This window comes from Carassius carassius, chromosome 4 (assembly GCF_963082965.1).
Source record: "Carassius carassius chromosome 4, fCarCar2.1, whole genome shotgun sequence".
Classification (NCBI taxonomy): domain Eukaryota; kingdom Metazoa; phylum Chordata; class Actinopteri; order Cypriniformes; family Cyprinidae; genus Carassius; species Carassius carassius.
Genome location: NC_081758.1, coordinates 14,566,898 through 14,801,878, shown reverse-complemented (window position 1 = coordinate 14,801,878; position 234,981 = coordinate 14,566,898). Strand labels below are relative to the sequence as shown.

The 234,981-nt window shown below is 40.1% G+C and overlaps 2 protein-coding genes and 1 long non-coding RNA gene across 10 annotated transcripts; 2 read left to right on the top strand and 1 right to left on the bottom strand.

The window, feature by feature from the left end:
- Positions 1–3,692: 3,692 nt before the first annotated feature.
- Positions 3,693–128,510, top strand: LOC132137160 (pappalysin-1-like). 2 transcript variants are annotated; one of them, XM_059547454.1, is made up of 22 exons: positions 3,693–4,340; positions 12,152–13,223; positions 46,101–46,246; positions 46,437–46,730; positions 46,887–47,079; positions 47,400–47,521; positions 61,083–61,584; positions 70,497–70,625; positions 71,068–71,159; positions 74,450–74,646; positions 81,438–81,545; positions 82,146–82,281; positions 82,421–82,634; positions 83,395–83,563; positions 97,572–97,755; positions 97,974–98,181; positions 100,113–100,305; positions 100,700–100,847; positions 106,295–106,410; positions 119,962–120,033; positions 121,495–121,593; positions 126,903–128,510. In XM_059547454.1, exons 1-22 carry the CDS (start codon positions 3,959–3,961, stop codon positions 127,005–127,007), a joined length of 4,881 nt encoding a protein of 1,626 aa, XP_059403437.1. In that variant the 5' UTR covers positions 3,693–3,958; the 3' UTR covers positions 127,008–128,510. The 2 variants fall into 2 exon arrangements, with proteins under 2 accessions (XP_059403437.1, XP_059403436.1); XM_059547453.1 differs by having other exon boundaries at positions 100,113–100,332.
- Positions 128,511–152,708: 24,198 nt separating this feature from the next.
- On the top strand, positions 152,709–198,178 carry LOC132137139 (uncharacterized). 3 transcript variants are annotated; one of them, XR_009431786.1, is made up of 6 exons: positions 152,709–152,962; positions 153,505–153,598; positions 164,338–164,412; positions 195,913–196,727; positions 197,256–197,377; positions 198,040–198,178. It is a non-coding gene; the product is annotated as an uncharacterized LOC132137139 (long non-coding RNA). The 3 variants fall into 3 exon arrangements; XR_009431780.1 differs by lacking the exon at positions 164,338–164,412 and having other exon boundaries at positions 152,710–152,962; XR_009431792.1 differs by lacking the exons at positions 164,338–164,412; positions 195,913–196,727 and having other exon boundaries at positions 152,720–152,962.
- Positions 194,808–232,128, bottom strand: LOC132137082 (regulator of G-protein signaling 3-like). 5 transcript variants are annotated; one of them, XM_059547447.1, is made up of 25 exons: positions 231,983–232,128; positions 230,158–230,337; positions 226,996–227,162; positions 223,893–223,943; positions 223,609–223,667; positions 223,139–223,233; positions 222,751–222,819; positions 222,379–222,439; positions 221,136–221,226; positions 219,981–220,048; positions 215,898–215,979; positions 215,057–215,162; positions 214,062–214,428; positions 213,926–213,974; positions 213,257–213,507; positions 212,611–212,694; positions 210,717–210,828; positions 201,952–201,995; positions 201,190–201,312; positions 198,029–198,820; positions 197,774–197,844; positions 196,592–196,696; positions 196,268–196,329; positions 195,903–196,069; positions 194,808–195,613 (listed from the first exon to the last, which is right to left on the bottom strand). In XM_059547447.1, the coding sequence occupies exons 1-25, from the start codon at positions 232,027–232,029 to the stop codon at positions 195,419–195,421; spliced, it is 3,498 nt and encodes a 1,165-aa protein (XP_059403430.1). In that variant the 5' UTR covers positions 232,030–232,128; the 3' UTR covers positions 194,808–195,418. The 5 variants fall into 5 exon arrangements, with proteins under 5 accessions (XP_059403430.1, XP_059403432.1, XP_059403431.1 ...); XM_059547449.1 differs by having other exon boundaries at positions 230,143–230,337; positions 231,983–232,127; XM_059547448.1 differs by lacking the exons at positions 226,996–227,162; positions 230,158–230,337; positions 231,983–232,128 and adding an exon at positions 225,068–225,309.
- Positions 232,129–234,981: the final 2,853 nt, after the last annotated feature.

The following is a 234,981-nucleotide window of genomic DNA, read 5'->3' as shown; positions in this document are numbered from 1 at the left end:
CCCTGATGTGTATATATATATAGTATAATAAGAAGCTGGAACCTCGGAATTTATGTTTTCCTTCCATTCAATTGTAAACTATAAGCATTCTCTTAAACATAAATCAGAAAATAAATAATAATAGTAAAATGGGCGATTTAGTTTGGGAATGTTTGTCACACTCTTTATTGGTCTTTTTTTTTTTTTTGGCTTTATCAAAGCATTTCAGTACTGACACATACCTTAAAATTGTGACCAAAAAAAAAGAAAACTTGAACTTTGTGATCAAAGAATCCTGATATTTTTATGTATTTGTTATTATTATTATTATTATTATTGACATGAACAGCAAATCCACATACAGATATTCAAATCAACATTCCATCAGCTGTTGTTAGTCCACCATCAAGAGTCTCTATTCAGATGACATGAACCAAGTTTACCAACAAATATGTGGACTTAATGTTGGTTTTGGTTATTTTGCCAACACCATCCTAATGACAACCACTTCATGCAGCTGAGATTAAATTAATACGTTGTTCCATCACAGTAGAGGGTTTTTCCATAGTCTCACTGACTACAAATTGATCTTTTCCATTGAAGGAACACCTTGATCTCTGGAATGAATAAAAAATGCCCATATTAATTTATTGGATCAGATACAATAGATGTCAGAACATGCATCACTTTTCATTTTTATGATGGTTATCTTTTTGAAAGATGGGTACAATAAACACCAGGTGGAATTCCCCCTACTACACACACAAACGCTTGTTCTAGCATGTGCTTGTTCACACATACACACGTTTACATGTTTGACTTGCGAAAGATTCACTTGCAAACTTTTTAAATTAACATCAAAGACGGACCTTTTCATATTCATGAGTCAACACACTAATTCTGCCTTACATTTGCTGTGATATTAGGAAAGATGTTTGATTGGACAAATTTCTGCATTTCCTCTCTGTACTACTAAATTGCAATTCATCAGTAAAATCTGCTGTTAAGTCATAAAAAGGATTAATTTCACAATTGTAATGGGAGCTCACTTGCCTTTTGGCTTTAATGTGGACAAGCTGTTCTTTTACTGCCAGTGAATATTATACATCTTAATGGCCCAGGAGCACAAATAAGACATTTACTGGAATGAATGTTTAGTTGTTATTACACAATACTGCGTTGGAGCTTCTATCCGACCCAGCCCTTTGTGCAGGTGCTGGAAAATTCCACAAAGATTATTCATAATGTGTTTGTAGTGAAGGCAAAGGCAGTTTTGGTGTTAAAGAGAAAATCATGGTAAGTAAAAAATTGAGTGAGCATCAAATATGTTACGAAATCCTTATGCCTCAGCATCAGCAGAAAGATTAAGTGTTTGGTTAATTGCCGTTAGACTTTTAGTTGTAGTAGGTCTTCAGGTAGGAGACAAGCCAGGATCAATTCAAATGAACTGACATGCATTTCCTGATGACAGACAGAGAGTAAAAACCAGGATGTGTAAGTCATTGATGACATCTTCAGCTGTCTACGTAACCCGCTATTAATCACAAATACAGGACTAGTGCCGAGCTCGCTTAACATTATCTTTAAATGCTTTGTAAAGTTTAATTTCTTTAATGCAGTGAGTACCCCACTAAAGATGCTGAATGGAAAGCAGTGAGTCACTGAGTGCAATAGCAAAACCTGAGCAGATATATGATAAAATAATAACTGACTGCACAAATCCTGCCTCAATTACTTAAAAACTACCACAAACCTGCATGCATGCCTTCTTTTTTACACATGAATATTTCTTGCATTAAATAAAGACATGCATTATAATATTGAATTAAATATAATAAGGTCAAAGTTGACACCCCTATGGGCAATTAACAAATTATAGTAATCTATATCTCAAGAGGGCGCAAAATAATTATATAAATAATTTATAATAATTTAACTTAAATATGTTGTCTATATATGACTTAAGAAATAACTATATATTTTAATAGAATATGTTTCTTCACATATTTTTGATATTCCATAGATTTACGATTCTAAGGCATATATGCATCCAAAAAATATGGAGTTTTAATAGCAAGCCTGCATCTATTTTAAGTGATAAGAGACAAGGCACTTCAGAGTATCACTGTAAAACCTTCCTGAGCAAAGGGCTTACAGTGATTTAGACATCCTGCTGAATAAGAATGGCTGAAAGTAACTTTGAGGTAAGAACTTGCCAAATGAGGGGCTCTATAGTGGCTCACCCTATAGGTTTCCCGCTGGTCCTTTAGCACCAGTGCCCATTGATATTCAGCAGTATTGATGTCACATGTTTGCAAGGAGTCCCTCTGCAGCTGTGAGAACCAGAACACTGAGAACAGGAGCAGACAATGTAGGAAGTGCATTCAGTCATTTTCCAGGCTCCCTCTGCCGCTGACATTCAATAAGAGGACTCTGGCTGGAAATGCTTCGATGAACTAGTTATATGTGTCACTTACTGTATGTAATCAGATCTATATGTACTGTATATGCTTCCTATTATTCATCATTGCTACAGTATATCCACTCTAAAATCACCAGTCTACTCATATGAGGGTCATTTCACAAAATGAGTGCTTTGAGATTTTAAAACATTCAATTTAGTCTTTCAGAGAATGTCTTTGAATGTTACGTGCTGTGCTTATTTTAAGTAAAAGAGTTGAAGATGGCATTATTGTACATTTGTCTATTATTAACCTTGTCTTTTGAGGTCACAACAAGGTGTTTATTAGAAAGAGAAAATATAACATTAAGTAATCATATTAATAAGAAACAAGTTCTTGTGGTGTAGAGTTCACCCTAAAAGGATGATGCCATTTATGAGTCTATTTATTTATTTATAAAATTGTAGATCATATACCAAAAGCATGGAAAATAAGGAAAATAAAATATTAATCTGGGGACAGGTCCACAAGCATAGCATTTTATATTTCTTTTTCTTTGTAATGGACGAGTTTTTGCTACTTTAGTGTTAGCTTTTCATCGTTAAAGTCGTTATTACACCGCTATTTCCAATAGGCACACACAAAAAGCATCGTTTTCTTGAAATAATGAATCTTGTCTAGTGCACCTTGCGCCTGCGTTTGGCTTTATTTGAGTCTGCCTCGCCAGCCAGCGCTGCGCACGATAATAGGTCGTTGTGGACAAAGGAAAGAACAATAAAAATATTCAACTCGCCTTACCAGAATTTTTTTTTTTAATGAGAGTTCATTGTGTAGCCACTAGAGGGTTCTCAACGCAACGGTGCACAACATAAAACACCGTCCCGGTTCAGATACGCACTGAGGAACAAAACAGCAAGCACGTTACCTGCGACTCCTGTCAGCGCAAGTTTTATTAGGCCAAAAAAAAAACATTGTGACGTAACGACCGAGAGTAGCCCGAAACATGTAGCATTTGACAAATCATGTATTTTTATTTCGACTCGGTCTCTTCGATTGAGACCGGGGATATAACTTTAATGTACGCGAATACCTCTGAAGAAATAGACGCAGGTCTCGCCTCTGACCCCGTTCAAATACTCATACATGTACGTCTAGAGTAGTGCGTGTGATGTGTTTGAGGGACGCGCTTTTGCCAAGTTTATTTGAAATGAAGAAAAGGTGAAAGGGAAATGATTTTGACCTCTCCACACTGATTGATTAATAAGTCATCCCTGCAGTTTAATTGAGATCCATTCAATTGGGAAGGTGGAGCACTTGAATGAATTAACATATTCCTTTCCCCCCTCAATCTGTGTTGAAGTGTCTTTGAAAGGGGCAAGGAAAGGGGGTCGTGGCTTAACATTATAAAGGAAAAAATAAGACAGCATTGCCGTCTTGGTTGGTGTTGAATACGCGTCTTGACAGGCTTTTGTAAAAGCAAAAGACCGGGAAAGATCTCCAAAGACGAGCGCTATTTAGTATTTTGAAATAATCAAATCCCCTATCCTTTGACAAAAATCTCGTCTCTCCACTTGAAAATGAAACTTTTGCCCATTTGCACTTGGCTCCTTTGCCTTTTGCTTTTTATCGTGTGCTTGGGATCTGAGTGTGGGACTCCACGGCGAATTGAAAGGTCTAAAAGAGACTTGGTACGCATCAGGGAAGCCAGAAGTACCTTCCCAGGACCTTGTGCCACACGCCTGCCTCGGGGCAAACGCTCACCTCCCGGGATAGATCGACACTCCCCGCGCCTGTCACTGGCGGGGGAAAGCAGCCCAGGTCGGCGGAGGGCTGTTTACTTTACCGGTCGAGGAGACCAACTGCGTCTGAAGCCCAATGCAGAGGTGCCAAGGGGTAATTTCACCCTGGAGATGTGGATAAAACCTGAGGGTGGGCAGCGCTCTCCAGCTGTTATCGCAGGTTTGATTTGCTTAATTATGATTTGCATTAGGCTATATTCCATGCAGAAATCATTTCATAGTGTAACTGCAGCTTGCCCGTGCTTCATAAATCACATCCAGTGTGAGATTAGTTGCTTAAACACTTGCCTCTAGCACTTCTTTTTATCACTTTCACTATTTATGAGCTAAGGCGAGCATGTACCGAGAATAGTTAACGAATATCTCTCCGAGGACGGCACATATGCGCCTTTGCTCTTGTTGTTTACAAGCAAAAACTCTTGTAAGGTTTTGTATGCTGTTGGCAGGTTACCGCCACCCAACTTTTGGTAGCATCTTGTAGTTTTAACGTTACCAATTTAAATCGCCTTTAGTTATTAATATTTGAACGATTCGTGATGTGGAGAAAATCAGCTGTAATAGGCTACCAGTATCGTTTTTGTTGGTTTGCTATTTAATTCATGACGTTTAAAGAATTTGATTTGTTTACTGGATTATACTTATTAATAATATTATTTACCCCTTTTAAACTGCTTTTTAAAGTGTCTGTGTAAAAAAAAATAAACTTGATAGCAGCATATATTTTCGTCTGTATGATGCTGTATGATTAAGAAATCGCTTAAACAAATGCGTCATCCCTTTGATGCATAGGCTACTGTGCTCCTTACGTGCTCAGCTCTGCACTTAATACTACATATACACCCTATATACCAAACTGAACACTACAGCTGGCGCCTGTTTTACTTTTAGTCTATATGTATTTATATTTATAATTATATTTTTATTTTAAAATGTAGTTTCAAATCAGATAACAAAATCCGTACGTTTTTTTTCCTTGAAAAATCTCTATTTAGCACATTTACGCATTATTCTGATGGGGATGGAGTAGGTAGGCGTGTTATTAGTTGCTCGGTTGTATTTTTTTTTCCTTCAAACAAATCTTATGTGATTTCTTTTCCCCCCATCCCTTTTCCAGCCAACAGAGAGCGTAATAGCCGTGGAGTCGGTTTATGAATCCTGCGTGCACCCCTGAACCCCGAAAGCACGCAGTGTTTCTAACATGGATGTCATTGGAAATCTACAAAAGAACCACATGCTTAGTTTTTATCTTCACAAATAATAGACAAAAAGTCTTACATAGATTAAATGTAAAACGTTAACTTTATATCTGAGTTTTTTTTAATTATATAAATAAAATAAATAAATAAAATACTGAAAATATTTAGTGAGACATGCACATATGCACATGCAATTTAGTGGTAGATTTAAGGATGCATTATTTAAATAGCAAATCGTAGACTCAGGACATTGAAAATTAATGTAATTATATATATAGCTGGGTACACTGTTTTTAAACAAGCTTTATATCTCCAGAGAGCTGCATGATAATGGATTGATTGAATACATCTTGTCAGTGAGTCATCTAAAATTACTCCACTCTGTTCTCATCTCCTTAGTCACAGTGACGTTATGAAGCAACGAGGGGGCGCTGGCAGAGTTTATATAGCTTCTCCAACTGCGCATCTAATAGTGCTGTTCAGCAGATTTTGTTTTAAATAATGCATTAAATGTTTGCGGTCCATGGAAGTTGTTACCCTCGCCTCGTATATCTGCTGTCAGGTCTGAACCCGAAAATATACGCTGTTTTGGAATCAGGATTCTTCAAGTATAGGATTATGAGAAGGAAATGCTTTAAATGTCAGTCCAGATGGAGGAAGCTATAAAATAAGTGCCTTGTCCATCCTTTCTTCAAGTGGTTTTGTTATTACTTCTTCTTGTAAAGATATTACAGCCCTTGCCACAAAATATAATGGAATGAACTCAATCAGATCCTCAGACGCAAGCGCGTACAGAGAGGCGCTGAGCCTGTTCTCAGACACATTACATTTTTACTAGATGTTTTGCAGCATGTCTGCTGAAGTTAGGTGGCAACTTTTTTTGATCTGGAATTGCATGCAGTCTGATTTTAAATGTAAATGCATAGATTTTGTTTATTTTTTCATTGTTGTCATTGAGGTCTCTGTGTAGTACACAGTGGAATGGGATATTTTATGGCACATTACAATAATAACTTAATATGCACCTCATGAAACTGTCGATAGCACAACTTAGAGGTTTGTAAATGATGGCTGTAAAATTTAAATAATCAGTTATCATGTTACTAAACAGGATGATATATGTTTGGTTAGTGTAGTTATACATAAACATATTTCACGTTTTTACAATGGTAATTCATTCTTCATGAGAGGTTTATGAAGATTTTATTTAGTTAATACATTAATAAACATATATTAATAGATGTAATAAAATATCATATATATATATATATATATATATATATATATATATATATATATATACAGACCAAAAGTTTGGACACACCTTCTCATTCAAAGAGTTTTCTTTATTTTCATGACTATGAAAATTGTAGATTCACACTGAAGGCATCAAAACTATGAATTAACACATGTGGAATTATATATGGATTTATATACATAACAAAAAAGTGTGAAACAACTGAAAATATGTCATATTCTAGGTTCTTCAAAGTAGCCACCTTTTGCTTTGATTACTGCTTTGCACACTCTTGGCATTCTCTTGATGAGCTTCAAGAGGTAGTCACCTGAAATGGTCTTCCAACAGTCTTGAAGGAGTTCCCCGAGAGATGCTTAGCACTTGTTGGCCCTTTTGCCTTCTGTCTGCGGTCCAGCTCACCCCTAAACCATCTCGATTGGGTTCAGATCCGGTGACTGTGGAGGCCAGGTCATCTGGCGCAGCACCCCATCACTCTCCTTCTTGGTCAAATAGCCCTTGATGCCTTCAGTGTGACTCTACAATTTTCATAGTCATGAAAATAAAGAAAACTCTTTGAATGAGAAGGTGTGTCCAAACTTTTGGTCTGTATATATATATATATATATATATAAATTCATACTTATAGTGCATAAATTTGTATGGTGGTTTCATTAGTTAATGTTAGTTGATGCTAAAAATGACCAATTCAATTGTTACAGTATTTATTAATCTTTGTTAGCTGAGGCCCATAAAATAATATAAACAGATACAACTTTTGTAATGTATTAGTCAGTATTAGAATTAACATTAGCTATGATTAATAAATGTTTTACAACTATTTTCATTGTTAGTTCTTGCAATTAAATAAGGTTTACCTAATGATAACAAATGGAACCTTATTTAAAAGTCTTAAATATTGTACTGCAAAGTAACATTTTGTCTTAATCATACTGCATGAGTGAAGATATAATATATATCGTGTAGATATAATTTTTCTTTATTTATTTTTTTATTTAAACAAAAAATCTAAATTTTAAAATATTTTGACACCATATCTAACATAAAATGAGTCTAACAACTTAGTTTGAAAGTAGCTAGTCGAATCAAATTCAATATAGCCTTACAGATGTTTTAATAAAAGTATATAGACACTACAGGTGTATATAATTTTTTTCCAAACAGCTGCTGTGCTTGTCTTTCATTTCGTAATGCTCACTTTGCAGTGCTCTGTCCATGGTGCTGGATACTGAGATTGAATGAACTCAAAATGGATGCTTTCATGAAATATTGGAAAGGATTACAAAGTATGCTATATTCTGCACGAGGAGCCAGCTGCATTAATTTCCAAAACTGCATTTTAACTTCAGCATGTACTTAGTTTAATGACTGGATTGATTTCATAAAGTGAGTTAATTTGCAAAGCAAGCAGCATGCAGCATTTGTATTTGTGTGTGAGACATTTTCTCCACCCTGTTTATCATACATTAGTTTTTAATGCATTGTCCTAGTTAAAGCGGTGTACAGTATTATTATGCATTGATGGTTTTAATGACATCTTATTTGTGATCAGTGTAAAATTTTTATTTCCTAGTGTGTCCATCCATTCATTGAACCCCCATCCCTTTTCCCTACACTGAGCCCCTTGCATGTCTAAAGTTCGGTGCTGGCATGAAATGTACCTGTTTGTTATTTCCCACTTAGAATCAGAATCAGAATGAGCTTTATTGCCAGTTTGTTTTCGTGACAGAAGCTCCGCAGTACAACAGAATGACAGCGACAGAACATAAAACACATAATAAAAGAATATAAAAATACAAAAAATACAAATAAGTAGATAAGGAATGACAATATACAAATTTACAATTGTAGGCAGGTATATTACAAAAATGCAGTTATGTATGTACATGTATATTATGTGCAAAATGTAAGTGTATACTAAGTATGTGTGTTAGATAAATTAAGTGTATGTGTATATAAATATAAAGTGTAGTGTGTTCAGTGTGTTCAGTGTGTATCAGCTGTTCATAAGATGGATTGCCTGAGGGAAGAAACTGTTCCTGTGTCTGGTCGTTCTGGTGCTCAGTGCTCTGTAGCGTCGACCAGATGGCAACAGTTCAAAGAGGGAGTGTGCTGGATGTGAGGGGTCCAGAGTGATTTTAACAGCCCTTTTGCTCACTCTGGATAAGTACAGTTCTTGAATAGATGGGAGAGTTGAACCGATGATTCGCTCAGCAGTCCGGACTACCCTCTGTAGTCTTCTGAGGTCAGATTTAGAAGCTGAGCTGAACCAGACAGTTACTGAAGTGCAGAGGATGGATTCGATGATGGTGGAGTAGAACTGTTTCAGCAGATCCTGTGGCAGGTTAAACTTCCTCAGCTGGCGAAGGAAGTACAACCTCTGCTGGGCCTTTTTCACAATGGAGTCAATGTGAATGTCCCACTTCAGGTCCTGAGAGATAGTGGTGCCCAGGAACCTGAATGACTCCACTGCAGTCACAGTGCTGTTCATGATGGTGAGTAGGGGGAGTGCAGGGGGGGTTCTCCTGAAGTCCACGATCATCTCCACTGTTTTGAGCGTGTTAAGCTCCAGGTTGTTGAGAGTGCATCAGACAGCCAGCTCTTTAACCTCCTGCCTGTAAGCAGACTCGTCACCGTCCTGAATGAGGCCGATGAGTGTGGTGTCATCTGCAAACTTCAGGGGCTTGACAGAGGGGTCCTTAGATGTGCAGTCATTAGTGTACAGGGAGAAGAGCAGTGGGGAGAGAACACAGCCCTGGGGAGCTCCGGTGCTGATTGTACGGGTGCTGGATGTGTATTTTCCCAGCCTCACTAGCTGCTGCCTGTCTGTCAGGAAGCTGTTGATCCACTGACAGACGGAGGTGGGCACGGAGAGCTGAGTTAGTTTGGGCATGAGGAGGTTTGGCATGATCGTGTTAAAAGCCGAGCTGAAGTCCACAAACAGGATCCTCACATAGGTCCCCGGTCTGTCTAGGTGTTGCAGAACATAATGCAGTCCAATGTTTACTGCATCGTCCACAGACCTGTTTGCTCTGTAGGCAAACTGAAGAGGATCCAGCAAGGGTCCAGTGATGTCCTTCAGGTGAGCCAGCACCAGTTTTTCAAATGACTTCATGACTACAGACGTTAGAGCCACAGGCCTGTAGTCATTTAGTCCTGTAATTTTGGGTTTCTTGGGGATGGGGATGATGGTGGAGCGTTTGAAGCATGAAGGGACTTCGCACAGCTCCAGCGATCTGTTGAAGATCTTTGTGAAGATGGGGGCCAGCTGGTCAGCACAGGATTTCAGACAGGCTGGTGTAACACAATCTGGGCCTGGTGCTTTTTTCCTTTTCTGCTTCCGGAAGACCTGGCGCACCGCATCCTCGCTGATCTGTATTGCAGGTGTGGGGGAGAGGGGGGATGCAGGAGGTGTGAATGGTGAGAGTGCTTGATTGGAGAGGTGTTCAGGATGGGTTGCAGGAGCTGTTAATGGTGTGAACGGTTGTTTGGAGAGGCATTCAGGGTTGGTTGCAGGAGTTGTTATTGGTGTGAATGGTTGTGTGGAGAGGTGTTCAGGGCAGGTGATGGGTGTTCTTTCAAACCTGCAGTAAAACTCGTTCAGATCGTCTGCCAGTCGTTGATTCTCCACAGTGCTGGGGGGTGGTCTCATTCCAGGATTTCACAGATTGTAATTTCCTCAGTTTTATGGCACAATTTATTTTTATAGATGCTGGCAGTGGTTCTGCTGGCAGTCCAGAAGTGAGAGGGAACTACATGCTCCTGTCTGTTCTTTAGTAAGGCGCTCCCGAATGAATGATCTCTTTAAAGTGGTCAATCCTAGTGGTCAGAAGATCGTCATGCATTCAGCATCACTAAATGGATTTAAGCAGTTCAGTCCAAATGCGTTTCCCTTTTGCGGAGGCATTTGTAAATTTGGAGTTATGTTACACGGTTTAAGCAGTAATGTAGCATAGTAATATTTTCCCACTACTCTGGTAACTCTTTACTGCTTATTTGCCCTAACTGAATTTCACTAATTACCTCTAACAAACACAATTCTCTCCGCTGTGGAAGACCAGAGAGTTCCTCATGCAGAAGACAGAATGAGGGTCACAGATCCTCACTTTCTGTCTTTGACTTTAGGTTTCATTGCTCAGCAATTTACTGTATTAAGTAGCACTGCTGTGTGGATTTGTAGTGCTTGTTTGATAATTGTTTTTTTAATGAAATGTAAGAATAAAAAATTTAGAATATGCCCTGTATCAGATTTTTGCAGTATTGAAATACAATGATTCATATGAAATCAGGACGATTATGAAGGACGTGTACCCATTAAATGTAAGAATACTTTTCCTTCTGTAGCTCAGCACGTTTTCCAAATGAAACAGGAAGAAAGGGTTTCAGAGCCCCTATCATAATACAGACTGTGCTGAAAAAGGACCATTTCAAACATCCCTACTGCTGAGGCATATTTCAAGAAAATAGACTGAAAATTCAAGTAACCTTTGCTCTGTTGATACAAGACCACACTGTCTGGGCCTGATTGCTAGCAGATGCTTTCTCGTAGGCCTGTAGGCCTTGGACGTTGTGTTCCCCAGTTTTCTGGATAAACACATACAGTTTTTCGTCACTCTCCACAACAGGCTGCAGAAACTTACGTCTGTGGTGTTGCGTCAGTCAGTTTGTTGAACTACTATGTGCACCTTTCATTACACTTTTGGATAAATCAGTGTCAGCTAATTGTGTCTAGCATTTATGGAGCAGAACACCTCATTACTGTTGAAAAGTACAGTGGAGTCTAAAAGAACACAGTGAAAATCTGCAATTGAAAATCAAATCTAAGTTTAAAAAATAAAATAAAATAAAATAAAATGTGACATTTTTAAACATTTATAAAATACTTTTTGAAAGCAGTTTATACTTTTATTAAGCAAGAAAGCATTAAATTGATCATATGTGACAGTGAATAATTTTATATTGTTACAAAAAAAAAAAAGATCAAAACCCTAAAAATGTATCACAGGTATTTCTGCAAAAAATATTAAACAGTTGTTTTCAACATTAAAATAATAGGAAATATTTCTTGAGCATCAAATCAGAATATTAGAATGATTTCTGAAGGAAATAAAACTGAAGACTAAAAATTTCAGCTTTGCATCACAGTAATAGATGCATTAAAATAATAATATTTCACAAATATTACCATTTTACTGTCTTTTTGATCAAATAAATTCAGCCTTAGTACACATAAGAGACTCCTTTCCACAAACTTTTGAATGGTAAACCTTGAAATAAATGTTTTAAGCTTTTTGAAAATATATGACGAAAATATGACCCTGTACAGACGTCAGATGTTCTTGCTTCTATTGAAGCTCAAAATCAAAATTGTCATTAAACAAACAACAACAAATTGTTAAATTTGTGTGAATTTTTTAAAATTCAAAAGTTTTGATGATAATAGAAAAAAACGTAAAAATGTAAATTTGTACTGTGATTCTCTGCTTGTTCTTGTATCTAATACCTGTCATCTTTCTGCAGGTCTGTTTGATAAATGCTTCTACGCATCCAGCGATAGAGGGTGGTTATTTGGCATCAAAGCATTCAGCGACCAAGCCAACCGTGACCCGCGCTTCTTCTTCTCCCTCAAAACGGACCGAGCCCACAAGCTCACCACGATCACCTCCAATGCACCCTACACTCCCAATCAATGGTCACACTTGGCCGTCACCTACAACGGTCTCTTTATGAAGCTCTACATAAACGGGGCACAGGTTGCTGTAAGCCGAGACCAATCTGGTGAGATTTTCAGCCCACTTACCAAAAAGTGCAAGGTGCTAATGATCGGTGGCAACGCTTTAAATCACAACTACAGGGGTACGATGGAACACTTGAGCTTGTGGCATCGGGCTCTGAGCCAGCGTGAGATTATTAGATACATGGGTCACAGTTTGGGTCAGTTTGGTGACCTCTCTCAGCTAGTCATTCATGAGAACTTTGAGAACATGTCAAGACGGTGGCTGACAGTGAAAGATGGGAGCTTCCCCCGGTTGGAGGACTCAGACAGGAACCTGGCGGCTGTCCTCAGTGATGCTGCCCTGAAACCTCCACCTTGTGGACAGACTGTGTGTGACAATGTGGAGGTAATTACAAACTATTACCAGCTCTGGAGCTTCCGCAAACCCAAGACGGTGCGCTATCGAGTGATAAACATTTATGACGATGATGGACGGTGGCCGACGATTACAGACCACCAGATCAACCTTCAGCACCAGCACTTGAACAACGCTTTCCGTATCTACAACATTTCCTGGGAGCGCACCGTTCACAATGTCTACAACTCGTCCTTACGGAACCGCCTAATTCTGGCCAACTGTGATATCAGCAAAGTAGGCGATGAAGTGTGCGATCCAGAATGTAACCACATGCTTACTGGCTTCGACGCCGGATACTGTAAGAGGCAGAGCACACACTGCCCCGAATACAAGCAGGGGAACGGGGTTTGTGACCCAGAGTGTAACTGGGACAACTTCTATTATGATCATGGGGACTGCTGCAACCCCAACATCACTGATGTCACCAAGACCTGCTTTAATCCTCTGTCACCCCACAGGTAATTCTGTAACTCTTCTATTTCAAACCTGTTCATGTTGCATACTGATTAAGTAGTTAAATTATTAATTAAACTTGCAAATAGCAGACTATATCCAGTATGGCTTAACCCTGTAAAGCCTCACATATGAAATAATAGTAAAAAAATAAATTAATTAATAAAGTCATTTTTTTTATTTATTAAAGCAACAGTTTACTTGAACCTTTAGACAAATTCTAAAGCTACATCTTATAGAAAATGGAGCTCATATTCGAGGAGGAAACATCACCTCAGTTTTATTTTGAAGCCCAAACTGAGTTACTGATATTTATATGGCCATAAATTCAATCATATGAAATTCTAATAGAGCCTAATATCAATCAGTCTTTATAACAAGCTTATTAATTAAACTAATTTTTTTTTTTTTTTAGTTTAACTTTATTAATCACCTTGGCGCAATTAGTTCAGACTGTTGTGTTGCTTCACATATACAATCAACACTTAAACGCACATGCAAATACTCAAAATACACAAATACATACAACAAATATAGAATGAAAAAAATCTACTATTTTTATTATATAAACGTATTGCTTGTGTAACATCTGATTGTCCTTAAACGTCACCCAAGGGGCATCCACTCAAAGTAATAATTCAAAGGGTTTGTGCTGTCTCCTGTTATTTTATGTGCCATCCTCATCACTTGCTGTTCATAATAAAGAAAAATAAAGGAAAAGGACAGGATAGTTTCAAGGTCAACAAATGAATTATAAAAAGCCCTGAGAATAACTCTCTGTAAATTGAAAGAGTCAAGCTTCCTCAGCACAAACAATCTTTGGTGGGACTTTTTTAATCACTAATGTCACTATTAATATATATATTTCAATTGTCTGTAGTTTTATTTGTATTGTGATGATTAAAATATAAAACAAATATATATTTAAAAAAAACTGGGAATCGGCCGGTTTTTGGCTTTTTTTCAGCCAATTTTTCCGGAAGTGTGCCCGCTTGCACACACTACATTGTAATTATTCGCTGTCATGTCATTTGTGTGGAAGTATTTCGAAATCTGTGCACAGGACACGGGCAGCTGTTCAGCACTGGAAGTGCAGAGCTACATGTCTGAGGCACAGATAGCAGGAAGCGAACAAATAAGTGCCCCTTTCCTGCTCGCTGAAGCTGCGTGAGTGTACTGTACCTGTCCCTGCACAAGCCGAGACAGCAATGGGATGTTCAACTTCTCGCGTGTTGGATGAGAAACGAAATGGACTAAACTGTGACAAAATTGAAATGTTTTTTTTTTTTTTTGTAAAGTAGAACTTGCATACATGTTTGAAAAGCCAGAAGTAAACGTCAGTTCTGTATAGGATCATTATTTTTATTTTACATTAAAATTACATCAACTTAATTTGATTTAAAAATCACCTGCTGTAGCACACTGAAAAAAAAGTGTTTCATTCATCCAGTTAAAAAAATTTAGGGTAATGATTCACTTCTATATTTTTTAACTTGAGCCAATAGTTATTTATTTTTCATTGGCTCAAGTTAAAAAAATATAGATGTGAATCATTACCCTATTTTTTTTTTAATTGAACAAATGAAACACTTTGCATCTTTGTTTTATTTGCACCAACATTATTTAATTTTAACATTTTGGAATAATATATTTATATACAGTAGCATACTTTCATTTAGTCTCACTAGTAAAAATTTTTTTTTTATTTAAAACCAAATTTAAAAACTAAAACAAATACTGAATGCTGATTAAGAAACCTCTTATTGAATGTGTGTTGATTGTGTTGTTTGGATTGTAGAACTATGCAGTTATTGCCTTTAATTTCACATGGTTACAGTTAATGTACTTTATGGGGAAGTCGTGGCCTAATGGTTAGAGAGTCGGACTCCCAATCGAAAGGTTGTGAGTTCGAGTCCCGGGCCGGCAGGAATCGTGGGTGGGGGGAGTGCATGTACAGTTCTCTCTCCACCTTCAATACCACGACTTAGGTGCCCTTGAGCAAGGCATCGAACCCCCAACTGCTCCCCGGGCGCCGCAGCATAAATGGCTGCCCACTGCTCCGGGTGTGTGCTCACAGTGTGTGTGTGTGTGTGTTCACTGCTCTGTGTGTGTGCATTTCGGATGGGTTAAATGCAGAGCACAAATTCTGAGTATGGGTCACCATACTTGGCTGAATGTCACTTCACTTTCACTTTCACTTTCACTTAATCTTTAAATTTAAGGCCAGTTCTCTGTAGTTTCAACCCAATTCAAAAACAAAAGCTAAATGCTGAAGTCTGTACTATCTATGTTTGTATTGAATGTAGGCTACTTACTGTGCAGTTACTGACGTTAATTTCAAATGGTTACGGTTATTGTTTTTAATAGCCAAAAGCCAGTTTGGCCTATTGAATACCAAATAAACATCTTGTTTATGCATACTTTCCTTCTTTCTTGTTTGTTGCTTAAAGAAAACAAAATCGGAAATCGATATCGGAATCGGCCAGTTTGCTTATAAAAAAATCGGCATCGGAATCAGCCATGAAAAATCATGATCGGTGCATCCCTAAAAAAAAATACAAAGATCACGCAAATAAATGTTCCTCAAAAGCATGTAGTATCATATTTGTCACTTAAAGGGATAGTTCACCCAAAAATGAAAATTTTATGTTTATCTGCTTTCCCCCAGGGCATCTAATATGTAAGTGACTATGTTTCTTCAGTAGAATGCAGAAAAAGATTTTTTAACACAAACCATTGCAGTCTGTCAGTCATATAATAGAAGTGAATGGGAATCACAGCTTTGAGAGTCAAACAAACATACACAAACAAAACCAAATTAAACACTGCAGCTCGTGACGATACATTGAGGTGTAAAGACACAAAACAACCAGTCTGTACAACAAAACTGATAAGTATTTAAAAAGTTTTTTACCTTTGAATCCCCGCAATGTCCGAACTGCCCTGAGCGCGTTCTCAACAGCCGGTGTGTGACGCGTCTTCTTCTTCTTGCTTTATGGCGGAACACAGACTTATAAGTGCATTACCGCCACCTATCTCTCAAGTAGGCCATTGACACTCCTAATTGAGTTTATAGATAGAGTGTCTATGGACATTGCGGTGAATCAGAGGTAAAAAATAATATAAATACTGTTCAGTTTCTTGCACATACAAATAGTTTTGTGTCTTTACAAATCGATGTCTTGTCATGAGCCGCAGAGTCTTAATTTGGTTTTGTTTGTGTATGTTTTTTTGATTCTCTATTATATGACCAATCCCATTCACTTCTATTATATGACTGACAGACTGCAACAGTTTGAGTTAAAAATCCACGTTTGATTTCTACTGAAGAAACAAAGTCACCTACATCTTGGATGCCCTGGGGGTAAGCAGACAAACATCACATTTTTGGGTGAACTATCCCTTTAATTAAATTTCTTTCTAAAAATTATGAATGGATAAGTTGCTTCAGAACAGCAAGTGTTCATCTTGAAATATTTATAACAATATAAAAGTTATTCTTATGTTTACTTTATGAAAAATCATTAGATTTCACAGCAAAAAGACGTGAACCATGACCTGAAGTGGAATATTTTTAGAATTATACTAATTAGAATTATACTTACAGTTAACTTGATAAAAAAATTAAATGAGTTAAGGCGAGGAAAGATTATCTCAGGTTGTAAAATATCAAACTGATCATGATATTTATGAACTAATAATATTTAAAAACGTTTTGCGTGGTAAAGTGTGTATGAGTAATTCAAGGTGTAAGCAAAACATGCTAGTACTTAATGGTTACACGTGACATTTTTTAGAGTCATTAAGTTAAAACTTCTTGAACTTATAAATGCTGTGAAAGTCAAAATCATATGAATCCAACATGATTTATAAACCTGTCTTTATCGTGGACTCTTATTTCTCATTGACCCATGTACAACAGTTTTCTCTTCTTCTTTTGAAGCTCAAGGTTAGTAGTTCATAGCTGTTTAAAGATTTTGGAAGTACCAGACGTGAACTCTAGGGCACTATAATTTTCTTTAGCTATGTGTGAAGCTTTCAGCTATTTTAATTCTGTTCCATTCATGTATTATGACGTGACGTCCTGAAAACATCTTAACTGCTGAACCGGAGTCAGAGTTCTGGAGCATCAATTAATGTATACAGGGATGGATGCAGTTTGAGGGACAATAAAACACCATGATGGATGAGTCCCGGCCCTGTGACTTGGTACGCACAGAGACTCTTCTGGGAGTCCTGTTCAGGAAAAAGAGCCTTCCAGAAATATGTTGAGGTTGTGGGGGCACTGGATACTATTGGGGTAAAGCTCTATATTTACTCTCTGGATGGTGGGACAAACCAAACCACTCTGCGAGTTTTGTGACCTACAGTGGGGTTTAGAAATCTGAGATTATGCTGGCAATCTTGGATAAAATATTGAATTTAAATCTGGAAATAAAGTTTTAGAATTTTGATGAAAAAAAAGTAAACAAAGAAACCTTATGGATTAACGTTAGAATGCATATAAATGCATATTCATTATAATAAATATTTAAGATTCTTCGGTTGCACTTTATTTTACAGTATGTGTACTTTCATGTACTTATAGTGTACTTATCTTATAGTGTATTTATCTAATAATGTTCTGGTAATACAAGGTAACTACATGGGCTAGGGTAAGGTTTAGGGGTAGGTTCAGGGTTAGTACCTAGTTATTACATAGTTATTGTAATTACTATAATAAGTACATAGTATGTACATGAGGAACAGGACTGTAAAATAAAGTGCTACCGATTCTTCTTTTGCTCGCTTATTAAGTAAGTACATTTGTGACCATGATCATGTGGCTCAATCAGAACATGGACATCTGGTTTGACACAATCTTATGAAGTTCATGCAGCTCAAGTGGTGCTGTCATTAATGCGAAAGCAATAAACCTATTGAAGCTTGTTTCTGCCACAGGATAAAAATAAAAATAAAGGTAATTGGAATTTTTTATTTTACAATTAATACATTTTTCTTGCAACTGTCAGAAATTCAAAATTGTGAGATATAGACTTAGTACTGCGACATATAAAATTGCAATTCTGAGGAATACAAGACAGAATTGTGAGATAAAAGTTGCTATTACCTTTTTTCTTTTTAATTTATAATATATATATATATATATATATATATATTAATAATTGATAGATGTAAACTTTGAATTCAAAAAAAAAATTTCCCACTATAAATTTCAATTTGTTAAAGATGACATATTATGTCCCTTTTTACATTATGTAATATAAGTCTCTGGTGTCCCCAGTGTGTGTCTTTAAAAGTTTTAGCCTAAAATAACCCACAGGTCATTTATTATATCATTCTGAGTGGAAGCAGAAACATGCTGTTTCTGTCTGTCTGTCTCTTTAAATACAAAATGAGCTGCTGCTCCGAGAAGGGTGTAACTGCAGCCTGGAGATCTCCAAATAGGGGTGGGAACTCTAAAACAGGGTGGGAGCTCCAAAATAGGCCGTGGCTTCCTCCCATTGAGAGACAGGGGCATGACACGCAAGCACAATTTTTCCCCCAATCCAATTCAGTGCAAACTCCGCCCCACAACTAATTCTGAAGTTTTTTTTATTTGTGTCAGTTAAAGTGTTTCCTAAACTATGCAACAAAATATGCTAACCCCTAAACCTACCCCCACACCTTACTTTAACCTGTGAAATTGACTGAATGGCGTGATTGGCGCTGAATAGCGTGGTAAAGAAAGTTTCAGTTCAGGAAATAAACAGTTAATAAGATTATGCGATATGAGACCCACCGCACAATGGCACCTTTTTAGTTACACCCAGCATCACTCCACCCTACCTAGACTGCGAATTTCCCGAAAGTCTTTGCGAAAGGAGACCCCGCCCCATTTTGGAGGTTCTGCCCAATTTTGGAATTCACGCCCCATTTTGGAGACCTCCGGTCTGCAGTTATACCCACTTGGCTTCTCTCCTCCCTATTTTCCAGAATAGAGCTGTGTCATTACAACGCGGACCTGCTAAAAACATCCGTTTCTTTTCTGATTATCATGTTTATCGTGCTGAAATCATGCCTTTTAAACAAGTTTAGACTTTTGATATACGGTTTTCTGGGAGCACACATCCGAAACATATGGACAGAAAACGGCTGTTACTGCATGTGAGCACTAAACCAAGTTCTCATCCATACACAGTTTACATTAAAAACACACCAGTTACAAAAACAGTTGGTTATGTCAGTGAAGGTTTTAGATCTGTGTGGCAGCAGCAATATACAGTAAATTAATAAATAAATCCACTGGTCTGTTGTATCCTTTGAGGTTGGGACTTTAAACAGTGTTATGTTCTTGTCTGTGCAGCCAAAGACTGAACAGTTAACATGTTTTGCTCAAACTTTCGCCATGGCATTAGAGCTGGTACACCGGTGCCGTTTGTAAAATCAAAATGATGGCACCATGGGTATACATTTACAGATTAAGAGGCGGTAATATTATAATGAGATCCCTTTGCCACATCACCAAGGGAGGGAAATCCCACTAGCGTGTTTTCTCGGATGCTTGCAAAAAAAGGCTTAACTTACCAAAACAAAGTTCACCTATTTCACTTTGCCTTGGTTGGTAGATGCACCAGGGACCTGATTACAGCACTTAAAACCTGGAAAAGTCAGATTTTCATGATATGTCACCTTTTACTTTACTTTAAAAAACCTTGCAAACGAATTGCCTCAGGAAAAATCTAGCTAAGGTTATTTAGTATTACATACACTGAACAAAATTATAAATGCAGCACTTTTGTTTTTGCCCCAATTTTTCATGAGCTAAACTCATAGACAAAAGGCCTATTTCTCTCAAATATTGTTCACAAATCTGTCTAAATCTGTGTTAGTAAGCACTTCTCCTTTGCCTAGATAATCCATCCACCTCACAGGTGTGGCATATCAAGATGCTGATTAGACAACATAATCTTTGCACACACCACAATGCCACAGATGTCGCAAGTTTTGAGGGAGCATGCAATTGGCCATGCTGACTGCAGGAATGTCCACCAGAGCTGTTGCCCATGAATTGAATTCATTTCTCTACCATAAGCCATCTCCAAAGGCATTTCAGAGAATTTGGCAGTACATCCAACTGGTCTCACAAGTGAGTTTATCTGAAAATCGTACGGACGAGGTGATATACGACACGATTTTACGACCTGCCGGTTTCCGAAGCAATCACACAAAGTTAATATAACTGCTCTTCATCTCTCATAACTGCATATAAAATATTGATATGAGCCGTGACTGTTTCCTACACATACAGGTTATTTTTCAGCAACAGGAAACCGGGACGTCTGGTCACCCTAGTGTGTGTGTGTGTGTGTGTGTTCTTGTATATGATTTATGGGGACACAAATGTCTATAATGACATGGGTATTACAACGTAAACATGGTTTATGAGGACACTTCCTGTGCCCTCATAAACCAAATGGCTTAAAAAAAAATACTAAACGGTATAATTGAAATTTTAAACATGCATTTTTCAGTGATGGAAAGAGGTAGTGTATGGGGATAGAATATACCATTTGTACAGTATAGAAAACCTTTACGTCTATGGAGAGTCCCCGTAAACCACACATGCATGCGTGAGTGTGTGAGTGTATGTGTGTGTGTGAGAGAGAGAAAGAGAGAGAGAATTAAAAAGCATGATACACGCTGCTAGAAATATCATACAGTGCTCGCTGTTCCTGCCAGAGTTCAGTGAGATTATCCTCCTGGTCAATGGTCCACATTCGCTGTGGCACTGCTGCCATCTTCATCTTTCTTCTGTGGTTTTCCTAGTTCGTGATTGGTCAACTTCAGATAAATCAACAAATCGGCTCGTTCAACCGCACACATGTCAAGAATTCAAACCGATAGCTCACAAACTTTTCAGACATGTTTAAAAATGATCGGGAGGTCGTGAAATGCTTGTAAGGCACTCTGCTGGGCTCATAATTCCTCGCACATGATACGAGCCGCGACCATATGAGCATACATGATTTCCACACATGTGAACTCGTACGACAGCAAAAATCGCACCGTGTACCTTTACCCCCACGTCATTCCAAACCCGTAAAAGCTTCGTTCACCTTCGAAACACAATTTAAGATATTTTGGATGAAAACCGGGAGGCTTGTGACTGTCACATTAACTGCAAAGTAAATTACACTGTCAAAGTCTAGAATAGTCCATCTGCCATCAGTGGTTCAACTGTAATGTTATGAAGCGACGAGAATACTTTTTAAAAGTGAAAAAAAAAGACTTTATGCAACAATTAGTCTCCTCTACGTCTCTCCGGATCACCGTAGCACAATTTTGGAGAATATCCACTGAACCCAAGCAGCGTATGCTCTTCTGTGTCAGCTGCGCAACAAGGATATGGTTTCTACGTGTATTTATGCTTTTATTTGAACAAAAACAGCTCATCCGTGCAGCGCGGCTGACATTCTCCAAAATGGAGCTACAGTGATGCGGAGAGACACAGAGGAGATCCATCCATCCATCCATCCATCTTCTTCCGCTTATCCGGGGCCGGGTCGCGGGGGCAGCAGTCTAAGAAGAGAACCCCAGACTTCCCTCTCCCTAGACACTTCCTCCAGCTCTTCTGGAGGGACACCGAGGCGTTCCCAGGCCAGCCGGGAGACATAGTCTCTCCAGCGTGTCCTAGGTCTTCCCTGGGGTCTCCTCCCAGTGGGACGCGCCCGGAACACCTTCCCGGGAAGGCGTCCAGGAGGCATCCGGAACAGATGCCCGAGCCACCTCAACTGACCCCTCTCTATGTGGAGGAGCAGCGGCTCTACTCTGAGCTCCTCCCGTGTGACTGAGCTTCTCACCCTATCTCTAAGGGATCGCCCAGCCACCCTGCGGAGAAAGCTCATTTCGGCCGCCTGTATCCGGGATCTTGTCCTTTCGGTCATGACCCAAAGCTCATGACCATAGGTGAGAGTAGGAACGTAGATTGACCGGTAAATCGAGAGCTTCGCCTTGCGGCTCAGCTCTTTCTTCACCACGACAGACCGGTACATCGACCGCATTACTGCAGAAGCTGCACCGATCCGTCTGTCAATCTCCCGTTCCATCCTTCCCTCACTCGTGAACAAGACCCCAAGGTACTTAAACTCCTCCACTTGAGGCAGGAACTCTCCACCAACCTGAAGTGGGCAAGTCACCCTTTTCCGACTGAGGACCATGGTCTCGGATTTGGAGGTGCTGATTCTCATCCCAGCCGCTTCACACTCGGCTGCAAACCGTCCCAGTGCATGCTGAAGGTCCTGGCTTGATGAGGCCAACACGACAACATCATCCGCAAAGAGCAGAGACGAAATCGTGTTGTCACCAAACCTGACCCCCTCCGGCCCCTGGCTGCGCCTAGAAATTCGGTCCATAAAAATCATGAACAGAACCGGCGACAAAGGGCAGCCCTGCCGGAGTCCAACACGCACCGGGAACAAGTCTGACTTACTGCTGGCAATACGAACCAAGCTCTTGCTCCGGTCGTACAGGGACCGGATAGCCCTTAGCAAAGGGCCCCGGACCCCATACTCCCGGAGCACCCTCCACAGGCCGCCGCGAGGGACACAGTCGAATGCCTTCTCCAAATCCACAAAGCACATGTGGACTGGTTGGGCAAACTCCCATGAACCCTCCAGCACCCTGTAGAGGGTATAGAGCTGGTCCAGTGTTCCACGGCCTGGACGAAAACCACACTGTTCCTCCTGAATCCGAGGTTCTACTATTGGCCGGATTCTCCTCTCCAGTACCCTGGCATAGACTTTCCCAGGGAGGCTGAGAAGTGTGATCCCCCTGTAGTTGGAACACACCCTCCGGTCCCCCTTCTTAAAAAGAGGGACCACCACCCCGGTCTGCCATCCCAGAGGCACCGTCCCCGACTGCCACGCAATGCTGCAGAGGCGTGTCAGCCAAGACAGCCCCACAACATCCAGAGACTTGAGGTACTCAGGGCGGATCTCATCCACCCCCGGTGCCTTGCCACCAAGGAGTTTCTTGACTACCTCGGTGACTTCAGCTTGGGTGATGAACGAGTCCACATCTGAGCCCTCAGCCTCTGCTTCCTCAATGGAAGACGTGACAGCGGGATTGAGGAGATCCTCAAAGTATTTCTTTCCACCGTCCAACGACATCCCCAGTTGAGGTCAACAGCTCCCCACCTCTACTGTAAACAGCGTTGGAAGGGCACTGATTCCCTCTCCTGAGGCGCCGGACAGTTTGCCAGAATCTCTTCGAGGCCGACCGATAGTCCTTCTCCATGGCCTCACCGAACTCCTCCCAGGCCCGAGTTTTTGCCTCCCCAACCACCCGGGCTGCAGTCCGCTTGGCCTGCCGATACTTGTCAGCTGCCTCAGGAGTCCCACAAGCCAACCAGGCCCGATAGGACTCCTTTTTCAGCTTGACGGCATCCCTTACTTCCGGTGTCCACCACCGGGTTCGGGGATTGCCGCCTCGACAGGCACCGGAGACCTTACGGCCACAGCTCCGAGCGGCCGCTTCGACAATGGAGGTGGAGAACATGGTCCACTCGGACTCAATATCTCCAGCCTCCCTTGGGATCCGGTTGAAGCTCTGCCGGAGGTGGGAGTTGAAGATCTCTCTGACAGGAGACTCGGCCAAACGTTCCCAGCAGACCCTCACAGTACGTTTTGGTCTGCCGAGTCTGTCCATCTTCCTCCCCCGCCATCGGATCCAACTCACCACCAGGTGGTGATCAGTTGACAGCTCTGCCCCTCTCTTCACCCGAGTGTCCAAGACATACGGCCGGAGGTCGGATGAAACGACCACAAAGTCGATCATCGTCCTACGGCCTAGGGTGTCCTGGTGCCACGTGTACTGATGGACACCCTTATGCTTGAACATGGTGTTCGTTATGGACAAGCTGTAACTAGCACAGAAGTCCAATAACTGAACACCGCTCGGGTTCAGATCAGGGGGGCCGTTCCTCCCAATCACGCCCCTCCAGGTGTCACTGTCATTGCCCACGTGGGCGTTGAAGTCCCCCAGTAAAACGACAGAGTCCCCAGTCGGAGCACTTTCCAGCACCCTTCCCAGAGACTCCAAGAAGGCCGGGTACTCTGCACTGCCGTTCGGACCGTAGGCACAAACGACAGTGAGAGACCTATCCCCGACCCGAAGGCGCAGGGAAGCGACCCTCTCATTCACCGGGGTAAACTCCAACACATGGCAGCTGAGCTGGGGGGCTATAAGCAAACCCACACCCGCCCGCCGCCTCTCACCATGGGCAACTCCAGAGTGGTGAAGAGTCCATCCTCTCTCGAGGAGTGTGGTTCCAGAGCCCAAGCTGTGCGTAGAGGTGAGCCCGACTATCGCTAGTCAGAACCTCTCAACCTCGCGCACAATCTCGGGCTCCTTCCCCGCCAGTGAGGTGACGTTCCACGTCCCTAGAGCTAGTTTCCGTGTCCAGGGATCGGGATGTCGAGGCCCCTGCCTTCGACTGCCGCCCGATTCTCTACGCACCGGCCCCTTACGGTCCCTCCTGTAGGTGGTGAGCCCACGGGAAGGCGGCCCCCACGGGGGAGGCCCGGCCACCAGGCACGGGCCCCGGCTGCGCCATACCGGGCGACGTCACGGTCCTATGATTTAATTTCCTCATAAGGGGTTTCTGAACCGCTCTTAGTCTGACCCGTCGCCTAGGACCTGTTTGCCTTGGGAGACCCTACCAGGGGCATATAGCCCCGGACAACATAGCTCCTAGGGTCATTCGGGTACTCAAACCCCTCCACCACGTTAAGGTGGCAGTTCAAGGAGGGGAGTTGTTGAATAAAGTCGTTATTTTTGTTAAGCTTCCCTGTTTTCATCCAAAATATCTTAAATTATGTTCAGAAGATGTACAAACTTTAATGGGTTTGGAACGACATTTTACAGGGTAAAGTGATTAATTTTGGGGTGGAGTATCCCTTTAACTAGATTTCGCAGAGACAGTAAGTTTGCAAGTAACGTTAACATTGAAATTTACAGGGTTCTCTTAAGTCTTTGTGGACAATTTTTGAAATAAAAAGTTCATATTTATTTTTCTAATACAACATATCACTTAAATTGTTGTGCTGGTTATGTGTTTATAATAAAAAAAAAATAAGAAAAACATTGACATGAAGCATTTTCACAGGTGGACTTTTGAAACTCACTGTATGTCTGCTATTGAAAGCAAAACCACTGATTATCATTTAGTGCAGTTTAGTGTATTTAATCAGAACAAACAAGGGTATTTAAGGACAACTAGTGATCTGTGCCAGATAAAAAAAAAAAAGAGAGGCATGTCAAGGTCCAAGATGAAAGTTTTATTCTCAGGAAACAGAAACTGAATATGGTTGAATGATTGCATATTCAATATCTGTAAATCAGAACAAATTAAATATAAAAGGCATTACTTACCTTTGAGAGGTTCTATAAATTAAAATATCGGTTCCAGGTTCATAAACTCATTGCACTGTGGTACTGCTTGCAAATTGCACAATCATATTGCTTCCTGTCCGTCTGTGGTTACAGATCCTTAGTTCACCGTATTTGTTTTTGCTGTAATTGCAGTTTGTTCTGTTGACGTTTTTGTGTGTTCGTGTGTGAGATGAGACTAGAGCATGTGGTCAAGCGCAGAGCACTCCAAGTTGTTGTTTTGATTTGATTATGGTATGTCTGGAGAGCTTTGCCGAAGGCTGCATAACGAAGTGATTTGACATTCCTTTTTGATTGTACAAGAATGCATGAACAAAGAGTTGTGCAAGAACAGAACAATGAAATTAAATGCTGTGGTGAATTTGTTTTTGCCCAAGACCTATGCAGATGTTGCAGTCAACTTAAAAATCTGCAATTTTCAACAGACCTTGTTATTAATAAAATAAATCTGCATTTTATTAACCTTTTTTTTATATCTGTTTTCTCTATGGAAGCGTATGGGTAGCAATATTCAATTTGGGATGTAATATGCAAAATGACAATGCAATATGTAAAATGACAATGCATTTCTGTATTTACATTTACATTTTATCATTTGGTGCAAAATGAAAATGAAAAATAAATTACATAATTTTCATTTGCCATTTCATACACCAGTTTTAATATGTAAAATGAAAACAAATTTTAACGCTTTATAAGTTGCAAAATTAAAATGAAAATGTATTACAGAAATGATTAGATATGTCTAACATGTTCAAGCAAAAACTGTGGCAAAATTATCATTTAAATGCTATTTTTCTTAAATGCAATAACACTCACGGTCAAGACACTTACGATTGCATTTTCATTCAGTGTCCCGCAATGAATGTAGCAAAATTAAATGTGCACATTGAAAATGCATTCCGAGCCGATCACGTCTCCGCCTCCTCCCGCCATGTCAATCACTGACTGCGTGAACAAGGCGGGGCTTGCAGAAGGTCAAGAGACTCAAATCTCAAGAAGAGGATTCAAGTGAGAAAACATGGACAAGACCGTTGGTCCCTGTACGTTTTGATCATTTCAGTTTATGGCTTTAATATTTCATTCGCACTGGTGGGCGGAGCTGAAACGCTGCTTTCATCTGATTGGTCAAATCGCTCCACCTTCAACTCGGTCTTTTCATTCTTTCAGGCAGAATAAGAGTCAGTGCGAGTGTGACACTGTAATGTCTGAAACCACCGCTCACTGTTAATTAGCATAATATTTGAATCAGATGTAGCTGGCCACTTAATTCGTGCTGCTGAGACCTGCAAATTATTTCTAGGTTGTAGTATTGTGTGAATATTGTCCCACTGATACATACAGTGAAAATAGTCTCTTTGGAAAAAAGTGAAGTGGAAATAAAAATCAATAATAGACTGAACAGTTCCATGTCTGTAACATTTACCACTCTCATCTTTTAAGTCATAAGGCACTAGGTATGTGTGTATGACATTAATAAATAATTGTAAAATTTTATATTGTTACATTTCTGAAATAAAAATAGTAAAATTAGCTCTATGCTGCTCAGTGCTCCTGTAGCCTACCCCAGAGCGCCCTCTCGCGGCTGTAGACGGTAATGTTTTCTCTTGGTTCTGAATAAATACTTAGGCTATATATGTTTTTTTCCTCGTCCTGATGTATTTTTGGACTGATGCAACTTATGCCGAAAAATACGGGTAACATTATTATTATTATTTATTATGAGAGTAATTGACACAGACTAGAACTTTAATGTTTCACCAAATTCAGCTCAGATCTTCAGACTCGTCTGACTCGTGTTGCTGTATAACTGTCCAGACTTACCTTCCCAAAAAATCCTATGTAATTTTATTTAATAAATTTAACTATATTTATTTCCACTTCACTGTTATCCAAGGAGACAGAACTATTTGCACTGTTTTTTTTATCAGTGGGACAATATTTATACAACACTATAACCTAGAAATAATTTAACGTGGTCTCTTGCAAGTCGCAGCAGCACGAATTATGTGGCCAGCATCATCGGATTCAAATATTATGCTAATTAACAGTGAGCGGTGGTTTCAGACATTACAGTGTCACACTCGCACTGACTCTTATTCTGCCTGAAAGAATGAAAAGACTGTGCTGAAGGTGGAGCGATTCGACCAATCAGATGAAAGGATCACTTCAGCGCCGCCCACAAGTGCGAATGAAATATTGAAGCCATAAACCGAAATGATCAAAACGTCCACGGACCAACTGTCTTGTCCATGTTCTCTCACTTGAATCCTCTTCTTGAGATTTGAGTCTCTGACCTTCTGCAAGCCCCGCCTTGTTCACACAGTGATTGACATGGCGGGAGGAGGCGGAGACGTGATCGGCTCGGAATGCATTTTCAATGTGCACATTGAATTTTGCTACATTCATTGCGGGACACTGAATGAAAATGCAATCGATGTGTCTTGACCGTGAGTGTTAATGCATTTAAGAAAAATAGAATTTAAATGATAATTTTGCCACAGTTTTTGCTTGAACATGTTAGACATATCTAATCATTTCTGTAATACATTTTCATTTTAATTTTGCAACTTATAAAGCGTTAAAATTAGTATTCATTTTACGTATTAAAACTGGTGTATGAAATGGCAAATGAAAATTACGTAATTTATTTTTTATTTTCCTTTTGCACCAAACGTTGCACAAATGTATTGGAAAATGTAAATGCAAATACAGAAATGCATTGCCATTTTACATATTGCATTGTCATTGTGCATATTACATTCCAAATTGAATATCGCTACCCATATGCTTCCATAGTTTTCTTTCAGTGATGTTTGTTATGTATTGAATTGGGCTTTTGTTAATAATAACTTAGTTGCCTTTATCTTTAAGCAAATAATTTATATACAGTTTGCTATAATAAACTAGTGCTAGTTCTAGTCTCGCATAGCCAGAGTTTCAGACTTACTGCAGAAGGTATGGACTCCATGGCAGCTTTTATTGGCTAAGAATCACCCAAGAGCATGTCTGACAGACATATAAAGCAACCAGTCACAGTTTGAACGTTTAAAACGTTCAAAACGTTTAAAACGTCTCCAGGATCTGCTTTTGAAGAAATATCGCAAGTATTGCATCTGATTGCACTAATGGTTTTAAAAACACACAAGGTTTACATATAAACACTGTTGGTTATGTCTAAAGTGAAAGTAAATGGTTAAAAGAAAGAAAAACTGATGTGTGCCTGTATATTAGACACGTGCAGTTCTTAAAGTGACAGCAGACTAATAGTGCTAAACGTGCTGTCATTAAAGGGATAGTTCACCCAGAAATTTTAATTCTGTCATTATTTACTCGCTTTCATGTTGTACCAAACCTGTATTAATTTCTTTCTTGTACTGAACACAAAGAAGATATTTTGATGAATGTGTGTTACCAGAGTTGCTGGTCCTTGATAGTAGGGAAAAAAAATCTATGGGAGTCTCAAGGGAACAGCAACAGTTTGGATACCAACATTCTTCAACATAACATTTATGTTCAAAAGTAGAAAAACTTTATCAGGTTTAAAACAACTTGAGAGCTGGCAAATGATGTCAGACTTTACATTTTTTGGTGAATTAATATTAATAAAACAACAAAACAAAGATAAAAATCACTCACTGCTCTTGACTGAAGAACTTTAACACAGTTGCTTTAGTAAGAATCAATGTATAATTTATACAGTGTTTTATTTTTATATTTGTTCATTAAATTTCTTAAATGCTATGAACAATATAAAATTCATGAATATTAATCAGGTTGTGTGCGTTCGCTCAAACTGGTTTGCTGAAATCAGTTCAGGGACGATAAGAGGTGAGCGCCAGCCAATGAGATTGCCATTTGCTCATTAGTTCCGCCCACTACAGCAGAACCCAGCAGTTCTTCAAAGCTGAAGAATTCCATAGGAACGCCGTTATTTTGACAGGAAAATACAACAAAGAATATTGTTTACATGTAGCGTGTCAACTCTCTATCTTTCTGCTTGTGCGACGACGACAAAGCGACGACGAGTTGTGCACCTTCACACTAGAGTTTATGGTAACTTGCGTCAAATACAGGTGCGCTGCGCATTGAGATGATCTGAAAAATAGCACAGATCGCTTGATGGAGAGTGAAATTCTGAAGTGCTCAGTTAGTGTGTACGGCAAGTGCTAAACTGTGCTATACTTATACTTACCCGTCACACACTGGTGAGTAAAATCTGAGAATTTATTAGCCATTGGCTAATATTAGACCTTATTTAGTCGCCCAGAGTGAAGATTTAGTCACAAATGCGAATGATTTACTCGCAATGTAGAGGTTTGATTTGTAATATGTGAATTTTTGTTATTTTTAATAACAAGATAAAATAATGACAAATTTTATCATCGCCCACTTTGGCCTAAATATCTGCCATTTCTTTATTTTATATTTATTGTGAGGATTTATTTTTAAAACAGGGAAATTAATATATTAATATTAAAAAATATTAAAACAATCGTGATAAAATCAAGAATCATGTTTTTCATTAAAAAAAATCATGATATGACATTTTTGCCACATTGCCCACACCTACTGACCACAAACTTTTGAACAGTACTGCATCAATGTAACAACATTGACCATTTCCATTAAACCACCACTGACATTTTCAATGTGCACTTAAAGCTAATGCTTTTAAATGATATGTTTGGGTCAACCCACGACTGCAGAGCTGGTGGGGGAAACGATGGTAGAGCGAGACAGTATAAAAATGAGTCAAGTCTGTGTAATTGCATGAGTCAAAACCCATACATCTGGCTCATTTTCAAGCACTTCAGACAAGCTCTCAGTGTCAAAAAGAGAGTGACATCATCACTTCTTTAAAAACTAGCTGTTTGGTTTCAGTTCAGACATGCAGATTTTATATAAACTTGGTCGTCTATACCTGAATTGACATGAATTTCAGGAATAAATTTAGCTTAAGTGCAGTACTCTCACTGTTCACTGGTGATTCAAAGGTCACAGCAGTGCAAGAGAGAAAAGAAAATGCATTGCATTCCTAAGTGTATCTCGATCGCATACTTGATTGTCTCAGAATAGTCAAAGGTATGTTGTACCGCTGTGCGCTCTCTTTGCCTCCTGCTTTGTCCAGGAGTCTCTTGAAGAGGGCATCCAACTCAAATAATAAAAGTATCTCTGTAAGCCTTTTGTGAGACTTCACTCTGCAGCATAATCTAAGCCACTCGGCTTGTAAACTAAGCCGGCTAATAGCCAGTTACCTTATCAAGGATTTGGACAGGAAAAGCACACTCTTACCTCGTACCTTTTTTTTTTCTTATGGAGGCTTGAGAGACCACCTGTCTACACAAGTGGCAAAATAAAGATCTGTCTACCTCTGTATTGCATGCAATGCCACACACACTTAGCCACACAATCACAAGGTCCAACCCCTGGTGTTCAGAAGTTAGTTTGGATAAAGAGTAAAGCCCTAAGGACAGAAGGATTTCCTCTTTTTAAACTGCAGCAATTAAATAGTCCTTTAACATGCCACTGTGAGGCCAGCTGATTCATTTGTGTGCAGAGCCCTTTTCATTGGGGACTTCCACTCCACCGCATTTACAGCAGTGGACACACTTACTTGCAATGAACTAGTTTCCGAGCTTTAATTGTATTCTAAATATATTTGGCTTCTGAAATAAAGTGAGAGATTTACGAGAACCAAATAATGCTGATGCTTTGTTGCATTGTCATTGTTGTGTGTCCGGCTGTCTGCATGAGATGTGACGGTACTTAGCTCATGTTGAGTCAGAATGAATGTTTTTTCTGCCTTTAATATTCAATATATCTCTATGCATTTTATTTTTTTAAATAGCTCAATTGTTTTTATTTTTTTATTTTTAAGGATAATAGTTTTGAAACAGCCAATATTGCCACATAGATACACAGTGTTTAATGCATAACATTAAAAAAAACTGTTAAAAATGATCAAGGCATGTTTTTCAGACTGTATTTAATGCCCCTAAAGGGGACATGGCGATGGAAAAAAAAAATGAAATGAGAGGAAAAACAAGTGTATTGACGCTTTTGCCTTCGCTTGCAAAACGGTTATAATCTGTATCAAAAGTATTGCGTTATTCTGAGAATGTTTGCGTTATCTCTCAAAACATTTGTGTTCTCTGACAAAAACAATTAAATATAGTTATCATTTCCATCATAAAACATTTGTGAGTGAAGAAAACATTTCTCCGTGGAAAGCAAAAGATTTGCAAGAACTTAAAAGCAGTAAATTATTTTTTTTTAACCACCATGACCATGTCCCTTTATGGGCTCCATAATATTTCACAAATAACAATGAAAATGTAAATGTAATCATTTTTACCTATGTGTTTGTGTGTGTGTGTGTGTGTGTGTGTGTGTGTGTGTGTGTGTGTGTATGTGTGTGTGTGTGTGTGTGTGTGTGTGTGTGTATACACACACACACATATTACACTGCATAGGAATCAACAACAATAGTTATATACTTTACTTTTAGTAGAACATTTTAATATAATTGATAATATACATGATTATATGAAGTGTACAGTTTTGTCTATACAATTATTATTTTTTTTTATTTACGTTTTACACAATTATTTTAGTGTCAGACGTTGGAAAATTACTATTTAAACCTAATTTAAATTGGAATAACATGAAGAAACAGAACAAACTGAGACAGACTAAATCCAGAAGAACTGTGGCATTGTCTCAGAAATGCTTCAGAAAACCTGCAAAGCTTCAGTACTGTTCAAAATTTTAGGCTTTTGTGTAAAAATGATGTAAAGTGAGGATGCAGTCAAAAATAGTGCCATAAATAGAGTTAATTAATTATCTTCTATTTAATTAAATAAATTTAATCAACATTTGGTGTGACCACACTATGCGTTAAAAAAGCTTTTGTCCTAGGTGCACTTATTTGTCAGGTAGCTTTGAAGGTAGGTTGGTGAAAATACTAGTGGCCTAAGACTTCTGCACAGTACTGTACGGTACATGTTGTTGTATTTTACTGCATAAAATAATGAATACTCTGAAAGTAGAACTGACATGACTTTTTTTTTTTTTGCAACCAATGTGTACCCACAAAATCCTGTGGTGACACTGAATGTAAAGGAAACACTGTAGGATTGGCTGTCTCAATGCGAGTGTGCATGCCAGTTCACCTTACTACTTGTGTGAACCATGTAATGGTACGAAATACATTTCCTCACACAAAGAGCAGCCTAGGGCCCCTGACAATCTTAAGCCGCCCCTGCTGCGAGACTACAGTGAAAGTGACCATGTACTGTATTCTTTTAATAAAATATTTCCTGTTTTATCTACTTCAGTTCTCTTTTCTTCATACATCAACCAGCCCTGGTTTTCCGTAGACTTTGCATAAATGTATCGTCCTCTCTTCTAGTCCCTTTAAAGGTAACTGACTGTGAATTATATTATTCCTGTAGAGGCTAGCCTGTGAACTTCATGTCTGGTTGTGCATGATGCTAATTGTATAGATGATTGATCACTCCTCATATGTAGTTGGAGCTGATGAAAAGATCCCTGAAAGGCTGAGAAAATTACAGCCCTCTCTGCCAACTGGTGAACACTGCCATGCAAACCCGCCCCGAGCAGCTCTATGCAAAACCACATTCAGTACATCTGGATGTAAGGCCGTCTTTACTGATTCAGATGAATAATACATGGGTGTAAATGGATGAAGCCATAATCACGCATTTAATAGGCATTAAATATAAATGCGTCAACACACCACTTGGAGCACTCTGAGTGCAGCCAGGCAGAACTGATCAGCAGTGACGTCTGCACTTTTCCCCAACCCCTTTTTGCATGTTTAATAGACAGCCTTCCTATGACACAAGCCTGTACTGTACATGCTAATGTGTAGATAGGAATGGACTTCTTTTACATTTACATTACATTTACATTTATTCATTTAGCAGACGCTTTTATCCAAAGCGACTTACAGATGAGGACAGTGGAAGCAATCAAAAACAACAAAAAGAGCAATGATGTATAAGTGCTATATCAAGTCTCAGTTAGGTTAACACAGTACACCTAGCATGGGATTTTAAGTAATATAATATAAAGAAAACAGATAGAATAAAAAAGAGATTAGAGCAAGCTACTGTTAGAGGTCTTTACACATACACACACACATACAATTATATAATTAATGAAAAGAAAATAGAATATAAAACGATTAGAAAGGTAGTTAGATTTTTTTAAAGAATAGAATTAGAATAGTGAGTGTTAAAGTTGGAGGGTCAAATAAAGATTGAAGAGATGTGTTTTAAGCCGATTCTTGAAGATGGCTAAGGACTCAGCTGTCCGGATTGAGTTCGGGAGGTCATTCCACCAGGAGGGAACATTTAATTTAAAAGTCCGTAAAAGTGACTTTGTGCTTCTTTGGGATGGCACAATCAAGCGACTTTCACTTGCAGAACGCAAGCTTCTAGAGGGCACATAAGTCTGAAGTAACAAATTTAGGTAAATGGGTGCAGAGCCAGTGGTAGTTTTGTAGGCAAACATCAATGCCTTGAATTTTATACGAGCAGCTATTGGAAGCCAGTGCAAATTGATAAACAGAGGTGTGACATGTATTCTTTTTGGCTCATTAAAAATTTATCTTGCTGCCACGTTCTGAATTAATTGTAAAGGTTTGATAGAATTGGCTGGAAGACCTGCCAAGAGGGCATTGCAATAGTCCAGTCTGGACAGAACAAGAGCTTGAACAAGGAGTTGTGCAGCATGTTCCGAAAGAAAGGGCTTGATCTTCTTGATGTTGAATAAAGCAAATCTGCAGGATTGGACAGTTTTAGCAATGTGGTCTGAGAAAGTCAGCTGATCATCAATCATAACTCCAAGGCTTCTAGCTGTTTTTGAAGGAGTTATGGTTGATGTGCCTAACTTGATGGTGAAATTGTGATGAAACGATGGGTTTGCTGGAATCACAAGCAGTTCTGTCTTGTCCAGGTTGGGTTGAAGGTGATGGTCCATCATCCAGGAAGAAATGTCTGTTAGACAAGCTGAGATGTGAATAGCTACCGTCGGATCATCAGGATGGAATGAGCGGTAGAGCTGAGTGTCATCAGCATAGCAGTGGTATGAAAAGCCATGTTTCTGAATGACAGAACCTAATGATGCCATTTAGACAGAGAAGAGAAGTGGTCCAAGAACCGAGCCCTGAGGCACCCCAGTAGTTAGATGTTGTGACTTGGACACCTCACCTCTCCAAGATACTTTGAAGGACCTATCTGATAGGTAAGACTCAAACCATTAAAATGTGGTTCCTGAGATGCCTTTTGCCAGTAGGGTTGTTAGGAGGATTTGGTGGTTAACCATGTCAAAAGCAGTGGACAGATCAAGGATAAGTACTGAAGATTTGGATTCCGCTCTTGCCAGTCTTAGAGCTTCAACAACTGAGAGCAAGGCAGTCACAGTTGAATGTCCACTTCTGAAGCCAGATTGGTTGCTGTCAACGAGGTTGTTGTGTGTGAGAAATGTAGAGACTTGGTTGAACACAGCTCGTTAAAGTGTTTTTGCAATGAAAGGAAGAAGGGAAACTGGTCTGTAGTTTTCTAAAAGAGAAGGATTGAGGTTGGGTTTTTTAAGTAGTGGAGTTATACATGCCTGTCTAAATCAGGGGTTTTCAAACTGTGGGTCGCGACCCACTCGTGGGTCACGGAATGGAACAAGGTGGGTCGCACAAAGTCACTTGGCTGCAGCTAATTTTGCGTTTCAATGACACACAGACACTAACACAGTTCAGTCTAGGGCTGCACGAATGTGACGAGTGGGGCGGGGCCTAGTGCCATGGGAACAGAGCTAGGCCGGTGGAGTGATTGGGAAATGAGCAACACTCACCGGTCTCAAGAACCACGGAGGAGATCGGAAAGATACAAAAGAGGAGCGATGACAGTGAAGGACGAGAGAGGACCAGGCCTGGGTTTTATTTTGTGTTTGTTTTTTATTTGTGCACGGCAGTCATCCGAGAGGGGCTGTCGCGCTGTTTTGTGTTTATTTGGTTATTAAAACTTTGTTTGATTGTCCGCCGGTTCCCACCTCTTTCCACGAAGGAGTCATCGAGGCGGTGGGCTGGAGTGAGTTCGCCCCCCCCCCCCCCCGGCAACTCACTCCAGCCCACCACATCGAGCACCCTCGGCGGCAGACTCCTTCGCCCTGCTCGATGGCACTGCGGATTCACCCCAGCGGCGAAGGATCTTCGGCAGCGCGCCCCTCCTTCCTCCCTGGCTTCGGCACCAGTGTAAAACATTAAAATCTTCACAATCACAGGAAGAAGGAGGCGGGAACTGGGAACCCACTCATCACAACGATATAGCCCACCAACATTAATAATGAACTGCAATATCCTTAGTGTGATTTTCAAATTGCAATTAAGTCCGTGTGCGTTGCGTGTTTTGAAGGTCTCAGAGCAATGTCATTAAAAGGTTCAATCGGTCTTTTTTTACCTATTTCACAATTATTTTAATCTCCAAACTGTTTTAGATAGTTCTGCTTTGCTTCTTATGCTTTTCTAAAAAAGTGTTGGATTGTGCTCCGTTCTCGCCGACACACACGGAAGGATCATGAATGCAACAAAACACAGCAGCGCAGATCACACTTCACTGGAGTGAGCCTGCTTCACGTTTTTATGGACACTACATATTTTAACGCCAGTAAACAAAAATTAAAACTTGTAAATTTGTAGTGAAATTTTCAGTTGTACTCTAAAATAAAATGGTTATTTTTCTTAAATACTTAATTTCTGTCATAAAAATTTTAAGTAAGATTAGGTTTAAAGTAATTTCACTCGTTGTTTTTTTTTTTTTTTTAATATTTTGGTGGGTCGTGAAATATATTACACTTGTCTAGGTGGGTCGTGGAATGGAAAAGTTTGGGAACCACTGGTCTAAATGATGAGGGAAAAACACCAGTGTGGAAGGATGTGTTGATGATGTGAGTGAGTGCAGGTACAACTGCAGGAGAAATGGCTTGAAGGAGATGAGATGGAATAGGATCAAGCGGGCAAGTTGTAGGGTGATTAGAATGGATGAGTTTTGAGACTTCTGCCTCAGAGAGTGAAGAGAAGGATGTAAATGAGTGTAAGTTTGCTGGTGATATGAGCTTGACTGATTGTGGTGTGGATATTGTGCACTAATGTGTTTAATTTTATTAATGAAAAACGTTGCAAAGTCGTCAGCTATTAGAGATGAAGCAGGAGGGGGAGGAGGAGGACAAAAAAGTGAGGAAAATGTTTTAAAAAGCATGCGAGAGTTAGACGAATTGTTAATTTTGTTATGGTAGTATGTCATTAGCAGTGGAGACATTAGCAGAGAAAGAAGATAGGAGTGACTGATACATATTAAGGTCAGTAGTATTTCTGGATTTGCGCCACACCCTTTCAGCAGCTCTAAGCTTAGAACGGTGTTCGCGTAGAACATCAGATAACCAAGGGGCGGAAGGGGTGTTACGGGCTGGCCTGGAAGATAAGAGGCAAACAGTGTCTAAACAAGATGTAAGAGTGGAGCAGAAAGTATCAGTAGCACTGTTAGCATCCAAAGATGCAAAGAGTTTAGGGGAAGGAAGTTAAGATGAAACCATTGCAGAAAGCCGGGAGGGTGAAAGTGTGCGTAGGTTACGTCGAAAGATGACATGTGGAGGGGTAAGTGAAGTGTCAGGGACCATGTTGAGGTTAAGAGTGAGGAGGACGTGATCCGACGTGTGCAGTGGAGTAACCAGAACATGATCAGTAGAGCAGTGTCGTGTATAAATAAGGTCCAGTTGGTTGCCTGATTTGTGAGTAGCAGTTGTTGACACTCGGTTGAGATCAAAAGAGGCAAGCAGAGTGTGGAAATCAGCATACAGAGGTTTATTTAGATGGACGTTGAAATCTCCAAGCATAACTAGGGGAGTACTAGCCTGGTTAAAACCAGACCCTTTTCAGTTGAAACTGAGTTAGGGTCTGGCAAAGCCTATTAGACGTCTCAATTCTAAAGGGACGACGGACCGACGGACCTCGTTCAAATGCCTCTGGGCGCAATTGGATAGACCTAAAACCAATCAGAGCGATGAAGGAGAAGACGTATGCAGAGCGAATCCAGAGCGAATCCAGTCGGTAAGACAGCGATAACATCTTTTTTAGATATGAAGGCTTCAAGTGTTGTTCTTTGCTCGGGTTTTAACGCAAAGTTAAAGTTTAAATCACTTAAAACAGACGTGATAGCAGTTTCGAACGAATGTTCCTTTGCAGCATCCATCTTTGTAATGTACAAAATCTGCTTTACCGTAGCTGCGCTGTCGTCATCGTGTAAACCCCGCCTCAATGTTTCTGATTGGTGCCGCGATTTCGGCGGCACAGAAACGAGCTAGATAGTCCTCTTTGCCAGACTATTCTGTAGAGAGAATTGAAATTCGCCGGAAGTAGTCTGGGTTTTCCCAGGCTAGGGGAGTACCATCCTCAGAAAAGGTTGAGAGCAACACATCTAATTCATCCAAAAAGTTACCTAGTGGTCCTGGCGGTCTATAAATAACTACAAAATGTATTTTAAAAGGGTAGGTAACAGTAACTGAATGAGATTCAAAGGAGCTGTTGATACCCAAAGATGGTAAAGGATTAAATTTCCAATCATTAGAGATGAGCAGACCAGTACCTTCACCTCTTCCAGTAAATGGGGGGGAGTGGGAAAATGAGAAATTATTGGAGAGTGCTGCAGGTGTAGCAGTGTCCTCTGGTTTGATCCAGGTCTTTGTTAGGGCCATGAGATTAAGCTTTGAATGACTAATAATAGAAGTAATGAAATCGGCTTTGTTTACAGCAGATTGGCAATTCCAGAGACCAATAGAAAAAGAAAGTAGTGTATTAGCAGATATAGGCAAAGTGTGCAGGTTGTTAAGATTGTGCTGTCTACATTGTGTGATGTGTGGTTTGCGAGTGGTAGTGATAGTAGGGATCTGGAAACACATAGTAAGATTTGGTTATAAACAAAAAAAAAAAACTGAAACAGAAATGAAACAAGAAAGAAAAAGATTAATCAAAACAATACTTATATTTCCTCCCGATGTCCCTGCCCGGTGGAGTCGCACGGTAGAGTCGATGGTCTTTACACTCTTCGGTCTTCACACGAGGAGGGCTAAACTGGAGGGCTGCCGCGACCGCTGCCATGGTATACTAATCTTTTTTAAACCCGACAAAACGGAAATTGAATTCAGCTGAACGTACTTTACTGTTTATCACAACAAAGGTATAAGCAAGCGCACCACAATGACAACGAATGCGATAGAGTACGAGACCAAACGCAGCACGTCTCAACACAGTAAACAAACAAGTGTTTCCTAGCAACTACAACTGCGCTAAACACTAATAAGACAAGAAATAAATACACTTACGATCTGCTTTTAACTCCCGCTGATTTAACTGCTTCTCACAAAGGGTATTTCTTTACACTCTCTTGGCTGGCACTTGAACACACTTTACTGTTTATCACAACAAAGGTCTAAGCAAACGCACAACAATGACAATGTATGCGATAGAGTACGAGACCAAACATCTTTTAAGATGTCCAGGAAGACTAATTCGGCATTCATAAAGGTGATCACCTCCGAATGTGAGCCTAGTGATTCATTATGTGGCTTCAGATGTTGTACTGCCAGTGTCACCCACTTCCCTACTCAACAGAATCGGTGGGGAAAAAACCCCTCAAATGATCCTGAGCAAAATTGTGCAATACATGAGCACTGATGCCTGCATGCTTTGGCTAGACATATGCCTACTTTGGCCTGCTGTTTTTGTAGTAGGCCTACTTCCACATCTGATTCGTGTTGTGCTTTTGTAAGTGAGCCAGTGGATTAAACTTAATTGAACTCAGATTAAGTGGCTTTGACCTACAGTAGTGGAACTTTTATTAAAGCAGAGGCCTATTTTTTAAAAACAAGCTCTTTTTGCACTTACTCTATAGCTGACTTATTTATCTTATCATGAAATTCCCTGACCACTTTTCCCCTTCTGTACAGCCAAAAACCCAGCCAAATATTTTCATAGGAAATAATGAAATTCCTGAAATTATTAGGAGGGAAACCTTACATCATCTGTTTTCCTTAGATTTGTTGTCACGCTGTCTGGTCTCTGTTTCCCTGGGTGTCCACTAGTGGTCTCACTTCCCCATAGGCACCTCACCGCAGGCACACATTTCCCACTAAGCCTTGTCCCTTCATCACAGTAATTGCACTCCTTTAATTGGACTCAGGTGTCTTCACTTGATAGTCATTACCCTGCCTATATAATCCGGTCTGTTTCCATTTTGTTTTCATGGAGTCCTTTCCTTCCGTCACCCAGTTTCCTCGCCTTCCGAGTTCCTCGTCTTCCGAGTTCCTGTTCCCGTTCCTTTCCTGTTTGTTTATTTGTTGGATGGATTTATGGTTTTGACCCCTGCTTGTTGATTTCTCTTTGGATTACCCATTAAAACCCATGCTGCGATTGGATCTCTCGTCTCCTGCATTTCACTGGGTCTCCGAGCGTATCAGAAGGACTCCATCAATGTCGAGATCCAGCGGTGTGGGACTTCATTCCCGTTCCCCAGCCAGTATGGTGGAACGGAGGGCGAAATATTTAAAATTAACCACCCTCCGCCAAGAGGGCAATGAGGTGGGTGCCATGGCACAAATATTCTGGTCCCTAGCTGAGGGGATGGGATATAATGATGCGGCCCTAAAGGACACTTTCAACACCGGGCTGCATGACCCGGTTCCTCGAATTGAAATGGAGCAGTTGGACGCCTATAATTTCTGGGAGTTTGTATTTTATTTACAACATCGTTCTCCATGGAATACCCCAGCCACACCTGTCTCTCCCGGTGGGATGGCCGATTCTAGACCGGGGTCTAAAGACAGGAGGACCGCCAGCCCAGCGCCACTGCACAAGATGGCCGCCAGCCCAGCGTCACAGCATAAGGTGGTCACCAGCCCAGCACCACGATGCAAGATGGCCGCCAGCCCAGCGCCATAGCACAAGGTGGTCGCCAGTCCAGCGTCACGACGCAAGATGGCCGCCAGCCCAGCGCCACAGCACAAGATGGCCGCCAGCCCAGCACCACTGCCCAAGATGGCCGCCAGCCCAGCGCCACAGCACAAGATGGCCACAAGCCCAGCACCACAGCACAAGATGGCCACAAGCCCAGCGCCATTGCCCAAGATGGCCGCCGGCCCAGCGCCACTGCCCAAGATGACCGCCGGCCCAGCTGCCCAAGATGGCCGCCAGTCCAGCGCCACGCCCCAAGATGGCCGCCGGTCCAGAGTCATGGCACAAGATGGCTGCTTGTCCAGCGCCTCTGCACAGGATGACAGCCACAGTTGACCCTCCAGAGTCGAGTCAGGTTCCCGTTGACCTTCCAGAGTCGAGTCAGGTTCCCGTTGACCCTCCAGAGTCGAGTCAGGTTCCCGTTGACCCTCCAGAGTCGAGTCAGGTTCCCGTTGACCCTCCAGAGTCGAGTCAGGGCTAGTCACCATTGACCCTCCAGAGTCGAGTCAGGGCTAGTCCCCGTTGACCTTCCAGAGTCGAGTCAGGCTAGTCACCGTTGACACTCCAGAGTCAGGGCTAGTCACCGGTGATCTTCATGGGCCGAGTCAAGTCACCGGTGTTCTTCATGAGCAGAGTCAAGTCACCATTGATATTCATGGACAAAGGCAAGTCACCATTGATATTCATGGACAAAGGCAAGTCACCATTGATCTTCATGAGCAGAGTCAAGTCACCAATGATCTTCATGAGCAGAGTCAAGTCATCATTGATCTTCCTGAATCCAGTCTAAACTCTGCGAAACTACCAGAGTCTCTCCACATCTCTGCAGAACTACCAGAGCCTCTCCACGTCTCTGCGGAACTACCAGAGCCTCTCCACGCCTCTGCGGAACTACCAGAGCCTCTCCACGCCTCTGCGGAACTGCCAGAGCCTCTCCACGCCTCTGCTGAACTACCAGAGCCTCTCCACGCCTCTGCTGAACTACCAGAGTCTCTCCTCGTCTCGGCTGAACAACCAGAGCCTCTTCTCGTTTCTGCGGAACTTCTAGGGTCTCGTCACGTCTCAGCCGAACTCTCTGTGCGCTCGACTGATCCTGCCGTGGCCACGGAGGCCACCCTTAACTTGTTCATGTTCTCTGTTTCAGACATACCTAGCCAGAATTGCTCTCCTGTGTCATCAATCCCACTGTGGTGGTCTTCTGCGCCGCCCTGGTGGTCTTCTGTCTCGACCGCACGGATGTGGTGGTCTTCTGCGCCGCCCTGGTGGGCTCCTGTCTCTACCGCACGGATATGGTGGTCTTCTGTGCCGCCCGGGTGGGCTTCTGTCTCGACCGCACGGATGTGGTGGTCTTCTGTGCCGCCCTGGTGGGCTTCTGTCTCGACCGCAGGGCTCCAATTCCACCTTGCTCCCCTCTGGATTCCTGCCCTGTCGGTTTGGCCCTGGGGACTGAACGTTATGTCCTTCCTGGACTTGTGTTTTGTTGTTGTTTTTGTTTTGTGCTCTTCTTCTCTCTGTTTCCATCTATGGACCTGGCCATCCGTCCCTCCCCCTGATCCTCCGCCGGTCCACCTCCCTCCTGGGTTCCTTGTTTTTTTTTTTTCTCCGTTTCCCTCTATGGACCTGGCCCTCCGTCCCTTCCCCTGATCCTCCGCCGGTCCACCTCCCTCCTGGGCTCCTTGTTTTTTTTTTTTTTTTGCACTTCTTGTCTCTGTTTCCCCATTTTACCTGGCCCTCCGTCCCTCCCCCTGGTCCTCCGCCGCTTCACCTCCCTCCTGGTCTCTGTGTTCCTTGGTCTCTTCTTGGGTTTGGGTGGAGCATCTGGTAGCTGCTCCGTGGAGGAGGGGGTAATGTCACGCTGTCTGGTTTCTGTTTCCCTGGGTGTCCACTAGTGGTCTCACTTCCCCATAGGCACCTCACCGCAGGCTCTACATTTCCCACTAAGCCTTGTCCCTTCATCACAGTAATTGCACTCCTGTTAATTGCACTCAGGTGTCTTCACTTGATAGTCATTACCCTGCCTATATAATCCGGTCTGTTTCCATTTTGTTTTCATGGAGTCCTTTCCTTCCGTCACCCAGTTTCCTCGCCTTCCGAGTTCCTCGTCTTCCGAGTTCCTGTTCCTTTCCTGTTTGTTTATTTGTTGGATGGATTTATGGATTGACCCCTGCTTGTTGATTTCTCTTTGGATTACCCATTAAAACCCATACTGCGATTGGATCTCTTGTCTCCTGCATTTCACTGGGTCACATTTGTCCCCTGAGCTGGCTTCCACAGTTTCCCAAGCCAAATTCTGCCGTCTTTTGATACTGCCCAACTGTTTTTTTTTATTTTTTTTTTTTTTTTTTAAGAAAAGACGTTAGTCCAAGTATTGCAGTACATAGTTTTACTTTGGTGATGCTTAAGTGCAATATTACAGATAAACCATTAACATTCATGCTTATATGTCAAAAAAGTGAATGGTTCTTTTCTGTGATCATAACAGTACTGTTCCTTGTAAGAATATCTATTCTATTTGGAGTTGTTTTCTGAATATGTGTGGAATGAAGCAGGTAATTTGAGATCTGTACCACACAAGATGTTTTCACGCTGTGGTGCATCTCATTGGCAGCTGTGTTGGCTTGTAACGTCACCACCACAACTAATCATCAGTGTTCTGCCTAGAGAACATCACACCCTCTGCCATGTTTGTTCATATTTGTGCATCAAAATCAAGTTTTTGTCTTTTTTTCATACATTTAATGACTTGAATACACTTCTTCTATGATGAGAATTTAAAAAAATGTTTTAAATCTTTTTTAATCTTCAGTTATTAAGAATAGTAGAATGATTTCTTAAAGATTATGTGACACTGAAGACTGGAGTAATGGCTGCTGAAAATGCAGCTTAAATTGCATTTTAAAATATGTAAGAAATCGAGTTTTAAATTGTATGAACATTTCAGCACTGTTGGGAACGTTACTTTAAAAAAGTAATTAGTTATAGTTACTCACTACTTGTTCCAAAAAGTAACTGAGTTAGTAACTGAATTACTCTATAATAATAGTAACTCGTTACCAGGGAAAGTAACTATTTGCGTTACTGTAAAAAAAAAAAAAAAAAGTTGCTATATGTCAAAGAATTTGTTTTTTTAGCAGTTTTCACAAGTCAGTTGAAATAAGTAGAACAGACAGGTGTTCGTACATAACTTTCGAGATTTATTGCACGTCAACAGACAGCAAGAGTTTTATCCTGCACTCTTTGTAAGAAAAGTGTTTTTGGCCACTAGCTTTGTAGATGCGTGTGTCACACATTACATGTACACATTACTTGCACGTTATTGCCTTTGACTACAATGAATTTGAAGTAGTGCTTATATCTCCACCTTGAAAATGCCAACTTTTCATCGGATTGCTCCTGACTCGCCATTTCTCCTGCTGCTGCGAATCTTTGTGTAGCTGTTGCGTGTGTGTGACTGTGTGTGTTTGGCGCCGCTGGCGCGTGTGTGTAAAAACACTGGCTCTGATTGGCTACCATGAAACACATGACTCTGCCTTAGCCAATCATAATCGCTTATCTCGTTATTAACCCACCTGCTCACTCCCTGTGTGAGCCAGGGGTGCGTTCGGATTGCATATTAAATCAATGCATAGTAACGCACCGCATTTAACATTCAGTAACGTTAACGGCGTTGTAACGACGGGAAAAGTAATTAGTTAGATTACCCCGTTACTGAAAAAATAACGTCGTTACCTAATGCCGTTCTTTTAAACGCCGTTATTCCAAACACTGCATTTCAGAATATCATTGTTTTTACTATGCAGCCTGCAAATGCAGTAAGAGACTTCTTGCAAGAACTTTTAATTCAATATAACTGTCCCACTGCTGCTCAACCAACAGCCACGGTATAAGGCTTATGAGAAAATAAATACCAGGAAATGATCATCCTGTCTCCTAGACCCGTGTCTTCCTTAGAAGGTTAATACATCAAGAACAACTACAAAGTAATACATACATTTTCATAATGTCTCCGCTACGCCAGGGTTTAGCAGCATGGCAACAGATACCATCTTTGATTGATCGTCCCGGTTAACTGGCTAACAGATGTTGCTCTTAAGATGAGGAATGAGACCTGGCTGTTTTGTTTTGTTGCTTTTTTTTCCTCAATGAATAATGGAGGTGGGTGTCAAAAGGGGAAATGTTTTAAGAGAATTAAGAGTGGCCTCCTGTAAAGACAGAGGAGGTTAGAAGAGAAGCGATATGAAATACCAGACGTCTGCACAAATATGAATATATGCATGCTTACATGCTGTTGTACTTATGGAAATGTACGTCTTCAGCAAGCCAGCATTAATCACTCCAGAGAGGATTGTCTTTGTTTGTCTTGCATGACAGTTATCATTGCAGGGGAAAGGCTTGCATGGGAATAACATGCCCAGTGTGTTTGAGGTTAAATAATAAGCATTTTAAGGGGGCCGTGTTTGGAACTATCCAAATGACACAATGCATTCCTAACTAGACAGGGCCAGTGACCTCTGACCTCAGCTCTGTTTGCAGAGCGGGGCTCAGGTTTCCTTCCAAATACAAGCTCTGTGTGACAGCCTCACTACAGCCGTTAAATTACAGAACACTGCTTCTCTTGACAAATATTTACACACACACACACACACACACACACACACGTGCTCTTTGTGTACATTCTGTTTTCTCATCTATCTTGAGTGATGTATTTAATTAATTTATTACTTCAAAGTGTTGAAATTATAGTCACACTTAAATAAAATGTTTAGAGAGTCAAGTAAACAAAATGCACCACTTGTAAATCCAGTGATTCATATAGATATAGGTTTTCCTATTTGAGTCAATTCTGACTCACAAGCTATCAGTTTGATTCCAGTTCATTTGGGTATATTTCAGTAATGATCATTATTAAAAGAGGTGGCTAATAAATGTGCTCATTTTATCACATTCAATACAGACCATAATCTCAAACACGAAACTATGATTTATTTTGCTGTTGCACTCAAGTTTCAACATTGGGGGAGCTGTGAAAATGAATGAAAGAAAATCCTAACAAGAAAACCCTAACCTAGTATATTGCAAACCCAATAATTGTAAAAATAAGCAACAGAGTCCAAACTACGTAGCTGAGTCAGTTAGTTGAGCAGAACGCAGTGACATCTGCGGGACATGAAGCACTGTACAAATACAATATAATGCAGCCCTTGTAACTAGGCATAAAAGAGCAATGTTGTCATTTTAATAATCATGATGAGTGAAGGTAAGATGGTGGGAAATATAAGAACATACAGTATGCACAAAAGTACAAGTGGCAGCTGGTCAACTGGAATTAATTATTTAGTAAAAAAATATATATATATTTGATTGTAAGGTTTTACGTATACATTTTGAATATGTGGTGTGTTAATAAGTCTTTCTTGTTCTGTAGGGCTTACATGAATGTGAAGGAGCTGAAAGAGGTTTTGAATTTGGATGGATCTACACACTTGAACATCTTCTTTGCTAACTCATCTGATGAAGACATGGCTGGCGTGGGCACTTGGCCCTGGGATAAAGAAGCTTTAACGCATTTAGGTAAATAAATAGATGCACCACTACAATGTAGATAACAACCTTTGGGTTAACATTATTTATATTGTAGTTTAAAAGTGTTTTAAGAGCATTGTATATCAACTTTCATTGTCATCAGAAAAAAAAACACATTAAGCAGGTATCAAAAAAGATAATGCTTATAATACCTGTTCTCGCCCTGTCTTCTTTTGAGGTGGGATTGTATTAAACCCTTCATTTTATGGTACATTTGGCCACACTCACACCATGATCCATGAGATTGGCCACAGCCTTGGACTGTACCATGTCTTCAGGGGAATCTCAGAAGTGGAGTCCTGTAACGATGCCTGCTTAGAGACTGAGCCTTCTCTTGAGACAGGAGATCTGTGTGTAGATACCAATCCCACACCGAAGTACAAGTACTGTAGAGATCCTGAGCCAGGCAACGACACCTGCGGCAGACGTCATTTCATAAACACCCCCTTCAACAATTACATGAGCTATGCTGGTGAGACATATATCAGCTATAAATGTCTGCTGAGTAGAAGCCTTCTGTAGACATTTTTTTAGCATTTTCTGTGCTGACTTTGACAGGATATCTGTGAAATGTATTTAAAATTAGTATAACATCTGAGATTTCTTTGTTCGTTTTATTCCCATAAAGATGATGGCTGCACAGATTCCTTCACGCTGAACCAGGTGGCCCGAATGCACTGTTACCTGGATCTGATCTACCAGTCTTGGAGACCTGGAAGTAAACCAGCTCCTGTTCCTTTAACTCCTCGAGTTACAGCCCAAGACCAAGAGTCTGTTACACTAGAGTGGTTCCCTGCCCTCACCGGCCATTACTCAGACAGGTGAAAAGAACTAGGAGCCAAAGCTTTTCCTAGATAGGTTATTAATTTGTTTTATTAATCAAAAAATTATTTATTAATTCAAAATTAATACAATTATTAAATATGTATTCAAATGTTAACACCTGACTTCCACCATAATTAAAAAATGTAACAATCATTAAAATTGTGAAACCCTAGAAGTGACATCATTTGTATTGTAAGTTATTGAAGAAAAAAATAGAAATAAAATGAATTAAAATGCATTAAGAAAAGCCAATCAAGAGGTTGCTGTGGTGTTGCTGTGTCTAAGTTGCTACCTTGGCTGTCTGTTGATTTCCTAGAGAAGTGGGATCAGTTTGTGACAGATGTACTGAAGTTGGGGTGCTCCTGCAGTATGCCTCAAACTCCTCTTCTCCCAGACCTTGTGCTCCCTCTGGCTACTGGAGCCCTCGTGAAGCAGAAGGTAAGACTCAATAATGCTGATGAATCCTTAGTCTAAAATATTACACATAAACCCTGAATTAGATGACTCATATGCACTTTTAAGGTCAGGTTTTTGTAAGAGCAGACTGACCAGGGGTGCATTTTCAAAAGCATTGTTAACCAACTGTGGTTGCAAGTTCCATTACTACCAAAATGCAGGCGTGTAGATGGCACTAGGGATGAGGGGGACATGACCCCCCAGATTCATAGTGACCCGATTCGTCCCCCTCACTTTCTCAATGAAAGGCTCTATTGGTAAACAGAGGATTAATCTAAGTTTCCGCTATGTACATTAATCTAAGTAGAAGCGACCCGGCCTGCTGCTCCTTAAACGTGTACTAAATGATTTTTGAAACACGCTTTTGACCACAGTGTCTGACCGAGTCCCAAAACACACTTGTAACCAATCAGCGGTAAGGGGCATGTCTTGCCCTGATAGCGAGAAGAGAGCGCTCAATTTGAGTACACAGGACGCATATTACATTACATTTACATTTAGTCATTTAGCAGATGCTTTTATCCAAAATCAGCATATTAGCAGATCGACCACAGATTGAGAGAGATGGCATATATATATAAAAAAAAAGAGTGTTTACAATCAGGCAAGAGGTAGGACCCGTGAAAATATCATGGTAAATATCGGAGCAGCTTTTCAGCGGTGGAGAGAAACTCAAGGATTGGGAAGGGCTTGAATCGGACACCAAGGTTTCTTTGTTTATTTTTTAAAGGTGAGTAATGTTGATTTTGCGTTGTTTCACACAACCTATCCATGTTGGCTTTTGTTTGAATATGCTTGTGTGTCATCTTCGCTTGTTTCCGCAATCGTCGTTGCCATAGTTGCGTATTTACGTGTGGGGTGAAGATTTTAAAATAGGGGCTAGACACGGTGGCCGAGAGAGCTCAACTTCACAAAACACATTCAAATAGAAAAAGCACCAGCAAATTAAGAAAACATCTTCACCAGTTTGACAGCACACGTGCTGCAAATACTCACAACACAACGAAATACAAAAACAAGCTGCAAATGCACACAACACAAACAAATACTCAAACGAGCTGCAAATACTCAGCACAAACAAAATTACCCAAACAAAAAGAAAATTTAAACAAGTGTTTTTTTTATTTTTTTTACCATTGAGTATTACCATTTGTATAACCATAGTTGTACAAATACCATGGTTAAACTATGGTTAAAGTAGTAAATCCATGGTTAATTTGTTGATGATTACAGTAACCATTTTTTGTTTGCTTTTTTAATATAATAAATGTATTTATTAATTAATTTTAATAGTAAAACCATAGGCTATGTTTAGTTTTTGTAAGGTAAGTTGTAAAAGTTAGCCAGCTTACATAACCTTTCATAGTTAAAGTAATTGTGTATTTAGTCAGCTTATTTAGGCTAATAATATCCACACACAAAAAAGCTAAGGAATCGTATGACCAGGATTGTTAAAATAAACAAAGATCTTTTCACCCTCACGAAAGGAAAATATATTTACCAATATATTTCTTTAAATATATTGTGATATATTGTAATATATTATTTTCCATTTTTATTTTCTAATATATTATATATTTGAATACATTGAATGATATATTGATGATACATATATTATATTATATATTGCAAAATATACAAATGATTGCTGCTTTCAGTATATTGCAATATATTGGCAAAAAATAAATATATATAAGAATATATGCCTAATATATTACATGATATTTTCCAATATACTGCAATATATTTTTGTTCCATAAGGGCAGAGCAAACATTGATAAATTATGTCCCAGCCATACAGTATTTGTCACTTTACGGTTCCCTTAAATATTTGCGATGTGGTCTGTGTTTTTGCAGCACATTTCTTTATTTGTTTTTATTGTGAGTATTTGCAGCACGTGTTGAAGAAGATACATCTACTGAAGAAGATGTTTTCATAATTTGCAGGTGTTTTTGTCATTTGGAGCGCGTTTAGCTCTCATGGCCACTGTAGCAGGTCCTGTTGGGGTATGGGTGTGTTTGTTTTGGTGCTAAAGATTTGGGTCAGGGCAGACGCAGGCTGAAGCACAATAATAATCTAACCATTACTTTGTACCCACTTTCTCACTACACACTGTTCTGTTGTCAAACACACTATGATGGTGCTGCCACTGACGTTTACGTTCTGTGTGTGTATATTGCTCCTGACCCCGGGGTCCTACAAGGAGCTGGTAGCTGCTTCAATTGTGCCTGTAGTGGTAACCATAATGAGCAGGTGCATCTCAAAAAATTTGAATGTCATGGAAAAGTTCTATATTTTTTGTAATTTAATTTTAAAAAATCTAACTTTCTTATATTCTAAATTCATTGCACACAGACTGAAATATTTCAAGAGTTTTTTTGTTTTAATTCTGATGGTGACTTACAGCTTAGAAAAATTAAAAGTAGGAAACTTTTAAAGAAAAAGAACAATTAAAATCCAATGTAGGTTTATTTATACACTCAATACTTGGTTGGGGCTTCAGTGTGGCGTGGCATGAAGGCAATCAGTCTGTGGCACTGCTGAGGTGTTGCTGAAGCCCAGGTTGCTTTGATAGCAGCCTTCAGCTCCTCTGTATTTTTAGTCAGATGAGTTGGCTGGCCAATCAAGCACAGCAGTATTATGGTCAGTAAACCACTTTGAAGTGGTTTTGGCACTGTGGGCAGGTGCTAAACTCCTGCTGGAAGAGGAAATCAGCATCTCCATAAAGCTTGTCAGCAGATGGAAGATGGAAGTGCTCCCAAAAATCTCCTGGTAGATGGCTGCATTGACTCTGGACTTGATAAAACACAATGGGGCAACACCAGCAGATATCACTGTGGCGAGTGGGGCGGGGCAACAAGGAGTGAGGCCGGCAATGATTGGGCAAATCAGGGACACCTGCGACCCACCGCCGGTCTCGAGTCCCACGTAGGAGATGGAAGGATATAAAACTGGAGCGACGACAGTGAAGGACGAGAGAGGACCAGGCCTGGGCTTTTAGTTGTGTTTTGGTTTTTATTTGAGCGCACCAGTCGTCCGTGAGGGGCTGGTGCACTGTTTTGTGTTTATTTTGTTATTAAAGTTTCATGTTGATTGTCCGCCGGTTCCCGCCTCCTTCTTGCCGATGACGGAGGAAGTTTTATTTGTTACAGTGGTGCCGAAGCCCGGGAGAAGGAGGGACGCGCTGCTGAAGATCCCTCGCCGCTGTGGTGAATCCGCGTTGCCATCGAGCAGGCGAGGAGTGTGCCGCCATGGACGCTCGAGGCGGTGGGCTGGAGTGAGTTGCCGGGGACAGGCGAGCCGTCCATGAGGAATGGGTGACTGGAGGAGTCGGCGCTGTTCGCCAGGTGGCCGGAGCCTGCTGCCATCCGCCGAGAATGGGGAGGAGCAGGGAACGGGGGACTCCTGGCGAACGGCGCCGACTCCTCCACTCCCTCACGGACGGCAGCCGCCCCTCCATATCATGGGCGGCCCCGCCCCACTCGCCACAATCACATCACCCAAATCCTCACTGACTTCAGAAACCTCACACTGGAGTTTGGATTCTGTGCCTCTCCAGTCTTCCTCCAGACTCCAGACCTTGATTTCCAAATGAAATGCTAAATTTACTTTCATCTGAAAAGAGGACTGTGGACCACTGAGCAACAGTCCAGTTCTTGTTCTTCTTAACCCAGGTGAAATGCTTCAGATGTTATTCTCTAGTTCAGGAGTGGCTTGGTTCTAGGAATGTGACAGTTGTAGCCCTTTTCCTGAAGACTTCTGAGTGTGGTGACTCTTGATGCATTTTAGATATACTGATTTTTTTTTATTTTCTTAAGCTGTAAGTCGTTACCATCAGAATTAAAACTAAAAAAATATTTAACTATTTCAGTTTGTGTGCAATGAATTTAAATATAAGAATGTTTGCTTTTTTTGAATTAAGTTACAAAAAATAAAGACCTTTTCTATGATATAATTTTTTTTTGAGATGCAATTGTACTGTCATCTATGACTGAGCTGGTGATTTTTCTGGACTGAAAAAATTTTGACTGCTGAACAGTTTGGTCCACCGCAGTTATAAAATCCCATCTGCGCCCCTGCCAAAATGGCAAGAAAGAAAAAGCAGTGATGTAGTACTTACAGGAGCATCTCAGTAAATTAGAATGTCATGGAAAGGTTCATATATTTCAGTAATTCAACTCAAATTGTTAAACTTGTGTATTAAATTAATTCAATGCAAACAGACTGAAGTAGTTTAAGTCATTGGTTCTTTTAATTGTGATAATTTTGGCTTACATTTAACAAAAACCACCAATTCACTATATCAACAAATTAGAATATGATGACATGCTAATCAGCTAATCAACTCAAAACACCTGCAAAGGTTTCCTGAGCCTTCGAAATGCTCTCTCAGTTTGGTTCACTAGGCTACACAATCATAGGGAAGACTACTGACCTGAAAGTTGTCCAGGAGACAATCATTGACACCCTTCACAAGGAGGGTAAGACACAAACATTCATTGCCAAAGAAGCTGGCACTTCACAGAGTGCTGTATCCAAAAAAAAAACCTTCTGGTGTTAACACAATGCTCTACCACTTGAGCCACAGGAACACATATCCAAGCATGTTAACAGAAAGTTGAGTGGAAAGAAATAGTGTGGAATAAAAAGATCCAGAACCAACCGAGAGAACATCAGCCTTATGAGGATTGTCAAGCTAAATCGATTTAAGAATTTGAGTGAACTTCACAAGAAATGGACTGAGGCTGGGGTCAAGGCATCAAGAGCCACCACACACTGACGTGTCAAGGAATTTGCTGAACCACAGACAACGTCAGAGGCGTCTTACCTGGGCTAAGGAGAAAAAAAACTGGACTGTTGCCCAGTGGTCCAAAGTCCTCTTTTCAGATGAGAGCAAGTTTTGTATTTCATTAGGAAACCAAGGTCCTAGAGTCTGGAGGAAGGGTGGAGAAGCTCTTAGCCCAAGTTGCTTGAAGTCCAGTGTTAAGTTTCCACAGTCTGTGATGGTTTGGGTTGCAGTGTCATCTGCTGGATTGGTCCATAGTGTTTTTTTTAAATCCAAAGTAAAGCACCCATTTATCAAGAAATTTTGGAGCACTTCATGCTTCCTTCTGCTGACCAGCTTTTTGAAGACGCTGATTTCATTTTCCAGCAGGATTTGGCACCTGCCCACACTGCCAAAAGCACCAAAAGTTGGTTAAATGACCATGGTGTTGGTGTGCTTGACTGGCCAGCAAACTCACTAGACCTGAACCCCAGAGAATCTATGGTGTATTGTCAAGAGGAAAGTGAGAAACAAGAGACCAAAAAAATGCAGATAAGCTGAAGGCCACTGTCAAAGAAACCTGTTCTTCCAGACCACCTCAGCAGTGCCACAAACTGATCACCTCCATGTCATGCCGAATTGAGGCAGTAATTAAAGCAAAAGGAGCCCTTACCAAGTATCGAGTACATGTACAGTAAATGAACATACTTTCCAGAAGGCCAACAGTTCACAAAAAAAATTTTTTTATTGGTCTCTAATTAGTTGAGATAGTGGGTTTTTGTTAAATATGAGTCAAAATCATCACAATTAAAAGAACCAAATACTCAAACTACTTCAATATGTGTGCTTTGAATTTATTTTGTTTCACAATTTGAGTTGAATTACTGAAATGAAGAAACTTTTCCACAACATTCTAATTTATTGAGATGCACCTGTAGATGCCATGTTTGTTAGAGCAGCACCTCGGAAATCTTCAGTCAATCAATTAATAGAAGTTATTATTCCACCACCTGTGCATAATGTCCTTAACAGCAGTCCTGTATCAACGTGGTTCAAACAATGGAGGTGTGATTGTGTTACTATGCGGTTTCATGGGAACAGTTGTATAGCTAGTTGGCTAGTTTCTCCATTATATGTTAGTTCATCAGTGAGTTACATCGTTGTATTGTACAGTAAATGCACACCAGTCCAAAATTTATTTTTAAAGGCACCAATGCTTTATTGATTTAACTCTATCAGTTTTTAAAAGCCATCCGGCCTGCAGCCCCCCCCTCCCCATTTATGGAGAGGAAGTCGGCCACAGCCATCTGAACACCCGGCCTGTGGATCACCTTGAATTTAAAAGGCTGTAGAGCCAGATACCATTGGGTGAATGGGTGATGTAATTTTGTTAGATCAGTGAGTTGGGACGGCGAGAGGTGATCTCCCCCTGGGGCCAGGGGGAGGAATTGTGGTTTGACATTCGCCTCAGGCCCGAGATCATCCTCTCCGCTATTCACCGTTGCCAACATCACTGATTCCACCTCATTCCATTTTTTTAGGAGGTTGAGGTGGTAGATCTGACGTGCCCCTTTCCTATCGGACCGTATTACCTCATAATCGAGATCTCCGACTTGTCGTGCGACCTCAAACGGTCCCTGCCACTTAGCCATTAACTTAGAGCTCGACATTGGGAGTAATACAAGTACTTTCTCTCCCGGTGCAAATTTGCGTAATCTAGTTCCCCGGTTATATAGCTGGATCTGGCGGTCCTGGGCTTGTTACAAATTATCCATTGATAGCCGCCCCAAAGTGTGGAGTTTTGTTCTCAAGTCCAGCACAAACTGAATTAAATTTTTGCCTTGAGATGGCCCCTCCTCCCAAGTTTCTCTCAGGACATCCAGCACCCCACGGGGCTAGCGACCGTAGAGAAGTTCAAAGGGGGAAAACCCCGTGGAGGCTTGTGGGACCTCTCGCACAGCGAAAAACAAGGGCTCTAGCCACTTATCCCAATTCTTGGCGTCTTCTTGGACGAATTTACGGATCATGGATTTAAGAGTGCGATTAAATCGTTCGACCAGGCCGTCGGTCTGTGGGTGATAGACGCTAGTTCGAACCGATTTAATGCCCAATAATCTGTATAGTTCGCGTAGCGTACGTGACATAAACGCTGTGCCCTGGTCGGTGAGGATTTCTTTCGGAACCCCCACTCGGGAGATTAGACGTGGATTCACCAACTGACATTCCGGACAAGACGTGCACCACCTGCGCACATTGTCATGAATGCCCGGCCAAAAAAAACAGGTCATGAGGCGATTCAGTGTTGCTGTCTGTCCCAAATGGCCCGCCATAGGATTAGAATGAGCCGCATGGAAAAGCATTTCCCTGTGGGTCTTCGGAATCAACAACTGGGTTGTATTTATTTTTGTCCGAGCGTCTTGGGTCACTCGATACAACCGATCTCTTAGAATGGCAAAATACGGATAGGTGAGCAGGTGGCCAGGATAGAGAGGCTGACCATCGATAGAGCGGACCTGTTGGAAAGCATGTTTTAATGTCTCGTCCTGAGACTGCTCCAGAGGAAATTCATCACGCTCCGAGAGAACCAGTCTCCCGATTTCGCTCGGTTCCCCTGAAACAGAACACAGTGGCCCTGGCTCAGTCTATCCCGCCTGCACACGCGCATCCCCCTTCCGTGCCTTATTTCCCCAAGAGGCATCCACACATAACGACCCCAATAAAACAGTAAAGGCGGGCCAATTCCTTCCCAGAATTATCGGATGCCGGAGGTGGGGACTAACCGCCACCTCCACACTATGCTTTTGACCCCTGAATTGAATGATGATCGGGACCACAGGGTACTCCACCACATCCCTGTGTACTCACCGCACCTTAACCACGCGGCTTGTATCCAATGCCCCCGGTTGCATCAGGCTTTGATGGATTGAGGTTTGGTTACGTTGATAACCAAATGATACTCACGGGTATTTGGTATTTGTCTGCCTGACCGGGGGTGGCCTGTGGGACATCCGGGACCCGGATCATCGTTCCCACCTAAATCACAGGACACCTGTCCATGAAATGCTCCGGGTCCCCGCAACGCCAACAGGCCAGCCCAGACCTCCCCTCCTCCCCAGTGGCAGGGAGTGGATTGGGGAATTGGCGTGGAGAGAGCGGAGAAACGGAAGCACTGTCCCCTCCAGCAGCCCTGGGTGGGGCTCGCAGACTCGTGTGGTGCCCTTGGTCAGACCCACCCTGCCCCCGGGGCGGGACACGAGGAGGGCCGGGTGGACGGGACCTAGGGAGAGGGACAGGTCGAGAGAGAGAGATGGAGAGGGGAGAGAGGGAGAGAGAGAGATTGATGGAAGGGGTTCGCCGACCCCTGGGAACGCCACCATGTGGTCCTCCGTGAGATGAATAGATTGGACCCACTCTGCTGTTTTCCTGGGAAGCCGAGCAATGAACTGCTCCAGTACCACGAGGTCGATGATGTGTTCCATGTCCCTTCCCTCGGCCAGTAGCCACTTGCGGCAGGAGTCCCGGAGCTGCTGGGCCATCGCGAAGGATGGCCCTCTTCAGGTCATCGAAGACCAGGAGGTTCGCTACTGGTAGCTGTTGTGCGGCCACCTGGGACTCGTCCGAGAGCAGGGGAATCAGCCTAACTGGCCATTGGTCGCAGGGCCAGCTACACGCTTCAGCTGATTTTGCGAAGAGTTCCAGGAAAGCTTCAGGGTCATCCTGTGGTCCCGTTTTGTGAAGGGGCAGGTGAGCGGGAATTGCGGGCGGTCCCGTGGCCTCGGTATGAACCTCCCGGTCGATCCAGCTCCGGAACCTCTCGCGGTCCTCCTGCTGGGCTTGAAGGAAGGCGTGGAACCGCTGCTCCTGATCCGTTCTCAAGTCCAGCAGGGCCTGATGTTGTTCCTGATGTAGGGCCGCGAGGGGTGAGATGATGTCCGCAAGTGGCGTGGAGGACGGGCTCTGCATGGCGGCGGCACTCCTTCTTCCTTTCCCGGGTTTCGGCACCAGTGTAGTGATTCTCTCTCCCGCTGCAGACTTCGCTAAACCACGCCCCCCTTCCACAGATTTAAGCTGACTGCTTTGGCAAACTGAAAGGCACCTGTTTCTGTTGACACTTGGAAATTGTGTTCAATTGGTTAGTGTCATTCAAAACCATTAATGTGCAGTTTTGTTGAGTAGGATAAATGATTAAAGAAATTCACCCAATTCAGGTTGCCAAGTGAGGCCAATATTGGATGGGAAAGCAAAGTAATCTATGAGAAGGAGAAAATTTGTCATAGGGGTTTGTCGTAAATTTTTATTTTCTCATGTGTTTATTTTAAGGCTAAAAAAATGTGGATATATGGAAGAATTGGTCCATAGAGCTTTGTGCACATTAATATTTTTTACCACTGGGAATGAGTCATGTTTTCCAGTGCTGTATCAATGATCTTGCCCTCGTAGTTCAACCTTTGATCTGGTATCACAGAGCGAACCAAACTGCCATGGCAGGCTATTCTTATTGAAATTCTGAGGCATCCATTTTTTACCCAGTTATTTTATGTATAAACTGTATAAAAGAGTGTAAAGTATCTGTGTTACTTACCCAACTTACTCAATCGCTGAAGAAGCACAAGCTAGGTCCTAATGGCCATGACACATGCCCACTATTTTAGCTCAAACTGCAAAAGCTCTTGAAAAATTGAATCGGACTTGACATTGAAATGTTGAAAAAAACTTCAGAGACCTACATTCCAGAGGCTGGCTATTTTTCTGTGTAATTACTTAATCACTTCATTTGTGTTGCTTTTTAAATGGGTGAGTCAGACTTGTGGCAGGTAGAGCCGTAAGTGCATGCTTGTATCCCTCAAAGCAAAGTCGGCCCAGCAGTTGCTACACGCAGTCAGCTGAGAAGGCATGCCCAGGCTTGCCATGACCACAGCGCTTTAAATATGCTTTGCATTTGGATGGCTTCCCTGGTGTACTTCATTGCCCGGGCCATCTTTCCACTGTTTACAATCGGATACAAAACCTGACTTTGACGACCTGCAGCTGGTTCAAACCTCTGCCCTTCACCACTCTCAGAAAATCACCTGCCTGCAGTGCTTACCTCATCCAATGAATGCCCCCTGTCCTCAGACATCTAGGTTAAAGAAAAAAAAAAAAACTTGTTTTTCCTCCTGTTCAGATGTCGTTAGTTGGCTTTTTGGAAATGAGCATTATGGCAGTGATGCCCTTATCGTGTTGCTAGAATTCAATAAAAGAACAACACAGGCACAAACAAAACACAGATGTGAGAGTGCTGTGCAAAGTCAGCCTGATTTGCTACGCAAATTACTCTGCAGTTTCTTGTGTCCATAAGAAAGATCCCACAGTTGATTGAAAACATGAAAAAGATGAGAATAAATGTGAGACACAAAACCAGGAATGCTAGGAATGACTTGTGTCTCTGTCCCACTTTAAAAAAAATTTTTTTTTTTTTTTTTAAATCTGAACTTTTTTGTTTGCTTTGTGAGTTTGATTCATTTGGTGAGAGACGTATGATATAATGTATCAGTTTTGTTTTGTAAAGTCCAGTTCTGCTTGATGGCTCGCAATAGCCTATTTCTGGCTTTGTCCTTTCCCCCTTATCCATCTAATATTTCTTCTAATATTCCCTTGATCAGCAGCTGAGGTACATGGGGGATCTATGTGGGAGACATTTAGCAAAAATTTGTGCATTTGATACTGCAAAAATGCATCTAGTTTCAGAACATCCCAGTTTGCTTTGGGCATCTAATTGAGCGACAAATACCCACCCTAGAACAATGGTGATATCCGAGTCAGATGTGCGAGGGAGGTTACCTAGATGCTTGGCTGAGGTCAACCAAATAAACAACACTTTTGGCCAATGCTTTTTCCATTTGTCATTTAACTTGTAGTCAGACGCTTGACTGAGGTCAACCAAAATAAACGTGAAAGAAGCTTTTACCTCACCTTATTTTTAAATTCGTCATGGAACCAGTCTGACCAAAGACCAGCATTTTAAAAGCAATAGTGGTTTCAAAATGGGATGCTTGAGCCACACCTAAAATGTATAAATGGCATTAAATTAAATAGAATTAAGGAAATTACAAAGAAAAAGACACATTTTTTGATGCAAAACAGAAAAAGATGCTTTGTAGTCCCCCCCTTCTTTCTTTCTTTCTTTCTTTCTTTCTTTCTTTCTTTCTTTCTTTCTTTTTTTAAACATTTTTCTCATCACAACATGAACAATCATATTTGTTTTGAAATATTTAAGCTAAATATAGCAACTTTATTCTGCAAGACAACACAGGTGGATAGAATTAAATAAATAATGTTCTACAAAAGGTAATTTATGAATTATCTTTACATAGTATAGACGCGAGCTTGTAGCTGTTGGCCACTGCTGTAGGTCTCATTTAAGCAGATTTTCCTTCAGAGATTCAGTGGGGCCTCCCTGTCAAGCTCACCCACTCTTCGGGACCCTCCCCCTTCTGCTGCCTCACAATGACCTCTTGACAGTTTCTAAAAAGGAAAAACTGGGCCCAGGGCCAGAATTCTCCCCATGACCTCATGCCGTCTCAACGAAGAACATCATTTGACTCTCTTATAATCTGTTTGTTTGTTTTTGAAATGCCATTCATTAATCCAAGAACCCAATAATTGTATGTAATAGTCATTGTAATTGATATTGTTCAGGGCAATTTCTACAGTCTTTTATGTTCATCTGTAAATAATTAGCAGTGCTTGCTATGGCAAACATGGGTATTGCTATTGGTCATACTTAGGTTTAAGGGTTTAACCCCATTGCAATACCCTGGAAAGCATGCTAGCATCCTGGCGGCATCAATGTACCCCTCTTATTTTTATAGGAACAGTCTTGATTTTCATCCTCTGCTGTCCTCCTTAGGTCCACCAGGAGTCATTTAGAGTCATTTGTTTGTGAATTGGACAACACTGGTCATGCTGTGTGTGTTTAAGTTACTAAAAACGATCAGTTCATAAGTGTCATCTGTGTGTGAATCAGACAACACTAGTCATGCTCTATGTTGTGCACAGGACATTTATATGGAAAAAAAATGTTTCCGATTAATAGCTTAGAGAAAAGTGTCTTTGTTTCCATCCTTTGCTGACCTCCTTAGGTCCATCAGACATAGAGAGATTCAGTAGAATGATTGGCTCATTTAGAGTCATTTGTTTGTTAATTGGACTACACAGCTACACTAAAAAGAATCTTTAAAAAAGTGTTGTAACGATATCAACCTTCATATTCATCCGGAAGAAGGAGGCGGGAACCGGCGGACAATCAACAACATTTTAATAAAGCAAAATAAACACAAAACCAGCGCACCAGCCCCTCACGGACGACTGGTGCGCATAAAATAAAAACCAAAACACAACTAAAAGCCCAGGCCTGGTCCTCTCTCGTCCTTCACTGTCGTCGCTCCAGTTTTATATCCTTCCATCTCCTCCATGGGCCTCGAGACCGGTGGGACGAACAGGTGTAGTTCATCTCCAATCACTCCCCCGGCCTCGCTCCCATGTCCCTCGGCCCCGCCCCACTCGTCACATACCCCCATCGCCCCTCGAAGGCCGGGGGGTACTCCCGAGACTGCGCTCTACTCCCCCCCCCCTCCCTCCGGGGGGGCCGCTCCCGGGGACCTGCGGGAACCTGGGGGTAGGACAGGCGAGGCGAGAGAAAAGGAGATGGAAGGAGGAGCGACAGAGACGAGAGAGGGGAGAGAGGAAAAAAAAAAAAAAAAAAAAAATTCCGGTTCCCAGACGCACCGCTGCTCGGCCCTCCACCAGCTGGGTGATCTCCTCCGCGGTGCCTGGCGGTGGCACTGGACGGCCCTCGGCGGACGGCACGACACTCCTCCGCCGCCCGGTGGACGGCGACGGCTCCTCCGGTTTTGGGCAGCCGGCAGGAGTCCCCCGTTCCCTGCTCCTCCCCGTTCCGGCGGAGGCAGCAGGCTCCGGCCACCTGGCGAACGGCGCCGACTCCTCCGCTCCCTCACGGACGGCAGCCGTCTCTCCACATCATGGGCGGCCGGTAGCGAGATAGCCCGTCCCCGGCAACTCGCTCCAGTCCACCGCCTCGAGCGTCCATGGCGGCACACTCCTCGCCAGCTCGATGGCACCGCGGATTCACCACAGCGGCGAGGGATCTTCAGCAGCGCGTCCCTCCTTCTCCCGGGCTTCGGCACCACTGTAACGATATCAACCTTCATATTCATCTGGAAGAAGGAGGCGGGAACCGGCGGACAATCAAAAACATTTTAATAACAAAATAAACACAAAACAGCGCACCAGCCCCTCACGGACGACTGGTGCGCATAAAATAAAAACCAAAACACAACTAAAAGCCCAGGCCTGGTCCTCTCTCGTCCTTCACTGTCGTCGCTCCAGTTTTATATCCTTCCATCTCCTCCATGGGCCTCGAGACCGGTGGGACGAACAGGTGTAGTTCATCTCCAATCACTCCCCCGGCCTCGCTCCCATGTCCCTCGGCCCCGCCCCACTCGTCACAAGTGTCTTTAAAAAAGGTGGGCCTAGTGAACATCCATTATTTCTTTTTGGCAATATTACCATGGTTCATACTTTAAGGGTTTAAAGGTTTTCAACTGCATAGCAATACTCTGGCAAGCACGCTAACATCCTGGCAGCAAAAATATACCCCTCTCATTTTCATAATCTCACAGTGTCTAAGGGAAAATAACATGACATTAACTTCTGCTAAGTTTGAAACATGTTGACTAGAGGAAAAGTCTTGTTTTTTTTTTTGCTGTCCTCTTTAGGTCCACCAGATGTAGAGCAGGCCTGTGAAGCGAGCGTCAGCACTTGGAGCCCCAACGCTGGCCTAGACTCAAGTAGTGTTGGTTCAGTGATGTGCCCACCCCAGGGCTGTATGCTGCAGCTCGAGTTTGCCTATCCACTGGTGCCTGACTCCCTCACAGTTTGGGTCACCTTCTTCTCTCCGGAGGAGACTGGACTTCCTGCAGTTCACGACATCCTTCTGCTGACCCTCAGTGGCAACAACATCTCACTGGGTCCCCAGTATGTGTTCTGTGATGCAGCATTGACGCTCAAACTTAATGTGAAGGAGGAGGTGTTTGGGGTGCAGTTCTTCACCATGGAGCAGCACTTGGAAATCGATGCCACATTGCTTGCCTCAAAGCCAGACAATCCTCTGTGCCGGTCGTGTCATCCTCTACGCTATAGACTGATTCGTCAGCCACCATTCACACATTCACCACATGGGCTGATCCTTCAGGAACCCACTCTGAGATATGTGGACAGGTAAGGATTAGGGGTGCATATATTATTTATATACAACAGTAGTTTTTAAGCAATATTTTTGAATGAGCTTTTCTTCGTAGTTAAATTTTAGTATAATTTGTTATATGCTTTTGTCATTTAATTAATTTGTTTCAGTTTTCGTTTTTATTTTATTTTATTTCCAGTTCATATTTTAAACGCTTTAACTTAAACTAAATGAAAATTAGAAATGTTGCCCTGGCAACTTTAAGTTTAAGATTTCATATAATATTCATATTTTATTTTATTTCAGCTTTATTTCACTTATCAAAAATGTTTGAATAGTTTTATTTCTAGTTTAGGTTAATACAACATCCAACATGCCTCAAACATAGCTTGATACGATTAAATTTAATTAGATTGAGGGGCCTGTGATCAATATAATAATATTACAGTATTTTATTATGTGTGTCTATTTTACACAATCAGTTTAATCTATATTAGCTCACCAGTGCAACCAAAATACAACATTTAATTTAACTTAACTTATTTGTCATTTGTCTCCCTAACCCTATCCCAGTTTGAACACTCTCGACTTAAAATACACTTTAGTGTTATATAAAATAAATAATATAGAAAAATAAATGAGAAAAGTTGCACATGAGATTATGAATCACAGGACATCATTGGCTTGTGGAATGAGATAAACTATGATAACAGTAACTTGAGTTTTTAGGCTTCGGCATCATGATTGTGTGGCACTTGTACAGTTTAAAAGAGAATGCACACTTTGGCAGAAATACGTATGGGCAGTCATGGGCAATGTGTAGAAATATGGCTAACATCAAAAATAAATATTCAAAAGTTCATCTTAAAAATATTTAAGGCATTGCATTGATACATTGTATTGTTAGTTATTTGATCGATGTATCAATACACATCAATGTATTGTTACATCCCACATAGAATGAAATATTTGTTTTTCTTTTATAAAAGTTTTTAATGGCAAACCCTTAAAGAGGCTCTCAACAGTTTTCTTTTGCATGTCAACATAACTGCCAACATAAACAAATTATGTCAATTTATATGGCACTAACACTATTCAAGATTTCTAGGAAATTTCTAGGAATACTGGCTCATAATGTCTTTGCTTTAGCCATATGTTGATGAGCTTTGACATTGTATGAACGTCTCTTAGGTACTATATGTGTGGTCTTCAAACATATCATTTACTCCTTGGGCTGGGGGTTCAGGTCAGCTCTAAGAATTTCACTGCCAGCTTGTTGTCATCTGAGAGATATATGCTGAAGTGCTTCCAGGCAGTTTAACTTCATGGGATACTCATAAATTCTAAGAGGCCACAAAACAGTTGGAGAGTGTTTGAAGAGCCTCTGCCTCTTTGATGACAGCACAAACAGGCAGACAGATTGACAGACAGACTCCAACTCAATGAATTGGACTACACAGCTTATGCTATATGTTTTTGATTCACTAAAAATAATCAATTCATAAGAGTCATTGGTTTGTGAATCAGACTCTACTTTTTGTGCTGTGTGTTTTTGATTCACTAAATAATCAGTTCAGAGTCATTTGTGTGTGAATGGGACAACACTGGTCATGCTATATATTGTGTGCAGTCTGAAAGTACATTAACGTGCCCCTATTATGCCTTTTTGACTATTACCTTTCATGCAGTGTGTCATGCAACAGTATAAACTATCTGCAAAGTTGTGAAGCCTACAGTGCACGATAGATAAAGAAAAAAAAAATAGTCTGCTTGCAATCGCCTAAATCATCAGGAATTTGAAACTTATTATGTTACGGCCCTACGTCATGGAGTAACACATTTGCATAATGTCCGCCCACCTTTTAGGTCGCCAACTTGCCTGCCCACAAACACAGTAACATTTCTATGTGGTTAACATCATTTCGAGAAGATGCTGTAAGAGTAAATTTGTCTTCTCACATCCCATAGTAACCAAAAACTTGTCTACACTTCACACTGAGAAATGTCCTGCTCCGGTCTCATGTCTATCAGCCAGTTCAACCATTTAATTATCAGACTCCGGCTCGATTTGGTAAGTGAAATTGACATGACATACAGCCAAGTATGGTGACCCATACTCAGAATTCGTGCTCTGCATTTAACCCATCCAAAGTACACACACACAGAAGTGAACACACACACACTGTGAACACACACCTAGAGCAGTGGGCAGCCATTTATGCTGCGGCTCCCGGGGAGCAGTTGGGGGTTCAGTGCCTTGCTCAAGGGCACCTCAGTCATGGTATTGATGGCCTGAGACTTGAACCCACAATCTTAGGGTTAGGAGTCAAACTCAAAGGGCTGTTATTCTGTCATGGCAATGGGCATTTAGTTTCCGACACACGCTGCACAAGAACTGCGCCATCTGACCAATTACAGCAGTAATTTTCTTTTTTACCTTGCATGCATGTAAACCTGTTTTAGGAGTCTAATAAAACAATATTAGCAATATTAGTAACAGTAAATATGGTGACAGCTATATAAAAGTGAAATATATATATATACATATATATAAAACTGAAAATAGTCTTAAATCTTTGCAGAAGTATCCCGTGTTTAGTTTGTAGTAGCACAATCCAAGTTGTGTTAGTGAGGTATACAGATACATCAGCCAACAGTTTAATCTGCTCAGATAATGTGTTTTTTTTTTTATTGAAAAGGTTTGTTTTATATATTAATGCTGCACAGCTGTATTCACCAGATGGTGAGAAAATGTATTTGTGCTTGTACCACTCTGGGATCAGTAAAAAAACTCCCCTTATCTGAAATTCGCAAAAGCTGATGTGTGGAGTAATACAGCGTATTTCAGAAAGACTTCCACTTTTATCAATTTAACAAATTATTTTTTATTAACAAAGTTCGGGAGGAGCATGTTCAGATAATTAACCCGGCCAATTCATCATCAGCAATTACATCATCTGTCCTATCAGCTCAAGAGAGAAATTCTATAAATAGCCCAAGCCACCTTACCTTCATTCTCTCTACAGTATTTCAAGCATCCCTCCACCACCCCGACTCCTCACCATCGTCCCGTTCCAACCTTAGCATGGGGAGCGCTCTGGGTCCGGGATTTTTTTTCTGCAGTAGTTGGATTTGGCATGAACAACATTAAGGCTAGGGGTCAGTCTGAGTCAAAGAAACAGTGTTGTTTTGCTCCTAAATCATACATTAATTGCTATTACAAATGTTTGACTTGGTGACTAACTTTAGTTTAGTTTTTTCTTTCCCCAAAACTGTTACACAATTTACCAGAAAATGTGTATAATTTTATTGCTTTCATGGAGTTTTATTATAGCGGTATAATTGTTCGGAAAGAGAAGTTAAATTAATTATTAAAACCTATAATATGAATGTAATATTGTTAAATTGATACAATTTGTTTTCTTTGTATGTTTTTTTGGAGTTTCTGAAAGCTCAAAATACAGTAAAAATTGTAATAGTGTGTAATATTATTACTTTTCTCAATATTAAGTAATGAAATATTTTTAGTTGAATATTTTATAATGATATTACAGTTTAGTTTCACATGGTCCTTTAGAAATCATTCTAATATGCTAATATCATTCTAACAGGAGATTTAAAATAAAAATAGTCTTTGAATATTTAAAATAGAAATATTTTGTAACATCACAAATGTTGATGTCTATATACATTTATCAATGTAATGCAATTTAATATAGTACAATGATAAAAATAAAGTTTTTTTTGAGTGAGTGAAAATGATGACAGAGCGAGTAAAAATATATATATATAAAGTTAAGCTACAACTCAATTATAGAGTTCTGTAATTGAATTATAGGTAGGGAGTTGTTTCCCAAAGATTCGTAAGAAATATTATTAAATTAACAGAAATCATTTGATGAGATTTGTTTGGACACCTGAAATGAAAAGTATTACTACAGGCATGATTCTTGTCAGTTATTTTGTCCTATTTTATTGTTATTTTTATCATCCACTATCTGTTTTTCTCATTTCTTCTCCCTTTCAGTCCTCAATGTGGGTGGTCTTTGCAGAGTCCAGACAGTCCTGATCCTTCATCACTGTGTGACAATTAACTATAGAACGTTTTAATATCATGGAAAAAAAGGGCCATAAAATGTTTTGTCAGCTCCAGAGTGGCGCAAAATTACATGGCCATTTCCTCCGAGAACCTTCAAACTGCTTCACACACGCCATGTTTTCATTTGCAAATTTATCAATATGATTATGTCACAGGGCAACTAGACAAAGTGTTTTAAAAGAACACACATGACCCACAAATCAATGCTGCATGTGGTAAGCATGCACAGGATATGCTAATTTTAGCACTGTCTTGTGCATTTTAAGGTATAGTTCACCAGCCCAAAATTAACATTTTTGTAATTCATCATTCACCTGCAGGTCATTCCAAACCAATAAGTTGCGATTTCTGCTTGTGAAATGCAAAATTAAAACTTTTTGAACATTCTTAACTCAGAAGGATAATGGATGGATAATGATGGAATTTTTGATGGATAATTGCTTTAAAGCTGTGAAATGCATGTATGATTCATGACTTCAATTCAGAATAGTATCTATAGTATCTATTTAGGACATTCTGGTTTAGACATCTGTGTTTATGCAGTGTATTTTTGTTTTCCAGTAATCTGAAGAGATTACTACTTATCTCCATTAAGGTAACTTTCCCCAGAGCTGTCAATGATTCCAGCAGCGTGCTTCTCTTTCATTCATAGAGCAAATAGTAAGCACCACTTGATGGATCTCTTGGGTTGAGCTGCGGTCTGACCAAACATCTGTGGTTTGGTAAATTATACGATTGAGGTTGTGTTGTTGTTTTATATAACCATATGAAATCTGATTTTGATTTTAAATGACAAATTATTTCCACTCCTTTGAAGTAAGTTTCTTGATCATCATTCTCCTCCTAAACACTTCAAGCAGCAAGCAGCTGCACAGAGGGCTTAGCATTATGAGATGCATCTCTTTCATTCCTTTACAGCGAATACTATAATGCGACTTTTCCAGCATCTGGGCTAAAAGAGAGTACCTTCAGAAAAACTAAGGAAGATGAGTGTGCTTCTCTATGAAGCTCAATAACACGCACCAGAAAAGAGGGACTTGTATATCTCACTCTTCCACATGTTTGTTCCAAAGTCCAGCTGCATTTAAGTGCAGACCACATTGCACAATAAAACAGGTTTTCATTCCATAAGTGATAAATACTAAATGTTTCATTTCCTAGTCTGCATGAAGATATTAATTCACACTTCAAATTAGCCTGCTGACAGAAAAAAAATAATACCGTATGCCTCTTGTATGATTTTTAGTTTCTAAAAATCTGTATTTTTAAATTAGGGATGCACAATAAATATTGGCCAAAAAATTAATGTGCATCTCGTCAGTAAAGCCGGTTCTCTAATCAGCGATAAATTCCATAAGGTGCGTGATTTCACATAGAGCAGCTGTTACTACACAGAGCCGATATTTATCATGCACCCCTATTTTAAATTATTTAACTGCTTAACTGTGTATTCATATTTGAGAAGTGTTTGTCTGATAAAAGGTTTGTTGGCTGTACAACGTGACAATATAAAAAAAAAAAAAACAGGAAATGACTTTACAGAGAGGACCCCTGCAGACCTTCATGACTCTGTCAGATAATAAAGGTTAGTTCAGTTTGTGCGAAGTAATATGGTGTGACTCTCCCCAAAATCTGATATTTATTAATAAATAATTTGTATTTGCAAAAAAAAAAAAACATTTCAAAACCATGTTCACACAGAGCTTTTTTTTTTATTCCACTGCACTACTTTTCCCATGTTCCCATTGTGTATGACATGCTTTATAAAAACACAGCACTCGTGTTAAAATAAGTTAAACAAAAAATGTGCCTCATGTTTTTTTTAATGAAAAAACTTTCTGTATGAATGAATGGCACCTTATGGTTCTTTAACCCATATGGTAATTTGGGAAAGAAAAGAAACCCTGGACAGATGAAAACCTACGAGTGTTGATAGAAACCAACCCATTATGATTTCAGGAAGTGAAACTGGTCACATTTATACCCAGAGATTTTGGCTGCTTCAGTGTCTGGTTACTGTCTTGTTTAACAGCCTGTGTGCTTCCTGAACATTGTCAGTGTTGCACGCTCCCATCTTATTGACTTAAGAGTGAAAGGCTCGGAGCCACAGTGTTTTCCCACACTACTCTGGGGTATCCCGCACGGGAATAGTGATGATGTCATGAGCTCTCACAAATTCCAGAACAGAGGCTTGACAAATGTTGTTATCGTCTGAAAACACCAAGACAGGAAGGTGCTGTGACCGATTTCATCGTTTGAGCTCCAGGGTTTTTGAGGTTCCACGCATATGGGACTATGAAGAGTGCTGTCTTCTTGTACCATGTCTTTGAATGCTGCCGTATTTATAAAAGGTTTTATGTCTGCAGGTTTATTTTTAAGAATGATCTTCTCTGAGTGTTTTTAGCAATGCACAGAAGCTCTGGTTGCTCAAACAAATGATTATGATTTCACAAACAAACAGCCTCACTATAAATTCGTAATGTAGTCACAAGACATTGATGGCTAAATTGATACTTACTCGATTTAATAGGCAAAATATCCTTTCCTGGTTGTGGAAGCCAAGCCAACGGTCTACCTCAGGAGTCACTGTGGCTGTTAAGGATAGCAGCAGTACTCTTTTAGCTTTGCTCTGCCTCTCCACAACAAACATGTCTTAGAAAAACACAGCCACAAGACCAGATTGTGGGCCAAGATCTTCCAGCTCCTGCCTTTGGGGGTTGGCTCAGACTCGGCATGCAGTTCTAGCAAAGTGTCCTCTGGCACTCGGCAGTTCTCACACCACCGAGGCTCTCTGACCCATATTTGACTGTTTGGGAAGTTTGCAGCTGGAGGAGCTAGTGGGGTTTTAGAGTCTCATGGTGGAGCTGATTAAGTCGAATATACCTGAACCAGCTGTGAGGCTTTCTGCACACTGTGCGATCCCTCCAAGTTTGTGTTCCTGCAGGTGAAAAGTTAAAGCGGTGTAAAGGATCAGAGAACCGTATGTGCAGACAGAGGTTTAAAGGTTGATCTGAGTCGCGATTAAAATGTTTTTGTTAACCCGAGCCCCATAAGTGGCTGGGTCAATAACAGCAAGATATTTCATTTATGTTCTTTTTTTTTTTTTTAGAAATAAAGGGAGTTGAGGACTAGTAATGCAGACAGATAAGCGTATTGTCCAAGAGTGAAGCGCCGTACCTCCCCCTCTGCATCCCAAATTGATCCTGCGCTCCCTCCACCTCTATTCTCCATTGCTCTATTCTTTGTGTTTCATTGTGAGGTGAAGATAAATAGAATGTGAGAGGAAATGCATTTTATGGTACGAGGGGGTCTTGGGTCATTTGGGTGGTCCGTTGCTGAGCTTAGAGGCCTGATCCCGGCACATATGATGAATAGAGGTTTGCTCTGTTTCAGCTGAGCCTTGTGCCTCGTGTACCTGAAGGGTTGTATTACAGTCATGACGAGTGCCGAGAGCACACTTTGTACTCCACCTAGAGTCACATTACAATAGCCATCCTTTCTTAGCATCTAATTGTTGGTCCTTGAGGATGAAAGGGGACAGTTAGTTTCGCATGAAATCCCTTAAATTAAATGCACTGAGTGTTTATCGCCTTATAATGGCACACACTACAACTCGTCCCGTAAACACTCATTCCAAAGTAATTTTCCATCTCTCAGCTATAAATATTTAAAAGTGTTAACATAGGCAGAGGTAAGCAGGATTCTTTTAAAGGTATAACGTCTTTTCTTTATACTAAAGGGTTCTGTGTTATATATTTGTGATATAAACATAATATAGAAAAAGTGTGCACGTTCAACTCAAGCAGGAGCAGGACTCAAACTAGCTACTTAGCAGTTCTATAATAAAGTGCTAAATATAATAAAGTGACAAATGAGGACAGTTCCTGTCATGTTTTGTTGAAGTATATAGAAAGCATGTAAGCAATATATATCTGTTCACCAGTGTCTGTTTGACAACAGTGCTCTAGCTTTTTATCAAACTTTTCTCTTTAATAAAACATTTGAAAACCTTACTGAAACATATGTCCCTACCAGAAAATCGGAGCACATCGCTTTTACTCTTTTATAAATAACTCAATGATCTAGGACCGAAATACAGGGCAGATATGCTCACTGAATATAAACCTATAATATATGAAAATATCTGAGCACTTGTTGTTATGCCGCCCATAATTGGAATCAGCTTCCAGAAGAGATCCAATGTGCTAAAACATTAGCCACTTTTAAATCTACTCAAAACTCATCTGTTTAGCTTTAATTTATTGAATGAGCACTGTGCGATGTCCGAAATGATTGCACTGTATTTTTTTATATTTTATTATGATTATTTTTCTTTGTTTTATGTAAAACACTTTGAATTACCATTGTGTACGAAATGTGCTATATAAATAAACTTGCCTTGCCTTGCCTTGCCAACCATTCAAAAGTTTCAGTGGTGGTAAGTGTTTTTTTTTTTTAATGTTTTAAAAAATAGTCACCAAAGCTGAGACATTTAGAAATGTTATTATTATTATTAGTAGTATTATTACTATCAAGAATGTTGAAAACATTTGTGCTGTTAAATCATTTATTCAGTTTTTTTATAAAAACCGTGACATTTTTTTTTACATTTTTGAATTTGGTTTAATATTTTTTTCTACGGTTAATTTAATGTGTCCTTACTGAATAAATGTGTTCATTTCTTACTGACCTCAAACTTTTGAAAGGTAAGGCCCCACAACCTTTTTATTCAACTACAATTTTAAGAATGCAAGCTTTGTGGGGTTGGGTTCCACTAAAACACCTTATAATTTACATCCTGCATAAGAGTTTAATAACATATTAATAATCCTTGTTTATGTTTTCCAGGGACATAAAGCCTGATGAGACGTACACCTACCACGTGCTGACAGTATCTAGAAGAGCAGAGAGTGAACCATCTCCTCCTCTCTCTCACCAGCTGGGCTCACCCTACTGTGGAGATGGACTCATCCAAAAGTGAGTTCACTCTCTAAAGTCTCACTGCATTCAATAAAAATAGATGTAATGGAAATTAAAAACATATCCTTGTGTTTATTGCAACCACTGTGGGTGACAATGGTTACAGCCATGTTATGAAAATAGATAAAGTTTTTCTGAATAAAACAATCTGTACTAGACATAGTCGAAAGAATCCATTATTGAATTGACTTGTTTGCTGAGAAGCTAAATTGTGTAAGATTGTTTCCAGAGGCTGTATCTTGAATTAAATGCATTTCGTTTTGCTCCATTTTTCTTGTTTTGAGTATAAGCCTCATTTTATTTCTTATGTTGGTAAAAGCTGTTTTGAACCATGACTGACATAAAGTTCATTTTTGATATATTTAAAAGCAGTCTTGTGGTAGCAAGGCTATTTGTGTGATTTAACTCTTTTAATGGCTTATGTGTGCATGCCCTTCAGATATCTTGGAGAGCAATGTGATGACATGAACTTCGCTAATGGAGATGGCTGCTCAAATCAGTGCAAGAAAGAGCCGTTGTTCAACTGTGTTGGTATGTGACCATCATCTATAGGTAGAAATGTTAAAGGATTAGTTCAGTTGTAAAGTAAGTCATTATTTACCCTCTTGACATTCCAACCCATATATATTTCATTTTTCTGATGAAAACAAAGGTAACATTTTTGGAGAATCTTGGCCCCTCAAATGTGACCATGTCTTTCAAGGTTTTACTGGGGTTTGTTTTCACACAAAGCTATTGTATGGTTTTAAAAATCTTGGAATGCTGTGCAGTAATCTTATGGTCTCTTTATATATTTGTAAAAAAAAAAAATTGTTCAAAGTGTTCTAAAACATTTTAATCTTTGCAGACTTGGTCAGACATTGTATAAAAACATAGACACTGTATGTGTCATTCTATGGAAAAGATCTGCATAACAATTATTCAGAATAGCTTCTTTTTTGTACAGCAAAAAAATCTATAATAATAATAATAATGTGCATTTGGAAAGACAGGAGAGTGAATAAATAATATTTTTAATTTTTAGCACTATTTCAACAGCAAAGTACAATAAAGTAAAAGTATGCAGTGTAGCATCAGACTGATCGATGTTTTGCTCCAAGAGCATTTAGCTGTATTGCTGATTACTTCTCAGTGCTCTATTGATGTCAGTTCTGCCCAGTTGCCTCGCCATCAATCTCATGGCTTCAACCTGTCATCAGTGTCACAGTGTCCTACACTGACAATGTGTGAAAGACCAAGAAAGTTCTGTTGTACTATCCCTTCGTAGTACAAAACTTGTTAGCTGGTTGTGATGTTAATAGAGTGCTTTAAGTTGTAAGCTGATCAGTTCTGTCAAAACAATTGGCCACATAATTGGACCCTCTTAGGGACATTTAAGTCCCCTCACAAAAGATCTGCCTAACGAGCACCAGCGAACTTTTGTGGCACTTCTTCCTGTTAGCAGGAATGCAACAATCCCCTTTTCTTCTAAATGTGTGGACAGAAAGCTGGAGTGGAGTAAAAAATGACAGAGAGAAAAAAAGGAGGCAGCAAAGAAGAACAGATAAGAAGGGCTTTTGAAGTTCTCTGTTGAATGTAGCCAACATTCATCTAGCTGAAGTCTTGTCTGACCTCTAGGACACCTCTGGAAGTTTGAGGTTGCACTAGTACCCGACAGTGCTTAATTGGCAGTTCCGCTTTTCGCTTTCCTTTTTTTGGGGGGGGGGGGTTCAATGAGTTTATCCTTCACTGCCTTAAAGGAACAGTTCATACAAAAAATACAATTTGTTATTTACACAAAAAATGCAAAAAAAAAAAGAGAGAGAAAGAGAAAACGCAACATAAACGTCAAAGATAAACCATGTTCATTAATTCTTTTTTTTTCTTCTTTTCTTTTTTTAGTTGTACTTTAACTTTTCAACAGTACCTTGACAGTTTACGCTTTCATTACCTTAAGATCTCATTTCCTTTGTCAACATAGCACACCCCAAGTCTCTGTTTATTTGTTCATTGTAATATCATTGATAAGAGCAACTAGCACAGTGTTCAAAAATTGAACACTTTTGCATTTCACTGAGAAAAATAAAGTTAGATCTGGAGCAACATGAGGGTGAGTAAATGACAGATTTTTTAGATCTTGCCAGAACTATTCCTTGAAATAATAGTCACTGACATTCAGCACATTCTACTTGCTTTGCTACATCAGTTTTTTACATCCTCGTGTGGAAAGTTGGAGCTTTCTACAGTATGTCACTTTGAACAGCACTGGCTGCTTTGTCCAAAACATGAATGAACCCCAAGACAAACCTCTGATCAAACAGAAGAGCAAAGATCTATGGTTACATCAACCCTGTGCTTCTTGATGTTGCCAGCACTCTGTTTTGAAAGTGTCACACGAACCGTACACGGTAACACAGTATTAATAAAACACTTCCTCTGCTTTTTTAGCACAGGAAGTGATGTGACAAGGTGCAGCGTGGATCCTGCTGCCCTTTACGCATAGTAGCTTCCTCTGACTGATGTACTGCGGCTGCTGTGCGCCTGAGGATGCCTATAACTTTATAGTCTGTCCTTGTTAGTATTGTTTTGTAGCTTGTCGGGGAAAGAGTGTTTGATTTGATAAGTGCACATCTTGCAAACTTATTTCCTGACTGCTGTTGCAGTGATTGACACCTCGTAGTTGTTGATTACCAGGATGGCTGGACTGAACAGGTGACAGAACATTGCAATTCAAAAAATGTTCCCTTAGTGTCAGCTATACGCATCTAAATTTTGCTGACACCTCAGGGCCTGGGTGAAGACAGGAATGGGACACATCAGGGCACGAATCAAACAACACAAATCAACATTTTGAAAAGGAAGAGCTCTTAATTAAAATGAAGCTTGAAGTCCTTCACCTGATAATGGTAGTGGGATTTTAATTGAGGTGATCTCTTTGCTAGAAATGCGTCTGGGCTGCTGATACATGAAGTACAGTCTTAAAAGATAATGAATCTGTCATCGTGTATGATGATTTATGACTGTCCTTGTTTTAAAACCAGTAAAAAATAGACCATATAATAATACTGTGAAGTAATGCCAAGTTAAACAGTGAGTGCTCTAAACAACTTTTATGACAAACTAAACAGAATGTCATATACTCAGCTAAATTAAATATCATGTTTTTTAACCCCAACAGCTAAAATGGTTAACTCCTCTTATCCTGGCACCACTGTTATTATTATTAAAAATGCTTGTTTTCCAATGTTTTATTTATTTTTATGTTTTCATATAATTCATATTGCTTATGTATGATTTATTTAGCTTTCATTCACATTAGCTTAACGTGTTTTTATTTTTATATTTTTTATTTAGATTTTTTTGTAGAGTGAGATCATTTTAAAACTGCATAGACCTAAGATGTGTTGTTATAATTTTAAAATGTTAAAATGCAAACAAGTTATTACTTACCAACAGAAACTATATTTATCTGCATATTATTCAGACCGTGTAAATGCAATTTATTTGGCAGGTCAATAAAGTGTAATTTATTCAGCGAATATTCAAATTAGCCTCAAGTTCTTTTTTTCTTTTCTTTTTATTCTTGTAAACATGTACAGTAAGTAAGTTAATTTAATAATTTACGTACCCAAACAATTATTAATGTATATATACTGTAGATAATTGCTTTGAAGTAGATGGGTGGAGGGTTTCTTTGAAGTCATCCACCACCTGAAACTGTCTGAGAAGCACTAAAGTTAAGGACGTGAATAACTGCTACAAGCTCACGATTTGAAATGGGCTTTTGATGCAGTGGTTCAGTGTTTCTCATACCAGTTCATCTCTATCTCTCTCCTCTGAAGATGAGCCCAGCTTGTGTTACGTCTATGATGGTGATGGTGTGTGTGAGGACTTTGAGCGGGAGGCGAGCGTAAGGGATTGTGGCCTCTACACCCCGAACGGCTTCCTGGATCAGTGGGCCACTGCGGTGCAGGTGTCCAATGAGGAGAAGATACACTGTCCAGCGGAGGTGGCTGCCGGATATCCTGCAGTGACAAAGGTGAGTATGCTTAAAGAGGCACTTTTACAAGCATACCTGCACATACATTGTGTAGGATGTGCTAAAGACCCCATATAAATGTTGATGATGTCATGTCAGTGTTATTTTAGTGTCATTTATAGACCATTATAGGTTTTTTGTTTTTGAAAACTTTGAAGGTTTGGAACTAACTTTTATTTTTCATGTTATGTTCTTTTATTATTTTCTTTTTTTATATTTCTGTTTAGGTTTAATATATAATAATTTCAGAATTCGTTTTTATTTTTGTCCAGTTAGCACTTCAGTGCTTCAACTTAAACTTTTTTCATGTAGTTACCGAGGCAATAATTTCTAATTTCTACGTTTTAATCTCTTAATTTTATTTTATTTCAGCTGTATTTCAAAAGGAAAAAGGAAAGGAAGCTGCAAGTCAAGCCATTTCATGGGGTCTTTCAAAGAGAAATGTTGGCGTATTAAATGAGCAGTTATTATTTATGAACACAAGCGGCTCTTTTTACTAAGAACACTGAAGAATCTCAGATATAAAATATAATATATGTCAGACTGAAATGCAGCTTTTCACAATAAATGGCTGAGAAGCAGATTCTGTTAAAGAGAGATTTGAGACATTGCTCTAACCCTTCACACATGGAAGTAGTAAAAAATTGGCTCTTTCTGAGGGACATCTAAAAAAAACTGTGTTGTTTTACTCCCTGGATATTTCAACATGATACATTTGTAATTTTACAGTTTTATTGGCCACTTCTCCTCCTCTTCTCCCCCCTCTCGTGATGTTTGAGGAGCGCGAGTCTCCTGCGCCCGAAATCGTGCAAGCTCCTGAATTAATCATGTCACAAAACTACTCCTATCATGCTGTGCGCAACCTAAGGATTTATGGCACTGAGAAATGGCCATTTTTCACAATTGAGCTTGAACCTCATTGTTGGGAGAAAATGCGTATTGTGGCTCATAATGGGAAAAGATAGCACATAGGATACAATGACATTGAATAGTTAGTCTTGCCGATACACCTTTGTGTGGAGTTTGTACTTTCGCTTCACAGTCTCGCAAGTATTTTATATGAATGTAAATCAAGGCCTCGTTCAGCTTGGAAACAGTTGGTGATCAATGTTAGCGCTGTATCAGAATGACTAAATGCTTCTTTGCTTATTTTGTGGTGCAGCGGGAAAACAGAGATGCAGAACGGACTGCGTACAGTAGTGTACTTGAATCAACCGAGAAGAGGTGGAGGAGCGGGGAACGGTGTCACTGATCTTACTGTGGCGTGCTGAGAGAGAGCTATAAAGAGAGAGAGAAAGAGAGAGGAATCTCATGACACTAGGCGAGGAGTGCAGAAACGAATATCCTATTCTTCCCTTTTTTCACCCCATTTCTCCCTCTCTAAGCCTCTTTTAAGCATTACATCAGAATTCTCTAGTTTTGCGGCTAATTTTGTATGCGTTTCATTCAATTTTTATAAGGCATTTAGAGATGAAAAAGATGTTATGAATCCCCCTGCTCCAGTCAGCTGTCTCCCTGCAGAGCTGTCTTAGAGTAGTGAATGAAGTAAATTTCCGGTCTCTCAGTCTAATTCATGTAATATTACATCACCTCTAGATCTGTGAACTGAAAGATGATTCCACTTTCAGAAACAAATTCATTTCTGTCCAGAAAGATTATATCCGTGTAAAATGTATGAACAACTGCTTTTCTGCTTTCTTTAAAAAATTAAGAAAAAAAAGCTATTACTGTTCAGGAATTAACTGCATGATATTACATTATACTGCACTGCAAAACTCATTGTTTATCAGTATGTTGACCTTTTTTCAATAAAAATAAATAAAAGTACAATTTACATAAAAAAAATCACAAAATAAAAATATTTTTCACCCTTTTATTTATTGTTATACACCATTTCCAAATAAAAAAATATATATAACAATAATACTAAATATATACATACAGTGGGGAAAATATTTATTTGATCTCCTGCTGATTTTGTAAGTTTGCCCACTTACTAAGAAATGAAGGACCTGTAATTCTTATGGTAAGTTTATTTGAAAAGATAGAGACAGAATATCAACCAGAACTAAAAAAAAACAAAGAAAACAACACATTATATGATGTTTTAGTAACAAGAGTCGGGAGGAGCGCGTCAGATACTTAGCCTAATCAACACAGGTGGACCACAATCAAGTAATCAATACCATAGTATAAATATCGCTGACTTACCTCTATCCATTGACAGTTTATCAGCATCCCTCCTCCACCCCATCTCCTCACTTCGAGTTCACTTTATAAATAGACTGGGAAGGGGGGGGTACTCTAGGTTTGGGCCATTCCCGAGCTTGGAGCTCTTCCCCGGACAGCACGTCAAATATGCATACCATACATCAGCTAATTATATGTAAGCGTGAACTCATAAAAATATAGTTTAGAGATTGATTTGCATTTCAGTGAGTGAAATAAGTATTTGATCCCCTACCAACAGGCAAGAATTCTGGCTCTCACTGATTGGTTATGTGCCCATGTGGAACAGATTAGTCTTGCAACTTTAAGAAGTTACTCCTAATGTCAGCTCGTTAGGTGAATAAGACACCTGTCCACACAATCTGTATCTTCCATTCCAACCTCTCCCACCACCATGGGCAAGACCAAAGAGCTGTCAAAAGATGTCAAAGACAAAATTGTAGATCCGCACAAGGTTGGAACAGTCTTCAAGACTATCAGCAAGAAACTTGGGGAAAATGAGACAACTGTTGGTGCAATTATTCGGAAATGGAAGAAATAAAAAACAACCATCAATAGGCCTCAGTCTGGAGCTCTATGTAAGATCTCGCTTCATGGGGTAAAGATGATCATGAGAAAGGTGAGGGATCAGCCCCGAACTACACGGAAGGTGCTTGTTACTGATCTTAAGGCAGTTGGGACCACAATCACAAAGCATAACATTGGTAACACACTACGCTGCAACTGAAATCCTGCAGCGCCCCCCTGCCCAAGAAGGCACATGTACAGACACGTTTAAAGTTTGCCAAAGAACATCTAAATGATTCAGAGAAGGCTTGGGAGAAAGTGCTGTGGTCAGATGAGAAATTGAGCTCTTTGGCATTAACTCGACTCGCCGTGTTTGGAGGGAGAGAAATTACACAAAGAACACCATCCCTACAGTCAAGCACAGAGGTGGAAACATTATGATTTGGGGCTGTTTTTGTGCTAAGGGTACAGGACGATTTCACGTCATTGAGGGGCAAATTGATGGGGCCATGTACTGTAAAATCTTGGACAAGAAGCTCCTTCCCTCAGCCAGAAAACTGAAGATGGGTCATGGATGGGTCTTCCAGCATGACAGTGACCTGAAACATACCTCCAAGGCAACAAAGGAGTGGCTCAAAAAGAAGCACATTAAGGTCATGGAGGGGTCTAGCCAGTCTCCAGACCATAATCCTATAGAAAATCTGTGGACGAAGCTGAAACATTGAGTTGCCAAACAACAGCCAAGAAATCTTAAGGATTTAGAGAGGATCTGTTAAGAAGATTGGATCAAAATCCCTCCTGAGATGTGTGCAAACCTGGCGACCAACTACAGAAAACATCTTACCTCTGTGCCTGCCAACAAAGGTTTCTGCACCAAGTACAGTAGTAAGTCATGTTTTGCTTGGGGATCAAATACTTATTTCACTCACTGAAATGCAAAACAATTTCTAACCTTTATATAAGATATATATATATATACAACCCGAATTCCGGAAAAGTTGGGACGTTTTTTAAATTTTAATAAAATGAAAACTAAAAGACTTTCAAATCACATGAGCCAATATTTTATTCACAATAGAACATAGATAACATAGCAAATGTTTAAACTGAGAAAGTTTACAATTTTATGTGCAAAATGAGCTCATTTCAATTTTGATTTCTGCTACAGGTCTCAAAATAGTTGGGACGGGGCATGTTTACCATGGTGTAGCATCTCCTTTTCTTTTCAAAACAGTTTGAAGACGTCTGGGCATTGAGGCTATGAGTTGCTGAAGTTTTGCTGTTGGAATTTGGTCCCATTCTTGCCTTATATAGATTTCCAGCTGCTGAAGAGTTCGTGGTCGTCTTTGACGTATTTTTCGTTTAATGATGCGCCAAATGTTCTCTATAGGTGAAAGATCTGGACTGCAGGCAGGCCAGGTTAGCACCCGGACTCTTCTACGACGAAGCCATGCTGTTGTTATAGCTGCAGTATGTGGTTTTGCATTGTCCTGCTGAAATAAACAAGGCCTTCCCTGAAATAGACGTTGTTTGGAGGGAAGCATATGTTGCTCTAAAACTTTTATATACCTTTCAGCATTCACAGAGCCTTCCAAAACATGCAAGCTACCCATACCGTATGCACTTATGCACCCCCATACCATCAGAGATGCTGGCTTTTGAACTGAACGCTGATAACATGCTCGAAGGTCTCCCTCCTCTTTAGCCCGGAGGACACGGCGTCCGCGATTTCCAACAAGAATGTCAAATTTGGACTCGTCTGACCATAAAACACTATTCCACTTTGAAATAGTCCATTTTAAATGAGCCTTGGCCCACAGGACACGACGGCGCTTCTGGACCATGTTCACATATGGCTTCCTTTTTGCATGATAGAGCTTTAGTTGGCATCTGCTGATGGCACGGCGGATTGTGTTTACCGACAGTGGTTTCTGAAAGTATTCCTGGGCCCATTTAGTAATGTCATTGACACAATCATGCCGATGAGTGATGCAGTGTCGTCTGAGAGCCCGAAGACCATGGGCATCCAATAAAGGTCTCCGGCCTTGTCCCTTACGCACAGAGATTTCTCCAGTTTCTCTGAATCTTTTGATGATGTTATGCACTGTAGATGATGAGATTTGCAAAGCCTTTGCAATTTGACGTTGAGGAACATTGTTTTTAAAGTTTCCCACAATTTTTTTACGCAGTCTTCCACAGATTGGAGAGCCTCTGCCCATCTTTACTTCTGAGAGACTCTGCTTCTCTAAGACAAAGCTTTTATAGCTAATCATGTTACAGACTTGATATCAATTAACTTAATTAATCACTAGATGTTCTCCCAGCTGAATCTTTTCAAAACTGCTTGCTTTTTTAGCCATTTGTTGCCCCGTGCCAACTTTTTTGAGACCTGTAGCAGGCATTACATTTTAAATGACCTAATTAAGTGGATAAAAGTGTAAAATTTCTCAGTTTAAACATTTGCTACGTTATCTATGTTCTATTGTGAATAAAATATTGGCTCATGTGATTTGAAATTCCTTTAGTTTTCATTTTATTAAAATGTAAAAAACGTCCCAACTTTTCCGGAATTCGGGTTGTATATATATATATATATATATATATATATATATATATATATATATTCTGTCTCTATGCGTTAAAATAAACCTATCATAAAAATGACAGACCCTTAATTTCTTTGTAAGTGGGCAAACTTACAAAATCTGCAGGGGATCAAATAAATATGTTCCCCACTGAATGTATGTGTATGTATATATGTATTTGTATATATCATTTTGTTACTATAGTTAACTAAAACCATAAAAACCTTTATTACTTAAAAAAAAAAAACTTTAACTGAAAAAACTTATTTTATATTTTTACTTTACATATTTTATTTCAGGTAGTAACCAGGGCAACATTTGTGATTTTTATTTAGTTTAACTACAAAAAATTGCAAAAACACAGATCAACATTAAGAATATTTTAAGTTTAAAATAACAACAACAACAAAAATTCCAATATATCTCAATCAGTGATATTTTAGTATCATTTATACTATATATACTGTATACACAAATATAACAAATAATTTGCTAATGAGGTACAAAAAACAAAAGATAAATGTATGAAGGGGAAATGAGATCAGCTTAAAAGCCTGACAGTTACTGGCACACCTGTACTGCTGACCGAGCAAACAATACTCTCTGCATATCACACCAAAATTCCTGGGGACATCTATATTGGGCAGGTTCAGAAGACCGCTTAAGTGAAAGCACTGCTGTCCTAACCTGCTCACACTGCTGTTACAAATACACAAACACTGAACACATAATTAGTGCCATTCACTCGATGAGGAAGCGTGTAGCTCTCCAGTGTCACCTAGCGTTGCAACACTGTCACCCCACATTTGGGTTCAAGGGGTTCAGTGAGGTTCTCTGTCACATTATTCTACAGTGAAATGAAATACACTCTATACTATTCACCATGAAACAAGGGTGAAGAGTTTAGAAGACTTGGACTAGGAGTTAGATGTTCAGTTGAAATGCCACTACAAAGGCAATGTAGAGTACTTCCTTTTGAACCAACTTGACCCTCCCTGAAGGATTGTATGATTGGTGAACTTTACTGTCACACAGAGTCAAACTTCTTCATGAGAGTAATTCTGAAACTTAACAGTTACTGTTAAGTTTCAGAATTACTGTCATGAAAACAGTAAGTACTGTTTTCTATTTTAATATGTTTTAAAATGTCATTTATTCCAGTTAAGGCAATTCTGAATTTTCAGCTTTACTCAAATCCTCAGTGTCACATGATACTTTAGAAATCATTCTAAAATGCTGATTTGCTTCAATACTTATTATTATTAGTGTTGAAAATTCTTACTGACCCTAACTTTTGAATGGTAGTGTGTGTACACACACACACACACACACACATATATATATATATATATATATATATATATATATATATATATATATATATATACACACACACTTTGATTGGCCACATTCAATGAGTAACCAAGAAAGAGGAAAGACAGTAAACATCTCTTATGTTTGTTTGCTTAGAGCTGTCAGTCGAAGGTGTTCGACCTGTCACATGGCGTGTCTCAGTACGCTTGGTTTCCTTGTGAGGAATCTCAGCAGCACAGCTGGACTTCACAATTTTGGCTGAAGGTAAGAGATGGCTAAGCATGATAATGTAACTTTTTGGTTTCAGTTGAACAGATTAATGTCATGACACATCAGGTGCATATATTTGATCATGTAACTTACCATGGTTTCACCAAGTAGTACATATTCCTGAAACAACATTCTTCTAAACCAATCAGATTTTAGGGTTAGGGTTTGTAAATAAAACAACTTTATTATCAGTCTACAAGTTTCAAGTAGTCATGGGAAACCTATGAAGTTTAGAGAATTTTAACATTTTGATATGAAAAAATTTCTGGTTGAATAAGCAAAATTTTAATAAAATGATAACAAAAAAAAAAAAATTCTATATCCAGTAATTACAAATGACTGGGAGAGTCAGGGGAAATTCATTGGTCAATAAGTGTAGGAACCCTGAACCTCATTTCCCTAAAAATGTAAGAGTAGTTAATGGTTAGGACAGAATGGGGTTAGAATACTGTTGTTATTGTGTTTAATCAATAAAAGATTTTGATCCAGAAGCACATGCTACTTGGTGAAGTCACAATTATCAACCAAAATGAACGGACTGTCAGTGAGGTTTTTTAATTTTAATTTTGGTTTGTTTTTTTTTCCTCCCAAAAGGCCTATTACGCTCATCCTATGGTGGCTGCTGCAGTCATCATACATCTGGCTGCTGACGGAACAGCCGACATCGACCAGAGACAACACAACATTACTGTTCAGCTGCTGGACACTAAGGAGCAAACCCACCCTCTCGGTCAGTCTCAGCCAAATGTCCATAACATTTGAACACACTTTTTACCCCAAGCTCTATGTTCTATCTAGAACATTAAGGTGGAAGGTGATTTTTGTACTGTATTTTATTTTATTTTTTTGCCATGACTGGATGGTTTTAGGGGACTGGAGGCTGAGCTGCCGGAACAATCCACTGGTAATTCCTGTGAGTCATGACCTGAGTGTGGCCTTCTACCGAACAAAAGCCATTATAGTGAGCTTCAGCTCTTCTCTGGTGGCCATCTCAGGTGTTGGGCTGCGTTCCTTTCAATATTTTGACCCCATCACTATCAGCGGCTGCCAGAGCAATGAAATCTACAACCCTATGGGCCAAAGGTGAGGACATAAATCTACCCTCTCATGTCAGTATAAAGGCTAAATGGTTTGCCAGTCCACAGCGCTTAGATGTGGTCTTAGATCTGTAATTACAGTATTTGATTTTTTTTTTTAATAATGTTATGATGTCTATTGCAGTGGTGACAAGTTTTGAAGAAATGTTGATGACACATTTATTTAATCCTCTATTGCACAATGTAATTTAATTAATCCATTTTCTTCACTTTGCAAGTGCATGATGCGTAAAAGATGGCAATAAAATGATTAATAATAAAGGGATGTCTGAACAAAAAACAATAAAAAAGCCTTTTTTTTGGTCACACTATATCCTTACAGTCAACAGCAAAGCTTTCGTTTTACATCCATTAAATATGATTAACAATTGTTAGTGAGAAAATTTTTAAACTTTAAACATTTATAATGATAGAAATTATTTGTTTGGTATGAGAAATTACATACATTTGTTTGCTTGTTAAATAAAATTGTGCAACAGCGGAAATGTATACTTTGTATTTGTTTTTGTATTTGACTTTTATTAACCTTCTTTTTATTAAAATTTAAGTAAAAATGTAAAATATAGTTTTAACTAGAGGCCAATATTAAATTCAGTTTTTGTTAAGTTCAAGTCTTTGATTAAGAAGATTCTGATGAGTTTATTTCCATTGTCGCATGGATTTGCTTTCATAATGCAAGAGTGTTAAAGTAAACTAATTGTAGGTTTCACATTGTCATAATGTAAGTTCCTTGTGTAATCCCTCAGTTGTGTTCATTACTCGTGTGACGCCACTGAATGTCAGAAGCCTATGGTCAGTAATGCGGAGATGAAGTGCAGTAGTCCTGGATTCTTCAACGGAGCTCGCTGCACTATCACCTGCAACCGAGGATATACACTGAAGATACACCGAGATGATGATATCATTAAAACACAGGTAATACAGTCTTGTTCATTGCTTTTTGAATGTGTATTTGTGGATGCTACATGGTGTGTGTGTGTGTGTGTGTGTGTGTGTGTGTGTGTGTGTGTGTGTGTGTGTGTGTGTGTGTGTGTGTGCTTACTCTCTGTGCTTTTATTCTGCAATAAATGTCTTAAATTTTTTATTCCAAGTATTTTGACCAGGTTTCAGAGAGCACATAACACAAACATACACATGCACACTCATGCACACACAGCGGTTTATATTACATTAAACAATAATCATTGACTCATGCCCTGACCACATAGAGAGAAAGTAGCAGTAAAGATTTATGGCTCACGTAGGTTTCGCTAACCAAACTGTGAGACGGTAAGTGAATGGTCACAATAACTGGCACACAGGCCAATGGGCTTTCTGTTATTGGCTTGATGCTGTTTTTATGCCTTTCTCTCTGCCTGGAACTGCTGAAATGGTCCATGTGGCTCAAATAAAAGAGAAGCTGTAGATTTTTCATAAACATTACTCTCCCTCTCACCCTCCCTTCTGACTGGAAGGGTTTTGTTGTTATTGTTGTTGTAATAGGCTAGAATGGCAACCTCAACCAAACTGTGAATAATGGAAGCAAAAAGCACTAAACAAGACCAATAACCTTGATTTAGAACCTATTAAAACATTATACCCAATTTTCCCATGATATGTACTTACAAGTGATTTCCCTACCAGTAAATATAGTTGCCACTTTTGACTAAATATACAAAAAGCTATAGATCTGGAGGGTTTGCATTCGTCATGCTTCCTGGAAGTAGGGGTGGGAAGTTGACGGCCTCATGTGACAGGAAGGAAGGACGTGAATACCTTTTTTTTTTTTCTTGAAATCCTTTTTTTTTTTTTTGCTTGCATGCCATTGATAAATAAAACATGGAGAACATCTAGAAAAGTACTTACAAAAGGAAAATGACAACTATAAACTATAGCTGGGCTTAAACTCATGTCTTGATTACTTTCCTTATTTTGAATTGAACGTGATAGAAAATGGGATTCATTGACTTATGGACAGTTAGTTTAATGAATTCACTTTGAATTCAACAATTGACTCGTGTTGAATTAGAGTTAATACAGGTAAAGTATTGAGATAAATGACAAAACGGTATTTACCTTTCAGCTTCAGATGCAGGTACAAGATCTGATGCAGTCGAACAGTTCAGTAGTTAACAGTTTTTTTCTTATATCTAGCAAATCATTGGTTTCCATTCACAAATCTCATAAGCTTAAGTCTGGTGTTTGTGTCGGCATGCATATGTGATCACGAAGGTCTGCTTGTGTTTTGCGTATGTGCGCCTTGCAAATCTTTTAATCGCGCTTGCATTTTCTGGTTCACTGCTGCTTGAACGTGTGAAGAAAGTGTCAGAGTGTAGTCAGTCAGGATGCAATTTGTTCAAGTCTATTTGACTTCAAAACAGTGGAGCACCATGCTTAGCCGCCACCGCACTCCCAGAGGACTCTGTTTAAGGCACAGCCACGGATCAGTGGTACTGCAGATCTGCCGGCCCAGTACACCCTCGCTAAGCAATGAGCAGCGATTACCGCAACTCAGTTGACCCCGGTCCTCCACACAAAAAGGCCAGTGGTGGCAATGGCAGGCCTTTACCCCACTCCACCTGGCCAAGTGTTTTGCGCTGTACTAATTCCACAAGCCATCGAACATCCTTCACCCCACCCATTCACAAAGAACGTTTTGGGACATTTGCAGCTCTGGTCTTTCAAAAACAACTCTGTTCTGTTTTCCAGCGCTTGTTCTCTTGTGATATTGACAGAAGGAGAACAAGGGGAAGAAAGAAAAGGGAAAATGCAAACATAAAAAAAAGAAAAGACGTCAAAGTGCTGTGTGTTCTTTGTAAGCACTTGGGCTCTACTGTATGTTGGGTGGGTTTCTGCCAGCAGCCGCAGTCGACTGAGAAGCTTGGCCTGTGAGTTATTATGCATTTGGAAGGAAAGGCAGCAGACAGTTTTTCTCTGCTTTTGGGAGGGCTCGATTTATTTAACAGATTGCACATTGGGGTACGGGGTTGGGGGCTTCGGGGGCCATTGGGGAGATGTCTAGTGCGGTTATGTAAGGTAGAGGGGAGAGTTTTCATAACTGTAACTTTAGTAGTGCTACATTTACAGCACTGCAGTGTAAAACTGAAATAGAAATACTGAGTTTTGAAATATCATCAACCTTCTTTCACCATGGCTTATCTGTTTAAAATGCACCCACAATCCTAGTGCAGTTTCTAAACCTCACTGGCTTTTGTGATATTGTTTAGCATTTGGTGAAGTCCTTAAAACAGGCCTATTTGATGCAGTATTATTTTAGTATTATGTATAACTATTTATAAACTGATATTATTACAATATAAATTATTTTCTTAGTATTTCGTCATTTTCTAGTCCAAATATTTAAACATTCTTAAATCAATATACATTGACTTGAAAAAGCAAAATGATTTAAGATATGAAGTCGTTTTCTGAAAAAAAAAAAAATAATAATAATAATAATTTTTTTCTAAGTTTTTCCTTAAAACAAGAAAAAAATATCTGTCAGTTGGGGAAATATTTTTTCCCTTTCATGTAAGATTTTTTTTTTCTTACTCCATTGGCAGTTATAGTTGGGGTAACACTTTTTTTTTATGAAAAACTGACCCCAGCCCAATGTAAGAAAGTAAGAAAGTCATTTTTTGCAGTTTTCACTTTAATTTTAGATCAAGTATTAATAGTTTTGTTAGATGCTTTTTTATTATCCATTTATTTTTATTTCAGTTTAAGTTTTAGTAATTTTAGTGCTTAAATTTATTTTCATTTAGATGCCAAAACAATATTTCTAATTTTCATTAAATGTTTTCGGTTTATTTCAGTTCATGACAATGATTTTTAAAAACTGATCTGATGTTCTCCTGCAGCGATGGTTTAATTTGGTTGTTTCTTCACCTGTTGGGCTAAGCCTGTTTATATTGATAGATATACATATAAACACATATACACGTTAAAAATATGTTGCACAAAAAATGTACTATATATATATATATATATATATATTCTGAATTCTATATAGTTTTTTTTCCTTTTAAAAATCTTTTACATTTAAAAGTATAATCTTTTATATTTAAGATACTCTTTTAATTTTACATCATATTGTAACAACGTACAGTTGTTCTATTACCGTGAGCTAACTAGAGCTAAGCTAGACTGTTTATTTTAATCTAACGGCTAGCAGGGTGGTAGCATCTATACGGCGCGACTTACTTTCGCTAGCGGGTAGAGCGAGCACTCGCGTCCCATACACCGCGCGACCGTGAGTGTCTCTGTTTTCGGAGAGTTATCAACAAACCAGCCAACAGGAGGCAGTAGTGTCTGTTAGTCTTTTAATTCGGAACTCAATATTCAAACTTACACAGGCAAGGCCATATCACAAGTCACTCCCCTACACATCTCTCTCCATGACGGTGACAGTCACCCATTTTTATAACATGGCAGTAAATGAACCCGAATCAACTCAAATTAACTTAGACATGAACATGTATAACATTACTAATACAAGAACTCAACCATCTTGCTTAAATAACCCATAATTGAACGTTAAACAAATACCCATGATGCACCTGGCTGCCAGTGCTGACTTACGGGTCATTTCATAAACCCCCCCCCCCCCCCCCCCCAAGAGGGTTAGTGTCCCCACAACCCTATTCTCCCACAACAAAATCCAACAAATGTCCTGGCCAACTTCGAACACGCTTCGGCCTCTCTGATGTTTTACCCCCAACGCCAGGCTCAACCCTGAGTCCGTTATTGTCCGTTGCAGCGCTGGGAGTGGATGGTGGAACAACATTCTCTTGTTCTGGGGCCAGTGGGTGGTACGGTGCCAACCGATCCTTGTGAAGCACCACCCGCCTACCCCGTCCAGGCATTCGGACCCGGAAGACCACCTCCGAAATTTGATTTAGTATCTCTCCGGGTCCCTGCCAATGATGAGTCAGTTTGGGTGACAACCCGCGCTTTCTCTGAGGGCAGAACACCCACACTCTGTCCCCTGGCTTAAGGGTAGGCCCGTGGGCCCGGGTATCGTACGCCCGCTTCTGGCGGGCTCCAGCGTCCTCTAGAGCCTCCCTGGCCAGTTGATGGACAGTGCCCAGACGCTCCTTTAAGCGGAAGTAGTCCAGTTCTGGTCCACCAGCAATCTCCGGCTCGGGGGGCGACCCGAACACCAAGTCCACCGGCGTGCGGAACTCCCTCCCAAACATCAGCGCTGCCGGTGTGCACTGACTTGACTCCTGCACTGCTGTCCTATATGCCCACAGGACCAGGGGCAGATGCTGGTCCCAGTCTCTCTGGTGCTGACTAGTGAAGATAGCAAGTTGGGTGGCCAGGGTGCGGTTGAACCGCTCAACCAGTCAATCACTTTGAGGGTGGAGGGGAGTGGTTCTTGTTTTCTTTACCCCCAGCCGCTGGCACACCTCACTGAACGACCGACTTTCAAAGTTCCGCCCCTGGTCACTGTGAAGTTCGTCCGGCACCCCGAAATGGGCAAACATCTCATCCACTAGTCACTGTGCCGACGTGGAAGCACTCTGATCCGGCACCGCATATGCTTCTGGCCACTTCGTAAAATAGTCCATAGCTACCAGGACAAAGCGGTTGCCGGCCTCTGTGATGGGAAATGGTCCCAAGATATCAACTCCGATCCTCTCCATGGGTGCCCCTACTAGGTACTGCTGCAACGGTGCATGAGAGCGTTGGCTGGGTCCCTTCTGTGCCGTGCAGACATCGCAGCAGTGAACATGTAGCTCTGCATCCTGCCGACACCTCCGGCCAGTAGAACCGCTGCCGCAGCCGCCGCACTGTTTTGGAGTTCCCGAAATGACCAGCTCCAGCTGCCCCATGAACCCAATGGAGGACTTCTGACCGCAGAGCGTGGGCAACCAGGAGTTGCAGACGGTCAACTCCCCCCCTGGGTGCCTGCCACCTTCTGTAGATCACATCATCGTGGAGCTCCAGGCTGCCCCACTGAGAATGAAGTGACTTGATCTCAGGCCCCTGTGAGGACACCACTGGCCAGTCTGGACGTGCTCGAGCCTCCAGCCAACCCCTCACCTTCACCAGAACTCGGTCATTCGCCTGCTGTTGTCTTAGCTGCTCGATGGTGAATGGCCCTGCGTCTCCACCACTGCCACCCGGCTCTGTGGCTGCCGACGATGGGCCCAGATCTCGTTCTTCTTGGCGAGCACAATACCGAAATTCATCAGCAAGGCATGGACATCTGGAGAGGGCATCAGCGCTGGCATGCTGCCGCCCTGGTCGGTGCTGAACCTCGAAGTCGTACTCTTGGAGGATCTCCAGCCACCTTGCCACCTGACCCTCTGGTTGGTGGAAGTTCAGCATCCAGGTGAGGCTAGCGTGGTCGGTCCTCAGTGTGAACCTGGTGCCCAGGAGGTAGGGCCTGAAGTAACGGACTGCCAGGACCACAGCTAACAACTCCCGCTGGGTGACACAGTAGTTTCTTTCAGGACGACTAAGGCTGCAGCTATAATAAGCCACCACTCGCTCTCCAGTCTCCCCCTTCTGGGAGAGTACGGCGCCAACCCCCACGTTGCTGGCATCAGTATCCACCAGGAAAGGTTGGTTGGGGTCAGGGTAGGCCAGAACAGGAGCATCTATAAGAGCAGCTTTTAGCTGGTGGAAGGCTGTCGCACAGTCCTCGGACCACCCGAATCGCCGACCCTTATTTGTCAGCTGATGTAAGGGGCTGGCGATGGTAGCAAAGTCTCTGACATACCTTCTATAACAGGAGGCCCAGGCCTAAGAAGCTCCGCAACTCAGTGATGTTGGTTGGTGGGGGCCAGTCCTTCACTGTGGCCACCTTTGTTGGGTCGGTGGCCACCCCGCTCTCACTAACAACGTGCCCCAGGAACTGCGTTTGGCGGGTGAGCAGGTTACACTTGGCCGGGTTCAACCGCAGCCCGGCATTACGGATGGCTGTCAGGACCTCCCTTAAATTGTGGACAGCGTGGTCAAAGTCTCTGGCATGGACTAACAGATCATCCAAATAGACCACACAGCGGGTATGGGGAATGTCTTTAAGGACCCGCTCCATCAGCCTCTCAAAGGTTGCTGGGGCATTACACAGCCCAAAGGGCATCACCTTAAACTGCCACAGTCCTTGCCCTATGGTAAACACAGTTTTGGGTCGAGCCTCCGCTGCCAGCTCCACTTGCCAATACCCACTGCGCAAGTCCAAAGAGCTGAACCAACAGGATCCAGCAACATAATCCAATGCGTTATCAATGCGCGGAAGTGGGTATGAGTCCTTGCGGGTGACTGAATTTAGCTGCCGAAAGTCCATGCAAGGGCGCCACCCCCTCGTTTTCTTCCGCACCATGACCATAGGTGCAGCCCAGGGACTGTCTGAGGGCTCTATAATGCCGTTAGCTGCCATATCTCGGATCATTTCTTCAGCAGCCTGGCGCTTGGTGAGAGGCAGTCTGTGGGGCCGCAAGCGAATGGGAGCAGCGGGGCCAGTGTCAATGTGATGCTGCACCAAACTGTTCTAGTACAGTCCTCCTCTCGAGCGGCAAAAATGTCCACAAAGTCTTTCAATAGGCATTGCAGCTGCTCCTGCTGCAGCAGGCTCAGATGCTCACTGCTTCGCCGCCCCAACTCCTCAACAGCAGCAACAGTCTCAGGTGATGGATGGGTGAAAGGAGCGTGAAGTGTTAATGACTGGGAAGCACTGATCTGAGCTGCAATACTCCCATGGAGCACCCCTTGAGTCTCTGCAGATCTTGTATGGCGGCCGGGGGCCGGAGCCAGTGAACACTGGTGTCTAAGCGGTGGCTGCGGGGCGGCAGCCTCTCAATGATGACTCCGACCCGACCGGAGCGGCACGCTCTCATTACCTAAGCACAGTACGGGCCCCAGCACGTCGACACATGCTCCCCAGTGGGCCAACAAGTCCAAACCAACAATGCACTCATCTCTGATGTCGGCGAGCCAGAACTCATGGCTTGTCTGGCTCATCCCCACCGCCACAGACAACAGCTTCTTCCCAGGCATTACTGTCTTTTCACCCGTGATGGTGAGGAGTTTGGTATTGGTGGGGGTCCAGTCCCGTGGAAGAGGACCGGCCGTCCCTGGCAACAATCCTTTTCGTTGCAAGCAAATGGTGGACCCCGTATCAACCAGGGCACTGCAGGGCTGTCCGTCAATAACACAGTCAAGGTACAATCCTCTGATTAGCCCACAGCGCTCCACAGTAGGGCAGTCATTGTGGAGGGGTGCCAAAGAACGGGGTGAGGGTCCCCTCACTGCCTCACTCCAAGGTCGTTTCCCGGGGGTGATGTTGCCCGGGGCCGGGGACTCGGGCAGGGCAGTCCCTGGCGAAGTGCCCCGGTTCTCCACAGCGGAAGCAGCGGTCTAGTCTCGACCTCCGTCGGGGGGTCACTGGTTGAGCCCGGCTGACCTCCTCCTCCTGAGACTGGACACCGTCAAGCTCTCGTTCTGCTGCTCTTGCTAGCTGGCGCTGGAGTGGAGATTGACCTGTTGTCGGCCCAGCCTGCAGCACTTCCTCAGCTCGCTCAGCCTCTCTCAGTGCCTCGCTCAGATCTTGAGGTGATGACAAGCGGACATGCTGACGTAGCCGCTCAGGTGTAAAGCCCCGCAGGAAAGCATGGAGGCTCAGCTCTTCCCTCGCTGTGGCTGGGAAGGTAGGGTAGCCTTTCCTAACATGGACACGTATGTCAGCGGCGAATGCCCCCACACTCTCTCCTTCACGTCGACGTCGGTTAGTAAGCTCTTCCCTGCTCTGCTCTGCAGAGGTTCTCTGCCCGAAGCGGCTGTTAAGGGCAGCGGTGAGGGCCTGGATATCACGTCGCTCTTCAGGAGACAGATTGATGAGGACCTGAAGTGCAGGACCCTCCAAGGCGAGGGCCAAGTGAGTCGCCGTCTCCTCACGGGTCCATCCATCGTGGAGAGCAGCCAGATCGAGCTGGGCCAGGTAGGGCTCCAGGGGCGTCAACCCGCTGTATCGTGGTAGCTTTGCGGGTGATCGTGAGAGGAGGCCAGCCTGGACACTGATTTGGCGTGTTGGTGTGAGAGTCGCAGGTTCATTCTGCCCATGCCTAGGAGAGCGATACACAGTCCGGGAAACGCTGGCGCCATCAGGCCAGTGTGGAGCCCTGTTTCTCCGCAGGCGCTCTAGCGTGATACGGTTCTCTCTGAGAGCACGCTCTATTTCGCCTATACTTTGCTCCATAGCTTCGTCTTCTAAACGGCCTAAATCCCACTTCTGACACCAATGTAACAACGTACAGTTGTTCTATTACCGTTAGCTAACCAGAGCTAACCTAGACTGTTTATTTTAATCAAACGGCTAGCAGGGTGCTTGCATCTATACAGCGCGACTTACTTTCGCTAACGGGTAGAGCGAGCACTCGCGTCCCATACACCGCACGACCGTGAGTGTCTCTGTTTTCGGGAGTTATCAACACACCAGCCAACAGGAGGCAGTAGTGTCTGTTAGTCTTTTAATTCGAAACTCAATATTCAAACGTACACAGGCAAGGCCATATCACAAGTCACTCCCCTACACATCTCTCTCCATGACGGTGACAGTCACCCATTTTTATAACATGGCAGTAAATGAACCCGAATCAACTCAAATTAATTTGACATGAACATGTATAACATTACTAATACAAGAACTCAACCATCTTGCTTAAATAACCCATAATTGAACGTTAAACAAATACCCATGATGCACCTGGCTGCCAGTGCTGACTTACGGGTCATTACAATATATTCTATGTCTAATTCTGTTACCATTTGTGTTTGGTACAACATAATCAAAAGAATCATCAGAATGTAAAATGTAAAAATGTGACCATATAAAGATTTAAAAGAAATTGCCGTGGATGGATTTCAAAGTCTCACTTGCGTTCGAGCCAGAGAGCTGATAACAGCAGTGCGATACATTTACAAGTGCTGATCCCAGCACAGTCATTACAGTTTATCAGCCATCTCCAGGGAGCTCATAATGTGTGTTCCTAAAGGATTTAGTCAGAGACAAATTAGCCTTTTCATCATTAACCTGTTACCGTAACATCACTGAGAAGGTGCCAATACAGTCCTATTGAGAGAAAAACAAAACTGCATTAGGAGCTGTTACAAACAGAGATTAATATGTGTTAATAAGGTTGCAGGCCAAGCATCAAGGGTTCTGATCTTGCAACCCATCATGAACAGAGGACAGTTTTGGGAGTAGATAACTACAGCAACAAGCACCACTACAGTGTCATGTCTTTGTGTCCGCAGCTTCCTGGCTGCAGGCCGCTTGTTTTTGCCAACGTGTTATTGAGAGCAGAGCATGTCCTGAAATCACTGTTAGGCAAACAACATTTCAACAGAGCAGAGTGAAGCGGAGAGTTCAAGGTTTGCTTTACCCCGGTTTTCTTCTCTTTTTTCTCTTTTTTTTTAAGCGCTTATGCATGTTTGTGTGTGTGTGTTGCTTAAGTGTGTTACTATGCATTCGTGCGTGCATGTATGAGTGCGCAGAGAGAGAAACACAGGATGGGGCTTGGGTGTAGAAGAAAAGCCAACAGAGGCATCTGTGTTGAATTAGGCACAGTAGTCAGTGGTAGTTAAATACTCAGTGGAGGAGGAATCAGCAGCTGTAAAGTTTTAAAAGAAGGAAACTCAGCACGCAGACACCCCTCTCCCCCTCTGCAACTTGCCACCCCCCGATGTGACGGCAGTCCCCTTCCCCTATGTTCACCACAAGGAGTGACCCGTCATGATATAACTTCCAAGCAGGAGCGGTGTATTTCCGTTTGTTTACGCATGCGACACGGATTACATAATGTACAGGTGGGCATTTAAATAGTCCCCTGCATGTTTGTTTTTTTTCTGTTCAACCACAACAGCTTATGATTTTCCTTTTCGTCCCACATAGCCCATGTGACTGTGGTGATTTCTTTTACTGCTCCTGTAATACAGCCAGTGCCGGCTAATAAACCTTGTGTCTAAACTGCCATTGAGCTTTGAAATGGCTTTGAGAGAGCCAGAGATGTCTGGGCAGGGAAAGCTAGATGACACTTTTATGTACTTCTGTACCCTCTCGAAAAGTTTTATAAAGAAGGCAGGTATGTGGACTAACACGCTCTTTGGCATTGTTATGACATAGACGGCAGCCTCTCTGGTCCTAGGGGGAGATGTTGAGTAGATCATGACTGCCGTTCTGTTTGGAATTTTATTGAGCCAGTGATATGAGGTCTTTTATTACATTGCTGCCCTCACATGAAGCAGTCAAATAGAGACTTTTTGTTTTATAAACAGTTGTGTTGCTGTTCATTTTTGTTTTGTTTACTTTTGGATGTTGCTTTACCTAATTTAGTCTTGTGCTTAGTTTAGTTTTTGATTTGCTTTGTTGTTGTTTTTTATGTCTGCTTTTTTAACTTTATTTTTGTTGTTTTGTTTAATTATAGGTATGCTTAATTTTAATTTTTATTTTTTTGCTTAGTTTTCTGTACTTTTGCTTTATTTTTTTGTTTGATATTTTTGTTGCAATGTTTTTATATCCAGTTTAGTTTTTGCTTTGCTTAGGTTTTTTTTTGCTTGTTTTTTTATTTGTTTTGTTTTTACTTTGTGCTTCATTTAATTCTGTTTTGTTATTTTTATTTGTTTGTTTTTAGTCCATTTTTGCTTTGCCTAATTTATTTTGCTTAGTTTATTTTAACTTAGTTTAGTTTTTGTCTTTTATATTTGTTTTTACTTTTTTGCTGCTTGCATTTTGTTTAGTTTAGTTGAGTTTAACTTTTGGTTTGCTTAATTTAATTTAGTTTTGTTTGATTTGATTTTTTTTTTTTTTTTGCTTTGCTTTGTTTATTCATTGCTGTGCTTACCTTGGTTTTATGTATTTTGCTTTTTTCTTGTTGTTTTGTTTTGTTTTCAGATATTCACCTCAAATATTCAAAACTCACACTTTTATGGTGAGCTGTTTTCAATAAGAGCTGCAGCACAAAAAAAGGAAGAGGGAAAGAAGGGGGTAAAAAGTGTTTTGTAACTGTGTCTGGATTGCATTTCAAGTGCTTCCCGCAGCTTTGCTCAGTTTTAGGTGCTGGTACATTTCCTGAGAGGGTAAAGAACATTAGATAAGCTCACCACATTCCAGCCCATAAAAATCTGCAATTTCAAATAAAGAGACAAGAGAAAAAAAAGTAACCTGGGTCACAGTAAAGCAGCAACAAAACTGCTGTTGGTATATCTATGGTTTTGTTTAGTGGATGCAAGTTAAAAAACATTTGCCATATAATCTGTGCCATGCCAGCATAAACTGTTTCAACAAACATTTGACATTTTTTTTTTTTTTTGGAACCGTCCAGCTTTCATCACTTGTCATAAACAAAAGGAGAAATCTGTGGAGAAGGGCATGTTTAACTCTGTGCTTCATTAAAACAAGTCTGGAAGCAAGAGTGGATGGAGCAAGAGAGAGACTCTTTGTTCTTGTCATAGCATAACTATTTGGGTTTTTAAACTGCGCAGGTGCGTGAGAGAGAGCCTATGGAATCACCAATAATCGAAAAAATATACTTTCAGACAAACTAATAAACTAACGTTAAATATAAAAATATTGTATTTAAAACAGCTAGTTCATATATAGTCGGACGCAACTGTCATATCGAGCGTCCTGTGACAAATTTGCCGCATCTGCACACCAAAGTTATCAGTCTAAATGTCAACGGTGAAAATCAATAGTAGATTTCAACAGTTTAACACTAATAAAGTCATGTAGTCATGGCCTAGTGGTTAGAGAGTTTGACTCCTAACCCTAGGGTTGTGGGTTTGAATCCCAGGCCGGCAATACAATGACTTAGGTGCCCTTGAGCAATGCATCAAACCCCCAACTGCTCCCCGGGCGCCGCAGCAAAAATGGCTGCCCACTGCTCCGGGTGTGTGTTCACAGTGTGTGTGCACTTTGGATGGTTTAAATGCAGAGCACGAATTCTGAGTATGGGTCACCACACTTGGCTGAATTTCACAGCACGAACGCAGAGTCGTGGACTTCTTCCATTCCTACTTCCGAAAGCGTATGCTAATGGTCCGCTCTTTAACAAACATATGAACAAACAATTGCCCAGAATTATTGCAAATCTGGCTGTCTTCGTATTCTTTTATTGATGGATTGCACAGGTTTGAATAGCAATGGGCTTCTTTACACTTGCAGTTGTCCACGCGGTAATACAAAATGGGAGGCACGCGGTTGTCTGCTCAGAGCCTCCACGCACACTCTCTGATGACGATTTTTAAATCACGTGCACCATAGCGGACACTAGCGGACTCGCGCCCCATGATGTGCTCGACGCACCACCACAGAAACAAGAATGGGATGCATTCTGACATAACTGTGGCATTAAACTCAGTTAGTGAGAGCTCATTTAAAATATTGCACACATATAGGCCGTTCAGATTACTTGTTAAAGTGCAACGAAATACCTTATATCTGCAGACGAACTACGTATGTTTGTGGATGGAGACTTCTTCATCGGCTACAGGCTCTAATCCTCTTTTGCGTGCGCATGTGTGTGTGTGAAACGTGGTGCTAAAGTGAAATAGCTGGGCAGTTTGAGAGCCAAATTATAATAGGCCGCCTAATAAAAATAATAATAGTTATTATTATTATAATTTAATACATTAATAGGAGAATGAGCCTAATATTGTCTGCTATCTGCTATCGTCAATATCTCTATCGTCGATACAAGATACCATCGTCTATCGGCACAACCCTACAAGGCACTGAACCCCCAGTTGCTCCCCAGGGAAACTGGATATAGCTGCCCACTGCTCCGGGTGTGTGTTCACTTCTCACTGCTGTGTTTAACCCACTTGGATGGGTTAAATGCAGAGCACCAATTCCGAGTATGGGTTACACGACTTTCAAAATATCACAACTTTCACTTTTACTTTCACTAAATATCCCAACATGTTACTCAAGAGACGAGGACAACTAAATAGTCAAAATAAACTATAGGCAGACTAGTCTTCATTGTTAGACTGGATTTTGATGGAGTGAGGAGAGAGTAAGGAGTAAGGAGAATTTATTAGCATGTTCTCATGCACCTTTTGAAGTATGCAATTGTCTTTTTTGGTTAGAGGAAGGAGTCGTCCTCTCTATGACTCCAATCAATCTTATGCGGGAATAAATTCATTTAACCTTTTTGTAATAAATCAATAAAAATTATCTGCGGATGTATAACAGGAGTGGGAAATACTATATGTACTACTAATAATGTCAACATTACCATATAAATGTTAGTGTTCAGCACAAAGGTTATTGCAGTTTACTGTAAGTATATAAACAATCATGAATTCGTGACAATTTGTAACTTTACTCTTATGTGAAAATAAGGATCTGATTCGTCACTCTCATTTTCACAGAACTGGGTTTGGCGCACTTGGACGCACTCAGGGTTTTCCAACAGAAAATCAGTTTCAAATCACTAATGAAACACAAGTCACTTTATGTCATGGCAGTGATTCGGCAGAATTTTCTGTAACAAAATGCGACCCGGAATTGAATTGTTTTGTTCTTATGGGAGGTCCAGTATGTGTGAGGTTTCATGGCTCTGCCTCTAGCACAGATGTCTTTGGAGACATCACACAGGTCAGACATGACTTAGTAAAACAGCAGAAATGACCTCTGACTCACTCTGCCTTCAGTTCTGACAGCTTTATATGCTGTACCCGAGCCATTTATTATCACCCAGTCAGACTGTTAGCTTCCCACTGCTTCCTTTCACCAAGAGATACATAAATACATTTAATTTAGTTGTATTTTTATATCTGTATGTAAAATGTTATTGAAACAGATGTGTATTACTTGATATGGTCTGGTCTGGTCTGATGGATGGTTGCGGTTTCAGTGAATTAACTGAAATAAAACAAAATGTTCTTTTCCCATATTTTGAACTATTGCCTTCATGTTTTTGCCCCTCGACAGTCTGAATCCACAGTGACCCTCACCTGCGCAGATGGGAAATGGAACAAGCAGGTGACCTGTGAACCTGTGGACTGCGGGCGGCCTGACAAGTACCACGTGCACCCGGCTGTCTTTGAATTCTCTGAGGGAACCACCTACGGCAAGAAGTGCACTTTTCAATGCCGGGAACCGGCTCAGCTTGTGGGTGGGTATAGACCCTGACACATCCTAAAACTAAAGGCTCTTGGGATTGAAAGGTCAGCTCTGTAAAAGGCCAAATGTGGTTTTGACTCCAACTGCAAAAAATTAAAATAAAACAATGCACACTGAGAAAACAGTGCTGTGTTTTACACCAAATCAAAGTAGGTTGATTTTACATCTGTGGGCAACTTGTCCTGTTTCTTTTTTCTTTTTTCTCCGCAGGTAGTAATAACGTGCTGACGTGTATGGAGGATGGCATGTGGTCCTTCCCTGAGGCTCTTTGTGAGCTTCGCTGTCCGGTCCCCCCTCCAGTACCTAATGCTGTCCTGCAGACCAAACGCTGCAATGCCATAGGCCTCAAAGTTGGGTCTTTCTGCAAGTACAAATGCAAGCCTGGCTACCATGTTCCCCATACAGACAAGACCCAGAGGTGAGACAACACTAGACCATGCATAGTTACATTAATTTTGAGTTCCATATTCATACTGTACCATCCTTTTGTAGTTATAAATCTGGACCTCTTTTAAATGTCAAATTTAGATTTGAAATGTAGAAGACCCATTTTTACAGGAAGCAATTGTGTTTGGTTTTTATGTGCCATTTAACTCATAATTAATGAGAATTAATGAGAAAGGATTTTTAGAAATCTTGGCCAACTGAAAAGTATGAACATGAAAAGTATGAGCATGTACAGCACTCAATACTTAGTTGGGGCTCATTTTGCCTGAATTACTGCAGCAATGCGGCGCGGCATGGAGTTGATCAGTCTGTGGCACTGCTCAGGTGTTATGAGAGCCCAGGTTGCTCTGATAGTGGCCTTCAGCTCTTCTGCTTTCTTGGGTCTGGCATATCGCATCTTCCTCTTCACAATACCCCATAGATTTTTTTAATGGGGTAAAGGTCAGGCGAGTTTGCTGGCCAATTAAGAACAGGGATACCATGGTCCTTAAACCAGGTACTGGTAGCTTTGGCACTGTGTGCAGAGTCCTGTTGGAAAATTAAATCTGCATCTCCATAAAGTTGGTCAGCAGCAGGAAACATGAAGTGCTCTAAAACTTCCTGGTATATGGCTGCATTGACCTTGGACCAGTGGACCAACACAAGCAGATAATAATAATAATAAATTTTATTTGTAACGCACTTTACATCAATTCAATGACCTCAAAGTGCTACAATGCACATAAAACGATGACATGGCACTCCAAACCATCACTGACTGTGGAACTTTACACTGGTTTTGTTTCACAATCCTCTCCAGGGTGCTGCTATCCCTATTGCTTATACACTTTTTTGTACCACATCTTCGCTCTCTATTAATGTGCTTGGACACAGAGCTCTGTGAACAACCAGCCTCTTTTGCAATGACCTTTTGTGTCTTGCCCTCCTTGTGCAAGGTGTCAATGGTCATCTTTTGGACAACTGTCAAGTCAGCAGTCTTCCCCATGATTGTTTAGCCTACAGAAATAGACTGAGAGACCATTTAAAGGCTTTGCAGGTGTTTTGAGTTAATTAGAGTGTGGCACCAGGTGTCTTCAAAATTGAACCTTTTCACAATATTCAAATTTTCTGAGATACAGAATTTGGGATTTTCCTTAGTTGTCAGTTATAATCATCAAAATTAAAATAAATAAACATTTCAAATATATCAGTCTGTGTGTAATGAATGAATATAATATACAAGTTTCACTTTTTGAATGGAATTAGTGAAATAAATCAACTTTTTGATGATATTCTAATTATATGACCAGCACCTGTACAGTCGTTTTATATTCTACTTTGAAAATATACTAGGCCTGTGACCTGCGTACAACAATTGGTTTGGAAAATGAATAGACGGATGGATGGAAATTTATTTGGTGATAATTTGATGTCTGATAAAACCCTGTGCACCAAGATTCCCAGAAGAGTCATTCAGATTAAAGAAGGTCATTTTGGAAAGTGCTTGCTAGTTTTAAGTGCCGTATTAATCAGATGGTCCATAAACGGACTGTGGATGGTCTGTGAACATTTTATTCTAAGCACAGTGAATCATTAAAAACACTACACAACTTTTAAAAGGGACAGATTTAAAAACACTAGGTATCATACACTAAATGACTCAAGATCACCAATGCCATAGACTGAAGATAAAAAATTTGCCCCCATCATACATTGAATAATTTGCTGTGAAATCGTTCAACACAGACTACCCAAAATCTGCAGATTATGTCTTTTGGCAACTATCGTCAGCTCGTTCAGATTGCAAATCAGTGGCAAATCTGGGCAAAAGTGGTGAAATGTATTCCAGCCTTTACATGTTCAAAATTTATGATGAGAGTTCTGCTGAATCTATCTATTTTTGTGATAATGAACATGTTGTAGGTCAGTGCCTGTGATGTACCACAGGCGTGCATTTAAGCGGCAGTGTACGGAGGATGGAACCTGGCAGTCGGGTGAGTGTGTGGCAGTCACATGTGAGCCACCTCCTCCCATTTTCCATGGTACCTACAAGTGCACAAATGGCTTTCAGTTCAACAGCAACTGCTGGATCGACTGCAACAGGGCTAACCACACGGTGAGACAGCACAGCCGCTGCAAGCAGGTCTGTCATGTTCTCTCTCTCTTCTCCTCGTTTTCTCTCTTCCTCCATCAACATCTCAGTCCATCACTTCCCATTACTGTCTGCAGCGCCTTCCATTCATCATGCGCACCCTATCACTCACTTTTATGCATCATGATTTTTCTGTGTCATCCCTCTGGCTATTCATCAGCAGCATGACTGGTAGACTGACAGATCTTATGTATGCTTTGTTTCAATTGTCAGTTACACAGCTTGGCAACTGTACCTTGAGGTCATGCCCATCCTTGGCCTCCACCCTTACATTCAACCACATATGTTTTTTGCCAAGTGGTGATGGTTAGTGAGCTTCGTTTATGATGATTAATAGAAATGTTGGCCTTTGCTCCAGGGTCCTTCCACCAATGTGATCCAATGCAGAAAGGACGGGAACTGGACCGGTTCCTTCCGTCTCTGCCCCAACCTGACAGGCCAGTGTTCCCTTCCACAGAATCTCAGCCCAACTATCCATCTCAACTGCAAGGATGGATATGACATAGGTCTCTGATTCTCTGCTTTTCACTTCTTAGGCATAAAACACACTGCACACACATGTATGCACTGCATTCTCAACATTGCCACAAGGGACAGTGTAACAACAGCATGTTTTTGAGTAATTTCAAATTCTGTCTTAATCAGAGATTTTTTTGAATCAAACCCATTTGTCTCATTGGTTTGGAGAGCTGATTTTTAGTAAAAACTCAGTTTTGACTAAATATGTGGTTGATGTGTATTCCAGTAGCTATTAACATAAACTCTCACTAGGTTTATATCTGTCTGGTTAATTAGTCTTGACGAAGCAGTTTGTATCTGTGCAAATCCTTTAAACTATCCTCACGTTTTTAGCTACACTACAGTTCAAAAGTTTGGTGTTCATTGTTACTTACTGGACAGACACATTGATAACATCTGGAGAGTCTTGTATTTAGAGGGCAAATGGGAGCTCCTAGATGTTTTAAAACACGCAAGTTTGTTTACTGGATGCTTTGCTCAGAAAGGGCTATAAGTGCGTTCTGAATACAAAAACTTGCGCAAATTAGTTTCTCTAATAGCCTACTTCTTATTAAATGTATTAATTATAATTGTAATTAGTATTATAAACAGTGCAAAAAAACTATTTGTTAATTCAAATATGTGTTGGCCTTTGTAAAATATGGGACAAATCATTTTATCTTAAATATGAATGATTCCATATTTTAAGGGATGGGTGGCCACCCTAATAACTGGCTGTGTTTACATAAATTTTGTGTCGTAAAAAAACATTTTGAGACGCAAATGTATTAAACCACTTACACTGAGTCACGCACAGCCACATGTGCGATCAGTCTTCACAAACAAAGTGCGCGTCAGCATTTGAAATTGAAAGCAGCCTTCTTTTAGTGAGGTTCATATTTTAAATATATAATTCCACTGCATTCCAAACAACATAAATTATGACTTTGTAGAGCATTTGTAAGGAATAATGCAGAAGGGCGAGACAGCACACTTTAAGTGTAAAGCGCGCGTCTCTCATAGCGCATCGTATGCAATGAAGCCCATGAATGTCCTTGTAATTCGCGTCAACCTTTCTGAACTTTATGAAAGATTAATTTATGGATGGTTCTAATGGTGTATTTGTGTGAGGAATTGGAAGCAAACAGGGTACGGGTGTTTCTAAAGCAAAATCAGTGTCATCGCGTTAAAAACAAAGCTCAGAATCGATTCTGAAATTCTGCCAACCCTACTGTTTTTGTTCAGATCAAAGTGAAAATCAACCTATGTTTTTATGTTGCAAACATGCAGAGTTGTAAATGTGAACGTCTCGTTTACGTACGTAACCCTCATTCCCTGATGGAGGGAACGGAGACGTTATGTCGAACGACATATGGGGTCTCACTTGGGAGGCCAATCACCTCTGAATTTAAGAGAAAATGCCAATGAAAATTGGCTAGTGGATTAACACACCTGAGCCACTCCCCGAGCCACGGGTATAAATAGGGCAACAGGTGCATCCACTCATTAGGTTTTACGCTGAGGAGCCAAGAACGTGTCCCGGCAACAGCGAACGGTTCAAGGTTGTGGCATGGGGACATATCGTCTCCGTTCCCTCCATCAGGGAACGAGGGTTACGTACGTAACCGAGACGTTCCCTATCTGTCGGTCACTACGAGTTATGTCGAACGACATATGGGGTCCTATGGAAAACGCCACAACCTGAACATCGTCACAACCCTGTGGCGCTGCAATTGTCGACAAGCCCTGGCGTGCCACAAAAGCCACGCTTAAGGTCGTAACCTTCCCAAAGCCCCAGCGCAAATTCACTGACCTTGGTACCGAAGGGGCCAAAGGGTGACTACATTGCTGCTGGAGAAGGCCACGCTGCTGTTCCGCCCACATAAGTTAATGGAAGGGATTTCAACCTTCAGAGAAAGATTGCTTCAAATCTTCCCTATTTGTTCTTTCAGCTTTGGCAAGACAATGGGGAAGCGAGCCTAGGAAAAGGTCGCTACGGAGACCACATCCTACCCGTAGGGAGGTGACATGTGGATATACCGATATGGACTGACCCAGGGGGCAGTACTACATATGGAAGGGGTCTCTGAGGCAGGTCCTACCTTGGAGTAGGGATGGAACGGCTGCCAGAAGAGACTGACAGAAAGGGTCTGTCAAGGGAAGACACGGGTTTGCCAAGAGGGAAACCTTACCGTGGAAGAATACCCATATGGGATTACCCATAGGGAACCAAGCCATATGAACACCTAGCCCAGTACAGGGGCTGACCGGAACTCCGGGCATGCTAACACCAGTACTGGGCCTGGCGACAGACTGCTCCGCCAAGTCTGACTGCCGAGGGTGCTGGAGGATGCTCGACCAGGGTACGCCAACCGGGAAACTCTACTGGGAGAAGAAAGGCGCTCACATCCCCAAGGGAGTGGTGGGAACCTTGGGCACGTATCCAGGCCGGGGTCTCAGGACAACGTGAGAGTAGGCCGGCCCGAACACAAGGCACTCTACACTTACCGAAAATGCTTGGAGGTCCCCGACCCTCTTGATGGAAGTGAGCGCGATCAGGAGCGCTGTCTTGAGAGACAGGAACTTAAGTCGACTGAATCCAGCAGCTCAAAGGGACCCCTCTGAAGTCCCGCCAGGACAATAGAGAGGTCCCAGGAGGGAATCAGGGGTGTCCTAGGAGGATGTAACCTTCTGGCACCCCTCAGGAACCTAACGATCAGGTCATGCTTCCCCAGGGACCGGCCGTCCACTGCATCGTGATGGGCTGCAATGGCAGCCACATACACTTTCAGGGTGGAGGGTGACAGCCCACGATCCAACCTTTCTTGCAGGAAAGAAAGCACGACTCTGACCGGGCATCTCCGGGGGTCTTCTCGGTGAGAAGAACACCAATTCGTGAACAGACTCCACTTCAGAGCATAGGCCTGCCTCGTAGAAGGGGCTCTAGCCTGAGTGATAGTGTCTACCACTGCTAGGGGCAGATCACTTAGGTCTGCCGCGTCCCATCCAGAAGCCACACGTGGAGGTTCCAGAGATCTGGACGCGGGTGCCAAATGGTGCCAAGCCCCTGAGAGAGAAGGTCTCTCCTCAGGGGGATGCGCCAGGGAGGGGCTGTCACGAGGAGCATGAGTTCCGAAAACCGGGTCCGGGTGGGCCAATAAGGCGCAACCAACAGGACCTGTTCCTCGTCCTCCCTGACCTTGCACAGTGTGCGAGCAGGCTCACTGGGGGAAACGCATACTTGCGTAAAGCCCGAGGCCAGCTGTGTGCCAGTGCATCTGTGCCCAGGGGGGCCTGGGACAGGGAATAGTACAGCTGGCAGTAGGAGGACTCGTGGGAAGCAAACAGGTCTACCTGGGCTTCCCCGAATCGACTCCAGATCAGCTGGACCGTCTGGGGATGGAGTCGCCATTCCCCGGGGAAAGTGAGCTGTCGCGAGAGCGCGTCGGCTGCACGATTGAGCTCCCCCGGGATGTGGATAGCGCGCAGCAACTTGAGCCACGTCTGACTCCAGAGGAGGAAATGGCGGGCGAGTTGAGACATGCGACGTGATAAATAGACCGCCCTGTCGGTTGATGTACGAAACAGCCGCAGTGTTGTCCGTGCGGACCAACACGTGCTTGTTCAGCAACAGCGGACGAAACCGTCGTAAAGCTAGATGCACTGCCAGCAACTCCAGACAGTTGATGTGCCAAAGCAGTCGTGGTCCTGTCCAAGACCCCGAAGCTGCCTGCCCGTTGCATGTCGCGCCCCAGCCCGAGTTGGAGGCATCTGTTATGACAATAACGTGCCGGGACACTTGTTCTAAGGGCACGCCGGCCAGTAGAAAGGCAAGGTCCGACCAGGTGCTGAATAGGCGGCGACACATCGGTGTGATGGTGACACGATGTGTACCGCGGCGCCATGCCCATCTCGGGACTCGGGAGTGCAACCAGTGCTGAAGTGGCCTCATATGAAGCAACCCGAGCGGCGTGACTGCGGCTGCGGATGCCATATGCCCCAGGAGCCTCTGAAAGTGTTTCAGTGGTACCACTGTCCTGCCTCTGAAGGAACTCAGGCAGTTCAGCACTGACTGGGCACGCTCGCTGGTGAGACGTGCCGTCATACTCACCGAGTCTAACTCCATACCGAGATAAGAGATTCTCTGCACAGGGGAGAGCTTGCTCTTCTCCCGGTTGACCTGAAGCCCCAACTGACTGAGGTGCCGGAGCACGAAGTCCCTGTGATCGCACAACTCCTCTCGGGACTGGGCCAAAATGAGCCAGTCGTCGAGATAGTTGAGGATCCTGATGCCCACTTCCCAGAGTGGGGCAAGGGCACCCTCCGCGACCTTCGTGAAGACACGGGGGAACAGAGAGAGCCCGAAGGGGAGGACCTTGTACTGCCACGCCTGACCCTCGAAGGCAAAACGCAGAAACGGTCTGTGACGAGGGAGGATCGAGACATGAAAGTACGCGTCTTTCAGGTCGATCGCTGCAAACCAATCCTGGGGCTGGACGCATTTGATAATGCGTTTCTGCGTCAACATCCTGAACGGGAGCTTGTGCAGGGCTTGTTTCATTGCTTTGAGCGCCTTGGCTTGGTGTACCTGCAGGATAGCCATGGCATGCAGGTCCTCTGCTCGAGCCAGAGAAACCGGGACGGGTGGCGCCAGAGGGGTCTGCTGCACTCCCCTTGAGGAGTGAGAGACGCGATCGCACCGCTGCCATGTTCATACGCCCACAGTAGACGCATGAATCATCCACGAGCGCAGCCTCAGCGTGTTGGATGCCCAGACACTGCAGACAACGCTCGTGACCGTCCACCGAAGACAGGAAACGACCGCATCCAGAAGGACACGGACGAAACGGCATCTTGAAAAAGACGCGAATCGCCCGTGATTTGCTCTTTTAGAAAACTGTCTCTTTTAGCCGAAGCGCCCAGGGGAATCGCCGTCACAGGGACACCGCTGTACCGCGCCGTCACACCGACCAGGAACAGCTTCTTTAAAACAAAGATGAATGGCTTTGTAGTGACTGCTCTCATCGACTACTCGGCTCCGAAGCAAAAATCTAATGAGTGGATGCACCTGTCGCCCATTTTTATACCCGTGGCTCGGGGAGTGGCTCAGGTGTGTTAATCCACTAGCCAATTTTCATTGGCGTTTTCTCTTAAATTCAGAGATGATTGGCCTCCCAAGTGAGACCCCATATGTCGTTCGACATAACTCGTAGTGACCGACAGATAGGGAACTGGTGGATCGACAAAAAGATAATGCATTATAAAAAAAACTAATTAATTAAGACAGTAAATACACTGTATTCACATTGTAGGGTGATGTCTATGATTATCATAGACATTGCCCTACCCCGCACATATGGTATTAATTTTATTTATGCAGTTCCCTTTTTTTTCCCCTGAAGCAGATATCAATATACCACGGTCATGAATAACACCTGTCTATGATGCCCAACAGGAACGGTGTGTGAGGTGGCCTGTAGAGATGCTAGCAGCAGTGTGGTCCTCCTGCCCAGCAACATGAGCAATGCAGCTGTGATGAAAGACCACTGGTGGAACCCACCCAAAGTTAAGGTGCGAGCACAAACATTATAAGATTTGGGTGGGCTCACTGTATCATAAATGCTGTGTCTCCTTCGTTTTATCTCATATTCCAAACTTTGCCATATTTTTTATGAATGTTAAACTGAATTTGTATGGTAAATGTTTGATACCAGGGCCAGATTCACGAAAATCTTCTTAAGAAATAAATCAAGAAATATCATAAAATAAATTCCACAAAGGTCAAAAGAATGTTCTTAAGTGCAATTCTGAAGTTCTCAAATATATTCTTAACAGCCATTATCTGAATGAATACATGACACACTATTTTTGCGCTTCCTGCAGATTAACCTAATAATCATAATAAGCATGCACACTATTTTCGTCGCGACTTTGACTGCCACTCAGATTCACGTTTTTAATGTGGCATGCTTTTGAACAGTTACTCTTAAAATAGCCTGTGTCAAGCTGCAGCAATGTTTCATTCATTTTTGTTCTGTGTTTTTGAGCTCTCATCTGAGTGAACGCTTCTGGTATGTGAGTCCGCGCTTCTACAGCAAACGCGTCCTGTGCGTTCATATGCGCTGAATACTGCCAAAGATTGTGTCGTATTTATAAGATAAAATTAAAAGCATCCAATTAAAGCTCCCTATCTGACTCGTTTTAGAGTTGCTACTGAGTTTTGAAGTCAGCAAAAAGTAGCGTCACACACAGGCTAATGACTGATCATGTTTACATTAACAGTCATCGCTGTCACTTCAGAAAACTTGTGCACATTCCTAGTCCCACTATTTATTATATGTAGCTGTTGTTGTAATGCTTAAATATAACAATTAATTTGAAATAACCCAATCAATTAATTAAATAATTCTTACTGTTTGGGATTTAAGATGCGTCTGGGGCTGTCCTAAATTTAAGAAATTATTTACGATGATTTATAAGAAGATTTTTTTTTCAAGAATTTAAGAACAAAAAAAATAAGAATATTCTTAAGGTGAATTTTTGGGAATACAAAATATTCGTAACTAAAAATTTATTGTTTCGTGAATCCAGCCCCAGGTCATAGTGCAAGCTGAATCTTCAAACATTTCCACAATTAAGTACCTATATTTAACACCATGGAGTATTTTTTTAACACATGATTATGACTTAACTTCTCAGAAGTCATCTCAATCATCGGCAGATGGTTGTAACCTAAACACTAAAAGTGGTCAAAATAAATACCTAATGATGTAAACACCAAAGTAGTCAGCAGTTGTTACTTAAAGCTTGCAGATTAATGCCTTTATTGATCATTAACAACAAAAATGGGCATGACAGATTTTTGCTGTAGGCTGTTATAAAATCCAATGCATCATTATGTTTAGCTGACTGAAATAGGCTGGACCACACACACACACGCTTATTCACATTGGTATGGTGGCATTTGCCCTTTCCCTGTGACTAAGAAAGCAGGGTTAACTTACCATCACATTAACCCTGAACTCTCTGTTGATTAACTCAAATGTTTTTTAGTCACAGTTATTGGTTTTAAAAACGCATCTTGGAGTAAGTTCAGTCAACTCAGTACATGTTCATGGTGAACATTACACAAGATATCCCCAAGAGACAAATCCAGAAGCCACCTTTTAATCGAGTGCTAAAAAGTAGCATGGCATGTGATGGAGTGTGAAGAGAATGACTTCTATGATTCCCATATTCTCCATATATACTGTATTTAAATCTACTATTCCTAAAAAAATCTTATGATTGCACTCCTTTGTTTGTTTCATCATTTATCATATTATTTATTGCAAATTATTTTATTCCTAGGGATTGTAATTCTTCAAGATTTACCCTTTTCCTTTCATATGCATTACATATCATCAAAACGTGTTCCACTAGGTGTTTCTCAATGTCAAGGAAGGATCCTTGGAAGCCAGAATTTCGAGGAAGCTTTGTCATCGACATCCGTCGAAGGAATGATCCAAAGTTGAGGATCCTCGAAGGACTGAGTCCTTCGTTCTAAAATATCCCATACACAGGAAAGGATGCATATGTGTATCCTTCGCGCTCTTCGCACTCTCAAGTCACCCACAATCCTATGCGCGCAGCTTTGCTATCTTGTTCAAAAATGTAAAAATGACGAACGTTAGCAGAGTCGGAGCGTTAACGTTTTTTATTTACGTTACCAAATATTTGTTATAACTGTAGTAAATATAAGTAAAGTTTAACGTTTAAATGCCAGTACAAATTACTACCATATTGACAGAGGTGGAAAGTAACGAATTACATTTACTCGCGTTACTGTAATTGAGTAGCTTTTTTGTGTACTTATACTTTTTAAAGTAATTTTTTAAATCTGTAATTTTACTTTTACTTAAGTATATTTTGTTTGAAGTATTGTATTTCGCTACATTTTAAAACACATTAATTACTGAGTAAAAAAAATACAAATAAAAAAAATAAATCGCTCCCTGGAAACTACGGCAGTAAATAATGGGCAGGAGGGCAAACTGGCGCTAAAATCACAAGAAAGATGCAGACGGACAAAACAGGCGTTAGTGGTGCAGACACCGCTGAAAACGAAACCCCGTCATATTCTGAAGTTGAACTCGAAGGAAATGAAGTGAACCCATGGCCATATGTATGCTCTATTATGCAGTGTAAGCTGTACTTGCCTAGGAAGACCAAACTAGCAGCTTATAAAATCTCGACAAGACATCAACCCTTCGCAATCATGTAGAGGTAAGCTAAATAATTGCATCGTTGCATTGGTGGTTAAAATGAAGCTTTGACATTTTAGCAAGAGGTTTTGCACAAATTAGCCAAAAAGACAGTGGTGAGGAGTGTGCTATTTTTGTTTTAATGATGTGCGCGCGCATTTATAGTGCGTTCTTTCACAGTGTGATTCAGTCTCCTAAAATGCATTTAGAATGATCACAAAATTGAAGATATAGGGGCAGAAAATTCACATATTTATATAATTTCCTATATTAAATCAAAATCACACAAAGAATGCCATCTTTTCCTCCAAAAATCATCATGAATATATACATACATATATATATAACAGTTCAGTAAACAAGTTAATTAAGAGACTTGCATTTTAGACACCATATTACCTTTTTTAGCTCTATTTCTACAACGGAAAATAATTCCAAACACAGCCACCAAAGCACAGTTTTGCGTCTCTGAGCAACGTGACAGTGTTTCGTTCCTGAATGAATCAAACGTTTAAATGATTCGGTTCAATCGCAATGACTCACTTATTAACAGTGACTGGCTGACACATACTGGCCATTTTAATTTCACATTTAAAGTATCTTTCCTCTGCATTAAAAGATGAGTTTGTTGATACTGATTTGCCTGGTAACAGCCCAAATGTTTTATTATTCTAAATAACTGATTCCTTTAATTAAAAACAACTAGTTTGAGATTAATATACCTATCCCAGGGGTGTCAAACTCAGTTCCTGGAGGGCCGTAGCCCTGCAGAGTTTAGTTCTAACCCTGCTCCAGCACACATATCATGTAGTTTTCAAATAAACCTAAATGATTAGATTAGCTGGATCAGGTGTGTTTAATTAGGGTTATATCTAAACTGTGCAGGACTGTGGCCCTCCAGGAACTGAGTTCGACACCCTTGGCCTGTCCCATTTTGACTCCCTCCCACTGTTAAAATGTAACTAAGTAATTTTTACTCTGAGTAAATTTTAAATGAGCTACTTTTTACTTTTACTTGAGTAGATTTTTAGACTGGTACTTTTACTTGTACTTAAGTAAAATTTCATTAATGTAATGATACTTTTACTTGAGTAGAATATTTTTGTACTCTTTCCACCTCTGCATATTGATATTGTAAATTATACAAATACAAATGGTTAACTGAACCGGACCTGTCATTTAACAATTGTTACGCTTGGTTGCTTCATCGGCATTTCTTTTATAAATAACTAGTTAAGTTGTCCAAAGTAATTTAACGATACCATTCACAGCGTTATTCAAAAGGACCTTTTCACTGACGTAATGACGCAATTACGTGCACTTGCTAGCCTGTTCCATTTACGTGTTCTCCGAATGCTAAAGAGGAGTCTCATTGAAAGAGACAAAAATGTGGCTCATTCTTCTGTATCTTTGTGGGAATTAGTGATTTCATGCAACAGTATATCAATAGCTGCAGTTAAGGTCACAGAGTCCAGACAGGTCTCAAGGAATATCCATTTCCGAATTTACTATGTCATTAATTTATATATGGACTACTGAATGACATTTCTGGGTGACATCATGCCCGCCAGTGGTTATGTGGCTGTCTGGATTATTCATTCCATATTTGCGTTTCCTCCTCTGTACTATTGTGGACGCCCTTTGGTGTCATGCTTTTTTCATTCTTTTTCGATGTGGTCTGTGCCATGTGGTTCTTTACTTAATTGTTTAAGCTGCAGTGGAGCTTTAGGAACCACAAACAAATTTACTGCCTGCATCCAAGAACGCTGCTATAGTTTCCTCCAGGCCTAATCCTCCATATCATAGGTTTTCTTCAGGATAAATCAGCCTTGCAAGGGGATTGACCCACAAGGTCCTCTGAGTTTCTTCATGGAATTTGTTGGAGATCGAATCTGCACAGTTTATTTCTGTCAATTTTATTGATAGCATTCAAATGCAGAGACTTGGAAGAAAACATCCAGCTGTATGTACGCATCTGGTTCTCCATAAATCAGCCAATGTGTGGTGTGTACGAGCTTGGAAGCCAACAGGAAATGTTGTGTCTTGACCGTATAGGATGGAAAATATGAAAGGCATTAAAAAGTGTAAAACTATCTCTGATACAGATAGTATAAAAGTCTATTTAATAGATGGCAGGTAGCACTCATGCAGCTCAGGCCTGTGGAGAAACTATAAAAACATGCAGTTCAGGAGCAGACGGTTTAAATTAGGCCTTGAGTAAACAAGCCGCTTGGGTCTTTGGTGTGACACTGAATAAGAAGCATGTGTATGTGTGTGTGTGGATGGCCACAGTTGGCCAGCAGGGCTAAGTCCTGCTTTCTTGGAAATGTTCTGTTTATGTTCAGCCTTTCCATTCCTCACTGCTTCTGGAGTTCCCCCAGACTGCGTCATTTCACCTCTCCAAACATCCTCTCTACCTGTGCTCGCCCAGGAAGCAGAGCCACCGAGGTCCTCTGCAACAACCCCCCTTCAAGCTGGGCCCTTTCATTGATTTAAGCATCTCCACCGGAACACTGGGCTAATTGAGGATTTTATTTGTTTGTGTTCTGTGTGTTAGGCAAAGAAATATGTCAACAAAAAGAGCAAAGTTTCTTCACATTCAAACTGAAACCCCTGCCAGCCTGAAGGCTTATTGGCATTTCTTGCTAAGGATTTGAACAAACCCCTGACCCTGTATGCTGAACCTGAAGGCAGATTTATACTTGTGCGTCTGTGCATCGGTTTTCATTTATACTTCTGCGTCGTTGTCCGCATCGACATGCAGTACACATGCAAACCACTAGTCTGCAGTGTCCATGGGCATGTTGCTTGTATAACCAGCAGACCACGGCAAAAGCTAAAGAAGAAGCAGCTTGTAGGAGAAGAAGTGCAGGGGGATGGCATCCCCCTTGTTAGAAAAAAAGAAGAAAAAAAGCATCTCCTCTATCCTCTATGTAAAACTTATCATGCAAATTAAATATTAAAATTCTCTATGTATGATCATTTATGAACTAAATAATGGTAATTGGCAAATTTTGACATTCTTTAAAAAGAAGACAGCAGAAGGTATGATATTTCCTTAGGGTTTAAAGACCCCTGACATAACATCATTGTGCTGTATGTGTGACTGAAGGACAGAGAGATAATATTGAGAGTTGACATTTTCAATTACATCACTGATTTTGCAAAAAAATAAAATAAAAATAAGCCTATTAGAATGCAATAATGAAAAAAAATATACCTGTATGGGTTTTCCTTTTTTATTTATCACATAAAACAAGAGTACGTTCCTGACTATCAGCACGTGTGTGCACATACAAATGGGCTATTAATTTAATAGAACAACGCAAAGAGAACAACCCTACGGTGTTTTATTCCTGAATGAATCTGTTTTTGAACAAATCAAGTGAGCCAGTGATTCAATGATCCATTCATAAAAATAGACTCTTGCTTCATTTCTAATTTAATCAGCCGTTTTGAATGAAAGGTTTGACAGGATGATTCAGTGAATCATAAAACAGGGATTTGCTGCCACCTGTTTGTGGTTTTTGTGTCATATATATTTATCTATGATATGCACTGATGAGCACTGAGGCTAATCTGACAGACGCCATTGCAGAGGCACTTTCAAAACAACAAGTAGCGCTTGAAACTATGATTCAAAATGCAATTCGGATGGCTATGGAGGACGTGAAATCCTCTTTGATCGAGCTCCGCCAAGAAGTGCAATCCCAAACCAACACAGTACGAGACTTGGGTTCGAAGGTAGACAAGATTCAAGGGGAGACGCGACAGATAAAGAAGGATTTGAACATGTGCACAACAGAGCAGCATAACCTCACCTTGAAAATTGCGGAGTTAGAAGACAGGTCTCGTCGTAATAATTTACGTTTGGTGGGGCTGCCGCAGGGCGGGGAAGATCTGACTGGTTTCCTTCAAAAGATGCTCCCTATCTGGATACCCGCGCTGAAGAGGAAGGGATCGATCGAAATAGACCGCGCTCACAGAATCTATAGCTCCGGTAAATCCCGCACTTTGATCTTTCGCGTGCTACGGTACCAGGATCGACAGGCAATTCTTCAGGGAGCCAGGGAAGTGACGAAAACTGAACCAATTCATGACCAAGAGTCCATACTGCGTTTTTAGCAGACTACAGTGGGTTTACCTCCCGTAGACGACAGGCCTTCGGAGGCATTCAAAAGGAAATGCACACTCTGGGAATTCCAAACTTCCTCATATACCCCGCCACTCTTCATGTCAGCTTTGGTGGTAATCAACACTCCTTTGATTCAGTCAAAAAAGCGGAGGATTTCTTAGTGGAAGCTCGTAACACTCCTAGATCGAGCGCCAGACGTAAATTGTCCTTTCTATGGTCCAGAGCCTCCTCCAGAGTCTATGGATAAGTAAAATGAGTCAACCGTGAGTACGCCGATAATGTAAAGTACCAGCAATGTTAACGACTCATTTCAGAAGAGTCCTGTCAAATTTTTTTTTTTTTTCTAAATCGGTCAAACATTTGTATTTTTTTTTTTTTTTATCTTATACATATAATATACGGCTGTCACTACTGTTTATACTATGTATACTTCGTTGTTATATACTACATACTTCATGTTTCAATGGAAGAGAGTGTTTGACGTTCTGTTGAACGATGGTGGATGTTGTCACGGGCCCTTATAATGATGGGGGAATTTGCGGTCTCTAATGGGGTTTTTTTCTGTTCATGTTATTTCTATTTAACTCTTACAATGTTTTCGTTTTGTCACAGGTTAAACAGATACATTTTGGTTTTGCAAATCGTATTAAAATTCGTACTTTGTTTCATTAGATTATGGATAAATAAAAAATTATATCACTTAATATTAGAGGTCTTAACAGTCCAAATAAGCGAGCTAAATTCTTGTTCTACTTGCGCAGGAAAGCGATTGATATCGCTCTAATTCAGGAAACTCATCTAAAGAGAGCAGATGTTCAGAGATTACAGAATACATTTTATAAAGTTGTAGCCTTCTCTATTGATAACAGTAAAACTAAAGGTACAGTTATTTTGATTGCACGTAACTGTAATCTCAAGATTGACAGAGAAAGTCAGGATCAATCTGGCAGGCTTGCATATTTTTGTACAAACATTAAGGGATGGAAAATAGCTTTTGTATCAATCTATACTCCTACAATATTTGAGACAAATTTTTTCCCACATGTAATTAATCATTTACTTTCATTAATAGATTATTCTCTGATTATCGGAGGGGATATGAATGCAGTGATTGACCCTGTATTGGACAGATCTTCTTCCTGCAGTCAAGTTCAGCTCAATTCCTCGGCTGTGCTTAATGACTTTGTAACAACGCTGAATTTGGTTGACATTTGGAGATCAGGGAACCCCTCGAGTAGAAATTATACCTTTTTCTCGGCATGACATCTCTCCTTTTCTAGAATAGATTATCTACTATGTTCCAAAGAACTTTTGAACTCTTTTGACCAGACAATTATACTACCAGCTATTCTTGCTGATCATAATTCTTTAATGGTAGAATTTGAATGTGTTCCATTTGTTGAAAGATCTCTCTTTTACAGAACAACAAGTTCAATGAACACTTCAAAGCCGGTCTGTCCGAATTTCTTTCATTTAATATTGGTTCGGTTGAAGACCCTATTTTTGTCTGGGAAGCTACGAAAGGTTTTATCAAAGATTTTTCTATAGCCTTTGCTACTAACGTAAAAAAGGCACAAAATCAGAGAATTGACCATTTAGAAAAAGAATGTCAAAAACTTGATGTGTCACTAAAATCTTCTTTCTCTAATTCAAATTATAAGACGCTTCAGACCCTTAAAGCGGAATTGAACGATCTTTTGAGAAGGAAAGCAGAATTTGGGATTCACAGAACCAGACAGTCCTATTACTTTTGTGGTGCCAGACCGAGCACACTTTTAGCCTTAATACTGAAGCAAAATCAGGCAAAAGCCTACATTGAAAAAATTAAGCACCCTTCTAAAGGACTGGTTGGGAATAGCAAAGAAATTAATTCATCATTTTTCTATTTCTTTTCCAAACTCTATACGTCTGAACTTAATCCCTCAAGTTCAAGTTGTACTGCCTTTTTGCAGTCTCTTACTCTACCTCGACTTAGTCATGAGGAAGCTGAATCTTTAGGACAGCCAGTTACTTTGGAGGAACTTAAAGGGGCGTTACAAGGTGCTAAGAAAGGTAGGGCGCCAGGCTTAGACGGGATCCCTGCAGAATTATTTCTGAAATATTTTGATCTTCTCGGACCTGTCTTCCTGACTGCCATCCACGTGGCAGTAAAGGTGGGCGCTTTTCACCTGCAGATGTATACGGCACTTATATCACTGATACCCAAAAAAGGGAAAGATCATACGGATTGTGCAAACTACAGACCCATTAGTTTGCTAAACACGGATATAAAAATGTATGCCAGAATTCTCGCCTTGCGACTACAGCGATATGTGATTTTTTTAGTCCATCCTGACCAGTCTGGCTTCATGCCTAATAGGCAGGACAACATTCGGAGACTACTGCATGTCATCCATGAATCACAGGGTTGTCCCACTCCAGCTGCGGTTCTTTCGTTGGATGCGGAGAAGGCTTTTGACAGGCTGGAGTGGGACTACCTCTGGTCTGTTTTGGAGGTGTTTGGTCTGGGTAAAGGCTTCATAAACATGATAAGAGTTTTATATAGAAACCCCACGGCCTCTGTTATGACTAATGGAGTACATTCTTTACCCTTTAATTTACAACGAGGCACAAGACAAGGGTGCCCATTATCCCCTATGCTATTTGCAATGTCACTCAAGCCACTAGCCCAACTGATAAGACAGGAAAATGTCTGTTCAATCTCAATTAATTCTCACAAGCAACATATATCACTATATGCCGATGACATTTTACTGTTTATCTCGGATCTTCAAGTTTCATTTCCCCAGATACTGAAGGTATTTGAAAAGTTCAGTGGGCTCTCTGGGTACAGAATTAATTAATTAAATCCTCTTTGCTTCCACTTAATAGCATGGCTAAGAAAGTTAGACTACCTTGTAATATCTCCATACAATCTTCATTAAGTTACTTAGGCATTGTTGTTCACTCTTCCCTCCATGGCATACCTGATGCCAATTATCTGCAAATTCTAACTAATGTTGAACAAGATCTCCAAAAATGGACCTCGTTGCCATTATCATTACATGCCAGAATAGCGAGTGTTAAAATGAATGTTTTGCCACGAATCAATTTTCTTAGCTCCATGATTCCGTTACCTGCACCTAAAATGTTTTGGCACAATTCAATTCTAAAATTCGTAAATTCATCTGGAATGGCAAGCAACCCAGATTGAAATTTGAACCACTGCAGTGTGCAAAACATAATGGAGGATTAGCGCTTCCGAATTTCGAATTGTATCATAGGTCCCCTCAAATCAAATTCATTAAGGATTGGCTAGACCCGCTCTCTAGGGTTCCTTGGAGAGAGATAGAGTAGAGCTTAGCTGGCAAATACAGGTTACAAGATATACTGTTTTCTGGGCTAAACAACAAACAATGTTTGCAAGCTTTTGGTCCAATCATGGCCTACACAGTAGTCAATTTCAAACTTATGGAAAAATGTATTAATTTCTTGCATACTTGACACAACCATACACCTATTTGGTATAATAATAATATCCGTTCGGGAGGTATACCATTTTTCTCTAGAGACTGGATGCAGAAGGGCATTTATACATTAAAAGATATTGCTGGTCCATAACGTTTCTTAAGCTTTCAAGAACTGTGTGAGAGGTATGGACCAGAACCCTCTTCTTTGTTTTTATATCTGCGCCTAAGGTCAGCCATGAAGGCTTATGGGGTGCCCTGGGGGGAAACACTTCCTATACATCCGATCATTGCTTGGTTTGAATCGTCTTCTTCTAGTCACTTTACTTCATGGATGTACGGGAAGGCCTTAGAGGTTTCAGCAAATCGCCTAGCTATAAAGCGTGCATGGGAAAGAGATTGTGAACAACAGGAGGATCTCACCGACTGGGGAAGAGTATGGCAGAACATTTTTACTTCATCTAGGAATCCTAATCACCAACTGATTCACTATAACTTCTGTCACAGAACTTATTGGACCCCACTCAAAAGACATTGTATTGACTCCTCCTTCAGTCCTTTTTGTGATAAATGTCCCAACCAACAACTTGGTTCCTTTTTCCATATGATGTGGGAATGTGAAAAGGTTAACCATTTTTGGACGAAAATCATTGAATATCCGATTCCAGTGACACCCTCTGTATTATTACTGAATGATGACTCTCAGTTTGACTTCTCTAAGCTGCAAAAATTTGTCTACCTGGCCGGTTTAACGTCTGCAAAAAAACTCATAGCTCAACACTGGCTCCCACCACATACCTTGGATATATTCAAGTGGTTGTTTCAACTTCGGGACATTATAATGTTAAAAATATCCACAGCTCCAGCTCCATCAGTCCAGTAGAGCGGCAAGATATCACAGTCGGTGTGACGTAGTACACGTAGTTTTGACAGAAGTTTCCACCCTGCCAGATGGTCTACTAAGGGAATAAATCTCTTGAGACCAACCTCTGGTGTACTTTGAGCAGGGAGCTTAGCACCATGAAGCGGATGATTGGCAGGGAACAACTGAACTGGCCGCTCTAATAACCTCCTTGGAGGATACAAGCTTCTGGGTGGACACTGAGAACTGTGCTCCCTGGAGACTGCTTTACCCTGAAGCACCGGAGGTGGCAGGGTTGACAGACCAGGCACCATATGATGAGGTGTACACCGCTCTTCTCCAGAGGAGCTTGCCCTCAGAAGCCTGGCGCCTGAGTCTTCAGGACTTCTCCGCCAAAGTCTTCCAAGAAAGAATAACGGTCCTCAGAACCACAATCTCCCTGGACAACTTTGGCTAAGATCCTCGCCCCAATCCCGGATCACTCTGCATGTGAGCATGGGAAGCGATGCTCTTCTTATGCTGCGTCCTGTATAAGGAGCAGGAAGACGGCTGGGGTTGCTCCCGCTCAGCAGCTCCTAAGACCGGACAATAGCAAGGAAGAAACCACTGGAATGCTGCTGCCTGCTTCTTTCCTTCTTGAAACCTCTCAACGACAGAGCTGACTGTGTCACCGAAAAGGCCAGATGGAGCAAGCAGTGCTCCAAAAGGAAGAATGTGTGCTCCTGTTAAATCAGAGATGTCTTTCTGCTGCCATGGAGAGGCCAATAGCTCTGCCCTGTTTCTTTGGTGGCCCAGAGAGATAAATCAGCAGCACAGTGCTACTCTTTAATATCATCAGATTGCACTTCCTCGCTTTCATCCTGGTCTTTAAGCAGGTCTGCTTGGTATGGCTGCAACACCACCATGGTGTAAAGACAAGCACAAGCTTTGTCCACCAGGATCGATGTTGTCTTTAAAGACCTGGTGGGCAACGCCGGAATCTTCAGCAACGATGCTGACCCTGGGGGGACAGATAAATAACAAGTGTCTGTTCAATCTGGGGCATCATCCCATAGCCATGTTCTCTCAACCCAAAGATGTTAGAATAATTACTGACATTAGGGCTGAAAGGATGGGCTAAATAAGGTATTTCCCATGATCTCAAATACTCAGTTTGGAGATCAGGGAAGAAAGTAAGGCTCCAGCGTGGAGGAGGTGACTTAAAACGCAGGAAGCATACGTCTAGCTTGCTTTTAGGACAATCTAACTGCTTCTTAGCCAGCCAATCGATTTTTAATTTAGCCACAGCACGAGTCACCACCTCTAATAGCTCCACATACTGGATGGACTAGGGTGATGAGTCTCCAGCCTCATCCTGTTCGATGCTCTCCACATGGACCTCTTCAGAGGAAGAGAGGTGAAGCAACATGATCTTATTCCGGGGGAAGAAACCACAGAGCATGCTTCAAAACCCTGAGAGCGAGCACTGGATCTAGATAGTAAGGTCACAGGAAGGGCCATGCCCATCTGCAACCACTCCACTAAATGCATTTTGGATTGCCACAATTTCAATTGCTGCTCTGCCTTGGCAGCTGCGGGACCAGAACTGCAAGGATCTTGATCCTGTGCACCCTCCTCAAAGAGCGCCAGATAGGAGCTGAGTGTGCACAGTGGCAGCAGCTCACAATGCACACAGTCAGCTCCTTTGAGAGCTGCTTGTGCATGCTTCTCTTCTAGACAAGCAATAGAGAGAGCATGTGTATCCCCTCCTGTAATTAAACGAGGGCAGGGAGGACAAACTGACTAAAATGCTGATTGTCTTTCTCTATATAACTTAATTTGTGCATTGGCACAATACACACACTTCAAACACACCTTTTAGACGGAAACAACACAGGGCGCTTGCTGAAGAGCAGAAGCTTAACAGGAGCTTAATTATGCAAAAAGCTTCAAATGCAGGTTGATGCAGAGATGGCGACAAAGGGGGAAAACTTATGGACTGCAGCTTTTAAGCTTCCTGGTGGTTACGTCACCTCACCCGTGACGTCTCGCCACTCTACTGGATTAATTTCACATGTGCTTTAGTACGCAGTCATGCAGATTAATTCCAAAAGCATTTCTGATGCAGCTCGAGTTCCTGAAAGGGAAACACATTCAGCAAAATATAGTTAAATTATAGCTATAAAAAAATTCTTTTACAAAAATAGTTAATTTATTAAAGATACTTTTGTTTTTATTAGAATTCTTTTTTTTCATATTTATTTAATACACAGAATAAGACAGAAGACAGAATTAATATTGTCTTGTAAGACATGCTCCAATAATCTTTGTTTTATTCTATTTAACTTCAGAAAGGCTTTTTTACAGTGTTGTTTAAAAACTCTCACAGTGGCTGTCAATTGAACATTGATAACTTTAAACATTACCTTTGTTATTCTGTCATTTTCTCTCATACAGAACATTGTATGCACTATGGGACTAAAGTGGTACCCTATCCCAGAGGCCCTCCACTGCATAAAGGGATGCGAAGTAAGACCTACCTCACATATTTCTACAAATATATATATATATATATATATATATATATATATATATATATATATATATATATATATGTGTGTGTGTGTGTGTGTGTGTGTGTGTATATATAATAAAAATAATTATTTGTTAATTTTTTAATAATTATTATTATTATTTTTTTATTATATTTACATATTCCTTTATTTATTTGCTTTTTATTTGTTGAAAATCATTTTATTATTTATTATTAAATATTTAATTCGTATTCATCTATTATTTCACTTCATTCTATTCTGTTTGTTTTAAATTAAATTAAATTAATAAATTTTGATTCATTTATTTATATTATTCAGTTAACTGTCTGTTCACCATATCCAAAATCCCATTGTAAGTTTGCATGATTACAACATTATGCCCTAATAGTCATTTCAAGGTAATCTCCCAGCCATAGCTTTAAGTTCTATACAGTCATGGAGGTCTGTTCTTTGGAGCATGAACTTGAACAGTTGTTTCTGCCATCTTCTCACGTTCTTTGAAGTATAATACATAAATAAAAATGCTGTGCTTAGTGTCTTCCTCTACTTTTGCTCTTTGGGGCAGTCTAGCCTAATCTGTGTTAGGTTTAACAGGGCCAACAAAAGCAGACAAGTGGGATTTGTTACCACCTTTGTTTTTTAGGGCAATTTGTTTTCTTTTTGCATTTTAGACAAACCTGGAAACCTAATTTAGAGGGTATCATGTTCCCAGCTTCCTCAAATCACAGAATGGGAATAAAAAAACAGCTACTGTGTTTTCTTGCAGAAGGAGCTGTTGAAAAGGCATTTGCCACTGAAAAGACTAAACTGACATTTTTTACATATACTGTACAGTATGCTGCTCTTTGAAGAAACACAATTTCTTAAAAGCACATGTGACTTTTCTCGCCAAGGACACTGCTAAAACAAAGGCACTGCTATCTTGAAAGTCAAATTAATCTGCACCTCTGTCTCATTTATAACAAGTCTTGCTGTGGCAGACTTTTGAACCCAACTCATCCTGACCCAGTTTCAATGGGTGGTAATTAGCAGCCCTCTGAAAGCATTTGGGTTGGACCAGAGAGATGATTTCAAACTGGAAAAGGTCACAGGTGTGTTGGGCAACCTTTTTGCCTGTCAATATGAAAATGTGTAGTAACACATATAAGTTTAATAGGGCTTTGGTTTCCGCATTAAAAGTGGCCTCCACCATCCACAAGCCCGGGAATACCAACTCAGTTTTTCCAGGGCAACATAACTGCAACAGACTCAAGTCTGTGTGTTTTTTTTTTTTTTTTTTTTGTCTCTTTATTTCTTGCTTACTGGTTTTATATGACTATATTGATGAAGTTTATGGGGGGACACGCTATTATTTGACAGTGTATTGCTGATGTTATTTGTGTTTATATATTTGGTGATTTCATGTTACAGAGCAGTTTTATCTGTTTCTCACCAGCCGTTCATGGGTGATAATTACTGCGACGCCATCAACAACCGAGCATTCTGCAACTATGATGGGGGAGACTGCTGCCATTCTACTGTTAAAACCAAAAAGGTATGTTTTGGTATTCTTTAGCTGTTTAATCTGTTGAATTCCTTGTTTATGCTTCAAGAGCTGGTACATAAACAGAGTAAAAAGCTCTAAATTGCATAATTTGCTTAGTTACTACAGATTTAGACAGGAAAATACATCTTAATAATAATCTCCTTGGAGAGGAAACTGAAGGACACCCGCAGAAGTGGGGTAAGCTCTCTGAACCATTCCCACAATGCACTGTAGACATTGTAGATGAAGCACGCACATATATGTTTGGGTGTTTTTCTAAAGCCATGGCAACAGACGGCTGCATATAGCATTTCCATATGGACATTCACCTCACTTTCCAAAAAAGAGAAAGATCCGAGAGTTTAATCCCGAGGGTGGTAAATAACCATAGAAAGGCTTTTTCTGCAAGCTTGTGTACTGTTCTTTTTCCAATTGACTTGTCATCCTCTTTCACTTGATTCCACCTCCCTTGCTTTTTCCTTGAGCAAGTTTTCCTGGCTGCCAGAGAAAGTGAACTTCTCTTTTGACAGACAAAGAATGAAGTTACTTCTCCAAAGTAACAACAGCGAACTCTGGAAGCACACTGGACGGCTCTACTCGTGCATGTTGCCAAAAAAAAAAAAGTTAGCATGTGTGATGACGCATTTCCCGGCTGAATACACAACTTGTTGTGAAAGATCTAGAAATGGCAGTTGGAACTGTACTCTTAACATTTAAATGAAGCTGTAAATCATATAGAAACATATAAACTCAAGGGGGCCATTTGCTTTGTCACGCCAGAGGATTGCCCAAGCAAATAATAAAATTAACTGCACATCCTCCACCGCTCAGGCAAAACTGCTGACCAATTCGTTGTCAATTCTGAATTATGCTTATAAGTGGCTGTAAATAAGGAATTTTATTTTCTTTGTAAATTGAGAACAAAAGAAAGTTTTACAGTCTTGTATGAATTTTGAAAGGTTGCTGCCAAAAGCAAATAATTGATTAAATTGCTCCACCACAGGGCAAGTGTGTAATTTTTGTATTTAGAAAAGCCTATAAATGATTACGTTTCATCTTTGTCATGTCATTTTAAGGAGTTTTAGGGAGTAATAATGTAAATGCTTTCATTATGTAATGGCTATCACGTCCACCCAATTGACCCTGTGCTGAGCTCCGCCTCTCCTGGCTGCTGTCTCTACTCCAGACAAGCTTTTTAGAGATTTCTGTGAATAGCTTGATTTTCAGTACAATGTACTAATGAAATGCAGGAGTGAATTGTGACATGGCAAAATATTTTTTTATCAGACTTTAAAAACAAAAAGTTCAACTATGCAAGCAAAATGATTAAACTGAGTTTTAAAATCAGAATTGAGACAAACACTTCTCACAGGCAACTGAAAAGAGACAAGACTCATTCGAAAGGGATTCCTGTAAGTAAACAGAACTGTTCCTAACGATACATTCAGTATGGTACTGTGAACTAATTACTATCCACATTACAATGATCTTGAGTATAACATAAATATGTTGGCCTTGGATCAAAAATAAGTGTTTGCATTGATATTTTTCATTTGGTAATGAGAGTGACACAAAGTTAATTAGCAAAACAATAATGGCTTCATCCTCATTGGGTGCATTAGGTACTGTATTTTTGTATAGTTTCCATAATATTGTGCTTAACGATGCTTTCACGTTCACTAAATATGTTAAAATGTATTTAAATTTCACAATATTACTGTTTTTACAGCATTTTTTTTTTTTCAAATAAATGCAGCCTCAGTGATTATAAGACTTCTATAAAGAAAACACTTACCAGCCCCAAACTTTTGAACAGTTGTGTACATTAAGAAAGATCCAAGTTAAGCTTGTCTGAGAAAATGACAGTTATAGTTGCCAAGGTATGACGGTTCAGAGCATTTTAAGGAATAATATTTCAACCTCCCAGTAAGTACGTATATTCTAAGCAATAAAACTTGTTCATTGTGTGCTTAAGTTGTCATTTTCTTATGACTTCTTGTACTTTTTAATGTACTTTCTTTTCCTTCTTTGTCTGGGAGCCGCAAAGGTATCATCTTCCACAATGACTTGAAAGAGAACACTTACTGTAGATCGGGTCACATCAAATCATAACAGATAACACTGAAATGATGTTTTGATTCCTCTCCCCATTTGATGGTTTATTGGATTCAGTAAACAGAATTTGGTGGCTTCCACTGGAGCTCTGTGTACTAGTGTCATTTTTGGTGGTCTTCGTGGGCTGTTTTCATTGTTTCTTTGGAAGGACTTTATGTTTTTCAATCCAGTGTTCCAATAACTCACAGTATACATTGCTTGTATTTGTCAGAGCTCTTGTCAGCCAAGGTCTTTTCCTCCCAAATGCACCATCAATAGCAAATAACTGCCCTCACAAGCCCCACAGAGCAATTAGGAAAAACTAACCCGGGCCTCTGACGTGCTATGAGCAGACAGAAAAGCGACATTGACACAAAGCGTCCTATTAGTTTGTTGGACTTGAGGATGACCAGGATTTGAATCCGTGCCTTATAGTGATGAGGTCTTCCATTTTAGAGGTGAGGTCATGAGGGCAGAGCTAAATTTGCTTCCAGTTGATGTGTTTAGTGGAGACGCTAAACATTTTCTAGCAAAGTCCTCCAGATTTCCGTTGAATGCAGATCTAAATTGTACCCAAGTATAGCTTAAACGTGGAATTGCACCCTATGTATAAAACTACACTGCCTTACATTGTGTAGAGTACAGAGGAGTAATATGGAAATGGGATTTGGTAAAAACTGTTGTAGGTTAGTTGTAGGATCTCAGCTGGTGTGTCCAACCCAAATGCCGAATACATTAACTTGCTAAAAATAGTTTGTTTGTGCAGTAAATTATTGGCTACCATCGAATTTCAAGAGACATTTACAAACAAAACAAACAATGTGCAGCTGAGTATATTATAGTGTTTGTTTTTAAGGACATTTTCTGTTTACTTTTGTGTCTCATTTTTGTGGGCAATTGTTCAAATCTTCTTTTATACTACTGAGGCTACTGGAGAAATCACAGTTCCTCTACCACCATCCCAATGACATCAGTACAGAAAAGGTCAGATGTTGTGAGAACATTCAGCGGTTGCAAGGTTTGCTGAAGGAAAAGTGCACTGACAGCTCAGCTTACTGTCAAAAGCTTCCTGCAGACTTCTCAACCTCACTTCTTTCAAACTTATGTCAGAGTTTGTCTGAAGCTTGTGAAATGCTGATATTTATACTATCCAGATGTCATGGTCTCAGTGGCATGAACTGAACATTAAAAGGAGGTTTGCTTGCATTGGCATCACCTAACGTCAGTTTATAAGTCATTTATTTGGAAGCAAACAACATATTAATTGTAGCTGGACTAATTCATGCTCTAATACCTGGAGTATTAAACTCTGGGTGGGTAACTCATCTTGCACTGTTTGTACTACAGATAGTTGGAATAATTATTATTCTTGCTTAATATTTGCATTTTACAAGAAAAAAAATAGTTTAAAACAAACGTTCAGCAAAATAAAATTAAAATGTCATAAAAATGTATAAATAATTTTTCAGATATTATTTTATTCACACCACTTGGCTTTGGTACAATAACAATATAAAAGATTTTAGTTAATTACAATATCTAACCAATTACAATAATTAGTTAACTACAATATCTCTGGTTCCTTGGCATCAAAAAGTTTGAAACCTCTGTTCTAAGATACTGTACCTACTTGTAGCTACAACTCAGTTTTGATAAATTGTTCACTTTTGCAGTTGTTTTTAACTTAAAGAAAGGAACGAAATGGTTTTTTTTTCCCTGGAAACAATTCAGGGATGGCTGCGTACACACACACACACACACACACACACACACTTAACGCCTGGAGAAGTGTTGGTCGGTTGTAAAGAGGAGTGTGGCAATGGAGGGAATGTTGTCAGCCAGAGTTTGTGAGCACTATGAATGGACTAGATTTACAGTTGGGGAAATCCCCAACAGTGGCTGGGGACACCAAAAGGAAAGGCCTGTGTATTTCACAGGGCAAAGAGAGGGCATTCCTTTCTTAAACGCTTCGAAAACAAGAGATTCCTTGTTAATCTGTACACATATACGCTCTTATGTTCCCTATTTTTTCACTCTGCACTCGCACACCTCCAGTGCACACAAACAGTATAGCTCACAGGGACTGAAAAGATACCTTTTTCTGTTTGACATCAAAAGTAAAAACAAGCTGGGGTCAGTGCTTGATGTATACTAGAGGTGCAGGTGTGGATAAGATTCTCAAAAATGTGTTCCATTCTGTGGATACTTGTGGACACATGGAGTTGTTTTCACTGACAAACAGTTTTTTATTTTTTTGCATTCCAGCTCCAGTGTTCCGCATCCTCTTTTTCCCAAATGGTAGAATAGTTAGAACTAAAAAAAGGATAATGATGTTATTTATAAAATGAGAGCACAATGTACTTTGTTCGGTGACACACACAAACACACACAAATAAAAGTTCAGCTCTCACCGTATCTAATTTGACAAAAGTGCAAGACTAGTTTTGACTGATGTTTGATAGATAGCACAACTGACCACAGTATCAACCAAGGTCAACTGTAAAGTCTTTTTACTGTATTCAATTATGTTATTCAAAAAGCTTGGTTTGTCTCAACTTATTATTATTATTATTTTAATTCTGTGAACTGTTTGTAGTCCTTGTTGACTTTTACAATTTTTCATTTGCATTGTTAAAAAAAATATTAGCTTCAGTCTATCTACTTCAAAACATTGTGTTTACTGTATTGTTACTTGCTGTTTTTTGATTAATATTTGTGAAATTTAAATAAATTTTTCAGTTAAACCGATGCTTTCATCCAGAGGAACTGACAAATTACAATTTGCGATTTATATTTCAGTAATATTTGCTGATAAATATTGTTGTTTGAGATTTTAATGCCGGTGACAGCTTTCGACCGGGAAAGAATACGAAGATATGAGATGATGTTTTGGTTATAGATACTGCACATTGATGGTTTGGTAGCTGTTTTTTGTCATTTCACTGCTTATTCTTAATGAACTCTTAGTAGTTTGCACAAAAATGTAACAAAACAATCTGTCATCAATTACTCACCCAATCAATCAAGTCATACAGGCATAAGGTCAAGTAAATTATGAAAAACTTTTCATTTTTGGGTGAACTATCCCTTGGATATCTCTTATTCGTAATGTAATTGATGAAACATTGTAACCCCTTCTGCTATTATAACACTGCTGTATTATGGTGAATGTGATCACCTCAATCTCTTGGACTCAACCCACTTTGATATTTTGTCTGTGCCAGGTGATTCCATTCCCTATGTCGTGTGACATTCGAGAGGACTGTGCATGTCGAGACCCCGACGCCCAGGAGAACAACAAAGGAGTCCGCAACAGGTCCATTGGCTGAGCTTGGTACCCCCTGTGGCACCCAGGGGGCCTGCTGGGAAACCATTCTTCTCTACATGCTGCTTATAAGAGGGCCTTTCCACTCACACCGCACTCCAACATGCCCTCGTTTCCTCATCAAACCGCGACAACTTAAGAGTGTATGACACTCAAAAACAAATAACCAACCAAACACATCAACAACAGGTTTCGCAAAGGACAAGAAGTGGAAGTTTTATGAATGACTTCTGGCAATAGCAACCATAGATGTCATCAACCTAAAGCTCAAACCAGCCTGGGCTGACAGTTTTGTTGGTTTATGTTTGCTTTCATTGATCATTATTTGTAAAGCGCAACCATGGCAATGTTGTTTTTATGTAGAGCCAGAGGAATAAGGGAGGAAAGGAAAAAAATGCAGCTGTTAATGTTTGACCGTAGTCAGAAAATGGGATGATTCCAATTGAGTCAAATTGCAAGACTTCCAAACTAAAGCAAATCGATGAATGAGAGGACCTCTGATGCTTCCACGATGCCCCTTAACACCTGACCTCCGAGACTGACTCGATGACAGTTTAGCCATACGCTGTGTCCTCTCAAATCAAGTGTTCTCCGTCTTCCTATATTTATCATTTCAGATATCAAAGAGGAAATACATTCAAATGGACCCTAATATCAAATCCAAATCTGTGTCACACGAATGGCTTGCACTCCTCTGCATGTTTGAGCTCCTCATACTCACTTGGAAAAAAAATCTGGCTGACAACCTCAGCGCCTGTATGAAACATCGAGGGATGATGGGAATGTTTCACAGTGCATAGGGAGATGTACGAGTGCAGCTGCAGTGGCCCTAAATCACAAAATCCTGTATATCAGCAAGAAATGTACAAATCTGATGCCGAAAAATCATCAGAGGAGGTGTTGATCCAGTGAGTTACATCCAGAGAGTGAGAGCATGTGAAAGAAGCTGTGTTAGCACAGCTGTTGCTGCTAGTTATGCTGCCATGGCAATGCAGCCAATTCTGTCTATGGACAGTTTGTAGCTTAGTCTGCAATAGATTTTACCTCTGGTCAAAATGCAGTTATATCAACTTTACAGGAATACATATATTCATATAGGCGCATTCTATATACGCATTTATATATTCATATAAACAGCTTTATACATGTAGATATGCCAACAGTTTCCCCTCTGCAGAAAAAAGGCTGTTTTGTTTTGGCTGTCAAAGTTCACACACTAATTGACTTAATGGTTTCATTCTGTTCTGTGTGATTTTCCGAAATGTGATCTGAGCTGAACATTCAGAGCTCATTGAAATGGATTGCGCACCCGTGTTGCTATCAGTAAATGAAGAAAGATGTTCTTCACAGATGACTTATTTATAAATCAATCCCTGATGGGACGTATTTCCTGCCTGCGTGTTTGGTGCAGTTTGATAGCTATGATTAATGTTAATAATTAGATTGACTACAGAATTTCTTTTTGAAACGAGTAAAAATTAACCCCTGTCTGGTGTCATATATATATATATATTTAGAACTATGAAACAGATTATGAGATTAATCATTTTCATAGATTGATAGCCCTATTAGAGACTCAGTAGCCAATGAGATCACTGACTAAAAGAGAAATACAATTATATACACACTGACACAGCATATCCCGGACACAATTAATAACTCATATAAAATGTGCAGTCAGTCAGCGTTTCCATGTTGATGAAGAACAGCTGAAGGGTATTCAGGACAATAACATATTTTATTAGAAGCCATGTGTCCATAAAAAAAAAAGCCAAATTATAAGAAAAGTGAGTTAAATATTGACGCAAAGAATGTAATTTAGCCTTCATTGTGAATTTAGTTAGCATTTAGCATCAAGGTGTTTGTGCTAATCTAATACAGCATTATATTTGTAAAAAAAAAAAAAAAAAAAAAGTTAAACTGTGTAGAAAACATAAAATATTTTTAGGCTTTGCAGTTCATATTCATTTGGCATTTTGTAATAGATATATCTCATCGGCAGATATGCCATCAGTGGTCCCCTTTTTGTGGTGCTTATTATTTTTGTGAAAAATAACTAACTGTAACATTAGCGCGTAACAGCAGTGTATGTAACAAGTGGCTTAAAGTTCAACACAACTGCAAATATGCTGTTTAATAACAGGTATTGTTAAGATTTATATTTATATGTACACCAGTGTAAAACTGCAGAGTAGAGTCTATGGTAGTGTGGTAGTAATGGCAGTCAGTATGACCCCATTAAATACCTACAAATTGGTATACAAACTACTTTTAGAAAGCATAGAACATCTAAGGAACATAAAAACGTCTTGGAAGCATTTATCAGCCACCCTCACAATCTCCCTGAGCTCTCAGAAATACATCTAAATGACATCTTTCTCATTACATTAGCAATGTAGCATAGAAACAACAACAACTGTTGTGATAGAAGTGAAGCTACTTATCAAACCAGAATATCCCAACATCACAGGTTGTCTCAGCCCAGCCAATGATAAGAGGTTATTTCTATGGCATTGAGGTCTAACAGTGAATATTCTCTTTTTTTCAGAAGTGAAGAGTTTAAGGTAGGAAGGGCCTTGTGTGTATATTTATGTCTGGTGGTTTTGTTCAACTGTATCTCTGTCAATCAATATTTTTATCTTCAACCACAGTTGCTGCACTTCTTTGAACAGTTATTTTGTTGAAATAGTAAAAAAAGAAAAAAAAGAAGTTTACCATAAAAAGAAAAGCTGCTATGGTCAGACAGGTTATCATAATTGTTAAATTAAATATATAGTCGTTTCGTGTATGACATCATTGAATAGTACTTCATACTGTGTCTTGTTATGTTCTTTTCTTTTCACTACCTTTGGTTGAAACTGCGAGTATAAAAGAGAAATGTGTGTAGTCTGACCATCTAAGGATAGCCAAAGGAAAAAAATCTGATCTGCTAGAGACATGGCAACAGTGAGATGACAGAGTAGGTTGTGCCAGTCATGACTTATTTCTTCATGTACACAAGCAGTCGTCATTTCTTTTGATGTAAAGATCATGTCATATTTAGTCTGTATAGAAGTCTTTGTTCCTAGTATTAAACTGTATGCTGTTATTGCATAGTAATTGCTAAAATACCGCTGCTTTTATTATCACTTGGAAAGAGTGCCTAGAACATATACCAATATATGTGCAATTATATGAACCAGTATCACAAGCGGTTTCAGACATCACTGAAAATGTACTATTACTGAGCTTTACAGTACATACAGTTCTTTACTGTACACAAACGGCAATCAACCTTTTCGGTGTTTTTTTCCTAGAAATGTAAAAAAAAAAATTGGAATGCATTCTAACGTAAAATTACCTTGTTCTTTTGAAGCCATGAAAAACCAGATCAAATCAAATGAAGTTTGGTGAAACAGTCTACTGTAAACTTAACAGGATCTTTTTTTTTACAGGCTGTACCTCATGCCTGTAATGTTTGCTGCTTACTTATTCAGTATTAGTAATTTAAATCTCTTAGCAATATACAGTGTTGTAAATAATGTCATTATTTATTAAGAATATTGTCTTTTTTTATTTATATTTACACAGTTCATCTAAATTATTTTTATATGTCTCCAGTTTTATTTGGTGTGATCAAAAGCCTTTTTTTCCTTGCTGTTCATTTCACTGTTCCGGATAGAAAGCAAAGGCCTGGCGTAAGAAATGACCTGTTTTCCCAGCCACTCAATTTGTGTGAGTAATGAATAAAAGTCTCTAATGCACAAGGAAAATGTTATAGAAATGCCACCTTTGGAAAATCATACAAAGCGTTCCTTTGCTGTATTGACTTCCACAGGTGTTTTTAGATTCCATATGTTTGTATATTCTGGGGAAACTGGTCAGAGAGGTTCCGTTTCCAATTGCTGAGTAGATACATTGAACCGGTCTGGAGCTCGTGTGGTTTTGTGTAAATAATAGAATGGGTGAGAGGAACTGAAAGACTGCTTGTGGTGGCTCAGCTGCTGATGTTTGGCCACGTATAGAAAGCCTCATGTATAGATTCCTTCTATAATCTAGCGCGTGTCCCTACATTTTCATCCTCACTGCAGAAAGAGGCATGTCCTCATGTCCGTACATGCAGATGAAGTTGTACCTCAGCAAATTAATGTCCTATTTTGTACATCCAATTTTGTGATTTAAATGTTTCAACCTGTTAGAGGTTTCTTTACATCCTGAGATGTTTGCCGTAATTTCACTTTCTGTGTTTCTACACAGCTGTGTAGGTTTTGTACAGGGCTACTAGTAACATTGCTGGACATCAATATTAGACCAGTTCAGCATGTTTTTCTCCAATCTAATAGAAGATTACAGTTGCAAGATCAAAACCGTGGTCCCAAAGTCTGAGATGTAAAAAGTTTTATGGTGTGCTACTTTCATCATAGTATAGCAAATTTAGATGCATTTAATCATACGTTTTTTGCAACGAGAGATCATTTACCCCATTGTGTCATTTGAATATTCATTTTGCGTGCTGTTTTTATTTTCACAACCTTTATATCTAAATCAAGTATGTTACATGTTATTTGATATATATTATTACCCTGAGAGTGTTTTTTTCAATGCCCTGCTTAATTTTGTGTCATCGTTTGGTCTCCGAATTTGGATATTCTTCTGTGACTGCACTGACATAAAAATCAAGACCAGACATGTCGTTCTGTATCTCCAAATACAACCCTAAAAGGCTTGACCTCCTACCTTGATGGTCTCCGTGAGTACTGGTTAGACTCAATAAACCCACTTTGCTCAGTATACATCCTAAATGCACTGTTTTGGGCACTTACCACAATATTATTTTAATAACAAATTGATTTGTACCATATGTCATTTTTCATGATTATTTCTGATTGTTTGTTCATTTGTTAGGTTTTTTTCTGTATAATGTTGATATTATTTGTCACAGAGAAGACTAGTGTACTGTATATTTTCATGAACTCCTCAAGCATTATTAACAGTAAGTACATCAATGTTATTTTTTCTATGTATTATTTAGAAAATAAACACTGGTTAATGAAATGTAATTGTACCGCTTGTTTTACTTGCTTTGTGAAACCTAATGCAGGCATTTGTCCATACTGCTACTCCTGTAAGTATATTTCTGAAATGATCTCTAAATATTGTAATGGGAAATATAGAAGAGCGGGGTCACTGTAACTCTAACACCTTCTGCGTGTTGCCACCTCAGTTTTGAACAGGCAAAGTGACAGTCCTCTTTCACAAGTCAAAATATATATATTTCTAAAATATTCTTTCCTGTTTGTCTCAGGGAGCATCATATGACAGTTTGCACTTTAATTTACATTTGTTCATATTTTAGACATAATGAAATTTAATTAAAACATCACTAAACCCTTTGTTGCATGACTTTTACATTGTTACAAACAAACAAACAATAAATAAATAGATTGTTTTGAACATCCAGTTCATTACCAAAAAAAAAATATATATATATTTTAATCCGTTTTTAAAAGGACGTTACAGTGTTACTGATCTTTTTGAAAATTATTTATTCATGCATGTTTCATATTAAAATAATAATAATTAAAATATAACCCTTCGGGAGAAAAATAAATGTAATTTTATAACAACTTATTAAAGTATAGTGATATTTTTTTATCAAATTAACGCAGCCTTGGTGAGCACAAGAAACTTCTTTCAAAAACAGTACAAACTTGATATAGTTTTCAACATACACTCAAATGTGAGCTCAGCTAATGCTTTAGATGGAGAGACAGAGCGCGTTTACATTGTGCTGGAATTAACAGTCAAACAGCATCTCATACTTTTTCCATTGGCCATTTTAAACACATTTGCCCCGGCCACATCAGCCAACAGTGTTGGTTTTCCTGCGATCGGAGGCTACTCTGAGTAGGCAGTAAAATTGGCTTGGCTTGAGACAACTGTGGTTTTGTGGTTTTAAGAGCAGCCAGTTTAGTCCCAGCTTCACAAGGTCACCCAGAGGCCCGACTGCAGATGAAATCAGAGCGGGTGTCCCTCTTTCACTGAGGGATTTTCCCCCGGCTTCCACTAGAGAGGAAAAACTGAAAAGCAAATCAGTTTTGGAAATGCACTTGGCCTCAGGCAATGGTGGTGGACAATTATACCAAGCAGTGGAGCTTGTTATTTTTTTCAGCTCTATTCATGGATCATTTGGGGAAACTGGTGAAAGACAACGCAACTGCTAAAGACTGGTGGTTAGTGTGAAAATACGAGCGCTGTAAACAAGCCTACAGGATATGAGAATAAATAGCTGTTTCTTTATTTGTACCAGGTTGTTTATTTAATTGAAAACTTATGAGGATCATATACACGTAGTCCACAAAATGACTGCTATGTAACAGTGGCATTATTTTATTTAACAATTCCCAGAAATGCTTTTGATATTTGTATAAAATTATATTATCTAAACAATCTGATTGAAAATTGTTTCTACACCAATTATGTGTCAGTTTAGTTCAGAGATGGATATGCAGTAATCAGTTTAATTATAATTTTAACATTTGAAACTTTTCTGTGGGGTATAATTTATTGCATCAATCATTCAACATTTTTCAGTGGTTTTATTTTTTATTATATGAAGGTCTCTCTCTCTCTCTCTCTCTCTCTCTCTAAAACATGGTTTCATCACCATTTTGGGCACTTTTCAAATGCCTTTGTATGTATATTGTTTTACCCATGCCCCAGACCTAATATTAAAACATATTTTTTAAAAAACAAATTTCTTGATAAAATGAAAACATCAATTATTATATTTTTAAAAGTAATGGACTAATTATTTAATCAAAAAGTGAAATTATTTAAATATTAAATCTTGTTTTTCATTTTGACCATAAAGACGTGGAAGACAATGAGAGGAAGCTTTATGAATAGCATGTTAGATACTTGTGATATTAATACTACATGTAAACTATAATGATTTGAGGAGGTCTCTTAAGTTAATGCACATTCCCTGATGAAAATAAAAATGTGTAATGGTTAGAGATAATAAAGGCTTTGATTCTGTGTGAACTGTGATGTTTGTGATACAAAATGTAGCCATGGCCAATATGTGATACTTTTATGGGCCTGTGCTTACAGAATTCACTGCTGCTGAAAAATAGACCAAATACAATGCAGGTCTGCTGTTGGGATTCCAGCGGATTGTGTTACTTTCCAGGATTCTCCTGGCACACAATGAAGGCACAGGGCCATTATCCTCGCATGGTTGCTTAAATAGTTCTCCCCGTATAATTTCAACATTAATGTTAAAGAAAAAAATGAGCACTACCAGCTCATATTTTTCCCAACATCATGACCACCTCATCACTCTCTGCTCTCTCTAATCCCCATAGACATGTTCAGCTCTGTGAGACCCTTCAAATGAGGCAAATAGTAGTAGAAACCATCACACCCAAGTAGTCATGAATTTCAAATGTCATCCATTTTTTTTGGGGGGGGGGGGGGCACAGCAGCAGCTATAGATGTCATAACCTGCACCATCTGTTTATGCTGAAAGATGTTGACTATTATGCTTTTCCAAACATTTATGACTTCCGTTTGTGATGCTAACAATGGAGGACAGGAGGCAGATGCAAGTAAAGGTAGTTTATTGACAGGAGTTGTGATGGATGAATGCTGGTGAGTGACGCAGGAACCACGATGGCAGCACAGACAGGTGAGTAGGTGATTTGAATGCGTTGGTAGCGATGACGGTGGTAGATCGGTGATCCGTGGTGATAATCCGTGAGTGACTGTGATAATCCAAAGGAGACCGAAACAGGAAACAGGGCAAGGACAGGAACACAGGAGCACGAACAGACATCAACACTTGGACCTCAAACAACGATCTGACAAACAGGAGACGAAAGACAGGGCGTTAAATAGGGGGTTGGAATGAGATGCACCTGCCGCTGATCAGGCGATCAGTGGCAACGCCCACATGAACCAATCAACATGACATAACATGACTACAGCTGGAGACGGTGCATTCGCGAACCGTGACACCGTTATTCCGTTGAACACAAACTGTAAGGAGATGATAAGCAGAATGTCAGAACTGTTATTGTACAGCTTAAATAGATGCAGGCCAGGTAATGTCAAAAGGACATTTTTACCTTTAAAGTTTTCATTGATGAATCATTGAAACATCCATAAAACTTTTTAGAGCTGATCTACAGTAAATGGGGATCACTTACAGCAATTAAAGTGAAAGTGAAGGTGAAAGTGACGTGACATACAACCAAGTATGGTAACCCATAATCAGAATTTGTGCTCTGCATTTTACCCAGCCAAAGTGCACACACACAGAAGTGAACACACACACCGTGAACACACACCCGGAGCAGTGGCCAGCAATTTATGCTCAAGGACACCTCAGTCATGGTATTGAAGTTCATTAGTTTTTCAAACGTCCATTAGCCTTTCTTTACACATCTTTAAAGTTACAAACATGGAACAATGGCAAAGTGACAAAACAGTATACCTTAAATTAATACTTTGCTTCAATCTATTAATGCGATAAGTTCTAGAATTTTGGACATTATATTTTACAAAACAGTTTTTTTCTCGCATTACAATGCTGTAAAAATCATCGCTCTGTCTGGGGCGGCTTTGATTGAAACAAAGACATCTGGATTTAGGCCCTTTTTCACTGCTAAATATTTTCTTATCCATTAAAAAGACTGTAATGCTTTGAATATTTTTCTCTGAAATTAGATATCTGTTGAGGGGTGTTTGGGTTCACATTTGCACAAGATATATGCACCTCTTATTAGTGTACAGCAGTAAACAGTCGAGGTTATTGACTAATTAAAGTCAATACAGATCCCTTTTTCCCCTTTATCATTACCTATGAATGATGATAAGTAGTGTGTTTATGACACATGACAATGAAACAAATAAATCTGTGTGTGTGTGTGTGTGTGTGTGTGTGTGTGTGTGTGTGTGTGTGTGTGTGTGTGTGTGTGTGTGTGTGTGTGTGTGTGTGTGTGTGTGTGTATTATCTTTGGTCAGCATTTGGTTTTACCTATGAGTGAAATATATTTCTATCTAATAAAAAGCCTAAAAAAGTAGTTTCCATAAATAGTTTATAGGCCCCTATAAAAGGCAGAGTTTAAAATACAGGACTGTGGGTCTTAATTTATTTTTATTCATTCACCATTTGTAAACTGATGTTCATTCTTAATTTTTTTAGAAAAATCAATAGCATTTGTATTAAATCTATATTCACTGAATTGAATCGAATCAAATCATGAGCTTGCGAATCAGAATTGAATCGGTACATCTGAATTGAATCATTAGGATTGAATGTATGCATATTTTCAAATAAAATAATTTCAATAATTTCAGAGCAAAGGCAAACAGAGGGTGGTGTGATGTCAATGGCAACAAGATGGCTTCAATAATATAAGCCTAAAATGAAGTAAGTAGAATTCACACTGACTAAATAGAAGGGCTTTAGTATTGTACAAGATGTAAATAATCATGTTACAGTATGAACAATTATTTAAATAAATAGTTCTCCAGGTTTTTTTTTTGTTTTGTTTTTTTGGATGAAATGCCAATGCAAATGTTATGATGACCAGAAATGTCTTGCAGCACATATAAGTCTTCTGAAACAATACAATAGATTGTTGTGATTATTAGACTTAAATTTAAATCTAAACATTGATCAAATCATACATAAACAGCCCAGATGATAGCAGACAAACTCAACTAACATCATTGTTTTTTGCACACCACATGATTGACATACAGTAATGACAGCCAAGGACGAATGATGTTTGATGTAATGCAGTGTGCTACTAGTTTGGTTCAGACTGTGGGAGAGTAAATAACTTAAATTTCAGTCTGTCTATCATTCTGGCCCTTTGTGTTTTGTGTTGCTTCAGAAGAATTCTTCCTCCAATGAAATCCCTTGATCCAAACATTATTTTGCTTTAGGACTAAGAATGGGGAGGTCCAAATCAGAAAAGAATTCTTCTTTCACTTTTTGATTCATAGATTTATTTTGGTAGTTGTCAGTAAAGCAACCATTAATTTCCTTAGGGTCAACTAGAATCTTCCCATTATACATTTAATATATCGCATGTGTTGCCTATAAATGCTTCAATTGTCGTGTGAGTAATTTTTAGGGGCTTATCACCTATTGTTTGAGAAAGTATAGAAAAATTATATAACTCTTTTTTAAGAGTAGTCTCTAAATGGATTACTTTTTGATAATTTTGTTTATTTCAATCAATTTAGCCCTGTTCTGTCATCTTTGGGCTGTTTTTATGCTATAATAACACCTCTGATAACTGCCTTCGTTGTCCCCCAAACTACTGAATCAGATACATGATCATTATTTAATTTATCATTATTTTCTAAAAATTAAGTATATTTGTTAGATACTTGCAAAATTTGACATAATTTAATAACATATCAAATTCCCGGTATAATTTCTTCTACTCAATTTTATTTTTGGGTTAAGAGAAACTGAGGCATGGTCTGATAACAGCCTAGTATGGTATTTTGTTGAAATTACACATTGCAGAATTCTTGAATCTATTAGGAAAAAATCAATCCTTGAATAAGTTTTATGGACTGATATTTATGGTCTCCGTGATTTTGCCAAGTAAGACATGTTCCTGGATCAACATCTTCTGATGATCCTGGATCAACATTATTGTCCAAAAATATAGACTTAACCCAATCCCTACCCCTAAACCTAACCTTAACCATAATTTATTCCTAAAATCACAGATACTTATATAGCACAATTAAAAACAAACCATGTTGACCAATATGCAACAACTAAAACCACACACAACACAATAAAACAATACGACAAAAACAATTAAAATTGTATTAGAGTACCATAAAAGAAAGTTCTTCAGCATAATAATTAAAAAAAAAAAAAAAACTTTTGGGTCCGGTTGAGTGGTGCTATATCATTATTTAATGTTTTATAAACTAGAAGTAAAATGTAAAAATCCACTCTGTAGTACACCGGCAACCAGTGTAAAGAACTTTAGAAAGGGATAATATGATCTCGTTTATGAGCAGCCCAGTAGCAGTTTTGCTGCTGCCTTTTGGACTAATTGTAATTGTGTCATAGCTGAATGACTAATCCCAATATAAAGAGAATTGCAATAGTCCAACCTTGAAGAAATAAAGGCATGGATTACTTCTTCAATTTTTTTTTAAAGAAAGAAAAGTCTTTACTTTCAATAAAAGTATAAGTTGGAAATAGCAGGATTTCACCACAGAGTTAATCTGCCTGTCGAAGAGATTCATCAAACACAACGCCCAAATTCTTCACCCACGGTTTTACAACAGAGGACAGCCCACCCCAAATTTAGTTTAGGAGAAAAAGAGGAATCGTAGGGTCCAAATATAAATTTCTGTTTAATTCTCATTGAAATTCAGAAAGTTTAAAGACAGCCATGTCTTTACATCAGTCAAACAGGCCAAGAGGTTATTCAAATCATCTGAATTTCATTTGATGAGCAGATAAATTTATGTCAGTGTAACAATGGAATGACAGTAACATGTTTTCTAATAATAGAACCAAGTAACAGCATGTAAAAAGAAAATAGAATTGGGGCCAAGTTGGAACCCTGAAGAACCCCACACGATAAAACAGCTTTTATCATTGTTTGTTTCTTCTGATCCCATTTTCAAATTTAGCAATTTCTGTATTTCACAAATTTTCCACTGCGTTCTGTAGATATGATTCATTTTGATATGAATCAAAACCCTCACAGTCACAATGAACTTAGAGGGTAAACAAAATCCACATCTCATTTCGTGCTCCCTGCATTTCTTTCATATTTTGTCAATCTTTTTTCTCTGTTTCGAAACATTGGTGTAAGATCTGGGAAGATATGTATTGCTTTACCATCGTATTGCAGGGGTTTCAATATTTCAACATGCAAAATGTGTTCTTTCACTTGATAATGATGAACTCAGACAATAAATGCCAGAGAAGTTGTGGCGATTGGTGCTGACTGAACTGAATTTATTTCAACAGTTAAAATGTTTTTTTGTTTTTGTTTTTTTGAGATCTTGACTCTAAGTCAAAGGTCTTTTCCCTAAACTTTTCACACTTAAATCTCCAAGTATGCACATAATTTCTCCAGGCACTCTATGTGAGTTTTGTTAACTTTTGTTGCCTCTTCTTCAGTCCCGGCCGTTCTGGTGGAAATGTGATACATTCAACTCTGGTAAAGTAGATGAAAGAACATCAGATTTTCTGTCAAAGGAGCTGTTCAATTTCACTATTGCTTCCATAATGTCTATTTTTAACCACTTTTATGGTAGCTTGATAGGCCAGTGGCTCCTCTGGAGAATTTGCAGTATTTTCCTCCTCTTCAAGATTCAACTTTTCAGCTTTCTTCTTCCTTGTCTGCATTATTCAGGATAGTAAGAATGAATGAGTAATGATTTCCAAATGACTAAAAGGTGTATTACAATGAAATAATTGAGAATAGCAGAGAGCTATTGAAAACACATTTACTCCATTCATTGCTGGCAGCATTGCCCTTGTTCACATGATTTTTATCAAACAGCAAACAGGCAGCAGTGGATTTCTGGAGAGCTGTGGCTTTCTCCTTGTAGACTTTGTTAGATCCCTGTTCTTTAAATTAAACAGGGCATGCACTGAATCCTGATCACTGATTGAAAACAACTCTAAACAGATGAGCTCTTAATTCACCTTCATATTAACTGCTAATCCTAGAGATTCACATATGTTAGCCTCTCTAATATTAGATATACTGTATAATATTATATCATTTCCAAGAAGAAATAAATGACAAAGTATTTATTTCCATCTCATTTATTTGAATGGGTTCTCTTTGTCAACTCTCAGGAATTGCATGAAAATCTGATGATGTTTTGGGTTATATTTATGCAGAAATATGGAACATTCTAAGAGGTGCACAAACTTTCAAGAAGCACTGTATATATATATATATATATATATATATATATATATATATATATATAGCTTTACCTATGAGTGAAATATATTTCCTTCTAATGCCTTAAAAAGTCTAATACAAATTCATGAGAAAAGAACTGTATATATTTTTAATCATATAATTTTATAGAAAATAAAGTTTAACAATTAGCTTTACAATTTAATTTAATAGTAAAGTTTTATTTAATTTAACTGGCACATTTACATAAAGATTTCAATTTATGTATATTCTCCATGATAGACAAATCAAATCAAACAAAAAACAAATCAAACATTTTCTACAATTGTTTATATATACATATATATATCTTAGGGCCGGTAAGCGATAATTATTATTTTTTAATCTATTTAAGTACATGATGTGGTGATTAATTAATCAAATTAATCGCACATCAAATTTGGAGAAATTACTCCCAAAAGATCATTTAAAGTCATTGTTGTGTAAACCAGCAAACAGGCATTACAAAAAGTAGGTTCAGCAAGAAATATTTTATTTGATCAAATTGATTACATATTGCCTACTCTTTTGGACAATGTGAGTATAAATGATGACAGAATTGTATTTTTGGTTGGGTGAACTATATCTTTAATAATTTATTTTCTTAATTGTATTATTACTACTATGAAAATATGAAATAAATTTTAAAAAAGCCAATGCATATGCCACTGATTCAACGCACCAAATGGTTCACCAAAATATTTCAAAACGTGGATTAAGAAATGAAATGCTGCTGTGGGTTGCTCGGACATGAAAAGTTCTGCTTTGTCTTTATCTTCTGGTTGGCAAAATAGAGCAAAACAGACAACATTGTGTCTAAAATAACACAATATTAACTTCTTAATGTACTGTTGTATAAGATGATCCACATAGGTCTGGGGCGGGTCTAGTGTATAAAATGTGTTATTTTTCTCCATAATTAATTAATCTAATTAACGTGTTAAATAACCAGCCCTAATATATATATATATATATATATATATATATATATATATATATATATATATATATATATATATATATATATATATATATATATAGTATATAAATAAGTATTTTAAAAAATCATGTTTTACGAACTAGGTGACTGATTAATTGGGCCAGAACCATGAATAGGCTCTTGGGTGAAATCTCAAAGCACTCTGTCCCAGATGCCATGGTCTTGATTGAGGGTCATATGCATTCTGTGCCCTCCACAAGTGGGGATGGGCCCATGGGTGAATTCTTGGATGAACCCTCATTTCTCTTGGATAACCTAAATGTATTGGTCGTGATTGATGGGCACGAGGGTTCCCCTGCCTCCTAAAATGGGGATGGGCCCATGGATATGTTCTTGGGTGAAGCCTCACAGCTCTTTGCCCCATATGCCATGGTTGTGATTGAGAAGAATAAACATTCTGTTGCCTCCACAAACTTGGCTGGAACCAAGTATGTGCTCTTGGGTAAACTCTTTGAGCTCTTCGTCCCAGATCTGATTGTCGTACTTGAGGGTCATAAGGGTTCCACTGCCTCCACAAAGTGGACTGGAGCCATGGATATGCTCTGGGGGGAGGTCTTCGAGTTCTTTGCCTCACTGGTTCTCTTTGATGGGTATGTGGGTTTTGCTGTCTCCACAAACTGGGTTGGGAACATGGACAGGCTCTTGGGTAAGGGTTACAATGAGCTCTGCTTGGCAGTTGATGGGCACAAGAGTTTCGCTGTCTCCGCTGTGGACTTCTCAAATAAATATGGCAGCATTGACAGGCTCTGAGGTGAAAGAATCTTTGACCTCTGTTGTTTGTCTTTTTCCTCCTTGGAAGCTGACATCCATCTAAGTTGTCCTGTTGAAATAAAAAACAGACATAGTCGTATAATGCTTCTACCATTTCAAGAAGAGGTTGGAAAGTAAAAAAAAAAAAATTAACTTAAGAGGGACATACCAGTTTGTTTCTGCTGCATGCACATTTCCTTTTCAGATTAGGATGGGAACTTGGGCATGGTCTTGCCTGCTGCCTTTGGTTCTTCTTTTTTCTCGTTCTTTGAGACTTCTGCTGTACCTTTGCATCCTTTATTGTGTGCTGTTTTTTGCGTGGAGCACATTTATTGTCTTGCTGAAGGGACAGAATGGGTGCTCCCGGTGGGGAAATTTCAGGCTCAGGTACTATCTCTGATAAACACACAAGCATGGGCTCTTCCTCCGGGGAACACACATGCATGGGTTTGTCTTCCGGGGACCACACAAGCATAGGTTCTTCCTCCGGGGAGCACATAAGCATAGGTTTTTCCTCTGGGGAACACACAATCATGGGTTCTTCCGCTGGGAAACATTCAGGCATGGGTGCTTTTTTCAGAGTCTTGCCAGGTTGGGATACTCCCTGTGACATTCTAGCCTTATTAGATGAGGGCCTGTGTGGTTCCTCCACCCTTGTTTTGTCAAGATGGACTTTAAGAAGAGATGGGCTTTGTGGGGTCCCGGTGTGCATGGATGCTTCCTGAGAGGAACACTCAGGCATAGCTGCTCCTTGTGAAAAGCTCTCTGGCACAGGTGATTTCTGTGAGGATTTGACAGGCAAGAGGGTTTTCTGTTTCAAGGAAGCTTGAGACTTATGATGCTGTTGCTTCCTTGTGGAAGAAACGGGTGAAGATATTCCAGGATTTAATAACTCTGGCATGGCAGCTTCATCAGGGAAGCCAGAGATTGAAGGTGTTTGACGAGGGGAAGATGCTTCCTGAGAGGATGACTCAGGCATGAGTGCTTCCTGTGGGGAAAACTCATGCTTGGGTGCTTTCTCTGATAAACACACAAGCATAGGTTCTTCCTCTGAAGAACAAACAAGCATGGGTTCTTCCTCTGAGGAACACACAAGCATGGGTTCTTCCTCTGAGGAACACACAAGCATGGGTTCTTCCTCTGAGGAACACACAAGCATGGGTTCTTCCTCTGAGGAACACACAAGCATGGGTTCTTCTTCCTCTGGGGAACACACAGGCATGGGTGCTTCTTTTTTACCCTTGGCAGGTTGGGTGACACCCTGTGACTTCCTTGTCTGATTATATGGGGACCTGGGGCGTTCTGTTGCCTCGACCTTTGCTTTGTCAAGATGGGTCATGGATCGTTCCTCAGGGGAACACTCAGGCATGGCCGCATCTTGTGAGGAACTCTTGGGTGCAGATGATTTCTGTGAGGATTTGACAGGCAAGAGGGTTTTCTGTTTCAAGGAAGCTTGAGACTTATGCTGCTGTTGCTTCCTTGTGGAAGAAACGGGTGAAGATATTCCAGGATTTAATAACTCTGGCATGGGAGCTCCATCAGGGAAGCCAGAGAGTGAAGGTGTTTGATGAGGGGAAGATGCTCCCTGAGAGGATGACTCGGGCATGAGTGCTTCCTGTGGGGAAAACTCAGGCTTGGGTGCTTCCTCTGAAGAACAAACAAGCATGGGTTCTTCCTCTGAGGAACACACAAGCATGGGTTCTTCCTCTGAGGAACACACAAGCATGGGTTCTTCCTCTGAGGAACACACAAGCATGGGTTCTTCCTCTGAGGAACACACAAGCATGGGTTGGGTGACTCCCTGTGACTTCCTTGTCTGATTATATGGGGACCTGGGGCGTTCTGTTGCCTCGACCTTTGCTTTGTCAAGATGGGTCATGGATCGTTCCTCAGGGGAACACTCAGGCATGGCCGCATCTTGTGAGGAACTCTTGGGTGCAGATGATTTCTGTGAGGATTTGACAGGCAAGAGGGTTTTCTGTTTCAAGGAAGCTTGAGACTTATGCTGCTGTTGCTTCCTTGTGGAAGAAACGGGTGAAGATATTCCAGGATTTAATAACTCTGGCATGGGAGCTCCATCAGGGAAGCCAGAGAGTGAAGGTGTTTGATGAGGGGAAGATGCTCCCTGAGAGGATGACTCGGGCATGAGTGCTTCCTGTGGGGAAAACTCAGGCTTGGGTGCTTTCTCTGACAAACACAAAAGCATAGGTTCTTCCTCTGAGGAACAAACAAGCATGGGTTCTTCCTCTGAGGAATACACAAGCATGGGTTCTTCCTCTGAGGAACAAAAAAACATGGGGTCTTCCTCTGAGGAACACAAAAGCATGGGTTCTTCTTCCTCTGGGGAACACACAGGCATGGGTGCTTCTTTTTTACCCTTGGCAGGTTGGGTGACTCCCTGTGACTTCCTTGTCTGATTATATGGGGACCTGTGGCGTTCTGTTGCCTCGACCTTTGCTTTGTAAAGATGGGTCATGGATCTTTCCTCAGGGGAACACTCAGGCATGGCCACATCTTGTGAAGAACTCTTGGGTGCAGGTGATTTCTGTGAGGACCTGGCAGGTAAATGAGTTCTCTGTTTCAAGGAAGATTGGGACTTATGCTGCTGGCGCTTCCATGTGGAAGAAATGAGTGAGGATAATGCCAAAGTAAATAACTTGGGTATGAAGTGGAAGCCATAAGGCGAGGGTTTTTGATGAGGGGAAGACTCAAGCATGAGTGCTTCCTGTGGAGAAAACTCAGACTCAGAAGCTTTCTCTGAGAAACACACAAGCATGGGTTCTTCCTCTGAGGAACACACAAGCATGGGTTCTTCCTCTGGGGAGCACACATTCATGGATTCCTCCTCTGGGGAACACACAATCATTGGTTCTTCCTCAGGGTAACACTCGGGAATGGGTGCTTCCTGTTCGAAACATTCAGTCACAGGAGCTCCCTGAGATGAAAACTCAGACTCAGGAGATTTCTGTGCAGTCTTGATAGACAAGTATGTTCTTTTTCTCAAGAAGGCTTGATACTTATGTAGCCGGTACTTCTTTGTGGATAAGACAGGTACAGAAATTCCCAGGGTGAACAACTTGGACATGGGTGTTGTATGATTGGAAGATGCTCCCTGAGGGGATCCTTTGGGAGTAACCGCTTCTGCTGGGGTTAACTCAAACACCGGGCCTCCCTCTGAATAACTCTCAAGCAGAGGTGCTCCTTGTGGGTCCTTAGCAGGCATGTATACTCCCTGCAAGGATCCTGTGGAACCCAGCATTCCTTGAGTAGAATAATCTAGTCTGGGTGTTCCTGCGAAACACTCAGACAGGGGTGCTTCTTTTGGGAAATATTCAGTCACAGGTGCTCCCTGAGATGAAAAAACAGGCTCAGGAGATGTCTGTGCACTATTGATAGACAAGTGTGTTCTTTGTCTCAAGAAAGATTGATACTTATGTTGCCGGTACTTCTTTGTGGATAAGACAGGTACAGATATTCCCAGGGTGAACAACTTGGGCATGGGTGTTGTATGATTGGAAGATCCTCCCTGAGGGAAACCTTCGGGAGTTAACGCTTCCGCTGGGGGTAACTCAAACACCGTGCCTCCCTCTGAATAACTCTCAAGCAGAGGTGCTCCCTGTGGGTCCTTAGCAGGCATGTATACTCCCTGCAAGGATTCTGTGGAACCCAGCATTCCTTGAGTAGAATACTCCAGCACAGGTGTTCCTGAGAAACACTCAGACAGGGGTGCTTCTTTTGGGAAATATTCAGTCACAGGTGCTCCCTGAGATGAAAACTCAGACTCAGGAGATTTCTGTGCACTCTTGATAGACAAGTGTGTTCTTTGACTCAAGAAAGATTGATACTTATGTAGCCAGTACTTCTTTGTGGATAAGACAGGTACAGATATTCCCAGGGTGAACAACTTGGGCATGGGTGTTGTATGATTGGAAAATGCTCCCTGAGGGGAGCCTTCGGGAGTTAACGCTTCCACTGGGGGTAACTCAAACACCGGGCCTCCCTCTGAATAACTCTCAAGCAGAAGTGCTCCCTGTGGGGACTTAACAGACAAGCGTTTTCTCTGTCTCAAGAAAGCTTGATACTTACGTAGCTTGGAGTTCTCTGTGGATAAGAAAGGTACAGATTTTCCCAGGGTGAACAACTTAGGAATGGGTGTTCCATGATTGTAAGATACTCCCTGAGGGGAACCTTCGGGAGTAAACAGTTCTGCTTGGGTTAACTCAAACACAGGTTCTCCCTGTGGGGAACACTCAAGCACAGGTAATTCCTGTAGGGGGCACTTAAGAACCATTTCTCCTTGTATGCTCCTGGTATGCACATATTCTCTCTGTGGGGAACATTTGGACAAATGTGCTTCCTGTGTGGAACACTTGGGTATGGATGATCCCTCTGGGGAACACTTGGGCAATGGCCCTACCTTTGGGAAATTTGCAAGCACAGATTCTCCCTGTTGGGTATCAACTGGCATATATGCTCTCTGCAGGGATCCTGTTGAAACTGGTGTTCCCTGAGTTGAACACTCAGGCACAGATGATTTCTGTGGGGACTTAACAGGCTTACGTGCTTTTTGTCTCAAGGAGGCTTGAGGCTTATACTCTCGGCGCTCCTGAAATAGACATGAAGGCTTTGATCGCCCTTTCTGGTCATGAAGGGTGGGTATAGATAATCCCAGAGTGAATAATCTCGGCATTGGAGCTGCCTGTGGGGAACACATAGGCTTTGGTGCTCCCTCTTGAGAACAACCAGACACAGGTGATCCCTCTGGTGAACACTTGAACACTTGCCCACCCTCTGTAAAACTCTCAAGCAGAGGTTCTCTCTGTGGAGTCTTAGCAGGCATGTATACTCCCTGCAGAGATCCTGTGGAAACCACAGGTGCTCCTGAGAAACACTCAGACAGGGGTGCTTCCTGTGGGGAACACTCAAGCACAGGTGATCTCTGTGGGGGCTTAACAGGCTTACGTGCTTTTTGTCTAAAGGAGGCTTGAGGCTTATACTCCCGGCGCTCCTGAAACAGACATGAAGGCTTTGATCGCCCTTTCTGGTCATGAAGGGTGGGTATAGATAATCCCAGCGTGAATAATCTCAGCATGGGAGCTCCCTGAGGGGAACACTCAATCACAGGAGCTGCCTGTGGGGAACACATAGGCTTTGGTGCTCCCTCTTGAGAACAACCAGACACAGGTGATCCCTCTGGTGAACACTTGAACACTTGCCCACCCTCTGTAAAACTCTCAAGCAGAGGTGCTCTCTGTGGAGTCTTAGCAGGCATGTATACTCCCTGCAGCGATCCTGTGGAAACCACAGGTGCTCCTGAGAAACACTCAGACAGGGGTGCTTCCTGTGGGCAACACTCAAGCACAGGTGATCTCTGTGGGGGCTTAACAGGCTTACGTGCTTTTTGTCTAAAAGAGGCTTGAGGCTTATACTCCCGGCGCTCCTGAAACAGACATGAAGGCTTTGATCGCCCTTTCTGGTCATGAAGGGTGGGTATAGATAATCCCAGCGTGAATAATCTCAGCATGGGAGCTCCCTGAGGGGAACACTCAATCACAGGAGCTGCCTGTGGGGAACACATAGGCTTTGGTGCTCCCTCTTGAGAACAACCAGACACAGGTGATCCCTCTGGTGAACACTTGAACACTTGCCCACCCTCTGTAAAACTCTCAAGCAGAGGTGCTCTCTGTGGAGTCTTAGCAGGCATGTATACTCCCTGCAGCGATCCTGTAGAAACCACAGGTGCTCCTGAGAAACACTCAGACAGGGGTGCTTCCTGTGGGGAACACTCAAGCACAGGTGATCTCTGTGGGGGCTTAACACACCTGAGTGCTCTCTGTCTCAAGGAGGCTTGAGGCTTATACTCCCGGTGCTCCTGGAACAGACATGAAGGCTGTGATTGCCCTTTCCGGACACGGAGGTTCATGTGGAAGATACATGTGGAAGAGGCAGGTACAGATAATCCCAGAGTGAACAGTGTTGGCATGGGAGCTCCCTGTGGGAAATGCTCGGACATGATTGTTTCCTGTAGGGAACAATTGTTGGTCATTGGTGCTCCCTGAGTGAAACAGCCTACTGTTGTTGCTCCTTCTCTGAAATAGTCAGACATGGTTGGCTCCCTTAAAGGATGTAAGATTGTCAATTTATAAAATCGTGGAATTGTGCTAGTCCACTTGTGTCTGCAACATTATCTGTGAAACACTGTGAGAGAAAGAGAGAAGAGATAAGTTGAGTAAAAACACAGAACTTGACATGGTATCTTGAAAATGTGGCATTCATGCTTGAGACATGCTTAAAAGCAGAGTGAAGCAGTGCAATGATAAAATATATTCACATATCATATGTTAAGAAAGAAAAACTATTTAAATTAGCATAGCTGAAAACACATTGAATTGAATTATTCTCAAAATATTGTGACAAAATGAGCCTTGTCTTTTGAGTTATGCCTAATGTAAAAGGTAAAATTTTATAACAAATGAAATATATAAAACATATAAACATATAAACTTGAATAATTTAAAAACAATTATTGCAGCTTTATCCATAGGTGTTATCAATGTTAATAATTAAAAGGAAAAAAGGTAAAATCCTCACTTTTTATGAGAATGCATCACTGGTGTTATCATCTATGTTAATAAATGATTTATTATTAAATAATCTAAAACCATAGACCAACCGGCACAAAGGCTACAGTGTATGAATGGTTTTAAATTCCAATGGGCAAATTAGATTCATTTTGTGGTTGAAAAAAAAAAAGCAAGCAAATATTGAATTTAAGACAAGAAAAGTTTAAAATTATACTGAAAAAGGCATTCAACTTTATATACTTTTTACATATAATGCATTTGAATGGCTGCATGGTGTTGAATGATATATATATATCTGTATCTGTCACTAATAATTCATATCTGAATTAACATGAGATAATGTTTAACAGTTTGTTAGCCAGGTGGAAAGTAGCTATCATCTTTTCAACAACAAAACGAGATACATTATTTGGTGCCATTATGAATTTATACGGTTATACACGGTTATATGTACATTTTTATGAAATGTCTTTATTTATTTGATTTCTGTAGCTCATTCTTTAGTGCGTTTAGCCCACACAGAAATTAAGATCACCGATTTCTCTGACTACACAATCCCCCCCACAAAAAAAATAAAATCTCACTCTGAGCTGAACTTAAAAGTTAGCAACAGTGCCTAAAGAAAATTAAAGCTTGCAGGCGGTAGGTAGCCAATTAAGGACATGGTTACGGTGTTTGTAAGATGTCTGTGAAACTTGCTCAATTAATGTCTCAGTTGTTTAATTTTTATGTTAATACAAATATTTACATTTTAAAACTGCAAATAAAAGCATTTGAATGTGAGAGGGCTTTTCTTTTTTGCTGAGTTTATATTCAGTGTAATTGTAAAGTGTCTCTTTCTCTAAATGCACACTGAGAAAATTGTATCTTTTCTAAGACATGAAAAGATTTGGAGAAACGAGATGAAAAGCCTACTCACAGTCACTCGTTGATAATACGGTGCAAATGCAACTCTGCTCTCTCTTATAAGCTCCGAACGTTCTAAGCAATTAAACACTGTGACATCACGGTGGGGGGGGGGGGGGGGGGGTCACCGCACCGCCTTATTGCTATTTCCTAGTATTCTCATAATTCATGTAATTTTCGCCCAAACAGATTCTTATCAGATATAAGTAAACTTTTGAAACATTTAAATTACAATTAATTTATATTTTATTTAATTAGTTTACAGCATTATTACATATAGTATTATTTATTATGCCAAAAATAATGCTAATTTATGTTTTAAAACTTTACTTGCATTTGATAATATGATTCCATGCATCCCACATGCTGTTAACAACAAACAGATAAAGGACATTCTTACTTATTCTTGTAAGTATCTGTGTTTTCGTTTTGACATATGTTCATTATTTATCTATATTATTTGTTATCATGTTTAGGAAAGCTGACATTTTAATGAAGGGAGCAGATAGTAGTTGATAGTGATCTGTGATTAGGCCCAGGGTTCAGCAGGCAAATAGCAGTACAATTTTTATCATACGTGTTTCATAGTCAAGCGATTAGGCGAAAGAGCAAACAACAGAACAAACAGCTTTGACAAATTGCAAGGTGTAAAATTAGAGCTGGACTAATGAAATATCAATATGTATCGCGATATATATATATATTTTTTTTTTATATATATATTTTTTCTCAATAACGTTGATATGATTTTTAAACATATTTCCGATATTTCGATATACATTACTGTGTTTCCCATACATGTATTCATTTGTGGTGTTAGACTTCGTTGAATAAACATGAACACTGCACATTTCAAAATCAAAACACGTTGCGGGTGTTTTATGTTAATGTATCTCTGACTGTCTTCAGAAAAGTTTCAATGGCGTTTTCATTTTATCTGATAAAGTAGGGTTCATGAGCGGAGCTGCTTTGATTACATCCGTTACCGGGGATCCGTTACAAGTTCTACCGCTCTCACAGCGCCTCCTGCTGGCAGACTATCAGTTTGCATTTTTAAGAATAAATCTCCAGCAACGTTTTTCTTGTTGCTCTTTTTTTTCTACAGCAACTCAGAGCACATTTCATACTTTTTATACTACCAGTCAAAAGTTTTTGAACAAAAATGTTCTAAAAAAAAAGGATTTTTAAGAATTCTCTTCTGCTCAACAAGCCTTCATTTATTTTATCCAAAGTAAAGCAAAAACAATAACATTATGAAATATATGCTTTCTATTTTTATTAAAATGTAATTTATTCCTAATTTATCAAAGATTAATTTTCAGCATCATTACTCCAGTCTTCAGTTTCACATGATCTGGAAATCATTCTAATATGCTGATTTGCTGATTATCAATATTTAAAACAGTTGAATACATTTTCTTTCAGGATTCTATGATGAATTGAAAGATCCAAAGATCAGCATTTATCTTAAATAAAAAGCTTTTGTAACATTATACTCTCATGATTTCTTTCTTTCTTTTTTTGAAAGAGATTATAGAAAATAATATTATTTAGCAAGGATGCTTTAAATTGATCAAAAGTGATGATAAGTCATTTATAATGTTACAAAAGATTTCTATTTCAGATAAATGCTGTTCTTCTGAAGTCTCTGTTCATCAAAGAAACCTGAAAAAATTATACTCCAATGTTTTCAACATAATAAACATTGTTTTTTGAGCAGCAAAACAGAATATTAGAATGATTTCTGAAGGATCATGTGACTGGAGTTATGATAATATAGCTTTGAAATCACAGGAATAACTTGTATTTTAAAATATTTTCAAATAGAAAACAATTGTAAATAGTAAAAATATTTCAAAATATTACTTTTTTTTTGCTGTATTTTGGATCAAAAATCCAGGGATGATGAGCAGAAGAGAATTATTTAAAAACATTAAAAATCTTAATGTTCATAAACTTTTGACTGGTAGTTTGAGTTTAAAGATATTAAGTCTGATACTATTATCTATTAAAAGGCATTTAACTTTTTTCATATAATGCATTTGAATGCCTGAATGCAGTTTAATGTTTTATATATCTGCCACTAATAATATGTATTAACATGAGATAATGTTTATCAGCTAGTTAGCAAGGTGGAAAGTAGCTATTATCTTTTCAATAATAATTCCTTTGTGAATAATGATAATCAGTTTGAAACGAGTTGCATTAGTCTTTGTCAGGATTGAGTGTAACATTAGCATAATGTATTACATTTATTAACATTTAGCTAGAAAAGCTGCACCGATTTGGTGTTTGTAAAATGTCTGTGAAACTTGCTCAATTAATGTCTCAGTTGTTGAATTTTTTTATGTTAATACAAATATTTACATTTTAAAACTGCAAATAAAAGCAGTTGAATGTAAGACGACGTTTCTTTTTTGCTGAGTTTCTATTTAATGTGATAGTAAAGTGTCTCTTTGTCTGAATGCACACTGAGAAAAAATTATCTTTTCTAAGACATGAAAAGATTTAGAGATACTAGATGAAAAGCCTACTCACAGTCACTCGTTGATAACACGGTGCAAATGCAACTCTGCTCTCTTTTATATGCTCCGAACGTTCTAAGAAATTAATCACTGTGACGTCAAGGGGTGACGTCACGAGGCGACGTCACAGAGAGGGGAGGGGGATCACCGGGCCGCTTTATTGCTATTCCCGAGTACTCTCATAATTCATTCAATAGGAATTAATACGATTTTAATGATAAAAAAATAAATAAAAATAGATAAAAAAAACATTACTCAACGAGTCAGGGTTTTTATATTTTTAGTCTCCCTATACATTTCTTACAAGGTCGATCCTGTTCATGCTTATTTGTTTGATGTCGGGAATTCCCCCTGCTTATTAATGCCATACGTTTATAGGGGAGGGACAATAAATCGATGTGCTGTATTTTTGCGATATTCCTGGCCGCGAGGCGCTATCGATACTCTGGCACCAAGTAGCCTGTCGATTTTTTTATAAGTAAGATCTACATACAAAATTACATACAGAAATTTCATAGAACAGATCTAAATTCATACAGCGGCTGTTTACCACTTTGGCTTTCTGGAGCTGCAGTACCTCCCCAGATAGCAAGCAGACGTTCAAAGTCGATTTTTGGTTGTAAAGGTCAGTATCGGTCGTCGATCAAATTTCGATGTTGAATCAACGTTCACTATTTGGTCGGAACTTCAGAACTTTATTTAGTGGAAAATAAAGCATCGATTCAACATTGAAATCACGTTGACTCATCAAACGACACAGCCGACGCATCTGATCGAAATCATAACGTCGGATCTATATCGGAGATCTGCGCGTGCACTCTCACAGAGAGAAAAAGAGTAACTAAATGTATTTTTCTTCATTATTTTATATAGTCTCGTGGGTTGTCCGTCTGCCACTGAATATTATAGGCTACGTTGCTTAAAGTCTGAAGTGGATTTTTTTTTTCTTTTTTTAAGGAGACAAGCGGTGAGTAAACAAATAGAGAGTGCAAATGTTAGAGGGTCAAGTCAACTATTATGTCTCATAGTATACACACACACAAGCAGATTTTGCAATGGGCTGAATGGGGGGTTGAGTGTTTATGTAAATTCTGCGTGTTTTAATGAGCGTGCGCTGAACATTGGAGTAGCGTTCATTCAAACACTGGAGCGGAGGGAGTTGCCATGGAAACGGGGCGATCGACAACACTGTCAAGCTGCAGCTCTGTTTCTTGCTGCTGTTTTCACTGCTTTCGGTGAGTTTAGTCAATTAAAATTGCACAAATATCATATGCCACTGTTCCTGACATCTCTCTTGCTTGTATTTGACCCGCATCTGTTGAATTTACTTCATAGAAATAGTTAGTGTTTTCGAACAAGTCCGTGAGCATCTTAACCGTTATCAGAGGAGGTAGGGTATGCTAACTCCCTAGACTGAGCTTTTCATGAAGAGTTTGGGCTTTCAATAACACATTTATGTGTAGATGAGAGGCATTGACAGTTCTGTAAAATATTTGCTGGTCATTTTTCAATGGATGATTGAAAATAGGCTTTTTTATTTAACCTAAATATACACTAACGTTACCGTTAATCAGTGACTTCATTACATCAGCGTCAAAGTTTATACGCATTTTGATCTCGTCTAATAAACAAATATTGATAAAACTGTACAGGATATTTATTAAATACATATTCTTTCTCTTTTCTACATTTCTAGTAGCTTGGTTCCTTGTGATAAAACTGTCGTTGTATACTGAATATAGTTGGCTCTGTGACAGATTGCTTGTTATATTTCTAGATTCTGCTAGTGTTTGATGGCCTTCTGCATCCCAGAGTCTGAGCAAACCTCCTGTCCAACATCTCCAAGGCACACTGAACTATATGACTAGCAGGTTTACCCCAAACATACACTAATGCTATCCTTACCAATTTCTGAATTAATATTACAATTTAAAATAGCAGTTTTCTGTGAAATGTAATTTATTTCTGTGATGTGCAGCTGAATTTTCAGCATCATTACTCCAGTCTTCAGTGTCACATGATCTTCAGAAATCATTCTAGTATGCTGATTTACTGCTCAGAAACATTTCTGATTAACAATGTTGAAAACAGTTGTGCTGCACAATATATGAATGTATATATTAGGGCTGGGTACCGAACTTCGATGCCTTTATGGTATCGAAAGAAAAACTTTGATACTATGAGTATCGAAAAATTATTTATCTTTCGGTGGCAATTTTTGGTTCCAAAAGCCAAGCGGCTGGTGAATTTTTTTTTTTTTGCCAAGCGGCTGTGTCTGTGTGAGCTTGTAGCATACATGCATGTAAGGACCTAAATTCGCCGTGATTGGCTGTCCACCACCACGTGACTTGACGGGGAGGATTTCTGAAGATACTCGCAGTCACACAACACAAGCATAGTTGTTTTTTCTCAAAACGTTTCCGTTTTACAACGCCAAAGAGGTCTAAAGTGTGGCTACACTTTATAAAAGTGCTTTTCCCTCCCTCCCTGTTTAGTTTGGTCTACTCCATTGCATATCTTGAAACACGCCCCCTTTCACGTCGTCTAAAAAACAGAGAGCGAGAGACAGATTTATCCGGTACAGGGCCGGCCCTGACCAATTTGCTGCCCTAGGCAAGATTTTACCTGGCGCCCCATGCATCACAGCCCATTTCACCCTGTCATTGTGTTCATGATTTAGCATATATATATATATATATATATATATACACACACACACACACACATTACAGCAGAACTGTTTCTAACACTCATAATAAATCATCATATTAGAATGATTTCTAAAGGATCATGTGATAGACCGGATGTCACATGTGACACTGAAGAATGGAGTAATGATGCTGAAAATTCAGCTTTGCATCACAGAAATAAATGATAATTTAAAGTATAATAAATTGAAAACAAATTATTTTAAATTGTAATAATATATCACAATATTAATTTTTTTTCTGTATTTTTTATCAAATAAATGCAGGCTTGATGAGCAGAAGAAACTTCTTTCAAAAACATTAAAAATAGTAATGTTTCCAAACTTTTGGCCTGTACTGTATCCCCCCAAAACTGCACAACTGTAGAGTAAAACATTAATAAAAAAGTGATAATAAAAAATGCGTCTTAAAACTGACATGATTGTACAAAATCACAGTCTGGGGACTCAGAACTCAGCACAACTGCTAACATTAAGTTTAAGGTAAAAATAACTGCCATGAAATTATAGTATCTTACTCCTATGCAATAAATTGTTCATTCACTACATCTCTTTACCTCTGTCTTTATCCTCTTCTCTTCTTTTTGGCACTGTATCTATCGCAGACTATGATCATTTATAATGTGTCATGTAAATTCGGCCTTCCGTCACAATCAGGAAACTTTCACCGTGTCTAGAACTGGCGCGAGCTGCCAGGCCCGTTTCTACGAGCTGTGTGTTAACAAAAGCAGTGCTGTCTACATTGGATGCGGCGTCGGGCACGCTACACAACAAATTACCAACAACTGATCGCACGCGCTCTGTTTCTGACGCACTTCAAGCACTCGATGGGCGGGGGAAGATTGAAGAGCCGGATTATTTTTTTTTTGCTTTATTTGGTAGTATTTCGATTTAATGGTTTTTAAATAGTAGCCTATTATAAAAAAAAAAATGTAAAAAAAAAAAAAAAAAATTCACTAGTTCACTCATTCTGGCGCCCCTATGGATGAGTGGCGCCCTTAGCATTTGCCTATACCGCCTATGCCGCGGGCCGGCCCTGATCCGGTACAGCGAATTTCTCTAAGCAGCAGGCCACTGTATACGTTCATTTAGAACATAACCGACTGTGTTTACGAGAATACTTGCAGAGACAATTATTTTGATATAATTGTGTGTGTATGTGTTCATTCAGAAGTTAACTAAGTTAAATGATACTTCCAAGATGGCAGCTTGTTAGTTTATCAGTGTCTGCGTTTAACAGCGTCTGTTTTTATTCTTTGTTCTTTATTATTGTATGTTTTATATTTTCTGTTTTAAATGTTTGAATGGACTACAGATACAACAAACAAATGATTTCAACCTCCGCAAACGTTTTTATTATAGTAAATTTTGGTTGACCAACGTGTGCTTGGGACTCAGCACAAATTCTATGGGCCTGGCAGCGAGGGAAAGCAGCCCGCATGTGAAGGAGAACAGTAGTCTATCCTTAGACGTCTTTGTAACTTCGGATTCGAGCCTTTTAACAAAGGCTTGTTTGCTGTTGCAATATTGGTACTGTTCCCTAACTTCATCTAGAATTGGCTGCTTTTATTTTGCAACTTGGCTTTTTCGACGGTGTGCTGGGGATCCTGGTCATGCGCAAAGGAGTTTGTCAACCTTGCTTCCACGGGCTTGACGGCGTGGGAAAACAGCTTCGTAGTTGCAGCCACTTGTGAAACAGCACGTGCACGAAGGAGAGCAGCATTTGTCTGCACATTTTTTTACGATCTGAGTCTTGAGAACTGGCTGCTCGGTCCCGCAACTTGGGCGTTGGTTGGTGAATCTGGTCAAGTACAAAGGAGTTTCGGTACGTGCTTCGACTTGTTGTACGGACTTATATGGACCCTGTGGCTATAGATTACTTGGCGAAAAATTTGGTGTGTAACTGTTGGATGTGTGCTCTTTCTGAGCTCTTTTTGTTGGACACCGTACCAAGTTTACATCAGCGGCCGTGGGTATGTTTCTGGCGCTCTACCATTGTTGTGCAATTCAAAAAATTGGACTCTCTATGGACTGTCTACTAACATTGTCTCTTCTGAACAATATTATCGGTTGTTGTATCCCTTAAATATTATGTATTTTGATCTTACAATATGTGCTTTAACCAGGGAAGAGAATTATTGTATTATTAATATTTATAATATTGGCCGATGTTTAGAATTAGAGTGAGTAATCTAGTTAAACGAAGGTGCTTAATAGTTTTAATGTTATTAATGCCTGGGAATTTATTGTCTAACCCAGGACCTTATGCTGCTTCAAATTTTACTACTCCGACTGAACTAAAATCCAGGTAAGGACTGGGTTTTATTCATCTAAATGTTCGTAGTCTGTTGCCAAAATTAGATATGGTATATATTTGGGCAAGAAATACAAATGCGGATGTCATAGTTATATCCGAATCTTGGTTAAATAAATCGATTTCAGACAAAGAAATTAGTATTTCTGGATACAAGGTTTTTAGAGCTGATAGACCAAAAAGGGGTGGAGGGGTGGCAATTTATGTCAAAGAACATTTTGAGACGACATTGCTACTTTCAACTTCCATAGCTAAGCAATTTGAATTATTAGCTATAAATTTATCTGTGTCTAATAATGTGCAGCTCACCATAGCTGGTTGTTATAGACCTCCGTCGGCAACTAGTTGTACTTTGCATTTAGTATTGAATTCGTTGGCTTCTTTAAATTATAAAGAATTGGTTTTATTAGGTGATTTTAACTTAAATTGGATGCATACAATATCCGATCAATTAAAAGTGCTCTGTGATAATCTAAATATTTTTCAATTAGTAGATTCACCAACTAGGCCTAACTCGAAATCTATGGAAAAATCGACATTAATAGATCTTGTTATTACAAATGTCCCACATAAATACTCGTCAGTTTCTGTATTTGCCAATGATATTAGTGACCACTGTGTTGTGGCAGTAGTTAGAAACATGAAGTTAACTCAGCAAAATCCAAAAATGATTACGAGACGTTTCATGAAATATTTCTATGAACAAGCATTCTTATACGATCTTGTTCATATTGAATGGAAAAAAATTGTTCTAATACCGGATGTTGATTGCGCATGGGATTATGACAATTTTATGCTAATTATTAATAAGCACGCACCCATAAAAAAACTAGAGTTAAATGTCGTGATAATCAGATGTTCTCGATTGCATTACGTGATCTCATTCAAGAGTGCGATGCTGCATGGACTAAGGCTAGACAAACAAATCTAAGTTCTGATAGGCTGCACTTTAGACAGCTTCGAAATAAATGCACGGTGGCGACCAGAAAGGCCAAATCAGATTATTTCCTTGATAAAATTACAATAAATTCAACAAACTCTAGGAAGTTTTGGGGGGATATTAAGCTCTTAACTGGTAATAAAACTACAGACCTTCCTTCCAGTATTATTAAAGATTCTATTAAAATCGTAGATAAAAAGCAAATGCTTAATAGTTTTAATAAAAATTTTATAGTATCGGGGTCTTTAATTCAAACAAATAGTTAAATACATTCAAATTTAGATTTTCTTGAAGCAGAACGTAATCTATGGCAAAATGAGTTTGCTTTTGAACAAATTACTTGCTCTGACGTCTGTTCTGCTTTAAAGGAACTCAATGTAAATAAATCACCAGGTCCTGACGATATTGCTCCATTGTTTTTAAAATTAGCGGCTGATCTTATTTCACCCTCACTGACGTATTTGTTTAACCTTTCTTTATTAACAAACAAAATTCCAAGGATCTGGAAGTCAGCATTCGTCGTTCCTTTGTCCAAAGGGGGTGATCCTTCTTTAATGGACAATTATAGACCTATATCTAAACTGTGTATTATCTCAAAAATCTTGGAAAAATTAGTTAGTGCGCAATTGACAAAGTATTTAAATAGTCATAATATTCTGTCTACTAACCAATCCGGTTTCCGTAAAGGATACAGTACGTCTACAGCCATTTTAAAAGTTTTGAATGATATAGTGGAGTCCTTAGATGACAAGAAACACTGTGCATGTCTTTTTGTCGACTTATCAAAGGCCATCGACACTGTGGATCATGATATGTTACTAAAAAGGCTTCGATCAGTAGGACTATCAGAAAATGTTATCTTGTGGTTTAGTTCTTATTTAAGGGGAAGATCCCAATGTGTCCAGATGGAAGGTATTCGGTCAGATCCATTAGAGGTCATTAGGGGAGTCCCGCAAGGATCTGTGCTAGGACCACTTTTTTTCAGCATATATATAAATTGTTTAGATTTTAATATTGAAAATACAAGGTTCCATTTTTACGCTGATGACACTATTATATATTGTTCAGCTTCCTCTAAGCAACAATCTGTAGCCTTTTTACAGTCTGCTTTCGATATAATCCAAAAAAGATTTTGTGCCTTGAAGCTGGTCTTAAATGAGAAAAAAACTAAATGTATGTTATATTCAAACTCCAAAATTTCTGCTGAAAATTCAATTTCTCTTCTGACTTTTCAAGGTAGTCTGATTACATCAGTATCGGAGTACAAATACCTTGGTATTATTATCGATAATACATTACGTTTTGGTTCACATATCAAATATCTGAGGCAAAAACTTAAGAAAAATTAGGATTTTATTTTAGAAACAAGTCATGTTTTTCATTTAATGCGAGGAAGAAACTGGTGTCTGCTACCTTTTTAACAGTTGTTGACTACGGGGATGTAGTGTATCAGCATGCGCCCTCTTATTTTCTTGTTTCTTTGGATGCTCTGTACCATGGTGCTCTTAGATTTATAACTGGCTGTAGATTTTCAACACACCATTGTGACCTATACAAAATGGTTGGTTGGTCGCCGTTGAATATTAGAAGGCAAAAGCATTGGTAACTCTTGATTTACAAAGCTATATTGGGTTATTTGCCCTCTTATCTTTGCAGTCTCATTAAACAGAAATTGCCCGGTCATTATTCACTACGCTCTAAATCGATCCACAACCTGTGTGTGCCTTTTGCTAGAACCAAGTTGGGAAAAACTTCTTTTAAATATGCTGCGGCCTCAGATTGGAATCTTCTCCAGACTGAGATGAAGTTAAAAAATTTAGTATCTTGTGGTCACTTTAAATATTGATGTAAAATTTGTCTATGTAAACTCAGCTGCCTATCTTGGCCAGGACACTCCTGTAAAAGAGATTTTAATCTCAGTGAGTCCTCTTTCCTGGTTAAATAAAGAAAGAAAAAGTTACGATACGCGAAAGATGAATTTATTCTCTGTCTGCGCATTGTCTGAAATGCTGCTCGCAGCGCATGCTTTGAATGAGTGAGCGCAAGCTCCGAACGCAAGCGAATTGTTTATAACGCTTGAATCAGCAAGATTTAGAAACAAGTGCTAACGATCAGCTACGATCCGTTTCACCCCTTTAAGCGAGTGAACAACGCGAATCAAGTTAGGAATTTTACATCACTATTCACGATAGCCCATCAGACTGGAAAACACAATAGCCCCGGGACGTGGGGCTAACGATTTTGCGAGCCCTGCACCTCAGATCTATCCAGTCTCTGAAACACTGGTTTAGTTAAACAAAATAAATGATTAATTTAAAAGATTGACTCAAAACAATCATCGGTTCACTAATCGGATCATGAACTTGTATTACCGAGCCAAAGATTATCTATTATTGAACATCTCGAATGAATAAAGACTTCAAGTTCATCTGTAAAGCACATAAAGCTATCGTTTGAGTTTATAAACTTCTATTTCATGCGTGATTCATATGGATCTGCTAATTGAATGCAAAGTGTGAGTTCTAGAAGAATGTTTGTGTCTTGATGAGCATATTGCTCACTAGGAGTCGCTAAATGAACAGCTGCTGTTTTTGTTTTTTTCTTGTTTTTTTTTTTCAACTGAGGATCAGTTGCCCTATTGGTTAAAATCCCCAAACTGTTTACTTAAATATTAAATTAATAAATGACATCAAAACAGGGGCGTTTGCATTATGATGTGGTGGGCTGCTCTGGGCCAGAAAGTCCAGGGCCACTTTTTGGTCCCAGTCCGCCCCTGAATGGCGCACCCCTATCCAACAAGCACAACCAGTTTCATTAATAATGTTATCCTGAGTGTGAAGTGTTACCAGAATTTGTTTTAATTAAGGTGAAAAATTAAAGTTTTGTGTTTAATATATTTGTGTTGATGTTGAAATGGTCGCGCTGCGGGTTCCCGGTTTGTGTCCGTTATTGGACTGTTCCGTGTATTTCCACTGTAGAAAAGGTTGCTCAGAGTCGAAACTGACTTCTTTCATATTTGTCGACCAATATACGGAAAACTACATCAGTATATCATCATAAACACAGCCGTTTTTGTCTAACTTGAACGTAAACAGATGAGAAAGAAAACACACATGTACAGTGTTTTGGCTTAAGGAGACAACAGCCTAATAATCGCAAGAACAAAAGGAAACCATTCACTGATCTTGACTGAATATATTTAATAACTTTAATTGATTAATCTTTATTTTATCTATTAAAATAAAACTATGCAGTGTTTTTAAACTTTTAATTACAGTTTCTGTACCTGAAATTTTGTTTAGTTGTATTTATTTATAATATTGCTTATTGATTTGTTTGTTCCTGTCTTATTACTGACTGTTTACTTGTCTTTAACACTTTAATATTTGAAATTTATATTAATCTAGATGTTTTTGCTATGGTATTTCTTTAACCTGTTAACTGTCACTCACGTTTTTGAAGATAGACTTGAATGTGCATGATACAAACCTAAATTTTTATCATTCATGATTGAAAACATTTTGTAACATGATTTATGTTTTCAAGTGATATATAACTTCTGATGATTTCTAAAATGTGATAGAGAAAAAGGCAACTTTTTTTGTTTTTTTTTTAAACAAAGGTCAAAACTCCTTTTGTAATGTAGATTTCTGAGGGTGCACTCTTGTCATAAATTAATCTATTACTTTTCCTACATAATTTTTAACAAAAATATTGGTAAAATATATATTTGGGAGTCTTAGACCTTTCCAACGATATATAGTTTGTCAAGATTAGATTAGATTTGATTGTAATATATTATAGTCAACGTAGGCGTCCCGTATTCGGGACGGGGTGACAGTTAACATGTTAAAGCACAGGCAAAATTCCTCTTGCAGTTTTTTGTAGGCTGCTGATTTTTGCTCATGTTATTCAGCTGCAACAGAATGATTTGTAAAAAGACAGAAAACATGTTTGACATCTAAATGTTTGACTGTATTTTTTTTTATATTGGATTTTTTATCTTATTGGAATCTAAACTAGGAATCGATAAGAATCAGAATCAATAAGCAGAATCGGAATCGATAAAATTCAAATGATACCCAACCCTAGAAATGAGCAACACCTGCTCCACTCACCGGTCTCGAGTCCCATGGAGGAGATCGGAGAGATACAAAAGAGGAGCGAGGACAGTGAAGAACAAAAGAAGACCAGGCCTGGACTTTATTATGTGTTTGTGCGTGACAGTCGTTTGCGAGGGGCTGGCGCAATGTTTCGTCATTATTTTATTATTAAAGCTTTGTTTGATTGTCCGCCGGTTCCCGCCTCCTCCTTCCTGAGATTGTGAAGTTTGTATGCCGTTACAGTAATATTGTGACTTTATTAAACGATCCTCTATGAAAATACAGTTTCACAGTGTTATCAATGTACTTTCAGGGAGGAACTTGTCAGCAAATCTACTTCACAGCACATCAGTGAAAGCAGTTGACAGTTACAGACTTGTGTGTTGGATCAGGGTCAGATCCAGATCCAGGGTCAGGATTGTACAGCCCTGTTATATTGGTAATGTATGATGGATTTTGTTTTTATTGCAGGCTTCCTGGGATGACAGTTGACGAGATCAGCACATCAGATGTTGGTCTGGACGACTGTACCTACAGTACACCACACTGACTTCTTTGCATGGATAGCTGACTACTACTATTATGTTCTGTGAAGGTATTATTATAGCAAACCTGAGCACCTGTGACAGTGGAAATGTTGTAATGAATAGTCACACATGCATATTTGTAAATGTAAAGTCACAGATAAATTTTTTTAGTACTAACAATATGTTTTTTTTACTAATTCTCTCCAGCAAACACAACATCAACAGTTACACCATTTCATATTCTGAGGTGCACAAATCCTGTTCTACAAATAAGAGAACAACAGTATACAAGTGCTCAGTTTAGCCCCTTTCACACTGAGGTTCTAGATAATACACGGGTAATGTGTCCTGACAATTGTTCCAGGATTGTTAGATTTTGGTTTATTCACACTGCCAGTGATTTTCCGGAATCTGTGTGTGCGTTCACACACAAACCATAAAAATCCCTTAAAGACACATGACATTACGATGTGATGTGTTTTGTTTCACTTAAGCTGGCGAACGATGTCAGCTTCAGAACGGATATTGAGGAACTAACTGATCTCTGTTTCATTACAGTTTGCACATATTTTTTCGTCACAAACATTGATCTGCCTTTTTTTTGGGACCACCATGCATTGTGAAAGGGGCTTTAGTCTAGACTCTAGCACACTACACATAACTTATTTATTTACTATTATTATTATTATTATTTTTTTTTTTTTACAAATTAGAGCAACTTGAGTAGAAGTTAACTGAATAGAAAAGGTAAGTGCTTTTGGAAAATGGCTGAAGACTGCTCAAATTAATAAAGGCAGGTCATTCTACCATGATCTTATCTACAAATACTACTATTCTCATAAAGTCTGTAAATATGTCCAGTTCTAATAAACACATTTCAGGAAAAAATTATTTAATAATATGAGCAAAATGAAATGCAGCCCTGCATAAATCTGGTATAACTGAGCCTGTGAATTTGTTAATTTGTAGAATAGGATTTATGCACCTGTAGTGAAGATTTTGAGAAGGTTTTGTTGTGTTTGTGAGAGAGAAAGAAACAAAATACAAGCTTGCAACTCCAAAAACATTTTCTTGATGATTTATTGAAATATTCTCTACAAATACAAATTCCAATGTCACAAGTGCTCAATTTTGTTATAATAATGTACAAAGTGTCTCGATTGTACAGTAGATGTACTGTATGCAAATATAACAAAGGGACATTAACAACTGAATATTCAGGGGATGCAAACTTGTCACCTTTAAGTAAACATTTACATTTTCAATCCAAAAATCATTTGCATGTTTTGTGTAGATCCAAAGAGTTTTTAAAAGTGAATTAGTTAAATAGCACATGCTAAATAACACAAGACATTTTTTTGTTTACATTTTATATACGTTATAAAAAGAACAGAAATACATGTTTTACATCAAATGTTGCCATTTTATATGAAAATATACTAAAGATAATATTTTTAAGGCACATGATAAAAAAAATTATCCCCAAACTTTAGATAAATTTAATCTTGGAGTCATAGGACATATATATTAAAAAAAAATCCACTAAAATTAACTTTATTGTCTAATTGTGGCCTACATGATCATACCTGACCTGATTAGGTCACATCCCTGATATTACAAACAACTTAGTTTTGATTGCAAATAACCTCTGTCTTCTTTATAAATCATCATCTCACTCATATGTCAGTGTCAGTGACAGCCTCAATCACCATTATTTATATTTTACTTAATTATTTTACAGCATTATTAAATATAGTATTATTTATTATGCTAAAATAATGCTAATTTATATGTTTGAAAAGTTTACTTGCATTTGATAATATGATGTCATGCATCCCACATGCTCTTAAATATTATATTCATGCAAATTATATGATATTATTGAAACAGTCTTTAATTTTAAAAAATAAAAATGCAAGTACAATTTTAGATGGCAATTGTAGCCCTGCTGAGACATGACTACTGGCGACACGAGCGTTAGTAGAAATCACTGTTGTGTTTTGAATTTTGTTTTTACAGGAAAGAGAACAAAGTTTACCTGTCGGAGAGCAATGGGCAAACAACAAACGATAAAAGACATTCCTACTTAGTCTTGTAAGTATCTGTGTTTTCGTTTTGACATATGTTCATTATTTATCTATATTATTTGTTATCATGTTTAGGAACCCTGACATTTCAGTGAAGAGAGCAGATAGTAGTTGATAGTGATCCATGATTAGGCCCAAGGTTCAGTAGGCTTGTGTTCAGAGGATTCACTGCAACATTTATAGAGTAAAAGTTTTATCATTTGTACGTGTTTACAAAGTCAAGTGATTTTAAAAGAGCGCAATAATAGGCGAAAGAGCAAACAACAGAACAGACAGCTTTGATAAAGATTAATCCATATTAATTTATACTGTGAACCAGAGGTGTGGACTCGAGTCATGTGACTTGGACTCGAGTCAGACTCGAGTCATGAATTTGATGACTTCAGACTCGACTCGACAAAATGTACAAAGACTTGCAACTCGACTTGGACTTTAACATCAATGACTCGTGACTTAACTTGGACTTGCGCCTTTTGACTCGAGAAGACTTTCTACTTCCCATGAAAACCTGGGGGAAAAAAATGTTCACACGGCCACGCCGCTCTCCGTATTATGGAGCCCCGCACGTCACCAGTAGGAGAAAAAAAATCAATCCGTGGCGACGGTTTTGCAATCCGTCCCCTCAGTTTATAAACCGTACACACGAATTCATAAACTGTTCCCTCGGTTTAACAAATCGTACCCACGGATTAAAAAACCGTGCCCACGAATTTCCAATCCGTGCGCTCATATTTTGTAAACCGTAGCCTACCCTCGGTTTTTGAATCCGTATACGAATTCATAATCCGTGCGCACGCTTTCACAATCCATTCCCTTTGAATTTGTAAACTGACACGCATTTGTGGCTCTGCCCCCACCGGCAGATTCATTTCTGTTTATTAAGCATTATTTTTCATAGTATCCAATGAGTCCACGATCAGCATTCACAAAATAGTCTTCTTTTTAGCGTTTATTTTACATTAATCACCAATAGGATAAGACACAGCCGCCTGTGTTTTATGGCCAAAAAAATAGATACTAAAAAGAAGAAGAAAATAAGGGTAAAACGCAATACAAAAACGTCTCGGTTACGTACGTAACCCTCGTTCCCTGATGGAGGGAACAGAGACGTTATGTCGAACGACATATGGGGTCTCACTTGGGAGGACAATCATCTCTGAGTTTAAGAGAAAACGCCAATGAAAATTGGCTAGTGGATTTAACATACCTGAGCCACTCCCCGTGCCAACCAGTATAAATAGGGCGACAGGTGCATCTAGGGCTGGGCGATATACAAAAAAAAAAGATATCTCGATATTGTCAAATTTTTTACGATATTCGATATATATCTCGATATGTTTGCATTTGCATTTAAATAATAAAAAATAAAACATGATTTTCTTTTGCTCATTAAAAAAAAACAAAAAAAACATTTAGATTAAACAGCTAATTTAAGCAGTTAAAAAATCTATCCAAGAGATCACTTACTGCTTTTTATTAAATGAATACATGTAGGCCTATATGTAACTGAAGCAGTGCAAATTAAGTAACAGTTACAGAAAGTGCATTCTGTCAACTTTTTAGTGCATGCAATTCACAATTTAAACTATGCAACTGGGATAAGTATTTTATTTTAATTTTTTTAACAAGTTTTTAAGCTGAAGCACATAGCTATTTCTTATATATAAATATATATAAATGCATACCAAAGACTTTTGCATTTTCTCTGTCTATATTATGGAAACTGGTAAACATATCAGTGAAATTCCCCAATAGTAATTCCAAATGGCCATAGCCTATGTTTCTCTATTCAAACATCAGCGGTCGAGTAAGTGCATTTATTTTGCGATCACAAACGCAAACAATACAGTTGAGATCTCACGACAGAACACAGAGCGGCTGAACGACGCTTTCATTAGATCGCTCAATTCCGCAATGAGGAGTGAGCACGTGCGCATGGTTGCCAGATTGCTTAAAATAAGCAAACACCGGGCAGAAAAATGTATCCTTGTAACAGTGGAGCTCTGATTCGGAGATTTAAACTCTTGTTATCTGGCAACTGCTATCATTACAGCTCTCGTAGTAGAGGGGCGTAGAGCATTCAGCAGTTACAGGTTCATTCGGCGCGTTCTTTTGGGAAAGTATGCTTGAATTTGAAATATTCGATATTCCCGATATATTCAAATTGTACATCGTCGTCAAAATTATTCCGATATTATCGCTAATATTCGATATATTGCCCAGCCCTAGGTGCATCCACTCATTAGGTTTTACGTTGAGGAGCCGAGAACGTGTCCCGGCAACAGCGACCGGTTCAAGGTTGTGACATGGGGACATAACGTCTCTGTTCCCTCCATCAGGGAACGAGGGTTACGTACGTAACCGAGACGTTCCCTATCTGTCGGTCACTACGAGTTATGTCGAACGACATATGGGGTCCTATGGAAAACGCCACAACCTGAACATCATCACAACCCTGTGGCGCTGCAATTGTTGACAAGCCCTGGCGTGCCACAAAAGCTACACTTAAGGTCGTAACCTTCCCAAAGCCCCAGCGCAAATTCACTGACCTTGGTACCGAAAGGGCCAAAGGGTGAGTACATCGCTGCTGGAGAAGGCCACGCTGCTGTTCCGCCCACATAAAGTTAATGGAAGGGATTTCAACCTTCAGAGAAAGATTGCTTCAAATCTTCCCTATTTGTTCTTTCAGCTTGGCAAGACAATGGGGAAGCGAGCCTTAAGAAAAAGGTCGCTACGGAGACCACATCCTACCCATAGGGAGGTGACATGTGGATATACTGATATGGACTGACCCAGGGGGCAGTACTACATATGGAAGGGGTCTCTGAGGCAGGTCCTACCTTGGAGTAGGGATGGAACGGCTGCCAGAAGAGACTGACAGAACAGGTCTGTCAAGGGAAGACACGGGTTTGCCAAGAGGGAAACCTTACCGTGGAAGAATACACATATGGGATTACCTGTAGGGAACCAAGCCATATGAACACCTAGCCCAGTACAGGGGCTGACCGGAATTCCGGGCATGCTAACACCAGTACTGGGCCTGGCGACAGACTGGTCACAGCGACGCCAAGGCTGGATCTGCCTCCTCCAGGGGCAGCGCTTGCAGGTTCACCACCTGGTCTCGGAAGGGAGTGGTGAGAACCTTGGACACGTATCCAGGTCGGGGTCTCAGGACAACGTGATAGAAGGCCAGCCCGAACACAAGGCACTCTTCACTTACCGAAAATGCTTGGAGGTCCCCGACCCTCTTGATGGAGGTGAGCGCGACCAGGAGCGCTGTCTTGAGAGACAGGAACTTAAGCTCGACTGAATCCAGCGGCTCAAAGGGACCCCTCTGAAGTCCGGCCAGGATGATAGAGAGGTCCCAGGAGGGAATCAGGGATGTCCTAGGAGGATTTAATCTTCTGGCACCCCTCAGGAACCTAACGATCAGGTCATGCCTCCCCAGGGACCGGCCGTCCACTGCATCGTGATGGGCTGCAATGGCAGCCACATACACTTTCAAGGTGGAGGGTGACAGCCTACGCTGCAACCTTTCTTGCAGGAAAGAAAGCACGACTCTGACCGAGCATCTCCGGGGGTCTTCTCGGTGAGAAGAACACCAATTTGTGAACAGACTCCACTTCAGAGCATAGGCCTGCCTCATATAGGGGCTCTAGCCTGAGTGATAGTGTCCACCACCTCCGGTGGCAGATCACTTAGGTCTACCGCGTCCCGTCCAGAAGCCACAGGTGGAGATTCCAAAGATCCGGACGCGGGTGCCAAATGGCGCCCAGCCCCTGAGAGAGGAGGTCCCTCCTCAGGGGGATGCGCCAGGGAGGGGCTGTCACGAGGAGCATGAGTTCCGAAAACCAGGTCCGGGTGGGCCAGAAGGTGCAACCAACAGGACCTGTTCCTCGTCCTCCCTGACCTTGCACAGTGTCTGTGCGAGCAGGCTCACTGGGGGAAACGCATACTTGCGTAAAGCCCGAGGCCAGCTGTGTGCCAGTGCATCTGTGCCCAGGGGGGCCTGGGACAGGGAATAGTACAGCTGGCAGTGGGAGGACTCGTGGGAAGCAAACAGGTCTATCTGGACTTCCCCAGTTGTCTGGACGCTCCCACTTGTCGTGAGAGCGTGTCGGCTGCACGATTGAGCTCCCCGCCCTGTCGGTTGATATATGAAACAGCCGCAGTGTTGTCCGTGCGGACCAACACGTGCTTGTCCAGCAACAGCGGACGAAACCGTCATAAAGCTAGATGCACTGCCAGCAACTCCAGACAGTTGATGTGCCAAAGCAGTCGAGGTCCTGTCCAGGACCCTGAAGCTGCCTGCCCGTTGCATGTCGCGCCCCAGCCCGAGTTGGAGGCATCTGTTGTGACAACAACGTGCCGGGACACTTGTTCTAAGGGCACGCCGGCCCGTAAAAAGGCAAGGTCCGACCAGGGGCTGAATAGGCGGTGACACATCGGTGTTATGGTGACACGATGTGTACCGCAGCGCCATGCCCACCTCGGGACTCGGGAGTGCAACCAGTGCTGAAGTGGCCTCATATCAAGCAACCCGAGCGGCGTGACTGCGGCTGCGGAGGCCATATGCCCCAGGAGCCTCTGAAAGTGTTTCAGTGGTACCACTGTCCTGCCTCTGAAGGAACTCAGGCAGTTCAGCACTGTCTGGGCACGCTCGCTGGTGAGCCGTGCCGTCATACTCGCCGAGTCTAACTCCATACCGAGATACGAGATTCTCTGCACAGGGGAGAGCTTGCTCTTCTCTCTGTTGACCTGAAACCCAAACTGACTGAGGTGCCGGAGCACCAAGTTGGGCAGCGCAAGCCACGCTCCAAACTCTGTACAAGTGGCACCAAAGGGACAGTCGACATACCCGCAGTGGTGCAGCGATGGGGAGTTGTGTCGGATGGCCCAGAAGGCATCGCGTTCCAAGTCATCACAGCCACACTCCCCGTGTTCCCGGAGGAACTGGCCAGAGATGCGTGGAGAAGCGTTGCATCTCCGAACCGCAACCTCTTGACCTCTGGCGAAAGGGGGCGTCGTGGGTGAGAATGAGGAGGCAGTGCGTCGCTCATCGTCAACCCGCGAGCCTTGCACCTCGGAGGAAAGGAAAATTTGCTCTTCTATGATAAAATGGGTGCCGCCGGCCATTGGACCAGCGGCGGGACAGAAAGGCAAGGCAAGGCAAGTTTATTTATATAGCACATTTCGTACACATTGGTAATTCAAAGTGCTTTACATAAAAGAAAGTAAAATAGTAATGAAGAAAAATAATAACAAGAATAAAACAAGCAATTTTAAAACTTTTAAAATTATTAAAACTGTAATTATTTAAAATGAATTTAAAACAGTAAGAAAATGATTTTACATAAAATTAAAAAAAAAAAACAGTGAAAATATATATTGCAATCAGTTCGGACATTGCACAGTGCTCATTCAATAAATGCACAGCTAAACAGATGAGTTTTAAGTCTAGATTTAAATGTGACCAGTGTTTTAGCACATCTGATCTCTTCTGGAAGCTGATTCCAACTGCGGGCGGCATAGTAACTAAAGGAGGACTCCCCTTGTTTTGTGTGAACCCTTGGTATTTCTAACTGACTCGATCCTAATGATCTAAGTGCTCTGTTAGGTTTATATTCAGTGAGCATATCTGCTATATATTTCGGTCCTAGGTCATTTAGTGACTTATATACGAGTAAAAGTACTTTAAAATCAATCCTAAATGTAACTGGAAGCCAGTGTAAGGACCTGAGGACTGGTGTGATATGCTCATATTTTCTGGTTCTAGTCAGAATCCTGGCAGCAGCGTTCTGGATGAACTGCAGCTCTCTAATGGTCTTTTTGGGAAGGCCGGTGAGGAGCCCATTACAATAGTCCACCCTGCTGGTGATGAAGGCATGAACAAGTTTCTCCAAGTCTTGGCTGGAAACAAAAGATCTAATTCTTGCAATGTTTTTTAAATGATAGTATGCTGATTTAGTTACTGCTTTGACATGACTATTGAAACTAAGGTCTGTCTCCAGAATCACACCAAGATTCCTGACTTGATTTTTAGTTGTTTGACCCCTAGAGTCAAGGTATGCATTCACCTTGAACACTTCATCTTTGTTTCCAAATGCAATGACTTCAGATTTTTCCTTGTTTAACTGAAGAAAGTTCTGGCACCTCCAACTATTAATTTCATCAATGCATTGGCAGAGGGAGTCAATTGGGCTGTAGTCATTTGGAGATAAGGCTAGGTAAATCTGGGTATCATCAGCATAGCTGTGATAGGCAATTTGGTTCTTTCTCATTATTTGACTTAGAGGAAGCATATACAGGCTAAACAAGAGCGGTGCAAGAATTGACCCTTGTGAGACTCCGCATGTCATGGACGTCCACTTAGACTTATGCTCTCCTAGACTCACATAATAACCTCTCCCTTCTAAGTATGACCTGAACCATTTGAGGACCATCCCAGAAAGCCCGACCCAGTTTTCCAGTCTCTCTAGTAGTATGTTATGATCGACAGTGTCAAACGCAGCACTGAGATCGAGCAATACCAGCACCGATATTTTGCCAGAGTCACAATTTAAGCGAATATCATTTATTATCTTAATGAGTGCTGTCTCTGTGCTGTGATGCGGTCGAAAAGAAACAAAACTGAGGATTCTCCACCCGGCTCTCCTCCGGGGAAGTGGAGTGGAGTGGCTCTGTCTCTGCCAGCTCCTGAAGAGCAGTCTCCCACATCTCCGAGTTGCCCATGTCAGGGCCGCTTAGTCGTCTACCTAGGACTTCGCAGCCGGAAGTGACACGGGGGGTGCCGCTTCCCTGCGTGGGGCTCGACGCGCCGGCCTCGAAGAACTCTCAGCACGGGGCGGAGCTGGTGTGGAGGACGCAGGGGGGCGCCCACGGCGACGAGCAGGCTGAGGCACTGCCTGCGACGGAATGGTGGCAACTGGAGTATCACGTCGTGGCGAGATGTGCTGTATGGCCTCAGTCTGCTGTTGTTCTGTCAGGAACTACTGGGCACAGCCCCTGACAGCGTCGCCACACAGGACAGCCTGGGATATGGGAGCATCGAGAAAGTGCACTTTGTCAATGTCTCTCATACAGACCAGGCTGAACCAGAAACGGCACTACTGGACCACCAGAGTGGACATCGCCTTCCCGAGGGACTGCGTTGTGACTTCCTTCACCCGGAAGGGGGAGGTCAGTTGCCATGCGCAGCTCCTGCATCAACCTCGGGTTGGTTCTACCCTCGTGCATTTGTTAAAGCCTTGGCTTGCTGAGTTTGCAGGATAGCCATGGCATGCAAAGCAGAGACAGCTTGGCCCGCAGCACTGTAAGCCTTGGTAGCGAGCGCGGCCGACAGCTTACAGGCCTTGGGTGAGAGGCGCGGACTATTCCTCCCAGTGGCGGCGTTTTGCGGACACAAGTGCACCGCAATCGCACTCTCCTGCTGGGGAATGTTAACGCACCCCTAGCTGCCCCGCCATCGAGGGTAGTGAGGACGGAGGAACGAAATGAGCTGCTTCCGACCGTAAAAAGGGGCCATCCACGACTACATCACTTCCCCATGCACATCCGGGAAGAAAGGAACCAGAGCAAAACGCGGTTGTGAGTCGCGCTCTACACCGAGAACCAATCAAACAGCCATGAGCACTCAGGGCTGGGCAGTGCATTCACCTCCATCCTGATGCTCACAGCTGCCCGGGCAAGCAAGGCTGTCAACTCTGGGTCCAATTCGGCAGTGACGACAACACCCGAGGGGGGCAGCCTCGCCGAATCTTCATCCACAGAGGTCAACAGCCCATCCCCGATGCTGCAATCGACATCTGATCCCCGGCGGCAAACTGAATGACCCGTTGGGACTGGCATAAGACAGCCCACCAAAATCACCCAGCAGCCGCACAGGACAAACACTGCGGAAGGGGTAAGAGGTCCGTGGGGCGTGGCCCGGCGGAAAAGCTCTCACTGTCACCTTCAAATCTCCCAGAGCACTAGCCGGCGGTCCTCTGCTCGTGACAGAGAAACCAGAACGGGTAGTGACAGAGGGGTCTGCTCCTTTCCCTTTACGAAAGGAGAGACGCGATCGCAGCGTTGCCATGGTCACACACGCAGTGCGTGCATGAACCATCCACGAACGCGCCTTCAGCGTGCTGAATGCCCAGACACAGAAGACTACGAACGTGGCCGTTGTCAGAGAACAGGAAACGACCGTATCCAGAAGGACGCGGACGAAACGGTGTCTTTAAAAAGACGCGAATCGTCCGCGATTTGCTCTTTTAGGAAATCTGCTCTCTTAGCTGAAGCGCCCAAGGGAATCGCTGAAAGGGACACCGCTGTTTGCGCCATACCGCCAACCAGAACAGCTTCCCGACACAGCAGATGAATGGCTTTGTGGAGTATAACAGCTTTCATACAACCACTCGTCTCCGAAGCAAAAATCTAATGAGTGGATGCACTTGTCGCCCTTTTTATACCCGTTGGCACGGGGAGTGGCTCAGGTATGTTAAATCCACTAGCCAATTTTCATTGGCGTTTTCTCTTAAACTCAGAGATGATTGGCCTCCCAAGTGAGACCCCATATGTTGTTCGACATAACTCGTAGTGACCGACAGATAGGGAACAAATAATATGCCGGTTATGTTTTCATTCCTTTTCTCTCTAACTGAATGCTATGTTATTTTTGGCCTCATTATTTAATAATAACATTAACAGTGAAACATGCATCTAACTCTGGCAGGTGGGGTGGGGTGGGTGGAACTTAGTATAATAAAATCACAAAAATAAGTCTTCATGTATAAGAAAGAATTGTACACAAGCATTTCCAAAACTGTCAAAGGTTATTTAAAAATAAAGCAATACATGAATTATTTTCTTGTACTCATTTATTTAGCCTACAAATTAAAATTATAAAAATAACTTTTTTTATATTTTTATCATTATTATATATTATTATACAGGTTATTAATAAGAATCTTTTATCCAAAACAATTTACAACAGAGGAAAAAATTACTCCAGAGTTAGTGACAATGCCAGGTTTATTGTACAATAATAATCAAGTGCTATTATAAGATTATTCCTTTATTATTATTAAACCTATTAATAATATTCAATAAAACTGTATGTTAACACGTAGGAGCTTGCTGCATGAATCCGTGAGTACGGTTTACAGATCCGTGGGAACGGATTGCGAAAGCATGCGCACGGATTATGAATTTGTGGGTACGGATACCATATTGTATCAACGAGATAGTAAAGGCACGTCTCCCTTGCTGGTTCATGCTAACAAAAATAGGGATTTTTGAACCCAGATTATATGAGGTACATGAGTGTAGCACACTCAGATGGAAAACCTCGCCAACATCATGTCAGCGTCCGTTTTAAAGTACCATTTCTACCTTGCTGCTAGACGGATAAACACAAATGTATATCTCAGTCTCTCCAACACACGAGACAAAAACAGGCCATTGTTCTAGTGCAATATGCTGTTGAAATACAAGCAGATTTTCCGTTTTTTACTGTATTTTATTAATGTCACTGTATAAATCAGGTTTAAATAAATACAGTCGTGGCCAAAAGTTTTGAGAATTACATAAATATTGGAAATTGGAAAAGTTGCTGCTTAAGTTTTTATAATAGCAATTTGCATATAGTCCAGAATGTTATGAAGAGTGATCAGATTAATTGCATAGTCCTTCTTTGCCATGAAAATTAACTTAATTCCAAAAAACCTTTCCACTGCATTTCATTGCTGTCATTAAAGGACCTGCTGAGATCATTTCAGTAATCCTCTTGTTAACTCAGGTGAGAATGTTGACGAGCACAAGACTAGAGATCATTATGTCAGGCTGACTGGGTTAGAATGGCAGACTTGACATGTTAAAAGGAGGGTGATGCTTGAAATCATTGTTCTTCCATTGTTAACCATGGTGACCTGCAAAGAAAAGCGTGCAGCCATCATTGCGTTGCATAAAAATGGCTTCACAGGCAAGGATATTGTGGCTACTAAGATTGCACCTAAATCAACAATTTATAGGATCATCAAGAACTTCAAGGAAAGAGGTTCAATTCTTGTAAAGAAGGCTTCAGGGCATCCAAGAAAGTCCAACAAGTGTCAGGATCGTCTCCCAAAGAGGATTCAGCTGCGGGATTGGAGTGCCACTAGTGCAGAGCTTGCTCAGGAATGGCAGCAGGCAGGTGTGAGCGCATCTGCACGCATAGTGAGGCTAAGACTTCTGGAAGATGGCCTGGTGTCAAGAAGGGCACAAAAGAAGCCACTTCTCTCCAAAAAAACATCAGGGACAGATTGATCTTCTGCAGAAAGTATAGTGAATGGACTGGGGCAAAGTCATATTCTCAGATGAAGCCCCTTTCCGATTGTTTGGGGCATCTGGAAAAAGGCTTGTCCGGAGAAGAGAAGGTGAGTGCTACCATCAGTCCTGTGTCATGCCAACAGTAAAGCATCCTGACACCATTCATGTGTTGGGTTGCTTCTCATCCAAGGGAGTGGGCTCACTCACAATTCTGCCCAAAAACACAGCCATGAATAAAGAATGGTACCAAAGAACCCTCCAACAGCAACTTCTTCCAACAATCCAACAACAGTTTGGTGAAGAACAATGCATTTTCCAGCACGATGGAGCACAGTGCCATAAGGCAAAAGTGATAACTAAGTGGCTCGGGGACCAGAATGTTGAAATTTTGGGTCCATGGCCTGGAAACTCCCCAGATCTTAATCCCATTGAGAACTTGTGGTCAATCCTCAAGAGGCGGGTGGACAAACAAAAACCCACTAATTCTGACAAACTCCAAGAAGTGATTATGAAAGAAAGGGTTGCTATCAGTCAGGATTTGGCCCAGAAGTTGATTGAGAGCATGCCCAGTCGAATTGCAGAGGTCCTGAAAAAGAAGGGCCAACACTGCAAATACTGACTCTTTGCATAAATGTCATGTAATTGTCGATAAAAGCCTTCGAAACGTATGAAGTGCTTGTAATTATATTTCAGTACATCACAGAAACAACTGAAACAAAGATCTAAAAGCAGTTTAGCAGCAAACTTTTTGAAAACTAATATTTATGTAATTCTCAAAACTTTTGGCCACGACTGTACAAATCTTACAGACATACATGATTTGTATAAATTTTATTTCTGTGGTAAGAGGACTTGAAATGACTCGAAACTAAAATGGTAGGACTTTGGACTCGACTTGAGACTTGTTGGCTTTGACTTTTGACTCGACTCGGGACTTGCCTCATCTTTGACTCGACTTGACTCGGGACTGCATAACAATGACTTTGTCCCACCTCTGCTGTGAACACACTTTCACTTTCAGTAAGAGTTTCAACATCTGGAAAAGCAGTTGGAAATTGAGAAGATAAAACAGTAGGGGTGAATTTTTTATTCCATGTAGATTTGAGGTTAATGTCTGTACTGGGCTGGACTGGACTTTTTAGTTTCAGCAGCTACCGTATCACTGTGTTGTTATGAAGTCAGTTGTGCCAGACAATTTTGGAGGCAGAGACTGATTGTGGGGGGCACTAATAGTGCAAGGTAAGAAGCTAAAAATTTTATATTCAATTCAGATGTTAAATGATTTAAATAATAAGTAATGCAACCTTTTTTGTCGAATTTCGCTGCTTTAATTTGAACATTTATAATTTACATGATTCATGTAAATTGCAGTTGAATGTGACAAGAAAGGCAGGCCTATTATGCATGATTAGAGGAACACTCCACTATTTTTGAAAATAGGCAAATTTTCAAACTCCCTTGAGTTAAACAGTTGAATTTTTGAATCCATTCTGCCGATCTCCGGGTCTGGCGGTAGAACTTTTAGCTTAGCAATAAAGATCATTGAATCTGATTAGACCATTAGCATCTCTCTCCAAAGTGACAAAACAGTTTCTATATTTTTCCTATTTAAAACTTGACTCTTCTGTAGTTACATCGTGTACCAAGACCGACGGAAAATGAAAATCGCAACTGGCTGAGTGGATTAATAAACGGTAAAACTGAACTTTTTAACTCTAGGGGTGTTGGAAAATGAGCCTACTTTTGAAAAAAGTGGAGCGTTACTTTTGTAGTGCGTTGGGGGACAGTGTACCCAGTCAAACATATAAGGTCCATGTCTGGGTCAAAGTCAGAATCACCAGCTTGTGTTTTTGGGCGAGTTGCCATTATCTGCACTTATAAAGTCAAATACCCACAATGAAATCAACTTTAACGCTGTCAAGGATCAAGAGTAATATAACTGCCCGACCTTAGGCTTAATAACAAAAGCTCTACTAGAATACACTTAGCACTGCATATGAACAACACGTGCACCAAACATATTAAATACCAAAAAGCATGGCAATATGAGAAAGAGAGTCCAACTCCCCGAGAGAAAAATTATGTTCGCGAGTGTTTATCAGGCCGTCAGCAGACACATATCCAATGTACTCGGCAGGCAGGGAGGCAACGTGAAGTTCACACAGTTATCAGTTCTCACGGCTGTAATCACGGTAGCTTTAGCTCTAGCAGAAGGGGACACGTGCGTCGAAGAGGAGGGCGAAATACACACTCACGCGGACACCCACGGTGGAGAAAAGTTTGTAACAGCCAGAGTGTAGCGGAGCATTACCAGTTGACGCCACACGGTGGTGCCTCCTTTTTGTTTTTGTCACTGAGTATCACCTTTAACCCTCGCTCGACTTCCTTGACTCGAGTAATGTGGACGCTGGTGAAAGCTATAGGTCACGTACATTTCTGTCCGGTTATTATTTCTGGTGAATGTAATAGTTTATATGCCGTGAGACCTGGCTTGTATGGTCTGTATCTGAGAAATAAATATGCAGTGTGGAAATCCCTCCACTTCGTCGCCTGCCTTGTTACTTTATTTCACGCTGGAGCTATGCTAATAGTCTCGTGGATTAGCTTCCCTCCAACTCCACGTTACAACTGGCGCCCGAACATTATTACCTGGACCTCGCGTGGGCACGCGAAGAAGGACTAGACCGGACCGGACTGCTTTGAACTTGTAACAGCCAGAGTGTAGCGGAGCATTACCAGTTGACGCCACACGGTGGTGCCTCCTTTTTGTTTTTGTCACTGAGTATCACCTTTAACCCCCGCTCGACTTCCTTGACTCGAGTAATGTGGACGCTGGTGAAAGCTATAGGTCACGTACATTTCTGTCCGGTTATTATTTCTGGTCAATGTAATAGTTTATATGCCGTGAGACCTGGCTTGTATGGTCTGTATCTGAGAAATAAATATGCAGTGTGGAAATCCCTCCACTTCGTCTCCTGCCTTGCTACTTTATTTCATGCTGGAGCTATGCTAATAGTCTCGTGGATTAGCTTCCCTCCAACTCCACGTTACAGTTCACACCAAACGCAAATAGAGCGTCTGGGGCGAATCATTTCAATGTTAAGTCAATTTAAAGACGCGTTTACGCGCGTCTGGGGGTCTCGCGGCGTGGTAGAGGCGAATTCGCCTCATTCGCGCATCTAGTTACAGGAGATTCTGAGTTATGGACCATTGCAAGCTAACAGCGACCGGCTTTTGTGGTGGAAAATTGACAGTAATACCCCCACCTTGCGCAGCTGTACCTGAGTGTCCCTATGACATCAGTGTGGTCGGAGCGTGTCTTCTCAACAGCTGGACATATAGTGAATAAAAAAACGCTCTGCTCTGGACCCCGAAAATGTTGATCGACGTGTTTTCCTGTCCAATAAATTTGTAATGGCTCAAGCCTTTTTGCGCATTTCATTATGCCTGCCTAGTGCCGCCTATCCTATAGTGTCGGTTACGTTCAATGAAAAAACACACATGGCCTGTTCTCAAGTCCATTTAAAGTTTCATTTTTTGAACAGTTGTTTGAAATGGATTGAATCATTATTTAAAATAATCTTGGAGATTTTTGAATTGCCTAAATCATAAATGCAGCCGGGTTGAAGCCTGCAGTGATGTTTTTCTTTTGTTATGGCAGCCGTCCCCTCTGCATATATATTTTTTTGAGAATGTTGCACTCCTGTTGCTGTGTGTTATTCTGCATGAAACTTCATGCCAATAAATAAGAAATATTGCTGACTTGTGCATTTCCAGCGCTCTCTTTACGTTCGTCCGTTATTTGACGTTGAAAAAGGAAACGTCTGTGTATTGCTTGTAGACTTGGCTGAATCTACTTTGGTTTCATTTTATTTGGCGAGCACAAACAAACAAACTAGGCTAACTGTCAATATTGTTTCTAATGTGTAATTTACTCAATTTTTAACTTCTTTGAACTATTGTATCCACAATATTTTAAATGAACCTTCTGCACTTGTCTGTGTTTCTGTGTTTTCCGACACAAATCTCTCTACATCTCCTAGATCACAGATAAAAGAAGGGATAGGAATTGGCAGCTTTGTTTTGCAAGTTTGCTTTCCCAGTACTTGGGCTGAGTCCATTCCCCTGAGAGCACTCTGACAGCATGTTCTGCGAAAAAATCTGTTGAATGCTGCTTGACTGTCACCCTTATCTGCACCATGACATCACACAAAAGAGGAAATATGACTGTGCGGACCTGAAGTCAACTGGGTGAAGAATTAGCAGAGAAGTGAACTGCTGCTGCACCAGTATTATTCTCCGTAAAGAAGAAACAAAAGACTTGCTGGGTAATATTTAGATCAGGTGACTCACTTAAGTAGGGCACTGGGTCAGGGCCACTGCAAAACATAGTTTTGTGAACTCGTGCATGATTTTAGTATCAGAGGTGCGAAACAGCTGTTTAGAGTTATCATGGAATTTTGTTTGGGAGAAAAAAATCCTGGAATTTCCTGGAATGCAGGAAATTCTTGTTTTGCTTCTCACTGGAAACCTCATGGCTATCATTTTATGAGAAATCTAGAGGTGAGCCGAGACTTTTAACCAATTTAAAGTGTGTACAAATGGAAAATAGTGTAAATTCAAACACTGAGCATGGTAGTTTACTGTTTGTACTGGACAAATGTAAAAAAAAAAGTCAACTTTTGCTACATTCACATAGTGTTTGTTGACAACTGTATTTACTAATGTGTCATTCATACTCGGTATACAGTAGATATTTAAGCAGAACAACAAATGTGTTTGTGGACAGGTAATTTAAGTAAATTCCCTTATCCACAGCCTCAAATATTAACCCTTGTTGGGTTGGAACCATCATTATTCTGGTGACCAGGGGTCTCATTTATAAGTGTTGCGTATGCACAAAATGGGCATAGAAACATGCGTATGCAATTTTTCACGCACATATCGTGATTTATAAAAAAATTTACTTGGCGTAAATATGTACGCACCGTACGGACATTCTAGACCATGCATACAAATTCTTTTTCCTGGAGTGAGAAAAGTAATGAATAACGATTTTAAACTCTGTTTTCATGTCGATAAACACATTTACATTAAATACTCCACTCACATTAATGGAGATAAACACAAAAATTACATCATTTTATAAAAAAACCTCTTCATTTAAAATAAATGTTCTAAACACTGATAATAAAAAATCAGCATATTAGAATGATTTCTGAAGAATCATGTGACACTGAAGACTGGAGTAATAGTTCCCTTTCGATACTACACTCGTACTGTGTCTTGCTAGACACATATGGGAAAAAGCCTTTTTTCTCCTGAATTGATGCCTTTCTCATTCACGCAGTGAAACTGCACAGCCAGTGGTTCGTGCAGTGTATTAAAAAACTAACCAATGGCTAGGCAGCGGAGCTACATGAGCTTATGGCAACAGAGCCCACCAGAATGGGCGGGCGTTCTGGCTATATAAGCAGTGTTCGCCACAGGATTCTCAGATGTATTCTCCTTCAGCGATGACTATGTCTCTACGCTGATCTGAAGCTGCTCACCATTGAAGATGCCTTTGCAACAGGAATCAAGACTTCTCCGCCACTGCAGCAACGCAGCAGTTCCGGTCCGTTTCCCCTGCCAGCATCCGCCGATTCTGAAAGAGTTTATCTCTAGTAGGTAAGCCCTAAAAGAGCAAATTCTAGCGACGTTGTTGCAAATGTTGAGCTGCGAGTGTGGCCCATGCACAATACAGAAAAGCAATGAGTATGTAATCTGTCTGGGCAGATCCCACGTAGAGACTGCTCGCTCACTGAGACTGAATGCTCGCTTGAGCATGAGTCTCGCTCTTCTCCACTCGCGGACCATCTTTCACTGAAAACAGCCCAGCTCTCCCGTTTCTCATCTCTCAGCCAGCCTTGGAGAGGAAAACAGCAGAGTCAAGAAATAAGAAATCGGTCTGACTGATCTCATGCCGGCATTGTGCCTGCGTGATCTCTCTCCGTTGCACTCGAATCTGCTGCAGAAAGGCAGTGAGCTATGCGCTTACTGAGACAGAATACTCACTTAAGCATGCGTATTGCTCTTCTGCACTCGCGAATCGCCTTTCACTGAACAGCCACGCTCTCACATCTCTCTCAGCAAGCCTCTATGTCCCAAAAAGCGTGCTTTATCTTGCACTTTCCTCACAAAATATTGGATATAGCGCACATTTATCTGTGTTTAACGTTTAAACATTGTTACATGCTTGAACTGTTTTATATTTTTCGATTTTATTTTAGACAATTCGTGATGATATGAGATGGCTAAATTCATCAAACAAAGGCTATGATCAGCTCACTCTCTGTGCTGGCCGCTTGGTATATTTGCATAATGAAAAAATATGGCGCCTGTGTGTTTGGCCTGCCGTCTGAAGCTTTTGTGTTTTCTTCTCTGTCTGTCTGATGTGTCGTTTACCTGCTGTACGCAGCTGGTGTACGCCCATCAAGCTCTCCTAGACATCCGCATCTCCGTTGGGGATTAATTCGCGAACTTTCACACCGTGGACGTGGAATGCCCACTTCACAAACCGTACGAGCCTCCCCGAACCATCTTCCTGCACGATATCTGCCGGTGGCTGCTAAACACCGTGCGGAGAAAGCAAAGGAGGAAACGAGGTAGCCACGGAGGTTTCATGATGAAACTGAAAGCTTATTTACAAGCTGACATTTCGTTTGGACGCAGATCTGCAGCATGGCACCCGCGGGACGCGGTTCACCGATGTCTTCGTCCTGTTTTCCCTCTACATCTGAGTCATGCCACTCAGGTTGATCTCCGCAATGTTGGCCGCCGTGCTTGGCGAAACGGAGTAAATCACAGAAATCTGCGCTCATTGAAAAAAGCGCCGTCATCTCACGTGTCTATTCCTCCACCTAAGTTGGCGCTAATAAACGCCCGCTCCGTGGTGAATAAGACCTTTTTATTAAAAGACTTCTACTCCTCACACAACTTGGATTTTATGTTCATCACAGAATCTAAGTGCTCATTGAGGAGAGTAATGAATCAGAAGGTCACTGATATATTTTGGTGCAAGACCAGATAAAGCCTTGTATACAGAGACAGCTGTTTTAAAATAAATTCTAAACTTTACAGGGAGCCAGTGTAAAGACGCTAAAATTGGAGTAATGGGTTCCCTCTGTTTTGTTACAGTAAGGAGCCTTGCTGCAGCATTTTGTACAATTTGTAGACGAGAAATCGCTGTTTGAGGCATGCCATAGTAAAGGGAATTACAGTAATCTAGGCATGATGTTATGAAAGCATGGATTACAGTCTCCAGATCTTTGTGAGGCAAAAACTGTTTCAATTTAGCAATTGATCTCAGATGGAAGAAGCTGCCCTTTACCACTGTGCTAATTTGTGACGAATCAAATGTAACCCCAAGATTGCTTACATGGGTCTGAACATCGGCAGAGAGAGACCCTAAATTAAGAACAGATGAAGTCCTAGAGTGGCCTAAAATCAGAATTTCGCTTTTGCTTTTCGTTTAATTGCAAAAAAATGATTAGCCATCCAACCTTTTATCTCCTCAAAACAGTCGTAGAGCACATCCAAAGAATCAGTGCTCACTGAGAAGGTTCTGTCTTTAAGATAGGAGGCTAACCACTGCAGAGTGACACCCTGAATACCCACCAACTTTTCCAACCAATGTAACAGAATACTATGATCAATTGTATCGAAAGCTGAACTTAAATCCAACAAAATAAGAGCCGCATGTGAACCAGTATCGAGCACTTGTAACATGTCATTGCTTACTTTCAATAGTGCAGTTTCTGTGCAGTGATCTAAAACTGAAAAGTATCTAAAACATAGGACATTCTGATATAGGAATTCAACTGATGATAAACAACTCTCTCTAATAGCTTTGAGATAAAAGGCAACTTAGAAATAGGTCTGAATTTAATGAGGATAGATGAGTCAAGATGAGGTTTCTTAAGCAGAGGGTGAACCACAGCATGTTTGAAACTAGCAGGTACAATTCCATTTGCTAAAGAACTATTAATGTTGGCCGTTACGGCCGGACTCAAAGTTGCAAACACTTCCTTAAAAAGACAAGCCGAGATGACATCAGACTCACAGTTTGGATGATTTAGTCTTAAAACAATATCTGCTAGCTGTACATAGGAAATTGGATGAAAATAAGTTAACAAATCTGTTGGTGAACAGCTCAATGGAGGATCATATGTTGATGGCTTAATAGAAGCCTTCATATTCAATATTTTATTAATACAAAAATGTCAAAAGTTCTCACAGTTTTCCCGAGATGGATCAAGAGAAGGGGCAGGTAAGGGATTTAGCACCAAATCAGTTGTCTTAAACAACATCCTTGGTCGTATTTTCTATAATGAGTTTGGATAGGAATACTGACTTAGCCTCTTTGACTGACTTTTGGTAGCTATTTAAGCACGAAATCAGACACTTATATGAGACATATATGAGTTTGTCTTTTTTTCCATTTTCGCTCTGCCTTACGATACTCTTGTCTGAGAGTGTGGGTTTGATCATTTAACCAAGGCTGAGTAGTGCCCTTTCCCTTCGCTTTCTTTTTTGGCTTAAGGGGAGCAACAGGATCTGTAGAAATGGAGCAGGAATTAATAAAAACCTCCACCATCTCTTCAGTGTTTTAATTTGTTGAGGGCAGCAACATCCACAGAGTTTGCTTGATAGTGCTCTGAAAATAAACTGGCACGGTTGAATAAAATGGGAATAACTTACATTCTGAGAACATGTGGGGGTAGGGGAATCACAAACAATTTCAAACAGAATTGGCAAATGGTCTGGAAAGAGCAGCATCAATCACTTTCACTATCTCTTCGTCTCAGAAGACAACTCTCACTGCCCAATTAATTTATCAAAAACCAAGGATGAGTTGCCCCTTGACTGGTTCAACCTCCTTCTTTATGCTTTTCCCCCAATCGTTTTGATTCCACAGGTAATTAGGTAGGTAAAGGAAAAAAAACACAAGGTTCTCCTAGTGGCCCTCCTCTGGAACAACCAGCCATGGTTATCAGAGCTAACTCAGCTGTTGATAGTGGCCGCTTGGCCTGTTCTACCTAGACAAAATCTCCTCTCTCAGGCAAACGGGACAATATGGCACCCTTGGCCCAACCTCTTTCCACTCGACGGGAGCCTTCCAGCCTCCCAGAGCAAATTCTAAACACAATTTCGGAGGCAAGACGCCTCTATGCCTTAAAGTGGTCTTTTTTCTCCACTTGGTGTCTTAACCGTGGCAAAGATCCTCAGACTTCCGATTTGGCAGAGGTGTTGTAATTTTTGCAATTTTTGCAGAGTTGCTGAATAATGGACGCTCCCCATCCATGCTCAAAGTCTATGTGGCGGCCATAGCGTCTTCTCACGCCCCTGTCGGGGGCCAATTTGTGGTCAGACACAGTGCGGCCATTCACTTTCTAAGGGGTGCCAGGAGGCTTAATCCGCCTTACCCTTCATGGGATTTGCCCACTTCGAGCCACTACAGTCTGCCAGCATTCGGTCACTATCGCTGAAGACTGCCCAGCTTCTAGCACTGGCATAAGTAATTCGAATAGCGGACCCGCAGGCACTCTCTATTAGCCCTGCCTTCCTGGAATTCAGGCCTAACGACACTTAGTTGTCCTGAAACCAAAGCATGGTTAAGTACCTAAGGTGCTCTCCACTCCGTTCAAAGCCCAAGTCATTACACTCTCTGCGCTTCCTCCCTCTGAAGAAGACAGTGAGCTATCTCTGCTCTGCCTAGTCCGAGCTCTGAGAATCTATATCAGTGATCCTCAAATCTGGCTTGCGAGATCCACTTTCCTGCAGAGTTTAGCTTGAACTCTAATCAAACACACCTGAATTTGCTAATCAACGTCTTCGGGATCATTAGAAAATCACAGATAGGTTAGTTTGATTAGGGTTGGAACGATTAACCAGGCTGGGTGTGACCTCAAGCTGCTTAACCCGTCATAGTCTTGGACTATTGTTAACTTTTGTATGGCAATGAATTGCTTGTGGAAGTCTGATATCTTAGTCGTTCCACTACATTTGCATGGTGTGATTATACTCTTCCCATATGCATTTAGCAAGATGCGGTACGAGTGTAGTATCGAAAGGGAACGTACTCGGTTTCTGAACAGAACCTCGGTTCCCTGAGATATGGGAACGAGTACTGCATTGCTAGCCGTGCTATGTAGCTGCAAGACCCAGTCGTTGCTTCAGACGAAGTAACCTGAGAATCCTGTGGCGAATGAGGCTTCAGGCTTGTGTAACTCTGCTGCTTAGCCATTGGTTAATTTTTTTAATACACTGCACGAACCACTGGCAGTGCAGTTTCACTGCGTGAATGAAAAAGACTTAAGTTCAGGAGAAAAAAGGCTTTTTCCCATATGCGTCTAGCAAAACTCAGTACTCGTTCCCATATCTCAGGGAACCGAGGTTACGTTAAGTAACCGAGTACGTTTCTAAACATTCAGCTTTGCAAAAACAGAAATAAATTATATTTTGAAATTATTAAAACAAACTGTTATTTTGAATTGTAAAAAAAATATTATTCACAATATTAAGCTACTTTTTTAAATTCTACACATTAAAAAAATGAAAAAAAAGAAAAGAAAAATTAAACAACTGATTAAGCATGGACTGCACAAAACATTACCATTACACTGGCTTTTTTGCACCATAGATAACACACGTAAGAAAACATAACAGTTCATTGTATGACTAATAACATAATTTAAAGTCACTGAGTACGTAAAGGAAAACTCTATAAGACCATCCAAAAACCACTGGCACCTACAGTAAATTGTTTTTTATTCTTAGCAATGAATGTTTGTTTCTGTTATTTTTTTGTTGTTTGTTCTCCTCGCACCAAAAGCCCAGTAAATATTTCAATAAAACTCATATTTGGAGCATGCTGCCTTACCATATCACTTCTGTACTGCCTTTGGTCTCCTGCCCTTCTTAAGCTTGCAAATCTGCAGTGGAGTCAGCCTAAAATCACCTTTGCAGGCTCAAAGGATGTGCCAACATGGTAGATGAGACCATTTTTATATTTTTTTGCCACGTATGTTTTTTGGAAGCTGCCCTTAACGTTAAGAATATAAAACCCACACTGTGGAATACACCATTAACATTTATTTTCCTTGGCTCTTCTCTGAACTCAGGTTAGAGACTAAGGAAATACAAACCAGCCTCAGTTTTTTTAGAAAAGAGTTTAAGCTGTCTATAATTGTACATATTTTTCTAATCAGTTCATGGCACTGTTTGAAGGAGACTGACTTAAGCATACTTTGGGGGTGAATGATGCAAAATGAAAACTTTGGAGTATTTCAGACTTTGGCGGACTCTTTTAAGAGTGGGGTATTTACAGCGGGAAAAATGAAAGACATAATAGGAAACATTTGAGGCACTGAAAGAAGGCAGGCAAACATGGCAAAAAGAACTGAATGATTCTGCTATACACAGAACCTGAAGGGCTGCCCATATGTTTAAACAATTAAATTATAGTTTAGAATGGACCAGGTTGCTCCTCGTGATCTTCAGTGATATTTAGAGTCTCTTTATTTTACTTTGTAAACTTTAAAACATTTCTCTAAGTGATTTGTGAATGTTCTCAGTGCCGTCAGCAGCAGTAGATCACTGTCAAATGTATTATCAGACCTGACCCACTGATTTGGGCAATGGCCAAAAAACCCAAAATTATCTATTGATGGACCTTTCTCTGGATGATGGAGTAATGAAATTATGGTGTAAATGCTTTTCTCTTGGAGCTCAGTGCTGGCACTAAACAGTCCCTCCTACAGTATATAGCTCTCTTTTCTCAATATTGAAAGAGAGAAATATTCATTGTATCAATTAGTTTTCAGTTCAATCTTCAAATTTGATCTACCAGCATCTACTGTAGTATAAAGACACTGGAATGTTTCCGTATCTGTATCCCTCTACTTATTTGCATATGTGTCATTCAGACTAGTATGTAAGTGGTGTGGAGCTGAGATTTGACTGTTTAAGTACATTAATTTCATATTTATATGAGTTCCATCCTTGAGCAAAACATGCCTCAGTCTTCTGAACCTTCATGAAACAGACCCAGAGGAACTTGTCATTTATTTTTGCAGAGCTCATGAGAAACTTTGAGCAGGGTTAAAGCCCTTTTACTGGGGCACGGCACAAGCCCCAAAGAAATACTGCAGTGCCCAGGTAAATTATTACAGATTAATCCTTGTCTCACATTGGAGATTATATAATGACCTGAAAATAATTTCCCCCGATATTTAGCAGTTATGTAATGTGTTTTCTATCAGCAGTTTAGCATCAGAATTAGCAATGCCAGATCGCGAATGAATCAGTCTTTTGATATTATCAGTTGTATTGGTTTGTAAATGGGTCTGAAACGGTTGGTGATTATTTTTGATTCAATTCAATTCAATGATGCCAACATAATTTTTTAATAGAATAGAAAATGATGTTGGCATTAGTGAAATTGCATTGGCATGGTTCAATTCATACTTATCTGACCATCATCAATTCGTAACAGTGAATGACGAGGCAGGGGCGTAGGACTGGGGGTAAAACCAGTACTGATTACCAGGGCCCCAAAGGAAGAGAGGGCCTTGAAAAGTCTGGAATATATATTTTACCTCAATTGACGCACAGCGCACCTGTATTTGCCGAACAGTAAACTCTGAAGGCGCTTGACTCGCTGTCACTTTGCTGATAGAGCTGTTTCTCACACATGCAAAGAGAGAGAGCGAGAGTCTAACCACGCTGAATCGACACGATATATGTAACCTATATGATTTGTTGCATTTCCTGTCAAAATAATGAAGTTCATTTAGAATTATTCAACTTTTTCGAACAAGCAGAAGAAATGCCGGTTTCTCCGGTAGTGGGCATAGCTAATGCGCAAATGGCAATTTCATTGGCTGGTGCTCATCTATTACCAACCCTGTTTTGATTTCAGCAAATCAGTTCGACCGAACGCAGACAACATGATTAATATTCATGAACCCAGCAGCTCATCAATCCATAGTGCATTGTATATTGTTAGTATGGTAGTAGTATTAGTAGTAGTATTATCTTTTAATAATAATTAATATGATCTATTACCTTTTTTTTTTTTTTACAGAAACCCAAAATGACCAATATGCATTCATACGTGGTTATCAAGTTTTAGTTCTAATCACTAAAGTTCTATCATTAAATAGTGCTTTATACCATAATATAATGCTTGACTGACTAAGAAGCTAAGATTTATGAAGCTGTGCCATTTTACAAAGATAAGCTGATTGGAATCGTGTGTGTGTGTGTGTGTGTGTGTGTGTGTGTGTGTGTGTGTGTGTGTGTGTGTGTGTTTGTGTGTGTGTAAAATAGTATATCAGTCTGGCGAGTAAACAAAAAATTTTACTAGCCACTGGCGATTATATTGCCAAGGTGTGCGTACAGGGTTGCTCAGTACCAGGGCCAGGGCCAGTGCTTTTCATCCTACCCTTGGGAGATAACATGGTGTTAGCTTTCAGTGTTATGCTGATGATACTCAGCTCTATATTTTTTCGTGTCCTGATTAAACATACAAATTGGCAAAACTAATGGAATAGTTGCTATAAAATTTAAAAAAAAATCTTGGAGTTGATGCTGGATCAACACTTAGATACGACCTCTACAACCCTGAATGTCATTCTAGACCATGTCAACTATATGAGCCCTAGAGACAGATCCCCTGCAAAGACCTTGTCACCTAAATGGCCATCAGCACAATACCACAGGAACCAGACAAATCCTCTGCACAATCTGACTTTTGTTGCAGCCTGGAATCAAACCACACCATTTTCCAAAGGAGAACACAATCTTCATTGTATAAAGCACTATATAAATAAAGTTGAATTGACTTTGATTAATTTGGTTCACTCATGAACTGATTAATTTGAAGTGGTTTCCAAACGGGATCATTTGTAAGTCAGAAAACAAAAACCGGAGCAAGTGGATATTTACCTATGAAGAAAACTTGAAAATGACTATTAGTCTTTCAGTGAAGAAAACAGTTTATTGCGTGTGCAGCTTGTGAGCGACTGCAGGTAAAGAACTTTTAGATCCATGTATCCATACAAATATCAAAATATGGTGTCCCTTTTTTGATGAGAGGCCTGGGTTCTGATGGAAGGCTAGAAATGCTCCTGTATGTAAGTTTGTAGAAACTTATGCATGTGGATGAAAGAAAGAGAAAGCAACAAAAAAAAAAAGGCTAGATGCCTTTAAGAGACGAAGACTCCTGGCTTATCGCCCAATGTCCAATCTGCTGATGATGAGGCATGTGATGAGGAAGGAACCCGGGATCCATTTTTAGCTATGAGTTCATCCAGAAATTGTGCAGCCATAAAAAGTGCAGTCCGTGTGCTCCTGAAATTCTGTCTGCCGGCAACTGACAGCACATCGCATCTGCACTTATCTGAATTTAGCCATCAATCATGAGTGAACACATACTGCTTTAGAAGAGGTTGATTAGAATAATGGCGGACCTTAGGGAACAGTGAGGAATGCATTTCTGAAAGGGTTTACACTCGCCTAGCTGTTTAATTTTGATTTATGAAAATAAAAACAAAACAACAGTTAGGCCTATAGTTTTTATAATTGGTAAAATAATAGAATAAAGTTGCAAGAAGCAATTATCAGGTTCCGAATGTGATCCAGTTAAGTCGTACGCTCAGTATTGTTCCTATCCTATATATATATATTTTATTTTTCACTGACCTTAATGTAAACAAATTCATAAACATTAATCACAGTCGCGTTATTTGGTTGTCCACTGTTATAACGCCACCTTCTGTTCAAATGAAATTAAACTTGTTTTTCACTCTTATTGTCCTCATAAATGATTGCTTGCAATATGGCAGGGTAATTGAACTAGCCTAATAGTCCCATTTTAGAAATTTTACTGTTTATCATTATTATGGCCCAACTGACTTGACTGATAAATATTTGTTCATTTTTTTATACTGTAGCCTACTGTACATGTACAAAATGTAATAACAGTTACTTTTTAGTTATCCATTTTAACAAAATAAGCCACACCCAACATTTTTTATTGGTGTCTGGCAGCCATGTTGAATTTAAAGTTTGGCATGTTTTCATGATTGTTTTATAAAGGCACACCAGACTTAATGAATGACAAATTTGGTGCAGATCTGAAAAAAGAATAAAATTAAATAAATGCAAAACATACAATATGGCAGAAAACTTTTCCAGGCAAAAATAAATGAAGGTGTGTGGTATGACTAGCTTATGAGCCAAGAAAACTGCACATAAAATACATTTGGTCTAAATTTCTTTGTAGGTATACATACCATTTTAAGACGTAACAAAATGTATAATAATAAATCAAAACCAAACACTTGCTGTTTGTACTTTAAAATATATGTTTGTACATTTCCACACCAGTCTGCATCATAACAGGTGTAATACGGCTCTTTTTAAAGAAAGTCAAGACTTTGTTGATGTTTGCGATTAAGCCACAGGGAAGCAGGCTATTGAAGTTAGCAGAGAGGGATTCCTGTCCTCACATTCCCTTCATACTGAGAGTGCTCTCCCACCCTCAAAACTCACAGAACTGCAGAAACACATCCCCATCATTTCCCTACCATCTCTCAATGTGTCCAAATGTAGACTGTTTGGTCAGAAGGTATGGCTCTATAATAACAGCTGAACAGTATGATTGTAGCACCATCTATGGGTGTAAATGAAGGCATCCTGAAAATCTCAAATATTTAATATCAGCAATTTAATGCCACTATGCACAGAATAACAATACATGCATTTATTTAGCAATTCGCGTTTTATTTTTAATTATTTATATAAAGTAAAGAAGAAAGAACCTGAGAGTCACAAAATATCTATTTATAAACTTGAAGAAATGTGAAAATTTTAAGATACCACCTGAGTTCTCCTTTGTTTTATTTTATTTTTTAAGAAAACTAAATTTTAACTGTTAATATGGAAAATGTATATTCTACATTTAATTTATTTGCTTAGTACAATGTTGCCTATTTCAGGATTTCATTTTAATTTGAGAAAACAGACATTTGATACATAATTCAGGATACATTTTAAATAATGTTTAATATTTAATTTAACAATTTAAATTGAGAATATGGATTTAAATGGACAATATGCAAAATCTTTTTATTTCAAGAGATAGATAGATAGATAGATAGATAGATAGATAGATAGATAGATAGATAGATAGATAGATAGATAGATAGATAGATAGATAGATAGATAGATAGATAGATAGACTGACAATCATGGCACTTTTTGTAAAATATCTGTATGTAGAAATTAATGTTTAAATGCATATTTATTGGATAGATTTAAAGCTTCATTCTACATGACAACCTCCATGTGCAAACATCCTCCTCATAGTAAAGGCATTTGGACTGTGTGCGTCATCACCATCACACACTTGACCTATTGCCTGACCTTGTCTGAGAGTGTGTGCTATATGTGAGTGCTTTCCTTAACCTACAGTACATGGTCATTGATGAAGCTGCATGATTCATCAGCACAAATCATTTGTGTTCCCTGAACATCTGTTTTTGGAACCTCGTTGCACATAAAAGAAAGGCTTTCTTATTGACTGCCTTACTAATTGGGATATACAGTAAATTTATTCATTTTATACATCTGTAAAGCACAAGGGTAGATCCTTTACTGACTAAATATTTTATACCTTTTATACCTACAGAGCCGCCCTGGGGAAATAACTCTTACAAGTAATTGTAGATGCATTACTGGGTCAGCATGTTGTGGTGTAAACACACTGGTGCACTGTCAAAGAAGTATGCATACAGTGAATAGTTTTTCTTGTGCTGACACAGCTGCATGGATCATAGAAACGGTTGGATCAGAGGCAGTGCAAAATCAATAGCTTTCATTATTTATTAGGCAAAACATGGTTTTCACTTTTCTCTAATTATGTTGCTGTTTTCTTATAAACGGATCATTTCATTTAGTTTGTTTTTGTACAACATTTGCTTCAAGTTTAAAGGAGTGTGTCCCACACCTTCAACCGCTGCATGAGGGGGTCAAACCCAGACAAAAGTAAGAGGAAGGACTGTGCTCCCACACCTAATATTTGCCTCCATCTCTGATTTCATCAGCAAATACAACAGACAGTTATTTGGATTTAGATTTAAATAAACAGTTATTTAGCTATGTTTATAAACAATTTTTAACAATTATTATTAAAGGTGCAGTGTGTAAATTCTAGCGGTGAGGTTGCAAATTGCAACCAACTGCTCAGTCCCCCGCTCACTCCTCTCTTTAGAGAAGCTACGGTGGCCGACACAGGTAAAGACAGCAGAGAGCAATGAGATTTCTTTACAAAGGTAAATCAAGGAATTATATGTACTTAATTATACAATAAATCAGTGTTATTGCGAATATGAATGTACTTGTTCAACATTGTGTCAGTGTTTTATTCGCAAGAACAACAAAGTGATGAAACGCGCTCTGTAGAGCATTTTGTCCATTGCTGTCAAGTGCTACTGTAGAAACATGGCGGCGACTTCCATGTAACGGGACCCGCGGTGTATGTAAATATAAATTGCTCAGTCTAAGGTAATAAACATAATGGTTCATTAAGTAAGGTCTTTATACACCTCTGAAAACATAGTTATGTATATTATATTGCATTTCTGTCAATAGATATGTGTAAATATTACACATTGCACCTTTAATGTCTTTTTCTATATATTTTAACTCTATTTATATATTTGTTACATTCAGTTAATCCAAATTTCTTTCAATAAAATCGAATACAATTTAAATGAACTTTAAATAGTGAAGGTTTTGGATTACTTGCATTATTGCATCTAGAGCTTTGCTGCCCTCTGGGGATTTTTAGGTGTACAACCTATTCATATATTAATTTATGCATGTACAGCACTGTGCAAAAGTCTTAGGCCACTGGGTATTTTCACCAACAAAAAATGGTTTTAAGTCACTTATTTCTATGTTTTGATAGAAAGAACTGACTTAAAACCATTTTTTGTTGGTGAAAATAGTAGTGGCTGAAGACTTTTGCACAGTACTGTATATATAGTTCTTATACTATATGTTTTTAACATTATATTTTTTTTTTATTTGAAGATTTCCCTTTCCTCTTTAATTTTAAAGTAAATACCACTTAATTCAATATTTTTAAATCCTATGGTACTCATAACAAGAATATAATGATAATATAAACATTAGAATTTGCAAAAAGAAAAAAAAAGAAAGCCCATCACCCTCATGCTTGAATGTCATTTTATTTGATGAGAGCAATATGAAGCAATATGCAATATGTTACAATATGAAGGCAGCGGTGAGTGAAATATGTCCCCACAAATAAATACAAAATATATTATTACAGAAGGAAGGAGAATGTTAGGATGAAAGCAGGAGGAAACTGACACTGTATTTGCCAAACATGAGTCTATCTGGTAAATAAACGTGTTAATCAACACAGAACACATACGTCTATGTACAACACATGCTTCTCTATGTTAAGCCACTATTAAACAGAAACTCTGGCATCTTCTTGTTATGTTATTCTGGTTTCTGATGTGTGATCAACCATCTAACAGCAACGACAACAAACAGAATACCTTTAGTTTTAGCATCACTATAACTATTAATCCATATATCTCGGCTTCTGTTATTTACATCAGAAAATCACATTTTCGTTTTCTTAATAAGCCTGTGTGATGCATTTTGGGAGAGCATTTGTACAGTTGTGTGTGTTTATGTTTACATATAAACTTCTGACCCCTTTAATATACTGTTTTGTTAAAGAAATATGAATAAGAATAACTAATTGTACAGTCGTGGCCAAAAGTTTTGAGAATTACTTAAATATTAGTTTTCAAAACGTTTGCTGCTAAACAGCTTTTAGATCTTTGTTTCAGTTGTTTCTGTGATGTACTGAAATATAATTACAAGCACTTCATACGTTTCGAAGGCTTTTATCGACAATTACATGACATTTATGCAAAGAGTCAGTATTTGCAGTGTTGGCCCTTCTTTTTCAGGACCTCTGCAATTCGACTGGGCATGCTCTCAATCAACTTCTGGGCCAAATCCTGACTGATAGCAACCCATTCTTTCATAATCACTTCTTGGAGTTTGTCAGAATTAGTGGGTTTTTGTTTGTCCACCCGCCTCTTGAGGATTGACCACAAGTTCTCAATGGGATCAAGATCTGGGGAGTTTCCAGGCCATGGACCCAAAATTTCAAGCCTTTTTCAAACAATCGGAAAGGGGCTTCATCGGAGAATATGACTTTGCCCCAGTCCTCAGCAGTCCATTCACTATACTTTCTGCAGAAGATCAATCTGTCCCTGATGTTTTTTTTTTTTGGAGAGAAGTGGCTTCTTTGCTGCCATTCTTGACACCAGGCCATCTTCCAAAAGTCTTCGCCTCACTGTGCGTGCAGATGCACTCACACCTGCCTGCTGCCATTCCTGAGCAAGCTCTGCACTAGTGGCACTCCGATCCCGCAGCTGAATCCTCTTTAGGAGACGATCCTGGCGCTTGCTGGACTTTCTTGGACGCCCTGAAGCCTTCTTTACAAGAATTGAACCTCTTTCCTTGAAGTTCTTGATGATCCTATAAATTGTTGATTTAGGTGCAATCTTAGTAGCCACAATATCCTTGCTGGAAACTCTCCAGATCTTAATCCCATTGAGAACTTGTGGTCAATCCTCAAGAGGCGGGTGGACAAACAAAAACCCACTAATTCTGACAAACTCCAAGAAGTGATTATGAAAGAATGGGTTGCTATCAGTCAGGATTTGGCCCAGAAGTTGATTGAGAGCATGCCCAGTCGAATTGCAGAGGTCCTGAAAAAGAAGGGCCAACACTGCAAATACTGACTCTTTGCATAAATGTCATGTAATTGTCGATAAAAGCCTTTGAAACGTATGAAGTGCTTGTAATTATATTTCAGTACATCACAGAAACAACTGAAACAAAGATCTAAAAGCAGTTTAGCAGCAAACTTTTTGAAAACTAATATTTATGTAATTCTCAAAACTTTTGACCACGACTGTATATTGCACTTAAAGGGGTTATAGCCATGGGACCACTACATGAAGAACAGATGTAGCCCTTGAAAGTAATAAAAATTAGTGTTCTGTCATTAGTATTGAGAGAATATAAACATTCTGCCAGCTGCGACTCAGATAAAAAAGGACATTAATGTTAACTAATACTTAGTTTCATCCAATGTCATCTCACTAGGATCTTTGTAAAAGTGGAGTATGTTGAGGTCTGTGCAGGAAAGAAAAGTGAAAAGTCTCTTGGTAAAGCTGAACAAAACGGTACCAAAATTTCCCCTTTTTTCTATACCCATCATGCATTGCATCCTCTCTGTACTGCCAGTGGGTCATCAGGTGGCAAGGCATTTTGGGCACTGGCAAATAGATTTGAGTCAACATTTCCAGCATATTCATAACACGATATTGTCATCTTATTGCCACAACCGTCCAACAGGGTGCAGCACAGAAGCATCTAAAACCTGTCCACACAATGATCCATCGGGCTGAGCTCTCCAAGGTACTTAATTGAGTGACGTTTCAATATGAAGCTGTGCATCAGTGGATTATGTGATTGTAGACACGTCCTGTTCTACTATGTCTCCAGCAATACTGATCTAAATAGTTCAACGTCTACGGTTTGTCGTCATAGCTTTAAGACGGATCTGTAACAGAGCTGGGTCTCTTTTGGTTGGTTAACTCCAGGTAAATGTCAGAGCGGAGGAATCGAGGGTATGAGTCTCTTTCCATTAGTCCAAAGATTCTGCTCTGAGCCAGGTCAAAGCAGTCTGCACAGATGTTCTCCATGTTTTCCTTGATGTGCTCCCTGGTGTACGAGTCCAGATTAACCTTGGAAATAAAACAAGAGTCTGCTTAGGACACTTTAATATTCATTTTGGATTGGTTTTCTGGCACATCTGCTTTCTGGAATCAATTACAAATTGCAAATAAAATTTAAAAAAAACCTTGCCAAGAAAAACTGGATATATTATTGCTGAAAACAAGTCAACTAAGAAATATAATTTTTCATTTTGTCAACTCAGTTGCATTATTTCTTCTTTTTGCAGAATTCATAAATAAACATGAGCTGGGATTCTTAATATGAAAGCCTGAAAAAAAGCCTGTTTCTCCATCTTACCTCTTTACAGGACTGTATGGAGATGTACTCCGTGAATATCTTCTTTGCTCTGGTTGCCATTTTGGACAGTGATTTGATCCTCTTGAAGTCCTCACAGGCCAACCAAAAGTCCAGATTCTCTTCACTAAACTCTGTTTGCAGGAAGGAGCGGAAAACCACTGGCCCATCTGAAGAAGGGGAGAAAAGAATACTCTAATGCTTATTAGAAAACGCAGAATAAGTGCTGAAGAGAATCTGGGGTAAATCTGGATTTGGATCCAGGAGCAGAGGTTAATGTGGATAAAATGCATGGTTTAAAACAGCAGTAACGGCTGCTCCGGTGCAGAGATCAACACAGCTGTCATATTGAATGAGACATATCTTACATTTGTGAGAAAGCAGTGAATCAAGTGACTCTGCCCATCTGAGAGCTTCCTCTGGAATCGGTCTGTAGATGAGCAGACAGAGCGGTCAACAAAGCCATGACTCACACTAATGACCCATTCACAGATAATTATAGCGCACAAAATAGGCCATCTACTCAATAACTCAAAAACATCACTGTTGTTTTGATTGCACACTCAACAATCATACATCAAAGCTCAGCTGAATGACTCTCAATACTTAAAAACGATGATATGGATATGACACACAACGCAGTGTGCCGGGGGTCTGTTCGGGTGAAAGAGGAAACAATCACGTGGACTCACTTGTCTGACTTGAGGACTTTCTCAAGCTTGCTGGCTGGATTGCTTCCATGTCTGTCGTTGGTCTTCTTCCGCAGAAAAGTCAGTCGGTTTTTCATGTCTTTGGCCCTGTGTGACGAGACAAAAGGCGTCACATCAGGTGATTTATTAGCTAAGTGTTCACTCAAGTGCTTCTAGGAGGAAATGTATTCTGGTTATAGCAGTGAGCTTTATTGTAGGAGGAACACAGATAGTAAAAGCATAAATAATGCTTTCCTCCTGCAAACCTGAGAATGGAAAACATTACATCAACATCACTTAAACCAACCATCTCATGGTTACATGGCTACAATGCTTACTATTTTATATAAAGAAAATTAAAGGAATAAATCAAATAAAAAAAAATTGCTGAAAAATTACCCTCAGGCCATCTGAGATGCAGATTTATCATTATTTTTTATTAGTACAGATTTTGTGAAATTTAGCATTACATCACTTGCTCACCAATAAAACAAATACATCTTTAAGGAGAAACAATATTATGGATAGAGGACTCATATTTTAGCTGAAAGCAACTGTTTGAAAATGTATTACAAACATGTAGTTCCGTTTGCTAGAAGTTTAATTGATGGACCGGAGTTGATTGTATTACTTGTGGATTATTGTGATGTTTTTATCAGCTGTTTAGACTCTAATTCTGACGGCACCCATTCACTGCAGAGGATCCACTGGTGAGCAAGAGATGTAATGCTACATTTCTGCAGATTTTTGGCAATGATCAAACTCATCTGCTTCTTGGGTGGCCAGAAGGTGAGTACATTTTCAGCAAATTTTCATTTTTGGGTGAATTATTCCTTTAAGCCTGTATGTAGGACCTTCTGATTTTAATAGAAAAGAATAATGTATACTATACTTTTCTGAAAATGAAAAACATTATATATATAGCAGTCAATAAACAGTCCAGATACACCTAAAATCAAAAGAAAAAAACAAACAAGAAATTCTGTTTTGTGTGAAGAAAATTGACTATTTGTAGGACCATTATGTTTTTTTGTTACATTATTTTCATGATAATGAGCCATTTTTATGATAATTCTCATTTCTATAATGCAAAATGATTTTGTTGGTATAACCCTAATCATGGGGTGACATACATATCTTGACAGTTTTAATGCGATTCACTCCGAAGAAAATGGCTTGACTCACAAATTCTTGGATTTCTTCTTTTTGACTCCAGTTTTTCCTGTGTCACATTTACAGTTCGGCTTGCCACAAACCTGTGGAAGATTTACAAAAGACATATTTTGAATGAATGAAACTAAATTCAACTACTAATTACAATATTTTTGAGTCTGAATCATCATCGAGGTTTTGACAAAAGAACCTTTTTTTGTAAATAAATCTAGTGACCTCACATAAATTGTGGTTTTTGTAATTTGATAAAGCTGAATTTCTACACACCCTCCTTCCAGTGAAGAGCAGGCAGATCTGGTGGACGGATCCTCCGTTCTTGGTGAGCTCTTTCCTCAGGGTCTGCGGGGAGGGAACCGCCCAGCGCTCTGAAGGTTCCCGCTTGGCCTCTATGCAGTCAATGGCCTGATCAGAGATGAAGCGAGGAGACCGAGGCTCCTGCAGCAAACTGCCCTCGCTGTGCGTCCGTCTGTGGAGGGACCTCTGCACACACAAGCCCCCGCTCAGCTGCCCACTGCTAGGAGATGATTCCACCATACTCCTCCTTTTCAGAAAGCCTTCATCTGTGTCCTCATCATCTTCCTCCTCCTCCTCCTCTTCATCATCGTCAGTTGACGGTGAGGTCAAAGCATCTGTGTTGAAGGAACGATCCAGGCACAGCCTGGGAATGACTAGAGGTGAGGAAGATGACGATGACGATGTAGGTCTGGCGCCAACACTGATGGTCTCAGAAGCACTCTCTCCCTCCCCCTGCTCCCTTTTCTCCAGTTCTGACTCTTGGCCACCTCCTTTCACCTCCTTCTGTCTGTCCTTCCAGATCTCTGCGGTGTGCAGGTATGGAGGTTTGCAGGCGTCTCGAGAGGTCGGAGAGGTTTGGTTGGCGTCTCCGGTGCTGCAGTGCTGGTCTGGGTATGAGAGCCGCTGAGCTGGAGAGCTGCAGTTGGTTCTTCTCATGATGGGCGATGCAGAGGGGCATGATGGGGAACAGGGCTCAGACACACTGTGAGGGCTGAAGCCCAGCAGACCCAGATCAGCCTGTTCAGCTGCTTTTGGTTCCAGCATCTGTCAATAATATACAACTGAAATCAACATTTTACAAATGGCTCTGGATTTAAAAATGCCTACTACTTTATGAATAAAAAGACTGAAGAAAAGCGGTTGATAAAAAAATATATAAAAAATTGCGTAAAAAGCTCTCATGTCTTGGCACTTGTGAATCCAAAAATCGCTAGAGCAGTCTTAAATGTATGTACATAAAAATAATGTATATTTAATTAAATGAAAAACATGATACATAACAAATAATAAATATACTTTATTCCAATTAAAAATGTACTTTATTTCAAATCATTTATACACTGTAAAATCATTTATGCTGTAAATGGGGAAAGCAATACAGAATTGTGCATTGTAAGAAAACATAAAACACTACTGTGTCATGAAAATCAACATACAGCAAAAATTCAAATGCATTTTAAATATATTATACATATTTATTTTAAATAATTATACAGTATATACGAGTAAGATTTAAAAATAAATATATTGGAGCGGGAAAAACACAGAATTACACATCATTCAAACTGAATAATAGCCTATGCCAAGTCCTTAAGTAAATAATCAAATTATTTATGCAGTTGTCATTCACAAACACTGCAGATGAATCATTACTCATCATATAAAAAACCCACACTTCCCCTCATGTTTAATAAAAACTTATACTTAACCATAAACCATCCTCCATTATGTTTGGGGTTTCAGAGACTCCAGTATTAAACATTATTAATTGCAATCAATTTTGTCATGTTATTTTGGTCTACAACTTATTTTTATTTATTTATTTTTCTGATCCCCAACAGATGCTATGTTTAAAAAAAGAAAGGATATGGGAAAGCAGAAAGAGAAAATGAAAGAGTGAAAAAAACTATTGTATTTTACATCTCCTATTGAAGAGGGAAAGGTTAATGTATTCATGCACCCTACACATCTAATCAGTCACATAGTAGTTTGCAGGCAGCACGACTGACACACAAGCTCAGATGCTCTTTAAAGACACAGCACAGAAGATACAAAGACACGAAGAGGTAAACGAGAATTGCTAATATGAGTCTATATGTTTATGATGCTCACTCAAGTGTATGTTAAACCCTCTGTGCATTAACCAAGATTATTACATTATAACATATATGCTTTTACTCTAACTTCACACTATAGTCACGCTTCTATCTTGTGTCATGTTAAGTTACAATTCATATTATTTAAACTTACATATTTCAAAACGAATTCAAACATCTTACTAACACACCTTAAATATCCCTTTTGCCAATAAGATCACACTGAAGGTGCTATAGAGGAAAAAAAACTCTATTTACTATATCACACACTGCAAAAGCACAAGGCACATACAGACAGAACATGCAGAAAGCAACATGTAAGTGACCTCACCTTCGTAAGTAATTGTCCCTACAAACAAGTAATGTAGTCCTCCACCATACTAGCATGCATTACAACAGCCCTGTTTTCTCTCTCTACACTCTTTCTTTCTCCCTCTCTTTCACGCAGTCACATGCGCGTGTCTGTTTGTGCTAGTCTGATGATGATGTCGCTGCTCTCCTGATGTCAGTCGCCCACCCGAGTGGAGAAAGTGAGAGAGAGCATGAATAAGAAACAGAGGAACAAACACTATGTTTAACTGCTACGTGCACTATATGGAGTGGAGCGAGCATCTGTCACATAACAGTCTGCTAAAATCAACACAAATATTGATGAAAACTACTTCGTTTTATTTTAAAATTGCACCTCTACCGACTAGCAAATCATGGTTCATTACTATGACTTAACTAAACTCACCCGCATTTTGTTTTCTACAAAATATCTGTCTACAGTATCTACATATAATATGATATACAACATTTACATCCTGTATGAAAAAATTATAAGAAATTAGATATACATCTTATACCATGGGGTCTTCAATACATATTACTTGTATTGCGCATATTATTTTAAAGAGTGAATTTTGTTTGCACAATCTTTGATAAAACTGTAATAATTTGCTCCACCTCTGAAACGGTTTTCCTTTACAGCTGATGTCATCGAGGCCTTTTATTTTCAACCTCTTCCTTGCAACCACATAAAAAATACTGCCCTTCGTTTTTTTTTTTTTCTCATTGAATATCCTGTTTCACTCAGATTATTTCAAATTGCAAAAGCAAAACAGTTTCATGCTAACTTTAAAGGGAGGGCAAGAGAGGGAAATTAAATAATGATGAAGCTCTTGAAATGCAAGGTAATTTTGCAGAAGCTAGACCAGCCTCTCTCCTGAGCGATAATGCTCCATAACTGCTGGAGAAATGCAGACGTGCAGTGGTTAAAAGCGAGACCCAAGAGGGTTTTTTTGCGAGCGATTGTGCTTGTGTTTGATTTAGTACCTGGTCGGGGCCTATTCTGTCCCTCAGGGTGAGCTGCTTGTCAATATTGTCTCTCAGACACTGAACGACCCTCCTCTTCTGCTCGGATGAAAAGGCTTCCAGGCTGAACAGACATTCGGTCCTCTACAGAGACACACAAAGACAGTATGTAAGCCACATTGAGGGATTGATTATGAAATAATCTGGTTTATGTGAGAGCAAGGACAGAATTACACATCCCAGTCTTATAAATCTGAGGAAAAATATGTTTTTAAAAGCAGGTTCCGCCTATACAAGAACATCTCTCTAAAGAAACCTCAATGTCATGCGCTGTTATGCAGGAGAATGGCATATGAGGGATGCAATCATACTCACACATTCATATCTATGTGTGTGTGTGTGTGTGTGTGTGTGTGTGTGTGTGTGTGTGTGTGTGTGTGTGTGTGTGAGGTGTTGTCAGGGAGATGGGCAGATGGCTGGGTCGATGAATGTGTTTGCTCGAGTGAGCAGGCTACGTCTTTCAGGCACGTTTACTCTGGAGAGAAAGAGCAGCTTTAAAGGCTCTAATATGTGACGCAAACCTCAGGAACAAGAGGCCCTCCATTTAACAGCCGCACAACATTTACATCCTGTAAATGTTTACCACAAGGCCATCCTGTCGGGCCGACGCTTCGATGGAAAACACATTACATCACACGTGATTTGTAGTGCAGAGCACAGTGTTAAGCACAATGTGCCGTGAGCAGAGAACGAGTGGGTCGGTGCTTAGATGCAGGATCTCACCTCTATCCAGTAGGAGATGTACAGGCGCAGTTTGTCTGCAGGAACTGGAGAGAAGAAGACAGAAGTGTGAATTTCTTGTGAATCTCGAGGCTGTCAGGTTTTTTTTTTCTGACTTTAGGGGATGTAAACACCCACATCTATTTAGATATATGTCACCCATATGTGCACTGCATAAACAGAGTGCTATTCAAATGTACTAAATACAAGTATTAAAAGATATTACAAGCATTACTGTTACGTTCATGGACTGTCTGTTTCCTTATTTGGTCTTTTCCCTGTTCTTGTTTAGTTAATTGATTGATCCCCACCTGTCTATAGTTCCCTCATTAGCTCCTGTGTGCTCAAATACCCTGTCTGTTCAGTTCTTCCTCGTCCGTGATTATTGTAAGTTAAGGTATTGTGATGTAATGATGTTAAAGTGTAGTATATTGTCTGTTATCTCCTTCGATGTTGAGTAAACTCCTCATATGATCAAGACCCTCCTCGAGCGCTTTATTCCTACGTTAGCACACACCCTAACTGTAACAATTAAGGAGGGCGTACACGGTGCGATTTTTGCTGTCGTACGAGTTCGCATGCGATTTTTTTTTTTCAATCGTGTGGAAATCGCGTATGCTCGTATGGTCGCGGCTCGTATCATTTGCGATGAATTACGAGCCGAGCAGAGTGGCTTACGAGCACTTCCCGACCTCACGATCATTTTTAAACATGTCTAAAAAGTTCGTGAGCTATCGGTTTGAATTCGTGAGATGTGTGCGGTTGAACGAGCTGATTTGTTGAGTTATCTGAAGTTGACGATCACGAACTAGGAAAAGCACAGAAGAAGAAACATGAACAGGATAGCGCCACGGCGAATGTGGACTATTGACCAGGAGGATAAACTCGCTGAAGTCTGACAGGAACAGCGAGCGCTGTATGAGGTTTCTAGCAACGTGTACCATGCTTTTTAGTTCTCTCTCTCTCGCACACACACGGATATGTAGTTTACAGGGACTCATAGACGTAACAGTATTCTATACTGTATATCCCCATACACTACCTCTATCCATTACGGAAAATGCATGTTTAAAATTTCTATTAAACACCGTATTTTTTTTTAAAAGCCATTCGGTTTACGAGGGCACAGGAATTGTTTAAATTGTAATACCTATTTCAGATATTTATAAACCTACAAGAACACACACACAGGGTGACCAAACGTCCCGGTTTCCCATTGCTGAAAAATAACATGTACGTGTAGGAAACAGTCACAGCTTGTATCAATATTTTATATGCAGTTATGAGAGAGGGAGAGCACTTATATTAGGCGCGTTCGACTTGAAGCAGCGCTGCACAGAATGACATCACCTGTATGACATCAAAGTACCGCGAGAGCGATTCGAATGCATTGGATATGTGTGCTCTCTTAGCGCTCTCGCGGTACTTTAATGTCATACCTTCTTCTGTGCGTGCAGCGGTGCTTCAAGTCGAACGCGTCTATCAACTTCGTGCGATTGCTTCTGAAATTCGCAGGTTGTAAAATCGTGTCGTATATCATCTCGTCCGTACGATTTTCAGATAAACTCACTCGTGCCGTGTGCGTGGACATACGATCTTCCGACCATCCGAATTCGCACCGTGTACGCCCGCCTTTACAGGGATATGTTCAGATTTCATATCTATAAATACTTTATATTTACGTAAACATAGTTCCTTTTCAGGAACTCGAGCTGCGTCTAGCGCTTTGGGGAACGTCCCTGACGAGACCGACTCTGAATATCGTGTGCAATCCGTCCATCGGAAAGGCGTGACGTCACGGGCGGGGTGACGTAGCGACCAGGAAGCTATAAAAGCACGTGCCGTGCAGCTGGCCTCAGCTTCGCGTCTGTCAGCAAGCGCTCTGTGTGTGCATGTCAAAAGTCTGTCCCGTTGGTCCTATTTATTGTTGTCTGTCCCTTAGCCATTAAAAGATCGCTAAAACAGCTCAATATGCCAAAACTAAAGCAAAAGACCAAACATATGAAGGGTGATTCCAAGCCACGTTATAGATTGTGTGTTCCTCCCTGTCCTCGCTACATTACGAGCGGGGATACACACAGTCTGTGCGTGGCTTGCCTGGGATCGAAGCACGCTGAGTCGGCTCTCGAGGGGGCCGACTGTCCGCATTGCGATCGATTGCCAATGCGGACACTTCGATCCCGGAGGGCTCTCTTCGAGGAGGGAGCCTTCACCAGCGTTCCTCGCGGTGCTGGCCCCGCTTCTGCCGAGGCAGAGCGGCTGCTGCACTCGTGGGGATCGCAGGTGGATCTGTCAGAGGGAATGGAGACGGGCCAGTCCTTATCTCCTTCCTTATCTGCCAGATCCGGCGCCCAAACCCTGGGTTCGGAAGCACGCTCGTCGGTTTCTTCCCCCCAGGGTGAGGGATCAACTCTTCACCTCTCTTCCTCCGAGGAGGTCGATGTGGAGTCGGTTGCTGGGGATTCGCCACCCCTGTCGCCCCAGTATGAGGAGCTGTTGGAGGTGGTTACGCGAGCAGTAGATAAATTAAAAATCGAATGGCCTGCTGAAAAACAAACCGAGCCGCAGAGAAGCAAGCTAGACGAACGCTTTCTGCGGCCGAGGCAACCACCTCCACGTCGGAGCCTTCCATATTTTCCCGATCTCCACGATGAGTTGTCGAGATCGTGGAACCACCCTTATTCAACCCGCCTCTTCGGCCCCGATTCACTATATTATGGCAACGTGATGGGGCTTGGAGAGCGGGGTTATAGAGCGATGCCACGGGTCGAACAGACGCTCGCGGGCTATCTGTCGCCCGGTTCGGCATCGTCTCTTAAGGCTCCGACATTGCCCACTAAGCCTCTTCGAGTTTCATCATCGCTAGTGGGCAAAGGTTATGTGGCAGCAGGTCAGGCTGGGGCTTGCCTTCACACTATGGCAGTCCTTCAAGCTTATCAGGCTGACCTGCTGAGAGATGTCGATGAGGGGGAGGGGATTAAGTCTGGGGATATAGAAGAACTCAGAAAGACCGCTGATCTCTCCCTCCGCGCCACTAAAGAGACCGCTCGCGCAATTGGGCGGTCTATGGCAGCCTTAGTGGCCGCGGAGAGGCATTTGTGGCTGACCCTGTCAGAGATAAAGGAAAGAGACAGGGTCTGCCTCCTGGACGCCCCGCTTCAAGCCTCGGGCCTGTTTGGCGACACAGTCAACACTGTCGTCGACAGGTTCCAGGAGGCACGCAAACAGGCGGCGTCGTTCCAGAGTATCCTCCCTCGTCGCTCTCGTGGTGCATCTGGGCGGGAGATGACCACGCCACATACCGGCTCCTCATACCGGGAAGTACAGAAACAGAGTGTCGCCGCTCGTGCTCCCCCACGTCGGGACCGAGGGCCCCAGCGACGCTCTGAGTCGGGGGCTTCTAGGGCGAAAGCCGATTTAAGATCTGTCATTGAAGCCCGGAAGTCCTCGACGAAAAGATCCTGACGCCAGGATCCAGAGGGCAGCCCCTGCTGGGGTAGAGCGCGGTCCACCTCATTATACGGTGCCCGCCTCACCTCAGTGCCCTCAGGAGGTCGGCCTGCCAACCCTGCCAGAGTTTCAGGGCGCAGCGGCCTCCAGCGAGCGCTACTCCCAGTTATTTTCGCCCGTGAGCGCAGCGGAGCTGGGATGCTCGCCGCCCCTTCGGGGGCCTCTTACACCAGAGGTCAGTCTCGAGAGACTGATTCCCTTAGTAGATTATTTAGCAGCGTGGAAGCTACTGCCAAATGTATCTCAGTGGGTCCTGCGTACAATAGAAAGAGGCTATTGCATTCAGTTCGGTCATCCACCACCGAAGTTCAACGGGGTTACACCGATTGTGGTCGGCCCCCAGCAGGCTCTGGTTATGGAACAAGAAGTGAATACCCTATTAAGGAAGGGGGCCATCGAGGTGGTCCCTCCTCTAGACAGGGAATCCGGATTCTACAGCCGGTATTTCATAGTTCCAAAGAAGGATGGGGGGTTGCGTCCGATCTTAGACTTACGTCTCCTGAACCGCTCAGTTATGCCACTGAAGTTCAAAATGCTCACTGTCAATCAGGTGGTAGCTCAAATCAGATCTGAGGACTGGTTTGTCACAATAGATCTCAAAGACGCATACTTCCACATATCCATCCTTCCACAACACAGGAGGTTTCTGAGGTTCGCTTTCGGGGGCAAAGCTTATCAATATCGAGTACTTCCCTTTGGCCTCGCACTCTCACCCCGCACGTTCACGAAATGTGTAGATGCGGCTCTGGTATCCCTCCGTATGCAGGGCATCCGCATTCTAAATTATATCGACGATTGGTTGATTCTAGCTCAATCAGAGCAGATGGCGGTTCGACATCGAGATGTCGTTCTCGCACACATGGGGGAGCTGGGTTTGAGACTAAACGCCAAAAAGAGTGTACTTTCTCCAGTTCAGAGAACCACCTATCTAGGCGTAGTGTGGAATTCGACCACGATGCAGGCACGCTTGTCTCCTGCTCGGATCGAGTCGATCCTCACATCAGTCGAGAGAGTCAAAGAAGGCCAGTCACTCACTGTCAAACAATTCCAGAGATTGTTAGGGCTGATGGCAGCTGCGTCCAACGTGATACCTTTTGGCCTGCTGTACATGAGACCCCTACAGTGGTGGCTCAAGTCCAAGGGCTTTTCCCCGAGGGGAAATCCACTTCGAGTTATCAAGGTCACGCGGCGGTGCCTTCGTGCCTTAGACATGTGGAAGAAACCTTGGTTCTTGAATCAGGGCACGGTGCTGGGAGCTCCTTGTCGCCGTGTAACGCTAGCGACAGACGCGTCCCTCACCGGTGGGGGTGCGGTCATGAGTGGCCACCCTGCCCGCGGTCTGTGGAGCGATCGCCATCTGACATGGCACATCAATTGCCTAGAGATGCTAGCAGTCTATCGAGCATTGAAATATTTCCTCCCAGACCTGAGAGGTCACCATGTGTTGGTGCGCACCGACAACACATCAGTGGTCTCTTATATCAATCACCAGGGGGGTCTGCGTTCACGCCCCTTGTACAAGCTGGCACACCAGATCCTTCTGTGGTCCCAGGGCAAACTCCTCTCGATCAGAGCAGTGTATATTCCTGGGAGGTTGAATGTGGGAGCAGACATACTGTCGAGGCAGGGGCCGAGGCCCGGGGAATGGATGCTTCACCCCGAGGTGGTGAAGCAGATATGGAGAGTATTTGGCACAGCCCAGGTGGACCTCTTTGCGACTCAGGAGACATCGCAATGTCCCCTCTGGTTCTCTCTAGTTCATCCAGCTCCTCTGGGACTGGACGCTATGGTACAGACCTGGCCGAGGCTTCGTCTGTATGCTTTTCCCCCTATCGCTCTGCTCCCGGGAGTTCTGGCGAGAGTACGCCAGGACGGGGTCCGTCTGTTATTAGTAGCCCCGTTCTGGCCGGGCCGACCATGGTTCTCAGATCTAGTCTCGCTCCTCGACGGCTCTCCGTGGGAGATACCGATCAGGACAGACCTACTCTCACAGGCGCAGGGCATGATAATTCACCCTCGCCCGGAGTTGTGGAAGCTGTGGGTGTGGCCCCTGAGGGGGCACAACTGTTAGCAGCCGGTCTCTCAACCAAGGTTGTTGAGACCCTACTCCAATCCAGAGCTCCCGCTACGAGGAAACTGTACGCCCTGAAGTGGAAACTCTTCACTTCATGGTGCAGAGACCGCCAGCTTGACCCAGCAAACTGCCCAGTTGGTACAGTTCTGGAGTTTTTACAAGCCAGGCTCTCTGCGGGGTTATCCCACTCCACCTTAAAGGTTTACGTGGCGGCCATAGCTGCTTTCCATGTCCCTTTCAATGATCAGTCAGTGGGTAGACACCCCCTAGTTACACGTTTCCTCCGAGGTGCACTGAGGCTGAGACCTCCAGTACGGTCCCGTGTTCCCCCCTGGGATTTGGTTGTGGTGCTAGAGGCTCTTTGTAAAGCTCCATTCGAGCCAATTCAAGACATCTCAGACAGACATCTAACAATTAAAACTGCCCTGTTACTGGCAATCACCTCTCTAAAGAGAGTTGGAGATCTCCAGGCCCTCTCGGTGGCCCCTACCTACCTAGACTTTGCCCCTGGTACGGCCAAAGCATTCTTACACCCTCGAGCGGGTTATGTTCCGAAGGTTCCCTCTGTCACACCACAACCTATCGTACTGCAGGCCTTCTGTCCTCCTCCCTTTCGGGAGCCAGACCAAGAGAAGCTAAACTGTATGTGTCCAGTGCGAGCACTGGACGCATACGTCCACAGAGCTGCCCTGTGGAGAAAATCCGACCAACTGCTTGTTTGCTACGGTCCTACTAATAAGGGTTCTCCTGCCACCAAGCAGACCCTTAGTCGTTGGATAGTCGAGGCTATCAACGTCTCCTATGAGTCCTCTGGTCTTCCCCCTCCTTTGGGGGCCAAGGCTCACTCTACTCGGGGTATGGCGGCCTCCAAGGCCTTCTCAGCAGGTGTGTCCCTATTGGACATCTGCAACGCTGCGGGGTGGTCCACGCCCTCCACATTTGTCCGATTTTACAATCTTGACATGCGAGCCACGCCGGGCTCTTCTGTTCTCTCGTCTTAGCTGTGCTCTTCGGATACACACTAGGCAGGGATTTGGAAGTCTGGCAGCATTGGCACATCGTTCCCCAAAGCGCTAGACGCAGCTCGAGTTCCTGAAAAGGAACGCCTCAAGGTTACGTATGTAACCCTAGTTCCTTGAAGGAACGAGACGCTGCGTCGCAAAGCCATACTCCCGGCACCCCTGCCGGCGCTTGCTTCCCTACTCGAAGCTGAGGCCAGCTGCACGGCACGTGCTTTTATAGCTTCCTGGTCGCTACGTCACCCCGCCCGTGACGTCACGCCTTTCCGATGGACGGATTGCACACGATATTCAGAGTCGGTCTCGTCAGGGACGTTCCCCAAAGCGCTAGACGCAGCGTCTCGTTCCTTCAAGGAACTAGGGTTACATACGTAACCTTGAGGCGTTTTCATTAATTGAAATAAAGCTGAAATAAAATAGAAAAATGTAAAGAAAACCTTAAAATAAGTCGAAGCACTACAATTCTGAAAACTAAAATAAAAAAATCTATTAAAGAGAAATATTTATAATAAAGAGAAATATAAAGCAAACAATTACAAACTAAACAATTATTTAACTACAATTACTTAACTACAATGTAAATTAATAAATGAAAATATTAAAGTAAAGGCTAAATCAAAATATTAATAAATACTGTGTATAAATATATATAGGTCATGCAGAATAAAGCATTAATATGCAATTTATAAGTACTAATAAACAGCCAATAATATGCATGCTAAGAAGCAACTACTTAATATTGAGAAATGGTCCTTAAATAAAGTGTTACAGCGCAAATACTGATAATTAGAGTATATGATTTTAAAAAAATATACATAATTTTCTTTAACACACATTTCACATATTGACATATTAATATTATAATATTCATTTTGCCCCTCTGTACACATTCTGGCCTATCTGTTTTAATAATGGATTTTGACTTCAAAGTCAAGTGCCTTGACCAAACAACTAATTTCATATCCAACAGGACAAAGGTCAGCATAGTGATGCTATTAAAAAAGAGAGAGATGTCAAATAAAGGCTGAAGATAGAACTGCCCTCTGTGCCACATGCTGAAGTATTTCTGTTCTCAGGAAGGTAAAGAATACACTGTCCCGCCCAGCCTGCCTATAACTGGCCTTACCGGAGACATGGCCATTGTTCCCAGCAGACACAGAGAGTGAGGAGAGCTACGCTCTCATGACACACACATACTCATTCCCACAGTCCTGACGCCTCCTTCCTGACTATCGCTTCTAACACACAGTCATAAATAACACAGGGTGGACCTCCTTAACATCCCCTCTACACTAAACAATAAACCCAGAGAGATGAGATACAGCTAGACTGAATGATTGAGAATGATTAAGACAGAATGACAAACTGACAGACAGGCTGATAGAAAGACAGAAAGATAGTCTAATATTTGAACTCATTACAGATGAAGACATTTAGTTCACTTCAGGATACATCTTAAGGTTACATCTTAAACGGATGCAAACCAGGCACTAGCACTGCCTTTGAAACACAGCAACACGTTGCAGGGCTCAACAATAACAATAGCTGGATGGCCCAAGGCCAGTGTGAGAGAGTTTCTTGATAGTTGACAGAAATAAAACTCGTTCTATCAGGCCAGAACTGCACTGTCACTATGTATTATGTTTGTTGATCATGCACATGTGCTTTATGTTCCATGCAAACTTTTCTGTGATGTCATCGAAGCATTAAACAAACCAGTCATAATTTGCACATTATGTTTTCCAATTAAGGTATGTGTATGCTTTTTAATTTTGTATAATTTTTATACAGCAACATTATAGTATTAGTATCATTAAAAGCCTAATAAATAATGTTATTTAAAAAAAAAAAAATTTTTAAAGACACTTGTATACCAAACAAATACAGTGTTGTAATTACTGTACAAACTTCTCTGTGTAAAACATAATTTACCTATTTATATTGACATACATTGATGCTGTGATTACATATGAACAATAATGAAAGACACAGATTGAGCTGCTGCCAGACAAGTGCACAATGAAACATGAGTCATGCTTGATATTATGCCTCACTTTTGAGCACAATGTGCAGTGCTCCAAAAAACAGCTATCATAGCAGGACAAAAAAATAATAATAATTACAATGTCTTCTACACAGAGTTAGTGGAAAACAGTAGTACACACCGTCCTGCAGCTGTATCTCATGGAGGTAAAGTGGACTCTGTAGGACATTACAACGGCCCGGTTCATCTTCCCTGGTCAACAGCATGAGGTCTGTGTAGATGAACACTGTAACCTATAGAGGGCGATACAGACAACAATCAGTACCGCACTGAAACATCCCCATCTGACCTTCTTGTGTCACTCTCACTCAGCTTCTACCAAGTGAAGACAAACATAATTCTTTATAATGGAAAACATAAGCCTATTTATAGCGTTCATTTAAACTGGAGAGCAGATGCAGTATTACACTGAGAATTAACTGTCCTTTACTTAATGGCTTAAATAATATTTGACAACTATAATACCAGTTAAAGTTACGATGAATCAGGTAAAGTCAAGTTAAGGTCATTTAGGAAGGGGGAAAGCTCTGATTCCCACACAGAAAGCAGTAGGCTGGTTGCGCTGCTTTGCCTTTCATGGCACCCACTGCCCAGGCTTGGAATTAGGCCAACTTAATAAAAGCAGCTGATCTAAATCACAGGCGAACACACACACGCTCGTTCTAGGACACTGGAGGAATGTGTTTAGGGATGTACAGCTCATCCGTCTTAAACACTCTGATCTTTAGAAACTCTTGACTGCATTACTCAAACAGGTCTCTCAGCAAAATTGAGGTCAGCTGGCATGCAGAAGGGGGCCCTGCGAGAGAGCACAAAGGATGTGACAGACTCTCAAAGGGGATCGCTATAGATACGAAGTCGTTTTTGGAGGCTATTGAGGCACTCAGAGATTTATCTTTACAAAATATTGCTCATGCTGAGGAAGCCGAGGTCATGTTATTCCCAAACTGCAGGTTTTCTTTAAAGCTCTAGCAGAAAGAAATCTCGGATCAAGGTATCTGCTTCCACACTATGTGGAGCACATATTTTGTGTCGGGCATTACTGTCAACGAGACAAATATTTCTGCAGTTCCCAAACGATTGTTCAGTGAAATGGATCTAATAGAAAAGGTAGTGTTTCGTCCATCTCAAGAAAACATCAGGGTCACTGGACTATAGCAGGCTTTTAGAGGGGTATCATGAGCACAAGCTCAAATCTGAGCAGGCAAAATAGTCAATTCTCCTGAAAGTGGACACCAGCTCTAGGTCACCTTCAGCACCCACAAACAAGACATTACAAGAATCGTTTCTGCATATTTTATTCAAGACGAGATGTTTTAGACGGGATGTCTCTCACGCCAGATTCAGTCTTGCTTAAAAGGATATGAAAGTCATCAATAGTTAAACTAAAAGCAAAAACGTTACGTTTAGGACATGACAATGCAATCTGCAATGAACGTTGAGTAAATGATGACAGAATTATTTTTTTCGGTGTATGGAAAAGAGCAGCATAAACAATCTGCAAAATTTTCCTTTATGTTCCATGGTAGATAGCAAATCATAAAGACAATGGCAGATTTTACAATGCGTTAAGTTTTTGGATGTACTTGCCAATTCCCTTTAATATCTCGATTGTTTCTCCAAAAGAGCAATGACACAAAGAAAGCAAATGGAGACTTGTGGTTGCTTCAGATGCTTCTACAGAGATTAGTTCTTATCTCAGAGGAGTATCACAAATTGTGCTCAAATTTGCCAGTCTGCAATCAAAGGTCATGAATCATAATATGAACTTTCTCATCAAGTTTCTCATCACATTCCGAAGAAAAAATGATTTGCAACATGCCATCCATATTATTTGTGTGGCTGTATAGTCATATTATATTGCTAACAATTGTCTCATTAGTTATAAAAACACTTGTTGAAATGTAAATGAAAAATTAGTTAATTAAATACAACAGAAAACTCCCCTTATTCATAAAAAGCAATCTCTGAGCAATACATTTTCCTCTGGGGAGAGTGTGAGTTAATGGCGTTACCTTAAGAGCTATGTGTTTACTGTCATGAAGAATCATTTCCTCTGACAACATCAGGACTCTCTCAGGGCTGCAAAGGTCCAGCGGCTGCAATGCAATTAAAGACTCATTACAGCTACACTATGTGCATCAGGTCAATCATGTCATATGCAAGGGTGTGTGTCAGTACAACACATCCTAGATAAACTATAATAACAGTAAATCAGCCAATGGATGGGTACAGGTAACTGGCATGAAATGCCAAGCACTGACAGCAGTATGCTGTGGTGTGGCATATTATACTCCCAACTATTTCAGCAACATTTTTGTTTAAAAAATGTAAATAAAGCTTGTTTATTATACATGCAGATTTTCACAAACTCACTTGAGAAAAATTCTCACACCACCGAGAAAAAAAAGGCTAATTTAAAATTAGGAAAACATATGAAAATATACACTCTTATACATTCATATAGATTTTAACCCAAAATTGACTTAAAAAAGCTCATTACCCTTAATCATTCATAATTTGTTACTGACAACACTGATGGGATACACTCAGTAAACACAAAACACTGATCTTTTAACTCTGGCATTTATTTCAATATTTAAAATAAAACATAAAAAGACTGCATAATAAACCTGGAAGATAAACAGATTCTGTATATACCTGAACAAAAACTGGGAAGATGAGAATCTTGGGGGCCAGGCTGACGTATGTGCCATAGTTGGAGTGAGGCAGGTGGGACTGGACGATGGTGCAGTTCTGGTAGTTGGCAAAGCTCTGTCTGTAGGATGAAGGAGGCATGCTGGTGGTCTTACTGTTCATAGACCTGCACAAGGTGGCTTGTGCTTGCAGCCCCCCATTCTGCAGGTAGTCTGGGCTCTGCTGCAGTCCTCTGCCAGTCTGATAGATTCTTCCTATGAATCAACATGAATAATATCAAAGACCATGGTATACACAATTCCCTTCAAAAGATTAGGGTTGGTAAGTTTTTTTAGTTTTTTTAGAAGACTTAAGCTTACCAAGGCCACGTTTATTTGCTCAAAAATACAGTAATAACATTAATTCAGAGATATATTATTACAATTTACAATAACTGTTCTTTATCTTTACTGTGACAACTGTGATCTTTACTCTCACCTCTTATTGATGCCATCTACGAATATGTTAATAAATTATTATCATGGTCATGAGGCTCACTATGGCACCACTATGCTTTAAAAGGGAATCATAATAACGGTTCTTGCACACTTCTTAAAGAGCATGTGCATTTTACACCATCATCAGATCATGTAAAACAGAAACAAACAGAAACCTTCTCATGGCTTGTCTTACCTAGAGTTCCCAGTGTGCCATTGGAGTCAGAATACACTGGCTGCAAGATCTGAAACATTAAACATTCGGATAAGTAAGATGTTACCCCAGCCTTCAGTCGGAATGAGCATGAATCCGATTGCTTTCAGATTCCCACCTGGTTTCCAGGATTGACAGGAGAGAGGATGATATAGTTGTCGCCGTTTGAAGATGTCACACGGGTCCCTTTGAGGGTCTGTGTGCGTGTTTTGTAGTCATTTTCTTCTCGTTTGCCAGTCCAAGACCACAGCGACTCTCCTTCTCCGTTTCCCGTGTTATCAGAACCACTTCCTTTTTTACGACGACCCTGTTTGTGTTTGGTGGGTCGAGAGAGTAAAGGTGGGGTTTTGCTTTGAGTCTTTGCCGTTGAGAGAGAATCAAATCCGGAGGGTTTGTAGGAAGGCCTGTGGATAAGCCCCTCGTAATAAGGCTTCATAATAGGCACTGTCCTCCACACCACCACTGTGATCTCATTGCAGCAATTCCTGCAAGAAGAATTTAAGATAAGGCATTAATGCATTTAAAAAAAACCCCATTAATTTCACTTGACCCATGTTATCTAATTGAACTATTTCGATTTAAAATGTGAGGTGAAAAGGTGGTACCACTTTTTTTAAAGACCAGTTCTCATTATTAATTAGTTGCTTCTTAGCATACTGGCTGTTTATTCATTTTTGGTAACACTTTATTTTAAGGGGTCCTTGTTGCACGTAACATGTACTTACTATTATAATAACATCTATTAATTATGCATAATTATATGCAAGTAGCCCTAAGCCAATCCCTTATTTTAACCCTAACCCTAAATACATGTAGTTAATTTATATTACTAAGTGCTTAAATAAATAATACACTGTAAAAAGGACTCTTTAAAATAAAGTGTAACCTAGTTTTTTTTTTTTTTATTATAAAGCATATATTATATGGCTTATTCTACAAATGTAGATCCCTTAATCTGACCCCATACCTAAATTTAACAACTTCCTTATTAACTAGTAAATAGTTAATAGTTTATTAATTGTGAGAACTGTTCCCCATATAAAGTGTGACCAAACAATAGTTGTTGTGATACCTGTAGCTATAAAATGATAACCAAAACATCCCTATACACACCTGATGGCATGAGCCAGATCCACACACTTCCAGTGTTCAACCGGCTGGCCGTTCAGCTGCAGTAATGTGTCCAGCTGCTGTAAACCCGCCTGGTGAGCTGGACCACCTAAACAAAATAGACAAAGACACTCGAGATCATAAACCATAGTTAAATAAAGGATCCCCATCAAAAATAAAAAGGCAAATGACATCTCTTTTGTTTACAATTTATTTGATGGTGTCCTGTACATTTAAATACTGAGTAATACTGACTAAAGGCATTTACCTACTATAGGGTAAGCATTACGATTTGGCTTTGGTTTAGTGTTACTGCATGTAACCGTGCATAATTTACTAATGTTACAATAGTGCACGCAAAATGTGTAACAAGGACACTGTAAAATAAAGTGTAAAGCTTGGGGTTTTAACAATATTTTTAACTATGCACAGATTTACCAAAACATCTGAAAAAGTCTGCAGTTACAGTTACATCAATATGAACGGGGGAAAAAAATTGTATCAAAGAGTGTTTTTTTTTTTTTTTATACTTTGCCACCGGGGCAATAGCCTTAAAGGGACTTTGTACTCTATCTACCAGTTAAAGCTTAGAGTAGTATTATGTACTCTTAAGGCACATGCTTGAGGAGTACACCCTTAGATACACCCTTAAAGAGTCTGGCAATACCTTGGTATTTAAGGAGATTGGAGTGCCATGATAATACTATACAGACAAAGGTGTTACTCAAATGAAACATAACTAAGAAACACAGTCTTCTGTGCTATGAACGAGCAATTCTGAGCGATACAATTTTATAATAACTTGAGGACGATATGAAAAATACAATTTCTTGAGTTAAATTACCTGGATCAACAGCCTGGACCCGTACAGGGGAGTCAGAGCAGATGGTGAAGCCAAAACCATCTTTTCCTCTCAAAATGGTTACCTGTGAAGGAGCACATAAATTTACACTATCATTCATAGGTTTGCTGTTACAAAATAAAAATTTTTAAACAAATCAATAGTTTTATTCAGCAAGGATGCATTAAATATATCCAAATAAAGACATTCAGACTTTAGATTAGGGAACACAAGTTCACTATTAACTAAGTCTTTTGCCTCAATAAACTCCTAATTTTCTGCTTAATAGTCAGAAAGATTAAAGGATCTTAAATAAGGTCATGCAGAATAAGGCATTAATATTTGCTTTATAAGTACTAAGAAAAAGCCAATAGTCTGGTAATATGCATGCTAATAAGCAACTACTTAATAGTGAGAGCTGATCCTTAAAATTGTGTTACCAAGAATGCTTGCATTATTCATGAAAAAAAAATAATAATAATAATTTTGTAATAATAATTGACAATAATATGAAATGTTTACTTAGCACCAAATTAGCATATTTGATTGATTTCTGAAGGATCATGTGACACTGAAATCTGGAGATGACTGCTGGAAATTCAGCTTTACTGTGACAGGGATAAATTACATTTTAAAATATATTAAAATATAAATTAGTCATTTTAAATTGTAAATTGTTACTATATCTAATAAATGCAACCTTGATGAGCATAAGAGACTTCTTTCAAAAACATTTAAAAAACTGTAGCAAAAAAATTAGATTCACTCCTAATAAAATCCAATTACATTAAATGAACATCTTTAACAAATAGAATTCTTTAAAAAAAAATAATATTACTTTTGAATGGACTGAAATGAAAGGAAAATTCAGGAGGATAGACCATCCACAGTACAGTGTAAGACCCCACAGTAACCGGGTCAGTGTGTGTGTGTGTGTGTGTGTGTGTGTGTGTGTGTGTGTGTGTGTGTGTGTGTGTGTGTGTGTGTGTGCCAGAAACAAACATCACCCCCAGAGCACCACTGTACCCCAGCAGCACGAAGACTGAAATGTCACAGCACCAACGAGTCAGGGATATTAAAAACTACAAGCTGAGAAATTAGTCAGGGTTGCTGGGTGATCAGGGGGCTTTTCTTTTTCCCTGGCAAGAAAAGGAAATGATGGGGGGAGAAAACTGCCATGGCACTGACAAACAACAGAGACAGAATATTTGGACAGTAGAAGTTCAAAATGTCAACAGAACCTGGAGCCAAACTAAATAGGAAATGTTGAAGAGGAGGGGGGGACGTCTCACATTTAACATGACATTGACCGCACAACAACAAAGAGGCTTGTTTGGGGAGGGAGAGAGAATAAAAGAGAAAAAGTGATGACAGCTTTAGGACTTTCACTGCCATTTCTCTTTTCTCTTCTGGGGCGATGTGATTGCACTCCTTACAAGCTCCATTATTTGCTGTGATAAAATAATTATCCACATCAAACTGCACTGTTTCCCTTTTTCCGCTGCTCCTGTTTGTTGTTCAAGTTCAAACTTCGACAGTAACCTTGTGTAGTCGAAGTAATAGCATTACTGAATGATGACTAGCTCATGTTATGACAATACTCATACTTTATGCCATAATCCAGTTTAAGATGATTCAGTCCATCACTAGAATGGAGTTTTAAACATAAGTTGAAGAGGGGAAGCAGATGACTGATTTCATGAGGTGTTGTCCCAAATTCACAAAAATTTAAATATGTCCTGCTTTTGGCCAACTAAGTATCCTCAATGTTTTAGCAACCAAGTATTGGACCCTTTGTGGTTCTCAAGAAGGAAAGCTGTTTCTTTGTCCATGGAACTTGCTTCTATTTTCATCTTCATTAATCTTCAAAAATCTGTCAATTTATTTGGTTGCCAATGGTTATTCTATTCTATTCTATTCTATTCTATTCTATTCTATATCATTTTTTATGGTTTTATGATGACAATGTATTTAATATTCTAATGTATGGTTATTTTTGTTAAAACTAAAACTAAACACTTACAGATTGTTTCAATGAAATAAACGATATATCTAAAATATTTTGTAACTAGTGTTATTCATATCATTACAAACAAGCCTGGATGGTCACCTCCAATGAAATCACACCCTCCACCCTTCAACATAAAAGTCATCCTATTCATCTAGCCCTGTCAATCACAGCACAAGGATATCTAAGCAGCTGCTACTCACTTATATGACTTTATTTCTTATATTTCTGCAATATATTGACTTAACTTTCATTCTCAAGGATCATCCTTTATAATATAACAGAAAGGTCTTAAATCTTACTAGAACTTCAGCATCAGACATTTTTATCCAAATCTAGTGCCAATCTGAAGCAACCTAGGGTTAAGTGCATTACCCAGGCTTGTGTAGATCAAGCCTTCAATCAGCCTGGGTCTATAAAAATTTGGTTCTAAACTCAAAAAAAAAAAAATGATGCAATTAATATTATGACAACTATCTGAGACCAAACACAACAAAACAATTCAATACCAGTTTCAATAATACTACAACCAAAGCCATAAAAACAAAGAAACAAACCTGTGGCAAGTTTCGTTCGATGCAGAGCCGGCACAGACCGTGGATCGTATGCATTGCTTACCGCATATATGTCCACCTACATCTGCGGCGCTCTCTTCAGTGTCTTAAATAAAATAAAGTCACACAGGTGATGCTGCTTCCCTTTGTGGTCGCTCTAGTGTGGCTACGCATACCCACTCATGGGAACTGCTCTGAGCAGAAGAATGACAGGAAACCACCTTCCACCCCCCCAGCCAGTGGCCAGGCAGTATGTCTGCTCCCGATAAGCCAACATGTTTCCTGAGTAGCTCTCAACAGTAGTGGCTGAACTCACTCTCTATACGCAGTGAGATGGAGCTCACTCAGATAGGCTTGATTTAGTGTAAACACAAACATTCATTATGAGTCAGAGACATTAAAGTAGGTCCGATGTTTGTTTAATGAGAAGCTGGACAAGCATAGGCTGACGTCCAGTGGAGGACGTCCAGCCCTTGCACAACACCTTGATTCACAAAAACAGTTGAAATTTCTGAAATCAATTATTATACATGAGCAGGATCTGTGTAAAACCAACACAGTCTTTTCACCAAAGCACTCAATCTACCATAATCCAACTTACATCACCCTATCGCTGATGTTCCAGTTAAAACCAGTGCTTGCTAATCAGAAATACCTGGAAGGTCAACTTCGAAATCTGAAAACTGGATTTTCGGGAAGAGAGGAAGGAAACGGAAGAATGATTAGCAGAGTATTTGACCAGCCTCCAAATAAAAATGCAGGGAACCAGCAAGAGTGTCAGCGGAGTGGGAATCAAACAGGGATAAATCATAAACACTGTGCGGGATTGGGCTTCCTATTGGAGCCACTTTGTTGGCTTTTCCCATTTCCCAGCTTTGTCTGAGGAGAACAGAGCGGGCGGAGAACAGTCCTGGGAAAAGTTGCTCTCTAAAGTGGATGGGAGGGTTTAATGAGCGAGTATGTGTGTGTGTGTGTGTGTGTGTGTGTGTGTGTGTGTGTGTGTGTGTGTGTGTGTGTGTGTTTGTGTCGCACATATCCGAAGTACATCCACACACCTCATATTTCTAGTGTCCGTCACATTAGCTCGTGACACAGAGCTGCTTATAACTATGAGGTCTGAAAAACACTTTTGACTACATGCAGTACCTTTAGCTGTTACAGTTGTTAGCTTAGCATAAATCTGCAATAATAGTTTTCAACACTACAGCCAAAGCTATTTACTCCCAACAAGCCAGCAAATGCAGAGGAATCATGTTTTGCGCTGTATCCTTTTTCAAATTATTATTATTGTTAACTGAATCTAAAACTACCAAAAATCAACAACTGAAATTAAAATGCACTAAAATGAAATATGACTATTAGATGATTATTCTTAAAAAATATAAAAAAATATTTTACCATTAACAGTTATTATTTTAGTTGTTACATTACATGAAGCACATTTTGGGTTAAAGAAAAATGCAAGTTAATTAAATCAAATTAAATAAATCAAAAATCAAATGCAGTTTTATAAATTACACTTACTGTAAATGACTGCATGTTCCCTGGACTTGTGGTCTCGGGTCCAGCTTCATAGTTGGATGCAGCAGCTTCTGAAAGATACACAAGAGTGTCCCATGAATCCCAGGCTGACAGATTGCTCTTTGAGTACATCTTAGCCCCTGAGTAGAAATATCTCTACTCCAGCACTCTTTAGAGAGAGGGCAGCAGAATCCAGCCAACACTGTCTGCAGGCTTCAGCTGAACGTGCGTGTGTCTACACCATGAGAGATCAACTCAGCCTGAATCCCTGTGACACAGAGCTGACTGCCCCACAACAGAGAGAGAGAAAGAAATCTACTCCCCTAAAAGCGTCACCCCCACCCAGACAACCAGCGACAGGCTCCCCCACTTTGTAACCATAGAGATTATGCTCCCAGGAAGCAATGTCTTTTTAAACAATCTTCATGGAAACCACTTTCAAGAGGGATACAATACAGCTGGCTCTCTCTATTAAAGTCAGCCCAGTGCCTTGACTCAAGCCCCCTCTCTTTCTCTCTCTCTCGCTGTCCAATCAAACTTAATCTCGGCTGAATTTCTCTGACGGGACACGTGTCATTTCATCCACATCCCAGAAGCAAAATTATTCATTTTGGAATGAACATGATCTCTTACACTCGATGAACCAAAAATGGCTGTGCACTATATTAAAAAAATACATTTCATCGCAAAGGTCATCATGAAATGGCAGAGGGAGGGAGACAAGATCTCTAAAGTGGATTTAAACTGACTTAGACACATCATGATGCTTCAGCGTTTTAATTCTCATCTCATTCCCGCAGCTCATCACAGCACACACAATGTCGGCCCCCGGCTCTTTGTTACGGCTCTCCACAGGGATACGTTTCAACACCGAGCCCTCTATATCCCTCCAAAAAGTACAAGGCAATGCTTGTTAACATAGCGTTTGATGAGAAATAAAACATTTACATTTCATTTAGACTCAAAAGTAACTTCCACTGCAAAGAGCTTGTTTGGTTTCAGCAATGTCAAGAATATCTGTTCTCATCTGATCTAACATTACTGAGAAAAAAACGTCATATGGAATTGGTCCGTCTTCACTGCTAAAGGCTATCAGAGAGTGGCTACGATCCAACTGCGAAAGACAGAAGAAGTGAGAGAAACTGCATCTAATCTCACCAGCGGTCTGTCTGATGCGACGTGAGGCCACTTTCAGATGTTTGCTCCTGCCCAGCTCCTCTCCCAGGAGATAATACCAACCTCTGATCTCCTGTCAGCAGAAAATGTGAAAAACACAATTAGACACATATAGCCATGGGAAGAAGATGTTCTTTTCTTCACTAGGTTTTCCAATCGCAATATCTGTTGACTAGTTAATGCGGCCCTCAGAGGGACAGCATTCAAATCTGGCCCTGTGGTCATCCGCAGCTCTGTTGTGTGTCCATGTGTGTATGTTTTTGAGACCTTCACAGCTGTAAACAGCTGATGCCCATTTTACTCTTCCACTCAGCCAGATGGCATCATGTTATGTAAAACATCCATCAAGCTTGATCTATTTTTTCTCTAAATATCACCCTCCGAGAAATGATTTACTGTCTTAACACATGAGTATAACACTATTGAGTTTGACAGCGGGACATAATGTAAAGGAGCAGGGATCTCAGTTGGGATATTTCTTGTTTGTCTGTGCATACAGAATAAAGCCACTATGCCAGCGTGTTTGCGGTGTGCTGCTCTTGGTAATTGTAGGTCATTTTTCAAGCCTCAGTGAGCAATCCTGTCGCCACTTTCCCCACTGTGTAATTAGATGATGGTGTGAAGGAAATGCTTTGACAAGAGGAGAATGAAATATGGAGGAACATTTAATAAATATGAAACGCTATCTTTCTTAAAACAAGTCAAAACTGAGTTGTGTTACAACGAAAGAAGATTTTAGATTAAATAATAGATGTTTTATAGTGCGAAAGTAGATGTACAAAGTCAAATCTGTGAAAACTTTTGTCTTTCTGTTTCAGTCACGAATAAATAATTGCTGAACTGCACTAATTCAGTGCATGTACATATGAAGTGTGTGTCGTTCCTGTGTCACCAGTGTCTCTTAACAGGATTACAAAAATAGTGGCTCTCCCAAAAGATGATTCCTATTCCCAAGCCTAAAATCTATTTAAATTAAATTTACAGTACATAAATGAAATATGATAATGAATTAATATCAAATTTGTTCATGTATTTTGTTTACTTTAGTCATTTTTAATGAATGTATGGGTGAAGGGAGAAAATAAAAAGCAATAACCACTGTACTACTACTACTCCTACTACTGTACATTTTTCTGTCATACTGATAAAAATACAAATCCAAATGACTTTCAAATCCCTGCAGGGTAAAAGCGCTATGGGTAAATGTAAACATCAGGATATTTACCTTAGATGAGGTGATGAGGGAGTGGACACCAAAACTCATACAGCCCAGGAAGTCACTGCGCCTGTGGGCAAAATCAGACACTCTAAACACAACAGGCGGGAATTTCTGAACTCCTGATAAAGTCACATTCATATCGGTTAACCCCACTTAGATCATGTTCACTGTCTTGTGACGCTGCTGGTATTAAAAAAACAGCCAATAATATATTGATTTTGTACTGAGTGATTGTGACATTGCCAAGTGTGTTGAAGATAAAATGCATACAAGAACAATTGTACTGTACTTATGGTACACATATAAATAGCCTTTATCTACAGCTGTATTCATGTAGAGAATCAGTATGTGAGTGAAATAAAGATGATAAAGTCCTACCTGGAAGTTCGATTGCAATTCCACACTGTTAACAACAGCCTCTTTTTCTGATCGTCTTCATCCACGTCTCTGCAACATAAATGCAACACTTCAAAAACTCATCCATCAATGTCCAGCTTCGTCCAAAAACACAATGGCCTTCTCCTCCAAAGACTTCAAAAAGACAGCCTTCTTTTCAGCTAACAAAAGAGAGACAGCAGACTCAGCCCTAAAGTCTCTTTCTGAAAGACTGAATGAGATATAGAGGCTGTCAGATGAGGGGTTAGAGAGCGCATGATGTTTAAATTAATAAATTATTCCACTTTAAGATAACATGACACTCTTCACTTCCACCATAATACAAGTGCTCTGCAGTAGCAAAGAAAAAAACTATAAAAGAATCACTCACAACATAAACGTCTCGTTGAAAACAGGACTCTTGCCGTCTAGAACGGTCCTGGTCTTCCATCGCTTCCTGTGGTCAACATCTGGAGCAATACTTATCTAGAATATATAAACACATGTTGGTGGTTGCTATTAAGTCCACTACTTCAACATTGCTAGAGGACATATTCAACATATTCAGAGGGAAAATCAATCAACACTTGAATCTGGGATTGAGTGGACAGCTGCCGACACAACTGATGCTTTCTCATGCCTGAAACCTGCTCAGGCTGACCTGAAAAAGGGTTCATTTCAAGGACAGATGTCCTCAGAGGATTAAGAGCAAATAATGACAAAAATAATAGCACATCATCACCAACAGTGACCGGGAAAGTAATTGTTGTCGTTCTGCCAAGAGAAAAATAAGTTGTTTTATGAGGCTCGTGGTCACATGACCTCATGTGTCGTCTAAGTAGCATATGTCAAAATGCCCACCTTTACATATGAGTCGCATGGTTTGTACTCTCTACCCATGAGTCCCCTGGCCTCCAAAACTGTGTGAAAAAACAAATAAAGATGAAAACATGAGAAAAATGCTGTTCGTGTAATTTAATTCTCATTTAATGAATTATGAATGTAAGATTTCCTGTATGAATTAAGCGCAAGTATAACCTGTTTATTAAAATGTAATTTTAGCATGAGAAGCAGTCTTATTTGAAAAACTCATTCTTAAAACTCTTAAATTATAAAGAACAAGTTCTGTTCACAGTAATGCTTACTTTGAACATAGAGACACCCGCTGCCCGGAGTAACTGTCAGTTTGAGTTGACCTGTGGTCAGTGGGAGAGAAAATTAACATTTAATTATACATATAGCAATAATACAAAAACAAATAATGGTCATAGGCACAGGGTTCACACATGCCAAATACATTTCCATGACTTGACTTTTCTAGTCAATTTAATATCCAGTCAAGTAATAAAAATAATAAATAACTGATCAAAAGTTAGTATAATATTTTTTTAATGTTTTAGAAGTTTCTAATGCTCACCCAGGCTGCATTTATTTGATAAGTACAGTACTATTGTGAAATATTATTACAATTAAAAAATGTTCTCTATTTCAATATATTTTAAAAATGTTATTTCAGCACAGCTGAATTCTCATCAGCCATTACTCCGTCTTCAGTGTCACACAGTCCTTCAAAAATCAGTCTTATATACTTATTCTGTGTATTTATTTACATGGAAATATCCACACACACAGGTGAAATGGAGAGTCCAAATTTTAGAGTTCAAAAACCTGTAAAAAACAGCTATTTTACATTTTTGATTCAGCCTTGGTGAGCTCAAGAGACTGCTTTTTAAAAACATAAATCTTACTAGCCCCAAACTTATGAATGGTAGCATATATCAGTCTATGTACGTGTTTGGCCTAACATTTTGCTGATTCCATTTCATTAGCTAAAACAGTCACACTTTAGTTTGGGGACCATTTTTTACTTTTATCTAACAATTAACTAAAGCTTATAACTCAATAAACTCCTAATTAGCTGATTAGTTGTTAAGCTTAGGTATGGGGTAGGATTAACGCAGGGGTGTCAAACTAAAATCCATTAGAGCCAAGGCCCTGCAGTTTTGTTAACTCAAACACACACAGCATGTAGTTCTCAAATGAGCCTGAAGGGCTTGATTAGGCTTGATTAGTTAAATTAGGGTTGAATAAGAATAAGACATTATTATGTGCTTTGTATGTACTAATAAACAGCCAATATGCTAATAATATGCATGATAATAAGCAACTAGTTAAGAGTGAGAACTGGTACCTAAACTAATGCCCTAAACTAATATGGGTAATAAACTTAGAACTGTAGGTATTAGTTTAAACTTTTTAGATTATAAATACTATTGAAGCATCATTTGTCAACACATTAAGTAGCACAATAAAGACTCACCATGAGTTTGTAAAAGAAAAGATGATCTCTGCCATTGCCTGAAACAGCTCAGTGTCACTTTCTGTGCCTTCTGACAGTCCATGTTATAGTAAAACCACAGCCTCACTGATTTTAAAAATGTCTCAACTCTCCTGCATCACACATGAATTCTCAGAAAAACATTAAACGAATTCAGATGTGATGCCTCACAGCTATTCAAGAGCTTAACTGTCACTATGCATATGTTGCCACTGCAGGATAAAAGACAGCAGAAGAAAACAAGCATAAATTTGAACCGCCTTGCATTTTGAATAGCTGATGAGACAGGAGGAGCTGTGATTGGTCAGAGAGCTGCATTGAACGAGTGAAAGGGGGTGTGTGGATGGAGGGAAAGTCCATCTGCTGTTCTCATAATAAACAAAACCTCTGACTGAGGTTGCCCTTTGTGTTGATCTAAGATCAGTTAAATGATTTATCTCAATATTATTTATAATTGGAACAGCAACAACAAAACTTCTCACAAAAGCTGCCCACAAACACTTCTAATTTCTTTATAGCAAAGAGTTTGTCATGGACTTTGACTTTGTCCGTTAAAAGACTTTAACCTTAGTAAGTCATTCATTGACCCGACAGGAAATCAAACAGGCACTGCCTCTTTAATTCCTTGCTAAAGCTACCCCTCTCCAGAGATTACATCATTACTTCACAGGTTTCACTGATAAGGGAAAATAAGAAGAGTGATTTGGTGCTGCTGTATAATCATGCTGGCTAACATCAAGATGAATCTATCAAATGGCTGTAATAGGCAATACATTTCTCTGCAAGAGCAAAACCATGTTTAGTGCATAAAGCATTGTGTTAAGCTCTGTTTCCTGGCCTCCTTTGGGACAGCCGTGGAAAATGCATGAAACTCACCATCCACACAGATTAAAATAACAATAATTAGCTGGTGCAGTCTGCAGAGCAGACAGGATTTCAGTCTATATTAATTCAGCCATTATCTCTAATGTCTCCCCAAAAGACAGTAAAAAAAAAATAATAATAATAAAATAAAATATTTGTGAGATGGGATACCACAATTCCAGATCTTGTTTTTCAGTGTGTGATATATAACTGTTCTTTCATTTTAAAAGGGAATATCTTGATATACTAACAGCACCACTAACTACTGGAGAAATTATTGATAGTCCTTTCAGTGAGCACAGTTTGAGTTGAGTTGAGTCGTTTATATGCAAATGAAAGGAACACAAACAATTATTGCAATATTTATGAATTCAAAATATAAAATTATTTTTTGGGACACAAAAGCTCCCAAGCTTTGCTGTAGTATTGCTGATCAATTCATTTATTTATTTTTAATAATAACAACATTTAATAATTGTAATGCACCCTTGCTGAATAAACTTCACATTTTTGAACAGTAGTGTATATTTATTCATTTGTTTAATAATAATAACTTTTAGCACAATTTGAGTTGAATGTATGCAAATGTAAGGAACACAAACATTTATGCAGTATTTATGAATTGATAATAATAATAATTATTAATAATAACTTTTCAAAATTGTAATCCTTTCTGAATAAATGTATTATTTTCACCAAATAAATAAATAAATAAATATTTGAAATAGTATATGTTTCAAAAATAATGTTTATATAATGTTATGTAATGCTAATAATGTTTTTAAAGCCATTAATTAAAGTAAATTTAAAAATTTACATTCTGGATGAGAGTCCCTGAGTCTGTTAAATGCTCGAAACCCCATGAACTATATTTCCTTGTGCAGAAGGAAACGGTTACTTCACAGGGAGGTTAGATTGGTCTGAGCATTTCAACACTGCCATCTAGTGACAAACGGTGCACAATGTCAATGAATGTTTTAATATCTTTGCATCTCCATCAGAATGGAGCTAAATTTGAATGTGTAATCAGATGAAAAATCACTCACCTTTTCCTCTGAAACCAGACGGGTGGATTTTCCTCCTTTTTTTCTGTGCAGGTTCTGTACCGTTCTTTACAGTGGTTTTGACCACTGAGACCACTTTAACTCCAGCTGATGAACTTTTTCTGACAGCTTTCTCCCAGTTCCTCTCAGCAGGTCTACCAGCTCTGAGACTGCAGGGATCACAGGATGAAACCAATGCCCATGAGTCTAGATAAGCTATTCTAAACTGATTTTACTACAGCACTTTTATTTATTTATTTTTTTTATCATTTCTGGGTTGTGATTCGTAAAAAAGTTGAGAATCAGTGGTCCACATGATATAAACAAGTGTTGTATGAATAGATGTATAAGTTCCTTAACTGTAATAACCACTATTAATTGGCTTTCGATATACAAAAAAATATATACTTCTGGATATATTCAATGATCAGTATATTATTTAATGTATATTAAAAATAAAAAGAATGATAACTGAACAATACATAAGAAATTTCTGCTTTCAATATACTGAAAAATCCTAAAATTTTAATGTTTGTTTTCAGTAAACACTTTTTTTCCTCATATACAATCAAACATATTTTTATATATTAAATGTGTAACTATGCAAACAATGAAGTCATACAAGTTTATGAATTTGTGTTCAGCTTTATGTAAACCCATGTGTTAATTAATTAAAGGTTCAGGTTATGTAATTGAGTGGTTCAGTAGCAGTGTTGGGAAGGTTACTTTGGAAATGTAATAGGTTACAGATTACAAGTTACCCTGTTTAAAATGTAATAGTAGTGTAACTTTTTCAATTATTTTATTAAAGTAATGTAACTAATTACTTTTGAGTACTTTTTGATTACTTTTCTAAATTTGTGAAAATTAAAGAATAATAAATAAAAGCATATACATCAACTTAAATACAGTTATCTAATAAGCATGTGACATATTCTGTGTAATAAACTCCTGAAACATTGGTGTTTTTTTAAACTGCTGTCTCTTTGTATATGATGATAGTTTTCTCAAAATAAGTAAAATGCACATGAAGTGACACAGAGCAGTTCTAGAAATTATGTTTATGTGCTCGTGTACTCTTATATTGAGGCAGCAGAGGTTTTAAACACTGCGAGCTTCAGTAGGCCTATGTGTAGTAAATGAAACCATGTCTTTGCCATTAATTTCCATGAGGGGTGGACTGGGAAAAAAATTCAGACTGGAAAATTCAAACTCATACAAACAAATTCATGGACAAAACTATTTTTTGTATGGACCTGACATAAAAAAAGGTTTAAATCTTTAATTTGGGGACATGCAAAATAATTTTAAGTTCTTTCCTGAACGGCACCTTCACTTCTATTTTTCTCTTCAGTCTCTTTATTTTGCCCTGTTATCCATCTCTCTCATGACTTTAATACTCAAGATTGAACAAAACTATACTTTACAATATAATACTCTACAATACAACAATATCTTTATAGAAAAATCCTAATACTGTACACGAGTCATGTTTTTCCCTTACAAAAATTAACCATGATTTTATTAGCCTATATAAAAGTAAAATAACCTTGTTTTGTTTTTGTTTTTTTGCAAATGGATTTGTATTTATTTTTAAATAAATACATTTGTAAACTAATTTTACATTTTTGGTTACCACATTTAAACAATAGTAACCATTTTCTCTGGATTTATAGTTAAATATTAAAATGTAAATTTTCGTAAGGGTTGTGTTGTTGTCTGTCGTAGCTCCCCCTAACCCTATAACAAAATCGGACTTTTTTTCAGATAAATTCCTACTGTAACATTACAACTGATAATAATGATGTCCTTTATATAGTATTTTGAGTGATGACTTATGAGCAACGTGCTGCTGCTTGATTAAATAAATAAAAAAAACAAAGACAAAAAAGCATCTTTACAGATGAAACTGACCTGAAACCCTGAACAGGAGTTCTGCTTCTCTGCTCCAGCAGTCCTCTCTCTCTCTCTGTCTCTCTCTCTGTCTCTCTCTCTCTCTCTCTCTCTCTCTCTCTCTCTCTCTCTCTCTCTCTCTCTCTCTCTCTCTCGCATTGATTACTCTGAGTCTGATCCAAACCGTTTGGCGGAGGCGCGGAGAGCGCGCGAGTCATGACTAACACTTCATGACTTATTAGAGATTTAATTATCAAATGGCGGATTCGCAAATGATCGCTTTAGTAAATTCGGCAGGCAATTAATAATGATATTAACTAGTGGGGCAAAATCGGCTGCCAGGCCACCGGGAATTGTCCCGGTTCTCCCGGTGTCCAGTCCGCGCCTGATTTCCACAGACAGGCAGAATGTGCAAGTCATATAGCTATTGCATTTTTGGGGCTTTATATTCACAGACACTAGTCCATGTCATGTTTTGATTCAACTGTACTGACCTACTTTTGATTTAGTCATCCAAAATGTGGCATATTCCGTCCGCGTTAGGCATTTAGTTTTTATGAAGGGATTCTACGAACCAGACTGTATTTCCGCATCCCGGAAATTATTAGGGCGGTATGTCTCAGAATAGTCAGTGCAATTTGGGAAAGAAATCATTTAAATCTGTATGTGGATGTGTGTAAATATTCAAATGTAATCCCCTTTGTAATCGTTAAAAATGTCATAAGTAACTGTAATTTAATTACTCATTTTTTCGTAGTAACTGTAACTAATTACAGTTACAATAATTGTGTAATTAAATTACGTAACGCCGTTACATGTAACTAGTTACTCCCCAACACTGTTCAGTAGTAGCCTATATAAAAAAGTGCAATTTTGTCATTGCAATTTATTTGTATATGCATCAATACATAGCCCATTCATATATGAAAAATATAATGCAGCTATAATTTCCCATATGTGGGAATGTATTATTAAATGCAATGCATTATATTTTCTAGTATATTCCCATGTATTTTTGCTTCATGAGGGATTCTTTTATTCGTCTTATTTGTTCAATATTACTTTGTGAGTGTGTATATAGTTATTAATTATTGCTATCATTAATTATAACACATGTATCATGCATTATTCAACTGGTCTGATGTAACGGTTAAAAGGTAGACAATTGGTAAGGCTGTGTGGTTTGTTTTGATATGGTCAAGCAGCATTAAACAGTAGCGTTCCATTCATGTGCATTTTATGTGTTTGTCACAAGACACAGAGGTTCTTTACTTTGCCTGTTGGTTCGTGGCCAATGGCCTTTTGTCCCTGACAGATCTGATGTGTGCCACTGAAGATCTCCTCTCTTTGCTGTCAGTAAGCCTGGTTCCTTCTTTACACGGCTCCTTTGTTGACGGTCCATTGGGGAGGCAGGGATCCTGTAGCCAAACAGATTCCCTGTGACGTCTCTTCCTATAGGCACAGCCAGAAGTGTTATATGATTAGTGCACTCACTTCTCACATGAACTCTGATGACAGAGTGATAGACATGTGAACCCGGCAGGAGGTTCTCAAATAATCTACTCAAAAAAAGCTGATTAACTCCAGCAATGAAGTCCTGTCAACAGCTGCCAGAGCTAAACTGACATAAACGTCACTCTATTTTAGCATGAATTTGATGCATGAAGCTGGTGTTCTTCTTTGAGTTAATAACGTTTCAGAAATTTCAACAAAGAGTGTCAATGATTAAGTTTAAGTAAGGTTTTCTGAACGTGCTGAAGGGAAACACTTCTGACATCCCAGCAGGATGAAAAACTGCATCTTACTAAGTTGAAATAGTATTCGGGAAGTTACATTTATTTATTACTTACACAAATTTTTATTAACATTTTATACATCTGCTTCTAATAACTGGAATTTGAAACTGATTAAGATACAGTATATATTTTGGAATCAGTGGCCCACAAATGAAAACCTAGACATTGAGGCCACACTAAAAAATGTATGGATGTCATGCTCTAGATAAAAAATATCAAATCAAGCAGCATATTTACATTTATTCACTAAGCAGATGTTTTAATCCAAAGCAATTTAAAATTGAGGAATAATACAACATGCATTTTTGAAACAGAGACTGCACATGCTAACTTTTCACACAAAACGTTTCACAAAAAGAAGCTGACAAAATATGTATATTGTTTTATACTGATCTGGATAAACACTATGCTAGAACACGTGTGACCTTCGTATAGCCTAGGCCTATCCACTAAAAATCACCTTATATCAGTTGATGATGTAAATAGATATTATTATTTATTAACAGAAATATAAACGGTTCATAAAAGTTAAACATCACTTGGACTGGTGGAAATTGTTCCAGGCAGAGTTTCTTTGAATATGCAAGCGTGCATTACTGCATGCCATGTATAACACAATATATTAACAGATAGATAGATAGATAGATAGATAGATAGATAGATAGATAGATAGATAGATAGATAGATAGATAGATAGATAGATAGATAGATAGATAGATTATGATAGAGTATGATAGATGTATATGAATGAAGTGATGTGTGGCCGTGTTTTGTTTTGTCACTTTATTTTGTTTTGTTGATTAACAGCATTGAGTTTGTCAGTGAGTCATTGATTTTTGTGCTGTCGAAGGGTGTTGTTTCTGCCTCCAAATCTTCACAGCTTTATCGTGTAATCATGAACTTGTAGCTTCAGCGATCACAGACAGAGAAGCGGGTGAACCTCTACACCCCTTCAGTTCCTCACAATGGGTTGTGTAAAAACACTATTGTACTGCTTAAGATTACAAAACATCTGTTTTACTCAGCCAGAAGAAGTAACTGCAAGTATTTCAAGCAGCAGCATTAACAAATATAATTACGATTTGTGATTTCTTCCATGTACGGTCATTGTTTAGAGGTAAATCTGAAACCGGCACAACTTTGCATCTTACACCTTTTCCAAATCTTAAAGGGTTAAACCTGACACCAACTTATTTATAGGAATTTTTGTATACTCGGTTAACTGTACTTTAGGAGTTTCTCGGTAGGCGTTTCCAAACGTCCCCGAACACACTCAGCAGCCGAATGGCATTTACACTTACCTTTCTCTGGTGTCCATATTTTGTTCGTGTTGTCTGCTATAATCCATCTTCTTTACTAACACAAGGTCGCCGCTTTTATTTTTATTTTTACTAGCTCTGTGTCTGAATGGGACAGAAACTGCCCCCGTCCCGCTCTGGAGAGGAAGTGTCTGTGTGGTGCGCTCAGACGCGCTGGATGGATCTCTCCACCAATCCGAGCGCGGGATTTGAAACGCACCGCGTGCGACTGCATCTGCAGAATGTCGAAAACTCACGGGGACTGCAAAAGTATTTGCCCTAAGGGAGTAACTGTTCTCTTTACAGTAGCGTTATTCCTTCTTTTACGTTTTTATTTTTGATAGGTTCCAGTCATACAAAAATACGTTTGTGTACTTTTCATGTTTCTTACAATGTATGCATTTTTTTAGTTCCATGTTTTTACAGTATTAGGCCTACATCAACCAAGATCCAATTGTTTCTTGTTTTTTTTTTCTTCTCTCACAGACTAGGTTATGTTTTTCAAGCAAGGCGCAGTATCTTTAGCTGTCAGGTGTCCAGATAGAATTGAACTTTTTTTCATCCTCACTGCTAGCCAACTCTTTAATGTATGTCAGTGGAAGTCAAAGAACTTTAAGTCATGCTGCTTTATTTATTTTTTTACAAATTGTGTCAGTTTCTCCTGTATGCCACTAAAGTGAGCTTATAATTAAATGTAGATGTGATCTTTTAATAGTTTTACATGTCACAATTTGACTTTATTTCCTTTTTTTAAACTCTTGGTTATTGTTTATACTCTGAGGTGAAACTGGCTTCCATAGTAAAGAGACAATTAGACTGCTTTCAATTACCTCAAAAAATGGCTTACACTGGAGACAGCAGATACACCAACAAGTCATTATATTGACACTTTTTGCTGTAATAGTTCTTGTTCAGCTATTAGTCCTACACAATTAAGTGACACCTCAAAAAAAAGGCTAAATAAAAGAAGGGCTTGACACTAAACGCTGTAAGGACTCACAGGATTAGCCTCATTAATTATAATGTAAAAACACTCATTTGTGTTAAACAGTTTAAAAACCTTTGACCATCAACACAACAGTAACTAATCAGAATTAATTTTTAATTGGGAATGATTTCTTGAAAAGAATAAACCTCTTAAGATGTTTTAGTGAAAAATAAATGTGATGATTTGGAAAATAGTATAGCAATTTTAATAGCAAAGTGACATATTACAAAGCAAGGGGAGGTTTTCCAATGCTAATTTAAAAAGGGCATAATTGGAGTAAAAGTTCTACTGAAAAATATATTTTGTACTTAGGCTACTTAGGATAAGATAACTGTCATGTACTGTACACCTCACTCACTCTAAAGTACTCTTGCTGTATTTCTTGCTGTATTGAAGAAACAACTACACATTATGTAATGTTGACACACTTAACATAAACAAAGCTACACACTGTAAGTCAAGCACAACACATACAGCACTATACACTTTGACTCTCAAACATCTGACTCCAGCAGAGACTGGAGGTGAATGAGAACTACTTTACACTGATGTACAGTCTGACAGCCATTTCTGCTCCCTGATTAGCAATTCATGTCAGTGCAGCTAAATGCAGATCAAACTGTATGCTCTAATGAATATTGTTAAGCAGCCAAAAGGGGGAAAAATAACTAAAGAAAAACTAATAATGTGTTTGTTCAAATTTTTTCCTCCATATTATGTAAGGTATTTTCAAAAGCCATCTGGTCTTTAAAACAGGCAGGAAATCTGTGGTTTACAAAGTTATCTGTAGTCTGCACAGAGTATTCATTGTTAATAAGGGAATTCCCATCAACATGCAATTTCCTCAGCTAAAGGCGAATGAACTGGCCTTGAACTTCTAAGAGGGTCAGCTGAGCAGAGATCCATTCATAAAGCAGATTCACATTCATCAGCTCTGTTTGGTGTTGCAGGTGACGACATTCACATTACTAAAGACAAAGAATGGACATCACAAATGCCACCCAAACTGTTGTTATGGCTTAGTAATGACTGATGTTTCTAAAACCCCCCCCAAAAATATAAAATTTTCTCAAAGGATCAACCAGAACATTCTACAAAACATGGGGTCCTTTAATTTTAAACATCAAGAGGAATGTAGTTCTTGAACGAAACGAGTGAATGATAGTGTTTTGTCACTGAATGCTTTCAATATACCTTGTTCTGATAAAAATATAATAATAATAATAATAATAATAATAATAATAATAATAATAATGGCATTGTTTTACACAAAGAACAAATGTTTTGGGTTGGTATTTTTTTTTTAAACTTTTTAAAATAAAATTTATATTTTTACTCAGCAAGGATGCGTTAAATTGATCAAAACTGATAGTTGACATAAAAAAAAGAATTATGAAAACTTTTGAATGGTATGTTTTATTCATATTTGGGAATTTAATATGAAATAACTTAAAGCATTTTCATCAATATTCAATTGAAAAAAAAAATTATGGGTAAGACATAACATGTTATTCTGTGGAACATCAATGTTAATTTTAATTGTACTTGTACATAAATTACAAAGTTGGGCTAGCAGTTACACTTTTCACTCCAGTGAATATTTCTCAGGCTGAGTTTATTTTTGAAAGTCAATTTCATTATAGACGCATACCTGAAAGTCTTGACTGTAAAGTACATGAATAAAAATCACGAGAACAAAATTCACTGTTATCTTTCGCACAAAATCACTTTAATTTCATCACAAAGCATTGGTCAGTTTATGACACCAGACCACAATAAGATACACAAGGCAGCAGTAAGATTCACACACCTGTTCCACCACAGAGTGGAGATTTTGGTGTTGCCTGCAGCAGACCCCTCCATATACAGTATGTATATACACACACATACTAACCGTAAACTTACATTTTACAATCGGTTCATTTTTAATACAATGACTTCATTATTAATTCTTAGTAAATGTACATGTCAACACAAAGCAATAGAAGCACAACTCCCAGGGATGCACAATAAA

What these genes read in the sequence shown, in the direction of transcription:
- LOC132137160 (XM_059547453.1), top strand. Translation starts at nt 3,959, where the DNA reads ATGAAACTTTTGCCCATTTGCACTTGGCTCCTTTGCCTTTTGCTTTTT. An exon ending in ATGATATCATTAAAACACAG is followed by an intron (nt 83,564 to 97,571) that starts GTAATACAGTCT and finishes GCCCCTCGACAG; the next exon opens with TCTGAATCCACAGTGACCCT. An exon ending in CTACTGTTAAAACCAAAAAG is followed by an intron (nt 121,594 to 126,902) that starts GTATGTTTTGGT and finishes TGTCTGTGCCAG; the next exon opens with GTGATTCCATTCCCTATGTC.
- LOC132137082 (XM_059547447.1), bottom strand. Translation starts at nt 232,029, where the DNA reads ATGGATTATAGCAGACAACACGAACAAAATATGGACACCAGAGAAAG. An exon ending in CTGTCAATCCTGGAAACCAG is followed by an intron (nt 213,975 to 214,061) that starts GTGGGAATCTGA and finishes TTAATGTTTCAG; the next exon opens with ATCTTGCAGCCAGTGTATTC. An exon ending in TGAGATACAGCTGCAGGACG is followed by an intron (nt 201,996 to 210,716) that starts GTGTGTACTACT and finishes TCTTCTCTCCAG; the next exon opens with TTCCTGCAGACAAACTGCGC.